Genomic DNA, 288,358 nt, shown 5'->3' with positions numbered 1-288,358 from the left:
GATGGGCTCCGCCAGGGCTGCCCTTTGTCTCCGGTTCTGTTCATAATTTTTATGGACAGGATTTCTAGGCGCAGCCAAGTGGCGGAGGGCTTTCGCTTTGGTGGCCTCAGAATCTCATCTCTGATTTTTGCAGATGATGTGGTTCTGTTGGCTTCATCGGGTGAGGGCCTCCAGCTCGCACTGGAACGGTTCGCAGCCGAGTGCGAAGCAGCGGGAATGAGGATCAGCACCTCCAAATCTGAGGCCATGGTTCTCAGCCGGAAAAGGGTGGAGTGCCCACTCCGGGTCGGGGATGAGTTCCTGCCCCAAGTGGAGGAGTTCAAGTATCTCGGGGTCTTGTTCGTGAGTGATGGGAGAAGGGAGCCGGAGATCGACAGACGGATTGGGGCTGCAGCTGCAGTAATGCGGACGCTGCACCGGTCCGTCGTGGTGAAGAGGGAGCTGAGTGTAAAAGCGAAGCTCTCAATTTACCGGTCGATCTACGTCCCTACCCTCACCTATGGCCACGAGCTGTGGGTAGTGACCGAAAGAACGAGATCGCGGATACAAGCGGCAGAAATTAGCTTCCTCCGAAGGGTGGCTGGCCTCTCCCTTAGAGATAGGGTGAGAAGTTCGGCCATCCGGGAGGGGCTCAGAGTAGAGCAGCTGCTGCTCCACATCGAAAGGAGCCAGCTGAGGTGGTTCGGGCATCTGACAAGGATGCCCCCTGGGCGCCTCCTGGGTGAGGTGTTCCAGGCATGTCCCACCGGGAGGAGGCCCCGGGGCAGACCCAGGACACGCTGGAGAGATTATATCTCTCGGCTGGCCTGGGAACGCCTTGGTATTCCCCCGGATAAGCTGGAGGAGGTGGCTGGGGAGAGGGAGGTCTGGGCCTCTTTGCTTAGGCTGCTGCCCCCGCGACCCGGCCCCGGACAAAGCGGATGAAGATGGATGGATGGACTTTTGCAATAGTAAATGTTTATAAACAGAATATATAAACAAGTCAATTGTGAGGCTTTCCTCAATGTCCAGTTTCAGACACCTTTTTCTACATCTAGATCTGTGCAGTGTCACTAAGATATCCATGGCATGGTCATAATGGATTGCATTTATATAGCGCTTTTCTAGACACTCAAAGCACTTTACAATTCCACTATTCATTCACTCTCACATTCACAAACCACTGTTGTAGGGTTTCCCAAGGTCACAACGACCAGGACAGACAGGGGATCAAATCGGCAACCTTCCGGTTACAAGATGAACTTCCCAACCCCCTGAACCACGGTCGCCCCACGGTCATGTCAAGCCCACAGCCCTGGCTGTGAGCACAGATGCTCCACTTACTTACTTTTCAAAGCTTCTGTTTGCTAGCAGCAACCAGGCTCTCTGCACTGAATTATTTTTATTTACTTACAATTCAGTTTTATTTATATAGCACCAAATCACAACAACAGTCGCCTCAAGGTGCTTTGAGAACAAACCAACAATCAAATGACCCCCTATGAGCAAGCACTTTGGCCACAGTGGGAAGGAAAAACTCCCTTTTAACAGGAAGAAACCTCCAGCAGAACCAGGCTCAGGGAGAGGCGGGGCCATCTGCTGCAACCCGTTGGGGTGAGAGAAGGAAGACAGGATAGAAGACATGCTGTGGAAGAGAGACAGGGATTAAAAACAAGTATGATTCAATGCAGAGAGGTCTATTAACACATAGTGAGTGAAAAAGGTGACTGAAAAGGACAAACCCAATGCATTATGGTACTCCACCAGCAGCCTATGTCTATTGCAGCATAACTAAGGGAGGATTCAGGGTCACCTGGTCCAGCCCTAACTATATGCTTTAGCAAAAAGGAAAGTTTTAAGCCTAATCTTAAAACTAGAGATAGTGTCTGTCTCCCGAATCCAAACTGGAAGCTGGTTCCACAGAAGAGGGGCCTGAAAACTGAAGGCTCTCCCTCCCATTCTACTTTCAAATACTCTAGGAACAACAAGTAAGCCTGCAGTGTGAGAGCGAAGTGCTCTAATAGGGTGATATGGTACTACAAGGTCATTAAGATAAGATGGGGCCTGATTATTTAAGACCTTGAATGTGAGGAGCAGGATTTTGAATTCAATTCTGGATTTAACAGGAAGCCAATGAAGGGAAGCCAAAACAGGAGAAATATGCTCTCTCTTTCTAGTCCCTGCCAGTACTCGTGCTGCAGCATTTTGGATTAACTGAAGGCTTTTCATGGAGTTTTAGGACTTCCTGATAATAATAAATTAAAGTAGTCCAGCATAGAAGTAATAAATGCATGAACTAGTTTTTCAGCGTCACTCTGAGACAGGATATTTCTAATTTTAGAGATGTTGCGCAAATGGAAGAACGCAGTCTTACATATTTGTTTAATATGTGCACTGAAGGACATGTCCTGGTCAAAAATGACTCCAAGGTTCCTCACAGTGTTACTGGAGGCCAAGGTGATGTCATCCAGAGTCAGAATCTGCTTAGATACCATATTTCTAAGATTTTCAGGGCCGAATACAATAACCTCAGTTTTATCTGAATTAAGAAGCAGAAAGTTAGCGGCCATCCAGGTCTTTATGTCTTTAAGACATTCCTGCAGTTTAACTCATTGGTGTGTGTTATCTGGCTTCATAGATAGATAGAGCTGGGTGTCATCAGCATAGCAGTGAAAATGTACACTATGTCTTCTGATGATACTGCCTAAGGGAAGCATGTATAATGTAAACAGAATTGGTTTATTAATTATTAATTATTATTATTAATCGCTGGAACTCTTCCACAGCATGTCTTTTGTTCTGTCTTCCTCTCCTCACCCCGACCGGTCGCGGTAGACGACTGCCCCTCCCTGAAGGTGGTTCTGCTGGAGTCCTCCTGTTAAAAGGGAGTTTTTCCTTGTCACCAAAGTGCTTGCTCATAGGGGGGTCGTCTGATTGTTGCCATTTTCTCCTGTTGTATTGTTATAGGGTCTACCTTACAATATAAAGGGCCTTGAGTTGTTGTCATTTGGCACTGTATAAATTGAATTGAATTGAATTGAATTGAATTGAATTGAATTGAATTGAATTGAATTGAATTGAATTGAATTGAATTGAATTGAATTGAACTGAATCATGCAAAGCTTTTATAGTGGAGTCCACAGGTCTGAATCCCATTACTAATAAAACAAAGGTAGCTGATGTCCATGCGTAAGATCTATGTTTTTAGCAGCCATCAGAGTTTTATATTAACTGGGACATCATAGACAACTGTACTCTTAATGCTCAAAAAGATACAAATGAACTGGAGAAGCATAAAGAAGTAAAATACAATATCTTTAACTGATCTGCACATTTTGTTTATTTAATTTTAAATGCATTTAAAGTAGAACAACAAACATTTCACCACATAAAAATTTGTTTGTCATTCTTTTCTTTTTTTCTTTGTTGTACTCACCTAAAAGCCATAGTCTGTCTTAAGTTTCAATAGTACAGTATGCGTTTCCCTGAATGTACAGAGTCCACAGATCATGCCCAGTGGCATGCATAGCTGGGCTCTTCCTGTGGAGGACTGGCATTAAAATGCAGACTGCTCCTCATGCTCGTGCCCCCAAGATATCACGCCAATTATTTGTCTCAGCAGGGGCAACCTATTTGCGGAAGATTGTCTTAAAATAAAAGTGGGAAGTCACAGCTGTTCTACATCCTTTCTGTTTCCTGACTGGACAGTTTACATGGTCACATGTCACCTCTTGCTGTGACCCTGCAGGGCCATCTAACTTTGGCTGTGGAAAGGTAGTGACGTTGCAGTCACCATACAAGCTCAGGCTTTTGGATCCGTTCACACCCCTGCAGAGAGAATTCAGCCCCACTGTGCAACCCCGCATCTCCAGTTTAGTGAGTTAACAGATCTGTACAACGCGCCTACGGCTCTGTCAAAAAATGAATGCCTTGATCACACAGTCACACCGTGTGCGTCAGATGTCACAAATCAAAAATGGAAAGACAGGTGTCCTCGCTTTATCAGTTAAATCATGGTATCATATTCAAAAGACGCCAGGTTTGTCTCCGCTGTTTTTGTTTTCCTTCTCTTTTCAAGACCTTTAATTTTTATAACAACAACATTCACTTGCTAATTAGGTGACTAATTGGATACTCGCCTCTCTGGCTTCGAGTGTGTCATCAGGTTTCACACTGTAATCCAGATAATTTGCTTTAATATGTGCAGACAATTTACAGCTGAAGAGAATAAATTGGATTTAGTCTCCCTTTTTATCGCTGTAAACGATCACTTTCCACCGTAAAAGATTGCACTGGCATTCCATATTTGCAGTTGCTAAAAGTCGAAGGCGTACTACTGACATATGCCACACCACTAAAACACACGCCATTTTAAAAAAGATTAATCCAGGTATGAATATCAGAGAAAGGTAATCTAACATTCAGATCATTAAACACAAAGGCAAAGATAGTCTGGATCGCTCGCAGGCAGTGGGATGTCAGGGGCCACTGACGAGAGGATGCCGGGTGGGCGAGTGGCATTTCATCATACAATTCATGTACAATAATCAATGAACACTCACCAGTGGAGGGAAGAGGGACAAGAGAGTGAGAGTGCCAGTGGGCATGTCAGATAAAAGCACTGAAGGAGACACACTGTGTACAATGGGAGGATGCACTGAATTTGATGGGGGTACCACAGAGAAAAGTGAGAGAAGTATAAAAGAGCACAAACTGTGGGAAAGATGCAGAGATTAAAGTAAGCAGATGATTATGTAAGCAATTGTTCGACGGGGGAGACACACATGAAAGGCCAGGGAGACCATGTGCTGATTGGAAAGGCTGAAGAGCTCGCACCTCCTCTCCTCTGTATAATCCGGCTCTCAGTGATTGTGCTTCAGATCAAAGAGACAGGCATTTTTACACTAATTAAACACATTTTTGTCCTCACACAAAAACAGTTGTTTTATGTCTTTCACTTAATGGGTTTTTAAGTTACCCTTTACCTTCCCTTTAGGAAAAGCCAAACAGTGTTAATGTGTTCTGCAGGGGTTATTGCCTACATCAGATGTTTAACTCGCAGCCAGCGTGTCGTAATCTCTGGATAGGAGTAAATCTGGTCAGCCATGGTTCTAATTTAAAAACACCACCAGCCTTGTAAGCCTGCCACCATTCAGACAGCACTACAGATGGCTTCTTAAAGCGAGAGCAAACATCTACTGCCTGGATTCATTTTTGAAATTAAAAAAAAACAGGAAACGTTGAGACAAACTGTTTTTTAGAGTAGCAGAGCTCCACTGCATCGAGCGTGGGGGCAATCTATCGACAGCAGAGCGATTTTGAACCTAATAAACTGAGCCAGACATGATTCATGACTCATGCACGTAAACACAAAGGTGTAAGCCACACTGTGTGGGACATCAGAGAATTGGATTTATTAAAGATTTACAAATGAGGAGAATAGAAAGTTGGTTACAGACAATAGCGAGCTATTCTGTCCATTGACTAATTGTATTGTGGGTGCTCTGATGTGCACCAGATTAATGAACATGTGGTGAGTGAGTTCAGGCAGAATACTCTGTCAACCAGACCATGAACACATGGTTATAGGGTTATACTGTTCTCTTTTGCTTTCCGGCCATATATAGCACTCTTCTTTAATAAGAATCACAACTGCGAGGATTTAACTGTACAGCAGTGCCTTTGATTGTATTCTTTTTAATTCAAAACAAACACTAGCAGACAATTAAGATGCTTCTTTATCCCATCAATCATCTCAACCAAATAACAGACTTGCAGAAAACAAGGCAATCCATCGTGAAGCAGAAAGTCATCAATCATATTCTGCGTATAGAAAAAAATATATATGAATGACTGGGGTTCATTATTTTCAGGTCAAGAGGTCAGGCTTTCAAGTCTTCACATTTCATGACGTTTTGGTTTTTATTTGTTCTGCTTATGTATGCATGACAACAGAAAAAGAAAATATGCGGTGTAGCAGCCAAATCCACTGTGACAGGTTTTCAAACATCATCAGAGGTAAAAGGATAGATATGTATAAACACCAGACTGATACGCCGAAGAATACATATATATTCCCAGATTGTTAAAGACACTTAATGATCTGTCACAGCAAATACAAATCACACTATTTATTAGCAGTCTTCTCTTCATAATAAGAAATTTATAGAAATACTGCAGCTGGAGTCAAGTAGTGAGACATTCACTGCAGTAATATAAATTATTAGTTGATATGTTTATAATTCAGCAACTAAAACATGCAGTTTCTAGCTCCTCTTTTAAATTTAGAGCGCTGACTCATTTCGCAAAGGAATTTTGCTCATTTTATATCTCTAACTGGGCAAAATGCCTTTTTCACATGGCTAATTTTAGTGCTTCTCGTTTTTAGGTGGTACAGTCACGACACCTCGGTCAACTCATCGAGCTATGAATGAGTATTTTTTGAGCAATGGCAGAATGGATGCAGGACTTTGAAGAGAACGGCCACCAGCTACGTTCACAGTGTTATTGTGCCATCTGTTGGATTTACAGACAACTGCGAAGAGTCTTTCAAAACCTCCCGTGGGTCTGTCTCCATAAGTCACTATTTAGAATACACACATTACAGTTAGTTTGCACTGGCCAGGTGTTGACAACATCTGCCTCAACTGAGCCAATAAAGACAAATGAAGGCCAGCAGACACAATACAGAAAATATTTATGTGAATGAGAGGGAGACAGGTGCAGGTTAGATAGTAGGTCGATGAGTTTAAATATCTGGGGTCTTCTGTCCAAAACAATGCACAGTGCACAAGAGAGGTGCAGAAGAGAGCGGGTGGAGCCGGTGAAGACAAGATTCAGGGATGATAGCAGCAAGAGTTTACAGGATGGTACTGTATCGCTGGAAATGGTGGTGCTGACAAAAAGACATTTAAATCAGCTGTGTTGGTTCAAGGACACATCTAAAACCTGCAGGGACACCGGCCCTCGAGGCCTGGAGTTGCCCACCCCTGGGTTAGACATCACCTTTTCCTCTGGTTTGGTTTTTTTTTTTTTTCATCAGATTTGATGAAAATGAGCTGCGATGTAAACATGCCACAGTAACCTCTTCTGTAAAGGAAATATTTGCCATTTATATCACTGCGCAGATCAATAAAGATAAAAAACCATGTAATTATGTGATGTGGCCTTCAAACTCACAATTTCTCAGTCCAGCTGAATCCCTGCTGGAGATTTTGGATCTCCCATAGCTCTCTGCCTTGATCATCAAAATCCCAAACACTAAAATGTTTTGTGGAAGAATGTTGTTCACACCTTCAGAAGAGAGACTTTGAGAACCAGTCCTACAGCATTCTGACGAAGTTTCAACAAGTACAGTAGTGGTCAAATTCCTTACTAAGAATGACAACCAGGGATTGCAAATAAGTATGTGGTTAAATTACCTGGTTAATTTGGTTTCATTTGACAGTTGGTGTGACAGAGGAGGATGTTAGGGATAGGGATAAGGTTGCAGGAGATGATCCACTGTGGCGATCTCACTAAAGGGAGAGACGAAGCAAAGAGGAAGGAGAAAATGAATCCTATATTGTTGTCATTATTACATTTAGTAGGATTAGTAGTATTTCAACCTCTGTGACAAGGGAAATTACCAAATATGGGATAAATAAATTACCAGTAATTACCATATTAGCAAAGATATTACCAGTATATTCTACTACTACAGTTTTTAGTTTTTATTTATGTTTTTTTTTCAGTATTATTTTTGCTTTTGGTTATTAATTTATAGATATTTTGGCAGAAACAATATGAACTTATTTGTGAATGAGAAATGTACACATTGTGAATGTATACAAATAAATAAATAAATGGTATTTGTTGCGTTTGGGAAAATATGTAGTATAAAAGAATTTTTTGCTTTTTTCGTTTTATTTAGTTATATTTTTGTTTTGTACTGTACGGAGTGAATATCACGTCAATGGGCGGGGCTGACCTAGTTGAGGGGGCGGGGCATTAAAGGGGTCAGAGTTGAACGCGTTTTGTCTTTTGTGCGAAGCAGAGGAGGAGAGTGGAGTCCGATCGAAAAGCGGCGTCGCTTCCCTCTTCCCCAGATCCTTTTAAAACTCCCTCCCGAACCTCTCCCCTTCTACCCTTGCCACCCTACCCACCCCCTGAACACACTTCCAGGGACGGTTCCGGTAAGTCTTCCAGCTTTGTGTATATGTGTGTTTTTCCCCTAGGAGTGAAGGACAGGGATAACTCGGTGCGGTTCGTAGGCCGCGGGATCCGACTAGTTGCTGAATGCTAACGCTAGCGTGCTGGATGGAAAATCACTGATTTGTATTTTTAGCTTGATGGTGGAGCAGGAGTTAGCTTCGAAATGCTATATATTTTTTAAGATAGAATGGTTAAATCTGTTAGCACTCAATCTGTACATGTAGCTAAAAGCGAGTGTTTTGAGTGGAAAAATGTTTTGGTGCAGCTAACTTCCTCTTACCCTCGTTTGCGTGACTAGCTGGGATGCTCATTTCAAACAGGATTTGATGCCATAACGTCACGCTGTTAGCTTTCTCTTGCTAGCTTGGTTGTGAAGTTTATTTAAAGCTACGGTGATTTTTTTAAATGATTGTTTTGAGCAGCTTGTGTTGACTACAAGAGTTAAAGAGATGTCGCCACCGCTGTAGAATGCCAGAAAATAGACACGACCGCCGAGAGACAGTGGGTCATTGTGCACAGTGAATGAGTGGACTCGGGCCAGTCTAATGTCAATTACCGAACTGAAACGTCTTTCTTTCGACGTGGCTGGAAAACGGCGTTAAAGTCTACAAGATGTGCACTGCCCGCATCACTTCACTGATTTGCATTGACAGCAGATGGCCTCACACTTTCCACCAACTACGCTTGTCTCTGACTGTTAATTTTTCCACTCTGTTGCAGACGTTCAGCCAGTGACCAAAGACTCACTTTGTTGGCCAGTGTTGAGAGCGCGTGCGAGTGTGTGTTGGATTCAGCTGCAGCAATGGACTCCAGTTTGGTTGAAGGAGGACTTAATGTCACCTTAACCATCAGGCTTCTCATGCATGGGAAGGTGAGTGTGACTGCATGCAACTATGGATAGACTGAAAAGATATCAAAAGCTGTTATCAAACCCCTTATTGATTGCAGATCAGTTTTTGGTGTGTTGGGTGAAAAAGTAGGTCAGCACAGGTTTTTGGGATTATTGTAACTATTTATATGGCTGTAAAGGCTTGCATGTGATTCAGGTGTGCAAAAACCCCAACATTCCAGCACTGATATAAGGTTTAGACTCTATAAGGATCTTAAAGTCTGCATTTATTCCTTAAAATTAATCTAGCTGTAGTAAAAAAAAGAAAACCGCAAAGTATTGTTTTAACACAAACTTTTGTTGTCATCTTCTGTAGGAGGTTGGAAGCATTATTGGCAAGGTAAGCTGGTTTTACTGCCAGAACGATGCTAACTGTGGCATGTCCCTTGGTGTGTTTTGTAAATATTGTTTTGTATTCTTTATCTACAGAAAGGAGAGTCTGTTAAAAAGATGAGAGAGGAGGTAAGTCTGTCTTTTTCCAACAATCAGGAAAGAACATGTCAACATTTACTGTGACTCATGCATCATATGACAACAAAGCAACTGATTCAATTTTTTTTTTTTTTTTCCCTGTCTCTTTGCAGAGTGGTGCACGTATCAACATCTCAGAGGGGAACTGCCCAGAGAGGATCATAACTCTCGCGGGACCTACCACCTCTATCTTTAAAGCCTTTTCCATGATCATAGAGAAACTGGAGGAGGTTAGAATTGTTTGTTGTATCTTACGTTAAAGACGTAGCGGCTATACAAGTGCCACTTTCTAAAGCCTCCTGTTGTATCCGCTTCCCCTACAGGACATCAGCACTTCGATGACTAACAGTACAGCCACCAGCAAACCACCAGTCACCATGCGCCTCGTTGTACCCGCCAGCCAGTGCGGCTCACTCATTGGTAAAGGTGGCTGCAAGATCAAAGAAATCAGAGAGGTTTGTCTGCTGTATTTTAGTCTTGTATGAATTTCAGATCCTGTTGTGGGTGGGGTTTGTTGTTGTTGTTTTCCCCTGATCGGTGTTGTAATTCTTGCTGTGACTTTGTAGTCTGCAGGAGCTCAGGTACAAGTAGCAGGGGACATGTTACCCAACTCAACAGAACGTGCCATCACCGTTGCAGGGACTCCACAGTCCATTATTGAGTGTGTCAAGCAGATCTGCATTGTCATGCTTGAGGTACAAACATTGTTTAATGTAATCCTGATTTTTATGATTTTGTAAATGGGCTCTGGACACTGATACTTTACGTAGTTATTGATAGTTAAAGGTGAATATTTCTGTTTTTCTAGTCTCCACCAAAAGGAGTGACCATCCCATACAGACCCAAACCCTCAGGGTCTCCTGTCATCTTTGCAGGTGGTCAGGTAAAGTAATAAAAGTACTTTTTTTTCTTTTCTTCTTTTTTTAAACACTTTTATTTTAACAGAGTTTAGTTATGGAAATGCTATTCTAGTAGCATGCCTGGCATTGCTCCTTGTAGCAAGAACAGAGGACTGATGGATATTGGAGTGCACCATGTCACACTGCCACACCCTCCTAAGTGCTATTCTCTCCTTGCAGGCTTACGCTGTCCAAGGGCAGCACGCCATTCCACAGCCTGATGTAAGTGAGGGGCCCTCTGTAAGTGATCCAATATATTTGCAACTTCGGTCCGGGGAAGCCATACCACCTTTTTATTTCATCCCTCTTGACTTTTTTTTTTTTTTTTTTTCCCTGCTGCCCTTCCCACAGCCACCACTGCTTGAGATGCACATCCATTTAACAGTTCCAAAGATTATAGATTCAAATCCTAACATAAATATCTTAAAGCAAAATCATTGATCCCATTTTTCATTTCACAATTTCATGATTTCCACTCATTATCACAACCACCACTTACACAAGGGAAAGAACATTTCAGTCTTAAAGTTTATTTTCAGTGTTTCTTAACACATCCTTGTCTGTCTGTGCTCTACGTATCTTTCTTTTTTTGTTTCAACAGCTCACCAAACTTCACCAGCTGGCCATGCAGCAGAGCCCCTTCCCCATTGCACACAGCAACCAGGGCTTCCAGGGTAGGTGTACTTCCTGTGAGGAGGAATTTGATTGCTGTCTGTTTCTGTTAATCCATGCAATCAACTCACTCTTGTGTTCTTTCAGCTGGGATGGATGCCTCTGCACAAACTGGCTCTCATGAGCTGACCATTCCAAACGATGTAAGTCAAAATTAATGTGACTTTAATTTTTTTTTTCTTAACAGAGAAACTTGCTGATTTTCTGAGTAGCTCATTTTGTTTGAATTGGCAACCTTTTATTTTTATTTATTTTATTGCAGTGAAAGTATTGACATAGTGTCACGTAATTCTTCTTCCCCAGCTCATTGGCTGTATCATCGGCCGTCAGGGCGCAAAGATCAATGAGATCCGTCAGATGTCAGGGGCTCAGATCAAGATTGCCAACCCTGTGGAGGGCTCAACTGACAGACAGGTCACCATTACTGGCTCCCACGCCAGTATCAGCCTGGCTGAGTACCTGATCAATGCCCGGTAAGAAAATAGCCACAGGCTAGAGCAAAATGGAAAGAAGATGGCGCTCTCTCGCTGTCTGTTTTTAAATTCTGACATTGTGCAGCTGGTCAGTTTTGAAACACATTAATGGAGATTGAGTTTTCCTACCATTTGTCCACTTGACCAACTAGTATCAATCAGAAGCAATGGATTCCTCACATAAGAGGAAAGACGAGGAGTGCTTCTCGTTTAATTAGGTTACCGAAGATTTATTAGAATTGGACTACTGGCAGTTTTAACAGTCACTTCATTACTACAGCTCTCGTAATAATTTCATTACCCCCTCTTCCAGCTGTGACACTGTCCCACTAGAATCTAGGGCTGACAGAACGGGCCAAAAACACAGGATTTTACCATTCGAACAGCTGTTTGTCCATTATGTGCACAAACCCATGAGATATAAGTGTATGTAGTCTAAAATGTACAAACAAACAAAATCTGTAGCAGAGTTGGGTTGATCACTGCCATCACTACCACACAATTATTGATGGATTCGCTTTTGCCTGACCAACATTTTATTTGCAGCCAGTGTGGCTCCTGTTTATTATGTTTTCAAAGAACATAGTAAGAAGTGGGGTCACACAGTTCATTATCAGGACATATAGCACATCAGTTTGCTGGAAGCAGGTGTTGATTTCCTGATAGATGGGCAGTTTGATAATCAAGTGTATTCTGTGGAAAAATCTCATCCTGCTTAACTCAAACTGCCAGTCAAAAGACCTTCTGTAAAACGATAGCAGAAATCATCCATCTTCACTCACTCAGATTGTCCACAAGTCTGAGACTTTTTTTTAAATTAGTTTTCAGATACAGCAACATGTGTTACTGATAATCTAACTTGTTTGTTTTAAACAGTGTTGGATTTTTCTGTTTTCTGCTCAGGCTGTCATCTGAAGCTACTGGACTCGCAGCCAACTGACATGGAGATCTTCATCAGCACCTAACGTAACCCCTCCCCCTACTTTTTACCAAGAGGTCCCTTATTGAACTTAATGCAAAAACCAAGTACTATAAACTCACTGTTTTCTCCTCTGCTTTGGTTAGACACCTACTCAGTTGTAATTACACCATTATCATGATATTGGTATTTTATTTATTTATTATGTTTTTAAATTCCCTTTGCATATAGTTTTTAAGGACTCCTTCTGTTGTATTTTTCCCTCTTATTTTGCTGTATATCTGTATGATCTTCTTGATATACTGTAGGTAAAATTTTAGAAAAATCTGAAAAGGCATAAATAATGTTTTTCTTATGTCAGATTTTTCTTAGAAAATGTAAAAATGAAGAAAAAAAACACACAATAACATTATAGATGGACTGTTCTTTCCCTTCCTTTTAAATATCTATTTATTTTTATTTAATACACAGCTCCTCGAATGAGTAGAATTTGTTGGTATTTGCCATCTTCTGTTTGAGGCTGTACTTCCTGAATGAGGCATTGTGGGTTTAACGGGTCTCACTGGGTCTAAGTGATCTTCAGCTGAAGGTGTATGCAGGGAAAACCTTTTAGTCCGAAGGTAATTTACCCCTTGTCTAGTGCGGGTTCAGATGAGAATTTTTTTAAGCTACATCATGTCTCACCTCTAATTTGCTGAGTAATTATTTTGTGTCATTCCTGTATTTCCATCCGTTTTATTTCTTGAACCAGAGGCCTGCACTACGAAGCGGGATTTGTGGTTAGCGTCATAACGCCAGGTAATCTTGGGATCTGAAGGTTACACAGTAGTTCAGTTCCTTAATGGGACACATTGCAGTGATAACTTGGACCACACACATGCATGAGGTAACAGATCAGCATATATAAAAGCATCAACTGGTCAATCGGTTTTGAGTAATTAACTGGTTTTAGAAGATACCTTTGGGTAGACTGGATCTTATGAGGTAAGGGGTGTTCTGAGACGGTCTAACCTCAGTAGCGTTTTCTGACGAGTACAGCGCACATACAGGTTTGAATTATTTTTTCTGTTTGTGCTTTACATGCTTCCAAGGCTTGTTGATGCCACCAGGTTTGCAGCTTGAAACAAAAATGCTAAAATGTCTCATTTGCCATAAGATGACGTCTGAGGAACACATCAGTTTATTGGAATAAACATTTGTAATGATAGATCTACTCGTGCCTTAATGATAGGGCAGTGATATTAATGAGCCTATCTTACTCATTTACACAAAGCTTTTACCGGCTTTGGCTGCAGAAACTCACATATTTGTTTGGGGATTATAGTTAAGAATTTTGTGGCTCATTGCTATATTCAGAAAAAGCTTTGACTTACCACATTGATATCGTGGCATGATGTCTGTTATAGTCGGACAGTAAGAAGGCATCGTAGGTATGCTGAACCTGCTTCGTAGTGCAGACCCTGGGATTTTGAGCATTGTTGTGTATTGGATTCTGATAAGGGTGGGTGGGCTTTGGTTATGAGGAGTGGGCTTAAATAAGAGGAAAATATATTCTTTTCTCTTAAATTACTAAGACCATGGTGGTGATGATAATAACATTGAAATGTTTGTTTTAAATAGAGAAATATTTTTTTTAACTGCAGGGAGGGGGAATGCTGCAAGGGGCAAAACTACAAGACATATTGGTCTTTAAGTATATTATGCTGAGGTATTAAATTATGATTAATTAGAAGGAGAATTATAGAATTAACACTAGTTTCCTGCTATCTTTTTTGCCTGGGTCAGATTTTATTTTTTATTATTCTTTGCAGGATGAAGAAACTCACGTTTTTGTGCACGTTTTCGAAATATTGTAGATCTGGGTGCAATTAAATTGTTGAAGAAATGAAATGCAGAAATAAAAGATGTGAAATGCTTAAACAGTCCTTTTGTTCTTCTTTTTCCTTTTTGGTACCATCTCATGGGGATTGAGACTTTTTTTAAAATACAAGGCAATCAAAGGGAAAAGGGGTGGATCGGGGGGGGGGACTTCTGCCTGAAGTCTAGAACCCATGGGCATTACCAAATAATGTGTCATGCCTTGAGAGGCCTTTATTACAGCCACCTTCAGTTGACCCATGTTTGTGGGTGTTTTTACTTTTGAGTCATTGCACAAAGTATACCGTGCTGTGTTCTGAGCAAAGAGTGGAGCCCTGTATGCTACAGAATTCATCCTGCTACTTCTGTCAGCAGTCACATTATTAATAACCGCTGGTGACCCGGTTCCACTGGGAGCCATTCATGTCATTGCCATAACACTGTCTCCACCTGTTTCTCTTCCCATCATTCTGGTGCAAGTTGGTTTCATTTCAGACTTTTTTGTTTTGGGTTTTTTGTTTTTTCCCATCCAAAAGTGTTTGCTTTTTTAGAAGTTTTCTGGCTAAATCTAATCTGGCCTTGCTGTTTTTGAGTATAACAAATGCTTTGCACCTTAATGCGATCTCTTGATTTTAGGCCTTAATAAATGCCCAATTTTCTTTCTTTCAAGACAATTTTTTTTTTTTTTTTTTTTTTTTTTTTTTTCTTGACCAAATATTTGATTTGATTTGACGACTGCTAAAGTTTGTGCCCATTCTTCTTTTTTTAGTTTTGTTTTCTTTCAGCCCGTTGATGGTCTTCTTCCCATGCACTGAAATAAAAGACTGCATGAAAATACTGGTCAGTGCTTCCCCTCAGCCTCCCAAGTAGAAGCACCTATGGTATCTGTTTCAAAATGCTAGGTGACATCCTTCTTGAGTTATCACATTTGCAAAATTTCTTCACCTTGATGTTGAGGTCAATACTTTTGTTAAACCCCTCGAGTCTATACTACATTATGATATAAAATGCACTGTGGTGTACAGAGGCGAGCAAGCGAATTTGTCATAAATTAACACGGGCACACTTTGGACATGCTCAAAGAGATTGAAAAGTCATTTATTTCTTGTTGAGCAGTCTTTGATGCAACGACAGCACAAACTGTAGCTATAGCATGACCTGTCTTTTAAAACAAACATCACACCCAGCTTTGTTTTTTGTAACCAATACATTATTTATTGTTGCTCATAATATTTTGCTTTTGATATAATTCCTATGTTACAAGTACAATGTGCAATGCTGTATAAAAACAAAACATTTCTATTCAAACTCCAAAGGATACTTACTGTTCTACTAGTAACCATCACAGAGAAGTGCTCTATTCTTTATCTGGGTACTTCTGCAGTAATCTTAAAGGGTAAAAGGAACAGATGAGGTTTTTATGAAGCCTGCCAACATCCTGAACAACCGGAGGCCTTTTGGTTCATTACTGCATGGTACTCCACCGATTTCACAAATCAGTCTATTTAGGTTTCGTGGATGAGAGCTGCTGCTTTTCGGTTTTCTGCTGCATTTACACATCAAGCAACAAATCAAATTGCTTTCTCTTACAAGTCAAAGATTCACTGGAACCAAATGTCCTGGGTTCGAGTTAGGTGGGGGCTCTCTTTAAAGAGGCAAAAAAAAAGTCACATCTGTAAGGGTCAAAAATATATTTACCAGTATTTGAAACAATAATATTAAATTTTTGATGTGATAAGTCCTATTTATTTTCCTTTATATCTATGCATAATATAATCTCTTGTGCACTTTGCCACCAAACCTCCATGGGGTATAGTACAGTATTGTGCAAACTATGCCTGATGAAAGAACGCTAAACAAAGATGAACTAGTTTGAAAGAAGCTACCGTGTGTAATGGATGATTTATTTATTTTTAAGTGCGCTGCTTTGTGAGCCAGCATGTTGGACCGCCTAATGAATAGTGAGATCTGTCACACAGAACGTGCACACATCGGGCTACTATTTGTAGTTTATTTAGTGATCCAACATTAGCTACTTTAGAAGCACTACAAAGCTGAGATTTTTGCCCGTTTTGAACGCCACAAATATCAGAATTTTTTTTTTAATTACATATGCAGGCGCTGTAACTGGATTTTGCTCAGTCGTTTGACACACTGGAGTCCTTCGTGACTCTTCATGATGCCGCTTATCGAATGAAAAGAAACTTAGGAGAAATAACAGAAGAGGAAAGCAAATCATATAGCTACTCAAATAAACGGACACTTTATTAAAGTAATAAAGCTAATTATTAGAAACTAAAAACAAGTGAATGATTGATATTTTTTAGGGGGTATTTTTTTTCTTTAGTTCTTTCTGATTTACACAGATATGATCCTGTATCATAGATGATTGTCTTGCAACATATTAAGTATTGCAGAATGTTTCACGATACAACTGGTATCATGATTGTATCTTACGGTAATATACTGTGCGATCCCCACCTCTGGTGCTAAACCATGCAGTCACACCAACAGGCTTAAATCAAACTCTTTATGACTCCACATTAGGTCAACCGTCAGGAGTTTTCCATGCATGTCTGCACATATAAGATTTATTCAGTATGACCTGAATGCAGAATCCTATACTTAAACAAGACACTACCTCAAGGGCGCGCTTTTAGTTAGCATCAAAGAAAACTATCACACGTAGTCATTCTAATTCTGGTTCAGCAAGTCATGTGAACACAGAAGAAGAAATACCTGCAGAAGGCCAGAAAACTCATTTCAAAGGTATCAGCTGCTAACAAGAACACCTAGCTCTCTGGCCAACTGTTATGTTGCCAAAGGTGGAATATAAGCCTTTAACAACTGAGAAGTAGAAATAGAAAATGATTCGTCTGAACTAATTACATTTTAAAACTAGTCCGACTCCATTCATTGCGCTACAGTTTGGTGTTAAAACAGTGGATTTCTTCTGCACTTAACTGCTGAAATGGTTAAAAGCAGACATTGCTAGCACCAGTAATGTCATAAAATGGTATAGCAGTAATATGTTGCCAGTTTATTAAGAACAAATAGCTAAAACAAATGCAGTCTTATGCAACAGTCCTGCAATAAATGCTACCTTACTGGAGGTTAGAATGTTGAGTTTATATTAAAACTGTTTTAGGGAGGGTCTGATTCAACTGGTTGTGTCAGTTTGTGGCGACGGTACCTCCAAAACGCTTCTACATAATTTTATACACCCCGGCTAAATGACAAGCACAACTTTAGTGAAATATAGTTTACCCACACCACAAACAAATTACATTCTCCACAATGATATTCCACTTGAATCCACAGCCTTTGAAAACAGTTTCAACAAAAACCCCATAAAGTGCTGCAAGGAAGTCTTTGCAAGAATTTTAGCTCGATGTACTAAATAAGCTGGTTAACTGAGTATATACAATAGCAGAGGTGCATTTCGAGTGAACCAAAAGACCTCCCACCCCATCAAAAATTTTTAGAAACTCTATAAAAACCTCGAGTGTGTCATATGTGTATTTGAAACTCAGTAGTAGGAGGGTTTAAAAAATAAATAAAATTTTAGCTACTGAGAACCCAAATTATGCATCATGATCGATCAATATGAGTATTTTCATTCCATTTTTGACTCTTTTTTTTTTTTTTTTTTTTTTAGTGATAACATTTATTAACAAAAGAGAAAAAAACTCAATTAATACTTTCAGGATTAAAAAAGTGTAAACTTTCACAAAATATAAAACGGACACATTCGAACCATAAATTATAAACATGTAGTCATGCATTTTGTTCACAGGGCTGCATACTGTTAAGTCTTACATTTTTATCTTACAAATAAAATAAAGTTAGATATTTCTCATGTGGTATGTCATGGATATTTACATTTATTATTCATTAGTATTTAATGCATTAGTGTGTGGAGTACCATGGAGGATGCTCCCAGAGTGAAGGTTAGAGTGTTTAAAGGACTAAGAGTGTGGTATCTTCTTGTGCGTGCGTGTGCATCTGTGGAAGGGTTTTTGCAAACTGGAACTATCCTGCCTGAAAGAAAAAAAATATCAAACCCTACTGAACCTAAATGATATTTATCTGATGTCACAAGCTGCCAAAATATCTGAAGTCAGGATATGACAAATGTCCTATGTCATCTGGTGCAGGTTTGCCAGCCAACAAACTTATGAGACACCATAAGTCAACTTGTCATAGTCTGAGTGGTGTAGTAGGTGTGATCCCTCATGACAACAGTAATGTACTGCACTGACAGACCGGTGTACGCCTGTGATGGTTGCTCACTGTAGAGTAGCTGGATCTTTCCTAGTGTCCAGTGATCTATGGAGGTCCTGTATGGGGAGCCTGTGGAGACCCCTGATAAGGTTGAGAAGGCGGCGCCCACGCTCCGGCACTGGGAGGACGGCTGAGCTCACCACTACCTGACTGATCCAGCTCAGCACTGTCGCAGTCAGAATCATCGCACAAGGCTCGACTCTAAAAAAAGAGCAGGAAGAGGAAAAAAGTGTGCGATACATGACCAGCAGCAGACATGAGCATAAACCTAATTTCAGTGTCAACGATCCAAAAATGGAAGCGTGAAATAAAAGATGGGAACCCGGAATTTGGAGTGTAATTTTAGCAGTGGTGGGAGACCCTGTATTTAGACAGTTTCATTTTGTGTGTTTGTTTTATTTAACTAGATCATTATGATGAAAAAGTTGATCGCACATTTAGTGCTAAGTGATGAGACTGGTTGCCTTGCTTTCACTGCCACTGGGTGTGACATTTTCCTGCAAAATCAAAGCTTGATTGAAGAACTAAAGGAGAAAGAGGATGGCACTTTGTTTGTATGTGAAATGGTTGACACTTAAATAACCTGAACAGGCATAAAATATCAACCACACAATTGAAAAGAGGCAAACAAGGCCAAGAAGAATGAAGTGAAAGTAAAACAATTAGAGCCTTCCAGGGATGAGATTTAGTTGTTGCCACTAACACAAGCAGGTGTTTTAAAATGCATCCATTCATCCATCAAGGTATTCAACTGCAACTTTAAATAAAATGATCAATGGTGAAAAGTAAAAATAACTGTATTACATGGTAAGATATCATTGGTGTAGTTGGGTAAAGTGAGAGAGTTTCTCTTCGTCTGATACAATCTGACAGTTGTGTTCATTGTGTTCAACAGGTCTATCCTCAGGGTCACCACATTAAACTGAAGGTTCATAACATAATTAAAGGGAATCTATAATGCTCATTTCTGGCTCTTGTCTCTATTAGAGTGGCTTTGAATTAACTCCAGTTCCCCTCACCTTCTAACTTTTTTTTTGGCAGTCTGTATTGCGCAAAAAGTAAAATATAACCCTGAACTGTATCAGGGTAGTCTAACATGAAATAAAATAAAATGCATATAGTCAAGTACAGGTTTTGAGTCGTACTTTTCACCAGTGGCTACACTCGTCTAAGGAGAAGACCAAAGCTGACACATGCGGTCCTCTGTGCAGCTTCTGTACCTCATTAGGATTCTGCCCGGCATCCAGCTGAGCCTTGGACTGGCCCAGAGCTCCGTCTCTCTCTGACAGGCCATCAGAAGCCTGGGCAGGGTCGGTGTTGTCCACAGGGATTTCCGACCCCTGAGAGAGGAGGTCGTCGCTGCGGTCATCCAACCTGTCGTCGGTGTTAGTGCTGACAACATCGGGAGTACCGCTGTGAGAGTGGTCAGTTGTGTGGCCCTCTTCACCGTCCGATACAGACAGATTTTCTGAACTGAATGTAGACACCGACTGGCACTTGGTAATGCTGGTCGGGCGTCTGGAGCGATTAAGAAGGAACAAAACAAACAAACAAAAAAAGAATCTCTGATTCTGGTAAAGATTGACATAAATTTGCTCTCTGAATAAAACAGCAACTTGTTAAAGAGGGAAGATGGCTGGAGGGAATTTTCAAGTAATGAAGGACAGTTACTCACCGTCTCCGTGGTAACTCAACCTCACTGTCAACTTCACCCTCCTCCTCTTCTGATGACACTCCACGCCTCTGTAGTCAGAAACATGAAAAATGCACAAGTGAAAACGATCACCAAGGGGACAGTGAGGAGTAAGGAGCGGTATCCTGCACCGTACCTGTTTGCGTGTGATAGCTGCCCTGTACAGAATGGCTGAAGGTGTGAGGTGCTGACTCCCGATTCCACCTGATGCTCCCCGGGGCAGCCTCACAACACCTGCTCCCTCCTCTTTATCTTCCCCATCGTGAGGAAGGCGTGGAGATCCCAGAGAGCCCCGTCCTGCTGCCGCCCCCCTCCCACACGGTGAGTCCGGGCTGCTGGAGAACGGGAATGATGCGGCATCCTCGCTGGGGGTGTCACTGCGTGGGGGGGTTTCTGTGAGATCATCCAGACCGGCCGCCCCTCCCTCTGACCCCCCTAAACCTGCAGAGGCACTAAGGCTCCCTCCTCTCTCCAGCCCACCCACAGAGGGCTCCCCTTTTCCTTGGCTGTCTGCCTCTAGCGTGGTGCAGATGAGGTCAGGGCTGGAGGAGGATAGCTGCCTCTGTTGCTGCTCGTGACTGAGGCCCCGCAGGGCTGCGGAAGGCTCCAGGAGCTGCTTCGAGGTGTTAGTGGTAGAACTGTTAACTTGGGCAGTTGTGTCCCGGTTAGGGGAGGATTGATTGGCTTTAAGTCCAGCCAGGTCCCCACTGCTGCCCTTACCGGGCTTACGATGGCGGGTCTTTACCCTCCGAGACCGGCTGGGAGAAGTGGAGCTCCTGTTAGGGCAGGCTGGAATAGTGACTTGCATTACGGAGGAGTCCATTTTGGGAATGATTACCTCAGACTTAAGAATGTCTGGCCTGAAAGAGTGGGAAGGATTAGTCAAAAACTACAATCCACAAGGCTGATGAATATTCACTGATTTATTCCAGTTTCACCCAATAAAATGAAATCTCACACCTCTTTCCCGAGGGAAGTTTTTGTGGGACGTTTCTCTTCTTGATGAGTTTGTCCATGGAATTTGACGAGCTGCTCTGTCTGGAACTATGGTGCTTGAACAATCCCGGATACTTCTTATCCAAAGACTGTTCTCTCCTAGAAAGAAAATGCCACCAAAGTGTAAATGCACTAAGGCTTATTTGCAAATGGTGCTCGCATTTCAAAAACATATACTGTGGTTTCATGAATTTATTTGCACCTCTGCAACTCTTTCTCTTTCAGCTCCAGCTGCAGCATGACAGCACTGAGCTCCATGTAAAGGTTGTTAGCCCTCTCCAGTTTTCTCTCATAATGCTCACGAATATCCAGAGCATGCCTGAGAAGAAAAGAAGCTGCTGATGTCACTGTGCATCCGCATGAGAGAATCTAAAAGCTCTACAATAGATGTGAACGCAAGACACTTATTTCATTCACAGGGGCAGACTAAGGACTGACAGCGAGAAATAGGACAGAGGGGAAGCGGCCTCTTGCATGTCAGCTAACATAGTAAAATATCAGTATCTTTAGCCTGCTAATTGTAAAGCCTTGATTTTGCATGAAACTATTTTAACAGTAAAAAGCAAACCTGAGCTCCTCTCGGCGTCGGTTGATCAGCTCCTCATCGAGTCGGTGGAGACAAGTGCCATCAGATTTAATCTTCTCAAAGTGCTGCTTCACCTCTTCCCTCCATTCAGCCTGATGAGAGTACATTTCTGTTAACCAGCTCTGTCTCCTCAGAGGTGACTTCAAAAATCAGGTCTCTTTTGTACATTTAATGTCTGATTGCTTTGCAAGCACATGTAGTTGTGTCCCTTTGTCTACGTCTATGCAGATGGGCTACAAATTAAAAGAAAAATCCAAACCCTTGATGCCTACAGCAGGGATTTGATGGTTCTGCTATGCTATGCATGGGCATTTTGGTGGCATGGTGAAACATTTATATCGTGACAGACGTGGTCTCTTACAGCATCACAATGAGGGGCTACCAGTGTGGTAGACAAGCCTCTCCAACCACCATCATCAAAACACCGAATGAGAGAATATCTTTGGCAGAATAGTGCTCTATCAGTCTAAAACAGTTCAAGAGACTTGGAGACAGACACTCAGCTTTTAAAGGGATTAAAACTTTCTTTTTTGAAAAAGCTTATAGTTAAGACTTGATTATGTGACCCTGAACAGTTTCTTAGTTAACACCTCTATAGGCTTAAGCTGCTGGGGAACGTCCCATGATCCATTTCTTTTCATTTCACTCTCCTCTTTGCACTCATGATGTGTTTATAATCTGCTACTGCATCTCACCAACCTCAATTATTTCTCCCACAGTTTGTGTTTAATCTTTGGTCTCTTTCTACCCTCTCCTTTTTTTTCCCTATTCTCTTTACCTTCACCCAACAAACTGGCCAAGGTAGATGATTGCCCCTCACTGTGCCTGGTTCTGTCTAAGGTCTCTTCCTGTCAAAAGGGAGTTCTTCCCTCCCACCGTCACAAGTGCTTGGTCATAGGGTTGTTGAGATTTTCTCTCTAATATTGCAGCATCTTTAACTTACAACATCAAGCACTTTGATGAGACTGCTTTTGTACAGTGGCACTATATAAATACAACTGAATTTTATTTAACTGAGAATCAATGTTAAGATGCATTAAAGCAGTTCTGGTGGATTATAATGGCTCACCACCTTACTAAGGCACTTTATATTGGTTTTTCATTTAACTGCTCACACCTCTGTATATATATGTGTATCTTAAAATGTAATTAATTTTTTAAAGTCCTTCCATTCAGCTGAAAATTACCTGAGACTTGAAGTATGTTTCTTGAGGAGTCGACAGTACATCGGCTGACGCTATATCCAGATGAAGAAGGATCTGGCGGAAAGAAGGTCTATTTCTGGGCTTACAGTTCCTGCAAATCCAAGATGGGAAAACACAGCTGTGCACATTTACAATGCACTGTAAAATCAATAAAATCCTTAAACCACAGACTTACAGCTCCCTGTACAACTACTTTCAACCCTCGCCTCTACTATTCTCATCTGTCCTCTCCTCCCTGCTGTGCTCATTTTTTTTTTTTCATTCCAACTGCCCATTTCCAGACGCTGCTCACCAGCACTGTCTGAGGAGGATCTTGAAGCCATCTGGACAGCTCTCCGGTATGGGGAGCTGAAGGCTGTTGTTTCCCACACCCCAGATGATTGCAGATGAGTCGACGTCTTTATAAGGAATCTCTCCTGTAAGCATTTCCCAGAGCACCACTCCAAAGGACCTTTAAGAGGAGTTAAGCTTTATTTATTCAAGAAATCTCACTGAAGTCAAAATATCTTAACGAAAAGATAAAATGCATGCATACGAATCACAACAAGGCATTTTAAACAAGCTTCAAACATATCTCAACTATTAATTCACAATACCAACAAGCTATCTGCATATTTTCTTTAGTGTAGTATTTTAAAGATAATTGTTAAATCGATGTAATCGATGAAGAAGCACAACTTTTTCTAGCCTATAGGAAAAAAAGTGTGAATGTTAACCAGACTTACCAGATGTCCACCTTTTCTGAAACCGGCTCATTCCGAATAACTTCAGGAGCCATCCAGGCTACAGTGCCGGCAAACGACATCTTGGTGCTCTTGTCACTGAGCTCCTTTGAAGTCCCGAAGTCAGAGATCTTCACCAGGTCATCATGTGTGATCAGCATGCTGGAAAGGTGAGATTACATAATAAACTATTTAAGCTCTAGTATCAAAGAAACTGTCAGTACACCAGCTGTGCTTCTGAGTCTTACTTGGGGGACTTGAGGTCTCTGTGGATGATTTTGTGGAGGTGTAGGTAGTTCATGCCACCTGCAATGCCCATGGACCAGTCAACCAGGAGGGAAGGTGTGATTTTACGGCCTGCCCTCAGCACCTCATACAGCTGCCCTTGAGCACAATATTCCATCAAGATACAGTAACAGGGAGCCTGGGTGCATACACCCCTGAAAGGGAAGTGCAATCAGAGTTAAATAACTGGGAGATATATATAATAAAAAAAAGGATGTAGCTTCCTCACTTGAAAGTAATAATGTTGGGATGCTTGAGTTTGCGGAGATGTTTGATCTCAGTCTCTTTGATGTCCCGCACTTTCTTCACAGCCACCTCTTCTCCGTGGAACTTGCCAAGGAAGACGGCCCCCTGTGCACCGCTGCCCACCCACTGCAGGTCAGAGATTTCCTCAAATGGAACCTCCCAGGACTCTAAACTCAGACCAACAAGTAAACAATGTGAACCTCATCAAGTATGCAACTGCAGAAAAGTTATTCACAATACCAAAGACACTGCAGCAGATGATTTCCACCCATCATAATGGCAAAGCAACCTACTCTCAGCTTGGACAGAGAGATTGTTTTGTTTTGTTTTGTTTTGTTTTGTTTTGTTTTGTTTTGTTTTGTTTTGGGGGGGGGGGGGGTGCATCCATGCTACACATTAGAATAAACTGGCAGGACACAGTTACATCATACAAAGTGCCTGCTATGGTCAAATAAGTGGGATATTGACAACATATCCACTAGGCCATTGCATTTGTATCCAGAGATAAGGAGAAAAATAGGGGGAAAGCACTTGTAGTCTAATCTGCCTGTCCTCCGTCACGCTGACTTTACTTAAACGACTGTGAAAGCACGGTCACTAAAGATGGACGAGCTTGACAGAATAAAAGAGACAGCTGGATCAATTCTTCATGAGGTCCACTGAAGTGTTTAGATCTCTTGAGAGCTGCAGCAGCAGCAGTGGAGCCAGATGCACATGATGCTCCCACCTGACCAGCTGTGAGATCTCAGTTTAGCTGATGACTGTGGGTGAGCCTGGCTGACAGACTCGAGCACAGTCGTGCTGCCAGCAGGACAAAGTGGCAGTCAGGGAGCGCAGGAAATAATGGAGTTCTGGGTTTGCAAAATACAAAAGTACATTTATAAGTGCTGTTCTTAAGTACAGTTTGAGGTACTCATGCTTGAGTATTTCTATTTTCTGCCACTTTACCCTTTCGCTCCACTAGATTTCCCGGGCTAAAATATCTTTTTTTTTTTTCCTGCACCACATTTAACTAACAACAGCCATAGTTACTGTTAAGGACCTGACACAGAAACTTATGAAAAGGCTATGTAATCCACTGTTTAAGGGTAACACGGCAACTACCAACCTGTTTGTCTCATCATGTTTTATTAAAGCAGATGAGGCCCAGGACAAATTATCCAATGTTTTACAAGAAAACAAAAAGTAAGAAGCAAAATTAATACTAATAACAGCTCTGCTTCTGGTGGTTCATTCCTCCACCACTGTCAAGTTGAGGCTTAAACTATTCATTTTCTGTGGTGAATCGCCATGTTTAACATGCATAGTGGAAGAACAGAGAGCATAGACACAGTGGCGCCTTATCTGCACATACCTTCATGATTATGTTTGTGTTCAGTGGAGTAGGCCTTTCCAATCATGGTCCAGACTGGTTTCAGGCAGCCAAACAGTCCCTCCAAAAAACCTCCACTTCCTGATTGTAGGCGAATGTTCTCCGACTGGCTCCGAACAGCACCAGCCTCCGGACTGTGGCCCGCCTCGGCCCCGCCGCCACACTGGCAGGCCTCATGTTCATTTAGTTTTAGCACGCTGTTGTCAAAGTGGGCTGAGGGTCCATCACTGGGAGTGGGGCTGCTTCCACCGGGCACTCCCTGTCCACCGGTGTCAATGGACAATACGTTACGAAGGACACACTGTGTGGGGGTCAGGTCAGTTTCAGGGGTGCAGGCAGGGGTGTCTCCATCGAGTCTTCGATAGGGAGGTTCTGAGATGGGGGTACTGAAGCCTGACAGGGAGGGGGAAGGGGCACGGGGCTCATGGATACAGGTCCCACTCATCAGGGGTTTCCCCAACACAGCAGGTCAGGGTGGATGGAGGATGGACAGATGAGAAGAAAGCCTGGAGGAGAAGATTTGTGATAAGAAGTGAATTAGAACAAATGTTGATGTATAGGTTCGTTTCAGCACTGGACAGCTCCAGACTTAAACCATACACTGGCATTATGAAGCTGTTCAGCGCTGAATTAAAGGCTAACTTGGCACCCGGCTTCCATTACAAGCGATACAAAACACCAAAACAGAGGGAGTCGTGTTGTGAGTTGGGCAGCGAGCCAGTCTCCCAGTCTATCCACAGCCACTCCAGTCCCACAACTAAATTCTGTCTGAATCATGTAGTAGAGCCTCATCTCTGTGTCTGTGAATGGGAAAACCAGCCGGCCCAGTGGAGCCATCACCCAGAGTGGAAACTGGCTTTATGAATGAATCGACCACAGGCTGTTGTACAGTCCACAGCCATGACTGTCCCCTGTGCTTTAATTGTTCCTCTGAGCAGCACCAGGGTCTGACAGGATGCAAGCGAAGCAGCTGGTATATGCTGCCCATCATTTGCTGAGTGAAGAAGAGCATTGTGTGTGATGAAGAATATGACGAATTGCATAACCACCTCCGCGTGTGCATGTGTACGTACGTACGTGCGTGGATGTATGTGTATGTTAGAGAGGGAGAGAGGGGGAAAGAGTGGGAGCCAGAGAGAGAAACCACATGTACCCAATTCATGTATCCTACACCAGCTCCGTGTCTTGTACTGCACCACTGCACAAGAAGAGCCACAACGGCTGGGCGAAATGAGAGCGTAAAAGACGGGCAATAAACAACCACCAGGCCTGTGCGAAGGAGTAGTGCACACACACACACACGCACGCACGCACACACACACACACACGCAGGAAGATCAATCTTTAAATAACCAAGGATGTGATGATGACACTCAGCAGCATCATAGCCGACGTGCATGAATAGCAAGCCCGATGCCTACTATGCTCCATGCCAAGTCAAACTGCCGCAGTACATGTACATTTACTCAGCGCTGGTACCAACGCGAGTATTTCGTAATGTGAGCTTTCTCTTTGCACAAATATGATTTTGTAGCATTCATCGACGATGATTCGCTTCTTGGCAGCATCACTTCAGTGGTGCAGTGTGAGCGGCATGAACGCTACCCCACCAAGCAACGGATTCCTGCCTAAACGTACCTGATATCACATTTATTAAGCATTTAACCGGGTAGTATGACATTCCCATACCTTTCTGCCTGGTTGATGTCGCGTTGTCAAGTGAAGGGGTGGGCTCGGCTTTCTATTTGCCGGCGATAATGAGCAGATCGTTATTTTTTATTCGGTCCGGGATGTCTCTAGTATTTCCAGCGCCGATATCCACGAGTTTCACGTTACTGGGATAGATCCCAGCGGGTAAATTGTGTTATCAATAACCGGGGACCCATGCAACGTGAGGCGCGCTGGGTTTTTTGGGGGGGAGGGAGCTGTCTCCTTCCCAGTGCTGAATTGACGTCACGGAAATGCGTGTTACGCCGCAAGGGGGCGCTGCCACCTCCTCCCTCTGCAAACACATAGACACCAACGGAACTAAGCGCAGTTTTTATCTATCATTCCCAAAATATATAATTATGCACGCACGCCATTCACTGATTTCTGTGCTTGAGTTTGAACCGGAAGAAGGTCCTGTATGAGCAGCATCGAGCCAGGCTGCTGCTGCTGATGTGTCTTTGAGCAAGACCAGTCCAGGAACTCTGGATTGCCCCAGACCGTACGCCCTGATTCATTTATTGTTTTGTTTTTGTTCATAAACTGTGCTCTGTTTGGTGAAAACCTCTCCTGACAAACTATATGAGTCCTGTATTGTAGCTATCCCCAGAGCTGTCAAACTCGCGGCCCGAGGGCCACATCTGGCCCACCAAACGGCGTAATTCGGCCCACTGGATGGCGCAAAGTGTTAACATTAATTAATTACTCCAGTGTTTTTAATTAAATGCGCTATTATTATTATTATTATTATTATTATTATTATTATTATTATTATTATTATTATTATCATTATTATTATTATTACAGGAGTGAAAATGTCTGGAAAAAACTGTGTGTGAATGCTTTGTGCCTTTTCCTTGTGATCAGTACACTGCAATGCACATGTAGTTACAGTAGATTAAATAAATGTGGAAAAAAGAACAGAGATACTGTTGAATTTTACTTTGCCTAAAGAACTTTGGGCATTTTATATATTTTGTAAGTGAATTATTGAATAAATTAGAAAAGTACCTTACCAAGAAGTACTACCTTCTGTTCTCTGGCATTTTTTATGATGACTGGATTGAGGAGTGTCTTTCACTTGAGTTTATGCTTGTTTATTTTGATGTTTGTTTTTGTTTTGTAATCTCTATATAGGCTCCATGGCTCAGGTAAACGCCTTGAAATGATACTTCTTTAAATACGCCATTTTTGTTAAGATCAAGTAGTGAATTTGACACTCCCGACCTAAATAAATTGTACTTGTTTGCCTGTGTATGGTTCCAGTGTCGCTTTCTGTCCTGAAGAGGGCAGTGCGACATTTTTTCCCAGTTTGTGCACTGCAGGAAAAATTGTACTGTTTGTCCCTCCGTGTTGCCGTAGCTTACGCGGCGGGATTGACTTGAAGGAGCGTCACAACAAACTAGCATGTACTTTGACTTTGTTTTTGAAACAACGAATGAGAATTGACAGCACTATACAAAACACACTACGAGGTAAGGACCACTAAATACAAACGAGGCTCTTGCCAAAGCATTATAAGATTACAAACTAGTTAACTTTCTTCAGCTGGTGATGTTAGCTAGCTTCCCACGCTCTAAAAGCTACAGCGTCCACTACTTCTGTGTCTGCCTTTACCTGACGAATCCACTGTGTTTTTGCAGGGTCCGGTGGAATAATTTCTCCGTGTAGAAGATGTGCTCTCTGGCTCTTTTCCCCCCTCCGTTGCCCTACGGACAGACCACTGTGTGCGAGTCCAACAACGAGTTGCTGTCGGGGAGCAGCACTGAAGACCAGCTGAAGCAGGTCCGACTCAAACCTACAGACTTATCAGTCTCAGCTAAGACAGACAGTCATGTTTCCAGTGGGGTAACTTATTAAGCGTCATTTTGTAGTCTTAATTATTATTTGTTTTTTGTAATTGCTTTTTCAATTCAGTTTAGTTTGTTAGTTTTACGGCAGGATTTGCCCCTTTCAATTAATGGTAAACATTTAAGAGTTAGGGTTTGTTTGTTTTTTTTGTTTTTTTTGGTTCAGCATTACCATATAATTTTACCATATAACTTATGACATTCAAGATTTAAGACGTTCAAGACAGACTGATTCCTTGTAAGTCTTGTAAGTTAATATCAGTCTTAAATAGTTTGCTTTTTCCCAAGTAGATTTTACTCTAATTTTCATTATAATAAACCTTAGTATTGGTGCTCCCTGAAGTTGCAAGTAAGTAGAGGTAGTGAAAGTTTAAATACCTGGTAAAGCAATAGGAAGTGCACAAATGAGGTGACGTGCAGGCTCCTTCAACTCCTTCAAAATCAGTAGTTAAATCAGCCCCAACTACTGATTTTGAAGGATAGCAGCAAGAGTGAAAGGGAAGAAATACCAGATCTGAGAGCTGTTGTGATGTATAGTTTGGAGATGGAAAAGAATAAAGAAAAATTCCTTTCCCATAAAATAAAGTGTTTAACAGCATTTTAGCTCAGGCTTGTAGGTATTTGTGTGGGTTAATTGCGTTTTTGTTGTTATTCATCCTCATTTTGAACCACAGGAGTGTACTGTGTACAGATTTTCTTTGTGTTATTAAGCAGTGTAAAATCAATGGTTATCAGCTTACTCTTAATTCCGACTTTCTGTTTCTGTTCTGTGTGTACTCACAAAAAAGGAGTGGTTGCTTCAGTCTTCATCAAAATATACAATTTAAGTGCCCCATACTTCAGAGGCACCAGATGTAAAGAGAAATAGAAATCTATAAAAACAATATAACAACAAAGCAAACACAGGTGGTGCAAATAAGGCAAAAGAGCAACTCTGGCTCTAATCATTAATCTTATGAATTCATAAGTTAATATATAAATTTAGCTTCTTTGTGTTCACACAAAAGAGCTTCATTGTATTTTAATTAAATTATAATCCCTTCAGTGTGCTCAGCTCTGACACAGTCCCATAGTCTATTAAAGGAGATGTATCAATCACTTACGCTTTTAGGCAGATCAAAATGAAATTAATTTTCCTGATTTAGGTTTCTTAGTGATAACTAACCTGCAAATACATTTATTAATTTATTAATTTATTTTTTCATCTTCAACTCAATGCGTGCAGTACAATGGACTGCCTTACTGACAGACTTTATCTAGTAGTATAACCAAAGTAAGCTACACTGATTGATTGATTGGTAATTTATTTCAAGCATGTAAACAATAGACAGGTACATTTAGAAAAGAAAATAAGAGAGAGAGAAAAAAAAACTAACACTCAACAAGTTACATGTATGTGCAGAAGTGATGTGAATTAACCGATACACAAAGGCTACTGCCATCAGGATATCTCATTCACATTAAAGGTTTTTAAATGTGATTTAAAAACCTCACTTGTTGGGGTCAGGCTGATGTAGAGAGGCAGCTCATTCCTAAATGTCCATTATGTTGTTGTATTTTCTGCAGGACTTTAGTCCTCCTAGTCTGTCTTTCCCTCGAGAGTCTCTGAAACTTCACAGCCGCACAGAAAACAGCAGCAAGGCAGCTTTCCTGGACCACTCGGAAACCCTGTGGATGAGGAGTGCAGCAGCATGGTACGTAGCCAACATATAGACCACCTGATAACAAAGCCGTGCAATCATTTACCAGCTGTTTAAGTACACCTGTGTTAAATGTAAACTTATATATAAACTTAAAGCCTAACAATCCTGCAATAAATTGCACCTTCATGAAGGTTGTACTTTTCAAGTTCTGTTGAAAGTGTGTTGCCTTTGTAGCCCTGCTAAACTGCTGCCAATACTGTTTCTTTTTTTTAGTGTACGCTCATTGATATCAATGGATTGGGCAAAATAAAATAAAAAATCACCAATCAGTGTATTGCTGTACAGCTCATTTAAAATGAAAACATTAGCGTGCAAATATATCGTGTAGTTCAGCGTTCCCCAACCCCTGGGTCACGGACCGGTACCTGTCCATGAGTTGTTTGGTTCCGGGCCGCGAGAGTTGAGGCTTGGGTGTGAAATTTATGGTTTTGGGGATTTTTATCGTTAACTCAGTTTCCCTGGGTCTTTTGTTGTAGTTTTGTGTCTTATTTTGAAAGAAATATTTACACGTTACCATAGCGACCAGAGAGCATTAAAGGGCAGAGAGGAGGATGTTACTCTCAATGTTGTCGGCGCATTTCAGGAGGACGCTGCTAATAAAGTTACACAATTACACAGTGAGTTCGTGTTTATTATTATATTTACAAAATATCACAGTTTTTGTCTTGGTTGTATCATTTTATTTTGTTGTTTTTATCCGCGACACCAAAGGCCGGTCCGTGAAAATACTGTCTGACATTAAACCGGTCTGTGGTGTAAAAAGGTTGGGGACCACTGTTGTAGTTGAATCGCCACAGCAGCTAAATTTCAGGTCTAAGTTGATCTTTGTGGCACAACTTTAAACCAAAGGGTTTGTGGTGTGCTCGCTCTTCTCCTCTGGTTACATGCAGTTGTTTTGATAGCAATAAGTAAAATCCCAAATAACTCTGAAACAGTCAGTGCAGCAGCAAGAAATCAGAGCAACTAAACAAATAGTCTAACCTGATGTCTTCTCCAAGCTTTAGAAACAAAAGGGGGCTTCCTTAAAAACAACACATGTACTACACAATATACAGGATGTATCAAAAATCATCTGATTTCAGCGTGCTTTAAATGCACAGCCATTCACCAGTAATGATCAAAATATGTATTCTTAGAAAGAGAGGATTTCACGTGGTTGCCCATAGGTAACGTAACAGCAGTGGTGGCTGCAGTGACTCCAGACATGCAGAAGTATGGGAAGAGTTTGATTATCATATGGATATGTGCCGTGTGTCTTTCGTATGCAAAACTTTATAATCACCCATGTTTTTTTTTTTTTCTTTTAAATTTACCACAAACTTCTTAAAAAATGTATAGCCTTTTAAATTAGATTGTTTAATTCTTTCTTTATTGACACCGTAAAATATTTCTTGATATTTATTTATTTAACAGACATCCCATTAAATAAAGATACATTTATTGGGCAATAATAAAGACTGTAATTCATTCTTCACCTCTCCTTATCAACGCAGCCTCTCATCCTCAGGATGTTTTTAAAACCTTCCTGCTTCAAGGGCACAGGAAGGATTTCTGTTCGCAGCTGTTCAATTAAATTGCTCTGGACAAAATTCTCAACCAAATTAATTCAGTAGCTTTTAATCACTGTGTTTTTCAGAGTAATCAGTTATGTTTAACCTTTAGCAAACAGCAATCTGCGAACGTGCTGTCAGTCAGTTATAAAACAGCCACGAATTAGTAAACAGGACATCTCTACAGCTTAAACAGAAGGCAGCAGCTGCACCTCATAGTCATGCAAAGCATCTCAATCTGCCTGAAAAGTCGCACCTTATTTCTTACTTGATACAGAGCAGCTGATAAAAGTGTTTCAGGAACGATTTTATCACGTTGTACTGAGTGTATGACAGACAAAGAAAATGTGTTGATCTTGTCCGTGTGTTCCAGGAGGGATGGCGGTTTGACAGGGTTACTGAATGAAATTACCAACTCCCACCCACACGGTACGTGATGCCCCAAAATCTCGTGTTTTGCTTTAGCACATACATCCCTAAACCTGCACACACAGTAATGCGCAAACACGGTGACTCTCCTGTTATCTGCGATTTTGCAGTGCCCAAATGGTTGTCGATGAGTTCTGGTTGTATCCTGGCATTGCTCCGATGGGTCTCTTCTTTTCACGGCTCCCTGTTTCCTCATCTCACAGTAAGTTCTCTCTGCTCGTTAATTATCTTCCACTTGATTATCAGTCGCTTTTGGGTTCAGATTTAAGTGTTTTTATTTAATTATATTTTAATAGTTGAGCAGTGAAGACATGATTGCTGAATTTTCACAAGTGCTGAACTGGTAAGCACCAACTTGGTGAACTGTTCATTTTTCTCATAGTTAAAGCATTCAGTTATGTTTTTTTTATTGTTTATTAATAATTTTTTGTTTTAATAAACAAATGTAAAGCTACAAGACCTGGCTGACTTATTCACTTTTTATGGTAAATGTGTCATTCTGAAAAAAAAAACGATGTCATCTTAATAAATATTTAGAATTTTTTTTTTCTCTCTAAAAATGTTAATTCAAATCCTGATATTCAACCTTCTTTACCAGGTCGGACTGTGTGGTGCGAGCCTTTGCCTGGCATCCACATACAGATAAATTTGCTGTGGCCCTGTTAGATGACTCTATCAAGATCTACAACCCCAAAAGGTACCGAAACTAGATCTGAGGAAAGCACGCTGGTACCAAAATGTTCCTGCTTTCTTTGCAACTTGCTTTCATTATTTTGTTCGAGATCAAAGAGTAACACAATCTTCAAATGCGTCGTGTCAGGTTTATCAGCTTTAAAACCTTTTTACAGCATTAGATCATACTTGTCTTCTGCCAGCTCATAGATAAGGTCTCAGGTGGTAAACGAAAGTCTAAATGCTTTTAGTTGTTTCTTGGATTTTAATATTCTCTATACACACACACAAAGATGAAAATATTTGTCAATCAAAGCTCTACAGGGAAAAATGAAATCTTAAACTGTGTCAACCTCATCGAGCCATGTTCGGTTTGTTCTCTGAGTCATTCTGTGAGATTATTCTCATTGCTTTGTCTCCTTTTGTTCTCCCTCAGTGCCACAACTCCCACACTGAAGCACCGACTACAGAGGAACGTTGCAGTAGTGCAGTGGAAGCTGCTGTGTGCGTCTGCCCTCGCAGTCGGGTGTCAGAACTGTTTACTGGTTTGGCATGTGGACCCTTGCTCACTGTCAACCAGGTATGTAAATTCAGGTCATGTACGAAACATTGAATTCAGGTCTCTTAAAAAATGCCAGAAAAGCAAGTTTTACATTTAATGCGGTGCTGAATTTTTTGGTAGTTAGCTAGCAAAACATTTGTTTTGTTTTTTTCCCTACAGCCGTTGGAAGGCACTTATAAAATTAAAAGTGGCATTGTTGTGATATGTTGTGACATAGCAATACTGCTACCTGTAATAGGAGGCTGGCTCATTAAGTGTTAAAAGAGTTTTAGTAAAAACTTAAATCACAGATTACTCAGGTGCTTTGTTCTGGCAAAAAAAAAAAAAGGATTTCAGTAAGAATGAAATGGTGGTTTTGGAGCCGTACATTATAATCTATATTAGTACATTAAATTAAATCTCTTAAATTACATTTTTGACTATTAGAGTTTCAGTGTTGCGGTTTTGGACTTAAGACCGTCCATTGTACATTTGCCTTCCTGTGTAATATTAAAGTCGCCCTTTTTTTAATAGTGTTCATTTTTACCTTGAATTAAGCACCTTCACTGTTTCCTTATCGGAGCTGTATTTGCTCTCTAATATACCCCATTACTCTTCCTGTCATCTCGTTTCAGGCCTTCAGCTGGGTGTGCTCATGTTTTGTCTCATCCCGGTCACGCTCCTGTCACTTCCATCGCTTGGTCTCCCAGCGGATCTCTCCTTCTCTCTGCCTCGCCCATGGACACGGCAATGATGGTAACGAGGCTGCAACTTCATCTCTGAACTGCAGACGGTGATTCGCAAAATGACTAAAATTCACCTCAAATGCATCTTTCAGGTGTGGGACGTGGCTGCAGAAAGCTGCGTACCACTTCAGCGTGTTGGCGGCGGTGGGGTTACTTTCCTGTCCTGGTCTCCTGACGGTAGCCATGTCCTAGCTTCTACACCTTCAGCCCTGTTCAGGTGCGAAACAAAACTTAAGAGCTCAGAAGTTTTACACATCTCTCATTCGCTGATTCGGAGCTGCTGTAGTACATCTGCTGTGTTATAATAGAGGCCTGTTCATCCTAATGAATATTTATGAGCATGTGGGGGATTAGCAACATATGTTGGAGTTTAGCGTGTGTTAATACAAGATTATAAAAGGACAAAAGCTTTAAAATAAAAAATCTCTTCCCAGGGTTTGGGAGACCAGAATGTGGACCTGTGAGCGCTGGCCGTGTATAAAAGGGCGCTGCCAGGTGAAACATTGTCATCATGTTTGATGTTTAAATAGGTGACGCATTTCTTTAATACAACATGTTTTATAGGCATTATTGTCTGTTTTGGTTAGTCTGGTTGTTGGAGTCCAGATGGGAGTCGACTTCTCTTCACTGTGCAGGGCGAGACGGTCATCTATGCTCTGACCTTCACTAACACACCAGGTTACCTTAACTGTTGGCATTAATGAGATACTTCTTACAACTTTTGAAACTTGACAGCTTACTTTATGGAGTTTTTAAAATATCTGTTCTTATTATTCAGCAGCCGTGCCTTCAGGCACATCAAAAGGGCCGCATGCAGCAGTTGTGGTGGCTGACCTGTCAGAGACGACTTTTAACACACCAGATGGAGACATCGTGTAAGAACTCTGAAAAAAAGTGGCTAATTGGCTATCTGTCAGTCTAACTACATGAAAACGAGTACATTGATCTTCCTGAAAGACCCAAAAAGAACAGTGAAAATTAGCACGCAGGAAGAATCCAGCAGGAAAATGACTGAGCTCAAAACCTTAGTGTAGCTTTATACTTTATTGGTATTTTAAATGTAAAAAATAATGCTCATTTACTGCCTTTTTACTTAAGTTCTCACCATAAATGTAGCTCTGTGGTCAGGTACAATCTTTGGTACTTCTTCTGCTACCATAGTTCAATTCTGCAGTATATTAAATTCATAGTTTTAGTTTAGGTATTAATTACCTTTTGCATGCAAAACAAGTGATCAGCTTATAAAACATGATCCATTTTTTACAGATTACATTCCTCAGCAGTATTCCAAGGAGTAAAAATCCACTACGTACTTTGTTATATGCATCCATAGAAATGATTTGGTGCAGCAATGACAAACGGCACTCTCCATAATATATATATTTTTTAATAGTTCAAGTACACTGTGTTCCCTCTGTAATTCCCTTTTTACTTAAATACAGCCTCTACATATTTCTACTGGGAAGTGACCCAAGCAGTTTAATGTTGGTCACCTCATGTCTAATTTGTTTGCCAGTGTTGGTGGAGAGATCCAGTCCTTAGCCTGGGATCCGAGGGGAGAGAGGCTTGCAGTGCTTCTTAAAGGTATCACCTCATTTCTCTTCACCCTCATGGACTTTGTTAGCGTTTAAGTAACTCATCTCAGCCTTATTTTTTCCTCTCAGGTGATCCACGGGCAGCCGACCGGTCTCCAATCATTGCTGTGTTCAAGACAAGAGTCAGCCCCATCTTTGAGCTTTTGCCGTGGTTTGTATATTTATTCATGTCGTACTTGCATAGCTTTATTACAGCTCACACTAATGTGTTTCTCTGTGAAACTGCTGTACTTCCTGTCTGCATGTGTTTGATTTGCTTTTCTTGTTCAGCGGTTTTGTTCAAGGGGAGCCAGGAGCCGAACCGAGACTGATGCAGTTCCACCCAAATTTCCGACACGGAGCTCTGCTCACTGTGGTCAGTCTTAAAATATTAAATTCCTGTTTTAGTTCCTTTATGCTGTTTTCATCCTTTATTTTTTAAACTCCACCTTGATCATGTCAGCCTTAGGGAATCCTACGGTCCCTGAAAGTCAAAGCATCAAAATCCATTTCCTCAAAAAAAAATCAATCAAGTTCATTAAAATATAATTTATTGATGCTGGTTATCTGAGTCCAGGTATCTGATGTTACTGTTGATGTTTTCTCTCTTTGTTCTCAGTGCTGGTCCAGTGGAAGAATTACCCATGTGCCTTTCTATTTCCTGAGTGCCAGCATCCCGCGTTTGGGCCCCAGCGGCAGTCCGACACTGCCTCATGTCCAGGAAAGGCCCGCCGACTTTGCCAATCAGTCTCTCTTTACAGAGCTCATTTCCTGACTGCCCTCCACCCACCATCACACGGTCACTCATCATGTTTTGTTGTGGATTGTTAATAAATATGTTGAAAGTGCTAAATAAACACACGCTTGCTGCATTATTTCTCAAATATTTGTTAAAAGCTGAGGTTAAAGGTGATCTATGATGTGATCTATGACTTTGTGAAGACAATACTTCAAACTAAGATCTTCAAATTGATGCTATAGAGGTGTGTATTACAGATCTCAGACAAGTATAAATCATATGGTCAAGGTTAGATCTTGTCAACATGATAACTCGAGAAAAATGTCACTCAGGATTTTGAATTGACACCATAGATGAATCTCTCCTCAAAATTTTGTGCCCTTAATTTCAAGGTCCGAGTTCAGGTTTTCTAAACATCCTGTGAATGCGATGTTCAAGAAAGATGTCACCTCAGATTTTCTAATTGATTCCACAGTCTCATTTGCTAGGAGGCCGATGGGCAGGACTGGTAGCTGCCAGCCAGTTTAATGATGTCACTGAGAGAAGATCTCTTCTGTGGTCATCTCAGGCTTCAGTCACACAGGCTTGAATAGCAGTCACTATTAAATGTATGGTGGTAGCTGGCTGACACTGGGTGAAATCAGTTGCAAAGAGGTTTCTGTAATGGGCAGCAGAAAATTGAAACACTTTTTCAAGTCCAGTGTAAAATAAGAAAATTAGAGTTGTGAAATATTATAATTGACATTCAGTTGTGCAAATTTCTTGTAAATAAACAGGTCCGACCACACTCATGCTTATAAAGTCTAAGATGTGTCTTAAAACAGAAGATATGATCTGAAATCCACTTTAGATGTTTGTTGTTTTTGTTTTTTTATTCTCAGCTGCTTTTTCCTCACCCTCCTACACAATTAGCTCTTACACTGAGACCATGCTATTTGTGGAACAGGCCAGACTGACTTGATTTACGGACAAATTTCTTGAGAAAGCCAGTTACTCTTGGTGGTTAAATCCTAGCACCTGAATATGCTAATTTAGCAAGCTGTGCTGTGCAAATTCAGGACAAATCACAATATTATTAAGCTTGTCCTTACACTCAGCCGCATACTTACTGTGATGTGTATTCCCATCTCATTTTTGGTCTTAAATTGTATTTAAAGCAGCAAAAAAAATTACTTTCAACTCACAGTTTTGGATTTTTAATGACAAATGAAATCCTAACAACTCTAAATGGTAAATGAATGGTTTTATTGTGTAAAATCAGGTCTCGTCTGCTCTTTTAGGAACTCTAAACTATATTTTTTCTGAGGCAGTGATGCAGCTCGCAATGTGCCACTACCTCACAATATATCACCACCCCGAAACAAATACATTACTTTTGTTCCTTCGTGTTATGAGATTTGCTCATGCGAAAACGCGCACACACACGCACACAGACGAAAAGTTTAAAAAGGAAAAATAACATTTGAGCACACGTGACTGGCTCTGCTAAAAGAAGAAATCCATCCCCTGCGCCATTTGCGTTTTTATTCGAAACTCAACTGAATAAAATAAACGCCATCATCAGTTCGGTTTTCCTTTTATTATTCAATTTACATCAATTTGAGGTGTAGCAAAATAAAAACAAAAATGATCATGGTCATTATAAAAAAATTTTTTTTAATGTACACACCCTTTACACACACAGAGACAACCCACCCTGGCTGCTTCTGAGGGGCTGCTGTTGGAGGTCCACATTCAGCTGTGGAGGTGTGGACACCACAGGAGGCCTCCGAGCTCGCCTGTCTCTCCTGTCTTTACCTGACTGCACCCCTCCCTCAGGGTGGAGTGTGAGTGTGTGGTGTGAAGCTAGTGGGAGGGTCAGAGATGCGACTGGTGATTTCAAGCTCTAGATCTAAGTCATTAGTGTCGGGGGGGTGAATGAAGGTAGAAGAAAGCCACAAATTGAGCTCTTTCTCTCATACTGATAACAAAACAGACAGAATGTGTGTTTAAGTATAGAGACACTGACCCAAATGCAACGCTGCGATCTAGGAATACAAGGACTGAAATTACTTTACACAAACAACATAACACCTGTCCAGTCCAGGTTTTCACTTAAAGGCCACCTATTATGCTTTTCCTTATTTTCTGTTATATCTGTCACTGTTACAGTGATGGATCTTAGTTTTTGTTTTTTTGTTATCGTCTCAGGCGCAGGAGTCGTCATAGCACCTTCCGAATACAGAGCAACCCAAAACAAAGATGGCGGTTCAAGCTCTAGATCCATCTGAAAGCTAAAGGTTTGGTCAGCTCAGATTTGAATTCAACATTTTCACTTTGTTTGTCAGTGTGAGGTAGCTTTGAACAATCTGGATGACTACAATAAGAAAAAAAAAAAGCAAAGCAAATTCTTCTTCAAAATAAATTTCTTTTTTTTTCTTGGGTCGTGGTGGTCGGGATGGGGGGGGTACAAACTGGGCCTTCTTGTGATGGCCAGTCAAGGGGTACAGGACACTGGAAACATACATCCCAAATGTAACCTCACTTTCCCAAAAGTGTTGGTGCGCATCTAGACACATGTACACACATAATGTGGAAATATATATAAAACCATCTGGTTGTTTATAAACACAGACTTTTACAACAATGGAACCAAGGATTTATAATACACAGTAAAAGCTTCTGCTCCCGCTCACGATGGACGGGCCTGGAGCTCACACTTTCACCTACTGAGATTTTTATTTTTTTATTGGTCTACACGGATTCAAAATGCAATATTTGTGTGTCAGGAGAGAAACAGGGAGGGAGGTGGAGTAGGACTGCGACAGAGGTTGTAGTGGAAAAGGGGGCTTGGCTTACTTACAGAGAAAACCCGTCCAGTCCTACCTCAGCTCTTCCTATTCAGGTTAAACAATAAATAAGTGACATCAAGCCATGTTTCTGTTCATAACTTGTTCGCTCTGTGCCTCTTCCTCTTGGCTCTGACTCATTCCTGTCAACAGCGGGCCATGGGAAACATGACTGGATCTCAGGAAGCGGGTTGACAGAGAGTGCTGGTGTGGTGTACAGATATTGCCGGTGCCCTTCAGTGCTAACATCCAAGGAGTACACCTTGGAGAGCACTTTGTAGTGAGAGAAAAAAACGATCAATTTTCTTTTATAATTTCCAGTCTTCTTTATTGTGGGCATGTGTGTAATGTTTCATGGTTTAGTTTATTTATTTCCTGTTTTATGGGGGGCCATCGTGAAACTCCGCTTTAGATAAAGCAGACAGGGCCTACATCCACTCCGAACTCCTGATCTGCTCCTCCGATGTCCAAAGGAGCAATGTCCGTGATTGGCAGACGGGAGGTTTTCTGTGTTTTATACTCAAAGACAGTCTTGCCCCACTGGCCTGTATGTGTCTGTTGAGTGAGACCAAAGGAATGTGTTACAGTTCAGCCTTACTGCATAGTAAAATTTCTAACATGATTTGAATTAACAGTTATTTTCTCAGTCCTTTTCCCACACTCACCTTGCAGCCATCCTCCAACACATTGTAAGTGAACCGACTGTTGCCCTCTGCACGGATCTCCACCTCATTGTAACCCTGTAGCAGCAGAGCCTTCTTCAGGTTGCCGGTGGCCTGGTCCAGGTAGGCAATGCTGTTCTTGCAGTGGTAAGTGACGTTCTGGGATGCTTCATTGGACAGAAGCCTCAAGAAGGTCAGCTGGACGCTGGCAGCGACGCCAGCAATGCCATCCTGAGCGTAGTTGAACTGTGGAATCAGACAACAGGTGGGAGAGTTAGCAGCTTGTACATTAGACTCTTTAAGAGGAGTTTGATGTTCACTAATGATGTATGTGTGCACTCACATGGAATCCTCCATTCATTGTCTCTCCGAACCAGACGTGTTTGCGTTCCTTGCGCTTGCTCGTCCACCAGTTCTTCTTTGGTACCTTGGCGATGCTTGGATAGACACAGGTCTCTCCGGTCTCCATGTTACAGAAGACCTTGATGGCATCAGCCGTGCTGCCAATGTTAGGATCAACCCAGTACTCACCTGAGAAAATGAGACAGTTGAGTTAATGAGGAGAATCCTAATCACTAAATGTAAGATTTAGCCTGTTCAACTGCTCATATCTGAAGAAGAAAAGTTAATTATCATAAAGAAGAGTGATGCAGCAGGATTTTAAAGCCAGGCTTATGACATTTTCAGGAGCAATGCTGTAATATGAATGGTCCATCAAAGAGTATACATAAAAAGTATGAAAAGCAGATTTGCTCCCGTCTTGGTGTGAAGGATTTATCAAGGTCTGCTGCTTCTTGTCCCTATTCAGGCAGAACAAGTTGTCCTGACACACTAAGCCATTAGTGTCACTAATGATTTGGGCGGGTGCAGTGGGGGGTGAACTGAAGGTAAAAGAAAGCCACAAATTGAGCTCTTTCTCTCATACTGATAACAAAACAGACAGAATGTGTGTTTGAGTATAGAGACACTGACCCAAATGCAGCGCTACGATCTAGGAATACAAGGACTGAAAGGATTTTACACGAACAGCATAACACCTGTTCATGCAGTCTGGGTTTTCACTTAAAGGCCACCCTATTATGCTTTTCCTTATTTTCTGTTATATCTGTCATTGTTACAGTTGTGGATCATTTCCCGTGGTTTTTTGTTATCATCTCAGGCACACAGCTCTAGCTGAAGGCCCAGAAGCCCTACTTACCTGTTTGCCAGGGGCAGCCAATGACAAGAACAGTGGTTTAAAGGAAGAGGAAGGAAAGGAAAACAGCTTGTTTCAGATATGGATGGACTGAGAGGCTCAGTATAAAATAAAAAACAATGATTTTAAATTGAGAATCGTGCAAAGTTACTCTACTTTAGCCAAATAATAAAAATATGGAGTCGCAATCAGGGATCCTATACCGTATGATACATGATATATGGTCAGACCTTAGTGTCTGGTTTTCTTACCGCTCTTCCACTCAGGATGGCACAGTTTGAGGTCTCTGCAGGTGCGAGCGGGATTCTTCTGTGAGCCGTCAGGGCTTCGCAGGTTATCAATCTGGTTGATGATGGACTTTAGTGTTGAATCGACCTCAATGTCATGCTGCCTCACAGAGCTGGATGCCTCATCGGCCCTCATGTACCTGAGAGGATCGGGGCCCTTCTCCACCTGACCCAGGCCAGCAAAAGCAGACATGTCGATGCCAGGGCCAGGTGGCCCGGGAGGACCAGGTGGTCCGGGATTACCAGGAGGACCCTGGAAGAAGGCAAAAGCAAGAAATGAGACCTGACTGAAATAGAATAGCATACAGACTCATTTGGTTGTAGATTATTATTCTCGTGACATGTTACATACAGCAGGACCAGATTCTCCAGAGCGTCCACGTGGTCCAGGAGGTCCAATGGGGCCGGGCTGTCCATTAGTTCCATCTTTGCCAGCAGGTCCGGCTGGTCCAGGGGGTCCCTACAGAACGAGAGGATGAAAAGCAGTTTCATTAAGTGAGCTTGGGCTTTTTTTTTCAAAGTGTAAAACTTTGTTATTTCTTCAGATCCACAGTGAAGTCTGGATAAGAGAATCTGATAAAGGAAATCAAATGCACCAGCAGTTTCTCTCTATTACCCTCAGACCCTTTGCCTTATTATGCATGAAGAATATTTGTATGGTGACATTTCCCTTCATTTTTCTTATCATGCTCAGTGCTTAGCTTATCAAGAACAGAGATTGAAGCCCATTTCAGATCTCAGTGGGAGTGGGTTTCACAAATCACAGTCCCCCCTGTCTGTCTGCCACTTTTCCTCACAGAGAGTAATTACAAAATGCCTCAGCTGCCCATCTTATCACAGCGATGGGTAATTGGTGATTGGAGATTTACAAAAATGCTAACCTGTGCCCTTCATTACCATCATATAGTTTCTGTGTTAAAGGTGCAGGATGGAAATATAGTTTTTCATCTCTTCTGCTTCGTTTGCTCACCTTAGCGCCGCTTGGTCCTGCAGGTCCGGCAGGTCCAGAATCTCCAGAGGGGCCCTATTGGGACAAAGATGATAACAGATCAGGAGAAAGACGGAAAGCGGCACCGAATGGATGAACTATTAGATGTATATTAAAGTGCTTACAGGGGGTCCGGAAAGACCCTGCAGACCAGTGAAGCCACGGTGTCCCTTCTGCCCCCTCTCTCCTGCCTCTCCAGCTTCTCCTTTGTCTCCACGTGGTCCTTGAGGTCCCTGAAGTAAAGATTCACCTTTTAACATTCATGGATTTGTACATGTGGCAGTTTTAATCAAATAAAATCAGAAACTAAAAAAAAACAACAACTTAATGATAAAATACATTTTGATTTAATGATACTTACAGCCGTTCCTCTAGCTCCAGCTGGTCCTGGGGGTCCTGCAGGTCCTTGAGTACCCTAAAAAGGAAATAATAGGTGTGGGTGCCATTTAAAATTACATTGTGCTTGGGGTTCTTACGTTGTTTTGTGATACTTACAGCATCTCCTCTGTCTCCCTGCTTGCCCAGGGGTCCTACAGGGCCAGGGGGACCAGGGCGGCCAGGAGCTCCGGGAGCGCCAGCAGGACCGGTGTTACCTCGCTCTCCCTGCAAATGAACGGAAGGTGTTGATGCAGGTTAAAAACAATTTATGTTAACGAGCATTGAAAAGTCTTTTAAACAATGAGTTGCTAAATTGATTTAGTGTATTTCAGTGAGGATGACGTCCATTACCTTGAGTCCAGGAGAACCATCCCTACCAGGGGGTCCATCTGATCCAGGGGTACCCTGAGAAATAAAAGCATGTTTTTTGTTATTTAACGTGCATTGATTTGATAGATGAAGATGACTGTATTATTTCCTGCATTGTAAATATTGCTATTTTGTTGTTATTGAAGTTCAGTTCCTGACCTCTCTACCAAGCTCCCCAGAAGGTCCACTAAGTCCAGGAGGCCCAACTGGTCCAGGAGGTCCGCGGTCACCAGCAGAACCAGTAGCACCCTGTTTACCAGGCTCTCCCTACACACACAGGATATATTTTTATCTTTCAATCTAGCATTTGACATTGAAGGCCCAAAATAATCCTCTGACTTTGAAAATCAACTATGTTATCAGAAAGCTCACACTTTATTTGAATGTACTGCAAATAACAAGGTTTTATCTTTGACAAGTTTAAGACAAGTCTTAAATAAAACCAACCATAGCTGTAATTCTGGAAAAATGTACATCCAGATTTACAAAATTAGACCAGCGTCAGTTTTTCACACAGTTTACGTGAAGGATAAACATAGCTAAACGTTTTGTGTGCAAGCCAAAGCACTCACAGAAGGTCCAGGAAGACCAGCGAAGCCTCTCTCTCCACGCTGCCCAGGCAAACCAACAATACCACGGGAGCCAGCCAAACCCTGGGGACCCGAGGGCCCTTCAGTACCCTATAGAGTCAAGACAGAGATGACTGAGTCATGAAATACAGTCAATATCTGGCAAATATTGCAGGTGATTCAGACTGGATGTTGGCTTCAGTGTCGGGTACTTATGGTTTCCTGTGAAGTGCAAAAATAAACTCACAGGCTTCCCTTCCTCTCCAGGCTCTCCTTTCTCTCCCTGTAGGCCTGGTGGTCCGCGAAGCCCAGCATCTCCTGGTCTTCCTGAAGGGCCGGCATCACCACGAACACCCTTTGGTCCATCTTTACCAGCGGGGCCAGGAGGACCAACAGGGCCAGGGTTACCCTTTGAAAAGACAGAATTTCACTGAGTAAGAGCAAAAATACACATAATCTACAAACAAAAAGAGACTAATTTCTTTGTGCAGCTTATTATTGACAAAATACCTACATTAGGACCAGGAAGTCCAACTCTGCCAGCAGCACCAGGGAAACCTGTGGTACCCTGTCAAGGAGAAAGAGATCAATAAACATGAATTTGTCCTGGCCCACTGACCTGTTCTAATATGGTAATCCTAAATTTGAATTTTTCTAAAATGTTAAGATTTATTGGTTGAGAACATTCTCCTAATTCTTATGATGTATTAAGTATTTGATAGTAAACATTTAACAGGAGCTTCCATTTCATTTCCATTGCCAAAGTTTTATAAAATCAACCACCAAACCACCCAGTTTGCCTTCGGTCGTTATAATGAGCAAACTGAATTTGGGTGTGGTTCTGAAATGGGATGCCACGGCTGCAACAAACCAGTCTGTGAAATTTCTTCTGTTCTAGATATTCCACAATTAACTGTGGTTAAGTGGTATTATTGTAAAAATAGAAAGATTTAGGAACAGCAACTAAGCCATCAAACTGCAGACCATGAAAAGTTGCAGGCACATGGTGTGTACAAGTCACCATTACTCTGTTGATTGAATAATTTGTTCTAAACTTCATCTTGCATTAAAATCAGCACGAAAACTGTCTCCTGGGAGCTTCATGGCATTTATTTCCATGGCAGTATATATATGTAATGTATTGGCGGCAGACAGATGAAAAGTTAACGTAAAAAATAGATATTAGATGTAGGCATCGTATCTGAGTAGAATTCAGTTCATCACAGACCAACAAAACAGCTCAAGTGGACTCTGGGATTGGTTCTTTGGGATGCTGCTGAAAGGGCATAACAATATCCATTTGAGTGACTTCCCTTCATTTCATGTTTTGATGGCATGGTTGGTGATCAGGCAAGTTCAATTTAAAGGAACCCAAAGACCAAAAACCATGCCACCATCATCAACCATAACAGGGAGTCACAAACTTCTTTTTGTTTAGTTTTTTGTAGGTTTTTTTTTTATTTGTGTTTTGATTGATTGATTGATTGATTGATTGATTGATTGATTGATTGATTGATTGATTGATTGATTGATTGATTGATTGGTTGATTGATTGATTGATTGATTGATTGAGGGTCTAAATGTAATAGTAAACAGAGAAATGGCTGAGCCATATTTCCCTTCAGAGGAAATGTCATGCTTCATTTTCAGAGGCAGGCAGCAGTGGTGCAGTGGTATAGGTGGTACAAGTATACGCAGAACAAGCCTTGCATGGTCTATCTGTACCTGTGTTGGTTTTCTCTGGGCACTCAAACTGCCCACCTCCCACAGTCCAAAAATGTGCCTTTTAGGTTAACTGGTGATTCTACATTGGCTGTAGGTCACTGTGAGTATAATTGAAGGTCTGTCTTGCTGTTTTTGCCCAGTGACAGCTGGGATAGACCCCATAGGTTCAGAAGATGGATGGATGGATGGATGGATGGATGGATGGATAGATGGGTGGATGGATGGATGGATGGATGGATGGGTGGCTTTTCAGAGTCCTCTGTAAAGTCCAGTGTGTTTTGCAAATACTCTTCATTTAACTTGATTTAGTTCTTATACAAACTGGATATTTACTTGATGGAGTCTATACGCTCATCTCAACACTGAATAGGAATTATGTTTATGGCCTGGATATCAAAGACATTTGCACATCTCTGTTGGTAGTTAGAAAGTTTTTCACGTAAAACCGATTGATTTCTTAAACTTTATCATTAGGCCAAAAAATAGTTTTTTTTTTTATCACTTTTAAATTTAAGGCTGCAGTTTTTGTTTTATAATCTTCTATTGATCTGATGTTTATTCACAGCAGGCAGCAGCTGCAGCAGCCCCCAAAATTGTCTCACCAGAGAGAAGATTATAGGAAACAAACAAAGAAGCCTATTTGATCTGTTTGACAGAAATGTTTAAAATCAAACTGTGCTCTCACACAGCAATCTGGCCCTCAGGCTCACGCTTTAGACTGCACAAAGATAAAGAGTAACTGCTATAAATATTCATATGTTCCCAGCAAACTCTGATTGTTAATAAAAACTTCTTAAGAATATTTTAGAGTTCAAAATTTTCCATCTTAGGAAGTTTCAATCACAACTTACTAGACTTTTTTTTCAATTTGCTTTGTTTTGTGTTTGTCTTATTATTATATGTGTATCTGTTGCTACGGGATGTTACTAAAGATCTAACTGAACTTATCTAAAATGTGTCTTTTTTGTGTCCAAGATGGCATGTAGAGAAAACTAATTTTGTCAGGTTGATTTTTTTTTTCAATATTGATAGCATTGAAAACCTTTGAATGATTGATTTATGATTGAAAAGCCAAGTTAAAACCTTGGGAGCTTTAATGATTTCATATTTTTTTAAGTTTTACTTCTTGTTTATGACCCCAAAAAACCCAAATGTGCCACACACACACACACACACACACATATAAATATATATGCACTGTATGACATGTAGGAGTTACTTACAGGAGGTCCCTGAGCGCCACGTGCTCCTTTAGCTCCAGATACACCGGTAGGTCCCTGAAAAAGGGGAATGATCATGTTTATGTCACAGTAGAATAACTTTTAAAAAAGTGACAAAAGTGACAAATGGAAACTACCATACAAGCATACAAGTATTTCACATGCAATGTTTTTCTGTTTGGCCCAGTCACATATATAGGCTTCATAAATTGCTACTCCGTCATGAAAACTTACCCTGCTCTAAAATAGTGTAAAAGTGTTTGTGCAACACTGTGCAATGTATTTCTTTCACTATGTAATTCGATTCGACAGATAGTAGATACATAGTAACAAGTTCCATGACTTAATTTTTGGTTTAAATACCTACCACAGGTCCAGGAGCACCAGATGGTCCCTGAGGTCCATGAGAACCAGACTCTCCTTTCTGTCCATGCTCACCAAGCTCTCCCTTAGCACCAGGCTGACCATCAGCACCCTAAATATATTCATCAGAAAAAGATAGAAGCTGAACATCAATAAATGTTTTTTTTAAATTCCATATGTAAAGAATGAATTATGGGGACTCTACTTACAGGAGGTCCAGCAAAACCAGCAGGCCCAGGAGGACCAACCTCACCACGGTCACCCTGTGAGCACAAGAAGGATGATGCTTAGTTATTCTGATGTGCAATCCTGCATCCTGATCCACCCATTATCTTATTATAATGATGGTAATTATTATAATAATAGGGCGACCGTGGCTCAGGGGGTTGGTAATCGCATCTGTAACCGGAAGGTCGCCGGTTCGATCCCTGGGCTCTCTGTCCTGGTCGTTGTGTCCCTGGGCAAGACACTTTACCCTACTTGCCTACTGGTGTTGGCCAGAGGGGCCGATGGCGCGATATGGCAGCCTCGCTTCTGTCAGTCTGCCCCAGGGCAGCTGTGGCTACAACTGTAGCTTGCCTCCACCAGTGTGTAAATGTGAGAGTGAATGAATAGTGGTATTGTAAAGTGCTTTGGGTGCCTTGAAAAGCGCTATATAAATCCAATCCATCATTATTATTATTGGTGCTCTTCTCTAGAAGAGTAGAATTTTTATTGAGAAAGAGCTCTAATATTATAAACCCAGGCCTCTGTATCAGACCTGATCAGTCTGATGTATACTTGTTCTGTGCTACTGATACTGATACTTAAACTCAAGAAAAAGTACTTACAGGAGCACCACGAGCACCACTAACACCAAGAGGCCCAGTAGGTCCAGTCTCACCCTGGATAAAAGAGAAACTATCATTCAAACAACTAAAATGGTTAATAATACAATATAAATTCTAATTTAAACCACTGTTTATTCACATAACAAAGCAAAGGATTATTCTTACCTTGGCACCATTGGGTCCAGCTGGGCCAGGAGGACCAATAGGACCAGTCAAACCCTAAGAAAGAGGAGAGAGGAGGAAACACATTAGAACATAGTGTAGGTGTCACTGAATGTTACACTTGTTTGATGAATGATTTACAGGGTTTAAACTGTAAAGATGTATCAAACATAAGAAGAGATCAAAGATATTTTTGAACTCACTCTAGCACCATCCTTTCCAGGAGCACCCTCAGTTCCTTTTCCACCATTGTCACCCTGTGGGCAAAAAGATAAGCTTTGTTTTAATCATACAGAACAGAATGCAATATTTACAGTGCAGTATTTTTTTTACACTACTTTATGCACTACTACTGTAAGCTACATTTTAACTTAGAGAGCAATTCACAAAGTGAAAATAAAGAATCTATCACTCACTCTGTCTCCCTTGGGTCCTGTGATACCAGCAGCTCCTCTCTCTCCTGGCATACCTTGCAGGCCTGGGGGTCCCTGGGTTCCAGGAGAGCCAGCTGGTCCAATAGCTCCCTGATAAAAGCAAGATGGACCACAATTAGGAGAGCACTTGTCAATCCAAATCTTTCATCTTTCCTCTCTATTTGATGATGTTATGAAAAAAAAATTAAATAAAACTTTCCAAGCTCCTTAGATTAAAAAACATCTGGAAAAGTCTCAGTCGTTCAAATTATATTGTGCTGCAGAAAACAAGTTGACCAAGGCTGCAGATGTTAAACATTTCCACCTGAAATTCAACAGACTTGATTTTTAATATTTTTTTTTATTTAATTCTTCTTATTTCATGTAGAGAAAAGTTGATGTTTTGAGAAAAGTGCTTACTGTGTTACTTGCTGAGAGTTAGATAAGAAAACGTATAATGTGATACCATCACACCAAGACTGGAAAATATGGAGGAACAGACGGTGTTAGTACGTTCAAAGGTAAGAAAATCTGCACGTCAGCACATTCAAATTTGACTAATCAGGAGATCATATCTCTTTTGTTTAGCTGAGTAGAAACTGTGACGTAAAAGTGACACATCCTGGTTTGATGTGGGTTGTGACAAAGCTTTTGTCAGTCTAGTTGGTGCTATGAGGCTGTCAGGCAAATAGTAGAGACTAGACAGGTGACAGCAATGACATCATGTTGTTCTGGAGTCACAACCTTAAATGTAGTCAGCACAGATTTGTGTGGGTTTTTTTTTTAACCTGAACATTGACTATGGGCATGAATAATAAAAATATCAGCAGATGATGTTATTGTGGGTATTCATCTGCATCTGAGAAGAGCAGTTAAGAATCTTGAACCTGCAACCAGAAATTAGTCTGAGTCATCCACTGACCTTGGGTCCATCGCTGCCTGGTGTTCCAGGAAGTCCACGAGGTCCCTGAAGACCCTGGGTTCCTGCACCACCTCTCTCACCAGGGAAACCACGTTCGCCCTGTAATAAGACAGAGCGATATTGGATAAGAAGAGAAGCAAAGCATATAAGGAATAGCTCAGCAAAGACAAAACAAAAAGATTACATGTATGAAACCAACAGCAAACTTTAGTTCTATGTACACATATGATACACATAATTAGTGGAAACTCACTCTGGGTCCAACAGCACCAGGAGCTCCACCCTCTCCAGGAAGACCCTGCAGAAAGGACAAACTATATCATTTTTTGTTTGTTTGTTTTTTTGTTTTAACACTTAAAACCTGACAACAGAACGAGTTTTACGTGTTCACGTTAAAATTTAAAAATGCTACGTAATTAAAGATGATGCTGCCAGGATGCCAGGTCTTTCTTGGAAATGACATTTTAATCTCAATTAGATTTTTACCTCGATAAATAAAGGACCAATGATCACATAGACCACTCTGGTTTTTAAATAAAGAGAATATTTATCCATGAAAAAGTTGTTACAGCAGCCACTTAACTGTAAAAACTGAATTATACACTATAAAAACAGCCTAAATAAAACATTACAATACTTAATAAAACAAATTAACAACATCTGTTTTTCGAGTGTTTTGGCATTTAATAAGCCATTTTGTGTTATTTTAGCAGAAAGTTTCCCACTGAATGTATTTTGCATGTAGGCAGCGTCACATGTACTGTAGAATACACTGTTGTTGACATGTTTGTCAGAAAACAGAGAAGTGCAGGTGCAACAAATTATTTGGATAGAGTAAAACCTCACCGGCTCTCCAGATTTTCCAGCTTCTCCCGGGGCACCAGATGGTCCAGGTAGACCCTGCCCATAATAGCAAAATAGTTATTGAAATGCCATCAGTAAGCATGGACTAGAATATTATCTGTAAGTTTTTTATAATACATGATTCTGAGGTGTCTTTGAAAGATGTGATGTCGAAATCCATAAAAGGTGATCCTTCTTTAGCTTAAATACTTGCTGAAACTCATAATTACTAAAGCTTCTAATGTTTAAGGCACGGACATTGTGCACATGTTTAGGTTTTACCAAAAGTCATATGATGGGATGGGTCAGAAAATTATCTCACCTGGAAGCCAGGAGGTCCAGGAGATCCTTGTTCTCCTCTCTCTCCAGCAGGTCCCTAAGATGATAAACGCAAACACATTTGATCAATCAAACATAAAAGTCTGTTTGCTGGCTATAAAAGTGTCTCAAAACATGTTATTATACAGAATACTTACAGCAGGCCCATTAGGGCCAGCAGGACCAGTCTCTCCATCTTTTCCGGGCAGACCCTAATTAAGAGCACTTTAGTTAGGAAAAAGGACCTAGAGAGAGAAATTAATGATGGTTAAGCACTTATGGAGAGCTATACTTACTCTCAGACCTGGGCGACCCACCAGTCCCTTCTCTCCAGGCTTTCCAGGCTCACCCTGTCAAAGAGAAATCATACACTATAAACTGTAGGAAGTTTCTTTAGCACTGGGGATCAAAGGGATAAGAACAGCATCATAAGATGTGGAAGTGCCGCTTGTCTGTTGTTATAGAAACCTTCAGACTCTTACATTGGCTCCCTTTGGTCCAGGGAATCCCATCACTCCTGGCTGACCACGGGCTCCCTGAGGACCAGGTGGGCCAGGGCGGCCATCATCACCAGAGGTACCCTGTCAAAATTACGGATAAACACTGTAAATCAGAAGGTATTAGCCTGGAAGCTAAAACCTGGATGTTATTATGATTTTACTCTGAGGATTATTGCACCAGCCATGAAAAATTCTTCTTAAGTCTAAACAGGCAGCAGAAGGTTGTAAGCATTTTGCTCTGTTTAATCTTTATGATTTCCATAAAGCAACAATGAAACTGTAGATCATGGTGTTAGTAACCCTACTGAAGGCAAAGCTTGTATTTTTTAGAACAGGATCAGCTGCTCTATTATTTTAATTTCAAATTTCATGGAAGTAAATCTATAAATCACATTCAATGTAATTGTAATTAATATTGTACTTACAGCAGGTCCAACTTTGCCTTGAGGACCAGCATCTCCAGGACGACCAGTAAGACCCTGCGTGAAAGGCACAAGCAACAGAGACTGTCAGCTCCATTCAAATCAAAATCAAATCAGTCATAAAAAACCTGCCACAGTAAACATCCTACAAAAACCATAAAAATGTGCAACACTGCATAAAGTTGCAAGACTCACTCTGGCTCCAGGGAGACCAGACTCTCCTGTGCGTCCAGGTTCTCCAGTAGCGCCTTTAGCCCCAGAAGCACCAGGAACACCACGGTCTCCAGGGACACCCTGAAGAAGAAAAGACCAAAGGTGTAAACTTTAAATATGTTATAGAAAAATCACTTGTTGTAGTATCTTTCTCATGCAGCACTGTCATGCTGTGGTATCACTGAGATAAAATGATTATAACTTTTCAAAAGATCTCATTTTGCAGGCACCAACCTTTGCACCAGCAAGACCATCCTGTCCAGGGAAACCGCGGTTTCCAGGGGCTCCCTGGGAGGAATCACAGAAATCAAGATATATTTGATTAGACTGTGAATACAGTAACCATGTTTACCCTTGTTTTTAGTCAGATGTGACCAGTAACATGTAATGCATGTCCTGATCACTTACTCTCTCTCCGGGAGGTCCAATTGGTCCAGCGCCCCCAGGCTCTCCCCTGGCACCTCTCTTTCCTTCTTCCCCTGGAGGGCCAGGGGGACCTAGAGGACCAATAGGGCCCTGGAAAAGATAAAGATATTTCAGTGAATCTACTCTAGGGAGTAATTCCACATAAAATTTTTATGTGGTCATGTATATTTATGATCACAAAAAACTGAAACTCACAAGCTCTCCCTTCGGTCCAGCTTCACCTTTGAATCCAGGAAGACCTGGGTCTCCCTGAACAACACAAGAAAAGAAGGCAGCCACAATAATAAATAATCACAACATTACAAAATATTTAAATTTAGCATAACTTCAGACTATCTCAGCTGACTTACAGCCTGTCCTTTGGGCCCTAGAGGTCCTGTTGCTCCCTGAGGTCCAGGTGGGCCACGGGGGCCGGGGAATCCAGGAGCACCAGCAATACCAGGAGCACCCTTCATTGAAAGGAATAATCAAATATCAGAATGAAGAGAAATATTTATTGAATAAAATTTAACCTAAAGAAAGGCATCAAAACCACTAACAAAAGTGTAAACCTACAGCAGATCCTTTAGCTCCGGGAATACCATCAGTACCAGGGTTACCCTGCATAGAACAAGAAGCATTATATTAACAACAACCTGATCAACCAATGAAAATGAATCAAAATCAAAGTCTGAATGTTTATGAACAGTGAAGGCAAACAAACCGATGCTCCAGCAGGTCCGGGCGATCCTGGGGTACCAGCCTCTCCACGTGGCCCCTGGGATCCTTCAGGGCCACGGCCGCCAGTAGGACCAGCTTCTCCCTAAAAAAGGCACAACAAATTTATCATTAACATAGTAAAACTGTATTGGTTGTAGATTTCTTTGAGCTGTGTATTGGTGCCTCCCTGCCATAGAGCTGAATATAATACTGTTGTTTCATTGTCTATGAGAGTTATTCAAAATAAGTCAACTAAATTTAAAAAGAATTTGAAGGCCAGTTTATCTTCTTTAGCAAAAAGAGAAGTTTGACATAGTTGTATATTTGTCTATGAAAAAATAACAATAACTAAACATACAGTGTTGTGGAAAACTGGAATTTAGTGTCCTACAACCAGAGTGAACAAAGACTGATGTAGTGGCTCTTGTAAGTCTTTTTTTCTGTTTTATTTTAATACACAAGCTCTTCAACAGCAAATGTTTCCTGGATGATATGTTCTGTAAAAACCTTTGCTCCTGGGGATCCTGGAAAACCAGGAGCTCCAGCAGGACCCACTGGTCCCTGTAGAGAAATAAAAAAAGAATCATCAGATCAAAGGCAACAGATTAAAGAAAAATCAACAGCATGAAATGGCCACATAGCGGTGACTATGATACATACAGGTGGACCGGCAGGGCCAGGCAAGCCATCATTTCCTCGGGCACCCTAAGGATAGCAAAGACAGGTCAATTTAGTTTGGTTCATCACAGTGTTATGATCTAATAAAAGATTCAAAACCATAATAAATAGCAAATGAGAAATAAATTCCTGTTGAATAGCCTTAAGCAGCTGCGGAAATGTTACTTACTGCGGCTCCAGCAGCTCCAGGACGTCCTCTCTCACCAGGCAGACCACGTGGACCCTATAAAAGAATGATTTATATATAAATATCTTCATTATTTATTTTATTGCTGGAGCCTAATATGCTATGCAAATTTACTGATGTTGTCAGAAAGTTCAGAGCATCGCAGACTAGAAAAAGCGATGGTGGCAACTCACCATGGGTCCAGGGGCACCGTTCTCTCCAGGAGCACCAGCCTCACCCTGAAAGGAACAAAATTACCATGAGTAAGCACAAAATAGCAGAAGTAAGCTGAAAAAGTGTTATTTCTGGAAAACCCACACTGTCACAAAAGATGACCTTACCTTAGCTCCTGCTGCACCAGTCTCTCCTTTAGCTCCATCTAAACCAGGGTGACCCTACAAAGAAAGCTCATAATCAGGACTCAGACATCAGTCAGTCACCACATGCAATCAATGAGCAGCCAGAGTTTTGCGAAACATGTGACTGAACTGAAACACTCACTCTGTGTCCTTTGATGCCAGGAAGTCCAGGAGTTCCAGGGAATCCACGAGCTCCCTGAAATAAAAACAATCATGCAGCAATAGATTAAAGGTTTTTTTTTTATTTAAGTATGAAGTAAAAAATATTTGAATAATTATTATTTGCTCACCTGAGGCCCTGCCGGTCCACGCTCACCAGGTTTGCCAGGTTTGCCAGATTCACCCTAAAAACCAGCAGCAAAATTCAGGATTACATGCTGAAGCGTTGTAGCTGCAAGATAAGATGTAGCTGCAATGGCCCTTCACTGTTCTGTGTTTGAAGGCTGTGTATTGTGAAGTCACCATGTTCGTTGGTAATTTTTGGAGATACACAGTGCCCCCTGGTGGCACATGGAGTGTATAACTGAAGTACATTATGGAGGTGTGTACTTTATTGAAGAAGAAAGTGTGTACTTTATTGTACTTTATTGAGCCCCGTGGGGAAATTGCTCTCTGCATTTAACCCATTCACTCAGTGAAGCAGTGGGCAGCCATTGGGCGCCCAGGGAGCAGTGTGTAGGGACGGTACCTTGCTCAGGGGTACCCCAGGGTAGCTGTTAAGGGGAATCGAACCCCCGACCTTCCGATCATGGGGCAACCACTCTACCTACTGAGCTATCCCTGTTTTTTTCCAAATAAAAATGTGGTCTGACCGTCTAAGAAGGTCATATATGTATATGTCTATATCTATATATATATATATATATATATATATATATATATATATATATATATATATATATATATATATATATATATATATATAATCTGCATGTATTTTAAGAGTTTTGAATTTTGCTATGAATATGACTTACATCACTTCCTGGTTTTCCAGAAGGTCCAGGTGGTCCACGAGGTCCCATAGGTCCCTGTATCAACGCAAAGCAAGAGCATTAATACTGACAATCAACATATAAAGACAAAAATTCATATGTTATGTAAAATATATCTCTGCCTTAAAGTGCCATTAAGGCCATCAATTTGGTATTAAATTTTGAGCAAATAATAGAGATCTTTTTTTTTTTTTTTTTACAATGAACAATCATGACATTTATAATCAGTATTGTTTTTGACAGTGTATGTGTTGTTGGCAAACCCCAAGATTTACACCTCATATGCAGCTCAGCTCGTTTGTAAGGCATACAGATCCATTCTGGGATTGATACTGATACTTACAGCGGGACCGGGCTCTCCAGCCTCTCCGGGGGACCCTTGGAAACCTTGTGGCCCCTATTGTAACAGATGATAATGCAAAGCATTAGAAATGTGTTCAAATAAGCTATTTGATTATAAAACCCAATCATATAATGATTTGGGCTGTGATCAGAGTACTTACAGGAGCTCCGCTAGGCCCAGGAGGACCCCGTGGACCCATAGGACCCTACAAAAGAAACACAACAAATACAGAGAACATCAGTCTGGCATCATTTATTTTAACAAGTAGTGGAACAAATTTACCAAATGAATACAGGTGTCCTGAGTAAATAAAGGTTTCACCAGTTACACATTAACCATTCAGAACTAGTAAGAGTAAAGTCAAATTTAAACCTTGTCCCAGCTAAGAAAAATATTTGAGGTTAAAGACTGGTATCCAGTTCAAAACCTTTCATAGAAAGATTTCATTATTTTATGTGATGTGTCCACTGAGGCAAATTCATTCCCACATGCTATTTTTATAATCTATTTCTATTTGTGTGCAGATTCAGCATTCAGTTCAGAAAGCAGGATTTTAAAAGGTTATAGTAAGGCTCTCTGTTGGGATGAAATTATTGAGGCACAAGGTGGCAGCACTGCAGCAATCTGAGTGAGGTATTGGTTATTTTTCAGTAATTATTTTCAGCAGTGATTTGCAGACCAGATGAATATTTGCAACAAAAAATTTTCACGTTTTTTCTCACGATGAAACTGTAAACATACAGTACAGTCACCCTGTTAGATGCACCCAGCGATACATACCATTGGTCCCTGCATCACACCCATTTGAGCTCCTCCAGCCTTCTCATCAAAACCCTGAGCCATCTGAGCAGCAAAGTTCTGTAAACACACAAAATAGACCAAGAGTCAGTTTATCTGCCTAAGCAAAGTGAGCCACAAATAGTAATGTGAATGGTACATCTGTGCCATGAATGGGGGTTTACACCTGTTACCGTCACTCTATTTTTCACTCATCTTGCTTCAAAAACAGGTGTCAGTGTGCCCACCTGTTTGTTTGTCTGTTCACCTCTTTGTGACTTTTACCTCTTTTTTCCTCTTTCTACTTTCATGCATTATAAATTGTGTGGCCTGTTTTGCGCTCTTGTAACAAGTTAAGTGCAGCCAAATAGAAGCTTCATAAAAGATTTACACATTAACAATAAAGTGTTGCAAAAAAGCAGCTATTGCTCAAATTTTGCATATGCCATATTTTACAGTCCTTATTCTCACCCCTCCAAGTCCTGGAGGTCCAGGTGGGCCAGGTGGGCCGGGGTTTCCGGGGGTTCCAGGCTCACCATCTCTTCCTCGAGGTCCAGGATTTCCCTACACAAATGAGAGTAGGGAAGGAAAAGGAGTTACCAAAATAAGCAATAAAGCAGATTTTACAAAAACTGTCATCTGTGTGACTTCATCCACCTGCTGCATCCAAATAAATAAAGATTTTACATGAGTAGTAATAAGATAAGTGCAAACTCTACAGGCCATTCTCCTAGTTCTGATAATGCTGCTTCACCCAGTATCTAAGGACCCAGTGCTGAAAGATTGGTAAAAGGGATTTTTTTTGCACACATTTTGTTGTTTCTTACCTTATCACCTTTAGCGCCAGCTTCCCCTCGTAGTCCCTGCTCACCTGGGGGGCCCTACAGAAACAAACATAAAAGCCTCAGTAGCATTCACAAAACTGCTGAACGTCCTATTCAGAAGAAAGGTCACGTTGTTGTGAAGCATATAAATATGGAGAACATAGCCAAATCTTTGATATTTACCATAGGGCCTGGTGGTCCTCTTGGTCCTACAACCTACAGAGAGACAAAAATGTTTTTGAGGCTGTTTTCATAACTGACTCTACATTGGTGTCGTAACCGATGATTTTGTACTAGTTTGAACTTCCTAAAATTAGAAAACATTCCAGCTTCGTAGGAGGTGAACATTAAAAGGATTTGATTTGACAGGACAAGTTTTTGTATGACCACCACCTCCTTTAACCTCTAATTTGGCTGGCTTTTTTCTTCTGACATGTGCACTTGGAGGAAAGTTGCTGAGAAGATCTAAGAGGATTTGATTGGGTTCATTATGTCCCAGGAATGCAGGATTTTTCCTCATTTAATAGAAAGTCAGAAACATTCACAGTTTCTCAGAGTTTCTCACTCATGAGAAACATTAGAAACTTTGCCACATTTTTTAAGGGAAAACACATTGAAAGTACAAGCAAAAGTGGGTTATAAAAGATAGAACCAGTGATAAAAACGTGATTTTCTTTTAGGCTGAACATAATGAACATAGATGGACAGTTGATCAGATATTTAAATCCTGTAATTCCATTCAAATAAAAGTGAACAAAAGATGCCCAAAATGTTTGTTTGGTCAGGTAGAATTATCTAAGAGGAACTGTTAGAACAATTATTTAAAGCTTTATTTAGCAGTTTTATATCCGTGAGCGTCCATACTTACATCTGCAATGTCTCCTGGTTCTCCTTTCTGGCCCTGAATGATAAAAGAATCAAACTGTATGAGTCGTCTGACAGTTCACTGCACCACAACTACAAAGGAAATATAATTTCTGTGCATAAGTTGCTGGAGATCACTGACTCACCTTAGCACCAATTGTTTCTGATGATGCAGAAGGAGGAACAAGAGGAAAGAAAGAGCATTATTAAAAGTTATACCTTGAAGTGAGATTTCAAACATATGATTGATTTAAAAGCTACTCTGTGATTCTTAGAAAGGAGACCTGTAAGGAAATCCAAAGATGCTGAAGTGATCAAATAACATTTACCAAACCCAAATGCATAAAACCCATCCAGATTATATTACTGATGCAAGAGATGAAGCAGAAACAAGCTCAGACTAAGAAATGAAGGTTTAGACTCAATCATGCAAAATGTAAATAATAGAAAAAAAAAGTGAGCTTATTTAATAAAGAAGGGCAACTGCTGTTAGTGTGTTTGTTTTAAGATGTATATCTTACATTGTATTGTCAAATTTTGTATTTTTTTTTATAGCAAATTTGTAACCAATCTGGAAAGGACCTTAAACATTAGAGCCCAAGAGGCCCATTACATTCCCAAACTTTTTAGCAAAAGAAGAAGCAATTCTACAAAATCATAAATATTCTGTCTTTCAACATCTTGATCACAATATGAATTTAACAGCAGATTTTTGAAGACAGTGCTGGAGTACAGCAGCTGCTCACAAAAACTTGAAACTTTGAGGAAACACATATTTACAGTCATTTTGACATGAAAGGTTGGAAAGACCTTCAAGAGACTATTGAAATTTGTAGAAAGCCTCAAAATGGGTCAAATGAATCATTGAGTTCTTGCACAATATGAGGACTTCATCTCAGCTTTGTGTTAAATTGAGCAGAAGTGTCTCTGCTGGTTTAAGTGTGGATCAGAAAGCACATGACAGGATTCAAATCCCACATGAAAAGACTTTCACTGGGACTGCAAAAAATCCTGATCATGTTGCTTATCTAGTTTCTATAAAACCATCTAAAAAAAAAAAGTCACTCTGGAACAGGGAACATTGGCTGGCAACTGATTTCTTTTTCTTTTTAGAAATGTCAAAATTTATAAAAAATAGAAATTATAAAACTAGAAATTGTAGCTGCTCTTGGCCACAAATCAGTAACCACTCTAGTCCTGATCAGGCAGACTATTTGGATCCAGTGGCAGTTCCCCATTCAAAAGTGTTAGCCAGGAAAGAGATGAGTGCAAGCTAAAAGAGTAATTTATTTATGGGTATGTGAATAAATAAATTACAACCAAAGGGGGCACTGGTATCAGCAGGGCAGATGGGACAGCACTCTCCAGATGGGATGATAGGGTTGGCACACTCTTTGATCTCCTCGCAGATTATCTCATCACACAGAACTGCTCCGCTGTCACACACACAGATACGACACGGCTCTGGCTTCCACACATCCTTATCATTATACAGCTGGCCATCCTGGATGCAACCCCCTGACTCCTCTGTGGTGGCCAGCAGGGGTCAGGTGGCAAAGCAGAAATAGGAGCAATAAGAGGGTTCAAGAGAGAATTAGACAGGGGGAGGTAACAGCATTTGAACAATGTTGTGAGTTGGCATAATAGATGTTTAAAAAAAATAATTGGTTTAAGACAAGGATAAGAGGATGTTAGGGATCGAGGGGCAAGGCAAGGAAGTGGGAGGAGTAACAGCAGAAGAGGAGGGATTATTGAGTATAGGCGTAGATGGAAGAAGCAAAAAAAAAAGTTATTTGGTTGCAAACAAAAACTCTGAACACTGTAACACTGGGTGGTTGACCATTAAAAAAATGTCAAAACTGGATTAAAAAAATATGTGCTTTAGTGATTTAAAAAAAAGTGGAGTGAGAAGACTTGCTCCTTTGTTACAGATGAACAAGTGCTGATTTGACCCCAAAACACACTGTTGTAAATCAGTAGCTGTGGAGCACAACAGTAATTCACGAGTTTTCAATTTAACACACAATGTATGTAAAGAAATGCCTCTAAGTTATCGTAATAGCAGCGTAAAGTGCAATGTAAACACAAGCCACAGTTAGCCGTTATGTTTGAAGCCCTGATTGAGGCATTTCACATCACTGGCTGAGCATATTTAACCTGCAGGCCTGCTCTGCTGCTCGAATGAATGACCCTCTCTTATAGGGACAGCATGCCCAATTGACACGCTGCTGCTTTAAGTAAACAGAGGGTCCTTCTACATTTCTCCATCTGGATCCCATAGTTATGTTAAGCGCCAGGGCAAACACGCTGGGGAATTAAGAATGGGTGATTTGTTTCGATCATGCAGCTTATACAGCTTAGAACTGGGCCTACTAACTCCTGCTATCTGTGTTTTAGGTCTATTTGTCAAAGTGATACTTATATATATGTATATATATAGCATATATATGTAACATGAATGTTTAAGTCAGGATTGATTAGTCTGGCTACTTGCTAATGAAACCTCCTGAACTAAATTGTAAAAAATGAAACTTTGGAATTAAAGCAAAAGCTATTAAAACAAGAAGATGTCGAAATAAAAACAGTTACAGTGAAATTTGTCTTGCTATAAATACACCTATATGTCCATCATCTGTTGACTCCTTGCTGTGCACACTGTCCTGCTACCCTTTGAGCCTGCTAGTCTGGGGTCAGGCACTGTCTGGCACTGTCACTTAACATAGTGGAAAAAAATCTTAGACTGCTCCGGCCAAAATCTGTGGGGAAGGTTTATTTCTACAAGTCCTTAAGAAAAAGTAAACTTAGTTTTTTATTTGCTAAGTGTTGTTACCAAAGTGTTTCTGCTCAATACTAGAAAAAAAAACAGCTGCTAGATGCTATATTATTAGCTTTTCTTTTTCTTAATTTTTTTGCTAAAAACTTTCACTACAAAGTAATCAAACAGAGCATGAAAGGCTGAGTTGTAGGACCCAGGTGAGGACAAACAGGCACTTGTTCACCTGGTCCTCCATCCCACACAGATGCACCTTGTCAACCTTACCTATCTACTGAAAAAAAATCTATTAACTTCGTTGGGGAGATATTTTACAAGCAGACAGCATCAATAACATTTAATTACTGCTTTGAAAAAATTGTCTAAAAAGTGTACATAGAAACAGAAACATGTATCCACAGTTCTTTTTGTGAAAACAGACAACTTTCATTGGATTTTCTGGATCTACAAAGATAGAAACAGAAAAGACTGGTGATGGAATCAGAATTACAATTCAATTATAAATAAGGAAGTGCAAAAGAAAAATACTGCAACTTACGGTCATCCTCTTCCTGACATCTGACCACGGATAGTAAAACAACTTGGGATGCTACAAGTAGCAGAACAGTCCTTGAGTCCACAAAGCTGAACATGTCTAAAAATTAGACATGCAAGAGCTTGGGTGAGAAATAAAGGGATGGAGGAGACCAGGCTTTCAGTCAGTGGTATGTTAAGTGTGTTCCCGGAGACTTATGGCACCATGCAGTCAAACCCTCCAAAATCTAAGTGGAATCCACCACGGGGCCCCAGCTGGCACTCTGCACCCACTGTGTCAGTGCAGGCACCGCGGTTTTATGTCACTGTGCCTTGTATGGATCTTCGTATATTCCAAAATACCAGTCCTTCCCCCAGACCCCCTGTCAGGCTGTAACCTGAACCTCATCTCCCTCCCCACAATCCAGCACCGACGACTCTCCCTGGGACTTTTTTTTTTTAACTCAAGCCCTCCTTCTTCCCTTGCCCTGCTTGGCCTGGCCTGGCCTGGCTAGGAGACGCACCTACACTTTCACATTACAAAGGAGGCTGCATGAAGCAGAGCACAGGTCAGTCACATGCCACTGTGTCAGGGCATTATGAAATGCCTGTTTTAGAGTGACTCATATTTCTGTCTTGTGAACAAACTTAAAGAAAGTATCAATTAATATCAGGATATACACCAAAAATGTTTTAATAGGAACATATATGATGATGTTGGTCACATGGGAAATGACTACACACAAACTATAGCATTTTCTTCAGATGATTCTTCAACTGAATTAAACAGATCCAAAGGGGGGAGGGGGGTCTCATTTTGATGGTTAAGGGGGTTGCAAACATCCTGGTACATATCAACAATACAGCAATCCCTTCTTCAAAAAATTTATTTTTATTCACACAAAAAAACATATTTTTTAATGCACAGGCTCTGCATGTGCATTGGTGACTGATTGATGCCCTGCGGTTGTTTTTATTTGGATCATAAGATTTTTGGAGAGGAGGTAAATAGAGAGTTGATTCATTCAGCACGTAAGGTGCAATCAAAAAGTTCTGGGAATAATCCCATAAAGTCATGAAGCGTTCCACATTGAATTTTCTCTGGTCATATTGTTGTGATTTAGTGAGCACTTTGACAGTAACGTTTCACCAGACTGCTGTATTTATTTGAAAAATATATACAATACAACATATACAATATTAGAAATGCATCTAACCTTTGCAAAAGAGAACAGAATACATGTTTTTGTTTTCTGAGTAATGAACCGCTACTTGCAGTTAAACTCTCAGTTTATGGCAACTCAATAGTGGGTCAGCAGGGTTGTTTGGGTCAGTTTAGCCTTTTGGATTATGGATTAAACTGCAGACTTTAGACAACCTTTAAGTGTTGAGCTGACCAATCAGCAGCTATGTCACGCTCTCATTACAGTCAGACATTCTGAGAGGCTTCTCTCTTCGGACAAAGACAAGTAACAAGTGGCTATCCAGTTAAATGGATAATTCTTCTGGCCTTTGAGTTAAGGCAAAAGGTTCTGCAATCAAGAGTTAGCTGATCTTGAGGCAACAGTTCATGCAAAAATCCAATATATACCAGATTTACAGCATCTCCTGTGAAGCTGAAATAAAATAGAGATGAAAGATCTGCATGATCTTTACTATATCTCTCTGGTGGATAGACCCAGATTAGTGAGCTTGAAAAGGAGTCTGTCATGAGCAAAGGACCAGTAATTCCAGGGTCATGACCTTCTAGAGAGCCCCACTTCATTCCACACAGAGAAAAGAAAGATCTGAAACTGACTTCTTACCTGGACCTGTGTGAGCAGTGAGCAATTTTGTATATTGGAATTGCACTCGAGGAAGAAAATTGATGCAGCAGAAGTATTCACAGAAGCATTCATTGTACTATAAAGTTTGATTTTCATAGTACAGCTGATACCTAGGAAAACAGATGCTTGTTTAAAATGATTTTTAAAATGTAGTCATCAAGTTTAACAGGACAGGACAAACCAGCAATAAAGCTAATGAGTCCAACAACAAAAACATTTCAGGAATTTAACGGTCCAGCTGAACCAATAATCACCAGTCTTTAACACAAGAAGGAGTACACAGTGCCACTCTGCACTAACTCTATCCACTGTGGTGTCAAGTCAATGTTGCTGTGTCACACAGAGAAAGATGTGGTGAAGCTTCATTGGTTACTTGGAAAATAACTCTGAGTCTTTTATATTACATCTTCTAAATAACCCTCAAATCATAATCATAGACAACAAACTCCAGTGATAAAACTATAAATATCAAGTGTTTATGCAATGCCAGGAGAAGCAACACTGGTGGTTTAGAGAAATTACTGCCACCATTTACAGCATCCAACAAGTGCTGAGTATGTATAACCTCCAAACACGAACGCAGAAGAGAGCTGTGTAGCAATCATTTGACATTCATCAGTGTTGCATTGATATAGCTCTCTTTAAACTCATGTTACAGGAATAGCGCTGATTTCCAGCACAATTTCAGTTACAGATCTGTTTCAAAGTACAGCAGGAATACTGAGCCCAGTTCAGCCCTACACATGCCTTTTCTCTGGTGCTCTGACTGTATATAGCCTCCTGCCGTCTCCCAGCCCACACAATAGGCCTCTGTGTGCACGGCCCGCGGAATGCTGCGAGATGGCAGGGCAGTGGGATAGCTACATGGTGAGGATGGGGGTTGGAGGGTGAGGAAGGGTGTGGGTGCTCGGAGGATGAAAACTGGGAGGGGTTGGTTTTGGGGTAGGGGAAAGGGAAGGGGAAGAGATGGTAAGGAAGGCGGAAGGTGGTGGTGATGGGGGGCTGATCTTTCAGTACTGTACGGGTGCACTGAGGCTCCTGGGGTCTAGAGGGTGTCTAGGTTTCGGCACAGTGACCGTAAGAGAGGGGGTGGATGTAGCCCTGTGTACAGGCAAAGTGGTGATAATTAGCACCCACCTAGGGCAGAAGAGAGTATGAACAGGCCCTATTCACAACATATCTTGTCCCTCATTTGGTTGTGAAGAACACATAAGATAGTAGTGGCTGCAAGAAACTCCGCTTTAATGTTTCTGCCATTGTTGAGACTAAAGGATGCCAAATTTCAATGAGGAGGAAAAACATATGCAGCAAAAATTCAGTTGTCCTACAGGGCTATAACGCTCATTACATACCTGATTTTGTCTCGTTGGGGTGGAATGTGTAGCTTTACTGGTGCCACAGAAAGGGTCATGTTTCTACTAACAAAGATTTGCTGTGCACTGGCCACTTTGGGTCAATTAAGATCCAACCTGTCAGCCTCAGACTTGACTCAGTTTTTAATAGTTCAAGTTCTTCTTTGTAGCTGACCAGTTGTGTGCTTATGCACCAACTCTTGAATACTGAGATGTTCACATCCCCAGTGTGCATTATAATTTACCAGTGCACTTCATAAAGACCTTAATGTATAGCATTTAAGCTTACATGTGAGTTAAAGTTACCACATTAATCTTTATCTTGTTTTTACTTCATCTGAGACTTACAGACAGGGTTTTAGTCTGTGCACACTGAACCAGCGTTTCAACCTTTGTCATGAGTTAGTAGAGAGAATAAGAAATTCAATCAGAAATTTTAGAGAGGAATGAGGAATTTCTGCGATTCATGAAATCTGTAAAAATGTCTATAGAAACTGCAATACGTCCCCACAAATCACTGGAGTCTAACATCTAGGCCAGTGGTATCAAACCTGCAACTTTTTTACCCGTCGTTAATGGTTCCCTTTGATATTGACAAAAAACTAGATGACTGAAAATTGCGGTCTTATTTTTGTTGAACCTCATTAGTGGTGGTTAGCATAGAAGGACAGACCTACATGGCTCATATCAAGCCCCTCCAGCTGTGTACTATTAATCTAAATAAATGAATAAAGTCATTAAGAATTGAACATGAACAAACTTGGCCTTGTTTTACCGCTGGCTTACTGATATGCCAGATTGGCTGCTGGACTTTGGTTGAAGTCAAACGTTCCTATCTCTTGTTTACTTTTTGCTATATTCAAAGCTAGTAAGCTACTAATAATTTTATTTCATATCAGTATAGACATCCATTAAAGTGATTCATTTGTACATTGAACTAGTGACAAATGAACATATGGACATATGAACTTCTGTATGTTGCTATAGTAATTCAATTTAATTTAATTTATATAGGGCCACTTCACAACAACAGTCACCTCAAAGCACTTTGTATTTAAAGGTAAAGGCCCTATGATAATACAGGGAAACCCCAACAAACAGACGATCCCTGTGAGCAAGCACTTTGTGACTGTAGGAAGGAAAACTCCCTTTCTCCAGGAAGAAAGCTCCAGCAGAACGAGGCTTTGGTAGAGGCAGCCATCAGCCACAACCTGAGGGTGAGGAGAGGAAGACAGGACAAAGGTAGACTGTGGAAAAGAGCCAGAGTTTAATAATAACAGTGAGTGAAAATATGTAAGTGAAGAAGAAACGGTCAATGCATCAGGGAGGGTACAGTGTCATAATAAGCTTTGTCAAAAAGTATGCTTATTATTAAAGGTTAGAGCTCAAGGTGAACAGTTATAGTTACAGATTTAAAAGACAGGCTCTGATTTGTTCAAGTCTGATTGAATAATGCTGTAATCAAACATCATACCCATACTGGACTTTTAGTAATCTCTTCTTAATGTGATGCGGCCAATAAGCTAACAGGAGGCTGAATTAAATAAAATCCTCACTTTGCATTACTATTCCAACAGCGTAGCTTGATAAGGACACAAACCCCAGAGAAACACAAAAAAGGAATTTCAAATTAAAAGGATAGTCAGTTTTAATTATAGCCACCAGATACATCTGATCAAGCCTCAGTTAAACATAAGCTGGTAGTTTTTGTACAGACCAAAGACTGCGATTGATTTTGGTCACCACAGAGAGAAAGAATATTACAATGAAAGAAAAAAAAAAAACAGTTTCAACTTAGATATCTTTTTAATGAGTATTATGCTCACTACAACATCCCGGTGTTACTGCTGCCACTTTGGGGGCAATATTATGACAGACAGACGAGCAACAGATATGACAAGACATCCTATGATACTGGATTGGATGGTTAGGATAAGTCTCCAGGAAATGAATGTATTATAATTCAGTTTTATGCCCTCTATGTGTGTGTGTGTGTGTGTGTGTGTGTGTGTGTGTGTGTGTGTGTGTGTGTCGCTATGTGGGTAAGACTCAATTTAGAGAAGAGATGGAATTCCTTACACCCTGAGTGGCACAGGGATAATGGCCCTTATCCTTTCATTTGAGAGATGCATTAAACGATGCATTAAATCTCTACAAGGTTTCAATAGTTTCTAATGAGGAGCTTTATTTCACAATGTGCTATACCTATTTAATACCTCTTCCTAATATCATATTATTGCCATGCAGGCGGTGTAGGAGGCTTTGAGTTTAACAGGAACTGGAAATGGATTAAATTAAGGCGTTTTACATCCTTTGTTTCTGGGGTAATATCCGAACAAGAGTGGTGTGTGGTAGCATGAGTAAAATGTGTTTCAGGGCTTGGACGGTTTTGAGTGATTCAGGAAAATAAGCATGCCCCAATCCAGTGAAAATGGCAGTGTAATTGGTAATGTGGTGAGGACAGGCTGATAATGAGGATTTCCCAGGGCCTTGAACTAATAGATATCTCCTACCCTGTTAATTACCACACTTTTTTGTATGAACTACCTCTACACAATTCACTTTGACGAAACAGCTATAACCAACATCTTTCTCTAGCTCTTTCTATGTTCTTATATAGCAGCCTTTATTCTATATTTGTTGTTTTGATCCAGAGTATCCTAACAATTGTTCCAATCACATTTCACCTTTTTTCCTCCCTAAGGTACTTAAAAACGTCTGTCCAAAGTGGCCTCTATTGCAAGGCTTTAGCCAGACCTCCAGATTACTAAGATGGAATCAAAGCTCCAGAGCCGGTAAGTTTCTTTTCCTGTGTGAGGTGGAGGGGGAAAGAGGTTAAGTTTGTGCAGGCTTGGTGAGTGCAGTGAGGGGGGTTTTCTCACACAACACGGAGGATGAAGGGACAAAGGTGGCATTCATTGGCCCAGGAATGGAAAACATTTTCTGCTGAAAACAGAGAAGCTACAACCGGCAGAGGTAGCACAGAGGGACCATGGGTTAGCATATACTTCTTTAGAGAACTGATATGGCTGGAAATGCGAAGGAGAAGGCCATTCCTAGCAAGGCCTTGTTTATTTGGTAATAAAGATAATATCTTGTCCCTTTAGTCTACAATTAAAGTGTTACTGCACAGTTTGAAAGCGTGAGAAAGACTGTATTTCAATGATTTGATTGCCTTAATAATAAATAGATAAATATGAATAGATAAAAATAGAAAATATACATATTTTCATGTGATGTCTGCAATTCGGAAGAATCCTCCACTACGATGAGAAATAGTTTTACTAAGGAGTAAAAGTTTTGGTGATACTCTTCAGTGAACATCTCACATAGCAGCTGAGATCAAAGACAGGAAGCCAAGTCCAAAACTCAAAAAAATAAGAAGGGATCTTTTTAAAGTGTCTTTGAAGCACCAGGAAACATGCTGAGAAACCCTCTGGAGAGGAAAGATCTCACTGTGATGTGTACTCAGTAAAACTACAGAGTTAGAGAGGGGAAACTGACCTGAGTTGAAGGTCCTGGAGTGAGTACGCCACCTAGCGGACAGGACCGTAAGATTTCAGTCCATGAGCGTGGGAAACTCACCAGGTGGTGTCACTATGTCACAACACTAGAAAATACCGTAGCGACAACCTGACTGCAACCTTACAGGAAGTATGTAGGAGACAAACACAACACAGTTGGTCATTTACATCAGTCCATATTTACATATCATGACTAATAGAAGAGCCAGTTGTCCTACTGACGCATTTATAATGAAACACTGCCTATATTCTTCATATAAAATGTGGAAAACACTGTTATTGTTGTTGTTGTTGTTGTTAAACACTATCATCACCAACATTATTATTAGTAATAATAAAAACAAAAATAACAGTTTAATAGGAGAAATATATGTAAGATTTTGCATAAACAATCAAATATGAATTCAATATTAGGCAATATTGGATGTGTTATTCATGCAGTAAGAAACAAACCATTTTAGATTGTCTTCTGTAAGTTATATATATATATATATATATATATATATATATATATATATATATATGCCTAAAAACGAAAGCAAAGCTTGTTTATGAGCTCATTTCAGGTTTTAACTCCATTTAAGATCAATTTATAAATATTTTTGGATGGTCAATGGAGGGGGAAAATATAAATCCCTGAAAAGTATAGAGAATATATCTTTTTCTCTTTTTTTCTTTTGTTTAAATGGAAGTGATTTAACTTTGGCCGAAATTACATCAGTTTCATGTCGATAGGTACTGGTTGTTGACCCCACCATGCTGCCGGTGTCACAGCCCCGCCCCGGAGCAACAGCCTCTACTTGATCCCGTCTGTAAGACAGCTGCTGCTATTAAAGCTCCGAGGACCAAGGAGCGCAGGTCACAGATATCTCTCAAGATCATCTACTGGAGGAAAGAAAAAAAAAACTACTTTGAATTATTAAACGCTGAGCCCTACTTATCACAATGCATTGCCTGAAAAGTCTGAGGACAGCTAACCCGGGAATCCTGCAGCTATTTAAAAATGCAGGGATCTTTGCTAGAGTTGGAGCTGACAGCATGGTTTTGTCCAGGACTCAGCAACCTGTTCTTCTCCCCTGCTGGGCAGCAGCATCACCCCACACCCACAGAGCCTATCATCACCAGCAGGGCCCTGATGTGGACCAAGGACACACCAAGTAGGTCACAGAAGACTGTCATCATTAATTAGTCAAAAAATCATTCAGTACTTTTATTTTTACTACAGTACTCTCACAATAAGAGTAATAATTCTACTAGCATTAGCTTCTTAAGTCCCCCTCATTATTCAAGCTTGTAGTAACAGGTGGCCACACTAACTAAAGTAAAATTTGTCAGAAAAGTTTCTTATTTTGTGGTAAATAGTCTTACCTTTTATGTAAAGCTGGGAAGATTCACCAATGAAGTCTGTAAGATGTAAAACTGCAGCTTGCAGGCAGCTAATGTTTGCTAATAGCTGGAAAAAAATGTTGGTTTGCTTTTGTCCAGAGGTTAATAAAAGCAATTAAACACATGCATGGAAAGCAAACTTTGACAAAACAGTTGTAATACTAACAATACGGCAGTGTGCCAGGTCAAGAAACAATATAACATCTGCTTCCCACAAAACTACACTGAAGGCTATTTTGAAACTTTTGTCGGTGTGGTTACTACATCAGGAGGCTTTAATGCAGGCTAACTGAGACTGGGGTTCCTATTTGACATGACCCGTATCCTAAACTAAAATTATACATTTTTAAACAATAAAAGCTAAACTGAAATGAGCAAACCCAATACATTAAAAAAAAAAAAAAAAAAAACAAATGTAAAAAAATACATATAAAGCTAGGCTACCATAACACATATTGTGTTTAATTAGCAGGCCATCACTCTGCCTGGTCCCCTTTTTCCTCTTTATGCTGTTCACATTTTCACTGTTTCAAATTTTTAAATATGTTGATTTGATGCTTTTCACTTACCTTCAGTGATTTAAGTAAGGAATGTATAGCGAGTAACTAAATATCTCTAATTTGGGCTCCTGGTCAAACAAAACAAGAATCTCTGTGTATACAAAAAAGTAATTTGTAGATTAAATAATAAGTATTTGCTAGTGATAAAAGTTACTCAATTGAGAAATATGGCATAATTGAGGCACTGAATTCATATTATTTGATATAACAGTATTTTTTATTTAATTGGCACCAAATTACTTGCCAGACTTAAAGCAGTTAATTTCCTTCTTTATTCTGCTAATTGCCTAAACACAGACACATTAAAAGTGCAGTGATTAACACTATATTAAAGTGCATATTCTGTAAATCTCAAGTGATCACTATTATGTATATAATTACAGCAGGAAAGATGCAAAAATTGCTGTAAAAAGGAGTGACACCATTATCAATCTTAAAATGACTATGGTGCTGTTACTTTGGGTTCTTTGGAAACTGATTCAGTCACCCTTGCTAACTCTATAACACTTCATGACAAGCAGGTTAATTGTTTTGCCCTTCTTATAGATGAAAATTGATAAGTTCAATTATATTTTAAAATATCTGTCTGCATATTAATTGTATGCAACACTCCAAAAACTACACTGTATATTTTATGTAGATTTTTTTAAAAATATACATGTAGTTAAGCCTTCTCTAAAACAAAGTTTATGTTAGGATCAAAGTAGATCACTGGAAAAATGCCAGTATTTACACTAGCTTTATGTTGACATAAACTTTGACTCATTGCTCAAGTTCTGACATTGAAGCTTGTCCACATTTAAACATCAAAACCTATTGCGTGTGTGTTTTTTGTTTTTATAGAAGCAGGTTGATGTCCAGCATGGAGGACCTGCTTTTCTACACCATCACTGATGGCAAAGAGATGATCCCTCTCTCCCAGTTCATCTCTGTACGTCAGCAGCACATTTACACTTCCTCTGTCACACTGAGCACTGTTTTGGCTTTTCATGGCCCATGTGAACATACACAAACACACTCGACTACACCGTTGACTTTAACCAAATCACCCTTGGCAGTGCCATGTTATCCCACAACAGGAATCCAGAGTATCTCCACCTGACTGAGGAGTCCAGTTTAAAAAGTGTCTAGGGACTTTCTTATGCAATAGGACTATATATAGTAGCTGTGGCACTAAGGACCAAAGTAATTAGAATCAGAGAGCAATATTAATTGTTCACATTAATTTTTAATTATTATTTTGCCTTTAATTACAACAGGACTTTACAGTTGAGATGTTGTACTGGTCGATTTAATAATATTAGTAGATTAAAGGAATTTAATTTAGGAACCAGCACCTACTATTTCCTTACTTAATCTTAGGAGCATTATGAGGTTCCTGTCAGATACATGAGGTCCCACTAAGCTCACACATTCAAAAAAGTCATGCTTCTATGAACAGATATGAACCTTTTCATATCTTAAAAGTCTCACAAGAGCTCAGGTTACTGAGAAGTAGAACATAGACTTAGAGCATAGAACATAAACTCGGAGTCTTTTTCCCTTTTCTCCTGTGATGGGACATGTTATACAGACAGCTGGTGACTGCGGTGTCTATGACGACTCAGTCTTTTTAAAACAGAACGTACATTAAGAAGGAGAGACGTGTGTCAACACAGGTGACAGCACAAATGACTTGGTGTGTTTGTAGAGGTTACTGGAGCGGAGATGGAACGGGAAAGTGGTACTCGGTGTCCCTGCAATGGAAATAACAACTGCAAAACACATTGACCCTCAGGGTGTCATAAAACACTGGAAACCTAAGGCAGGTGATCTAAAAAAGGCAGAGTCAGGACTTTAAGTGCAGTCAAATAGTTACATTTGCTTAGAAAGGTTTCTAAGTGAGTAAAGTGACCCAGAAGTATATGCATGGCAGCCATAATTAGAGATGTTTGAAATTTCTAAATACTAAAAAAAGCTACTTTGGTTCTTCCTTTACTTCCTTCTTTAGCAAAGGATACACTGGGCCATCATTTGTGAATGAAAAGGAGATAATTGTGTGTGATGATGAACAGCTTGTAAAAATTAATTATAAGTGTGTTTTCCACTGACCCAATTTTTTCTTCTTTTTTATTTTTTATTTTCAACAAGCTGTTAAATGCACAACTGAACGTCATGTTGCTGTTAAAAAAACAATCTGCTTCATTTAAAAGCTGTTGCCTTTCGCTAACATATATTTATAAAAAGTTCTGTCTGTTGTGCTCACAAACCCAACCCTCAAACAGTCAACTGAAGGGCTCGACTCTAAAATAGACTCAGGAACACTACAACAGTCTAATTTCAGCACTTCCTGCAAGAGCATGTTTGGAGCCGCGTGCTTGCTTACAGAATTACTTACCAGTCAAAAGGTGTCTCACTGGTCAGGAGGGTTGTACACATGGTGTCCCCAAAATAGACCCACATACAGCGGCTGTCACTGTGACTTGCGAGAGGGATTCCAGTGATCTGGTCTATGCCTGTATTTCCGCCTCTCTCCCTTGTGGCAACACCTGAAGCTTTGCAGCTCTTTCACTGTACATGTCCTTGACACATGTTTAATATTCTTACATAAAAAGCTTTTTCAGTGTGTGAAAGAATATGTCAGTAGGTCACTCCCTTCTTTTCTCCCTTGTGCTTCTTATTTCCCTTCTCTGCAGGCTTTAAGAAAAACAGGCTTGTTAACATCTGACCCTCGGCTACGCGATTGTGTCCATCAGATGCGACAATCCACCCGTGACTCCATTGGGATAGTCATGATGGATAAGAAACTTTTCAGAAGGTGAAAAACATTGTGTATAGTGATGTAATAATAATAGATTGCATTTATATAGTGCTTTTCGAGACCCTCGAAGCACTTTACAATTCCACTATTCATTCACTCACTGGTGGCAAGCTACAGTTGTAGCCACAGCTGCCCTGGGGCAGACTGACAGAAGCGAGGCTGCCATCGGCCCCTCTGGCCGTCACCAGTAGGCGACGACCGAGACTGTCCAAGCTGGGGCTCGAACTGGCAACCTTCTGATTACAAGACAAACTGCCAACTCTTGAGCAACGATCACCCAAACTGATTTTGTTTGGGGACACAGTTGCTGAATACTTGAAAACTAGTCAGAAGACCTTGAGTGAAATATATTTAATTATAATCTTTCAAATAAAGATTGAGTAAATGGGAGGAAAATGATGAAGTTTGGTTGAGTTTTCACATGAGTGTTTGTTAGTGATCTGTGATCAGTGCTATTTGAGTCCAAGGGCCTGACAGAGACGGGCGTTTTATGGCCAACAGCTGCAGCTAACAAAATTCACGTGCATGCATGCCAGCCAAAGCAGTGGAGTGTGCTGGAAGACAGGGGGTCTCTGGGGCTGTTAATGAAAGGGCATCATTCTGGTTTGGCTCCAGACTGTGGCAATTACATTAGCAGGCCCAACAGATCCGTAAGTGCTATGCAGGCTGCTGACCAGACATATCATTTCATAGCAGACTTGTGTAATTCACTCGCTCTCTTCCTTTGGCCTGGAACAGCACAGGGTTAAATAGTCTGACTATCTCTGTTAAAATTAATTGGTCATTTCTGATTTTCTGTGCTTGTTTTCTAAAATTTGTGAGGTCATCTGTTCCTGAAGAACACTCAAGAGCATACTATAAATATGCTACTAGAAACGGAGAGAGCTAGCTTTTATTTTTTTTAAAGATATGACCCGTATGAATAATGGAAGCTCTCTCCACTCTCTTTTCCTGGTGTCCCAAACCTCACGTTAGCATCGTCTTGGATTAGTGAGGCCTCTGGGCCCAGATATTTTAGTTCAGAGCTGTGACAGAATGTGCATACCTTTCCTTGAGAGCATACTGCATTGCTGAGCAGTTAACACACACAGCAATGGAAATCTATAATAACTACTGGATGAGTTGGTATGGGCAGGTTTGTTTACCCTTTTAGCTAAATGTCAGTTGGCCTGAAACAGGTTACTTTGAAGCCTGCGTGTTGAAGATTTCAATTATTGATTGATGTTTTAGTTATATAAACAATTTTTCAGGCACTACCTTTCTCAATAACTTCAGGATTTTCCGCTTGGATCAAAGAAGCTAAAGAAAATGTCTGGACTCCTTTTCTTTGAAAAAAGCCAAAGGTTTATCTTGTAAAGCCAAGTGTATCATTTTTTTGAGACTTTTACATCATCAATGAGTTTTTCTTTTCTGCAATAAAACAAAATTGCAAAAAAAGCCAAACGTAACAAATATTATACTCATTTGATGAACTAAAATATATGCAAATTAATGTTATTTAAGTTTCAATAAATGCTTTATTTCATGGTTCAGGTTTTTAAGGGTTTAAGGTTGGACGCTCATATTACAGAGGAGTGTTTTGACTAATTCTCAAAAACGGTTATGTAGTAATACAACTACATATAACTCAGAGTAAACTACTTAATATAACTTTTAGCTTAAAGGTGCAATCAGCCATTCTGATGTATAAGCCATTCAGTTTATACAGTACTGTGCAAAAAGTCTTGAGTCAGTCCAATCGTTAACCTTTTTCAGAGGAATTGTTTCTTTGCCATTTGACTTATAAATCATGCAAGGCTCAAGTAATGAACTAGTGTTGAGTGTACACATAACAACCCATAATAAATAAAGATTTTACTGTTACTAGCAGCAAAAGCTAATCGTTTCTTCATATTTCTTTAGATTAATCCTTGAAAAATGCTAATGATAACAGTTTGATTGGCCTAAGATAGTGTTTTTGCACCAACTAGGTGATTCCCAAAGACTTTTTGTAGAAAATATAAGCATGTACAGTGCATAGTGTGCTCTTAAAAAATTTTTTTAAGGGAACTGGAAATATGGAGTACAAAAGAAGAAGTAGGAGGCATGAAAAACTATCTGCAAAAGATGAACCGTATCTGAAATTCATGTCCTTAAGAAATGGGACAGAAATCCAACAAAGACCTGATACGAGACATGATGGATGGATCTGGACCTTCAGTTGATCCATCTGCTGTTCACTGAAGCTGCCGTGAAGAAACATTCTTAAGAAAGGTGCATTTGTAGTTCAAATCACTGTCATGGGAAGGTCATTAGAAAACTACAAAAGTGAATGATGTGTTTCAAAACACAGCAGAGTCTCTGTCATGGCTGAAAACACCACTGGCTGAAATGAGATTGCATTTCAGCCAGTGGTGTTGAGGATCTTGAAAACTGATTTAATTATGAACTCAGAAAAGTCACATTGTGATGCAATACTATCTACAAAGTGTCTCACGGGCAACAGCTTCATAACAACATTCCCCAAAACACCGTCAGTGCAGTAAAAGCATACCTGAATATGAAACACAATAAAACGCTATTAGTCACAGGTTGGCCAAGAAGACTGGATAACTATTTCTGAAGACTACTTAAAGAAGTTAAAGCAAAAGCTTGCCTCAGAGAGTTCAGGCTATGTGAAAGAATAGACCGATAGCTACTTTATTGATCCTTACAAGGGAAGTTGTTGTCTTACAGTAACAGGTTAAGAATGAAAAATAGTGCAGTCTACAATTTGCCTTGCTGACATTGAAAAGGAGGTGATTTCTTCCAGACCTCTCCACAAAGTTCCTCACCAGCTTCCTGCACTCAAGCTACTGCTTAATACACGCAAGGTGCTGATCTCAAATATTGGCTTTCAAGCTTATTTAGAATTGCAGAAACTCTGTTTTTTGCCTTACGTGCTGTACCTTGATTTGTTTGCAAGTTTCAGTAAAATCCTGCACATATTTTTCCCTTTTTTTTTTCTTTTTTTTTTTTCTTTTTTAAGCAAAATGCCAAGACATGAGTGAAAGCTCAATACCTTTGCACAGTATTATATGGCTCCATTTGAGGACCTGCTAGCTGTACAGCTCTTTGTTTGATTAATCGTCCTGAGAGTCACTCTGAAACAATATCCTAGACCAAGACCGCAGTCATCAAAAACCTCACAAAGCTCCACCTCTCCACCAAATTTCATTAAATTTAACTTAGTACTTTAATCACGTAGCTCGTCTCGACTTGGCTTAGCGAAGTACCCAAGAGGCCCTGTAATTGTTAATTGTTTATGATTGGTGTTTGCTGTTCAGCGTTTTCTGTTGTCTTACGTGTGAAGCTGAGGTGTAGTTGCTTGCCTGTCTCACATCACAAAGAATACGTCTGATATTAATAATCCAAGTAAGCCAATATTTCCCACAATTTCTGCTGTAACTTAACACAGCAGAGGCAAAGGGATTTTATTTGTTTATGAAAACATCTCAGTCTCCATTACACTTTATTACATGGGATAAAAGTCCTGTTTTATCACACTGGTGTGAATAATAAAATTTATTAAATCCATTAGTCTGGTTCAGTTGTGGGAATTGTACATGCTGCATTTCTGTCACATTGACACGGCTCCCTGGCACAGAACCATCTTTGCATTAATATATATAATGTCTTTTAACTGTAAAGGGTCATAATGTCTGCCATGAAAACACTGATCGGTACCTGGATTTACTCACTGAAAGGCTTTTATTTGGCTCCTCCTATTGAAGGGTGGTTTTATGGGCAGTGTTTTTGCTACAAAGTAGCTTCAGTGACAGTTAGGAATATCAAAATTTACTAATTAAAGCGCGCCTTTTAAGGGTTTCTTGACCTCATTGTAATTGTGTCCTTTCGTAGGTGTGTGGGCAACAACATCATGCTGCTGACTAAGGCTTTCAGAAAAAAATTTATCATCCCAGACTTTGAAAAGTTTGTCCACCAAATTGATACAATGTACGACAGTGCGCATCAGCAGGAGGGGGGACAGGTAAGTGCCAGACCAACACGCGTATTGATTTTAGCGTGTGCGTCATCATTTTTTAGCTCACTCACATGTTTCTTGTCTTTATGCAGGTGGCTGACTACATTCCACAGTTGGCTAAGTTCAGCCCTGACCTGTGGGGTGTATCTCTGTGCACAATCGACGGACAGAGGTGCAGTATCAGTTCCACTTGTTCTACGTCTTTCCATTCTCTAAACCTCCACCGTGTGTACTGCCTCACTAACACGCCTCCATTTTTATTTTATTTTATTTTTTATTTTATTTTATTTTTTTTCTCCATTACATCCTCATGTCATGCAGACACTCTGTGGGTGACACCAAGGTTCCCTTCTGTCTGCAGTCATGTGTGAAGCCTCTGGAGTACGCCATCGCTGTGCACGAGTTTGGCAGTGAGCACGTTCACCAGTTTGTGGGCAAAGAGCCAAGTGGTCTCAAGTTCAACAAACTGTCCCTAAATGAGGAAGGCAAGTGATTTGCGTAAAGAACCCCATTTATGCTCCCTGCGATAATAACATGAGTCAGAGTTTACAAGAACATCTGTCCCTCCATTTTTTCAAATGTCCAGACACTGCTGCACATATTATTCTGCCCGACCCAGCGATCAGCACGTGCGTGGTCTCTGTGAGGACATTATGTGGATGGGAACAACATTACTACGCAATTTCAGAATTGAAAACAAACAGTTATCTGTGTATTTAGCTGCAGTTAGAGGGTTTGATGGTTATTCCCACCTATTTCCAGTTAAGAACCACAGTTAACCTAATGTCCCAACAGAGTACCCAGAGTCAACCCACACAGGCTGTGTATTTTTTTTGTTTGTTTTTATTTTGCTTATTATCTTTTTTCCATCACATTAAAGGAATGCCAAAAACATCCTGGAAATATTCTCTGAATGCAGAGAATATTTGCATTTTTAATGTTTCCATGTAATATTATGAATGAACATTTTCAAAGCATTATATTTATTATGTATATTGCAGTCAGAAATGCATTAAACTTCTAACCTAGAAATATTCCTTGAACATTCAATCGGAAACATCATTAGAGCTTGTAGGTATAACATTTACAAATGTTGTATGAAATTTTCCTGCCAGCTGGGTTACAATTAAAGTACCTGCTCATCTCTAAAGCCAATTGGATTTTACTGCATGTCTTCAGTTCATTAGCCGTCGCTGCATCCTAAGCCCCCAAGATGAAATTTATTCTCCAGTCTCAGCAGTCTCAGTTTATTATTCTTGTGGTTAGGGGCAAATCAGTGATAACTTGCTCTCATTTCTTGTGCAGATAAACCACACAACCCCATGGTGAATGCTGGAGCTATTGTCATCAGTTCTTTAATTAAGGTAAAATCTAAGCCCTGAATACATTGATGTGATAATAGATGCTTACTGAATGCACATGTCTGTGTTTAAGAATATGCACATAAAATAACTACGTAGTTGTCGGTCATTATATGAGGTTGTTGGGGCAAAACAGAGGAGTCTCTTAGGAGGCAGCTGGACATGACCAAAAATAGGCTTTCCATTTTTAAACCCAGTCCTTATTAAATGTTTTCCCTTGAATTAGTACAGTGCAGCATAGTGTTCTGTAGCCTCTCCAGAGATTCACAGTTCAAAGGGGTAATCACCTGTTTAAAAGTCTGTACAAAGCAGGAGTGAAATAGGTTTTGCAAAAGATTTTTTCATAATGTATGGTTTCACTTGGGTTTTAGCTGCCGGCTCAACACGAGCTTGAAGTTGCCAAAAAAATAACTCTTTCAAAAAAATAGACAAACTCTTTTTTTAGTCCTCTAGCCAGTGCATGATTAGGGACGAGCCCTGTATGGTTTGCAATCTTATAAAATTTGCAGTCATTATGAAACCTGATTGTGCCACAGTTTGCAATCTGTGTGTGACCTAAGCAAGCAAATCCCTTTAGTGGTACTTTGGACGGTAGAATATTCAATATAAAGACAATTGTGAGCTAAATGTTGTGAACTAGTTTAGAAAATTGCTTTTTTCATGGGTATGAAGCGCTAAAGAAATACACAGCTGAAAGCCACAGATTGCTGGTTTCTTAAAGGTCAAACTATTGGTTATGTAATGTTATTTACAATGCAAAGTTCTAGAAAGCAACACTTTTATACCAAATAGGTTGAAGTTTACTGAACAAACTCCCTCCTGATGGATAACGTCAGCAACAGCCATGACATCCTTATCTATTGGCTGAGATTATATGCCCCCCATAGTGACTTATCTGTGATCTTTGCCTTTACTCCAAAACATACAGTCATATATGGTCGTAGAGGCTTTGCTTGTGTTGGTTTTTGAAGTCTGACAGCTGACTCTTATCATATGTGGGCCAAGTGCAGCTGCAAGGGAGGGGAATCGGTCTGGGGCGGACAACATGGCGTGTGCATGCTTGTGGCCAATTGTGGCCCCCAGAACTGAAGGTGTGTTAGCCAGCCTCACAGCTCAGTGTGTTTAGAGGGGGCAATACTTGTGTCAACATAGTTTATTCAGTGTATCTGCATATAGTTTATATTTACACTGAGGAGATTATATACTTAAAAAGCATTTATTTTAGACACAGAAAAGGAAATTAAAGGCTAAAACTACAAAGTATATAGAAGATGCAACATTTGTGCACATTCGGGAGTGCATAAATATTGCTAAGGTTTACATATCAAAGTTTAACATCAAACATCTGTATGTTTTGGTCAAAAATAATTTTTCATATTAGGTAGCACACCAGAGATAAATTCCCTTGAAAGACATAAAGCCTACTCTTTTAGTGGTCATGAGATTTAGTCCTCAGGTCTTTCCTTGAACTCAGTGATGTCTGCTATCATCCTTAACCTTTCGAGATAAGGCCATTAAATATGAATGTAGCGCCATCCCCTTTTGGTACCTCTACAACACGGTAATGATCATCTGCTGGTCCATGAAATTCAAGCACAACCATAAGCAGCCCTCACGTCACAGCGAGCACATTGCCACGAGGGCTGACACGCTCAAACACACCATGTGCACATCAGATATTGACACACACCCAAGATCAAAAGTATGCTTCAGTGTCAAAGCACTCAAACACTGCCATCTGTAGGGACTTACTGACTCTATTGAGCTGGCAACAGAAAGTTATTTTTCCTCTTCTCTTCTTACAGCCTCATTCAAATAAGGCTGAGAGGTTTGACTATGTAAGTAAATGTTTTATTTTTAGAAATTTTTATATCTAGTCCCTTTTTGGTATTTGTTCTTCCTGCTCAATGGTCTCTAAAAGTGATGTTACTGCAGGTGATGGAGTTCTTGAAAAGCATGGCTGGTACAGAGTATGTGGGCTTCAGCAATGCAACGTGAGTGGCCTGCTGCAAGAAATGTAAAAACTATTGTCATTTTGTGCCCTGAATGATGGTTTTCATATCGCTGTGTGCCGGCAGTTTCCAGTCAGAGAGGGAGACTGGTGACAGGAATTTTGCCATTGGGTATTACCTCAAAGAGAAAAAGGTGCGTTTATTATTTTTGGTGTTTTGCATACAATATTAATTACTTCAGGGGTTATTGAATTGAGGTTTTAAATTTAATTGAATAGTATATGCTGACTCTAATCTTATTCCTTGCAGTGCTTTCCTGAAAATGCAGATATGATTGCAGCTCTTGACTTTTACTTTCAGGTGAGATTGTCCTTTAAAGTTGTTGGAAACAATATTTTAGCATGTGTATGCTAGCAGAGCAGCTCCCTGTCAGTTGGTCCAACAATTTGATCCAGATTAAACACAGCTGGATGGCGGCACCAGTCATGAATCTTTTTACCCCTTGTTCAAGTTTCCAATTGTCCAATAATCTATGACACTTTGCAAGTATTTAAATAAGTATCACTCCCACTAACCTCAGCTTTAATATTAATGTTTAGCTAAGTAAGCAGTGTAATTAGAAACCTCATGATTATTATAGGTCGATAATTTGCTGGACAGTGAAACTTCTTTTTCTAGGGCAAATCTACACTCTGCTACAGTTCACTGCCTCTGTTCATCACATCACAGTGAATTTTAAATCAAACTATCAATATGTGATTGAAGTACATACTTCCAGCTTTACTTCAAGGGGTTTTACAACAATTTTCCGTTAACTGTTAAGGTACTACAGACATTTTTATCAAAGCATGCTCTGTAGCGTTGAGATGATTGACTTGGCTACTGAAGATTATCCCATTTCTTTACGTTAAGAAACGTTTTGTTTGATTATGTAGCATTTTTGGGGGTCATTATCGATTTGCTCTATGTAGTGCTGTCATGCTGTTTTGCAGCATTTGGCTGAATCAGAACATAGCCCTCTACGCTTTTGCAGAATTTTGCAGGCTTGAGTGTTAGTTTTTTTTTTTGTTTTTTTTGGCAAAGTTTAGCCTTCCTGTTCTTGAGTGTCTCTTGGTTATAGACTTTGATTATGATATTCCTACCTCCTGCAAAATGTTTTTCTCCTGGTTAGATATTGTTAGTTGTCAATGTCATACTTTGCCTCTCCGAAACATGAAATGGGCATGCATGCAGAAGTTGCATTACCAGCAGGGGCAGATAATATATTTAAAGCCAAGAAGTCTGTAGTGAACCAAAAAAACCTATAAAGTACATTTCAGGGTCCTTAATGGTCAGAAACGATTAAGCTAGTTTCTTCTTTCGTCCTTCCTTCTGTCAGATTTTTTTATTTGGCCACTTCTAAAGTTTTGCCATCTCTGTGATAGGTTAATTTTGCTTTTTCAGCCAAATGATGGCCTCCCTCACTTGACAAGTCTGCAGCTCTCATATTTAAAATATCAGTAAAAAGCCATGAAATACCCATTCAACACTCACCCGACCCTGAAACTTGTCAGTGAATTGTTCAGTTGCTTTTAAGCTATTGAAAATCAGAGCCTATATATAAAAAAATTGTATTTACTAAAGAGTTATTGCAAGATTCTTGTAAAAAACCTTGAATTAAAGCTGAAGTTTGGTTTAAAATCCACTGTGGTGGTACACAGAGGCAAAACTACAGAAATTGTGTTTTTGACCAACAAATGACGGATCTAACTGTACCTGCTAAGCATCAGCGAAACATTAGCATTTAGCTAAAAAATAAAATAAAACACCCTCATCTCTTACTGTCGATAGATTCGTCATAATAAGATCAAATTTTAATGTGCACCATGAAAAGTCAATCATGGCGACCAGAATTAACACCTGAAATTTACATGATTTAGCTAATTGATCTTTTTCTGTTATAGTTTACGGACTCATCTCTTAGCAGTCTTTACACACAATCTTTTCTGCATCAAGAAACTGACATAGTTGGCGACCAGCTGATCAAGAAAGTGAAGGGTTAAACACTAAAACTACTATAGAGCAAAATATTTCCCTCACAAGTTTCCACGTTGCAAAAGAAATCTGTAATGTAAGAATAATACAGTAAGAACAATATAGTCCAATTCTGTGAGTATTTAATCTTTTTTTTTTTTCTCTTAAACTCCAGCTGTGCTCCATAGAGGTAACCTGCGAGTCAGGAAGCGTCATGGCTGCCACGCTGGCAAATGGGGGTATTTGTCCAATCACAGGCGACCGCGTGCTGAGTGCCGAGGCAGTGCGCAACACCCTAAGTCTCATGCATTCGTGCGGCATGTATGACTTTTCTGGACAGTTTGCCTTCCAAGTGAGTCCCTGTACTGGAGGAAGAAAATTGATTTTTTTTTTTTTTATCATAGAGTACTAATCATGAGATGTTTGCATCGAGATTTCAGATGTTTTGTTGGTTGTCCTTGTCTAGGTGGGCTTGCCGGCTAAATCTGGCGTTTCAGGTGCTGTACTGCTGGTGGTCCCCAATGTCATGGGTATGATGTGTTGGTCCCCACCATTAGATCGTCTTGGAAACAGTGTTCGTGGCATTCACTTCTGTCAGGTATGCTTCTTAAACATAATGACAGTTTTTTTTTTTTTAAGTCTTAAATATTTACATTTTGTAACAGAAGCTAAATGTTCATGTCTTCTTTGTGTTTTTATGATAAAAAGTTAAAGATCAAATTCACCACATGTTATGTATGTCATATTAATTATTGTCTTTTATTTGTTGATTCATCAGGATCTCGTGTCTTGCTTTAACTTCCACAATTACGACAACCTGAGGCATTTCACTAAGAAACACGACCCGAGGAGACGATTAGATGACGATGATGATCCAGTGAGTTTAGTGCAACAAGTGTAGCCAGTGCTTTCTTTTCAGGTGACTGACTAACTAAGGGTGTTTTCACACCGATAGTTTGCTTCCTCTGGTCTGGGGTCAGAGGATGAGTTTGTAAACTTTCCCATTTGGTTACTTCACAAAACTCACAGCGAACAAGCCAAATATGGACTTTCAGTCCTCTTATATTAGCCTAATGTATCTGTGGAAGGCGCAACAAAAGTAAATGCAGGAAAGAGCTGACAAAAGTGGTTATCTGACCAAATATAAATAAAGCATCACACATCATCACATATTTGGAAGCAGTCAGTTGCCAACTTCTTAGTTTTGGTCTGCACCATGTTCACATCTGCACAAACAAACTGCACCGAAGAGAGAGGGAGAGAGAGAGAGAACCAGAGTTCAATGTAAGCAGTCTAAACAGCAGAGGGCAAGCCAAGTTTATTTATATAGCACAATTCAACAACAAGGTAATTCAAAGTGCTTTACAGAGACATTAAAAAACAAACAATAAAAAGCATGATTTAAAATTGATTTAAAAAAACAGTAGATAAAATCAGTAGTTAAAATATAAGTTTTGAAATTTAAGCTTAAAAGTGTGGATTTGGTGCTTTATTCAAATGCAGCTGAGAACAGGTGAGTCTTCAACCTGGATTTAAATAAACTGAGTGTTTCAGCTGATCTGAGGCTTTCTGGGAGTTTGTTCCAGATATAAGGAGCATAAAAGCTGAATGCAGCTTCTCCGTGTCTGGTTCTGACTCTGGGAACTGATAAAAGACCGGATCCAGATGACCTGAGGGATCTGGAAGGTTCATACTGGGTCAGGAGGTCACTGATGTATTTTGGTCCTAAACCATTTAGAGCTTTATAGACCAGCATCAGAACTTTAAAGTCTATCCTCTGACGGACAGGCAGCCAGTGTAAAGACCTCAGAGCTGGACTGATGTGGTCCACTTTTTTGGTCTTAGTGAGGACTCGAGCAGCAGAGTTCTGAATGAGCTGTAGTTGTCTGACTGATTTTTTTCAGGTAGACCTGTAAAGATGCTGTTACAGTAATCAAGCCTGCTAAAGATGAATGCATGGACTAGTTTTTCCAGGTCCTGTTGAGACATCAGATCTTTTATCCTTGATATATTCTTGAGGTGATAGTAAGCTGATTTTGTTATTGTCTTAATGGGTTTTTCTAAGTTTAGGTCTGCATCCATCACTACACCCAAATTTCTCACCTGGTTTGTGGTTTTTAGATGTATAGATTGAAGTTCGCTGGTGACCTGTAATCGTTTTTCTTTGGCACCAAAGACTATTACCTCAGTTTTGTTTTTGTTTAGCTGGAGAAAATTGTGACATAACCAGTCATTAATTTCCTCAATGCATTTACCAAGAGCCTGTACAGGGCCCCGGTCTCCTGGTGACATTGTGATATATATTTGTGTGTCATCTGCATAGCTATGATAGTTTATTTTGTTGTTCTTTATAATCTGTGCCAGTGGGAGCATGTAAATGTTAAACAGAAGGGGTCCCAAGATGGAACCTTGGGGAACTCCACATGTGATACTTGTCTGCACAGATGTGAAGTTACCTATTGATGCAAAGTATTTCCTGTTTTTTAAGTATGTTTTGAACCAGTTTAGTACAGTTCCTGAAAGACCTGCCCAGTTCTCCAGTCGTTTGAGTAATATGTTGTGGTCAACTGTATCAAATGCTGCACTGAGATCCAGCAAAACTAAGACTGACATTTTTCCACTGTCTGTATTCAGACATATTTGGTCAGAGCGGTTTCAGTGCTGTGGTTCTGTCTAAAACCTGACTGGAAGGCATCATAGCAGTTATTCAGGTCTGACTCCAAAGTCTTTGAGACCTTTTTGAAAAAACTTGTTGGCAGGACATCTAAACGGCAAGAGGAGGTGTTCAGTTGACCTAAGATGTCCTCCAGGTCTTTGCTGTTAATAGGGTGAAACTGTTTGATGGTGTTTAAACAGTTTTTCAGTGGACACAGTACATATCCTGAATCTGCTGTTGATGTACCAATTGCTTGTCTAATCTTTTGGATTTTGTCTGTGAAGAATTTGGCGAAGTCATTGCAGGCCATAGTCGAATGAAGTTTAGCTGCCACTGACACAGGAGGGTTTGTTAGCCTGTCAACTGTAGAAAATAAGACCCGAGCATTATGACTGGTTTTGGTGATGATGTCAGAGAAGTAGGAACATGAATTACTAACAATATACTGGAGCCCTGTTATGCTCATTATCAAGGTTCATATTTGTAACCTTGGTCTCAAATAGAGTCCAAGGTTACAAGGATAAGGATAAATAGTCCTTATTTATCCACTCCATTAAACAAACAGATTTATCTCCCTTACCCGTCTCTTTAAACAAGCTTTCTTCTGATTGGCTGCTCTCAAAAACAGAAGGTTTGGACAGCAAGATCTGTGATTGTTTAAAGGTTTGATTGTTTAGCCTCCTAGGACCTGGCATCCACATATGTGGACATCACATTTTGGGTTATTTAGACCAAAATACTCAATTTTGCTCTACAAGGGCCTGATATCCACTTACGAGGACATTATACTGCTACTGTTCTATCGAAATTTTATATGAATATCCTCATATGTGGATCTCATTTTTCTTAGAAACAAAGATTAGGTAAAGAAAAATCTGGCAATTCTTTGGGGCCTGATGAACGTAAAAGCAATCAGCCCCGTGGAAGAGTTCGGGTCTTAGGAGGTTAAAGGTGTTTAGAATGTACTCGTTTAACACTGTTAAAGCTGTGAGGTTTCTAACTACAACTCACTGCATGAAATACTAATTTGTGTAAACACTTTATACCACACATAGGATGTGGTATTTGCATAATCACACTCTTTCTGTATCGCTTCACATCACCTACAATGGACCAGTTTAAGTATTTAGCTGCCCGAGTTTTTCTCCTGTCTCCATTATTGTTGCGACCTTGTACACTTTTGATGAGTTGCATGATCTTGACTGTGACTGACTGTAACTGTTCTCAACCATCTGTGTTTGAGATGACATAATTAAGGACTCCCTTTCTTTGAGCCTAAAGGAGACAAAATGCATCTGAAACTAAGATTCTAGAGCAATCTGAAGGCTGAGCTTTAACATTATACAGATTGCCTTAATATGCAATACTTTGGCCATGTTTAGTATGAGCATCCAAAACAAAGCAGATACAACCACTCTCACAGTGTTTGTTGTTTGATCCATTAGAACAAGTCAGTGGTAAACCTGATGTTCGCAGCATACAATGGTGACGTCTCTGCTCTAAGAAGGTAAGTAAAACCTGGATATAATCGTTTTTTAGTTTTTACCAGAAACACATACACAACACAAACTGTTGTATGATGCATTCTTACATAAGCAGATTTTTGGGCATCAATGCAAATGCATTTTCCTTATAATGTGGCACCATTTAAAAGGAAACAACAGTGTCACATTGTTACAACAAAGAAATAATCACTTTTTGTGCTAAGTTTTCTTGTTGTCATACTAAATAAATACATTTTAACATACTGTATGTTAGAGGTGGGACTCACCATACATCCCACGATACGATATTATCACAATACTTAACGCACTATACGATATTATTGCGATTTTTTTTTTTTTTTTTTTTTTTTTTTAAATATCTGCGATATTCAGATTCTGTACATAAAGGTAAACTTTATCAATGTTCATTTTATCTTATATCAAAGTCTCGCACTCAGTCTTTCTCTCATTTCAGTCAGTTTTATTGTTGACAAACTGAACGGTTTGTATTACAGTCTAGTCCAACTTAACTGAATGCAACCATCTGGTATAATTATAGCTATTCTGAACTATGCAATTTATGAAAACTATGCAGCCCCTTCAGCAACTGAAGAATTTGAAAGTAAATTAAAACAAAATATAATTTAACATTAAATAAAAAAGTTTTAAACTTAATTAAAATAAAACATGTCTTAAATTAAAATAAGTAAACTGTCATGTTTATTGCTGCCAAAAAAAAGTTAAATACATTTGGACAGTGAAGGAATGTCAGGATTCTTGCTCAGAAAAAGGATCAACATGCTCTGAAGTCAGAGCACAAAAACTTTTTTTGTAACAAAATAGCGATTTCTGCTGTCCCTGTATCGATACATTATTAGCAAACAAAATATCACGATACTACACAGTATCGATTTTTCCCCCCACCCCTACTGTATGTTAACAGTCTTTATGTCTAGCTAGCTTGTCTGCTGGCTGTAACAGACCTTTATGAGGCGGTATCAGTCTTCTTACCTAATTCTCCATAAAGAAAGGGAAAAAACATTAAAGAGCATGTTAGCTGCCATATAAATGTGATTTCATCATGTAACTGTTTCTCACATACCATGGTTTCTGACAGTTGTCCTTCACTGGAGTTACAATAACCTTTTCGTGTGCGTCTTATCTCGCCTTCCCGTGTCCTTGTTATCCCCCCAGGTTTGCCCTTTCGGCTGTGAACATGGAGCAGAGGGACTACGACTCTCGCACAGTGCTCCACATCGCTGCTGCAGAAGGTGACACTTTTCATTATTATTTCTTTCATTGTTGGAAAATCCTGGCTTCAATATTCAAAGAAGTCTAAATTGACTACAGCATGTTTAGTCTTCTGTTCTTTGGGCTCTGACGTTGGGCTTGCTGCATTTTTTTTTCCTCTCTTTTCAGGTCAAGTGGAAGCTATAATCTTTCTAACCGAGATATGTAAAGTGAATCCTCACATGAAGGACAGGTAGGAATTTAAATTGTCCTCTCCTTCATTTGAAAGCGATAACACTAACTTTAAAAAAACATTTATGTCCATTTTGTGCCCTGTTACCTGTTAGATGGGGGAATACACCTCTAGATGACGCCATGCAGTTTGGCCATGGAGTTGTTGTTTCGCTTCTGCAAGAGTACCAGCGTGTGTACGATGACATCGACTCACTGAGCAACACAGATGAGCAGAAAGCCGCATTTGATACGCTGAAGAGCATTGTTTAAATCTACTAGGGATCATGAGAGCTTGCAATGAAAATTAGTCTTTTTTTATTATGTAGCTGAGAGGAATGAAAGAGAAGTGAGACTGAGAGCAGTGATGAATGAATTAGTTCAACTTAAATGTGGTAGAAATGTTACGTGAGCATCGTCTCATAGACTGTGAAAAGCTGTATCTCTTTGCAGACAGAAGGTTTGTATCAGAAAAGCGCTATACAAACAAGCAATGTCAGGCTTGTGTGGAGAAAAATTACATTGATTTATATTGTGATTTGGACTGCGTTGAAACTGTAATGCTTTTTTTATGCTCAGCTTCCGATAGATAAATGAGATGTAAATATCTAAAGTGCTTATTTATTTTTAACACGGTGAGATGTTGTATCATCTGCCTTATTAGTGAGTAATTTAATCATAATAATAGGTTTATGCTTCTACTGAAATGACTGTAAATATGCCTAAAGCTGCTTTAATAATTATTCTACCTTGACAGGATATGATTCATAGTCATGGCAAAAAGAAGGGACATCCTCTTTAAATTATAAGGTTTTAATATCTTGTAGATAATTTCTGGAGTAGGACCACACCTCTATACACACCCCTTCTAGTTCTGTCTTTATATGACCCCTACCCCTACACTACAAGCTGTTTGTTCTTGATTTTGTCTCCCAGCCTTCCTCTCTTTTTCAGTTCATGCCCTCCTCATTTTTACCTTGGCATCTGCCCTGCTGCCAGTCCCATCTGAGGCCTTCCCCAAACCACAGTCTCAATTCATATTCACACCATCTGCCATTATCAACTTGAAATGCTGTAAAACCTAAATGTGATGTGGTTCCAGCTAGTGAAAGGACATTATTAAAAAAAACTAAACAAAAAATCCAAAAGCTGTGTGTGGAAAAACTAAGTAGAGCCTCTCTGCAGCCATAGGAATTAAGGGGGTAAATGGCAGCCAAGCGCTGCTAAGTGCACTTAATTAACTGATGATCAGCAAGTTTGACCACCTTTTGTAAAAGCAGATGTTTAGATAGTTTGCAGGTGTGAAGCATTCAGGTGTGTTAACACAGTGCCAAGACTCTACAGGCCTCAGTTAGACAGTACAATTAGAAAATGACAGAAAATGTCTTGGAAAGGTTTCTAGGAGAAAGCTTCTTCTCCCTAAAAAGACCTTGTCAGCACAACTTCAGTTTGCAAAATTTAATCTGAACAACCCACAAATGTCCTTTGAGCACAACAGCAAAATGGAGATATTCGGTCCAAAAGCAAAGAGCTGTGTTTGGCAAAAAACCAAACACAGCATACCAGCACAAACCTCATACTAGCTTTTAAGCTGGATAATGTAGGGGTGATGATTTGTTAGTTTAGTAGTCAGAGGATCTGGGCATCCTGCAGTCATTGAGTCGACCATAAACTCCTCTGTATACCAAAGTGTTCCGATTCAAGTGTAAGGCCGTCAGTCTGACGGCTAAATGTCAGGTCACAAAACTGAAAAAAACAGAAAAGAATGAAGATGTTGCAATGATCCAAAGTCCAGAATTTAACACTGGTGTTCCAGCAGTTTCCAGTTCATGGCAGACTTGGTGGTTCCTGCATTCTTCCTGATCATCCTAACTAATTTCCCTTTATTTAAATGTGAGAGTTTGGATCTTCTTCCTACCATTTGCAAAGTGGTGACACATCCAAATAACCTGTACTTGTGTACAGTTTGAACTTATGATCTTAGAAACTGCAGTTCTTTAGAAATGGCTCCAGATACCTTCCCAGTTTCTGTAAATTTGTATTTCTCCTTCTTACATCTTCACTGGGCTCTTTGGACTTTACCATTGTTCTGAGTATTGGTCAGTTCAATGAGTGCTGTCAAATAGACTGTATATCAATGACCAATCATGATCACTAAGGAGAAGTTAATAGGCCTTATGAAGTCAAGACACTGTAGTACATTAAGCAGTATATTTGACCCTGTGTGGATTAGAAATAATCCAAAATAACTTCAACTCGTGAATCCAGTTTTTGGATTTTAAAGTCATTAAAGATTTGTGCTGTATAGTTATTCCACCCTGAAAAAGAACAGTTGGAAGAAATCATTCATGCTCACAATGAGTGTTATGTAAACATCTGACCATAACTGTTCAAAAAAACCATACAACTGACGGGGGCTGTAATTTCTTTTTACCATGACTGTAGTTAATGTCTGAAACACTAAAAGTACCGTTTCAGTCGGTTTCATATCAGACTCCTGTATGTCCAAATTAGTCTTTATAGGAAACATGAGTAACCTATTTTTTTTTCCCTATTTTCCTGTGTACATGACCATGCAGTAATTTCTGATCATCTTTGTGCAGTTGTTTTGATTTCTTTCTCAGCCACAAGATGTTCAGAAAAGGTTTTGACATGCCACACTGTTCAAGTTTCTGCTGAAGTACGTCAGGCGGATTGTCCATGTTTCTCAAAACCAGGATGTTGATTATATGTGAAACATATAAAACGGGTATTAATGCCCATGAGAAACACTCTTCTTTGTCAAGGCTTCAGTTTACTCTGCTGATGGACTGTGATGTGATTTTGTTTTTCTTTTTTGCAGTTTGAAAAACACTTCTCATTGGATATTCTTCTCAAACAAATATCTGAATGTGTCAGGTGCTGGGAACAGTGTACATTTGGGCTGACACAATATGTGAATGTGAATATAAGCTGTGCACATATATGAACGCAAACTTGTGTTTTATCAGTATGCAGACCTGTGATGATTTCACTGCGCTTCATTTGCAACGTGAACTGTTTTCACACACATGAAGTCTGGAAAATGTTGGGATGATGTCCAGTTTCCTTTCTCAAATGCCGCATTCAACAGGAGAAAGTTCATGTCCTGACAGTTCTCACTTCTGAAAATATTCTGGTTTAAGTGAGGGTGCTTCCTGCACAGTCTCCTCATTCTAAAGAGGGATTGAATGACGAGCGTGACTGTGTTGTTGCTGAAAAGTTCATGTGTGAAAACTGCTTTACCTGCAATGAAAAAGCAGTTTCCTGATTTGTATTAAAGCCTTAAGGTCACTGTAAATGACAAACTGTTGTAAATAAAAGAATGTAGAGGCAGCATCAGTGAAGTTATTTTATTAAATTTGAGTGTGAACATGAGCTTGAAAAATGCTTTGTGTTGACTTAAGTTTGCAAAGGTGGGTAATGCCAGCACATTCAATGTAAAAAACAAAACAAAAACTTGGCAGCTGATGTTCCTCTCAGAGGTAGCACATGAGGTACACTTATAATTGCCTGAGGCTTGATGACATACAGAGTACTGGATGGTTAGAAAACATCTGGACCACACACACACACGCACAAATTAAGGTAGACATGATGCATAAAGATATTGCTTTCTTTTCTCCACTTATTAAAGATACTGTTCTCATAAGTACTGCCATGGTAACAAGCCTAGCCTGCTACTTTTCCCCGACCTTTACAACGATCACGCCATCCAGCTTCACATTAGGCCTTCGGGCTCCTCCAGACCCGAGTGTGTGAGCAGCTCCCCATCCCAAAGTCCAAACGCCGGACACAGGGGGGCCTTGAACTGACCCCTAACAGTGTGAATGATCCTGGGCTGCTCCACGTCAACCAGCCCCAGGAAACCCCCTTCATAGTCAAGAAGGATCCCAACACGGTCTGGCTTGCCCACCAGTGTCACGGGAACTATCTTATTGCTGGTCATGGCAAACCACTTCCGCTGAGCATAACCAAACACCCAGGAGGAGCTGTTGGTGCCCACGCAGTCGTCTCTGGACATCGCCGCCTCGGCCACGCCCAGACGAAATTCTTGAGACTTTTTCACCGTCACCTCCCAGTAGTGTCGTCCGCTGCTGATCTTCTTGTCGCCGAACACGACAGCCCAGTCCCGGAAACGCTCGGGGTCATCTTGGACCTGGCTGGGGTCAAGGCCCATCATGCGATAGATGACGCCTGTGTCTTTCTTGAAGAGGTCCAGACTGCTGTGGGCTGTTCGCTCGTCGAGCCTGAACTGCAGACCTAGAGATAAAGACAACAGGAATGTATCTTTACATGACTCAAGTTTGATATCAGTTTAGTGGAAGGAAAAAAAAAAAGTCTCTTCCATCTGTGATTTGCCTGCCTGTGAAAAAAGAAAGCAAAAGAGCATGGGCTACAAGAAAAGTTCTAAGTAAGAGAGACGTGAATCCTTTAAAAAAAGTTTACCTTCTTCTCCTTTCTTTCATATCAATAAAGAAACCTGGACGCTTTGCATACCAGCTTTTCTAATACTGTTGAATTCGATTCTCAGAAGATGCTGTGATCCGGACTATTAATTATCACTTTATTGTGGTTACACTGAGATTTGAGGGGGGGGCAGATGTGCAAGCAGACCTTTATCCTGAATTTGTGATGGCACAGTGAACTGTGTTCACAGTGATTTCCATGCCTGTTTTGTTTTTTTTTTGCTGCCTTAGGGCCTGAAGATCACAGGCACCCAATACAGAATTTGAGCTTTGTCCCTTGCACACAAAGATTTCACCAGTTTCTTTAAATCTTTTGATATTATACACTGTAGATGATGAGATATTCAAAGTCTTTGCAATTTTATGTCGAATAACATTATCCTGAATTGTTCCACAACGTGTAGATTGATTTGTTTTGCAGACTGGTGAACCTCTACACATTTTTACTCCTGAGAAACTGCCCTCTCCAAGATGCCCTTAATGAACACTTACTTTCTTAGTCTTTTCTTATGTGTTCACCTACTCACCCACTGAGCCAAAGTGGCACCCCTTGTGCCAACTTTTTTGAGATACGTTGCTCGCATCAACTTCAAAGTGAGCTAATATTTATTCATTAAAAAACCCCAAACACATTTGATATGTTTTCTCTTTTCTATTAGGAATAAAATACAGGTTTATGAGATTTGAAAATCATTCATTCTGCATTTAGACATCTTCTAAACTTGCCAACAATTATCAGTGCATTACTTGGCAACTCGAAATGTTAAAAACCCTGATTTTTCTCCCAGGTTTAAGCCCATCGGTCTGTTGTACATTATCGTACAATTACTAACCTGACTACAGTAGATCTTAGTATGCACAGGTGCTCAAGTGTTTTCTGAATGCAATGGACATTAGAAAAGTAATAAAACTGCTCATTTAAAGGTACATTTACTCAGAAAAACATTTGAAGGCAGGAGTTTAATGCACCTATTTTCGGACAGTACTTGTTTCGCTGCTTTTTATTTCAGTTTAAACTTCTATTACTTCAACACTGTGCACACATACTATGGTCTATGTTTATTAAAATTTTAGTCCCAATGGGCGTGCATTTCAAGGTACAAAGACAGCTACGGCTCCGTGTGAAAACATCAGTCAGGCGTATCCGCACAGCTTTCTTTGTTTTTTTGTTTTTGCTTTAAATATAAATTTATTCGGATTTTATGACCACTTACAGCCCTTACTACTACAGAAAAGGTAGGCCATAACGGAGAATCCACACTAACAAACATAACCCGTTAGCTGTCAGGTTACGCCTGTTGAGACACTGACCTCTGAGGGGGCGGGCTCAAAAGCTAACCTTTACTTAACCACTACATTAACTCACTGCTGGCCGTGGATGTGGAGATGAAGCAGGTCCTCGCTGGCAGGTTGACAGCCCGTCTGTGTCCGGCTGACAGGGAGGAAACAGTGCGTCCTGCCAGGCGACAGACACGAGCCGCACTCACGGGCATCGCCATGTTTTCGCTGCGGCTGCTGCTGTTCACGTTTTAGCTCCTTTTGCTCATCAAATGTAGCAGCTGCGCGCTCTGCCGCCCCCTGCAGGCCTGGAGAGTAGCACCGACACCCGCGTGGCCAAAACATTGATCAGTACCACGGACAGCAGCCTGCCTATTATCAATTATCCTTACATAATTGATGCATTATATATTATTTATTCTATCCATAATAAATAATACATACAGTAATATAAACATCATGCAATAAAGCATTTAACAGAAGGGAGCAACACTTTTGGAATATTTTAGTAATATTAAATTCACAACAATACATTTTCAATATTAATTATTAGTTTAACCTTTAAACAGCCTAGTAGGTGATTTATGGCCCTAGCTGTATTTTTTCTATGAGCAGTTGTGATGTATATAAGAGCAAACATGTTTTCTTCCATGCATTTTTCAATCTACTTTTACAGGATTTAGCCCACTGCGTGGCATGGATAATACATGTATGTATTTCAGTATTACTGAATTATTATTAGTATTATTGAATGTGTGCATGAATGGTTGTTGGTCACTCTGGGAGTGGCTCAGCAACAGCCTAGCTGGGACAGGATACAGCCTTTGCAACGACATGGATGGATGGACGGGTGTTTCTATATACAGTACCGACCACAAGGTCTATTAAACCTGACACGACTTCAGTGAAGAGCTAGTACAAAATACATTTTATGCAAACATTATTACAATACAGCACACAAATTGACACATAGGGACAGTGTGCATCTGATTGTTGGGGTTTCTCTGTATTGTTGTAGGGTCTTTACCTTACAATATTCAGTGCCTTCAGGCAACTTTGGTTGTGATTTGGTGCTATATAAATGCAACTGAATTTAATTGAATTGCACAAAAAGAGAGGTGAAGCCAGGGTGGAGGAGGTAGAGATGTGTGTCGGGGGTGATTTGTGACAGAAGGATAGCAACAAGAGGAAAAGGGAAGGTTTACAAGATGGTAGTGAGAGCTGCTAGGAATTGTGTTTTGGAGACAGTGTCACTAATAAAAAGACAGGAGGTGGATACTCCGATCATATATCAGTAATTATTATTATTATTTATTTGATGTGACCAAGATGGACCGGACTAGAATCAGAGGGAGTATCACAGGGACACCTCAGGTTGAGCAGTTTGGAGACAAAGTTAAAGAGACTAGGGTGAGATGGTTTGGACAACTGCAGAGGAGGGACGGTGTTCATGGATGTAGTGAAGGAGGATATGCAGATGGTACTGCCAGGAGCTCCATGTTGGTAAATAGTGAATTCTTTATTCACTCCCATTTTCCACTTCCACAGCTTAAAAGTAATCATACCAGTTACCATATTGGAATCACCCTGTAATATAAATATGTAATAATGAGCTCTTAATATACAGCATAAATAATATGAGATTGTATTGTGAAATATAACGTCTCTCAAATGCCAACTTCAGTTTCTGGTGGCAGCTGAATTTGTTTAAAGAATAGTAAATGGAGGAAAAATATCCTCTGTACAACATCGGCTTCAAACCAGGCAGTGAATCAGTACATGAAATATTCAGATCCTTTATGTAAGTAAAAAGACCACTACAAGAGTGTAAACTATGCTACTCAAAAAAATAAAAAATAAAAATAAGGGAACACTTGACCATCACAGTGTAACACAAGGCCAGATAAACTTCAGGGAAGTATAAAGCACTGTGCATCAATTTCAGCTACATTGCTGCAAATGGAAGTGACAACAGGTGCACTGCAGAGGCAACAAAAGGCAATCCCCCCAAAAGGGAATGCTTTTGAACAGAACATTGGTCTCTTCTTATCCCTCCTGACTGATTTTTCTTTAGCCTTGCCTTTTGCTAGTTCCCTTGTCACTTCAGGTTGCATTAGACCTGCAGCTTAGTCAGGTTTCACAGCTCCTCCAGAGTGGCACAATCCATATGTGTTGTTGCAATAAGGTTTGCTGTGTCTCTCAGCACAGTCTCAAGAGTGTGGAGGAGATGCCAGAAGACAGACTGCTACATGAGTGAGTGGAAGAGAGCCATAGAAGGGCTTCAGCCCAGGAGCGGGACCTGTATCTGCTCCACTGCACGAGGAGGAAGAGGAAGATCACTGCCAGAGCAGTAGAATCAGACTCAGTGAGCATGACATGAGAGTCCAATGTCCTTTGATGGGACCTGTGCTCATAAACCAGTGGCATGCAGCTCAGTCAGCAGGTCTGCCACTGGCACTGCACTGTTCTCTTCAGAAATGACAGCAGGTTCACACTGAGCACGTGTGACAGACATGAGAGAGTCTGGAGATGCTGTGGTGAACAATATGCTGCCAACAGCATCATCTTTGTGATATACTGTGACGAGTTCCTTTCATGTTTTTGAGCATTGAGCTTGTTTAGAAGTGAAGGTCCTTCATGACTTTTACTAATGATTTTTTTTAATCATAATTACCTGGCAGCCCATTCAGTTTTTAATTACTGTGAAGAAAATCTGAAATTTTCTGTTAGTTCAGAGAAAATATCCCTCTTTTAATATTTTACAATGGAACCACTGTAAAAACAAACAAACCCAAAAACAAACAAAAAACAACAACAACAACAACAACTGAAATTTCTAAAGTAAGCATTAACAAACAGGGTCCTTTCTGTTTTTTAATGGTTTATAATGGTTTATCTTTTACTTACTTACTCTGGTGTAGCTTGCCAGGCTATGAGAATACTGTAAAACTAACCAAAATATAGCTACGAGTGGAAAATGTATTCCTTTCTCTTATTTAAATTCTTTTCTAAAGCCATCCAGTGGGCCAAATTGAAGCCTTTAGTGGGCCTTTCCTAGCCCCTGGGCCACATGTTTGACACTCCCTGTAGTAGGAAGCTAAGCTAGTTCATATATAGTTTTATGAGGCACCAGATGAGAGTTTGATTTACAAAGGAGGAGACAAAATTCAAAAGTAACAATCACTAAAGCAAATAAACCTTATAATTAAATATATTTGATTAGAAAAAAATATGGATATAAAGCAGAAAATTGGAAATACTCAAGTACCCATTTAAAGTAAAATACTTACAGTTCTTATTCTTGAGTAGTACAGTACAGTCCATGAATAAAACATTCAGTTTCTTTCCACCATATGACTGTACGTAAGAGAGACATCATGCAGTCATGACTGTAAACATGTGGAAAAGGCTTTGCTTGAATCACATAAAAATGTCTATATATATATATTTAATTCAATACACATTCTGCAACACATATAGCTGTTTATGTAGCATTTGAGATAAGAACTGCTCCAAGGCACAGTGCCGAATGTTACAGGACATTTAATGTCAGAGATGAGGACTTTTTTTTCTCATGCTGAGGTATTTAGGGAGCTCAATGCATCTTTCATGACATGTGATAAATATTTTGTGATATTAACAAAGCTTGATTCAGCCATGTTGCACAGCCGGATCTATTTTTCACGCCAACATCCAGCTGAGGATAAAATGTCATTGTTTATTCATGGGTCCAATCTAAACGTGGCACATATCATTATTTTTCCTTCCTGTGTAGCTCATAATGATCCTGTTTTGGGGAGAGTCTCCTTCCACATCTTTAGACTGTCTAATAAAAGATGCTTTTGAGTTTCATCTTAATTTCACCTCTGTTTTGTTTTTATTTTTTAATGTTGCATCTTTGGAGATCACCAGTATTATTAAATTGCTGGAGTATTTATTTAACGTATTGCACTTTATTGTATTGTTTTGTATGGTCTGTTTAGTTCCAAATACCACTGAAATTGACTTTCTTTATTGCGTTTTTGGCCTCAAAACTCAGCAATCTTTCTAAATCTTTAAGTCTGTATTTCAGTCCTTGTAATGTACCCCACTATATCCTTATCCCCTACAGGGATAACAGGCTCTTTTCTCTCTGAGGCTGCAGTCAAACAAAAGAACTGCTCATGTCTTTTTTAATTCATATGAGGAGTAATATGACTTTAATCCTGGCGTTGGGATTGTCTGTGTAAGGAATGAACCTGTGGAAAATTCAGTTTTCTCCTTTGTGTGCTGAAATTATTTTCTTTGAATTTGACTTTAAATTACAGAGGGTGAGTGAAGTCATCTGCTATGTGAGAGTCTGTCCTCTTTAAAAATGCAATAACGTACATGGCGTTAACTATCACCTTCTAGGTTGATATTATAAAGGTGGAAATCATGAATATCTTTGCAGATTCAAATCACTTTGTTCCTTTAACTTCAAAGATTCACTGATTATGCAGTTCCCTCCCCTTTTTTCTCCCAAACTTTTTCTTCTTTTAGAGTTCAAAGGAACTTCAGTACACATAAGGAATCACTTCCCTTAAGCTGGAAGATGTAGCTCTTACTCCTATAACAAAAAACAGTCAAAGCACCCAAATAGTTTCTGTTTAACAGGAAATAATGTTCTCTGAAAACCTTCTGCCAAATTGGCTGTTCACTATTCTCTCATTCATTTGGATTTTGCCTGACAAATATAGGTCCGGTATTTACTTTCTTTCAGCTCAGCTTGAATACGTAAATGTCTTGCTCTTTTGATCTGACATTTGATTCTAAACAATTACAGTGGGAAGTTTACAACTTTTTCTTTTAACTCCCATTCTGTGGGAAAAGTTAGGTTGTACTGTATTGTGTAGACTCACAGCTTAGAGCATCCATTTTAGCTAGCAGCTGATCAGTTCTTAATACAACGCAAGTGTGCTAGAAACAAAGCTAGAAGAAAACAAAAAACACAGACAGACAGATGGATGCTGCCATAATATCGCAATAGAATTTTTTTCATCCAAATGACTCATTTTGTCAGTTTTACTATTATACACCTTTCAGGTTTTCCAAATGGGCTTATTGTGTAAGAAGCTAATTAGTCCAAATTGTCTTCACCAATCAGGCAAAATGTTACAATCCCTGACAGGTGCTAATAATAACTCTGATTATCTCTCTGCAATGGCACCTGCCATGGAGAGGCATGTATTGAGTAGCAGGTGAACACTCAGTTCTTGAAGTTAATGCTCTGCAAAAAGGTAAAATGAGCAAATGTAAGAATCTGTGAAGTGCTGACAAACAAGGGACAAACTGTGACTGCTGGATGACTCGGCCAGAGAGTTTCCAAAAAAGCATGTTTTGCGTGAATGGGTGGATGACTGGATATGTAAAGCGCTTTGGGGTCCTTAGGGACTAGTAAAGCGCTATATAAATACAGGCCATTTACCATGTTTTGGGGATTTTGAGTGTTCTCGCATGTATGCACCAGTTCGAACCAAAGTCCTTCAAAAAGGACTTTTAACAATGTGTCTGGTGGGAGGCATGCAAGTGGTCCAAGATGAGACAGTGATTGAACCAGTGGCATGGGAGTTTTAATCAGGAGTCATGTCACTCCTGAGTTAGCTTGTTCTAGAAAAAGTGAGAAAATAAGGATTTGTTTTGGTTCTTAGCAAAATAGTCATTCGGGTAATACTAGCAGTACAACATAATACTTTTGTGTTTCAAACACATTCATGGATGGAGCCTGATCAGCGCTCGGTGTATGGCTTATTTAGTGAGTCAAAAATATACAGTTGCAGTACACATTTAAAAGTTTACAGTTTTACAACTGTTTATTTCGGTCCTGCTATCTTGGATTGCTAACTTGGGGTACTTTGGTCTGCTGCAACTTTCTGATTTGCAAGTCCAAGTTGAGGGGGCGTTCTTCTTCTTCTTCTTATTCCCTCATTTAAACAGGTAATCTTATGTGAACAAAAAAACATACAAAAATTGAGTCAACCACATAAACCAACACATATTACAACGCACTTACTGCATCTCCCTTAGATAAAACAAAGGGCGTTGAAAAAAGTTGCTTTTTTCGGTTGCTCTAGCTGGTTAAGTATTTAGAAACGTGTTAGTTTAACTCAGCAACGGAAAGTAAAATAAAATAAAATTCCTAGACACAAAAACAAGTTTTGTCCGTTACTTTGTCTAAGAGCCAGGACAAAATAAAAATGAAAACGCACAGTTAAGTCAGTCACTGACTTAAATATATGCCAAGTAGCTGTTCTTATATGCCCAGTGAATCACCAAAGCCTCATTTAAGCCCCGAGGCAAGTTTGTATATTTTAAGGATGGTGATATGCTTTGATCATTTTAGACCAAAGTTAACAATCTGTATAAATGACTTGCTCAATATTCTATTGAATCCCTGAAATATCGATAGGGTGTAAATCACTGATTCAATTATATTTTTAAATAAATATATCCCAAGATAACAAATCCACTTTAATCTGCACAGTCTCTGAAATCCCACCTCTCGCTCTCTCTCTTTTTTTTTTTCTTCCTCCCGGCTGCCAGCTTGTGTAGTGCTGACATATAAAAAACAACTGGAGTAACTAACTCGCAGGTGAACAGCAGAGCTTCAGTCCACTGCTGCTTGCAGACAGACATAAATGAGCGCGCGGGGGGAGGAAACCTCACGACTCACCACAACAACCAACCGTCTGACTCCTAAACAGGTTTTCAGATTCCTGAGTAGGGTATAAAAAAAAAAATCTCCGGGTCTGACCTGAAAATCTGCGGACTGACTGTAAGGGGCATGCGTGCAGCGCAGCTACAGAGGAACTCTTTATGAACGGGCTGAAGTGCCAAGAAGGATTTCCATTTCTCCCACAGCTCCGGCTTTCTTCTCGCTGTCGCGCAGGAACGACGCGTGCTTCACTGGACTTATAATCGACCAGCGAATTTCCAGGCTGATGAAGCACTTTGTCAGCCCTTATATTGTTCTTTGCTTTTCTGCAGCCCAGCGAGAAACCTGCAAAACATCATTGTAGCGCAGCGGTGATGGACATTCGCTTTGGCGTCTCGGTTATGCACGCATTGGAGTCATTGTGCTTTTTTTCAAAGGCGCTACTTCTGCACACATCTCTCGCTCGCCTGACTTTCTTTAAAGCTTAAAATGTTTTGTCGGTGTGTATGAGCGATGGCGTCCGAACCGCACCAGGTGACGGAGAGGTTATCTGCACGTTTGGACCTGTTCGCGTGGATAATGAGAATTTATGCCACAGGTGAATGAATATTTTCTGTTTTGAAGCCGCTTTCTGACTCTGGCATACAACTCGAGAGGGCTGCACGGTGAACAATGGATCTCAAAGTGGAAACCGAAGAAATGGAGTCAAATCAACCTCCACCCATAGAAGTTTTTGCGCACAGCTCGACCCTGCACGGAATCTCTCACATCTTCACGTACGAGCGGTTCTGCGTCAAACGCTGCCTGTGGCTCGTGTTTTTCTTGGGCTCTCTGACCTTCTTGCTGTACGTGTGCGTGGACCGGATCCACTTCTACCTCGAGTACCCTCACGTCACCAAACTGGATGAGGTCACGACCCCGATCATGACGTTCCCCGCCGTCACTTTCTGCAACCTGAACGCTTTCCGCTTCAGCCGCGTGACGCGCAACGACCTGTACCACGCAGGGGAGCTGCTGGCCCTTCTCAACCAAAGGTAGCTGTTAAAGAAAAGTTAATAGAGAGCGCTCCGAATTTAATTTCCAACTCTGCCTCCGCTACAGGAGAATTACTGCATTTAATATTGCCCTTTTAGCTGGGCATTTAAAACGCCCCATATTTTACACCCCACTGCACCAGTGGTTAGCACCGATGCCTCATAAAAAGAAATTCCTGGGTTCGAACTCCGGAAGGGTGGAGTTTGGGTACTTTGACTTCCTCCCACACAAACGAGTACAAATGTGCAAAAACATGCACGCTAGGTTAATTGTGTGAATATGAGCTGTGCTGCCTAGTGGCCTGTCCAGGGTGTAGCTCACTATGACACTATGTCCTATGACAGCTGGGATAGGCACCAACCACCCAACAGGCGTACCTGCTTTTCACCCTATGATAGTTAGTAAAGTAATTCACACTTTCAAAGTTTAGATAAAACATTTAATGTTTTTATCAAACGTTGTTCCAGATTAATTAGCAAATTGTCTTTTAATATTCTGTTTTTTGTCCATTTAGACATATTTTTAGAATAAATCATACATACTTCTAGGTGATATTTTCAATACAGGAATGTAACAGAGTGGTTGTATTTTGCAGCATTGTTACTGAAAACTGGCAGAAGTCTAAGAAAGACGAAAAATAAATTCCCTCCCACCTGATGAGCATGGCATATGCACTAAAATAAGTTTACACTGACTTTTGGCTTCACTTGGGATTCCAAACCTGCTTTCCTGTGGAAAGAACTCTACTTAACCCACTATGCCACTATGTCTTACCACTTTCTACTACTCTATGACCTCTGTGGTCAAATTCTTGCATTACAGGCTAGAGAAGGTGCAGTAGTCTAGTTACTTCTTAGATCACTTAAACTACAATGTGCTGAAAGGTTAATCTGGATTTTCTTTTAAAGTCCAGTGGCCCCACCTTCAAAGCATACCCCAGTTTTAAGCATAGGATTGAGTTCTTCATCCCCCACTGGCAGTTTGCACTCCTTTATCCAGCAAGCCCTAATAGTTCATACCTTGTTGAGTGATTCAGGGCTTGGAGAGAGCATGCTTGGCAGGCTTGAATTAACTAAGGCGTACTAATCAGAAAACTCCAGCCGCCTTGTTGGTGCAGCTGAAGGCTCTGGGTAATGGAGCTGGAAGCAGCGTCGTACTGTACAGCATGCACAGGAGGAAAAGATGTGGAAAGTCTGCTTCCTTTGATTGCAAGTGAAATGGCAGACGCTGTGGGTATTTTTTTTTTTATTTTTTTTTTATTTTTTTTGTCGTTCACATACTTACATCCTTCATGTCAGTGAAACCTCACCAAAAATTCTCCTCCTGCACATTAAATCTACTCAGTAGATTTTAAATGTTATATTACGTGGAGGTGTTCAGAATGAATGCTGATTATGATCACGCACAGGGCTGTTGAAGAGGCAGGCAAAAACAAGAGGCTGCGTTAATCCTTGCTTAAGACGCTGTTTGATTGCTTTCCCTGTGGTGTTGTAATATTTTTTTTTTCTTCCAAATGTCAACAGAGGTAGCAATAATGCAACAATTAGCAAGATTTTGACATTCACTACAATCAGGGCTTGAGAGCATTTCAGGAGAGTTTGGACCGTTGTTTCACCCGAGTCATCAAAAACACGAAAGTGTCCTCAGATTATGCCAGGCTTGAACATGTTGTCTGTTAAAGAGATCAAGGAGAAGACTCAGCATCTGGTGGGTTTACTTTAACATGGAGATGGAGACAATTTCTATTCTAAATCTTTAACAGAAATTGAAGTTGAAGAGTAAAATTAGCTTTGTTTTCCTGTGAGGCTGGTGTGGCTGATGATCAACACTTGCCATTTGGATTTTTCTACATCAATTCATCTCTTAATCCCTTTGAATTTTTTGTCAAAGTTGGCCACCAAATCAGAAAGGGGTTGAATTTCCTTCTAAGTTTCTTTCCTTGTGTACTTATCTCAACTCTTACACTCTGAAGTAGGTTTAGTGCTCATTATCCTGCCTCCCTTGGCAAGGTAGAGAGGCGATGCAACAACACACTTAGCTGTTATACCCCAGCCAGAAATGAAAGTGCTCGTGGCATTTAAGATCATTCTCCACCTACTTCCCATGTTTGGAGTCACTGGTCTGGGAAATGTCTTGTGGCATGATATTTAAGCTGTGCACATACTGAAGTGTCACTCTCTGCTGATCCTGTCAGCTTGTACTTCTGGGATTTTATCTCATAAGTGCCTTCTTGGCAGGTTTGTCCACAGTACAAACAGCAGGGAGTCAATGCCTCTCCTCAATTAAGTTCACTTTCAATCAAACAAAAGCGCTCCCTGCCCCATCCTAATAAGGTTAGGCTCTTCTTAATGTCTAAAATCTATGAACTTATTTTTAAACCAGAATGAAGCTAGTTGTTATTGATCTGTTGTTTTGATGATTTCACTTAGTTGGATGCCCTTTTGCCTTCCGCAAAATGAAAAGAAAAGCATTTACTGCACCCTGTTTTTATAAGAAATTTTAATAGCTTGGCATAATTGCACATTACCGACTCCATTCTTAAAGTAAGCAGCCACTGGATCTCATTCTTATTCATGTTGCACATAAAACACATGGTGTGTATTAATTGTATTTGCCACAATAAAAGACCATATTCACAGTACATTCATATGAGAAATTTCTAAAAAATCCTTTCATTTGAAGCAGCGTTTGAGGTGGGGTGAGAAGGGGGGCTGGAGTAGTCTGCTCTTTGGTGAGTCCATTAAAATGGTGACATTTTTAATAATAGCTCAGTGGGAGATCACAGCAAGGCTGGAGAGCGGCTGCATTTACAGCTATTCTGCTCACTTTTAATACAAGGCAGCGTGGTCAGATTTTTGTGAGCTCCATTAAATGAAAGTAAATTTCCCAGTGCTACCGATAATGCTGCGTATGATGTGGGTTGTCTGGCTCCCCACTACGTTACACATAGGCCTTTATAGTTAAGAGTCTGTCAGGAGAAACAGACGAAACCAACAGAAATGTAACTGAATGCCAAGCTATCAGTGAGGCAGAGCTATGTTAAACATCATACATGATATTACAGATGAGAAACTCATTAATATGGGTATTAAATGCTAAAACACAGACCTAATTAGGCTTTTTGATTTTTTTTTCTGTTTAATATACTATCTTCTGCTTTTAATGTTCCCAGTGTCTCCTGTTTCCCTGTCTTTGCCTCTCTCTTTCTTGTTTCTATGCTCGTACCTTAGTTTAACATTTATCATTTATTTATTTATCACTTCCTTGCCTGCATCTTCGCTTTCTGCCTGATTGTTTCAGCCTGTGTCTTGCCTTCTGCTGTCTGATTTCCTTCCCCTGTGACTGTCTGTCCTGGTTTGATTGTTTCCTCATGTGCGTACTTGGTTAAGCAGCTTTTTGTGCATATGTAGTCTTATTTTTACCTTTGTTCATTGTCAGATTGTTTGCTACCTGAACCTGTTTTTATGGGGAAAGAGTTAGCTTTTTATTATTTACTGTACTTTTCCTTGGCATCCTGTGAAGGTCCCCACCATTAGCAACTATACAGATATCAATTGTGGCCACTCTAGGGTTGGTTAGTGGATGCTACTTTATTAATATTCCAAGATGGCTACAATAACTATGCAAACTTTTTGATGTTAAGCTTGTTAGCTAGCTGACATTTGCTAACTTAACTAAAATGTGTATTTGATATAATTGAACGAAGTGCACAGACAAAGATTCAGAAGGTAAACAGACAATCTGATAAAAGGACAAAACTATGCACTCACTGGCCACTTCATTAGATACACCCGTTCAATGTTAATCAGCAGATTACATGGCGTCAACTCGTTGCATTTAGGCATGTAGACATAGTCAAAATGACTTGCTAAAGCGGGCAAGAAACGTGAGTTAAAAGTTCAAAAGTGGCGTTGTTGGTGGTGCCACACAAGCTAGCCTGGGTTTTTGAGAAGCTGTGGGGGGGGGGGGGGGGGTTCCAACAGAAGCATCTTCAGGTTTTACAGAGAATGGTCCCCTCCCAAAAAAGTATAAAATATCCATTGAATGGGAATGCTTTGGGAGAAAATGAATTCCTAATGCCAGAGATTGGTGGAGACTAGTCAAAATGTTTCCAGCTGTTAGGAAGGCAACAGTAACTCAAATAACCACTATTCAGAAGAGTATCTGTGCGAGTACATTAAGTCAAACCTTGAAAGATATGGGCTACAGTAGCAGCAGATTACACTGGGTGTTACTAATGTCAGACAGAAACGGGAAATGGAGGCGACAGTTCACCTGTGCTCTGTTGTGGTCTGATGAGTCTCGAGTTCTGCTGGAACATTCAGATGGTAGAGTCAGCATGAAAGCATGGCTCCATCCTGCCTTGTACCAGTGGTTCTTGGTGGTGTGCCCCTTAGTGGCAGTTGATCATTGTTCAAATGCTTCAGCCTACAGTGACTGTGTGATTCCATCTTGTCAACATGGATCAAAATCTCAGAATTTTTCCTGCACCTTGCTGAATCTGTGCCATAATAATTTAAGGCACTTTTTAAGACAAAAAAAGAGTGCACCCTGGTACCAGCAAGGTGTAGCTAATGAATTGGCTGGTGTGTATGTGTGTATGCACACTTAGAGGGCTGATTTCAGAAAGAGACACAATTAAGGTGAGCCAGAGGGCTCAGGAGCAAAAGCATGGAGATACACAGAACGAGACTTCAAAGTAAAACCGGAAATAACAAATAGCTTACACTGATGGGGAAGCACAGAAGGAAGGAGAAAATTCAGCAAAAGGACAGCAAACCAGCACATATAACAGGGACCATGACTGTATTTGAGTATGTTCATGAACTGCTAGCTGGAGAATGCTCTCTGGGATGTGGGTGCACATGTTTCTTTGCTAATGTCCATAATCTAAGTAACAAAACTAAGTTTTGTTGATTGATGAAACAAAAATGAGCTTCTGTCAAAATGATAGAAAGAGCACCATGTGAAGCAAAAAGCCATCACGTTTCCCACCATAATGTCTCATCTTTCAAACATGGTGGTAATTCTGTTATGGCTTCCTCTACCAGCTGAACTGTGACCCAGAAATATATTAATGATTCCATTGTTCTGAAAAATTCCCTTTTTTTTTTTTCACCATACCTCTGCCATGGATTTAAAAGATTTAGTTACTTTTACTTCTGAAGGAGACAGTCAGCTTAAAAATTCACATGAAAGTTTAACCAAATGTTCTGACAGGCAACATAATCCAGTCAACATAAGGTTGGTTCAAATTGAAATACCATGCAGCCTGGAACTGTTGCAGTGAAGGGACTACTGGGTTAATGGCCTTGTACAGCTCCTGTCTCAACTTTATAATGCACTGTAATATAAAATAAAGCTTTACACTTTGGTAGTCCTTGTCATCTGAGAGGTGGAAAATGCCACAGAAAAACCATCTTGTACATTTTTATCGTCTGGTTTCTGCACCTTATGATTCATTGTGCAGTATTATTTTTAGGTTGAGGAGAGTAAAGGTTCACTGGTGTAGACGCTCATAAATTTTCTTGGAAGTGTACAAAAGCACCTTTACAAAGTCTATGATAAGGGAGTGATTGTTAACTGCTGGGATGTGCTGCTCAAGCAAGCGGCTGAGTCCATACCAAACTACGAGACATGAAATTTGCAATTGCTGAAACATTTCTATGAACTCTCCTTCTCTATCTGATTTCAAAGGTATGAGATCAGAGACATGCACCTGGTGGAGGAGAGCGTTCTGGAGAGTCTCAAGGTCAAAGCCGACTTCCACAACTTTAAACCGCGACCCTTCAACATGCGGGAATTCTACGACCGTACCGGCCACGATATCAGTGACATGCTGCTCTCCTGCCACTTCCACGGCACCGAGTGCAGAGCAGAGGACTTCAAAGTGGTAAGTCATTGCTCCAGAAGATTTGATCAGAAGATTATTAAAGGATTACGCTCTAGTCACATTGTTTCTATAATTGCTAGTTTGCAACAACCGAGCTGTAATTATAGCTGGGAATTTTTCTGAAACCTCTCATATATCTGACAGAATAACTGTCTGCAGAGCCGTGAACAAACATTGATGTTTTATGTCAGTCCAGGCTTTTTTGAAGCTGAAATTTAATTGATAGAGTGCTTTATTAAACAGGCTGTGACAAAACAGAGATAAAAATTACTGTGTTAAACTTTAAAAAAAACAATTTCCTCAGTGCATTTTGATGGGCATGCCTGCTGACCCAAGTTCCCATACTGAGTCATCAGCAGTTCTGCACACTCATCCATACATGCATATTACAGTATGCAGTGCACTACACTCAGTGTCAACAAATTTCACAACTTTTAATGGTAACTGTGCATGGGATGATCACTCACTTTTGCACTTCTTTATATTTTGTCAGGAAAATGTGAAATGAAACATGTGCAAGCAATTCTAACAAGCTTAGAAGGCTTTCGTTGGTATGAACACCTTTACTTTTCAACACAGCCTGAAGTCTCTTAGGCAAGCTTTCATGTAATTTCTTTAAGTAGTCTTCAGGAATATTCTCTAGGCTTCTTGAAGGACATTTAAAGCCTTTCTTTGGATGTTGGCTGCCTTTTGTTTTGTTTTCTGTCAAGATGATAATGCTGAGGTCTGAGCTCTGAAGAGGCCAGTCCATCACTGATGGTGTGTGTGTTTGTGCTTTATTTCTATCCAGGTATGCCTTTACTGCATTGGTAGTGTGTTTGGTATTAAAGCTGTAAGTGTTACCTGAAGTGCTAGTATAGCTCAGCAGGGGTCCAGATGTGATTTCAACCTGGGCTGTTTCCTCTCTGTTGTTTCCCACACTCTCTTCCTCCTTTCCTGTCTACTCTACTCTGCTACTGAAAAATAATAAAGGGGGGGAAAAAAACACTTAAAATTGGTCGATACATTAAAAAAGAAGAAGAAGGAGAAGCTGTTGCCAATCAGATGTTTTCCAGATTGTATTGCATGGTGGATCAAAATTGGCTGGTACTTTCTTCTGTTCCCAATTCCATCAATTTTGAAAAAAATCCCCAACACTCCTTGCTGAAATGCAACGGCAAACCATAACAGAGCCTCCACCGTGTTTTACAGATAGCTGAAGACACCCACTGTTGTACCTCCCTCCTGAACAACTCCTCCTCCTCTTTGCTATCTTTGGCTTTTTTTTCTTTTTTTTTTTTCTTTTTGGACAGTCAACTAAACAAATGGGAACAAATTGTTTTCTGCAACAGGCTGCAACACTGGCTCATCCCTTGAGTTATGTGCTTTTTTGGGATTTAATGTTTTATACTGTTTTGACAGAGCCCCTATTTTGTTTCTCCTATATTAAAGTACAGAGGATGCGGTGTCAAGCATTAGCTGTCTTTCTTTTATGGCTCCAGTTGTTATGTTGGCAAATGACCAGACTGATAAAAGTTGCCAACCAGGGACTGAGATCATGACGCGGAGTTGTGTTGGCTGCGCTCGAATCCCAGATGGGAATGAGCAACAGCTGAAGTCAGCACCTCGGATAGTTAATTGCTATGTAGCCAATGAAACTAAATTGAAATTGCAAACCATTAATCATATCTGCACACACAGATACTGAACCAATCAAATGCAACATTGACAGTCAGAACAAACACCTTGTGGTAAATCCAGTGTAAAGCCATCGTTACAGAGATCAACATGAAAATAAAGCTTTTGATAAAATAACCAGCTTTATACTGTAAGATTTAGATCAATTCTAAAATATATATATTTTAAAGCATATATGTGGCAAAATTTGCCACAGTACGTGTTGTTGTATGGGCATGTACGCCATTTCTTTTAATCCCAAGTGCACGCAGATGTTTAAAACCCCCATTTTCACTTCTGTGAGTCTTCCGTGTCTTCTAACAAGTTCTTGTTAAAGTAAATGATCAAGCATTGTTTTGAGCTTTTTAGTTATTTCGCTTGAATCCCTTCAGCTTTTAAAAAAAAAAAAAAAATGTTCGCGTCTACCTTTTTAAAATAAAAATGGTTTTTAGTGTTTTTAATTTTATCCTTTAAACAATGAAAGGGAGGCATTGTTTGAAAATGTGTTGTATATTTTTACCCCAGGAAGACTAGATGTGCTTTGTGTTTATAGCTAAAGGGGATCCTAATAAATAAAACAAACCAGTAAACAATGTGCACAGATGTCCTTGTGGAGAATGGATGTGAAATAATGCACTGGAGCTGGCAAAATTTGTTTAAGCAGTCCACTGACATTATATATGTCTGCCTGACTGACTGGAAAAGTACGTTTCCCCTGCAGCACAGGAGCAGAGCTGCCCGACTGTAATGTCTCAGCTATAAAACCTTCTGCTGACGCCGGCCCACCCAAACGCTGTAGCCAGAAGTCACTGGCAGCAGACATGGTTTTTAATTTGGAGCTGAACATTGATCATTCGAAACGGCGAGCTCGCTGAGTAGATTGGATTAAGTTCAGTTGTAGTTGTTTTCCTAACAAGATTTCCGTTTACTTTCTGTGAGCATCTCTGTTACTATCTGGCAGATATTATTCACGGGAGCACGAGTCATCAAAGAGTTTTTACCTCGATCTAACCAGCAGATTTGAGGAAGAACAAGCGTGCATGTGCAGTCCGAAGAGATTAAATGACATACATTCATCCACAATGACACCAGAGAGGAGCTCTTAAAGCTGCCGCTTAGTGTAGCAGCTGCACTGGAGTAGCTTTGAAGTGATATTTCTGCTTATGGGCAATTTTGCCATTTTTCCTGCTAAACCAATAAAAGCAAAGCAACTGGGTGCCTTTTTTTGAGTCTCCACATGTAGTTGGAAGCAGCACTACTAGAGTGTCTTTTTTTAAAAAACAGACATGCCTGGTAGCAAGTCGCAGCAGCTCTGATCTATTTTCATCTCCCCGCTTTTCTTTCAACCATCTTCAAATTTAAAAAAACAAAACCTCTTAGATCTCTGCATGGTCAGAGCAGTCACAGCTCTCCTTGCTTGCATTAGAGTAGTTAGTAGATCTTCTAAAGCAAGCTTCTGGGTTGTTTCTCACTCCAGACTTAAAACAAAAAGAGCCTGTACCTTTAAGATTGTGGCTGCTAAACCTCTGATTTCATATTTCATTTTCCACACCCACACTATTTGTATTGTGCATCAAGTCTAGTTTATTGATATAGCCCAAATGACAAATTGCCTTAATTAAAGGACTTTACATGCAGCATATGACAACCGATATTTTAGCTCCTCACTTTGGTGTCTGTTTCTTTTTTTTATTGAGACACTTTGAGTAGTGTCCTTCCTATTTCAATAAATTTTATTGCTTTGAGGTTTTTTTTTGGTTGTTGTTGTTTTTTTGTTTTTTTTTTACCTTTTTATAGTGGTGAGATTTAAAGGGACAGGTGTGTTAAGGAAATAAGAAGTCTCTTTGTCATGCTGTGCAATCAAGCTTGGAATTAAATGTGGCTTAATTATATTGGTATTATAAATAGTTGTTCAAAGAGGTCACACTTAAAGGCACACTCACAATAGTCCTTTCACACTTTTCTACAGTAGGGGTCAAATAAATGATTTTATGAATATGTATTGGTTTGTGGTGCAGTGGTGAGTGCTCCCCACTCATAGGTGAGAGGTTCTGGATTTAGATCTGAGGTGTGTGTAGTGTGTGTTATTCTCCCTACACATGTGTGGGTTTGCTCCAGTTTACAGTCCAAAGACCTGTCTGTTAGGTCAACTAGTGACTGTCAATGGGCCGTGGGCGTGCATGATTGTCTCTCTGCGTTAGCTTGCTGATGGTCTGGTGACCTGACCAGTGTGTAGACCAACTCTTGCTCAAAACAGCCTTTTGCAGCCCTTTGCAAGCCTAGCTTGATAAGCAACAAATGGAAAATGGATGTTTAATACTGTCAAAGGAGCTTGCAAAGAAAAGCGTCTGGACTTCTTTAAGTTGCTTGATGACGTTTCACCTCTCATCCGAGAAGCTTCTTCAGTTCTAGGGTCAAATGGTGGGGAGTCCCAGATTTAAACCTAGTGGGAGTATCCCCCCCAAAGAGGGACAAAGGGACCCCCTGATGATCCTCTAATCGCCTGAGCCAAGGTGTGAAAATGGGTGTGGGTCCCAATCAGCCAGAGTTTCGGGTGAGCTCATTGTGAAACCTGGCCCCACCAGGTGGGGACTCCCCACCACTTGACCTTAGAACTGAAGACGCTTCTCGGATGAGAGGTGAAACGTCTTCAAGCAACTTAAAGAAGTCCAGACGCTTTTCTTTGCAAGCTCCTTTGACTACGATGACCTGGATGACTGAGAACCTTCACAGACGATGTTTAATACTCTTGTAATGAGGAGTCGCATATTTGTAGCTTAATCGCTGCTACTTATGCTAAGACACACAGTTGTATGCTAGATGACGAAAATGTGATTAATGAGGAACTTCAGTGAACATCATTCAATTCATTAAATTGTAGGGCTGAGTTGTTAGTGGGAAACGTTTCTCCTCATTCCAACACAGTAAATTGTGTGAAGAGAGAGAAATTCTCTTTGAATACCTAAAGAGATGAGCTATTTGAGCTTACAGGTGCAGCCTTAAGTTAACTTGCATGAAAAAATCTAAACTATAATATATATATGTGTTCCTAGGGCATTCAAATCAGGACTATGAAATAACAGCTGAGGGGCAGCGCACTAATGCAGACAGAGTTTAAAAAAAAAACATTAAGAGGGTGAAATTACTTAGTTTATTATTTTATTATAATGCCCATTTCCTCTGTATTAGGTCCATCAGTTCAACAACAGTTACATTCTCCACACTGCTGCTGTTCTCCATTTAACATAAATTATATTTTCATATTCTTAGTCCCCTGATTTAAAGCTTCTATTGTTTTTTCACATTAAAAGGAAGCCTGCAAGACTGTTAATATGAAACTTTCCTTGATGGAAACTGGCATTATACCGAATTTAATGAGACAACAATGACTTTATATTAACTGGAGAACTGGAAAAAAATGAAGACTTAAGGTCTTTTTCTCTTTCAAATGAAAACCTGACTTCTACCTTATTATTACTGCAGAGCGCTAATTATTTCTGCACATATACAGAATATTTAAATAGCAATTTACATGCTACACAAATTGTATTAGTATTTTGATGTGCTATATCCTTTCTAAAGCCAGTGCTTCATTTCCTTAATCTTTTATCTCTGTTGTATTCTGTTGTTTTAATTAATTCTTTATCTGTTTCCTGGACTCTTTAGACTGTTTCTTTTGCTCTGCATGACAGTAATTTCCTCTCTAAACAGTGATTTCTCCCTCCTTTAAAAATGCTTTGAGGGGGATGTCATTTTGGGCTCTGTATTTTTATTCTTAAGCCCTGACAGAGAAGCTTTGCATGGTTCTCAGTTCAAAATGATCTTTAATGTCAGATCTTGTTCATGGGCATAAGTTTGTGCTGAACATTGGTGTTGTCAAGATCTCTGTCTAAATAAATAAATGAATAAATCTGGGTAAATTCCCAGATGATTAAACATGCAACTATTTTGCTGGTGATGAGTAAAGAAAATCAACAGCCTGTTTATGCAAGATAATTCATAATTTTATTGGCGGGTTATATTGGCTAGGTCTGATTATCGGGGGGGGGGGGGGCATAACCTCCCTAACCCCCCTGTAAATTACGCCCCTGATCTTTCTACATACCCTCAGTTTATACTCTTTTCTGGCTCCTTTTCCCCTTTTTAAGCAGATGACTGTAACTTTCGTCGTACAGCAAGATTCAGAGATGATTTTATTAGCTATATTCCCTCCATATGACATTATACAGAGTGACCAGAAAGGGGGGGGGGGACATTTCATACAGTTGTCTGTAACCTGACGTCATTGATGATAAGGTTTATTTGCTTGCATTATTATGTCAGACTTTGGCAGTATTTAATCTGAACATCTACTGTTGTAATATTGTGTGCAAAGTGCTTATATTAACGATCTAAAATATTTGCTGTCTTGTTTTTATGGCATCTGTCAAAAACTTGTTTCTGTATGCACATTTTTATACTTCTACTATATTTTTATAATTTGAGCCGGCACACAGGACTTCACTGAGAAATCAAAAGTTAATCAAGCACAACATTCAACCACTAAAACATTTTTTATTTTTTATTTTTTTTTGCTTTTAATGATGCAAGTAAATAACTAATTTGGCATTTTAATTAAAAATACTAATGTTACTAATGTGCTGAATTATGAATGATTTTGGTAATTACCAGTACTGTTAGGGCATCTATGGCATAAACATTACATTGGGTGCTGGTCTAATAATGTATGAATGGCAAAAAAAACAAGACAAGAATAAGAAGTTCCCTTTGGCATTAATGTACGTATGCGTGTGAAACCTGTTGACTTTTTATAGGTTTAGGTTGAGGCCACCTGGAAACAAATCTTCATATATAGTTATATATAGTCAATATAAATTATTGAAAAAATAAACTTATTTGAATTCTGAGGGTTTTTTTTTATTTTATTTATTTTATTATTATCAGGTCATTATTAAAAAGTCATTTGATCCTTGCCATGTCTTTAACTTAGGTAAATACAATCTTAAATGTCATATGTCATATCATTAATTGTTTAAGAAAAACATAATGCAAAATCCTGTGAAAAACTTAAGAATAACCTCACTGCTTCCATAGGAATTAAGGGGATAAGTAACGCCTAAGTGCTGCTAATCAAATGCATTGGATTAATCGATCACCTCTATAAAAGAAGACGTTTTGATGGTCTGGTTCATTCAGCTGTATGTTAACATGATGCCAAGGTGGAAGGACATCAGCAGCGCAATTCTGGCTGCCCACTGATCTGGGAGGTCATTTCCAAACAATTTGAAGTCCATCACTCTTGGGTGATTTTTTTTTTTTTTTTTTTTTTTTTTTTTTTTTCCCCAACAAATGGAAAACATCCAGTCTTCCTGGGAGTGGCTGTCCCAGCAAATTCAACTCAAGGTCAGATCAGGTAATGCTTAGGAAAACTGCAAAACAAAACAAAAATAAACAGCTACTTCTCAGACATTACAGGGCTCAGTTAGCATTTAAAATTTTAAAGTTCATGTCATTATAATTAGAACAATTTTGGTTTGTTTGGAGGGTTTGCCAAGTAAAAGCTTTTTCTTGGATGGCCACAAAGGACATTCTTTACAAAAAAATCAGTAATTAACTTCAGAACAAGGGTTAAACCTCCTAAAGAGAAAAATGAGCAGATTTCTTTTTTAATTTAAATATTCTGCTGTAAGACAAGTTTCCCCACTTTTTCCCCCATTTGGTCAAAAAGCAAACAAAGCATATCAGCACATAACATCTGTTCATATAACTGCTGAGCACGATGAGCACGAGGGGTGATGATTTACCTGAACACACTGCAGTCACTGCGTCAATCCAGAGTTAAAAGTGGGGCCATCTGACCAACAAGTAAAGTTTGGTTAAAATTAGGTCATGCGGCAGGATAACGATCCAAAGCACAGCAGCAAATCTACAAAAGAATGGCTGAAAAAGAAAAGAATCAAGGTGCTACAATGACCCAGTCAAAGTCCAGACTTCAACCTGACTGAGCTGCTGTGGCGGGACATTAACAGAGCTGTGTATAGATGAAAGCTTGCAAACTTCAATGAACTAAAGCAACATTGTAAAGAGTGGGCCAAACCTCCACAACAGTGATGTGCAAGAGTGATAACGTCATACAAAAAACAATTATTGCAAGTTATTGCTGCTAAAGGTCCTGAATCATGACATTTACTTCTGTATTTTGGCACCATTTATCTACAGTAGTCTTCAAAAGTCTTGAACTTCCCCTCATTTCTTTATCTTTTGCAAGAAAAATGGCAAATGGTTTGAACACTCTTAAATTATGTAACCATACCAGGAAATGCTGCATAAAAGGCCACAACATAAACACAGCACAGTATATGTCATGTGTTGTTGTTGTTCTTAGGTCGAATTTAAATAATTTTAGACTCTGCTAACGACCAGATGGGTTTTTTTTGTTTTGTTTTTTTATATGATGTCCTGTTAAGTAATAATCTTTACCCCTTGAAAGCCTGCTAGGAGTAACCCTAGAAGCTCTTTTCTGAACTGAGTGATTTCTGTCATATTTCAGACCTGCTTATAGAGCAAAATGACTGGGTGTGCATCAGGAGTTTGTGAGGGTGGTCTCTTGGAAAAACTCTGAAACTATTCTGATGGTCATCAAACTACATCTTCGTTGATATTTACCGAGGTGTCAAAACTCGCCGTTAAAGATACACGGGAGGTTGTCAAACATTGACTTTATGGGGGAAAGAGTGTGTGCTTCCTGAACTTTTTCTACCTAGCCACTATATAATCTATATATGGTGGCTAAAGAAGTTTCTTCACACTGTAATTTCAAAGTGTATTCTGGCTGTTTCAAGGTAGTAATTGTCACACATTACAGGAGGAAAGAAAGAGCTGTAAATAATCATTTTTATGGCTCAGTTCTATCTAGGTGTGTCATTTTCAGGGTCTAGCTGATTTACTAGACGCTTGAAAAGAAACGAGTCACACTTCTTGTTAGTAGAACCTACGCTTGATTTTTTTTTTTTCGCAAGTAGAAATACTCATTAAAGATGACATTCTGTTAAGATTACATGGTCTGAGATCACCTTTCAACCTACCTTCAAGTTGCACACAGAAACATAACAAGGTTGGTAATGAGTTTTTTCTCTCCACAATAGGACATATTTATTCCACCCAACCAAACAGCCCCTTGAACTGAAAGGTGAAGATTGCAGTTGTGTTGTGGTGCTTTAATGACACAGCCGATGTTGGCCGAGCTGCTTGCCCTTCTCTTTAACCCAAACATTGAATTGAATCATGATTTTCTTTTTCTTTTTTTTTCCTTCGTAGAATTCAAAACTGCTTTCTGGTTGCGAGCACATGCTCCCAAACATTTGATTAGTTCTGCCTCAACAATTCATTTCAGCACTGGAATATGAAATGTGCGCACATGAATCATGTAAATAGTTGTTTCGTGTCACCCCGTTCCTGGCTCTGTAGTTCTGAGTCTAATACACGTTCAGACATCTTATTGACCTTTATGTGTTTTTCTTCTAATTTGTGGGGGATGGATAATTTATGTAGTAGTTAATATCTGCTGCACATGTGCCTAAGACTGTTACTCAGACAGCCCCCACATCCTCTCTACTGTGTCTACTGTGATAGGGCAATTTCTCCACTCTTTGAAGAGCAGAACGCTGCTCAGGAAATTACATCTGGCCAGAACATAGTGGCAGCAGAGAGGTGTTTCCCCTGGAGAGGTTTAAGGCCTTTATTTCTCTCCTCTCCACTTCCTTTTGTTATCTACATCACCGCGTAGCTCCAGAAAACTGGAAAATACACTTCCTTTGAAGACTGTCTTTGATGCATTGCGTTGTTAATCTTTTCATTGTTTCATTGCAACATACTTGATGAATAAGGAAAGAGATATATCCCAACAGACTGTTCTTTGTAAAAAGATCAAACACAGAAAAGAGGCTGATAAACTATTCCAAGCTGTTTGTGACACGAATACAGACTGAAAACTCGACTGAACTGACAGGATCACTTCTCTCTCTTTTTTTCTTTTTTTTTTTTAAAGAAATATTTTTATTCCATATAATGTGGAAAACGAAAGAACTATTCTGCACTTGTAAGATACCTCAAGGGTAGATTTTTCCAAATGATGGTGCATGCGGAGAGCTGACAATACTTTATCGTTTTCTGTTGAGTCGTGCCAGCTTATTTCTCCATATTTTTGCAGAAGATATTTCCTCTGCTGTTGAGTTTCAGTGTATTAAGGAGAAGCTCCCAAAAGAGAATTATATGTTTGAAATGTTCTCATAAAAAATCTTAAACATGTTTGTATTGGCTTGAAAATAAGACTCAGTTTGACAGAAGACTTTTGAGTTTAATTAAAAGTTGATGTCCGAGTCTTTATTCTACCTATCGAAGTGTCAAAGAAAAAGCAAATGCACTTATTTGTTGTTTTGTAAACATTTGCATGAGAAGCTGATGTGCCTTAGCACTACTGCTTACTGTCCTTAGATGGTTCAGGTCTTAGCACATTTTAAATTTGTAATTACATGGAATCTGTTGGTGATGATACATCGATTAAATGTGATAAGCTGTAGAAAATTGTAAATCTGTTGCCATCTACATACAAAATTCGCATTAAACAGAAATTTAGTAACTTCTTACTTTCAGAATCCAGACAGAACCTCAAAGATTTGGTACAGAAATTAAGAAATTTTACCACAAATAGTAACATAGTTGCTGCAGGATGGTGACTGACCTGCAAAATGGCATATGCACTCAGCAACCTTTCATTTATATAGGAATATAACCAGAATACAACCGGTTGAGGTGATTCCATGATTGCACCACTGGAGTAATTCGGTAAATACGAAAAAATAAAATTATTATTTTATTTTATTTTATTTATTTTACTCTGGTGTGAATGTGGGCCATTCACCGTCTCACCAAATGACTTCAGTTCTATTGATTTACTGTATTATGTTTGTGTGTTGAAAAATTGGACAGCTGGAGCAACACAATTTCTCTTAATTAAATGGAAACAAGGCTGTGAGACTCTCCTGTCTGCAAACAAAAATGCACCGATGCAAATTAGTTCCTACCTAGAATCGAGGGCACTAAAAATTTCAACCAATGTGATAAATCCTGGTGTAAGATGAGGGCCTGGTTTTACCCAACATATTAAGGCTGTAACTAAATCAGCCGTTTGGTATTTTAGAAATTTAGAGTGAGTGAGAGTGTCAGAGCAAACCGCAGAGAAACGTATTCATCCTTTCATCTCCTGTAGAGTTGACTAACTACAGCCGCTCTTCTACAGTGTAGACGCTACATTTCATTCCGAATGGTGCAGCTGGGATTTTAAGAAAAACTGGCTAAAGGGAAAACATCGTTCCAATTCTCTGCTCCCTGCACTGGTTTCCTGTAAGATATAGAATTTACTTCAAATTAATACTTATTGTCTATAAGTTACAAAATGGTTTGGCAGTAAATATTTCTCTGACATGTTTAATGAACATAAACATGACAGGTCTTTGTGATCTGCAGGAAGTGGTTAGCTGGTGGTATTCTGAAGCTGAACAGGGTGAAATGGCATTTAGCTGCTATGCTGCACACTGTTTAAAGCAATGATCTGTGACGGTGCTGTTTGAAAAAGAGAGATTGTGTTGGTTAGTGAGCTTTGGAGGTGCTTGATGGCAGATTTTATTTTATTTTTTTTTATTATTTTTGTGCTAAGCTAACAGCCCACTGGCTGTAGCTGTATAAGACAAGTAGGGTTGCCAACTCCCTGAAAAATAAATAAGGGACACCTTGTGGCCAGGGCCGGGCAACCCAGTTGTCTTCACCCTTCCCAGTGTGGTAGCTCTTTTTTTTGTGTGTGTGAAATTATTTTTTAACCATTTGACTTGAATTTGATTTAAGCAGATGCATATTCTTTGTGATATGACCATATGGGAAACAAATGATCATTTAGCCATTTATTTTTAGCTCAAAATGACAACATTAACACAGTAAAACAGGTCTCTTTCTTAAACAGAAGCCTGTCATGCTTAACTTTTGAGAATATAAGTAAATCTTTCTTTAAAAGAACTCTGTCCTGCTTAACTTAAAATTATATAAATTAATAGAAAGCAATAGAACGAAAAATATTCTTGTAACAGTGCACATATAGTGCATTTAGTACAATTGGCTTCAGTTGAGGTATTATTTCAGCTTTTCTAATGCTAATCAGCTGCTCCTGTTTGTAAACCCGCTTGTTCCCATGATTACGCACCTTAACTCATCATCATTATTCATCTATGTATTACTTTTATGTATTATTCATCTATTTGTTGTAATCATCCATCCTTGCAGTTGTTTATTACACAAAATAAGTTATATTATCACACTTCTGGCCACATAGCGCTGATATTCACTGCACATGCCCATATTAACCTTAACCAGAGGGTTTAAAAAAACAAACCAGTGTTTACATACCATATCTGCTTCTGCCGTGGCCTGGTGGACAAAAAATTGGTTAAGGGTTCCCCGAGCTTTCACGCCCCTCATGTTCTTCTTGTGCCCACCACTAGAAGCATGCCTATGGAAAAAGTGCGCCGGCACACAGTGCAGTGCGCTTTATAGGTGTTATCGTGCACTTTCCCAGCCAGGTGTTTTTCTTTTCCCATTCCTCCCTGTACTTTTGCAGCCTTTTTTCTTTTCTTTCTCTGAGCGAACAAACATTGCTGCTCTAATGCTGGGCTTACACTGTGCGATTTTTGGCCCATTTTGAGCCGATTTTTGAGTCGTGCGACCGATTTGGTGATCAGCCCGATTTTGGCCTTCATCGTGCATCGTGTAGTATACGTGGGGTAACGAGAAGCGATTAACACCTCACGACCAGCTCCCGATCATCAATCGCTCGTGAGGGTGTCACCGCAGCCGCTCACACTGCTCACGCGCAAACACGTAAACATCGGTGAAAAAGACGGCGCAGCACGGCTGTGCAGCATGTGATCTGGACACAAGTGATGGAGGCACTTGTAGAACTTTGGAAAGCTCATCCGAGCCTTTTCGATGTGGCATCACAAAATTATCACGACCACAACAACCGTGAAAATAGTTGGATTTACATCGCTGCTCAATCACAGCTGCCTGATCATGTTTTTCATTAGCAATTTAGCAAAGTTGATGGTGGTGTGTCTGTGTGAGTGAAAGACAGAGAGAGAGAGAGCGAGCGACAGATTTTCTGTTATAACCTTCATGTTATGTTGGCACAGTGTGAGCACTCAGGTCGCATCAGAGCATCGGGCGGTATAGTGTGAGACCTGCATCGTGACCTACCAACTTCTAACCCCTGCGAGTCAATCGTGCAGTTTGAGCAGGAGCTGAATAACGTGACTGAAAAAAATCGCAGTGTCTGCCCAGCTTTAGGTGTACTGTCGTCCGAGACTTGCACCGCAGAGTCGGCGTTTGTTTCCCTGTTGGCCATGTCTTCCGGTATTTTCTCCGCAAGCGACCTTTCCTCGACCAATGAGATAATCTGAATTGTCATACTCGAATTGTCATAAGTGTGCTGTCAGCTCATTGGTCACAAAGCAGGAGAGGGGCTGGGAATTATGTTTTCCAACAAAGCGTTAATTCCATTAACATTTATAGACTACTTTTGATTCTCACTGTATTACGGGACAAAGTGCGTCCCTTATTAGCTCAATACGGGACGTGTACTTTTGTTTCTAAATACGGGACGATTCCGTTTTTTAAGGGACGGTTGGCAACCCTAAAGACAAGTGTCCTTTCAAATGTTCAAAATCCCCAAAATGTCAGACATTTGCCTAAAGACATTTAACTGATTGCAGCTTTAAAGCAAGAAAAGCATAATGGATGACATTTTTCCTGTAATGTCGTGCCAGTATTTATTGCAGCATTATCGAAAGCACCCAGCGCTCCCCCTCTGCTCCTTAACAGTTGAAGAGAATGATCACTGCTAATTGGACTCTGAGGTATTTCTATAGTAGAGAGCAAACTGGGCTTATTTAAGAACCCACTCAGCAGTGAACTCCAGTAAAGGAGAACAGAGTGAGTCTCACTCTGATGAGCGTTTCCCTTGGCCTGATGCTTGGCCCTTTTTTGTTTGTCAAAGTCAGGCTTTGACAGCTTTACCCGGGGAATAGATGTGTGTTTGCAAGCTCCCAGCACACTGCTATCGTGACAGTTGTGTTATAATTTCAGTACTCTGATCGCTGCTGTCATGTCTCAAGAAGGCAACATGCATTTGTAGATTTCGCTGACAAAATGTAAGACAAGCTGTGCCGAGGAGAAGAGAAGCGAGAGCCTGGTGGTATGAGAATAACAGTGTTTTATATATTTCATTATTTGCAAGCTGTGCAGCTGTAGATGTCATGAGAAAGCCTGTTTAAGAAGAAGTCATATACAAGTCTAAGGTCTGTGCATGCTTTAGTATACTTGCTATAAATTCTGCATATCCTAATTAAATATCCCAAAGCATTGTGGTTTTAGAGCTGTCACTTCACACATCTGCAGAATATGTAAAATAACTTTGGTCAAAATAAATACCTAGAGAACGTAAACCAGTAACTGTTTGGAAGGGCGATGTAAAATAACTGGAATACTTTAGGGGGGAAAAGCTGTTAAATAAAGCCTCTGCGGAGTTTTCAGTTCTGCACTGTTTTCCTCTCTGTATTCATTGGTCTGCAGGGTTGCAGTTGAACACATTTGTTGTGTTTTCACATCTTATTTCTCTTTTGACTGCTGTAAAACCTGTGGTGATGGTCTTAAGCCCCAGGATGAACTCTCCAAAAGCAACCCTCAGGGTGACAATGAGCTCAGATTTCTCTGACAACTGCAGCCGTGCTGGGAGCTGGAAAAGAACCAGACTCTGGAATGGAGGCAGCCAATCTTTCCCTTGGCAGGAATATACTTAGGCTTGCATTTCCTCAGGGTTTGTGGCCCGAAGCGACAGATGTGGAGCACAGCCACCACCCACACCGCCCAGCGGCTTGTGGGTCAGCACAGCTGCTCTCCGCAGCCTGACTCGTGAACCTGCCACATGCTCTGGTGCTGAGTTTGCAAAGTTATGTCATATCTCAGTCACAGTGTTTACCCCCCCCCCCCCCCCCCTTCACTTCTTAGAGAGTTTCTGCATTCCTCCTTCATCTCAACCCTTCACATTACACTCCATGAGGTTTGATGTGCATTCCTCACATCAAACCTCATGGGCATGACGGTGTTCATTATGTTTTCATGACATGTTCTCGCCTCTTCTTACTATCTCCCTTTGCCTGCCTCACTCTTGTGCCCCTATCCTTTGTTCTCTTTGCTCCCATGACATTCCCCTTTGACTCCTCAATCTCTCTAGTGGTGAATTGGATTAAAAAACAACAACAAAAAAAAATCATCTGAACACACTTACTGAGGATTAAATTAATATTTGCAGCACATTGCTGAACGAGGGCTATTTAGTGCTGACCATGTCCAAAGAGTGATTGAGGCCCAGCGTAACCACATTATCCAGATCGGCAGGTAAATGCTCAGGGCTCATAATGGGGAGTAATCCTGTACACAAAAGCCATCTGTCAGCAGTGAAAGTGCCCAACACAGCAGGAGAGCTCAAGTGCAGCTTTATTACACACTTTAAAATGCAAATTTAATAAACATTCATCTTCCATGCATCCCTGCAGATTACCTTCATATATGACAAGGCATACAACTTAAAGCCGAGTGTCATCCTGCTTGCACCACTTAAATTATAAGGTTGGATCTCAAATATGGTGAAAAACTCATTAGTCTTTCCCCCCCAAAAGAATACTTTTGTGTGAATATTAGGACCTAACACATGGATAACAGCTGGTGGTACTAATTCACCAGTTGGCTGCACCACTGCTGTAAAATATTGGCAACATGAGATATAATTATGAGCTCCAGTCAGACCTCAAACAGGGGAAAAACTAATGGAAATCTTGCATTTACGTTTTAATTTTGTTCCACTTTTGAGATTTTGTTCCATCCAGTGCTGCAATCTGATGTTTTAGTATCCCACAGTTGTCTCTCTAAGGCAGGTGACATTTAAGCCATTTCCACTGTACTCTCTATTTTGTTTTTGTTTCCTGCAGTAGTCTTTTTTTTCTGCCCATTTCTATCTAATAATTCATTTCTTTTTTTTTTTTTTTTTTTTTTTCCTGCAGAAAAATCTTTTTTTGTTTCATGCCATCTGAGAATCAATCCTCCCAAAACAAGTTGAGGCTGGTGCTTTTGTAGGACAAGTAAGGAGGGAGTGTGAAGGAAGTACAGGTAAAATGAGATGTAAGAATAGAAGGAGGCGTGCAGTTTGGTGACAAGGGAATGAGCATAACAAATGAGTTTTTGCTGCACAGAAAAATGTATAATCGGGGATCACGAGCTTTAGATATCCCAGTCATTCTTTACGATGTCTTGCTTTAACTGTAACAGTGCAATTAAGGATCAGTAATCTTACATTTTTATTTTAAAACCATATCTTTTTCCTGTGTTGTTATAGTGAAAGGTTGACACGTCTCAACGACTCCGGCTTGTTTCGAGATGGATCAGTAATGCTGCCTAAGCACGCTCTATTTATCTGAGACTGAGAGGGGGAAATGTTTTTTAAGAAGACATTTTGGACTGAGGAAGAAGGCGGTAAAGAAAAGAAGAAGGGGGAAAAAAGAGCACAGTGGGGCTGAAAATAGCCCAGGTTGGCGGCTACCCTGCTCTGCACATGGTTTATTTATCCTGTGGGTTAGTGCAGGTGACTTAAGGGCCAAGCTGTGTGTGGGCAGGAGGCAAGCTGGCAAAGGGCTAGCAGTGACTCAAGCTGCTGGATGGAGTTTAGGAGGAGGAGACTGAGAAGGAACGGCAGAGTTCGGGTTGCTCTCTCGACTGACCCCATATTACGCTAATTGTCTCTCCAGTGGCTTCTTTTAGATGTGACAGACCGGCTTGATAGCCAAGCTTAAAAAGTATCCAAGTACATGTATTTAGTTACTTAAGTATCACTCTTCTTTTTCAGTCATAGTTCTTCCCAGAAATGAATATTTCTGACAGTTACTTTCAGTTAAGGAGAAACTTGAAATTGAAAGCAAAGTTGTTGCATGTCAAACCAGTTGTTCTAAAAAGGGGGTTTTGGGTTGTGACACCTACAAAAATGTAGCGTCTAGTTGGGGATGCTTGTCACATTTCATATGTTCCCGAGTAGTTCCACCAAAGAGACATCTTCCCTCTAAACATCTCACCTCAAATTCTGTTATTTAGAAGAGAGGGAGGTTTTGTTTCACTAAAAGCTTTAACAAAATCTCAAAAATAAATGTGCTTTTGCATTCTAAGATATGGCTTTTACTTTTGTTCTCTCTGATTAGTCATATAACAAATTAAATCTACAGTAATGCTCGAAAAATGTTTGGACGGTGACACACTCTTTTGGCTTTGTTCTTAGCCACAATAGATATGAAATAAAAGAATCAAGATTCAATTGAAAGTGTATGCTTTTAGCTTAAATTCAAAAGGTTGAAGAAAAATACATGAACCTTTAAAGAATTAGAGCCATTTATATGCACATACCTCTTTCTTTGCTTTTGTTTTTAAAGAAGTTTGAGAGTAATTCAGTAATTGGACAGTTCACTCAGAAAGCTGCTGTGATGGCAGGTGTGTGTGGCCACAGATAGGTCTTACATTTAGTTTACTTCCTTTGCCTGAGTAGTCCCTACACCGGTGTGAATAGTACACATAGACTGTAAATAGACAATGGGCATCATGACATCACCTATTCGTTTTTGAACTTATAATTTTGAGGCCTCAACATTTTTGTTTTTGTCAATCACCAAAAAGAAAACACAAACTTCTTAGACACTCTGTACCACACAGTGAGACATATTAATGATGAGGTAATTCTATTAAAAATGCCCAGAAAGGCACCAACACTGCAAACATCAAGTGCTGGAGTTCAATAACCTGCATTAAATGTGGTGAAGCTTTGCTAACTGTTAGGACGCCGTCCTGTCTTTCAAAACAAGGGAAGAAAATTCAATTCATTTTTTTTAATATAGCACCAAATCACAAAAACAGTTGCCTCAAGGCACTTTATATTGTAAGGTAAAGACCTGACAATAATACAAAGAAGAAATTTGTAGCTGAGAAAAAAACCCCAACAATCATATCATCCCTTATGAGCAACCGTTTTGGTGATAGTGAAGGGAAAACCTCCCTTCTAACAGAACCAGGTTCAGGAAGAGGTGGCTATCTGCCGTGACCAGTTAGGGGTGAGGGGAGGAAGACACGACAAAGAAAGATAATGGCAATAAAGACCAAATATTAAATTTCCTTACAGAAGATGGGCATTTTTAGTGGGCAAATTTAGAGATTGACCTGCTGTTGAGACAAGGCTGCAATAGCAATTGGTGGAACTGTAGTTTTGGTACTTCTTTGTTAGCTCAATTTTAGACCTTGGTAGTAGGTTGGTAGGGGGTTGAAATTGTCTAAAATCAGTAATAGGACCATTATGATGTGCAGGCAGTTAATTTTATCCCACTGAAGTTTTGGTAAAATTAAGAGAAAGTTGCAAAGCCAGACTGAATCACAATCAAGAGATGTTTTCATTTGATCTAACGATGTAGCCATGAAAACATGACATATTGTTTTCTAATATTTCACTCTGTTTGAATGTCATATTGCTTCAATGAAGCGCAGTAACAAGCAGTATATTTGACACATTGCTCAGCGGAGTGGATAAAATGAAGCCACGTAACAGGAGCATGGGGGGGAAAACTGAACATTTTTGTAGTTAAAGTAGGTTATCCAGTCAGATGCACAAGCACACACACAAACAGCAATTCCCAATAATCCTTTATTGTCAGACAACATGCACCGTAAACACAGCAGATTGATTGCAGACAAGCTCTAAACCTGTAAACAATCAAATAATCCTTCCATCGTACAAACAGACCTGACAGAGACACAAACACAGAGTTTGGAGAAGAGAGGCGTGAGCTGTGTTTTCAACTCGCCTCAAATTGTCTTTTAGAAGAGCCTCCTTTTAAGTTGTGTGTCTGTGTGAACTTAAATATTGCCCGTTTCTGAGTTCACGTGCAAAATTTGTGTGCAAACAGACTGCGTCACTGTGTGTAACGAGGTCAGAGAAATGGATGCAGGGCAGGACAAAGTGAGAAAAGACAGATGGGAGCAGTTGTAGTGACAGGTGAGGATGTAGACTGTAGTCACTGTAGGTGTGATCCATGGCGCACAAACAAACTCTCTCTGAACGAGGCAAGGACAAATGGATGAAAGAAAGGGGAGTGAAGGGAAAAAAAGCCCGAGGCATGTTACGCAGAACAAAAATGAGGTTTATAATGAGGAGATTTTGAACAAGGAAGGCTCTCTTTGCATGTCTTACACTGACGCCGCTGTAATGAGTCATTTATTCTGACATGCAGAAAGATCCTGCCCAGATTTACAGCGCCCATATTAAAGGTTTTTTATTCCTGCAAGTAAAGAAGGAGATATTAATTACTAGCCAGTAAGCTCAAGGTGCAAATATGTAGCACAAACATACACAAATACAAAAACCTACACTTAGATAACATGCTGTTGCTGGAGGCAGTGGCATTACCAACAGCAGCAAGGACTAGAAGAGCAGCCTCCTGGGAGAACAGCCGAGAGACTGATTAGTATTTCCTGGATGTGCCTTTGCACTTTTATATCAGTCTTAGAATGGCATTTCCACTGCAATTACTGAGCTAATCAGTTAACCAGCGATGGCTCTGTCTTGGCCTGCAGCCTGAGTTTAGGCAACATTTCTTTCTGTTTTTTTTTTTCTTTTTTATTGTGTCCGTGGAAAAGGGGGGCATGTATGTGGAAATAAGTTCATTAGCTGGCATGATGTGTGCGTTTGTGTGCTGCCAGTGAAGCTGGTGTGTTTGTGGTGTGGATTGTTGATTTGTTGAGACCTTGGCACCTCTTTCTTGAAATATTATCATTATGACATTTTGTTTCTGCCGCACAGAATACAATGCAGACTGACAGCAGAGTGGGGAGATGGATAGAATAGCATTTACAGGGTGATGGGGAGGAGGAAAAGAGAAAAGAGAGAGGACAGAATGGCTGGGCAGAGTGCCCAATAAAGATAAATAACTTCTGAAATTCGTTTATTAGCTCATTCTTTTAATTTTTATTAAAGGTGAATTTATTCTCTTTTTCTGTAAGTGCAGCAAGATCCAAAGTGTAAATGGTAAAAATGTAGGGAAAAATCTTACTAACTTTTACTAACTGTTCATTTGTTTCAGTTAAAATAATTCCTTTCCTCCATGAATTACTACCTTATTGTGGTGGAGGGGTTTGTGTGTCCCAGGGATCCCTAGGGCTAAGTTGTCAAGCCCCCTGGTAGGGTCTCCCATGGCAAACTGGTCCCGGGTGAGGGACCAGACAAAAAGCAACGAATGTGAAATTTAGAGAACAGTTCAACCCCACAGGGATAGTGTTTCTGTGGCACTGCCCTGGAGTTAGTCCTGGGGAGGGTGCCCAAGGGCAAGTGTTTGGTGGCCGGGCCTTATTCCACGGGGCCTGCCCGGGCACAGCCCAAAGAGCGAACATGGGCCCACCATCCTGTAAGCCCACCACCTGCAGGAGGTGTCGTAGGGGTCGGCGAATGAGATGAAAAAGGAGTGGTGCTGCAGCTGCAGTGATGCAGACGCTGTACCAGTCCATCATAGTAAAGAGAGGTGATCCTAAAAGTGAAGCTCTCAATTTGCCGGTCAATCTACGTCCCTACCTTCACCTATGGTCACGGGCTTTGGGTAGTGACCAAAAGAAGATTTTGGATAAAAGTGGCAGAAATTATATAGAGATTATATCTCTAGGCTGGCCTGGGAACACCTTGGTCTTACTGGGACAAGCTGGAGGAAGTGGCCAGGGAGAGAAAAGTGTGGGCTTCTCTTTTCTAGCCCTCAATAAGTAGAAGAAAATGGATGGATAGCAAACATAAAATGTAGAACTAGGATGAGTAATGGCAACATTTACTAATAAGTCATGCATTATTCGAATTAAATACATTTCTCAGTAATGTGCACTTATGTTTTTATAATGTTACAGAGACCACAGTATGACCAAAATTATCGCGACCGTGTGCAGAGAACTTGTAATCTCGATACCTTCACATTGTTGCCTCGAAGATGGGAAACAAGTTTGCAACTGCTCGCTCTGGGTTGCTGTTTTCAAACCTGTTTGCGTTGTGGAGATCACAGGGGGACAGATAATGATTTATTTATTTAATGCCTTATTCAGACATAAAAAGGAGACTAATCAGATTGCCTGAGTCGTTAAGATGAGTAACCGGGGATGGCAGTGTTGTTCACTAGATTTCAAACATATCTGGACATTTTTCACCTGCCTCCCACACACAGTCAGCAAATATGATCCTGAATTGTTCGCTTTATATAATGAAATGAAATTAAACCTATCAGTCATGCTGCTATGCACTGACGTTGGGTAAACCCGGCATTACCGCTTAGTGAGTGATGTTCTGACAATGAGCCTGGATTGGGTATATCAGTCACTGCAGTGTGTGGCAACATTCAGGAGTGAAAGGTATATCTGAAAAAGTAAATAGACTCATTTGTTGTTTACTCTCCGCTGGTCATTGTTTGCCTGTGCTCTGATAAGTGGAGCTGAGCTGAAGTGGAAGCTGTGGCTGAGTTGTCAGGCGCGCTGTCTCCCGCTTTCCCCGTGTCCTCCAATTGACAGGGACACACCTGGTAAAGTAGGAGCAGCAACTTAATATGCTCCTCCAGTCGTCTGTGTCCGCTGCCTGCAGATGCTGCTGTCTGTGCCTGAGCCCCCCGCTGGTCCAGCTTCTCTCCCAACTCTCCACCTCAATTATACTTCTGGGCTCAATTAAAGCAATAAAGTGTGTGTACAGTCGGGACAGCAGAAAACAAGGTTGATGGAACAGCCTGTCTCACTGCTTCACAACCTCAGGTCATAATTCTTGATCTGACGTCTCACATGACTCAGTTTCTGCCCTTAAATCTTGAGATTTTTTTTTTTTTTTAACTTCGCAGCCCAGTGATGAAGAGTTTGTCTTCAGAAGCATGCAGCTGATGAGTTTACTCTTTCCAAAGTTACCTAAAATTAGTCTGTAGAGAGATGACATCATGTCTGTGCCATTGCATAAGATTCAGCGCCGTGCAGAAATGTTCCTGGACTCTTATCCTAAGACCTGTCATCATCCTGTACAGCAGTTATTATCAGATGCTGAAACTGTTTGTTGTTTCAATTTGGTGCGTTCATATGTTTAGATTTATTTTCAGTAATATATGCAAAAATAACAGATGCTGGCCTGACCCTCTGCAGCAAATCAGGGTTAAGTGTCTCACCCGAGGGCAAGCAAGTGCTTTCAAGTAATTGAGCTAGGGATTGAGTGAAAAAAGTAGCACACTTATAGGTATTAATCTCTTCCTTTTGCGATTTAAAAGTTTCTTTTTCATAGCTGTAAACTCTGGGGTCGAATGCTGTTAAACCCTTTTATTTGCAAAGGGGATGATTGGTAACAATAAGGAAGAAAAAGCTGAACTGTTGAACTACTGAAGGCCCAGTATATAATAAAAAAAATTAATGTGAATCTTGCGAATTATGCAAAGCTGAATTGGTCAAAGTGTAAAAATGTGGAAATTAGCATAATTTGAATGAGGTTTGGAATGGGGAACAGAAACGGTAAAATCTGATTTGAGTCCTCTACAGGTGCAGCCGAATTAAATGAGCTACTGGCTATTTTTTTTTTCCCCTTTGGCAGCAGAAACAAACACTACAAACTGACACACTGTTGAACTTGTTAGCAGACGCATTCCAGCAGATAAAGAGCAACATCATCATTCATTTGGACTTGTTGTGTTGTGCTTCTGGCCACTTGATAGATGTGCTTAATGCAATGTCTGACTTGTTAGCTGCTGAATGCTTCACTTTTGCTTTGTTATTGAGTGCTGGGCTTGGATTTTTACAGTTTTTCAAAGTTTTGTTTTGTTTTGTTTTTTTTTTGGGGGGGGGGGGGGGGGGGTTTAAGCGGCCATAACTCTGTGAAAGATTGAGAGTAAACCGAAGCAGTAAAGTTGGGAGGTGAAAGCGGTCAAGGGAAACTGCAAAAGTTCAAGTGAGAACTTAAAGTACTGTAATTGTTAATTCAAAATTATTTAAAAAATTAGCTTATAAAGCAAAGCATTTCTTAGAGAAATGATGTGTTGAGTTTGTAAAAAAGGTTAATTAAAACAGTAAATAACTAAAGGCAATAACCTACTTATGGAACGCCACTGAGCAATCAGAGCTTTTGTCTTTATACTTGGAAATTAGTTTTGGCCTGATGGTCCTACTCATTATAAGTCTATTGTTGCTTGGCACCGCGGGAGTGATTGGGTGCATGCATGTGTATGTGTGTGTCTTTAAAGAGTTATCAGCGCCCTGCGTTATCACCTCTGACACCTTATTAAGGACAGTGTTGTTTTAATTATACGCTGATATAGGCGAGGGGAGATAATTTTGAGTGGCACTCATTATGTGTTCTATTAGCATTTGAAGACAGACAAATGAGTTCCACTTTGTGGAAGTGGGCTGCGCAGGTTCAGATACGGAAAAGGGAGGAAGAATGCATAATGAATAGCTGAGGGTGACTGAGAATCACATAGACCAAGAGAAGAAAGACGAAGAGAGAGGAAGCCGGTGTAAAATCCCACCTTGAGATTATGTTTGTATAATTAAGACGCCAATTTGTCACTTGCAACCTTAGCACAGCGATGCACTTGGAGGTCAGCAGGCTTTTTCTTGACGGTTCCAGCTTACTGTCACACTCACATACCTTACTAGGAGCCTTTGTTAATGTGATTAACACCTACAGTATGCTTTTGTTCAATCCAGAGTATTTCCTGTGGCACAAAAAACATGTTCTATTAGTTTTCTTCATAAAAAGTCTCCGGCAGGAGCTGCCTCAGTATATCATGTCTTCCCATACTTAAAACCACTGTTCCGATTCAGGTCTCAAGGCTGTCTTACTCTTATACTCCTTGGGTAAATACTGAACTTGGGAAGCCTTCCTTTAAAACTTTGTTAATGAAATCAAATGCAGGCAGTTTTTAAAACCTTATTATCTCAGCCCACTGGCTCATCTTCTAGCTTGAGAGATTTGTTTTGTAGATGTATGCTTATTTTGGTTTGATTACACGCGTGGGCACACGAGGCAAAGCTCTGAATTTCTTCAAATGAGGTTTATGTGATGTTAGGAGCCTGCTTTGGCTAACATCTTACCCTCAATGTCTGCAACCTGAGCCCATGTTTTAAACTTTTAAGCCTGACCTGTTTCAAGTAAAAGAGAGGGGGTCAGTTTGCACAAACGAATCAATCACGTCTTAATATTCCACGTGGAAAGGGAGAAAAATTCAGTCTGGTTGTACCTTCATGTTTGTGAGTCTAACAGCTAGATCAAAGTTAAGAGGCTGCTGAGTGAAATGTCAGCCGAAAGGTCTCTGCACTTTCACACAGTCCTGAAAGGATGCAAAATTGCATGTTTAGCTTTCTCATAGATGTGTTCACCAATGCCTGCAAATCCATGTAAGCCCATGCAAGAGAATGGAATTATTTTGGATAATCAGGCTTCTTAAGATTGCTGTGTAGGTGTATGCAGAATCTGTTTGACATTTCTTTCACTTCACTGTTAGCATTGTTATGCCTTTTGGGGTGGAACAAATCACAGCTTTGAGCCCATAAGGTCTGAAATTTTACGTGCAAATGTGCAGGCACACTGGATCTTGCTCTTATTTTACATTTCTAAGGTGAGAAATGTGGTCTCTGTTACTAGCTGAACCAGTTGAATTTAACTGAACTTGATATTCAGCCGGTTTGAATGAAGGGCGGGGGGGTCTGACATCTTATTCAGGAATTATTGATTGTTTAGCCTGTTTTATAGAGCTTTTTAATGGCAATCAAATGGCTCATTTACATCTTTGGTTAGCTATGACACAGAGTTTATGTCTACAGTCCTGCCCATGCTATTTCTGTCACCTTTGCTTATTGCCATATCATGTAAATCAGTTGTGCCCTGACTGCACCTTTTGAATGCTGTGATCTGTCTTGTGTTTGCATAATTGGCTGACTTTCTTGTTAGCTGCTTTGCACCTTTGTGTTTGGGTGGCACAAATTACATCGTTATCCACTGTCTGAGCTCCGTTTTGCCACACCAGAGTGCCGTTACGCAGTAGCAAGGACGGTAGATGAAAGAAGTAGATGTGATGAAAAACCTCTGACAGTTAGACAGCAGCAGGTGGTGGAGAGTCAGGATAAACTTAACTGGCAGTGAAAGCTATGTATAAATATGTTTTCCTTCATGCAGTGGGTGGTGCTTGAGTGCAATTGCCATGTGAACAAGTGAACACCTGTGTGGGAGACTGGGATCTGTGACTGAGAAAAACACAAAAGATTTAAATTAAGGTCCAGCAGTCCACTTTCTATATCAGCTTATTCTTATTCAGGGTCGCAGAAGGGACAGGACCTATATCCCAGCATGCACTTGGACCTGCTGTGGAGAAACACTGAGCCACCAGAACATTAATGTATTACTGAGGGCATATACCGTCAAAGAAACATTCAGCAGTAGTTGAAAAATTGAACAAGATATGCACTTCTTTTTTTTACTGATGTCCTCCTTGTCCTGAAAACCACCAGACGGACCTGCTCAGAGTTCAACTGTACCCACACACCAAAGATGCAGTGCACTGCTGCTCTCAGACACTCAGAGAATGTCAATGTGTTAAAAGTGAAAAGCAGTTTAGGAAATGCAGTATGTATGACTCAGAAAACCAGCCGTGGCTATGCTGAGGGGAATAGTTTATAGGCAGCCAGGGCTATAAAACTACTGATGGACATCAAGTTATACGTTTCTGAAATTTCCTCCTCCTTTAGCCTCAAGTGCACTCATCCCGTTCTCAGCAGGCTGAGTTAGTGCCACACCGGCTGGGTGAAAGTAATCAGAGTGAATCAGGGTGTGTGTGTGGTACAACAAAACTCTGGGTTTTCTGTTCCAGAGAAAGAGATGAATTTAACTATGAGTCAGTTACCGAGGTAACAGGCTTTATGAATGTAACCAGCTAGCTGGCAGGTTTTGTTGCACAAATTCAAAGTTACACTCGGACTCATCTCCTCGAATGCTTTTATAATTAATCAGTCATTAATGTAAGGACGGAGACAGCAATCACGGATTTATTATCTGCTTAGAAGAAAATATATAGGCCACATCTTTCTAATGCTGTGGCTCTGGATAGTAATGCAGCTGTCAGGATGTCAGCCAGTTCCCTGCACTGAAACATTTACCATATGTTACTGTGGTAATCGCTCTTTAAATAAAATGAATCACCGTGACGCTTTAGAGACATAGAACACTGATCAGTAATCAGTCATTTGTCATACTGTAATCTGTTGCATTAATGGAAAATATTTGTCAGGCACAATAATAACTTCCACACTACTGTCAAGGTGAGTGAAAAAGGTTCAGGGAGAAGAATATTTTATTTTAGTTTCTATATTTTCTTTATGGGAGTGAATAGCAATAAGGTAATTTGAAATACCAGAATGTCTTTATGCATACATGCAGATCTACCTATGCCTGTCAATACACAACCAAATAAATATACAGATGATTGCATATTTCATACATGTGCTCAAAACAAAAGAATGACAACTTTGAACTGAGCCACTGAACTGGCCATTTTTTGTGAATCACAAAAGATACAGCTCATCGTGTTCATGGTGCAATGTAAAGATGTCTTAATGGTTCCATAGTTTCACTGCATAATTAGAAACTTTTTTTTTTAGTAGTCAGCTAATGTTACCTGTAGTAACTTAAGTGTGAAGTTTTCTCCTGTGCTCAGCAGAATTGTTACTAATAGCACACGACTTCAGTACATCAGCAGGTAATGTTCCATGTACTGCATTAAACATCATTAATAAAAATTTCAAGTCATCTAGATTGTGAAGTCTCACTGAGAATTTAGAAACAATTTGTTGGTGTTTTCTCTTCAAACCATCTTGTGAATTATCCTAAACACCAAGCAGTTTACTTTCAAGCATTTCAATCTGTATATCTTTACTCCTCTTTCCAAAAATAATACATTTTGTTTCATCTGCATTTTTTTTTATTTCACAATTTAATTCGTAAAAGAGCCCAACAATGTATCATTAGAAGTGGTATTATCAGCAAAAAGTAATACCACTTTTTGTCAGGTAAAACTACCTGACAAAAAGTTGGGGTCTAGTATTGATCCCTGTGGAACCCCAAATTATACGCTATACCTTGGAAAAAAAAAATGTTGTGGTTCACAGAATTTTAACAAAACTTCTTAACATCAATAAATAGCCCAGTTGTGTAACGTCTTTTTTTATGCTGCAGATTTACCGTAGATTTTCTATAAAATCTATAATGACCATTTTCATAGATCTGTTCTTTCCACAGCTGTGTTAATAAAATAGCTCTATTCTGTTCAAAAATGCTTTCCAGTACTTTTAAAAATTGAGAAAGCAGTAATATAGGTCTGCGGGTAGTACAATTATAAACATTAAACACCTTTTTAATCACTTTTGAAAGCCGGTGTGAAGAGTTTCATTAACATTTTGTTTGAGATGAAGTGAATATTTGAGGGAAAATAAAGTGAGTTTACGAGGCTACAGTCTGAATGTGTTCTGACAGCTTTTGTTCAGATCAGTTCAAATATGTTCAACAGCTGAAATTCAGTCCAATTAAATTGATTTAAATGTACACTGGATGTCTAAAAATCTAAATTTTTCATTTAAATTAAAAAAATTTCAACAGCAAATCCCCAAAAATCAGCATTACTGGATTTGCTGAATGTCACTGTTTTGTTTTGACTTGTTACCACCTACATCATTTTATCCATCCATCCATTCATTTCCCCCTGCTTACCAACGGATTCTTTCACATTTCTCAGAGTACTGTATTAAAAGAGACATTCAGCTCTATGTACTCCTTGGCATAGTGAATACTGGTCTTGACACTGACAATGCTCTACACTTCAAACATGCCTGTCTGTAACTGGAGCCTCATAGGCAGTTGGAAAATATTAATATGTACTGTAGTTGCTGCAGCAGAAATAGTGCTGCGTGATTCTGTGTTTGGTTTGCTCTGTGATTTGTGCAACAGTGAGGCGCTCATCAAGTCATCATTTGATTACATCGTGTACTTTGATAAAAAAAAGACGCCATCGCCTTGAGCGATGCCTTTCATTAGCTGTGGCTGAGACCTACGCTCTTACTCTAGACAGCAAAGATGACTGCAGTATTTGTTTTTATGTGTTTGTTTGTTTAGTTTGTTTTTTTTTGTCCTTGAACTTGAAAACATCTTCACTCACAGAAAATGAACACGTAAAGACACACAGGCACTCCCACAGGTCTGTGGAAGCAGGAGGCACCTGTGTTTAAGACTACAGTGAGTCTCTGTCTAAATGAGCTGTTAGCCTCCTGCTAGCCCCTTTTTAGGTCACCATGGAAACCCCAGGCTGTTAAGAGCCTGACCCTCAACTTTCACTGACACTATTCACTTGATGTAAGCTCACTGGGATTTCTAAAATAAACCAGCTTGTAGAGGGGGAAAAAAGAAAAAGGAGAAGCAGTGCAGCTTCTAACTGATAAGAAGAGACTAAAATCCATAAGGGAAAAAATGTGGGGAAATAATTTATAAGAGCCAGTCATTTACAGATGGAAATCATTTTAACACCCATTTGTCACAGATTGGTGTGACTTTTTGTAATTGCTCTCATCTATCATTTTCTGATAGTGTTAAATATTATTTAAAATACTTTTCCTCATTATTAACAGCTTCTAATTAGTTCTAAATGTTTTCCAAATGGATTCTGATAACTACTAATTCATTTCCACGTGTGACATTGCCATTGGGGTGTTTTCCAGCTTCTTGTCAGCCGTCGTCACAGCTTTTAGACTTATGATTGATTTAACAGTGCAGAAGGGATTGTTGGCTCCAAAGCATGGCCTTCTGTACATGCATATGAAACTGGTTGCATATATTTGTTGGTGGTGTTTTTTGTTTTTTTGTCAATGCCACATGTAGTGCTCCTTTTGATGACAAAAAAAATCCTAAACTGAAAAATAGAAATTCATATTTTACATATTTTAAGCAATAACATTTGTAGGTCTATCTTCTTTAGAGCAAAATAAAATCTTTACATAAAGCAAGGTGCCAGCGCTAAACCACATGCTACCCATGCTTTCACCTTGAACCGGAGCACCCGAGCCACTGACTCTTAACAACAGTCGACATTTGTTTTTCTGCTGAAGTCTGCTTGGTTTCTAACTTGCAAACAGAGACACATCTTTCCCCGCACCGTTTGTGCAACAAGCAGTCAACCAAGCGAACGATCAGCCGGAAAAAAATACACGGCTAATGTCGAGTTGCAAGCTTGATAGTTAATTAGCTGCTCAGCTGCAGCACAATTAAACAGCATATTTGCTTTAAGCAGCCCTCCTATTTCTTCACGCAGTTTATTGCTGGGTTTGTCTCCTCTCCTGCTGGCTGCTGTAAGTCAACATGGAGCAAGTCCACATTTTTAAGTAGGTCATGGAAAAGAAACAGAAAAAGACTGCCCCATTGCCTCAAATAGTAAATGTTTATGTTTTATTTATAAGTCTTATGAGAGTCATATGTCTCGTACTATGATTTACTCCTGGAAGTGGGCACTTTCTCAACACGATGTCTACTTAATTTAAACCCAATTCTTATTGTTCTTATTATTGTTGTAGCATGACAGAAATGTAAAAGCAGCCCCCTTTATGCGTAAATCATAGTCTTGAGACAAACTAGTTGGAACAGGCCTAAATATCACTGAGAGATTTTTCAGGTTTTCTATTCCTTTGTCATATGTGATAATGACTGGCATACTCATCCTCACAGATTCAGAAGATAAGACATGGTACAAAGCTACCACAATATCTATCTCAGAGCTAGCTCAGGTACACAGCAAGCTACACACCAGCCCATACACATAGCAGGCTCTGCTACACACCAACATACACGCACTCATATCTATCCAGCCAACCAAAGAAACACACACAGCGTGAGGCAAATAAAACAGCATTGATTCTTTGAAACACTGTGCACAAAACGCACACACACTCACACACACAAAACTGGCTGAACAGTGGCTCATTCCCTTTGAAAGTCATACAGCGCAACATTATTTTCTGTCTGGGTCTTCAGTGTAGAAACAGAAATGGTTGTTTATCAGAGGGTATGGATGCCTAGATGCATCTTTACCAACCTTTTAATATAAATTGACTGCCGCCTGCTTTGCGTGTGAAAAACACGATGATGTCTTTAATAAAACCTCCCATGGCTCTGCTATTCAGTTGATGAAGGACTAATAGGATACAGGGCATACAGTTTTATGCTGTTTAATGATTGCTGCAACTGGAGTAATACAGTTGATTCATTTTTCATTCATTTAATTATATCCCAAGGGTGTTAAATCAAGTAGAATAGAGTAGAACTTGTATGTCCCTGTGGGGCAATTTGCTTTACAGATGGTAGTCCAACATAATCAGCAAACACGGTACAAGATCCAAATCTCTTACACTGACACAATGAATCATGGGAAAAGAGAAAGAAAAGGTCGACATGATGACACTGACATAATTTCTGACTAGTTGTGCTTCCTACTGAGAGACTAATGCTCCTATACAAAAGACTAGAAAAATACACGTGCATCCACACCAAAACAGGGACGGGTGCTGGGCCAAAAATAAGCACACGACAAAATGTAAAAACCACAATCAGCAACTAGCACACTGCGGGACTCACCTACACCTGCTTCTGCTCAGGCCTGACGAGGAGCAGGTGTAGAGCTGCTCAAAATGAGACTGCACCTCCTACCTGATGGACACATCTTAAATTAAACATGTAAGGGACGCTGAGTATCCAAAACTGTGGCAATAACGTCAATTCATCCTGAAGGTGTTGAAAACCACTAAGCCTCTTAAGTCTTAAGGTATAGTTTGACATGCCTACATTTTTTTTTTTTTTTTAATGCCAAAGATGCCAAAATATAAAATAAATAAATAAAAGTTTGGGTTGCTGAAAAGGAAATTAACACTAGAACTGCCAGTTCTGTGTTATTCACACACTTCCACACATTCTTACTCTAAATGCATTGCAGGCAATTTAGGGTTTAGGTTAGCTTAAGGCAGTGCTTCCCAAACTTCTTTTGCTAGGCCCCCCTTTGTTTTACAAGAAAATCTTTGCGCTGTTCGCCACGCTATTGTTTACATGAGATGAATTTCTACAATGGTGGATAGAGACAAAATACTGTTACTGTTAACCTTACTATCTGCAGTTTTTACACGCTTACATATACACATGCAGTTACTGTCCCTCCGTTTAGAAAGGCAGAGGCGTCATGGTGTGATTATTTTACGTGTAGTTGGGTTTTTTTGTCAGGAGTAGTTAGTCGTTATAAGAAGTGTTTGTGAACTAAAAATAAAAAATGTGGGATACTGTTTGTCTGTGGTTTGGACAGCCCAGCGCGTGCTCCCGACGCAGGGGAAACAAATTCTGTCAGGGAGACCTACCTTTGCACTTGTGCAGAAGCCAAAGGGAAGATATGCTTTATCATATTTTCTAGTATTTGGCTTGGAAGGAAGTTGGTTTGGAAACATATTTGGCGATGCTTCATTTTCTGCTTTGCGTTTGTGTGGGAGCCCATTATATCCAGTGTCCAAGCGTTGTGTTTTTTTGTTTGTTTTTATTCATACCCTCACCATCTGCAGTGGCTCTGCGCCCCCCACTTTGGGAACCTCTGGCTTAAGGTCAGTTTCTTGCACACTAGAGTAGATGGCTGAAGCACCGACCTTCTGATTAGTAAAAACTAATACAACAAAAACTAGCGAATGATTATCAATATAAGAAGATTAAAGCATTTTTGTAAGTCACATCTACATTTGACCTTCCCGACTTACTTAAAAAAAACAGACAGTTTTTACAGTAGGTTCTTTATTTGCACTGAAAATCAGCTTCCAGTCCAAAAAGCTTTTACTGCTGCCTCAGGCTCTCCTTAATCAGACTTGGTGCAGGGACAGGGAGAGGGGGTAAAATTAGTTTGGAATTGTGTTATTCTTGTTTCAGTCTACAAACAGGATCTTTTGTTTGATGTGTTGACCTTTGTGTGCTGTCTGTTATCTCGCCTCCCAGCCTGAATCTTCCCTTGTTGTCGCTGAGAGATTGGGCAGGTAGTGTCGGTCTGAATCCTGCATATTTGGGAGTTGGAGTCACTTACACGCATTATCTGCGAAATGAATTAATCTCTTGGTATTCAGCAACAGCATGAGACAAGCTGAAAGCCTCAGCGGATTTTTCCCAGCAGACTGTGAAATTTGTCAAATGGAGGAGGTTCACTCCAGGAGTAGAGCTGCAGGGCCTTTTCTCCCTCCTCACTGTTTTCCCGCCCTCTAAAGCCATTTTTTCCATTAGCACCAACTCAGATTGGCTCGGTGTGACTCGCCTCGGCTCGTTTTCCATTACAATCAAGTACCACCTAATGTGCGTGGGGTCATTATAGCAACGCGTCCCAGCATCCCGTGATGTAATAGGTGTATGATATGAACGCCACAACAGTCGTGGACGTCAAGGCAATGATCTGCTCGGTCTGTGACTTTTTGTCAGCCGTTGTTTTTTGCAGCCATTTCCCTCGTTGCTGCCCTTCAAAAATGGCGGTTTTGATTTTCGTGAAGGAGACGCACTCACTGACCAGCCAGTCGGTGGCATGCAATCTGTTGATGTCACATTTTCCAACTGTACTAAAAAAGTACCTGGTAACAGATACCATGACCTGATGGAAAGCCCCGAAAACTGTGGCGGGCCGACCCAAGTAGGTACTAGTGAAAAAGCAGCAGACTGAATGAGCAGCAGGCATATCATCGCCTGCTGCTCATTCAGTCTCTGGCTTTTCGCCAGACTCTGGAATCGCACCGTTGTTTCTAATAGAGATGGACCGATCCGATATTACGTATCGGTATCGGTCCGATACTGACCTAAATTACTGGATCGGATATCGGAGAGAAATAAAAAATGTAATCCGATCCGAAGTCACAAAATTACCTCACAAAACGCGCTACTTGGAGTAACCCAGCTCGGCGCATCGGAGCAGTATGTGTCACGTGATAGAGCGGCTGTTGTCTGCGAGACCTGGCGGCGGTCTGTTGGAGCATTTGGAGCCTCGCTACATGCTTCCTAACCGCGGCTTTTCATCTCGGCAAAAACTATCCCAGAGAAGTAAAGCAAGTATGGAAGTTCATCCCTGAATGTTTGCATAGTATTTCCACGTTAAGCTTTACAACTGATATATTGAGCCACTGCTGGACTGGCCATCGGAGTTCCATACTGAGGTGAAAAGGCAGCGATTTGTCACGTACTTCAGCTAGAATTAAAAAATAGACACAAAGCTGGAGTTATTCTGTCTTTGCTGTGCAGTTGCATCTTCTTCTCTCATTCACTCCCCCTTCCTCTCCTGTTATTACTTCAAACATGAAACTGATCAATGATCAGCTGATCAGCTTTCTTGTTTGTTTATCGCCCACTTTGCGTTAGAAAGAGGAGACCAGCGGATAAACAACAGTAGCACATTTAAGCGTGATAAGCTGTTGTTAGAATGTATTTAATATTACTTTCTAGTATCAGCTGAGGTTTGCTGGAGCCACGGCTGTAAAAGCTGCTGGTCACGATATCCGTTTGGACATGTGGTGAGAGGGAAACATGAAGATGAAACCAGGAGATGTCCTTACTAAAACATCAGAGCTGAGCAGGTGATGGAGAAACAGGTTTACCTTTTAGGTGACATGAATGAGTTGAAGGGAAGTGAACTGTTTTTGAGAGACAAATAACACCAGGATCCTTTTCTACGTAGCTGAAGGCTGGTAACTGTGCAGGGGCGGGTCTAGCAAAGTTTTGTCAGGGGGGCCGATAGGGCATTAACTGGGAAAGGGGGACACAAAGAAATATTTTTCTTTGTCATTTAAAAACTTATCTGAATCTTACAACAAAAGTGGTCTTCTGATTAAATGTATAGAAATCCATTATTGTATATAGTAACTAATAAGTCTAATATACACCCTACTAAGCTATAGTACTTTTTCCTTTGGGAAGGTACCATCTGTGCAGTCTGCAATTCTGTTGAAGAAATATGTTGAATCTATTTAAATATTGTAGAAAAATAAATAATTTCTGTGCATTTGTTTTACACTTGCATTAAATTAAAGTTGATTACATCGATTATGGGTGGGCTGTGGTTCCCTATTATTTTTGCTGGGAGTTGGTAACCCTATTAGTTAGGTAGGTAAGTACTCTTTAGAATACCAGAATAGGGAGGATGGTGTAGGTTTAAATTTATTAGATTGATCAGTGTTGCTGAACTATAAAATGTTTTGGGTGCAGTGTATTTTTTGCATACAGGTACAACAGAATAGCTTCAGTCTCTTGTTTTTTAAAACTTGAGTATGAACTTATACAAAATGCAGCAAGATATTTAGAAAAAAACAGTTTTGATTACAAAATACGCTATATCGGATTCATATCAGTATTGGTAGATATCCAAATTTATGATATCGGAATCGGTATCGGACATTAAAAAGTGGTATCGTGCCATCTCTAGTTTTTAGTAGCCCTTTCCCTCGTTGCCGGGTTTCAAAAGTGGCGTGGGGACATACTCATGAATTGCCAAGCGACGCCGCTGACCAGCCAATCAGTGGCATGCAGTCTGTTGACGTCACATTTTCGGATCGACCTGGATTGTTTGGAACCCTGGCAGAGTAAATGTTAGGAAAGAAACCCCCGGAAACGGTGCCGAGCCATGGCGAGCCGACCGAGTAGGTACTAGTGAAAAAGGAACATAAAGCCTCAGCGGATTTCTCTCAACAGACTGTGAAATTTGTCACATGGAGGAGGTTCACTCCAGGGGTACAGCTGCAGGGCCTTTTCTCCCTCCTGACTTTTTTTCCCGCCCTCTAAACTGCACCATAAAGTGACAGAAGTAATAAACGCATTCATTAATCGTTGTTCGTCCCACCTTCGCTGGGTGGTATTTTGGGAATTGCAAAATCAAAGACGTTTGATAAAAGAGGGGCTTGTTAGCAGCACAGCTGCAGAGAGGTGCTCTTCTCCAGGAGTGCTTCTATCTGTCTTTTGATGTTTTCTTATTAATGAGGGTGATGGTTTCCTCCTTCTCAGCAGATGCGATGCCGTCCCGGTGAACAAATTGGCCTATGAGCAAAAGATCGAGACTGACTGCAATGACTGCTGTCCACCTTCCTTCATAGAGAATATCTCCTGTACAAGCTGGTCCCAATTCACCCCCTCGAGGAGCTCAACGTTTTCATTACAGCCACTCAGATGTTGAATCACGGCTCAATTCCTAAAATAAACCGATGAGTACTCTATTGTGCAACTCAACTATGTTTTACGAGAGGCATCCAGCAGGAATATATATGTCACGTATCACCCATCTGTATATCTCCATTACGTGTCTATGCATGGATATGCACTGTTGCCCTCTGATATACTGTTACCATATGTCTATACCATCCTCATCCCACCCAGGAACAAACTGTGTGACTTATTTATATGCTGGGTTTTTTCCTGGGAAGCTGTCTGACTGCATGTTGCACACACAGCATTTCTTAATGTGAAATTTAGTTAAGTTTTCACATCACACGACAGGATCACAAAGGCATCACTGTGCCCCAGCATTGCAGTGGAGTAAGTGATCGTGCTCGTGGAAACCGTGTTAGATTTTGATTAAAAAAAAAAAAAAAAAAAAACTACTGAGACTAGCTTAAGCACGGCACGAAATTTCATTAAACAGGCAAAGACAGTATCGATTTAAGTCGGTGTAAATTATGTGAGGAGCTGGGATGTATGTGCGAAGTGAAACATGCAATCTCAACAGCTTTCTGAGGCCATTACTAAGTTCAAGTCAGGTGTCAGGTTAAATGCGCTGTGACAGCCTTTTGGCTTTGTGAAATGAACCCCCCCCCCCCCCCCCCCCCTCCATCCCACCCCATTCCTGTTGGAAGGTGATTACAGCTCACTATTAGACACGCATGAAAAGAGGCTTGCATGCAAATTTAAACATTCAAAAGAAACAGGCAGTCTGACATATAGCCACACACACTGTACCTATCGATAAATGTCCACCCAATATTGGTAGTGGTATATGACCTATTATAGCTAATCATTCCTAATTTACAGGTAACCTTTTGTCTCGGGCTTAGCAGGCAGACAGACACGCTGTCATTTGACTCTGGAGACTAATTTAAACTCTACAGAAATGACCCGTCATTATTAGGCTCCACTCCAGCTCAATTCACAGAGACCCATGTGGGCTGTGGCACTGTACAGAACATTTAGACTGCTTCAATGTAAGACAAAACACGGGAGATAAAGGCATAGAAATAATATGTGAGCCCGTAACTAATCTTGTGCCACCAAAGCTAGTAAATAAAAATAGATATAGGGAATTTGCCATGGTAGGGTCTCCCATGGCAAATTGGTCCTGGGTGAGGGACCAGACAAAGAGCGATTCAGAAGACCCTTATGAAAAGAATATCGAGGGAACAGTTTACCCTGCCCGGGATAGGGTTACCGGGGCCCCGCCCTGGAGCCAGGCCTGGGGGGGTGCCCGAGGGCGAGCATCTGGTGGCCGGGCCTTAGTCCATGGGGCCCGGCCGGGCACAGCCCGAAGAGGAGTCATGGGCCCATCCTCCCGCAGGCCCACCACCCGCAGGAGGCGCCATAGGGGTCGGGTGCATTGTGTGCCGGGTGGCGGCCAGGAGCGGAGGCCCTGGCGGACTGACCCCCGGCTGCCAAGACTGGCAATAGGGACATGGAATGTCACCTCTCTGGTGGGGAAGGAGCCTGAGTTAGTGCGTGAGGTTGAGAGGTACCGGCTAGATATAGTCGGGCTCACCTCTACGCATGGCTTGGGCTCTGGAACCAGTCTCCTGGAGTGGGGCTGGACTCTGTCTCAGTCTGGAGTTGCCCCTGGTGAGAGGCGGCGGGCTGGGGTGGGTATTCTAATATCCCCTCGGCTTGCTGCCGGTACGTTGGGGTTTTTCCCGGTGGACGAGAGGGTTTGTTCCCTGCGCCTTAGGGTCGGGGAACGGGTCCTGACTGTCATCTGCGCTTATGCGCCGAGTGGCAGTTCGGAGTACCCAGCCTTCTTAGAGTCCCTGGGGGGGGTGCTGGAAGGTGCTCCACCTGGAGACTCTGTTGTCCTGCTGGGAAACTTCAATGCTCACGTGGGTAACGACAGCGAGACCTGGAGGGACGTGATTGAGAGGAACGGCCTCCCTGATCTGAACCCGAGCGGTGCTTTGTTATTGGACTTCTGTGCTAATCACAGTTTGGCCATAACGAACACCCTGTTCGAACATAAGAGTGTCCATAAGTGCACGTGGCACCAGGACGCTCTAGGCCGTAGGTCGATGATTGATTTTGTAATCGTATCACCAGACCTGCGACCATATGTTCTGGACACTCGGGTAAAAAGAGGGGCTGAGCTGTCAACTGATCACCACCTGGTGGTGAGTTGGATCAGGTGGCGGGGGAGGACGCTGGACAGACCTGGTGCACCTAAACACGTAGTGAGGGTGTGCTGGGAACGTCTAGCAGAGGCCCCAGTCCGCGAGATCTTCAACGCACACCTCCGGCAGAGCTTCAACAGCATTCCGAGGGAGACTGGGGACATTGAGTCCGAATGGACCATGTTCAGCCGCAAGGTGGTTGGTGCCTGCCGTGGTGGTAATCCCCAAACCAAATGGTGGACACCAGAGGTGAAGGGAGCCACCAGGCTGAAGAAGGAGTCCTATCAGGCTTGGTTAGCCTGTGGGACTCCGGAGGCAGCCGACAGGTATCGACAGGCCAAGCGGAATGCGGCTCGGGCAGTGGCTGAAGCAAAAACTCGGGTGTGGGAGGAGTTCGGAGAGGCCATCGAAAAAGACTTTCGGACTGCCTCGAAGAGATTCTGGCAAACCGTCAGGCGTCTCAGGAGGGGAAAGCGGTGCTCTACCTGCACTGTGTATAGTGCTGGCGGAGCGCTGCTGACGTCGACTGAGAAAATTGTCGGGCGGTGGAAGGAATACTTCGAGGACCTCCTTAATCCCACTGACACGTCTTCCGAGGAGGAAGCAGAGTCTGGGGATGAGGGGAATGACCCGCCAATTTCCGGGGGCGAGGTCACTGAGGCAGTTAAACAACTCCTTGGTGGCAGAGCCCCTGGTGTTGATGAGGTCCGCCCCAAGTTCCTGAAGGCTCTGGACGTTGTAGGGCTGTCCTGGTTGACACGCCTCTGCAGGGGCAGTACCTGTGGACTGGCAGACCGCGGTGGTGGTCCCCATCTTTAAGAAGGGGGACCGGAGGGTGTGTTCCAACTACAGGGGGATCACACTCCTCAGCCTCCCTGGGAAAGTCGATGCCAGGGTGCTGGAAAGGAGAGTTCGTCCGCTAGTCGAACCTCGGATACAGGAGGAACAATGCGGTTTTCATCCTGGTCACGGAACACTGGACCAGCTCTTTATCCTCTCGAGGATACTTGAGGGTGCATGGGAGTTTGCCCAACCAGTCTACATGTGTTTTGTGGACTTGGAGAAGGCATTCGACCGTGTCCCTCGGGGTGTCCTGTGGGAGGTGTTGCGGGAGTATGGGGTGTCTGGCCCATTGCTACGGGCCATTCGATCCCTATACAACCGTTGCAAGAGCTTGGTTTGCATTGCCGGCAATAAGTCGGACTCGTTCCCGGTGGGTGATGGGCTCCGCCAGGGCTGTTCTTTGTCTCCGGTTCTGTTCATAATTTTTATGGACAGGATTTCTAGGCGCAGCCAAGTGGCGGAGGGCTTTCGCTTTGGTGGCCTCAGAATCTCATCTCTGATTTTTGCGGATGATGTGGTTCTGTTGGCTTCATCGGGTGAAGGCCTCCAGCTCGCACTGGAACGGTTCACAGCCAAGTGTGAAGCAGCGGGAATGAGGATCAGCACCTCCAAATCTGAGGCCATGGTTCTCAGCCGGAAAAGGGTGGAGTGCCCACTCCGGGTCGGGGATGAGTTCCTGCCCCAAGTGGAGGAGTTCAAGTATCTCAGGGTCTTGTTCGCGAGTGATGGGAGAAGGGAGCCGGAGATCGACAGACGGATTGGGGCTGCAGCTGCAGTAATGCAGACGCTGCACCAGTCCGTCATGGTGAAGAGGGAGCTGAGTGTAAAAGCGAAGCTCTCAATTTACCGGTCGATCTACGTCCCTACCCTCACCTATGGCCACGAGCTGTGGGTAGTGACCGAAAGAACGAGATCGCGAATACAAGCGGCAGAAATGAGCTTCCTCCGAAGGGTGGCTGGCCTCTCCCTTAGAGATGGGGTGAGAAGTTCGGCCATCCGGGAAGGGCTCAGAGTAGAGCAGCTGCTGCTCCACATCGAAAGGAGCCAGCTGAGGTGGTTCGGGCATCTGACAAGGATGCCCCCTGGGCGCCTCCTGGGTGAGGTGTTCCAGGCATGTCCCACCGGGAGGAGGCCCCGGGGCAGACCCAGGACACGCTGGAGAGATTATATCTCTCGGCTGGCCTGGGAACGCCTTGGTATTCCCCCGGATAAGCTGGAGGAGGTGGCTGGGGAGAGGGAGGTCTGGGCCTCTTTGCTTAGGCTGCTGTCCCCGCGACCCGGCCTCGGATAAAGCGGATGAAGATGGATGGATGGATGGATGGAATAAAAAATAAATAAATAATGATTACATAAATTGTAAGCAATCCACAGGCCGAGTTACGTAGATGATGTGCTAAAAAGTCCTAAAAGACTTTGTTTCTCTGACTCTCCTGAGATAATCTTCTGAGACAAGGACAACAACGACAAGTAACAAGTGAGTCATTTCTCATAGACTACCATGTTTTTTCATCATTACAGATGAAATACACATGTTTAAAGCCTGGTACAGAAAATCATTTTGTTTTTTTATAGCTAATTTCAGCCTTTGTGACAATAATTAAAAGTTTTTAATGTGGACGGCACGTTTGCTTTGACTGGCAGGCACTCTGCTAAGGTTCGCCTGAGCTAATTCAAGTCACTGAGCATGGACCTGTTGACTGTTTGTGCCTTTTAAATTTAATTATCTGAAAAGCAATACAGCTTGCTATGTATCTAATTGTATTGACAAATCGACAAAGGAGTCTGTGCTCTAGTTTTAGTGAGTGGCTTTGCACTAATTAGCAAATATCTACGTCTGTTGACGCAGCCTGCTAACCCAGTTTGCTAACCAAGCAAGTTTCCAAATACGATCACGGGTCAAAGCTTGAAAAGCTGACTTCGACAAACCAGTGGGCAATGTCTCTGTGCCTGTGTCCATATTCTGTAATCCAATTTGGACTCTTAAAAGATTCATTGGCATATCTTATCAATTACAAATTCTCAGGTGGACAAATGTGTTACTGATTGTGCATTTAAGAGTTACCAGTATCCACAGAGTCACAGTGACCAGTTATGGGAAATATAGTGGGTTGGAATATGCATCAGAAATCCATCAGTGTAAAAGCCTTCAGGTGATGCTTTGGTTAAGAGTTAAAGTGCACCATGAAGCCTGCATCACCCAAACCTGATGTCATTTAGGACCAAATCAAGGAAAACGGTTCCCAACAATGACCCCTCTCTGTGTCGCTGTAAGGGAGGCTTTACTGTAATCTGAGGAGAAGCTCAAAGAAGCTGATGGTAGGTGTCTGTGAAGGTTCTCAGTCATCCAGGTCATCGTAGTCAAAGGAGCTTGCAAAGAAAAGCGTCTGGACTTCTTTAAGTTGCTTGAAGACGTTTCACCTCTCATCCGAGAAGCTTCTTCAGTTCTAAGGTCAAATGGTGGAGAGCCCAGATATAAACCTAGTGGGAGTATCCCCCCACAGAGGGACAAAAGGACCCCCTGATGATCCTCTAATCGCCTGAGCCAAGGTGTGAAACTGGGTGTGGGTCCCAATCAGCCAGGGTTTCGGGTGTGTTCATTGTGAAACCTGGCCCCACCTTATCATGCGAATTCCTGAGGTCAGATGGCCCAGGATGTGAGTGGGCGTTAAGGCGTCTGGGAAGGGATCTCAAGGGATCTGATGGTAGGTTTCTTTCATCAGGCTATCACAATCCTTTGCACAGACCTTCATTAGAGCCACAAAAATTGGTTCATTAAAAAAAATATATATATTTTTGGTCCCCCAGTGTGCTGTCACTCTTTATATTCTAATTACTACACTATAAATCCTGCACATCCACCACGTCACGTTCAAATGTCTCATCCGTTATCACCTTGCTTGTTCTCATGTAAGTCGACACTATCGCTTCTTTTTTGTCACTCCATGAGTCTTTTATTCACAGTTTCTCTCACATTGTGCTGATATATTAAAGTACATGACGAATGAAGACACATAGTCACACTTGACACATGATGATTTAATCCTAGTTAACCCCACTGTGCTGTGTGCAAACTAAACTGCCCTCAGCTGTAGTAAGGCCTCTGCCCCTCTGGCTGTTTATCCCCCCGATGTTTACTCAGCTGTAGCGGATGAGAGGGCAGCGCACGCTGGAGTTACAGCGAAGCTTGCTGCTACAGTGATGGCCTCTCCGGCTGCCTGGCAGTTTTTCCCCTCAGCAGAGAGCGAGCGTGGGCTCTGCACATGGCTGACACAGGATTTGTAGGCAGGAGATTTGTAGGCGACAGTGATGATTGAGGGAAAAGGCAGGCAGAGGAGGTTTTAACATCCCATATGGATCTGCAGCATCGAGGGAGGGAGAGAAGGGGCACAACAAAGCAGAGATTAATGCTGCATGTCACAGTTTGCGAGCAGTGCAAGTACTTTTAAGCTGCCATATAGCTATTTAATCTAATATAAGTGCATTATAAAAATGAACTATATAAGTACATCCTGTAACTGGCTCATATCGAATGTATCAGCCCTTTTGTACAGCTATTTACGGTCTCACTTTGCTCTCCTTTGCTCACTTGGGGGGAGAATGAGAGGGTTTCTGCTAACTGTGAGAGCTTCAACTGAAAATTTAACAGCTCTGAATGAATGTGAACCGGCAACTCTAAGACATTTATGTCTCCCATCCAAATTCACAAGATCATTTCCATTATTCACCGAGAAGCCGGCACTCTGGAGGAATGTGGAAGCGTCATTTTTCATTAGTCATTTAAAGAAGCCTTTCAACAGAAATCTCCCTCTGTCTTCATTTGAGTGAAAAGCAGGCATAGGAGGGAGGAATTGTATGCAGTCTTCCCCGGGGCGTTATTTCCTCTCAGTGTGTCATGCATCTCCAAGTCCATCCACCATAGAGACCAGCGATCGCATTAAAACAACAATTAGTTTTCCTCAGAGGAAAGACTGCAGCCTGTAGGCTCTTCTGTCGCCTCTTGATCAGCTATTATGTTGTTTTGTTGTGATTCTCCTTTGTTTTTTCACAAGAAGGGTCTCTCTTTAATTCTCCACTGATTTGGATCCCACTGTGCCACATCTATCTAAATGATAATGACAGACTGGTGCCACCCTCTGATATTATTTCATTGTTTTCCGCCTGTCTGTTATTTTCTTTTGTTTCTTCATTTTTGATTAATAATTTCATTAATAAAATGACGAAAAATAAGCAATGTGAGCCTGAGAAATACAAAATTTTTGTTTAGGCCTGAATCTTTTGATATTGTGTCTCCTGGTCAGTTGGGGACCTTTCAACGTCATATCTAACCTGGAAAAAAACTGCCTGAAAAATGTAGTTTATTGACTAGTCTACATAAACTGCAAATAAAACTGCTCTATTTTGCCCCAAAATCCTTTTAAATAAACTTTTTGGGTTTTCTGTCTTTAGCCTGTGACGATAATGGTGTGTACTCTAGACTGTCATCAATGATTTCATGCAAACCTGGTGGAATTTTCATTAGTTTTATTAGTTACAAATCAGCTACAAGTATTGTTTTACATTGTTGCCAAACAATACTTCAAAGAACAGATGCAGTTTGACATCTTCAAGTTAGAAATTGATAGAAAATACACTAAGATGGATAAATAAACTCTGGTTTATCATTTTAGTCTAGAAGATTTTTGTCCAGTGTTCTTGCATATAAACAAATGTATACATGCGTGTTGGTTATATTAAAAACAGAAAATGATTGAGTCATTTTTTTTAATAACTTTTCTGCACCATATTGCAAAAACTAGGTTGCAGCTTACCACGAAGTCGTCACTTGACTCTGCACCTTTACCTGCTGAGCTCTGAACTTTACTCTATTGCCAATGCTGCAGACAGTGGTGAGAGTATTGTAAACAACGGAGTCATTCTGCTGGGCAAACTATGTGAAGACACCCATTTCAGTTACCCCTAGTTGCATCTGCAAATATGCATATTGAATACAACGCATCTGTTAATCTTTGAGGTGTTTTAGTCTGTTTGCCACAGGTGTATAAAATCTACCATCGAGCCACGCAGTCTGCCTTTACAAGCCCTTTACGAGTTGTTCTAAAGAGGAGACCTACAGTCTAAAACCTACATATTAACTTTTGGTTCTATATTATAGGTTAAACCTTTGGAAGGTTAAACCTATACTGTATTTATTGATTTATTTATTGGCCAGACAACTTAGTCATTTTAAGTACTGACACTGTATTGATTTTTAACTACTTTATTAGGTTTTTACATTCACCTTACCCTACTAAAAAACTCGAGCGTATTCGAATCTCAATCACCTGGTAGTCAAAGTCAAATTTTTCTGAAAATCTTGTGAACTTGAGAAAGGTGACGCTGGAATTTGAAATTGTGACCATTGGTGTGTCTCTCTAGGTTCAGAATCCTTGTTCTGAAACATGTAAAGGAGTTAAAACTTAATGATCAGAAAGAACTGCAAAAATTCTGTTCATCACTTATCATTTTTAATTTATTGTTTTTTATATTGACATTTGTCAAAAGGGATCCAAGGGATTAATCAAACAAGGGATTAATCAAACAAGGGATTAAGTAAATAAGCAACAAAAAGAGAATCCTTTCTCAAATCCTTATAAATTGGACCCTGTGAGCGTGCAGCTTAGTTTTTTTTTTTAGTGATTATAAAAAATGATTAATTGCCTAATGAATCATTTGCATCACTGGTATTGATCTATCTATATAAGTACACTTGGCTGCTTTCACTACTGTAGTACTGGAGTATTTTAGGTGTTGTTGTGCTCTGGTAAAAGCTTAAAATAATTCTTCCACCACTGGACAGTATCATGGTGCGCCCATGCGGGTCCTTTTCCTCTTCGCACCTGATGGGTGTTGCCGTTTTGTTTTGTAATATCTGCCAGCTTTAGCCTAAATCTCATATGGTGCTAAGGTCAGGTTTTAGATGGTTTTAGATAGACGTATAGAGCTTAAGTTAATACACAATTCCATTTTTCTTCATATGGCATGCTCCCAGAGACCCAGCTGACTCCTGAGGTGCCACTTACCCAGCGCTAGGATGTTATCATCTCTGAAGGTGATAGGTACTGAGAGCTGAGTAGTGTCTGGGAATAGGATGAGAGAGGAGGACGACTGTCTCTACTGGCCTGTGAAATATTCATCAAATGAAGCAATGGTGGGTGGGGAAGTGCGGCAGGAGATGGAGTGAAGTCCACAGGGGAAAGAACATCATAGTTCAAGAGCCACAAGGGAACCATGGAAGAGCTCTGCAGTCCAGGGAGGAATGAAATAAAGGAGGGAAAGAAATATTTTTATCGTGTGGGAGCTAGTGGATAAATTTCCAAATATGATAGATAAAAACTCCCCTCACAGGAGTGGGGGAGGTTTAATAGTATTTCATGTAGCTGGTGAGGAAGGCGAGAGACAGATGATGGTTTCCTACATGCATTAAATTCTGACATTTAAACTGGTAAACACTCATTTTTTACAAGCACTGAAAAACTTTTGCAAACAGCTGTCAGGAGGACTTTTGTCTAAAACAACAAAGTGTTCATCATACGCAGCTTTTCTCTTAGCCGGTACCATCTCAAGGTGTCTGCCAATCGATGCACTGGATATGACATTTTTATTCTTTGTTTTTTCTTTTTTTTTGTCAATAATGCAACGTTGATAGAGTGTTAGTCTCCTGATAGTTCAGCCATGTAGTGAGTTTTATTGTTATTGTCACCAAATGCCTTGAAAAGACCAAAATTAAACCTTTTAGGAACAGCCAGTTTAGCTAATTCTTGAAAAGAATCCCCAACAAACTTTTTTTCTGAATTTTCTGGACACATGCTAAAATGAATGATGAATTCTAATTGATTTTTTTTTCAATTGGATACTTTTTTAATTATTTCCTAGCATTACCCAAACATTACTAATCTAAATTAATTAATTTACTTTATAAAGCTATGTTATTTCGCTACATATTTTAAATTGTATTAGGTTTTGTTCTAATTCTAATCTAATCTAATTCTTAACTTTCAGAATAAATAACATATATGTTATTATTTCTTATCTTAAACGTTGGATATAAACATCAGCTGCAAATATTTTTATTACACTACCATGCTGACATTAGCACGGTTCAACCCACAGATTGACTACCTAACCTTGGGTGAAAGAGGTCCACTATTCAGAATAAATGCTAATATTAATGTGAGGGGGAAAAATCTAGGAGACAGTGTAGCTTCTCTTGTTTAATGGTTTACTATCACATTTCACTCAGTAGCTAACAAAACTAAAATCGTGTATGCTTGGCAAGCATCAAATCACGTCTGTGTAATCCCAATTTTGTAACACTCAATATACCACGTTCACAGCAAGTAAACGGCTCTGTATTCATTTCCAGATGTCCTATAAAAATAACCTTAATATTTCAATGTTAACTAAAACTAATAAAAATTAAAGTTGGAAAAAAAAAATAGTTAATACTACTAACACTAATGTTCGCTGACGACAGCACCATTTTTGCTGAAGACGACACCGAGGCGACTCACATCCTCTATGACATCGCCCGGCACTCCAAACCATACGGCCTCAAGATTAACGCAGAGAAGACCAAAGTCCTGACCACAGACGGTTCACCAGCGATCGCCCACCTCGACAGTGTGCAGATCACACAAGTCCAACAATTTAAATATCTGGGGTCCCTCGTCGAGGAGAAGAAAGTGGCATCATCAGTGGAGATACGCTCATTGGAAGAAGAACAGGTGCATTTGGAAGAAGAACAACATCTCATTGGCGACAAAGATCCGCCTTTACCGAACCCTGATCCTGCCCATTCTACTTTACGGCGCGGAGACGTGGACAATGCCCAAACACGACCTGAGCAAGCTCGAAGTTTTCCAAATGCGTTGCCTTAGATGCATTCTCGGCGTTTCCCTTCGCGACCGTCATTCGAATGACACCATCCTCACCAGCTGCGGAAGCCAACCAACGATCGGCGACCTAATCCAGCGCTGCCGACTCCATTGGTTTGGCCACATTGGCCGAATGGACCAGAGCCGCTACCCCCATGGCCTACTCTGGTTGACCCGCCCCACCGATTGGAGGGTGCATCGAAATGCACCAAAAAAGACATGGATGAAACAAATCCAGGATGATTTGAAGGCCCTTCGACTTGACCTCGAGCAGGCAAGAACCATCACCTTAGATCGAAAAGCGTGGAAGATAATCGTTGGTCAAGCAAGAGAACCTGCGGCACCTACAGCAGCGTACTGGTTGCACGGCCAACCACCGCCGCTGGTCGCCCGCGCAAAGGACAAGAAGAAGAGGACTACTAACTTAGTTAACTGAGTTTTGAAACCTGCTGATGATGAATAGTGATAATAAAAATCCAGAGAGGCCGTCAGTGATCACCAACTATTTTTAGGAGCTTCTTCAGGTTAAATAGAACAAGACACCAAACATTAAAACACGTTATAAAGACAACAGCCTTAATGAACGCAGTGTAGTTTGGACCCGGAAGCACGGTTCATACGTCATCACAACCGGATAGAAGCTATCGGCCTGTCAGGGAATAGACTTTTTCCCCAAGGACGCTGTGTTTTGTCTCTAGGTCTGAGGCTTATTATCAAGCTATGTGCTGGTATTTAAGTAATTGTTTAGCCTTTTTTTACTTGGAGCGTATTTTGTATTGTTGTAAAATTAGGTTGTTAAGGTAAATTTGGAGTGGTGGTATTTAATAACTGGTTAAAGCATACCACATTGGTGAAAAATGTGGCGATTAACCATCCTTCTGATAAAGAGTGTGCTGGAAATCCATTTGAATATTTTTTTTTTTCCTGTGCCGGAAGGATCAGATGGTCATGATTGGATCATGAACAGAATGGGATGATTCACCCTATTCACCCACCTCATAAAAAATAAAAGATATGAACCAAATGGTGGATTATGAGAATCTTTGTACACCTAATTGTGACCTATTTTTAAAGAATAAATGGAAACAAAAGGGACTTGAATCAGAAAGTATGAGAACAGATTGATCCTCAGACAAGCCAGCTCTCATATGAGGATTTATTGAACTGCTTGATGTTTCAATCTCAGGATTTTTCTTTAAACTACTGAAAAACACAGATTTGCCATCTTAAATAACCACAGCGGTGACAGACGTCTGGTGTGGATCTTGATTTGTAGACTGTGAATAAATCGTAGAGTCATGTTGGCCTTGTCAGCAGCTCCGTGACTCACACCTGTATTTTGCTCACAATGACAATACTCATGCTGATACTTGATGTTTGAGGTGACTGTTTTCCATTTAAATATTAGCACTGTACTAATTCTTTTTATATATATACTATTTCTGATGCAGAGGCTGATATAATCTACTAGTTGTTTAGAGTTTTCGGTCTCCGCCAAAGAGATGGAGAAACTGTCGTACAGCCTTCACATTACTGCTGCTGAAAGTACAAATCAAAATGTGGTGAGGATAAGTGTGTTTCTTGTAGTGTTTTTTTTTTTTTTTTTTTCTGACCACGCTGAAACTACAGGTACAAAGATGGAAGATCCACAAAGTGGGTATCTCAGTAGCGCAGGATAGTCTTTGGTCTTTTCTCCCTAATTAAGAAAAAAGCTTTTCTCTATGAACCCTTTAGTTATCTGTACTCCCCCGAGGAGCCCTGTGGTTCTTCTCTACCTTTTCTTGTTTGCCTCTCATCTTTACTTCTTTATTTTGACAACCAGTGACTCAGGGTCTGATTCTATATTCTGGGCATCATTATTACACACACAAACACCCAAGCTCCACCGTGCCTCTGGCTTTCAATCCCCTGCCTATACTTTATTTTGTCTTTGGAGTAGCTTTCTTTTCCACCCAAGACTGGTTATTAGTGTGGTGAGTCAGCTATTCATTCAAAACAGAGCGGGGGAGTGTTTGGTTTGGCTCTGATGCTTTTATTCTCGAATTAATTTAACCTGTGTGCAGCTAGCAGGCGCGCTCAGACTTTAAGATCACGCACATCTTTGAGAGTGTAAAGCGTAATAAATCACCTGTGCAGGACACAAAAGCCAGCACTCTTTATTGGTACATAATATCACTATTTTCCTTTGATTTTTAACACACGCTGTATTCTCATTGAATAATCACGCTCCTGGGCTTTTGGGTTTTGTTTAAAGATCAAAGAAAAACTCAAATAATAGTGGATGGATCGCTATTAAATGTAAAAGTAATAAATGTGGTGCAATGTCAGAGTTTTACCAGTTTAAACCTCCCTCAAAGAACCAAAGGAAGAACACGTGCATTGTAGCAAAAACAATATAAAAATTTTTAATCAATTTTGTTGATTGAATTTGTAGTTGCTCAAACACAGAAGCTGTACGTGTTCTTCCAAATGGTCATAAAACAGAAAAATGCCAAGATTTTTGCCAGATAACACAGAGTCGATGCTTCAAGATCTTCACAGATGGTGCGTGCTTTACATGTAGTCACCTATCCAAAGGTTGATTTTGATTCCAAACTTCACCTCATTCATCCAAAATATAAATTAGGAGAAAAAGTTTTTAAAAAAATTTACACCCAGTTCAGTGTCATGAAGGATAAAATTTTAATAGGAACCAACACCAAAGAATTCCTTAACACATGTAGTTTGAGGTGCACAAACTGACCAGCCAGAGACCAGAATCAGCTGTTTTGCAGCGTTCTCAGCCCTCACCCATAACCTGTCGGTTAGCTGTATGCCTGATTATGAGCCACTCTATTTCATGCATGCACAATATGCGCACAGCAGTGCAGGCAAATACTTTCACACAGACTTATAGCCCACATGCTCATTAGTGTGAAAGGGCCTCACAATGAGGAAAGATACATGATAACATGTATCTTTTAGATACCATGAAAATGTTTGTAATGACAAACCTAATCAGGCTCTTAAATCACCTTCATCTAACTGAACATGGACATTTAAAAGAAACTAACAAAGTGTCTAAAGATATAAACCTGAGCCAACTGCACGCCAGCAGCCTCAGTATGAGCAATAGATAAAAGCAGTTCAAAGGAAAAGAAACTTAGATTCTATATATTTTAACTTTTTTGCAATGAACAACAAAACGCAGAGGAACATGTTACATTTGTATTGGCAATTGACATTTCAAGCAAAAATACAGTTTCATATTCACTGGGCACTTTTTGACTGTGCTTTGAATATTGCACCACACCTCTGCAGAGAGGTGGTAGATGTTTTCATAGCCATAGAAAGGAAGTAAGTAATGTTTATTTATAGAGTACCTTTCACAGACAAGTGGTCACAAAGTGCTTTACGTAAATGATAGTAAAATATATAAAAACACGGTAAGAAACAGAATAAATTAAAATAATTAAAAGTATCACAATAAAAGGAAATTGAAATAAACATAATTGTAATGGGAGACTGTTCCAAAGCTTTGGCACCACCGACTGAAAAGCTCCGTCTCCCCTAGTCTTCAATCGTATACGCCAGGAGTGGGCAATTCCAGGCCCCGAGGGCCGGTGTCCTACAGGTTTTAGATCTCACCTTGGGTCAACACACCTGAATCACATGATTAGTTCGTTACCAGGCCTCTGGAGAACTTCAGGACATGTTGAGGAGCTAATTTAGCCATTTAAATCAGCTGTGTTGGTTCAAGGACACATCTAAAACCTGCAGGGACACCGGCCTTCGGGGCCTGGAATTGCCCACCCCTGGTATACGCGGAACAACCAGCAAATTCTGAGCCTGTGATCGAAGACTACGAGCAGCAGTGTGCTTTATACAGTACCAATGACACTGAACCAGTCCAGCAACCATGGCAGGTAATAAGTGCCGGTATTCAGAGAGTTCGTGGGGGTTAGGGACCACAACTGCCCATGAATAGCTGAAATCTGCAAATACTTTAGACCCTCACGAAAATAAAATGAAAATAATTAGCGAATATTTTAGAAATGCTCTACCCCCGCCCCCCAAAAAAGCGAATAGGAGTATTTTCCGCGAATAATTTGGAGTTACGGGGGGTTGACTGTAGTTCTCCCATTTTCTAGTTGTTTAGATGCATTCATAGCACCAGTCATTGTAGTGGCAGAGTACTGCATTACATTCCCAGGTATCAGTAAAAAAAAAAAATATATTTAATTTAAAAAAAAACCTGCATAAACTGTAAATAATTTGATTTCATGGTCATCCCTGACATGCATGTACAAGCTTTATGGGTGTAAACCAGATAATTGTAATATTAACCTAAGATGCACTTTATGTAAATATTATGCTAACATCAACGTTTTAGCATTGTAAATATGAGTATGTTAGCATTTAGCTTAAAGCAGAACTCTGACTACAGTAGGCTGCCAGAGGCTGTATGACTGCAGACTCTTGTTTTCTTATTAATAAGTTCATCCATGTGTGAAGGAAAGCAGCATGGTGTGAAACTTCCCACTTTTTCCAGGTCACCTGAAGTCCTCATCAGATTACAATCCTGAGTTATGTTGTAAATGCACAATAGGCAGCAATAACCGTGAATGATTTCCGTTTTTTAATTTTTATTTTTTTCAGCCCTGGTCACTGTGGACTACTGTCTGCTCACCATTCCATTTAAATAGCTTTTTTTCCCCAGTGGTGGCTATAACAGCATAATAACAGTGAAAGTGTTTGCACTTTACAGAGATGGCTTTAAAGTCTTTGAAAACATCCCCATAAAACAACAGAGCACTAATGGATTGAACTTAGCCTGTCGAGACGTCTTTTAGCTGCTTGCAGACTGCAAGACTGTATTAAGACCTCCCTAAATGGATGGCAAAGAGCAGGGATTTGCGATTTAGAGATTCCTTCAACTTTTGATGGCTATAGAAACAGATATTCATGATTATGTGCATAATGATTAATTACTGCAGAGCTCTGTTGAGTGCTTTTCAATACATGGGAAATTGTGTGTGAGTGACAGTTTTATTGATCAGAGCTGTGAAGATAGTGTGTGTGTAAACTGCAGTTGGTAAGTAATGCATTCAATTCTGTGGAAAAAAGGGCATTGATTTGTTGTTTGAAGTACCTCTAAGTAGTGACAAAAGGGTGTGACAGTCATGCATCTGTCATAATTAAAGTCCTTCTCTGTTGTAACACTCATTATTCCTCATGCAGCGTATAATTTCTGCTGCAGAAAACCTTTTACACATGTGCACGATCATTTATTTATTCATCATAACAGTGTGCCGTGCAGACTTTGTGCATTATACATGGTTCATGTTTTTATTCCTACCACCTCTGTCACAACTATTCAACCAGAGGAAAAGAACACCGGTTACCTGACATCAACTCAGATCTGCGTATTGATCGAGCCGCCTATGAACAATCGTGCACCTGTCATACACACGGGTTTAACATTTTTGTCATGATTGATTTTATTTATGAAATTCAGTCACCTTATGATCTGAAAGAGCCTTTCCACTCTTACACATGTTTGACAATCTGTCAGGGTCCACAGTGTGTACCTGTGATCAATAGTGTGCAGCAAAGAGCAATTACAGAAGGCTGGGAGTAAATGGGGAAAAGAGAGGCTGGGTAGTGCTATGTTTACTGGATGATTTCTACCTGCGGTGACACCAGGGCTCAAGGGATGGTGTTGGTCTGTCAGTTGGTTCACTTTAATCCTAACTGAAATACTTCAACATTTATCAGAAATATTGCCATGAAACTTTTAAAATCCCCACAGGATTCCTGCTGATTTTGATGTTCTCTCGGTTTTTCATGCAGCATTATTAAATTAACTTTTGAGACTGTGGGTCAAATATCCCAACAAATGTTGGATGGATTCCCTTTAAAAACACACACACACACACACACACACACACATACCCGTTTCTTGGGTTAGAGGGACAATTTCTGAAATTTTTGGCAAATCAGACTGGACATAGGGCTATGGGGACACCGGGTTCCAGAGGTGCTAGAGCTACAATATGCATATCAAAAATCATGAAAAAAATCAGCAAACCTATACACAACTTAAAATTTAAACATTTTCTTTGCTCGACTGAGATATAAAAAAGGCTATTTTTTCAGACATTCTGGTGGTTTGTAGAGACTTTTCTGTAGCTCGGTCTATAAGGACAGTCTGGTGTACAAGGTCAGTGATGTCATCATACATATACACAAAGTATAGTCTGTTCTGAAGGGACACATGGTGTGTAAAGCCAGTCTACTGTACACACACACAGTGAGTAAATCTGGTTTAAAAGGACACATGGTGTGTAAAGCCAGTTCACTGTACACACACACACTGAGTTAATCTGGTTTAAAAGGACACATGGTGTGTAAAGCCAGTTCACTGTACATATACTCACACATGCACTAAGTATAACCTTCTTAGAAAAGAACGTGTATTATAAGACTGTGACTGATACATCATTATAGTAAAATTGAATAAATTTGCTTAGGCTGCTGCCCCTGCGACCTGGCCTCGGATAAGCGGTTGAAGATGGATGGATGGATGAATAAATTAAAAAATAATAAAAAGACTATATTTTGGTTTTCTCTGATGAGCATTACAATCTGACATACAAGCTTACATAAAACACCACAGATCATATCTGTTGTGATCTACTAACAGGTGGTCAAAGTGTCATTAAAACAACTAGAAGCATAATAATAATAATAATAATAATAATAATAATAATGGATTGGATTTATATAGCGCTTTTCTAGGCACCCAAAGCGCTTTACAATTCCACTATTCATTCACTCTCACATTCATACACTGGTGGAGGCAGCTACGGTTGTAGCCACAGCTGCCCTGGGACAGACTGACAGAAGCGAGGCTGCCATATCGCGCCATCGGCCCCTCTGGCCAACACCAGTAGGCAAGTAGGGTAAAGTGTCTTGCCCAAGGACACAACGACCAGGACAGAGAGCCCAGGGATCGAACCGGTGACCATAACACAACAGTGCTTGCATCAACTAGAACAAACTATGTATTATAGAGTTTTTCATTGTCCTGAAGAAACTGGCACTGAGTGGCTGACCAATAAAACAGCACCTTTGCACACCAGGGGTGAGTCGGGCTGACACCATGACTTATACATAAGACTTATATCAACACACAACACATTTGTTGAATTACTGAATTATATTTAATATAACCAACTCAATAATCAATTCCTTAAAAGGACAGCATTGTAACAATTATTGAAGGAAAATAAAAGTGAATCCTGGCATTAAAAGACTCAGGCTAACCACACATCAAAACAAAACACTGCCTGTGAGCACAGTGAAGTCAACTACATACTTTTTGAACGGAGAACACTAACCTTGAAATCAGGCCCAGAAAGGTAAAGGCTCAGACTGTCAAAAAGTGCATTTAGTGTTTAACATTTATTTTTTTTTTTTAAAGGCCAGTCCTCTGTTGCGCACAAAATCTCGAATGTTTTGAATAGATCTCGTCTCCAAGATAGGTTGTTCCTTTTCTTTGCACTTCAGACACTGCTGGTTGGTGACAGTGATACCGTTTTCAATAAAAGGCTTCATATGTTTCATCACCGCTCCTATCTCCTCCTCAGACCATGGTCTCTTCACACACCGCCTTGATGAAACACATAAACCTGTTCAATAAAACAAAACAAATTTGAAGTTTAAAAAGATCATGTGAGATGCACTTGTAGGTAGAGATGGTGTTCAAAACTGTGAAAACAAGCTGGTACTTGTCTAAACAAATTGTGTGTGATAATAAATAGACTGTAGACCTGATAAAATTTAAAGTTTGATTGTTTTCATTAACATGATAGTTCATCACACTGCTTGGTAAGCACAAAATACATTCAGCTTCTTTATATGTTATATAATGTCTAACCACATGATGTTGGTGTTGACTGCACATAGTGCCTAGTGATGGACATGGCATCTGATTTATATCATACCTTTAGTAACTGAGTCAGGGACAGGAGGTGAACCAGAAGTCACACAGGCATCATTCCCCTGGTCATCTAAAAAATATTGCACAGTATAAATGTATGGGCTTAAAGAGGCTTTCTGCCTACCAATCAAACACCATGAGCACAGAGGGGACAATGACAGCCAGTTCTATTATACTAACTATACACATGGCAATGCTGCTGAACTGGATGAAGTCAACAATACCTTGGGTAATAAGTTTACTGGGAAATGATGTAGATTTTGCACAGGCCAAATTTTGCTTGGCCAAAACTGATGAAGCATCAAAATACTAGTCATAAAGCATTAGTGTCACAATTAGGAATGGAACAACTAACAATCGACCATGTAAAAATGTACTGATGGTTAGTAATATTGTTCTATACACAATCCCAGGTTATCGTAATCAGCATAGTAGTGTTAATAGTAAAGTCTGATTTCATTTTTAATGCAATGAAAAACAGAGATGCAAGTGGCATTAATGAAACAAGAGAGCATCGTTATCATACGTGATGTGCGCTGTTAAAATACGTTACTGCACATTTCACTGGATTTGTCTCTGAACAGGACTAACTCACAGATCCCAGCTCATTACCTAAGATATGTTGGGCAAACTTTGAGTACAGCATTGAAAATGTACCTTGAGCTGCAGTCTCGGAGAAGTGAGGCAAATCAGAAGTCACAGAAGTTAATATTTCTTCATTGTCATTGATAGATTTTTCTAGCAAAAAAATAAAAAAATTTTTTATTTTATTTACACACATATAATATATATATATACATATATACATATATATACATATATATATACACATATATATATATATATATATATATATATATATATATATATATATATATACACATATATATATATACACATATATATATATATACATATATATATATATATACATATATATATATATATATATATATATATATATATATATATATATATATACACATATATATATATATATATATATATATATATATATATATATATATATATACACATATATATATATATATATATATATACACATATATATATATATATATATATACATATATATATATACACATATATATACACATATATATACATACATATATATACATACATATATATACACATATATATATATACATATATATACATATATATATATATGTATATATATATATATATATATATATATATATATATATATATATATATATATATATATATATATATATGAATGAATGAGGAAAGTGAGTATTTGAACACCCTGCTATTTTGCGAGTTCTCCCACTTAGAAATCATGGAAGGGTCTGAACTTTTCATCATAGCTACATGTCCACTGTGAGAGACATAATCTAAAATAAAATTCCGGAAATCACATTGTATGATTTTATAACAAGTTTTTTGTATATTTCTTTGTAAAATAAGTATTTGAACACTTGAGTCAAACTATATTAATATTGCCTTTGTTAACAATTACAGCAGCCAAACAGTTCCTGTAGTTCTTCACCAGGTTTGCACACATTGCAGAAGGTCTTTTGACCCACTCCTCCACACAGATCTTCTGTAGATCTGTCATGTTTTGGGCCAACACAGACTTTTAACTCCATCCACAGATTTTCTATTGGCCTGAGGTCTGGAGACTAGTGAGGCCACTCCAGAACCTTGAAATGCCTCTTACGGAGCCACTCCTTGGTTTTCCTGGCTGAGTGCTTCAGGTCTTTGTCTTGTTGAAAGACCCAGCCAGAACCCATCTTCAATGCTCTGACTGAGGGAAGGACGTTTTGGCCCAAAATCTCACAATCCATGTCCCTGTTTATCTTCTCCTTAATACAGTGCAGTGGTCCTGTCCCCCGTGCAGAAAAACAGCCCAGAGCATGATGTTTCCACCCTCATGCTTCACTGTAGGATGGTATTATTGGGATGAGACTCATCCTTCTTCTTCCTCCAAACCCCAACAATGGAGTTTAGACCAAAAAGTTTTATTTTGGTCTCATCGGACCACAGGACTTTCTCCCATGACTCTGGATCATCCAGATGGTCCCTGGCAAACTTCAGACGGGCCTGGACATGGGTTGGCTTAAGAAGGGGAACCTTCAGTGTGATGAATGATTTTAAACCATGACGTCTCAGTGTATTACTGATAGTAGCCTTGCCAACGGTGGTCCCAGCTCTCTTCAGGTCATTGACCAGCTCGTCCCGTGTAGTTCTGGGCTGATTCTTCACCTTTCTTAGGATCACTGACACCCCACGAGCTGAGATCTTACGTGGGGCTCCAGTCCGAGGAAGACATTAGCCTCTTCCATTCAGGGGCGCCTGCAGGAGTCTTGCAGAGGGTACACACAGTCACCTGCACGCGCTCCATCGCGCACACGCACATGCGTGCACGCGCACTGTCGCGCACCGAGCTGCTTGGCAGTGTCTCTGGAGCCCTTTCCAGCTTTGTGAAGGTCTAAAGTTTTGTCTCTTGTGTCGTTGGACAGCTCTTTGGTTTTACTCATGTTGCTGCAACACTTTTGACAGATTGTGGGGTGCACATGTGTCTTTATGAAAGCTAACGGCATCAAACAGGTGCTGCTAAATTAGAATCATGAGCAGAGTGTAGTTGGACTGTTTAAAAGCAGAATAACAGGTCTTTGAGGGTCAGAAATCTGCATGATAAGCAAGTGTTCAAATACTTATTTTAAGCAGTAATATACAAAAATATTTTAATAAAATCATACATTGTGATTTCCGGAATTTTCTTTTAGATTCTGTCTCTCACAGTGGACATGTACCAACGCTGAAAATTTCAGATCCCTCCATGATTTCTAAGTAAATGGCCTGCATTTGTATAAATGGCCTGCATTTGTATAGCGCTTTTTCTAGTCCATAGGACCCCAAAGCGCTTTACACTACATTCAGTCATTCACCCATTCACACACACATTCACACACTGGCGATAGCAAGCTACAGTGGGAGAACATGCAAAATAGCAAATACTTACTTTCCTCACTGTAAATGGTATTAACTACACAGCAAAGTACAAACAGAACTGCAATAACATTATCTAAATATATAAAAATGTAAATTTTAAATATTTTATCAATACAACTACAAAGTCTATAACACAGAATACAATAATTTCAGTACCTCGCAATGTGGAAGCATCAGGGAGTTGCTGTGATCCAGTAGCCATCCCATCTATGTCATCTATAAAATTGAAAAAATGTTATTAGACCAACCATATTCACAAACACCAAGCCGATTTAACAACATATAAACCATGCATACCACCAATTTCATCCAGAGTTTTTCCTTGAATATCCTTCACAGTTCCCTTCTCCATGGCCATGAGCAACTTGGAGATCTTAGCCAGCTGAATTGTTGATTGGGGCAGTCGATAGTATTCTCTATGGACCCTAATGTCATGGCCGAGGAAATCGGCCAGCTGGTCTAGTTCATTATCTTTCAAGTTCATGACTTGGCTTATCGTGGCAATCTGTTTGCGAAGGTTAGTTGATCTGAGGTTCTGAGGATGTTCAGCTCCGCAAGCATCTGCAAACTGACCAAACTGCCCTCTGTAGTGACCATCACTACAAGGAATGGCGAAAAGGTACATATTGTTTTCAGATACCCCGCACTCTTTCCTCTTACTAACGAGGAGTGACAGGTTATCGGTCATATCAGAAGTCAGGATCACAGCCACCTTTCGTCCTTTTTTCCCCTTCAGTTCCACTCTGGCAAACTGTTGGCAAAGCCTTTTCTCAACTTCTGTAAGCCCAGAGCTGATGTCATCGTTTAGTTTGGACATGTCACGATCTTCAAAATTTTTGACAGTCATACGTGCTACTTCACCTTCCCTCCTCCTATTGAACAAAATCACTTGACAAAGGATCACCTTTGCTAGTGCTGCATAAGTTCCTGCTGTTGGGTTATCACCTAGTTTCTCCCTAGCTGATTCCACTTGCTGACCAAGATATAACTGCAGCTTCTGAACATCTCTGGTCAGTGGAAGGCTGTCGACCTTGTTGTATTTTGCCTCACTCAGGTTTGATAAGGCTGAATGGGAAACTAATTCAGACCACTTTGTTTCATGAAGTGTGTGAAACCTCCTGATTGAATCGATCGCCTCTTGATCCTCTTCCATGAGAGCACGACACATGATAATATCACTTATTTTTCTGAGAGAATGTCCAAGCTTCAGGGCCAAACTTGGGGCTTTGAATGTGCTGGTTTCAGTATCAAAACCTGAAACTCTCTTGACAGCATTAGTAAGAATAAAGAAGTTGGCTGGTTTTATTGCCTCTTCCATATTATGGATTCTTGTTGTGTGACGCAAAGTCACAAGTAATCTCCCAAGTTCCCTTACTTTCTGTCTTATATACTCATGCTTTGATCTGTCACTTCCATGCTTATTAAAAAGAGACTGAGCCAACTGCATAATATAATGATCATTCCTTATTGCACTAGACACATCATCCTTGTGCATCTTGCCCAGTACTGAGTAGAGTTCACTTGAAATTGGCTGAGACATTGTGGATTGAGTAGATGCTATACCAAAGACTCTATCTTTCAGCTTCTCTTCAGCATTATTCTCTGGTCTTAAAGCACATCTTTTCATATGCCGAGAAACTTCTTTTCTGGATATCATACCCTTACAGTATAAGCAGTACTCGTATGTCTCAGCGCTGCTGCTGCTCTTTTTTGAGATCCTTTTCACTTTAAGACAACCTGATCCTGTGGTTTTAACAGCAGAGTTGTGCTTGAAGTTACCAAGGTTTCGTAACCTTTCAAGATGAACTTTTCTGTCCTTTGATGATTTGGGTAACTGAAGCACCTGGGCGACTTCAGCATTTTCATTTACATGCGTCTCCAGATGACGTGCAAATTTTGTTTGAGGTTTTCCACACACAAAACAAAAATTGACTGTGCTTTTGATTAATTTTGTTGACTTGGTTGGGGATTCATTTTGGCTAATATCCACAGTACTCTTTTCGCTACATGCATCTTTTGTTTTCTGCTGGCATGACTCTGAGCTGTCTGGTTCTTGGTCGGGATGAAGATCATCAGTAGTTTCAAGATCATTCAAAATGTGCTCAAAGTTGTTCTTAACATCCATGGTCTGTTCTTTTTCAGCAAAAGTAACGCATAAATCAGGCATGCTAGCAGCATGGGAGTTTTTTGATGGTCCAGGTAACTCAATAGACAACTCTGTTCCTGAGCTTTCTGAATCTGATGCAGAATTTGGGATGTATTCTTCATCAGATGAGACATCACCCTGTTCGTAGATACAGCATAGATTAAATAACAGAAATAAACATGGGAAGGATAAATGCTAAATTGTTCACGTCACAGAGCTCGGGACGTAAACCAAAGTCTCTAGATGTCTTAAAAGTACTAAGAAATACCTCCTGATTTAAAGAAGAAAATGTGCAGCAGATATGTATTTTGTGCAAGTATTTTGATTCTGCTTGATCAATTTGCAATCTGTGATCGATTCAGTACTTTTTTGATATTTGTCCCATTTCTAATATCCAATTTATATTTTTTGAACAATGACATTAACAAAAAAAACAAACACAAAACAAAAAAAACTAAGACACCAGCCCTAACCTGGTCCCGGAGCCCCTCCCACAATGACCCCCACAGATCAAAATTTGTAAAACCTTTGAGACTAGATTGTATGAAACTGTTTTTTTTTTTGTTTGTTTTTTTTACAAAGGATTATAATAAAATCTAAGTAATATTTTTACAATGTGTTTATTTCTGGCCTCTCTCACATAACTTCTACACTCTATCCAGTCCAAAATCTCTCTGCTTTCAATTCTCTATCTGAGACAACACTTACAAAACTGATTATCCTTATAATTTTGTGATGAAAGAAAAAGGAAGAGCAAGCAACATGTGGCAATCTTCACGAACTGCATCTACGTCAATATTAACTATATTATAATGAAGCCTGCGTAAATTCAACCTGGGAGAAACACCTGCACATCATCTCCATCATCATCATCATCATCTCAACTCCCTTCAGCTGCTCACTCTGGCGCAGCCAATCCGGAGCTCCCTCGCACCTATGCCTCCATTCAGCATCCGGGCATTTAAGCTCTTTCACCCATAGCTCGGCCTCTCAGCGTTTTCGCATCCCTCCACCACCCCTGCACCCCCATGCTTGCCCCCTGCCTCCATACCACCACCAGTGTCCAGACCCCAGGGGAAGACCTCCTACTTCAATCAGCAATGCTTTTATCAACAGTTTTCCCGCCGGGGTCTGACCGCCAAATATTTAATGTTCAATAAAGCATGTCTAATTCTTTCTCCGTATCTGAGTCTTTCCAGGTTGAATTTCACTGTACACTTACGTCGGACATATCCCAGTCTTCTGAAGATGTCTGGAGGCAGATCTTATGCCACACACAACGGCATTCTACAAATACAAAGAAACCACAGCATTAGACAACAACCGATGATTCATTAAGTTATAATTTAAAAAGTAGCGATCCCACACGTCACAAATTATATTCACTAAGACCACTAAATATAAACAAGCATAAAGTGAATTTAAAACCAACGCATAATTCAGAATAAAAAGCAGATTTTTTTTTTAAGTTTAAGACACATTTTAAACTTATGAATATGATATACTGAATCATCCTAATAATAAATTTTTTCATCAGATTTGAGATATAAAACATTGTTATTTTAAAAACAGACTAATTGACAGACAGACAGACAGACAGACATACATACATACATACGATCTAATGAGAAACAGAAAAGCTAAAATGTTTATCCTACATTAATTAATAAGGATTGAGATGAAAAGGACTTCTACTAAAAAGTCATTGAAAATGTGTAGAGACACCATCAAGCATTTGTATTGCAAATTGCCTGATTGATCTATTGGAATAGGTCTGGATTAATCAGACCCAGTACCTTATTGGGCTTCCTATATTGACATTGTAAGAAGTTTGCAAGTTTGATGCAATGTTTACTCAAAGGGTTTATTATCATCAAACATCATCTTCCAAGTTTGTGTGTATATGTGTAATTACAGAATGACAAACAGACTTGAGGGCAGTTTACTTCATACATGTTGATACTCTCTTAAATATAATTAAACATTTGTGCATTTTGCTTTATCTTTATATAACAGATCAAATCAGGAACTGTGGTTTTTGCATTGTAACATCACAAATAAGCTAAATCAGCATTGTCAGTACGCATGCACGACGCGGCCGGGTCAGAGTACACCACTACCCACGATGTAAAGGCTGAATTATACTTCTCCGTCAGATATAGGCTTGGTTCTTTTAATACATCCATGGATATAGGCCTACGGGGAAGTGCTGTGCCAGGGTTGCCAGACGTCAGTGGCCAAACCCCGCACGAGCGTCTCCGGGCACCACAGAGGCTGATGGCTCCGAATATGAGGCTTTGAAAGTGAAAGTTTATTTGCAGCTGTTGATTCATTGTACCAACCTTCCCTCAGCTCTAAGGGATCTGGAATTGTCATCTGACAACTGTCAGTCTCGATCTCGAGCAGAGACTTATATCCAAGGTAGCATAGCCTCCCACTCCTGCTGTTTTGTTAAAACTATAGGGGCTTTTTGTAGTGAAAACGCCCAAGCGAGGGCCACGAATTCTTTCTTTCTCTTCCCAGCAGCACTGTATCCCCGTTTCGTACCAAATTCTTTTAAAACATTGACTTTAGGACGCTCAAAATATTCAATATCGCTATCACACGCGGCAGTGTTTACTGTTTACGATGCACGCTGGGTAGTCGTGACCCTTGACCCGGACCGGCATGCCTTGCGCGCGGTGAGATGCTTATTTAGCTTATATGAGCTTGATGTTGAAAGAGTGAAACAAAGATTTAAAGTTGTAAAGTTCAACAGTCTAATCAACAAAGAGTAAGAGGGCAATATACATTATTACAGTATGTTCTCTGTTCTCTGCCACACTAAGCAGACAAACTCAAATGCATGATATGTGATAGTATCTGCCATTACACTGTGTATCATTGCAATGGTTTGAATTGATAAAACTTTGAAGTGATTTTTTTTATTCTTTACATATGAAAATGTAGACCTGACTCATGGTAACTTATGGTATAGTGAAAAAATGCATTAATTAACACAAGATAAATAATACACTTACGCTTGCATCTTAGACCGTGCCATCTGATAGCTGTCAAAGGTGAATGGCATATCCCGCATTTGTCAAGTTTCACCGATTCAAATACCAGCCTATGAATTGTACACTGGAAAAAATTAAAAACATGAAATGAAACATAAAACATTGTTACCCAAATATTTTATGACGAATTAAAAATAATGTTTGACCATTTTACATATTTTCTACCAATCCTTCAGGAGAGATTGAAAGGGAGATAGGAGTTACTTTTTAGATAAAATAGTGAAGCATATCTATTCAATTCCTGAGATTTGTGAGTTAGAGAGAGGGGAATCTATTTAGATGAAGCAAAAGTAAAATACTAAGAAGCTAAAGTGACTGTGAGTAAAAGGTGCATGTATATGTCTGACACAGAAAAACCCAAGGTTTACAAGGACACTGGCCATCAGCCTCATAATGACATCCGAGCTCAAACTGATGCTTTCACTGTTTCACCTCCAGTGTGTGGCCACTCAGTAAAACACACTTGTTAAGGGGACACTGTGGTTAGAAAAGACCTCCTGTTCTAAATAGAGGACATTTCCACCACCGCTGCCAGATGTTTGCTAAAATACTCAAAATGGAGTTTCATGTAAACACCATAACACTTCTAACCATTGGTCAATTTTAAAACAAAGGTCAATTTCAACTCACCTCACAAGCAGAGTCGTTAGGCACAGCTCTGGATGATTGTGGCACCTCTTTCGATTTGCTCTCTGTACAAGGGAACACAAGGAGATTCAGTGCTTGACTTTCGTTAAGTCAAAAAAAACACATCTACGCATAACGCAATCAATTCACATCCTTGACTGTTACAATTCTACTCAAAATATCCATCAAGACACTATAGAATCATCAGAAATGTCCCAATACTGGCACATTTTTCATGCAGCAAACCTTCAGGCATGTCATGCATTGCCAGAAGTTAACAACATTTACTCAAAACTGACCACTGGTAAGTTCTTCTGAGAACGCTTGGGGTGACAACTCCTGATACTGGACACCAACTTCACCAATTAACTCTTTCAGAGAAGAAGTGCCACGCTGACCTCCAACAGAATGCACCTAAAAAGATGCAAAGATGAACAAGCATCAATGGTACAGTGTCCATCTGATCAAGAGGGACACTCTCAGTCAAACCTTAAAACACCCAAATGATGTTGAGAGGGAAATGCAATGTTAAATGATGACTACCTGTACTTACAATGATTTAAAGACTGCACATGCAGTATAATTGTAATCAATTGATAAACATGATCTTTACAAACCACACTATTTACCAAACTACACATTGATACAATCTTTAGTAAACAGATGAATCCATGCTAACCTCATGCTCAGAGTTGTCTGCTGTAGGTCTAGATGACTGACACTCTGCTCTTAATTCTCTGTCTGTAGAAGAGAACACAAGACATGGAGGCATAGTGCTTTGCAAGACCCCAGGGTTTAACAGGTAGTGCTTACTCAAGCAGGGACTCACCTGTGAATGAGTCTGTAGAGATCACATGGTGCTCCACGTCATGGGCAATAGGCTCTGCAACACACTGTTGACCAGAAGGGATGCTTGCGATCTTTAGCTGGGTATGAAAAGTAGAACAAATATTGTAAACATCTGGCAGCTACAGTGGAAATGTATTTAATCCACTACAAGTGGTCTTTTCTAACCAGTGTCCCCTCAACCCGTGTGTTTTTCTGAGTATGCCAAACACTGGAGATGAAACAATGAAAGACTCAGTTTGAGCTCAGATGTCAGGACAGTGTTCTCACATACCTTGAGTTTGTCTGTGTCAGACACACACACATAGTTAAGCATTTTCTGTTTCACCTTCAGTTAAATACAGTTCTAACTCTCACCCTAACTGCAAGGAAACAGAGTGATTAACCCTTACCTAGTTAAGTGAAGCCAAAGTAAGACAATACTAAGAAGCTAAAGTGACTGTGAGTAAAAGGTGCATGTATATGTCTGACACAGAAAAACCCAAGGTTTACAAGGACACTGGCCATCAGCCTCATAATGACATCCGAGCTCAAACTGATGCTTTCACTGTTTCACCTCCAGTGTGTGGCCACTCAGTAAAACACACTTGTTAAGGGGACACTGTGGTTAGAAAAGACCTCCTGTTCTAAATAGAGGACATTTCCACCACCGCTGCCAGATGTTTGCTAAAATACTCAAAATGGAGTTTCATGTAAACACCATAACACTTCTAACCATTGGTCAATTTTAAAACAAAGGTCAATTTCAACTCACCTCACAAGCAGAGTCGTTAGGCACAGCTCTGGATGATTGTGGCACCTCTTTCGATTTGCTCTCTGTACAAGGGAACACAAGGAGATTCAGTGCTTGACTTTCGTTAAGTCAAAAAAAACACATCTACGCATAACGCAATCAATTCACATCCTTGACTGTTACAATTCTACTCAAAATATCCATCAAGACACTATAGAATCATCAGAAATGTCCCAATACTGGCACATTTTTCATGCAGCAAACCTTCAGGCATGTCATGCATTGCCAGAAGTTAACAACATTTACTCAAAACTGACCACTGGTAAGTTCTTCTGAGAACGCTTGGGGTGACAACTCCTGATACTGGACACCAACTTCACCAATTAACTCTTTCAGAGAAGAAGTGCCACGCTGACCTCCAACAGAATGCACCTAAAAAGATGCAAAGATGAACAAGCATCAATGGTACAGTGTCCATCTGATCAAGAGGGACACTCTCAGTCAAACCTTAAAACACCCAAATGATGTTGAGAGGGAAATGCAATGTTAAATGATGACTACCTGTACTTACAATGATTTAAAGACTGCACATGCAGTATAATTGTAATCAATTGATAAACATGATCTTTACAAACCACACTATTTACCAAACTACACATTGATACAATCTTTAGTAAACAGATGAATCCATGCTAACCTCATGCTCAGAGTTGTCTGCTGTAGGTCTAGATGACTGACACTCTGCTCTTAATTCTCTGTCTGTAGAAGAGAACACAAGACATGGAGGCATAGTGCTTTGCAAGACCCCAGGGTTTAACAGGTAGTGCTTACTCAAGCAGGGACTCACCTGTGAATGAGTCTGTAGAGATCACATGGTGCTCCACGTCATGGGCAATAGGCTCTGCAACACACTGTTGACCAGAAGGGATGCTTGCGATCTTTAGCTGGGTATGAAAAGTAGAACAAATATTGTAAACATCTGGCAGCTACAGTGGAAATGTATTTAATCCACTACAAGTGGTCTTTTCTAACCAGTGTCCCCTCAACCCGTGTGTTTTTCTGAGTATGCCAAACACTGGAGATGAAACAATGAAAGACTCAGTTTGAGCTCAGATGTCAGGACAGTGTTCTCACATACCTTGAGTTTGTCTGTGTCAGACACACACACATAGTTAAGCATTTTCTGTTTCACCTTCAGTTAAATACAGTTCTAACTCTCACCCTAACTGCAAGGAAACAGAGTGATTAACCCTTACCTAGTTAAGTGAAGCCAAAGTAAGACAATACTAAGAAGCTAAAGTGACTGTGAGTAAAAGGTGCATGTATATGTCTGACACAGAAAAACCCAAGGTTTACAAGGACACTGGCCATCAGCCTCATAATGACATCTGAGCTCAAACTGATGCTTTCACTGTTTCACCTCCAGTGTGTGGCCACTCAGTAAAACACACTTGTGGAGGGGACACAAAACAGATAAGCTTGCAATCATCACTTGGGAAAGTCATACAAATTCAAGATTTAGTTAAACCAGATTGAATACCACCAAGAGGACATTTAAATATTGTGACTAGGGCTGAAACAACTAATCGATTAATCGACAACTAATCGATTATTGAAATAATCGTTAGTTGCAGCCCTAATTGTGACATCTAGATATGTAGGTTTTAAACAACAATTCATAGGGGGAAATTTTTTTTTAAATGACCCACCTTTTTCCGCCAGGGCCATTCTTTCCCACCATAGTCATAAGTAATTTCACTTCCTGCCGCAATTTCCTTCAGTGCAAAAAGGCAGAGATGTGGCTTCCCTTCTGCTTCAATCAACTTCATTCTGCAATTTGGTGTCCTGTGTTCATCGTTTACTAGTCGCCCAAATGACCCATCTTCAAGTGCTCCATCAATACTGCAAATTTGGAAACATACATTAAACAAACATTTATAGTGACACGCCTATGAACTATACTATAATTTTTAAGCACCAACACAAACACAACATCCAATACAAGTTTAGTTGTTAAATGCATAGTTGATAAGTTAAAGAGGGTCCATCAGTCAAGGACGCGTTGCTTTCTGACTGAGATAAGTGTTTGCGCTTCTACTTGTGCTTAGAGCTTAAACGTGGTTTTGTTGTACTGTCGCGCTGACCTTGTAGGTGTAGGTGTGGCTGTGGCTGTTACTCTTCTCTTCCTCCTCTTGCCCACTACCTGCTCTGTGCTGCTGCTTGCGCGTGGCCGCTGATTAGACCTTGTGCAATCTACAGCTAAGCGCAGCCTGGTGCGCACTGCTCCGCCAGGTGAGTTGAATTAGAGCAATCAAGGGCGGGCGTGCCTAGTAGACTTAAAATGCATGCAGCAGTCATTTGACCCGAGCGTGACATGCTGAGAGGACAGCAAACCAAGCACAATCCACTTTGAGGAAGACTTTGAGTTAGACGGGCTATCGGTAAGCTTGGACTCATATTTGCTGCTTATGTTTGGGAACTATGGAAGCTCAATTGTGGAAATGTATTTATGCTTTGGGAAATAGTTACTGCATTTAAGTTTAAAAAATTATATTGATATTAAAATAAATGTTTAAGTTTGAATAAACTGTTTATGTAGATAGTGTTTCCCACACTTATGTTAATTAATACTAAAAGCAATTACCCCAAATCCTTGGTTAAATCTTAAAACTAGTGTAAATATGTTTGGTTTAATTTAAGGAAAATAATTCTTTGTAAAAGAAAATCCTTGGTTAAAGTCTTTATTAAAATATTTGTAAACTCTAAAATGTATACTTTAAAAATGTAATTGTTACAGAAAGTGTAAAAAATGCAAGGTAGACCACAGTTTAGTTCATCTTCGTTGTTTGAAATTACTCACCTCTGATTCAAAAACTAATGAATGTAAAACTAAAACTAGGATAAATGATAGTTTAGACAAAAGTGGCTTTACTGAAGTGTATATTTTTGTTATTTCATTTGTCTTCTGTATAATGCATTTAATTTATCTGAATGATTAATGAAATGTTCTTTATTTTTTGTGTTGAAAGGTTTTTCACCTATCCATCAAGCCATCCATCTACCTACCTCACAGACAGAACACTTGACATGTACTATTTTGGCATTGTACATATTATACAGTAATTTTGGACACAGTATAACAGTGCACGAGTCTCCGTGTCCACATGTGCCAAATGCGCACAGACACAGGGCCGCTCATTCAGCCCTGGCCATTTGAATTTTCTCTTATTATTTTCTCTTATTATTTTCTCTATCTCTATATTATATTTTAAATCTTCACAGCAGCGTGAGCACACTGTCTTAGCTGTAAAATGTAGGCTTATATTATTACCCCTCTAACCCCGTACATTACGCCCGTGAGTGTGTATTAGAGAAGGCACACACAGGCTGAATACGGGGACTAACGGGCCCTCAGCATATGTGGGAGTCCCGTCAGTCCCCAGTACTGCGAGTTCCCGGGGACCACAGGGTCACCGGGAAATGACGGAGCCTCAGTAAGAATGAGATCCTGCTATTCCACGGGTCCGTCACTCCCCCTTCTATAGATTCTGGGGACTGACGGGGCCGGGTACTAGAGGTAAGGACTCGTTAAAGAGCAATATGAGATGTTTGCTTCAGAAATCCTGACCTTGCAATAGAAATGTAAACATTCAGTCATTTTGAATTTACCACAAAGTCTTCTGCTTCCATATGAATTCAAACATGAAGACTGAACATGCGCTGGGGTACAGGTTACGTCTGTGTTCAGCTTCAGTTGCATCAATAAGCTCCCCTCTATACTCGACCACGAAGTCTCCTTGTTTGAAATTGGCTAAAGTGAAGATGCCACGACCTGAAGACACAACCATATTAGAGACACAGGTGTGGCAGCACTGCAAATAATCAATTCATTAAATATGTATATCTGTAAATTGCAAGTATGCAATGTTGTGCTTTTTTTCAATTCTACATATATAATAAAGAAAACATGTCCAAGTGCAGAAAACATAAATAGCCAGGCTCGCTAATAACTAAATTATTATTAAAATACCTTTAATTTTAATTTATATTGATGTTTGTACAGGTCACCACTGGTGATGCGTAACCCCTCAGTCTAGCCTGCAGTGTGTCAAAGTCACTCACCTTTAACTGAATTAATAAATTTGATTTCTAACATTGAATTCTTGTCTCTTCTTGCAAGGATGTGATTAATGGCATCCTGAAGGGGAGTGGTTCTCCGTGACATGATTTGCTAAGGAAATCAAGATAAAAATGTAAACAACATCAAAACTTCAAGCCTTTATGCTTACAAGGGCATTAGTAAAGCTGAATGAGAAGCACCCCCCCCCCCCCCCCCCCCCCCCCATGTTAGCGTATTATTAGTTTAAGATTATTTTAGTTTGGTGATGAGTGCTGGAGGGATTCTGATTAACAGATAAATGGATGGGGGCGAGGCTGTATTTGTGCAGATTAACTTGACTGTGTTCCACCTGTGTTGATTAAGTCAAGTTTCTGACATGCTCCACCCAATTTTTCTTATTTCACTAATAGCATGGATACTGAAACTGTTTCAATTGAGTTCTATGCTTTCATTACATTCACATAACAGACACAGACAAGGCTGATGTCTGAGTTGTTTTAACAGAAAGCATGCACTTGCAGATATTAAAGATACTTAAATGTCCTAATTTAACTAAAGCCTAACTCTGACTTAGCCTAAACCTGTCTGTCAAACTAAGCTTTAGATCTCTCAGGAATCATGTGCTTCATCAACACAACTATAAGAGCAAAACAAATGTTGTTGTTTTTTTTACAATATTTTATAAACAAATGTGTGCAGAGTGACACCAATACTGTCTCAATTTAATTTCATAAATCTACAAGAGTTTATTTGTATTTGCCTTCCAATGTTTCCTTGGTATTTGGGCAAAGATCATCTAATAGCAGTAGCAGCCATTTTACATTAAACAAGTGATCTTGTCGTGAAAAAGGCCTTCTTTCAAACTCGGTGAAACATCACACACTTGTGTAATTTCTTACCTTGAAACAAGTGATGAGATTAGGCCAGGGTAAAAATAACCCTGGGACAGTCCGGGAATCCCCGCCCCGCGTGTTGCTGTGACCTCCGTGAACCGTTCCGCGTGCTCCGGCCCGCTCCGCCGTCCTCACCTCGTTGTGGTCCGGTCCCCGCGGTGCGCTCTCCGCCGTATGCTTTCCACCGTACCTCGTCGTTCCCTCACCTGCCGCCTCACCACGGCTGTGCCTACTCTGAAGCACTGTGTCTGTCAGAACGCCCGTCTTTTAAAAGTTTTATAATTACCTTCTTACCTTTTCTCCAAAGCGTGTCAAAACTCTGCCAAAATTGATGGATGAATAAGAAGCGCCCAATCAGTCAGTCTAAATCATTGATGTAAATATCAATGGTCTAAATGGGTAATGTTAAAATGCGCATGCGCAGCTTCCAATTTCGCGCCATGTGTATAATGTCCCGCGCTCGTGTATAATTTCCCGCGCTTGTGTGTGCGGCATGCAGGGACAACTCCAACCGACAGGGGGCAGTGGCGGACACACAAATATACAACATATGTCAAGTTTTTGGTTTACAAAGACTTTTGAGAAAAACACTTTTTGGGTATTAAAACATGCCCAGAAACCATTTTAAAAGGTCAATTTTATGAGGACAGCAAAATGTCCTCCTGTAACAGAGGGTCCTCATAGCTCTTTGATTTGTCTTGAAAATTGTCCTCCTAAAACGAAAAACAAACACACACACACACACACACACACACACACACATTCAAGATGAAAGGTTTGAGATTGCCAGCTTGTTCTAAAAGTTACTTTTGTAGTTACCCTGTGAAGATTTTAACAAAAACCACTAGGAGGCAGCATTTTACCAGTTCATGTGTGTAATAGTTTTCAGATGTGTGCTGCTGTTCTTTCTGAAACTTTGACTTAAGGATGGCAAAAGAAAAAATAATATTTTTAGTGGCATAAACAAACTTCCATAATGTGGCCTATTTTAAATAAGAACGTGTTATTAATTTCTTACCTGGTTAACGTTCTGCATCATCTTGTGGTTAAAAAAGATTGGTATTACACAAAAGTACAGCTCATCTCTAATTTACCTTCACTTGTTATCTTGTCAACACAATACATAAATGTTCAGGACATGAAGTCATAGGTGTTGTTTCTTTAAATGTTATCGATATGTTTAGTTAGTTTAGAGGGATTTAAACTATTTTTAAACACAGGGGTCTACAACAAGGACCTTTAGGCAAACTCTCTAATCATTGGCTGCGCCGCAGAAAGGGAAGAATTGAACAGCAGGTGCTGTGCTTACAGTCAGAGCTGTTTGCTTGAGATTTCGCCTTTCCTTTGGCATCATACAAAGCAGCGACTTGAACAATCTGACTGAATTTGAGTGTTTAGAGCATTATGAAGCCCAAACTTTAGGTTGACAAGGATTATATGCCCTTAAAGATGAGCATTGTAACTGTTAATATGTGGCATAAAAGTAGACCCAACACCTCGGTAAATCTACACTAAGAGACAACTTCCACAATTAAGACTGACATATTTATAAGTAACTTCAAAGACTTTGAAATATACACCAGAATTTAAAACTTTTGTTTTTCTTTAAACAACCAACCCACTGGCCAGCTGTTGCTTGTTTTGAAGGTAAATATGGAAATTTAGGTGCCCATTTTTAGACAGCCTCATGTGGAAGCCGTTCATACTGTGGCACTTGGGTGTTCACAACTCACCTCCGCACATCTGGCCCGTCGTGGTGTGAGGTGGGCGTCGATGTTGGAGTGTCAGTCTCTAAAAGTAACAAGTGCGTCTTTACCCTCATCAGTTTTTATTTAAGCCTGCAGCATATGACAGAAAAATTCTAAAGGTGTGGACACACATTATTTTGTTGCTTTTATTTGCTTTTTTTGTGCAGAATCTTTTTGTGTTTTGTTTTGTTTTTTTCTCCCACTCAGATTGATATCTGCTTCTGCAACCAGCAGCAGTCTCTCGCTGACTTGACGTGATAGATGGCCTAAATGTTTAAACTGCCCTCGGCAAGATCCCAACTCTTTCTCTACAATTACTTGCTTGGTTTGTTCTTTCTAATCATAGATATGTCATTCTGTGCTATAATGCTGAACAATAGCCAGCTTCAAGCGTTAGCAGCTAAATCCCCCCCCCCTCCTCTCTGTCTCTTTCACTTTGCATCCCTGCCCTCCTTCGCTCCTCCATTGCTCCTTGCTCTCCTGCTCTCTCCCTGCATGGGTTATGTGACTCACACAACACTAAAAACTAATACAACATTAACTCCGCGCCGAAGAAAGCTCAATATTGTTACGCTTCTGTCTGTTCACCGTCGAGGCTGTTTGTCAAATGGCCTTTTGCTGATGTCTCACAGAGGTTCAGTCTAACGTCTGTGTCTCGGCTTTCCTTTAAAATTAAGGCGGTATTCTTCCTTGTCGGGATGCTTGGTCTCCATGGTAACATCAGGTCCATTATAAGTGCCATAAAGAGCATGTGAGGGAATGTTAAATCGCCAGTCTGCCAGTCTCCATCACCTCACTGGGTTGATTGTGTAACTCACACTCCCACGGGAAAACCTCCTTTCTCCCTCACACATTTGCCTCTCTCCTTTCCTCTCATACTATTTCAGTTATACAGTCAGCGCGCGCGCACACACACACACACACACACACACACACACACACACACACACACACACACACACACACACACACACACACACACACACACACACACACACACACACACACACCCTTTATCGAGTCAAACACTGACCCCCAGTGGAAAAACACTCTCAAATCCTCTGACACAAGTTTTACTGTCCAAGGCACACCAGCAAGAAAGACGAGGCTGTACATCTCAATTCATATCTGCATAAAATAGCCTTTACATCATAAGGTTTTCTTTGGATTGCATTGTCAAATAAAGGCAATGGATCAGGCACAACACCAGCAATTTTATTTCCAAGAATGTCGACACTTCAATAGCATTTACCTTGCCTCCATCACCTTATCAGACACTTTTCACACAGTCCCACAGTCTCTTCCCAAGCACCAAATGTCTGCAAAACACTGTTTGCAGACTGACTGCTGGTTTTCTGCTGTTGATTAGAGGTCTAGATGGTAGAGTTTAATAGATCACATAAACATTTCTAATTCACACCAAGCTGTATATTAAGCCATTTATGGCACACTGTCCACTTTATTGGGCACACCTATTCATCTCCTCCTTAGACTGCTCCTTCTCAATCAGCCAATCCTTTGGCAGCATATCTACGTAAACATGGTTAAGGTGCCCAAAGTAAATGGGGAAGAAAAGTGATTTAAGTGACTTTGAGTGTGGCCCGGTGGTCAGTGCCAGATGGAGTCATCTGAGAATTTCAGAAACTGCTGATCTACTGGGATTTTCCAGCGTAGCCATCCCTAGAGTTTACAGAAGCTAATCCAAAACAGAAAATATACAGTGAGCAGCAGGCATAAATGCCTTCCTGATGTCAGAGGTCAGAGTAGAATGGCCTGACTGCTTGCGCTCGTCACAAACAAAGTATGCACATCTTTGAATGTGTGACATGTTAAACCTTGAAGCAGATGGGCTGCAGCAGCAGGAGACCACACTGGGTGCCAAAGTGAACCTATTTGTGCAAATCTCTAGACAGTCAAAGCTTTTCATCCGATATTTAAGTGTAGAATGTTCACTGAGGGCCTTCTTGCTGTGACACGAGAAGTTTTGGGATTCAAATCTGCTAGCCTACACTGCCTGCACTGTTTAGACTGCTGAGTAGGTTGTAGTCTCTGGTTCAGAGCCAGGACTGTTTTTGAAGTTTCTCCTCTAAAGAGAGTCTTGGTTGCCAGGTGCCTGTTCAGTTTGCTCTGCAGCATCTTAGAACTGGCCAACATTTCCCTAGAGATATCACACATGACCTGACGACGAGGTAGCTTTTTTGATGCTGTGTATAGATTCTTGTCTTTTCTTTTGTTGGTGAGCCATCTGCGCTGGTGGTTTACACCACGCAAGAAGGTGATCCGCTTTTAACCCTTGTTATCCTCTGAGCGCTCAGTGGAAGTCTTATATGTTCCAGGCTCTCATTTTTTCCAGCATCCCACAACTGTGCAGACAGATCGGGTTTCCATTTAATACCCTTTTTTTGTTTTGTTTTGTTGTTGTTGTTTTTTAAGGAAAATGAGTGCAGTGGAGTAGCCCATAATTTTCCATTCAGTTGTATATTCCAGTAATATTGTGTGGTTGTGACAAAATTGACCTGAATCCTTCTCTCAGAAACATTTCTCTAACTGCTTAAAAAATTATATATCTTTCCTGTGTCACTCAGGTCTTCACTCGCTATGGGAAGTGTTACACCTTTAACGCTGGCGGTGATGGGCGCACTCCCCTCATCACCACCAAGGGAGGTATGGGTAACGGTCTCGAGCTCATGCTGGACATTCAGCAGGATGAATACCTGCCAGTCTGGGGAGAAACAGGTGAGAAGAAGCCCACTCACGTGGCAGGTTATAGCTGTCTGTCACACTGGTGTGATTGATGTGTTGGTGTTTGTGGGCGTCGATACCTCAGAGCCTGAAACTCTTCTGCGTGTTTGGATCCTTAGTGAAACTCATTTTTACAGTGATCCCAAACGTTTTGCTTTCCTGCAGATGAGACTTCGTTTGAAGCGGGGGTCAAAGTTCAGATCCACAGTCAGGACGAGCCGTCCTTCATTGACCAGCTCGGATTCGGAGTGGCACCCGGGTTCCAGACATTTGTTTCCTGTCAGGAACAGAGGGTACAAACTGTTGCTTATTAATTTTTACAATTATTACGTTATCATACTCGGCAAAGGAAGAGTTCAGAGATCTGAACAATTAATAATTCACTATAACAAAGCAAAGCAAGGTTCCATATGAGGAACAGACATGAAATAATCTGGTTTCAAATGATTGAAACAGTTTGGTTACCAACTGATTTCTTGCCATTTGATTGATTCATTGATTCACTAATCAGCTTTCAATCAGACACATTTTGTCCTATAATTAAAAATAAAAGTACACACAAACCAAGAATGCGTCTTTGGATCCTTTTCAGTGTTTTGTTTGGATAAAATCACTTTTACACAATGTCAGTCATACTTTTAGTGGTTTTAACTAACTTTATTTTGACCTTTCTGTTTTGTTTTGTTTCTGTTGCACTATCTCACAGTATAAGGCACTTACTGGGCTTCTGTGGCACTTTTTATTTGACTGCGTTGTTTATTGTAGGCTGTGCTATTTTTACTCTTTATCATGTTGCTGTAGGACAAAGATTTCCCTTGTGAGACCTATTTATAAATCTAAAATCAAACATTTGAAGAACCAGAAATACTTTAGTTTCAACACTGATATGAATATGAAATTGAAAATAATAGCCACAGCTGGTAAAAAAAACATTTCTGTGAATTATGGCAGATGTTTATAGTTTTCACTTTCCCTTTTCTTCGACTGAACAAAGTTAAACTGGAGCCTCTTTAAAATCTCTTTTTTTTAAACTAAATGAGTGTTTTACTTTATTATTCCTAATAAAAAAAATCACATCCATAGCTCTGAAGCGCCTTGAGGCGACTTTTGTTGTGATTTGGCGCTATATAAATAAAATTGAATTGAATTGAATTGAATTGAATAATAGATTAAAATTATCCGCAGGTCACATCAGACATTTTAAATCTCTTTCCCATTTGTGCAGTTGTAGAATTTAAAAAAAAAAAAAAAATGGATTCAGTTGTTTAGTTCTTGCTTTTCCCTGCAAGGAGAAGCCTGCTTTTTATTTCATGCGGTATTTATTTCTTATTTAAAACACTATTAAGTCGTTATGTGGTCATTGCAGCTGATATATCTCCCCCCACCCTGGGGAGACTGCAAGGTGACGCCAATGGAGTCGGACTTCTTTGACACTTACAGCATCACAGCCTGTCGCATTGACTGCGAAACGCGCTACCTGGTGGACAACTGCAACTGTCGCATGGTGCACATGCCTGGTAGGCGTCCGGTCTTTCTCTGTGTTGTATCAGACTTACGCCGATCTGAGAAATTACTGAAGGCACTTCAAAGAAGGAAATCAAAGAAAAAATTCATTAACGTGAGTGTGTGTTGCTGCTGCTGCTACAGGCGATGCCCCCTACTGCACCCCCGAGCTGTACAAAGAATGTGCTGACCCAGCTCTGGGTAAGAAAGAGGCTTCATACTCCTCTAAATCTTTAAAGAACAGCAACACATGCACAAACAGAGCCATGTTTGCATCGCTTCACAGGACATCACATTTATTTCCTGCACATTTAACCAAAACCTGATATTACCTTAATATGTCTTTATGATATTAGTTTCCCCCAAAAAAGGAGAATGCACAGATTTATACCCCAAAAACATCAGAAAGACACACACGCGCACACAGATGCAGGCACATCAGCTCGTGACATCTTGAAGTCGCAGTCGCACTGATTCAAAGGTCAAGCTGAGCTCTGGTTTTCCTCTCTCCAGATTTCCTGGTGGAAAGAGACAATGATTTCTGTGTGTGTGAGACGCCGTGCAACATGACCAGATACAGCAAAGAGCTGTCTTTTGTCAAGATCCCCAGCAAGGCCTCTGCTAAATATCTTGCAAAAAAATACAACAAATCTGAGCAGTACATTAAGTAAGTATGTTTGGGTTTTCTCATTATTGTGTGCGCAAAGCAAAGCCTGCGATGAATAATTCTTTTATTACAGGATTATTGTATTTCATTGACTTTCACTAACAAAATATAAAAAAGGGGCATTTTCAAAGGCCCAATATGTTCTTTCAAGATATTCATTTAGTTTAATTGTGTCCAGAAGCTAAACATTTTTAGTTTCCCTCTCAAATAAAAGAAAAAGGAAGAAAAACCCAACCTGAGAGGCCATCATCAATAGAAACGTGTGCTGACTGATGACTTTCTAAATGGTTTTAAGGGGTGAAATAAAATCTAATACCAAACTGCTTTGATTCAGTTTTCATCAACTTATACCATCTTTTGTGCATTTTGATATTTTCTGATCATATTTCTGTACAGACAGACAGTAAGTAGGTGGGGCTTCTGCCTTCACAGCAAGAGCTATGTGCCCAAGATTACCCCATTATCACACTGAAATCTAGGAGTAGATTAAAACCGTATTAAACCCAGTGTTGAGACAACAGGAGCGACCAGGATGGAGAGGATCGGGAATCAGTTTGGAGACAAAGTTACCCTGGAGTAACTTTGGAGGTGGCTGAGTTGAAGATGCCAAGATTTTCAGAATGAGGGACCGGGAGAAGATTAGAAATGAATGTATCAGGCTGAACAGTTTGGAGATAAATTTAGAGAGACAAAGTTGAGATGCTTCAGACATGTGCAGAGGAGGGATAGTGGACATACTGGACAGAGGAAGTTAAAGATAGAGCTGTCAGACAGGAGGAAAACAGAAAGAGCGCAGATGAGATATAGCGAAGGAGGACATTCAGAGGGTTGATGTGTTGGAGGATGTTGGGATAGAGTGAGATGTGGCCTCCAAAGGCAGAAGCTGAAGGAAGAAGAAAAAGGTTGTCTCAAAAGCTGTGTTGTGATAACTTAGATGGCATTGTCAGGGTCATATTTCAAACGTCGAACCAGTCCTTTCAGAGCCACTGACAAAGAAAACATTCAAATCTCATCTCTCAAGTGCTCTTAATTATTATTGAGCAGCTTCAAAATGAGGGATTTGTGTCTTCATTTGTTTATGTTGTCTCCACAGGGAAAATATCCTGGTTTTAGATATCTTCTTTGAAGCTCTCAATTATGAAACTATTGAACAGAAGAAAGCATATGAAGTGGCTGGACTTTTAGGTATAGCTTCATTTCTATTATATAACATAGACTGCTTGCGTTTTTTTGTCTTCATGCATTTGTTATGAATATGCTTTCATTTCAGGTGATATTGGTGGTCAGATGGGACTTTTTATTGGTGCAAGTATACTGACTATTCTGGAGATATTTGACTACCTTTATGAGGTAAGACATAGGCATTTAAGAGGCCATATAGTCTGTCATTTTTAATATGCAAAGCTTTGGACTTGATGTATTTAAACCTGACCATAATTAGATCAGTAGGAGTGATCAGAGGAGACCGTATTTCACAACACAGTTTTGTTTTATTTCTGGCTTTGAAGCAGTGTTTACACCTCATATTTAGAAAATTGAAATAATTAAAAGCATTTCTTGTTGCGTTATGCGACTTATTTCTTTTCCTGCACCGACCTTGCTGCGACTGTGCTTTTCATCCCCTCAGGTAATGAAGTACAAACTGTGCCGCTGCTCCGATAAGAAGCACAAGCATAACAACAACAATGACCAGGGAACGGTCCTGAGCTTAGACGATGTCAAGTGTCACGTCAGTAACTTTCACTAAGCTTCTGCAGCCGGGGGCAGAGAGCCGCCGCACTCTCTCGCTTGTGAGCAGCTTCGTGGACTTTGTTCTTTGCAGGTTTTCTTTCTTTTCCCACTGCTGGAACAACAGAGGAAGTGCGTGAACTGTGCCTGATTAAGGTGTGTAAGCGACATGATGAAATAGGGACGTGTGGCTGAGGTAGGCGGACGGCCACAGAGACGCGAGGGCAGGAGAACCAAGAGAAATAAAACTTAAAAAATGTTAGAATAACTGCATGGTCTTCTGTAAACACCTTTTCAAGACGTAGTAACAGATACAGTTAAAGGTTACACAGGTTCATTATATGTTCAGTAAATCAGTGTTAGAAATCCCAGCAATGTGGTGTCAGTTTGACTGTTTTTGTGTGAAATAGTTGTTAATTTACAGGAATTTTTGTTTGGACTAAACCAGCTTTCTCTTTTACTTACAGCTGTCTTCCCCTGTTAAACTACGCATTTTGCCATCATACTGTACTACCTCGTCTCGCAGGATGACAGTGCTAAAAATAATTTAAGTAAAACTGACTGATTAAAAGGTAACTGCCATGTAGAGTAGGCGGACATTAAAGAAAGCCCAACATTTTCTTGAAAAGTAGTTGCAGGCGGTTTGCACAGAAAGCATTTTGATGTGTCACAATAGGTAAAAGCACAAATGTAAGGATAGCTGAGATCCATTTACTTTAATTATGGGTTCCTGCAGCTGGATGAATAAAACGTAATAAAATCTCGCTTCCCACCGTCACCACGTGCTTGCTCAGAGGGCATCATCTGTTTACTGCGGTTCTGTCTTTCTTATTGTAGGGTCTTTACCTTAGCACAGTCACACATCTTTAGTTGTGATTGGCACTATGTGAATGAAACCTAATTGAACTTTTTAAGCCCAATAAAAATTAGTACACCCCGAATTTGTATTTAATGTTATAGATGTTAAATTGCTCATATTAGTGTAGCTAGGTCTGTTTGTAAATAGAAAAAGATTAAATAATAAGAGTAAGTGTAAGCTCTGTGAAAGTAACTGTTTTGTTTTATGGTAGTTATTTTCTGTCACATAAATCCTGAGGTAATGGTGGATGGTCATAATAAACATGGCCAGAGTTTCAGATATGTGTAAATAATCCCTGCTAGCAAAAAGGCAGCTTTAAGCTAGTTCAGACCCCACTGTCATAATAACCTGAGATATCAGGACAAACCTTCTATTTGCAAAAGGCAGCCAATCAGACGAAAGTTGGCTGAATTGGAGAAGCGCTAAGAGTTTTTCTTCCCTTGAAGACAGGGAATATACAATTGGTTACATTTGCTTGTCTGTCTGTTAACAGTTTAGCCTCTGCAGTTTTCAAGATATTATTTTCAATTTTGTGTGATGGTAGATACCAATAACAGCTCAAGCTGATTTCATTTAGGTGGAAATCAGGTCAAGGTGACATGTGAAAATCAGTAAAAACGTTATATTACCCAATGTTTTTAATGGCTCGTCTTCAAACTTCACAACAATATACAAGGCCTTTGGGGATACAAGTACCTGGGTAAGCATTTGACCTATACTGTTAGCACGAAGATCAAAATTTCAAGAATCTATAACAAGTAATATCTCATATGAAAGGGCATGGAGGACACTTTTTTTTGCAATACAGTGCCCTATGGTGTTGCAGTAACACCATGACAGGCTAACGTTATGTATTGTAATAAAAACACCATAAAACATCAAAGTTTTAGTCTAGTCGGTTGCTCTCTGAGTGCTCTTGTTTTTGCTTTTTTCAGACAGCGAATGAACCGATAAACTACCCAAAGGCCCAGCATAAGACACACAAAGAATAATTTGAACTGTAACTCATGTAGACCTATTGTAATGTAGTCCACAATAAAAATACAGAATTGGAAATGAGCACTATAAGCTCTTTCTCACTTTCTCTCAGAAAACGTTTGTTTGCACATTTTCACCGCACATTCTTTGTTATAACCAGTTTATGTATGAGAGTAAAAAAGGCCTACGTATGATTTTTATGCACACGCATAGTTTATACATCCAGCCTCTGATGTTGCACACGGTTTCGCACTTTGGCCCATCATATGACGCTTGTGAATGTTATCAGTAACCTGTGTTTTTCCTGCTGTAACAAGTTCAAATGCCCGCTGTGAAAAAGATCTGCCAAGGGAACTACTTGGGTTAAACACGAGCAGGAAGTTAAAAACCAGTTGCTAGATTCCCCACAAAAAAGATGTAATCGAACAATATGACAAAGAGACTTAATCATCGTGTACTGTATAGCTTTGCTGTAGAAATGAGAAATTTATTAACACGTGATGCCATAACATTCGTTTAAGAGAATGTCATTCATGTTTACATGCTTTTTGTCACATTTTAAGGAATTTTGCTTCTGTTGTGTCAACAAGGCTGGATCACATCAACTAGAATCAATATTTTGAATGTTTTTTTACTTTCGAACGCTTACTTGCATGTAGCACTGTACAGCAAGCATCCTATATGTACAGTTCATCCACACCTGCAGTTTAAGCCTTCTTCTGTCCTCGTGTCTGGGTGCGTTTTGTGAGCATGTATTCATTTGCGGTTTTACGGCGATGAAAGAAAAGTGGAAAGAAACTGCCCTAAAATGCTCAACAGTGAGTGTGGTGTCAGGTAGATGGAGAAAATCTGAGCTCTGCGGAGCATGTTTGAGAGTTTCCCTCATGATTGTGTATATACCAAAATTAGGGATGCACCGATATATCGGCCAAACCTCGGCACAGCCTGATCTCCGCCTTGTTGACCATTCACTTCTCTGCAAACAAGAATGTATTTATTGACGTGAGTGTTTTCTGATCTTTTTTTCACAATGCCTAATGTTTAAGATGGTGTGTCAGTTCTGTTATTGAAAATTTACTTGTCTTCCTGGCACACGAAGGAAAAGCAAACAAGAACAAAGCGTGGCGTGCCCAGAAGTTCACAGTCGGTGCATCCCTACCAAAAATCTAACCATGTTCATTATTCTGCTCCTAGTTGTTCTCAACAGGAAGTGGGATCTGATTAGCGTGTAGCTGTGTGGTGTTACTATCAAGCACAATTATTCCATCAGTTGTAATTTAGTGTAAATATTACTGTTGACTGTGGATAATAATCCTCGTGTATTAGCATAGTCTGGTTTGTCTAACGGTGTACTTAATGGATTTATTTCAAAGAAACTTGCTGTGTGTCTCAATTCATTTTTTTCTTCTGTAAATGACTGTAAATTTGTTTATTTGTCAAAGACAAAGTAGGGGGGGCTGTTTGTTTGTTTTTATTAATATTGCTAGAGTTGAGTCACAGCAGCCGTTCTCATCAGTACATGAGAATTAAATAGCCAGACTGTTGCTGCATGAGGTCGCCCAGCTTACTGCTTTTGATTTTGCCTCCTTCTTTACTTTTGCCTTTTCATTTGTGATATGAAAGGACAGCTGTTTTAGTCTGGTGATGTAAAGATGAATAATGGACTTGAATGGGTTGTTACATTAAAGATCAAATGCTAACTGTATGTATCTCTTATTCATTTCGAGGAGTTATGTGTCATCATTTACACTTTCGTCATGAAAAATCAGTAAAAGGTTCGAAAAATGGACTTCTGGCTTTGAAGAAATTTCTTTGGAGGCAGGAGCGTGGCTGAATGTGGATCTGGGATGGATCCAGATCCCGTTTTTCTAGAAAAAGCACAGTGGTCCTCCTCAGTGGAACATTGTAACTATAAATATATAATGTTAAATAATACACTGAAGGTTCCTGTGCTCATTTTAGCTGCAAAACAACACTTTCTTTTTTTTAAATGGACTCCCCCCTCATATATCTCGAAGTGGTTTGGTCCACTCCCCCAATTCCTTTTATACTCGTGCTTTTGTTAGCACCATGACCTCACTGTTGAATCCTGTGTTTCGGTGCAGCTTCTGTTGTTTTTACAGCAGTCTCTCGGTGCATGCTACAAGGGCAGGATGACATCTTCAGTATCGTCAATGTGATCCTGATAATGATGATGATTTGTTCTTGTTGGCTTCAACTGACTCCCAGCTTGCACTGGGGCAGTTTGCAGGTGGGTGTGGAGTGGGCTGGGATGACATGTATAACAGCTGTAAAATATAGTGCACACACTCTGGGTTGGGGAGGGCTTGCTGACTTATGTGGAGGAATTCCAAGTATCTTGGGGTCTTGCCTGTAAGTGAGGGAAGAATGTGAATGTCTGACTGGGAGAGATTATGTCTTTGGACTAGTTTGGGGACTCTTCTTTGTGAGTTGGAGGTGGCTATGAAGCAGGAGGTCTGGGCATCTGTGCTTTCAGTGCTGCCCCTGGGAGTTGAGCTGAATAAGTGTGGAAAAGGGATTGATGGATGGACCACTGCCCCCCTTTGAAAGATCCTGGAAAAAAACCACTGGCTTAAGAACAAGCATATTGGCTTAAATTCATTATAACGTTTACATTTTCACTTATAAATGAACTACAGTAAATATCTCCTAGACTCTAATAACCCCGCAGCAACACAGCTTCACATATCAGACCAGTCAACTCTTTCTTTTTGAACTATTTTCTGCAGAATAAGCTGGATTTTGTCAGTTTGTTTTAAATTTGCTAAACCAGACTGCTGAGAGCACTTCCTTCCCGTGTTGCCTCTTCACCCACTGATCAACACTTGCGTAACAAGGCGGTCCTTTGTTTGAGCCCTTTGGACCAAATAATTTTTGCCACAGTGAGCTTTTTGTGGTTTGCTCCAGTGACTTTTAATGTCCTGCTTATATTTTAAAGAGAAGTTCAGAAAGAGCAGTAAAGTGGTAAAGAAAAAAAATACACCATTACAAATTCACTTAGAAGTTCCTACCTGTCTAATGTTTATCAAACATTGTGCTATTGGTGCTGATGCATTAAACTGTTAAAATTGGCCTGCTTTTAATGTTCTGACAGTTTTTTCAGCCATTGAAGTGGACAGTAAACTCAAAAACACTGCTAATAAAAAAGTTTTGTTTTATTTTAACTGGTGAAAAAAAAATGGTTTAACCACAAGCTAGCGCTACAACCAGAGACTAATATTAGACACGACTGCCATAATGGATTCCATGGAAAAGTTTTAAATATTTCACGGACTACTACTTCTTTTTTATCTTCAACAAAAATTATACTGGATGATCTTCAGATTATTTGCTGCTGCATTAACAATACAATGTGGTTACACTGTACATAAGAGATACTAGTCTCATTGTTAAATGGTAAATGGACTGGTTCTTGTATAGCGCTTTTCTACTCTTCTGAGCACTCAAAGCGCTTTACACAACTTGTGCATTCACCCATTCACACCCATTCGCACAAGCACATTTTTCTAGGTGCTTTCTATGTAGCATTCACACACATCGGATGCATCAGAGAGCAATTTGGGGTTAGTATCTTGCCCAAGGATATTTGGCATGCAGACTAGGGGAAGCCAGGAATCGAACCACCAACCATCTTTTGAGACTTTTAAATCATTAAATAAGCCTACCCAAAAACTTAGGCTGCCTTTACTGTTGAACCTATTTACTTTTCTAATCACTGGGATCCAACTTACACCATCATGCTGTCCTCAATGAGATTTTGCAAAATAGACCGACACCATAAAGTCATCAGGAAAATGTTTACTGAGGTTATACATCAAGGGAGCCAAATGATCGCTATCCCTCTAAATTCTATACAATCTGACTTTTTTTTTCCTCCAGAGGAGTCGCCCCCTGCTGATCATTAAAAAAGAATGCACGTTTAAAGTGTTTACATATTACCCTAAATTAAAAGACTGGAAAAAGACCTATAATGCCATTTGTATTATATTTGATACACAAGTTTCTGAGACCTCTATCTCATCAACATGATCAATACTTGCCGTAATTTCAAAATGTTATGGACGAAACTCTTTTTTTGTGTAAAATTAACATTATTGTTGTTAACAAAAAGTTGCCAAAAACGCCCAATGTATGAAATATGATACAAAAAATATGTAATAAATATATAATAAAAATGTATCATACACAATATCATATAGCAAAAAATATGGATTTTGTTCTAAGGGTTAATAAACATCTCAGTTCCAAAAAAATCAGAATTTTCTGGCTATCTTTTGATGGGCTGGGTCTCACAGGATTAAGTACTTCTTTTGTTTTTGCCTTTGTTTTTACTTAGAGTGTGTTTCAATCAAATACAATTAACATTCCTAAATTCAAGCATTTAATGAAGTAGTAATACAGGTAAGTAAAAATACTTTAAAGCACCAGAATGGAGAATAAAGGACTCATTTTTGAAGTAGTGATGTATGAGTATGCAGTCACTAGCACCCATGAGAAAATATAAATATAGGTAATATTTCGATGTAATATTGTTTCTGCCACTGAAAAATAAATAAATAAAAGTTGAAATCTCAACTTATCACAAAATTTGGAGTTACGTATCTGAAATTTTCAAGCACTTTTCTAAGTATAACTTAAAATTTTTAGTTTGTAAGAACATTTTCAGTTAAAGTTTGAAGATACTAACCTGAACATTAATCCTGTTTCATATTTTTTGTTTTGTTTTTCCCCTCAGTTAAAATTTCAGGTATCTTAGTATCAGGTTAGATTATCAAGATAATCCACTGATTGCCTTGCTTTGATTGTTAATAACAAGGAGCTCAAGGAATGAAAACTTTAATATTTACTTCAATGTTTTTAAGCAACTGTTTTATGTAGTCAAAATAAAAAATGTTTTATCTGTGTGAATATAACTGTTAAATAATCACCTTGACATTACAATTTTATGTCCTGTTTAAACAAATGTTTTGTATCATTAATCCAGTAATTTATTTAAACTACAACTCCCAACACTTTTGTTTGTTTGTTTTACAGGAATTGGCAAAGCCCCCATATGTTATCATATGGCATTACAAGATTTGATTAAGTTGTAATCATTTAGTAATTGTTGCTAAGTTGGTAATTATTCGATATTTAACCATCTCGTTTTGTCAATTACAATTGTAAGATATGTCATTAATCTAAATCTACGTCTGGTGAGTATATATTACACATATACAGACAAGATAATGGTTTAGATTGCGTGTTAGTATGTCAGCATTGATCATCTATATAATTCAAACAACCATAGTTCAGGTTTTAAATTAAATAAAATCCGACAGCTTGGCCGCCTCTGGGTGAAAAGTCACTTGCACATGCAGATGATGTGAAACCATAAAGGCTGACATGGAGACTTTGGCCCCAGTCTAGCATGCTAGCCTCTGCTCTGATGGCCTTGGCCTTGCTTTAATGGGCGGGCCGGTGTCTCCCCTCGGGCAGACCAATAAAACCAGGGAGGCACTGTGTGTGTGTGTGTTGCATAACTGGACTGCAGTCAGTACAGGTTCACTCCACACACTCAGCGGTTTACCTCTTCACAATGGCAGCTCCGAAGAAAGTCTGCATCGTGGGCTCTGGAAACTGGCAAGTCGAAGTGTTGATGTTTTGAACCGTCTCCGGTTGTCTCATATGTGCGGTTATCCGCTGGACACGGTGCACAGTAACGTGCGGGAAGTTTGACCTGCTGTACCTGTAACTACCAGATAGGCTTCGTTAGCGGAGGCGACAGTTGGGTTTATCTCCGCGTGGAGTCACATGCTGACAAGCCGGTTTATAATCGCAGAAAACTGGCCACAAGTCTGGCAACATTACTGGGATTTTTGTCGTTAGCTTTAAGGTGTCTGCCTCCTGTTAGCTCGCTCTTATTAGCGGTAGCAGAGACATCAGTAGCTGATGTCTCTGCTCCGTTTACCGGTCTAATAAATTAACGTTACCTCCCCAAAGAGATAAAAGATGATTTGACACGAAAAATAGATTTTTAAATCATCCTGTAAATTCGGTGTGTGGGTTCAGTTTATGAGCCGAATAAAAAATATTAAATTTTTACATTCTTTTCATACACACACTGTGGTTTTTGTAGTTGTAGCTCTTATTTTGGAACGAAATTAAATGTATGTCTATTTCTTTTTATTTCCGAATTCATGATTACCCCCCAAATAATTAAAATCATTCCATAAACTGGTTATAAAGCCATTGTAATTTTGCTGCTGCTTATGCTAAAATAAAATTGCAAGAATTCTCAATGGAGTTCGGTGTACACCCGTGGAAACCGTATGGAGGATTGGTGATTGCAGCATACCGCTATCAGCTTATCTCTGCGTGCAGCTTTGCCGTCTTGCCCTGAAATATTAGTTAATGATCAAATAGGAATCATTACCTTTAATGATCACCCCATTAGATCACAGTGTGACTGAGTGAGAATATGGATTTTTCCCGTAAAATGAACACTGACTTGTAACTGTTAACCACGCAGGGGCTCAGCCATTGCCAAGATCGTGGGTGCCAATGCTGGTAAAAATGCAAAGTTCGACAATACTGTAAAAATGTGGGTGTTTGAGGAGACTGTGAATGGGCGCAAACTCACTGAAATAATCAACTCCGAGCACGAAAACGTCAAGTACCTTCCTGGACACAAGCTGCCAGCAAATGTGGTAAGAAAAATGTATTTTTAAACAAACATTTTAGTGCCTGTTGTCTCATATATGTAAATAAGGTCCTTGAATAGATGCTTTGCAGCTGTTAGTTTTATAATAAGTTTAACAGCTGTAAGAGTGAGTGAGTTTTTTGAATGCAGCAGGTTCCTACTCTACAGTAAGTTGCCTCGGGCTTTAAAGACATGTCATCATCCCTTCTCAGCTGGCAGTGCCGGACTTGGTGGAGGCGTCCAGCGATGCAGACATTTTGGTGTTTGTGATCCCGCACCAGTTTGTGGGGAAAGTATGTGACACCATAAAAGGGAAGATAAAGAACGATGCACTGGGAATATCACTCATCAAGGTTGTTTTTTTTATTACTAGACATGGATTTTACACCTTTTATCTCCAAAATATTGCCAAGTTTATTCAGTGGTGTTTGATCCAGACACCAGCATGTTGTGCTTTTGTTCCCTCAGGGCGTAGACGAGGGTCCAGATGGACTCAAACTCATCTCTGACGTGATCCAGGAGAAGCTCGATATCACCATGAGCGTGCTGATGGGTGCAAACATCGCCAATGAAGTTGCTGATGAGAAGTTTTGTGAGACAACCATTGGTTAGTTTTGTCCCTTTGTTGCGCTCAAATGGGCCCATTGTTGTTGAATTATTTTTGCACTTTAATTAAGAATTAAAGATCCAGATAAGCAGCTTTTAGCCTAAAAACGGGAAGCACATTTGTTTCGGTTAAAGCTTTGTGCGACCTCAGCGTTAGTTCTTTGGTTCAACGCGTGCTTCCATCATGTTTTTTTTTTACAGGGTTTACAGTCAGCATATTTCTTCTGGTTTACAGGCTGTAAGAATAAAAATCACGGTGCTCTCCTGAAGGAGCTCATGCAGACCAGCAACTTCCGAGTTACTGTAGTGGAGGAATACGATGTGGTGGAAATCTGCGGAGCCCTGAAGGTGAGCTCTCAGTGCAGAATATGTCTGCTTGCAACACGATTACAAAACATGGACAGTCATCTTGATTTCAACACAGGTTTATTTATGGTATCAAGGACCAATGACTATTTTTGCGCACTCAGCAAAAGTCACACGAAACAGAGTAGAGGCATTTTATCCCTTGTCCCAGTTTTTTTTTTTCCCCCACAGAGTTCCTGTTTCACATGCGTGAGATTATAAAGTGAAGTGACACAGTACTTGTGAGTCACATAAGAAGCACGTGCCTCATAAAGACATGCTGATCTATGGGCACGTCAGTACTGAAACTGAAAGCTGATGATCCCACAGAACAGATAACAACAGATTCAAAAGATTTAGGTTAAAAATTAAACATCAACATTTATTTTTGTTGAAACCAAAGAATGTGTTCTCTTCCTGCAGAGTTTGTGTGTTTGGATGTGTCACCATTGCAGACTCTCTCTCTCAGCATTATTAACATTTACCACACTGCCACACACAAACATGCTGTTTGCCCCACATTTAGTGTGCTGGGATCTAGTCACTCTGTTAATTAGGCAGTGAGGATCAGAGATCTCTGTAGACGTACGCAGTGAGGCTTTAAACACTTCAAGTAAAGCTGCCCAAACAAAATGTCTAAGGACCCATTGTGAGCATTGTGAAAGGGTTGGCTCTAACGAGACATTAATCTAAATAGTTGTTGAAAAGTCTGGAAGGATTTTTTTCTTAATGTGAACTCAAATATTTTGTTTTCGAAGAAATTTTACACACGTTATTGTAGGATGTGGATTCCCATGTTTTTAGAGAATTAGTTTGTTGGTGGTTGTGTTCTTTTTCTCTGCTTAATTTTCCTTTAATTAAAGAATAAATAAGAATATCATAGGAGAGGATAATGCCCAAACATTCTCTCATTGCAACTTCTCAGATATGAGGCTTTGGAGCCTTTTTCTAGTCTGTTTTGTATAGAGTCAAATAAAAAAAAAGTCATTATAATACATCCGATTATTTTTGTGTGTGTCCTACAGAACATTGTTGCAGTCGGAGCTGGTTTCTGTGACGGTCTGGGCTTCGGGGACAACACGAAGGCGGCAGTGATCAGGCTGGGCCTGATGGAGATGATTGCCTTCGCCCGTATTTTCTGCAAAGAAGGGCCCGTGTCCTCAGCAACCTTCCTTGAAAGCTGCGGCGTGGCCGACCTCATCACAACCTGCTACGGTGGACGTAACCGCAAAGTTGCTGAAGCTTTTGTGAGAACGGGGAAGGTACAAATTTTAAAGATATTTTATATATATATATGTTCAATTACTGTATATATGTCATAGGCTCAGGCAGAAGCAATGCTTATATATTCCTGGCATATATTCTTCTCATTAAAGGCAGGAATACAAGAGGCAGTGAGGGGAGAGAGGAAAGTGTAGGGATCTGAGGTAGTTTGTGCCAAACTGTGACAGTTTTGGCAGCTGATTCTGGATTGAGTTGAGTTGTGGTGACGTGGTCCAAGGATTGGTCTAATAACAAAAATATCTCAAGTATCAAATTTGACTCAGAATTAAAATGTTAAATAATAAATTAAATCATTTAATATAATGTGAAGTTTTCCTGAAGGTTTATTGGTGATTATTATTATGGTAGTTACTGGAAATGTCAAAACTTGGGCACACTGATGAGTTCATGCCTTTTAATGTTTTTACTTGACATAGTGAAGTTATTAATACAAGAGAACTTGTATGTATAGTATATTAAAACGTAATTATGTTGCACCTAATGCTGACTACACTAAAGATGGATCTCACCTCTTGGTCTGATGCTCCTGTGCAAGGAGTATAAAACTGCATTATTTCTAATGACCAGCAGAGGGCAACAGCTGTGGTTACAAAGACTGTAGAGGTTGACACATACATAGTTTTCTTTTTTAGAACTGTGAGCGAGTTCGTCAGCAAAATTAAAAAAAAAAAAAAAAAACAACATTCTGGTCATTTTCTCTCCAATATTAATTACATCAACACCATGACACAATTAGAATGAGCACATTTTCTCAAATAAATTCAAATGTGATTTTGTGTTAGTGCTGTTGTGATGTTCTGACTCTTTCTTCCCACAAATCTGGTCTCTGATGCAGTGTAGTGACCATCAGCTGTACTTCTCATAATGTATTGAGAGATACTTTGTGTGCACTATATATTGTCTACTAATACTCACTAAAGATTCAGAAACTGGTTTTAAAAAACCCCAGCAAACTCTGACTGAATTCTACAGTCACGCCAAAGACGACAGAGTCAGAAAGTGGTCAGAGGATTATTGTAAATGGGTGCAATAAACTTGCAATGTCATTGCCTTTGAAATGGCTTCTTTGAAGATGGGGACCAGGTCAGCGACGTCATCTACAAAGTGGCACTGGTGTATTGAACCATTAATAAAATGACATTAACACAGAGCCACTGACGTAGCTGCTGCACAACAACAAGTTAGCTGAAAAATGACAAAGGTGCTTTGAAACCAGAGAACAACCAGTTGAGTCAAATCCCTTATTTTAAAGAGACGCATCGCAGACAAGTTCTGCTCTTCATTAATGGCAACAGACTCCATTGATTGCATCATGTTGGAAGTGTCCCTGCGTTTATAATTAAACTGTAATTATTTCCGAGCTTTCGCCAATCTGAGCATCAGACGTGTACACCTTCTCTCATTTTAAACTCAAGAATCTTCAGCATGTCTTGGTTCTTATCTCATTCAGTCCATCGAGGAACTGGAGAAAGAGATGCTGAATGGCCAGAAGCTGCAGGGACCAGCAACAGCAGCTGAGGTCTATCTCATCCTCAAGCACAAAAACATGGTCGACAAGTAAGACAGACTCACAGGTTCCATTTGCTTTGAAATGAAATCAGTTTGTTTCACTCCAGCACTCAACTATGCCTCCTCCTTCCTTTAGGTTTCCTCTGTTCAACGCAGTCTATCAGATCTGCTTCGAGGGCCACCCAGTCACAGAGTTCATAAGCTGTCTGCAGAACCACCCAGAACACATGTAAAGAGAACGAAAAAACCCCAAAACAAACAAAACTAAAGGTGCCTTCTTAACGGAGAACACGACCCCTTTCGCAGCCGTTCAGAAATCGATGGAGTAGGCTGCACCGGACACACCACAGCTGTCGTGCAAGGAAATGGTGCCAGCAAAGTGTGGCTCTTCAACTCCAATTCAGCAAATTCTGAAACCAGAACACTGAATTTCCAACATGTTAAAAGTACTTTTATTTCCTGACGTGTACTGAAACTTGAAGGATAACCAATTCATGTAATTGTCCACTACTTTTTGCTTAAGATGCATGCTTTTTATGTTTTAAAACTAATTAAATCTGTCAGTTTTTAAATCACAACACTAATACAGAAATTAACATTCACGACTTCAGAAAATGCAGGGCCATTGCCTGCCTTCTGGAGTGGGATTAATCTTTAATGTTTCCGTCCAGTAAACACCTTTCCATCGCCACAAGTTATTTAATAATAGATGTATTACCTCATCTCGTCACGTCTCTGTATGCTTTAAGTGTCTTACATCATTCACTGACATCTGCTGCCTTGTACTGTAAGTGAAAAATACTGTCAATCGCACAAAAACTGTTTTTAAATGGAAAAAGCTAATGTGCCTTAAAATGCATGGTTCAAGTCTTTAGCTTTTGTTTGTGGTCTGACCAAAAAAAGTCAAAGGATAATTACGGTTTATTTCCGCTTGGCTTAAATTTCATTATGTCTGTATGGGTCGTGCTAACAAGATGGCTCCTTGAAGATGTATTATTGCATGAAGCTGCAGATCTCTACTGCAGTTAGTAAGCAGGTGTTTGACATAACTAGGCTGTCTTTGCCTTAGCTGTCTCAACAAATCCTAAAATCCTCCATCAAAGATAATGGGCCTCACATCAGGCATAATCTGCTTTTATAATCAGACGTTTTTCATCAGGCGCTGCGTGTATGCCCCCATAAAAATTGGGAATTTAACATGTCAGCTCACTCTTCTCCACATAAAAATGGAGCAACAGAGTACTGCCTACTTAAGCCAAGAAGAACAGATCATTGAGATCATTGTTTAAAAATTAAAACAAAATAATAATAATAATAATACACGCTGCAAAAAGGTGTGAAAGAAGTGCTGGCAGAAAGCACTTAAAGAGTGCTTAATTGTGAACTTCATGCATTTAAATGTGTTTCCTCTGCACTATGGAAGCTGGGATGGGCTCCAGCCCCACTCCAATGAGGAGAAGGGGTTAAGAAAAATGCCATTTAGTGAAGCGCGTCAAGGTTTAACACCATCCTATAAATCATCAGACGTGGAATTAACGTGTGATAATTGCAAACTATGATCAATTTTTTTGTATTTGGATAGTATTTAGATATATAGCTGGACTTCCAACAATGTCAATAAGGACCAAGTATAAATTAATTTATATTATTAGCTGAATACATATAAAATCCAGTGCTGTAGCTATATGAGGTTATTCATTGGTATAATATACCACAATGGCCACATCAATGAGGAAACATGCCAGGCTGAAATGAATCTGAATTAGTCTTTAAACATCCGTCCACTACGTCATTTGTAGCTGTGATCCTGCCGTGATCCTGCCTGACCCAGTTTTCACTCAGTTACTAATACATTTGAAATCATCAACATTTGTCTGTGAATAAATTCATTCTAGTATCAAATCATGGCTGGACTAATTTTTTTCCTTTTTCATTGCATACATGCATACATACATACATACAGTTTAGTATTAAATTTCACTTGTTCCATATTCAGTTTTTCAGCAAAACTTGTTTGAGTCCATAAGAAAAGATTCTTATATCTAGAGGAAGATTTTTTTTTTTTTTTTTTTTTTTTTCCTCAATAAATATTAACGTTAGCCACGACTTTGTTCCAGTTTTGATTTTTGGCCCACTGTGTATTTGAGTTTGACACCCCTGGTTTAAAGCAATGTCAGTATATGTTATAGCGCTTCCAGCAAGCCTCCTCTCCCCTCTCCACATGCATTTTAGAATTTCTGATTTCTGTGTCAAAGGCAGGATGGCCGGTTAGACGAGAAGGCAAAACAACACGATAACAAGCAAAACTAGTTTATTACAACTTGTGGAAATGTAGCTAGCTTTACATGAGTGTGCGGTATACAATGCATCAAAACAGACATTCACTGCTGACCTGTGGTACACACCACTGTCGTCTGGATTTTGAAATATGGAATCAATGTCAGCAACTTAAATAAATCTGGAAAATGTAAACAAAAAGGGAATGAAGCTCAAAGTGCAGAAACTAAAAAGGAGCCTGCTTTGCTCGTCCGTGAAGACAGTTAAGACTCGCAGTATAAACGCTTTGAAGAAAATCGCCTCGTGGAAACTAATCTGTTTATTTTTAAAACCACCATGATGTCCTTGGTCCCACACAGAGGAGGCGAAAAACAGCAGCAAAAGTAGAAATGCAAACAATGCAATCAAAAGCAGAATGGCATTAAAATTGTGGTGATTTAAGAGCGACAGCTAGCGGACATTTGTTTCTATTTTTCATTTTCTGTGTACGTTGGTTGACACTATGTGGACAACACTTAGCTTGCAGCGTTTTGTTCTTGTGGTTTGGATATCTGATCTAATCACTGAAGACAGGAATAAGGAGTTCCACTTAGCAGAATAATTTGTTCCCAAAAATCCTTGATCGTTCTGTTTTTTCACAGACTTGATCCCATCTCTAATTAAAGCTGAAAACTGCTGTGAATGTATGAAAAACTACCACCGTAACTGTGGTACAAGCCCATGAAAACACAATCAACTCACAAATGTCTAGTGAAAGTTTGACCAGGCCTTATGGAATAACTGCAATACCTGAGATTTTCTGTCTTTGCGGCATGATAGATCCACATCGTGGAAAAGCCTTGTTTCTCAAAGATGATCCTGTACTGGAAAATATCTAACCACTCGCCCTACTGCACCCCTCCTACCATCCTACCTCCACTCATCCCTCATATCATCGCAATTCAAAGTCTGTGAGGGTTCACCCATTTGTAAGTGCCTTCGTAACGAAATCCAACTTTCTGCACGAGGTCATCTGCTTCTTGAGGGCCACGGCTAAAAAGAAGGAAGGGGGGAAAAAATTATTATTATTTTTTTTTAAAGTAATTACATTAAAAACAAATTTTTTTAAAAACCTGCTGACATGTAAACTTTCTGTGTAATTTCATTAAGCAAGTACAATGTAAAAGCTTACACTTAACGGAATATCTTCATATTAAATACCAAACATGGTTTCCTTAATGATTTACTATTTTAATACTTTGATTTCATATATTTCAGCTGCATTTTACACACAATTATTTCTTCATGTTTGCTGAGGCTAAAGAATCTTTTTTTGAATGTGGTATGATTTTCCTCTTCCAAGTGAGAGCTGAGTAAAACCTTTCCTACCTTCCATAATTGTAAGGAATTGGCTTCGGCTTCTCTTTCTCTATTTGATGAAGGAGAGGAGTGAAGATCCTCCATGCTTCCCTCAGTTCATCACTGCAGACAACAATTCAACATGCAGAAGTAGGTCAAACAGAGGTGCAAGGTTTTCACTACTCAGCACCTGATAGCAAAAAGAGGTCCCTCTGGCTCCATCTAGTGATGGAGATTTTAGATTACAAGCAGTGACTTAAGAGTGGACAAGGAAAAGTACAGACCTGCGTACAAAGTGCATTTGGCTCCCGCAGAAGACATCCAGGATGAGACGCTCATAAGCATCGGGAAGCTTCACGTCCTAAAAGAAAAATACCATATTACAGCTTTGTTAGAGACCTGTTTTGGGGGGTTTTTTGTACTACTACCTCTGAAGCTCTAAAACAGGGTGAAACTCTTAATCAGTCTTTGAAGTCAGTGTTAAATATGTGCTAGATTCTTCTTTATATTACCTTGTAACACCCCAAAATACTCAAAGTTAGAGCAGGGCGATACGACCAAAAATATTTATCACGATATACATTTGAAAATTTGCGATAACTGACCATATAGTTGACACTAGACAAAATACTTTATAACTCCACAACTTTATTGGTGCGCAAAGAAAACAACAAAACAATCGTTGTATTTTCACTTAAACAAGCAGCTGTTTTTTTATGTGCATTAAAGTTATATAAAAAATTAACAGTGCAAATGCAAATTCCTTGCTGACAATTTAACCAAAAGGCATTGCCAGTGGAAATTGGCCGACATGTCCTCAGCATGACCATGTATAATATCCACAAAACTTAAAAAGAGATTACACACACACACACACACAAAATACGGTAATACTATGTTGAAGCACAGTGCGTATCACTCCGCGAGGCTCCTGCCTACGACATTTGACAGATTTCCGAGCGCCGTGTTCCACATAAAATTGTTTCGAGGTCAGTAAACACAACCAGAATTCATACATAAGGCATACGGGATTATAAGGGGCACTGTCGATTTTCAGAAAAATCAAAGGGTTGATTTTAAGTGTGCCGTATTTTCCAAAAAAAAAAAAAAAAAAAAAAAAAACTGTAATAACGACGGCCCACTAGCATGCTCTACCAAAAATAGTGTTTTGTATCTGACGGACAAAAGCTAAACCAGTTCCACACCACTGAAGTTGCAGCATTTTTACAATTCTGGTTCATCTGTTTCATTCAACGATCCGCTTTCGCTCTTCTCATTCACCGTCACCGCCATGCTTTTTCCGCCATGTGCGTATGAAAACAAAGGCACTGCGCATGCGCGTTTTACCCATATTCTATCGCAATATTTCATTTTCTTATCGTTGCCCAACATTATACCGGTATTACCGCGAACGGTATGATATGGCCCAGCCCTACTCAAAGTTGATCTCAGAGTGTGTGTGGCAATTAAATAAATAAAACTTGAGCCTGCCTTGTATCTGCTCTTGTAGGTGAGATCCAGCTCCGTTTCTTCCGGGCTGAAGTACACGCCAGGTTTCTTGCTCATCATCTTGGCATACACAGCCTCGTTGGGCTGGACGCGTACCACAAGCTCATTCCTGCGACACTGAGTTCCAAAAATGTCTCCGGGGACGTCGGTGAACTGCAGCCGCACCTCGGCCTTTCTCTCATTCAGTGCTTTGCCACAGCGAAGGATGAAAGGAACGCCTGAGGAGAAACATTTTCATGAGCACAGGAGAATGTTTAAAACACCTTATTTTATTTTTTCTTAACAAATAAGCGCCTTTACCATCCCAGCGTTCATTGTGTACGTAGAGCACAGTGGTGGCAAATGTGGCTTGAGTTGATCCTTTAGGTACTGTGGGATCATCCAGATAACCCAGTTTGGCATCTCCTTCACCCTCTGGATCCCCCACGTACTGACCCAGCACAACATCCGACATGGTTGGTGGAGCAATACACTTCAGCACCTTCACCTAACAAAGGTATAAGACCAGACACACCTCATTTAATACACAGAACACAAGTATTTGGTTTCTGCCAGGCGACTTTGTACCTTTTCATCCCTGACATCGTCAGAGCTGGTGGAAGCTGGTTTCTCCATGGCAACTAGGGAGAGCATCTGGAGCAAATGGTTCTGCATGACATCTCTGATTATGAATGAAAGAACAGGTGGTCACATTAAAGATGCAGAAAACTGTTACAAAATGAATTCAAATTATAACTGATCATGTGTTGGTTTTAATGTGCTCGTAAAACCGGTTAAATCTATTAACATTCTCCCTGCAGTGAGCTCTTAATGTACAAATGAAAAAAAACAAAACTGCACTTTAACTCACTAGTGTGGTAACATTAGCAAAACTTGAATAGCTAATAAATATAAATGGTATATAGCTTGCCAATGAATTATATTTTCTTTGGCGATGATAGCTCATAGCCAAAGACATGTTTGTCTTGTCCCAATATAAATATTAGGAAGTATTCTTACACATATTTACTCTCTGGTACTCCGCTTGTTTTTATATTCATCATTAGAGATAAGCGCATTGAATCTTTGTTTTAGATTTAGTTCAACGTATTTATTTCTTTTGGGTGCCCCCCACAACTGAATTATTGTTAACATTCAAGGTAATCTGCGTGGAATTAAAAAAAAAAAAAAAAATAAAAAATCAGCTAAATAAATCCAAAGTCTGTGGGTAACCTTGTTAAATAATTGTGATCACTTATTTTCTAAAATAAGTGTAACATTTGCCTTAAAGCAGCCCTCATATAATTCTACTTATTCACAGTACTTTAAAAAGCATTAAACTTGATTGAAGTATTTTTCTCCTCACCGGATGATGCCAAAATCATCAAAGTAGCCTCCTCGACCTTGGGTGCCAAAGGGTTCCTTAAAGGTGAGGACGACACAGGCCACGCTGTCCCTGTTCCAGATCGGCCCAAAGATTCGGTTTCCAAACCTGCAGCGAACACAGTGCATTCGTCCTCAGCTCAGCAGCACACACAGAGCAACAGCACAGCTGTTCATGACAACATGCATAAACATTTATCTTTGGTTTTGTTCTTGATTAGCCCCCACTTTCTATTCATGGTGCAAGATTTTCATAGTGGCTCTTTTAAACCACAGGCCAGCTGAAAATGAAGTGTTGCATAATTAACTTACAATCAAGAGCACATTATTTTTACGATGAAAATTTAAATATTTAAAAAAAAAAAAAAAGTCTTCTTCATACTTGAATAACGATGCTAAAAAGAAATGTTTTTTGATGAAGCCCCAGACATTTGATTTCTCCATGAGGCTCTGTTCTGCTACACTTGCTGTAAACTGTAATAAAGCCACTTGCTTTCACATTTACAACAATCAAGTGTCACATATTTAAAAAAAAAAAAAAAAAAAAAAAAAAAAAGCGCTACTATATTTCAGGTTTCCTACCTTAGCACCATGAGGTTCTGCACCATTTCTTTGCCCAGATAGTGATCTATACGATAGATCTGGTCTTCAGTGAAGAGGGACGAGAGGTGAGTGGACAGCTCCTCAGAGCTCTGAAGGTCATGACCAAATGGCTTCTCCACAATCACCCTGTTCCAGCCCCTAAATAACAGAGAAGGGGGGGGCACGAACAAATAGTTTAAACCTTTAACAATATATTAAATGATCAGATTTACACAGTGTGTTTGAGAGTTAAGGGGGGATAAAATGCATCTGATAGTCCCACCTATCCAACACAATTTTAAATGAATAGTTGCCAAAATAGACAAATATGAACTACAGCTGCAACTAATCATTTCATTCATGACTGATATGCAGACAATGAAAGAAAATAATCAAGTGACCATATTATGACAGAACAAGTAAATCCCAACTGCAAGTGGTACATTTTCACCAGTATTTCTTTACAAATGTACATACAGTGGGGCAAAAAAGTATTTAGTCAGCCACCGATTGTGCAAGTTCCCCCACTTAAAATGATGACAGAGGTCAGTAATTTGCACCAGAGGTACACTTCAACTGTGAGAGACAGAATGTGGGAAAAAAAAAAAAAAAAAAAAAAAAAAAAAACTCAACTGTGGGAGCAATCATCAGAAAATGGAAGACATACAAGACCACTGATAATCTCCCTCGATCTGGGGCTCCACGCAAGATCTCATCCTGTGGGGTCAAAATGATCATGAGAACGGTGAGCAAAGATCCCAGAACCACACGGGGGGACCTGGTGAATGACCTGCAGAGAGCTGGGACCAAAGTAACAAAGGTCACCATCAGTAACACACTACAACGGCAGGGAATCAAATCCCGCAGTGCCAGACGTGTTCCGCTGCTGAAGCCAGTGCATGTCCAGGCCCGTCTGAAGTTTGCCAGAGAGCACATGGATGATACAGCAGAGGATTGGGAGAATGTCATGTGGTCAGATGAAGCCAAAGTAGAACTTTTTGGTATAAACTCAACTCGTCGTGTTTGGAGGGTTGCATCCCAAGAACACCATACCTACTGTGAAGCATGGGGGTGGAAACATCATGCTATGGGGCTGTTTTTCTGCCAAGGGGACAGGACGACTGATCCGTGTTAAGGACAGAATGAATGGGGCCATGTATCGTGAGATTTTGAGCCAAAACCTCCTTCCATCAGTGAGAACTTTGAAGATGAAACGAGGCTGGGTCTTCCAACATGACAATGATCCAAAACACACCGCCCGGGCAACAAAGGAGTGGCTCCGTAAGAAGCATTTGAAAGTCCTGGAGTGGCCTAGCCAGTCTCCAGACCTCAACCCCATAGAAAATCTGTGGCGGGAGTTGAAAGTCCGTGTTGCTCGGCGACAGCCCCAAAACATCACTGCTCTCGAGAAGATCTGCATGGAGGAATGGGCCAAAATACCAGCTACTGTGTGTGCAAACCTGGTAAAGACCTATAGTAAACGTTTGACCTCTGTTATTGCCAACAAAGGTTATGTTACAAAGTATTGAGTTGTATTTTTGTTATTGACCAAATACTTATTTTCCACCCTGATTTACGAATAAATTCTTTACAAATCCTACCATGTGGATTCATGGATTTTTTTTTTTCACATTCTGTCTCTCACAGTTGAAGTGTACCTCTGGTGCAAATTACTGACCTCTGTCATCATTTTAGGTGGGGGAACTTGCACAATCGGTGGCTGACTAAATACTTTTTTGCCCCACTGTACTAGTTACAGATAATTCAAAGTCTAAATGTTTTGAGTTTACTGAACCACAAAACTGTTGCTAGCAGAACAGGTAATGGAAATTTTATTACAGTATTATTGAAGCTACTACTACTCCAAAATTGCAATGGAGGTTTGCCATGATGTCTCGCACTTCATTTCTCAGTGTGAGATTCTGGAGTTAATTTACAAATTCCTACACCACAGATAAACACCTCAGACTTTTAGGTGACATTCCACTCATATCAGATGAATGCAAAGAATCCACTGCATCAAACTCTCCACTTACATGAAATGGATTTACAGTCAGATACAGCAGGTAGCACAAGAAAAAAAAATTAAACAAGCTGTGTGGCACATCGACGTCAGAGACAGGAATGTGTACTGACTTTGTGCTCATGCAGTGGTGCTTAATGTTCTTGGTAACATCGTGGTAGACGGTGGGTGGCAGGGCCAAGTAGAAGAGCCTGTTAGCCCCAGGGCCTCCTGGAAGAGACTCGATGTGTGTGTTGAGTTTGGAGAAAGAATCCCCATCTACGTATTTCCCACTGACGTACGTGTTCCTGCCGAAGAAGGCCGACAACCGGTCTACTTCTGTGTCTGCCACCTGTGCCAGAGAGGAAAAACCTTTAATGATGTATGGACAACACATTGTTGATAATATCTTTCACAAAAAAAATGCACCGTGTTCTGAGATCTAGCAAAGTTAAATGAGATTTAACTCAAGACCCTCCTACACACTTTGAATCACTATTATTTTGTGTGATGCTGCTATAACTCACATCGCTATCAAATAGTTTTAATTTAGAACAGAAAAAAGCCAACAAACTAAGATGGCGTTTTCAATTTATTTGCATTTTTCTAATACTCATCTTCGTTTTGTGGATATGATTTCATTATAACAATCTGATCTGACCTTCTTTCTTCCATTAAATAAATGAATAATCTGTTGAGCACTATATCTCAAGTGTCCATGTTTACCTTCAGGTATGGCATGCAAGCAGTCCGGATGGCATCAACTGTCAGGGCAGAGCGAGCAAAGCCCACGAAGTACGTCTGCTCAGGTAGTAGGCCATCTCTGAACAACCACCTGGGAGAGAACAGAGGAACACATGGTTCACTATAACCCACCACTGAGGCTACAATCCAGATTAAAGTAGTATCTTTAATGAGCCTGTACTCACCATAAGGTTGGGTAGATTTTTTTCTTAGCCAGATCCCCCTATTGGAGCAAACACACACAAAAATGATCCACTCTAAAGTTTACGGCGTTGTATTTTGTTGTGTTTAGTGTCCCAATTGCGTTGTACTATTGTACTAAGTATGACTTTGCAATGGCAATAAACAGTTATCTTATATCATCTCACCTTCAAAATACAGGCTACAAGCACAGTCACATGCAAGTCAGTGTACTATTTATTTAGGCTAGTAATCTCAGCGAGCATTAGTCATTTTCCAAGCACACAAAGGTCTAAAGATGCTGCAGTGCAAACCGGTTACACTGTGCTGCTACAGGTAAGTAGGCGGCTTTGGCTTATTTAAGAATTGCACAACCTCAGTAATCCCAGTGGAAACAAATGCCAACCACCAGGAGACAACACTGCCCTGCTGCTTATGGAAATCTTACTGAATAACCTGCTGCTTTAGTGGCTTAAACATAGTGGTCCAACCTGTCTGCTATATAAAGGCTAATGCCTTGTAATCACTATAAAACGCAATAGAGGCTCTGAAATCAGTTATAACCCAAATAAAAGTACAACTTTTATTGCCTTTTAACCTCAGCGTAACCAAACGGTCATAGCAGAACATTAGAAGCCAACTTAATTAGAAATGTAATTGCCAATGCTGGTGTCAAACTCATTTTAGTTTAGGGGGACATAAATTGATCTCAAATGGGTTGGACCAGTAAAAGCGCCACAGAAAAGTGTAAAGTGTAGATTTCTTAAAAACTGAAACTTTGCTTCTTAAAAGTGTGCCAGATATTAAAACAGTACTTCTTGTTAAATTATTATTCTTATTTTGTGAGCAGTCGGTATAAAAACACATTTCAACAATGTCTGCTTTCCTGCCCATTACGTGTAGTTTACAAAGTACAGCAGAAAGGCATAAAACTGTGACAAAAGAAGTACTTTTCTATCTTTAACTGAGATTTTGGTTCCTGTGTAGTAAAGCTGGCATCACCGAGAGTGGAAAAACTCCAGAATTTATTGATTTCACTGAAACTCTCAGGGGGCTGGATGGGACTCTTCACTGGAACAATTGTGGACACTGGGCCACCTATTTCACCTAGTGTCCTCAGGTCAATCAGGTCCCACACCTCCAGTCTCACAAACAGCTTCTTTCCCTGGGCCATTCAGTTACTGTTAACAAACACCATCCCTCTACACCCCAACTCTGCCCACCCACCTTCACCAATCTGAGGCACCTGATGACCTGAGTAACCCTCATCACTCAGGCCACTCACACATGGACTCGATACTTAAACCAAGTCCTTTGCACTACTTCCAAGAACTTGGTTCTCAAATGTGTGCATGTCTCTTGTTTTGTATACATTCTCCTTGATTATACATTTCTTCTGTATGCCATTTATTCCTGCCATCTTACCATTTATATTTTATTCCTGCACAGTTGGCATGGAGCACCCATAATTTCGTTGTACATGTACAACGGCATTAAAGTACTATTCTATTCTATGTTTGACACACCTCATTTAAAACACTCGCATGGGAGTTCCTTGACTTGTAATCCTGCCACTTTGTACAAAGTTGAATCCATAATATTTATTTAAAATGACAGCAACCCTCTTTACATTTATTAATCAGAGTTTAACCTGATAAAGATATTATCTACTTAAACCACAAAAGCTAGGCAATTGTTTTTGGTAAATAAATGTTTGAATATGTGGCATGATCCTTGTTTGAAGGGAAAAAGCAGTTACACCTCTTAAAGCGGTAGTGAAACACAAACATAAAACGAGCACAACCAGAGGGAGGCTAATCACAGCCTAGCCCTGGGGCCCGTTCTTCGTACGTCGCTTACTACATCCAAGATCAAATGACACATCCAAGATCAAATCATCGCGCTAACCGTGAGCTCGCTAATCCGGTTCCCCGAACACACCTGCTGTTGACGATTACTACAGCTGGACGCAGGAATGTGACATCACTGGGTGTCGTAAAAGGGGCTACGCATCGATAGTAGAAACATTGATCGGCAACCCGCTGATTGGTCGGCGAAAATGTCGAAGGGGCGTGCTCGGTATTTTCCGGCAGCAGAGCAAGAACTCATGAGTGAGGGATTTCAGGAGTTTCAGAGTTTAATTAAAACGCAAGAGAACACTGCAAAGGCTGCAAAAGCAAGGAGAGAGGGCTGGCAGAAAGTTGCTGACAAATCAAACTCGTAGGTAATTTAATAATAATAATAATGGATTGGATTTATATAGCGCTTTCCAAGGCACCCAAAGCGCTTTACGATACCACTATTCATTCACTCCCACATTCACACACTGGTGGAGGCAGCTACGGTTGTAGCCAGGCTGCCATATCGCGCCATCGGCCCCTCTGGCCAACACCAGTAGGCGGTAGGGTAGATCTATCATATGACACTATATTGTCCAATATCATATGGCATTATATTATATTATAATATGTTATATTATATCCCCTTTCACATTAGAGCCACAACAGGACCCACAAGAACATGGGAACAAGTAAAAGTGGAATACAGGAGTATTCTACAGAATGGTAATATTTATCTCTTAGATTGCTTTGCGTCTCTTGGCAAGGTAATACTGGCCTGTAATACTCTGTTAGTTTGTTCATAACAGCAACCAAGAAAAGGGCAGAGGAAAAAAAGACAGGTGGTGGTCCTGCACCCCCTCGTCAACAAGTTGGTTAAGTAAATAATACCCTCACGGGAATATCGATATCTCTCTATGAGCACACTGTCGCGCTGAGCTAAAGGATCCTGTCTATCCCGCAATATACGCTGAATTCTGAGGACTCTCCTTATCAATCTTGCACCTTCCGCAATGGGTTGGTCGCGTATACGGACAGGACATGGCTGCGACAGGCTTCCCAAATCCACCTTCGCTTTTATAGCCGTGGTCTCTCATCTTGATTACACGAAGTAATTTACAATTACTACTCTGAAATATGAATTACATCTGTAATAATCACATACATGTAATAGAATGTTAATAGTTCATTTCCCTTTTTTAGGAAATGACCTGTATGTATCTGTGTGACATCAATAAAAGGATCAAGTGCTGCATTATCTTTAGTTACATTGATAATATTTATTTATGGTGAAACAGTGGAAAAATATCGCTGTTGCTTTCGTATAAATGAAGCGGACATACCTGCGTGGCCGCGATCTAATCCTGTTTACATAAAGTAAACCTGCTCCCGAGCAGGTTTACGCTTACGGCTCTGTTGCTATGACAGCAAGTCCCGGATGAGCTTCGGGGAACCGACTGATCCAGGATCACGCGAAATCGTCAACAATCTAATCCGGCTAACCTACTTAGCGAGGTACGAAGAACGGGCCCCTGGCCTGCTCTTGATCCTACATAGCACAGTGAAAGGAAAACGCTGACTGTCTGTGACTCTGCAAAAAACAGCCACAGCGCCGCTCTCTCCTACAAAGAGCCACAGTGCAGCAGACAGATGCCACAGCCAGTTAGATGTTCATATATAAAGCAAATGCAGCTATTTTTGTTTTACATTTCATAACAGTGACATCATAACTGAAACAGTGTCTTTGAAGATGACAATAAAAAGAGATTTATTCTTTAAAAAGCATGACTTTGCAATTTTAAGGATAAGTGTTTTTTTGTTTTTAAATGATAAGTTAAGACTGAAGGACCAGTAGGTAAAAGCACAGAATGATGATAAATCAGAATATTGTGCAACAAGGAAAGAAGGGGAATAAAATGTTTTTCAATGCTGGAAATGGTTTCATTTCCTGAACACAGCACCTGAGAAGTATAAGGAAACGTTATACTATAAATAGAGTCATATTTCATTCACTTGTCTGGATGGATTTCATTTCACCTTTTAACCTCAGAGTAACCGAGAGTAACAAAACATAAATAAAAATCTTCATTTAGATTTTGCAGATATTGAAAAATATAGGCAATGCTCATTTTACCAATTAGTTCAATGCAAGTGAACTGTTCACAGATCTTTGAGTAAAATAAAAACAACACTGGTGCAATTATTACTTTATATAGACAGAAAATTACTGCCAATCAATTAAAATGTTCCATTTATAACCTCTCCTCAAATGACAACAAAGAGGAACCTTGCCTGATTCACTGTCTCAGTTTTGAACACTGTCCCAGTTGTGCTTGTTTGCAGAAGCTTTTTGAAATCAGTTTCAACATTTACCTAATCACAGTGGGTGCAATTATTGCAAGTTTTTTTTAGGATTTCAACACACTTTCTTTGAAAATATTGCCAAACACTCTTGGCTAAGTGCCCTACAGTCTAAATGTGGCAAAATAAAAAGGGACAAAGAGATTAGTTATATACTCCTGATAATAGAAGGCTCATTGTTTTTAATTTTGAGTGCGATTCCTCTAGACAATTCACCTCTTTATTTGATTTCACAAATCTGCTTATTAGTACCCTTTTTAGGTTTTATTCTGGGAGTGATTGAACTCTTACCGATGCGCCCATGACGATGAAGACATGAACATCGGACTGATGAAACTCTTCATCATCATAGAGCTCCTTCCTCAGCTCCCCAAACACCTCAGAGCGAGAGAGAGGGATGCTCATTTTCTCTAAAAAGCAGACATACAAAAGGTTAAAAAGTCATTTTACCTGTTAAAGAAAAAGAGCAAATTTCAATTCTATTTCATTTCTATAGCACCAATCACAGCCAAAGTTGCCTCAAGCTGACAGGAGAAAGTGTCAGGAATTTTTCCGCACCCTCCAAAGCTACATAACAAGTATCTAAGACACTCAAAATCATCACTCTCCTTCAAAGAAATAATGTAAAGAAAAACAATGCAATGAACAGTTTCTTAAAGATCACACGTGTGCAAAACTTTCAGCCTTTACAAATAAATACCACAAATAATGTTAATTTGTTTATTTGGTTTTCTTTAACTTCACGCAAACTGCACAAGTCGTTAAAAGAGCAAACTTTTCTAAGATAATTTGTTCCCAATATCTTTACGAACATCTTCTACTTCTTTCTCATATTGCAATCTCAGACCAATTTGGTGATCTTGAGGTTTGGGCTCTTTACCATCTGTTGCAGTGTTCCTTGTTCTTGTGGCTGAGGACATCTCTCTTTCACTCCTGGTCAGTTGCAGTCGCTCTGCAAAATGAATTTAGGTCTGGTCAGATGGCTCACTTAATGCGTGATGCTTAAGATTTTAAACCTCAAGTTTACACTGGCGCAGAAATGTAAAACTTAACATTTTCATTAATGCTTACATGCTGTACTGTTTTAGCATCATTCTCCTACAGCCACCAGTTCATTTCTGTATAATACGAATTACTTACTAGACCACAGCAGCTATCCATCTATACATCAACGCTACCTCAGCGAGTATCCAATTTGATGGTCGGCAAGACCATTTAATAAATGTCATTCGCCTACCCTTCGCCCCTTGTGTTCGTCCTTCTCTTCAAAACGCTCAAAAGAGCAAATATTATATTTAATGATTATTTTACTAACAATAAAACCTTTGATTTTGATGGCACCTTTAGTACTGGTGTTTTTCACTCCTTCAGGCATTTTTAAATATAATAAATGCCAGAAGAGTCAGTTCACACAGCTAATATGCGCATTTTTTTAAAATTTGTAACAAAAAACAAACAACAACAAAAAAAAAAAAGCAATTAAAGGAAATGTTTAGGAAAAAACCCACATAAATATCTGATTCTAGTTTCTGAATAAACTGTAATGACTGAAAAGTGAATCCTATTGGGATTGTGACAAAGCAAGACATTTTGGACTCTATAAAAAGGGAATCCAAATGAATAGATTTCGCCCTATAGTTGTTACCAGTCATGAGAGGGCATCTGACTTGTAAAACGAGCTAAATGAGGCAAAACCCCTGGCACTAGGCGTTTACTTCCTCGAATATTACTTAACGTTGAAAAACAACGGAAAAGGTATAGGCTTAGCCAATCAGGAAGTACAAGTTGGTCCAGTAATTTTATCACAGACTTCTTCACTTTCTGCAAGCTGCATTACCACTGACGTACTGACAAACACAAAAACAACAGTGCACGTGTGTGCCTGTCAGATGGAAGCTACTACTCCCAGAAATAGTCTCACACACAGCAACATACTCTAATGACATTAGTCAAATCCTCCACCAAATCCCGTGTTTAGACTGCTGAACCTTAATGCACAACACCATGATAAAGCTGGATGGCGAACATCTCAGGATGACACCCCAGCAGACAATTTGTTGCTCAACCAGCGTTTTATTTAATGTGCGGTTAGCAGCACTGGTAGGCAATATGGAAGAGCTCTGATGACACTTTTATTAAACGGAGATACAAAGCGTTTTCCTCGCCTGAGACAAAAGCTTCAACATTATCATCCTCTTATAACAACATGAATTGACAGAACCAACCCCAGCTAGCGAAAAAAAGAGCACCTAGCTTTCGCTTAGCTAACACAATGTGCGTTTAAAAAGCGGCAAAGCTACTACAAGCTAAGCTAATACGACTGTAATGCTACTTACAAACAGGTCCGTTAAGGAGACGATAACCTGGCAGTTAAAACCTGTGAACCCAAGACAAGACGCCACAGCCTTTATGCAACCTCACAGCGACGGCAGCCCTGCTCGGTGGTGCTTATTTCTCTGTCCTGCCTACTTCCCGGTTGAGGTGACAAAGCAGAATTGAGAGATTTTATTGGGTTGGAAGAAACTCACCAGCGCTCGCTCGAGATCCCATCATTGTCGACTCTGGTGACGCCACGCCCATAAGTGGGCGTGTTTAATCGCCCCTCCCCTGCACCCCCATTCCAATCTGAATGAAACCTTTATATAAATATTAATGACTGCGCATCGGGACAATAATTGTATTTATAAATACTGGAATTATATGGTTATATAAATAAATTTTTTTCTCAAACAAAGTTCATGAAAGAAGATGAGAGTGAGAAGAGGACAAATGGAGGAAAGCTAGTGAATCAGGAAATGCAAAAAGGGAGAGTGGAAAGGCGGTCTGTACCAGAAGACATTCTAGAGACTGTGTAGACACTGGAGGTAGAGAGCAATGGACTTCTTAAGCAGAGTATTTAACCTGGAGAATGAGATGATGATGTACCGGTTTTGATTTTCAAGAACAAAGGTGATGTGTGAAGCTATAGTAACTATGAAGGATAAAGTTGATGAGTCATACCATGAACAGATAGGAAAGAGCTGTTGAAGCTATAAGGACAGAGGTGATGGTCAGTGAGCAGCAATATGGCTTCATGCCAAGAAACAGCACCAACAATGCAATGTTTTCTTTGAGAGTGTTGATGAAGAAGTATAAAAAAAAGCTGTTGATATAGAAAAAGCATATGGTAGGGTGCCAAGAGGGGAACTGTGATAGTGCATGAGGAAGTCAAGAGTGGAAGAGAAGTATTTAAAGGTGGTGCAAGACATGTATGGGGAAAGCAAAACAGTTGCGAGGTGTGTGGTAGGACTGACAGATGAGTTTAAGGTGGGGTGGGAATATATCAGGAATCTGCTTTGAGTCCCTTCTTTTTTGCAGTGGTGATCGACATTATGATTTTTAATGAGAGTAGGGGGCTGGTGCAAGAGAGCCAACTGTTAAGTCTTTGGTTGGAGGGGACTTACATTATAATCAAAATACAGAATATTCACAGACCTTTATTTCAGCAGTCACATGCGCATACATAACTAGTGAAAGAAAGAGCAACTATAATGATTCCCCTTTTTCATTCCGGCCTTATAGACTTGTGTAACATTGTGTAACTGTTTTGAAGAAGTGCACAACACTTGCATTATACTAAAAGTCTTTTCAAAGTTTAGGTGGAACTAACATGAGGCTCAGCAGTACAAATAATTAAGCCAAGAGGGCATTTACCAAACAGTGACAAAAATCCTTCTTTGTGATAAGAAAAAAAATTTGAGTTACTGTAGTAGGAGACCAACACTTAAACACGGATCACACCACAGCTGATACACATCCTCAAAGAAGAGTCCACACACATAAATCCATGACAAGTCCCTGATGAAGATCCAGCTTTGACTGGCTTGGGCTGATTTGCACAAAGTTAATATCAGAGTTCCTGCAGATACTGTCAAACACTTGCCTGATGAGGGGTTCTTCAAATTCTGGAAATAAGAACAATGCAGTATTTAGATACAAAGTGATAAGAATGAGGAAACATAAACTTGCTACTTCCTGTTCCAACTACGGGCTCAGTTTGAGAAAACATGGAAATGTAAAGAGTTACTGTGTGGCAGAATAAGCCCAAAGTGCAGGACTCAGAAGATGAGGTAACTCAAAAATAGCTGTATTGCATGCTCTTACAAAAACACAACAAAAAGCAGGGCAGGTGGACAGGTCTGTAGTCTGTCTCTTACCTTTAAGGATATTTCCAAATTCTCACCTCCTCAGAACTCCATCTGCTCATCATTAGTCCCAATATTTTATATGTGTGTGTGTGTGTGTGTGTGTGTGTGTGTGTGTGTGTGTGTGTGTGTGTGTGTGTGTGTGTACAGGCAGGTATAAATCTAGACTGTGGCAAAATAGTTACTTTAGTGTGTCAGTAGATAGCAGTATTACATTTTCGGAGCAGAGATTTGTGGTGCAGAGAGTGGTACGGTGGTTGGTATTTGCAGCAAACGGGTGTGGGTTCAACTGGCTGCGGCCTCTCTGTTTATGGGTTGAATAATGTCTGTAAAGGTTCTCAGTCATCCAGGTCAAGTCATCGTAGTCTAAGGAGCTTGGAAAGAAAAGTGTCTGTGCTTGAAGACAAGGAGTTTTGTCTTTGGGATGAACTAGTTTTTTGTGGCTGGGTCTGACACAAACTGTCTGCCATCTATAATCCAGTTTTGAGATCCCTTCAAAGACGCCTTAACCCCCACTAACATCCTGGGCCTTTTAACCTCAGGAAATCACCTAATAGGGTGGGGCAAGGTCTCACAATGAGTTCACCTGAAACCTTATTGTGATTGCTGATTGTGACCTACACCTGTTTTCACACCTTCGCTCATGTGATTAGGTATTGTAAAGGTAAATGATTAGGATCATTTGTCCTTCTTGGGTCGACACTCCCATGGGGCTTAAATCTGGGACTCTTCACCATTTGACCTCAGAAGTGAAGAAGCTTCTTGGATGAGAGGTGAAACGTCTTCAAGCAACTTAAAGAAGCCCAAACGCTTTTCTTTCCAAGGGTTGACTCTATCTTTACTTCCACCAAAGAGATGCATCTTAGTTTAACTTGTTATTCTAAATTGGCCGGAGATCTGAATTATTGCTTGTTTCTCTGTGATGACCTGGTAACCCAGCCCAAGTGTAGCATCTCTCTTTCTGAATAATGGATCTGATGGCACCTGGGAATTGGATATGTGCTTTAGAAAATGGTTGCATATGGAAAAGATCAATTAATGTCACAGTCTTTTTGTCCTCTCAGAAGCAATATACCTGCCAATATACATGTCCAGCAAACACACTTTACTGCTAATATTCCTAATAATCTTCTAAGTACTTTCTTCATAGGTAAAGTGTGTGTTTTAAATGCAAGCAATGACAGTAAAATAAGGTTTGAAGAACCACTGATGTGCAGTGTGAATAGAATTACAACAGCTTCATCATGCAGTACTGTGAATGCACTCACCATCTGTGCTGGCATCATCCTCCAGTAAGATCTCTGTGAGCAGGGCAGCAGGAGCTGTGTGTAAGACACTGTGGACCATCCTGAGGAGAGCGGACCAGGCCTCATTATGAAACACTATGATCACACTGGTGGTCGGGAGGCCAGGACAACGCCAAAACATCCGTTTCAAACAGCTGTCAGAGCCAAACTGAAAGTTAACCCGTACTAGATTTTTAACAAGGGGTACAGTACTGTGCAAAATCTCGAGTCACACACATAGAAATACAGTATGTAAGGGAAAAAGAGAGTTTGTATAATTCTAACTTGAAAGCCAATATTTGGTATGACCACCTTTATTCTTCAACACAGCCTGAACTCACTTAGGCAAGCTTTCTTGTCATTTCTTTAAGTAGTCTTTAGAAATAGTTCTCTGGGCTTCTTAAAGGACGTTCAAAGCTCTTCTTTAAATGTTGGTTGCCTTTTGTTCCATTTTCTGTCAAGATAACAGATGACTGCTTCACTAATATTGAATAATATTGAAGCAGTCATGACCCAGAGACCACTGATAGGATTCCACTCTGTTTTTCTATCCAGGTATACCTCTACTGTACTGATAATGTGTATGGGATTGTTGTCATGCTGAAAAATTAAGCAATTTCCAATCAGATGCTTTAATGTGGTATTACATGGTGGATCAAAATCTGACGGCGCATTTCTGCGTTCATAATTCCATCAATTTTGACAAGATCCCCAACACCACTAGCGTGAGTGGACCCCAAACTATTACAGAGACTAAACCATGTTTTGTAATGTTCATGACTGCAGACACTCACTGTTGTGTGAGTGTGTGTCTGCAGTCATGAAAAAAGCAACCAGTGTGGTTGTTCACTTTAGAGCTCGTGTGTCTTTGCCCAGATCACAGTGGAGGGAGATACAATCACCGGCAAACTGGTTAAACTGGTTTTTCTTAGTCCATTTTACTTTCCCTTTATGGTCTTTATCATTTGCGCCCGGTGCCCTGGAATCTTGGAGAGGCCTCTGAAGTTGAGGCTTGAGCTCCTCTTTAAGGTAAAGTCTAGGAGAACAGCTGAGACCTGAAGAATCTGGGAACACGCTATTATGCTCAAGGATGAGTCCCCTGAGTCTCCCCACACTGCCAAAGGGAGGTATGGTGGTTGGGGCGATCGTGGCTCAAGAGTTGGGAGTTCGCCTTGTAATCGGAAGGTTGCCGGTTCGAGCCCCAGCTTGGACAGTCTCGGTCGTTGTGTCCTTGGGCAAGACACTTCACCCGTTGCCTACTGGTGGTAGTCAGAGGGCCCGGTGGTGCCAGTGTCCGGCAGCCTCGCCTCTGTCAGTGCGCCCCAGGGTGGCTGTGGCTACAATGTAGCTTGCCATCACCAGTGTGTGAATGGGTGGATGACAGGTTGTGTAAAGCGCTTTGGGGTCCTTAGGGACTAGAAAAGCGCTATACAAATACAGGCCATTTGTGGAGGGGCTTTGTAAATGATGTAGTATGAAATGAACAGCAAACTCAAAAAGCAGGTTATCGCTAACTTTACTGATTGGGTGAATTGATGGCTGAAGAAGCACATGATTAGCACAAGGTAGTGCTGACATAAAACAGAGCAGAAAAAAATGAGAGAAAACAGTAAAAATCTTTAAGAAAGCAATTATATAAAGTTTTACTTACTTACTAAGTCATAAAGAAAATCATTTATTGCTGGCAAATGTGCTGAATGGTCTTTAAATAAAACCCACCAGCATGCTTTTTTTTTGTTATAGTAAGTATATTATTAAACTCAATTTCCATGTACCAGATTTCATGTGATATTTATTTTCATCTATGATGGAGTAAGAAGTGTTTACAAATAATATAAAATAAATATATGTGAAAATAATGATCTACAGAACAATTACTGCAGTTAACACAATGTTTATATTGTAAATTCTAATCAGCACTTACACATTACCCATATCCCTATATGGGTCTAAGTGTTGAACCCATCCATTATTGTTTTTTGAACGTGTAATTTGGCTGGTAGTAGGAAACAATTTAATCAATCAAAAAGAACAACAACTGCTCAAACCGGTTTATCGTTTGGAAGAGATGTTTTATTTATTCCACAGCTTTTACATGTTTTCTTCGATGTCTCTTGTCTTAGCTTGTTAATTGTCTTTAATTTTCTATTCTTTTAACTTGGATTTTTACTGCTTTCACACTTTACTTGTATCCTTTTTATCTTTTACTGCAAGAGTTATTTTTAATATTGTATATAAAATTAGATCACAAACACAGTTTAAATAACATTATACAGCAAATATTCTATTTTTGTATAACATGTATGCAGTGTATATCAATGCATTATTAGAAATAAGCATTTCTTTTTTTTTCTTTTTTTTTTTTTTTTTCCTCCCTCCCTCCCCACGTTCCTCTTTTTCTCTCTAACTCTGTCAACTTGGTGTCCACGGCAAAACTCTGTCGGAATACCCAATGAGGATTACAAGAGTGGGAGCAATGGCTTTCTAGAGTTGTGTGTGCGTGTGTGTCTGTGTGTGTTTATGCATGTATGTGTGGCTATGTGTGTGTGTGTGTGTCTCACTTGTTTGTGGAACAAAAATGTCCTAGTGTGTCCCAAGACAGACATTTGGCTGTGTCCCATTGGCTATAGAGGATTACAAACCCTCTCTTTGCCTCTTCACACTGGTCCACAGTGCTTCACTCCCCCTGGCTAATGACCCAGTGAGACACATTCATTCCTTCAAATAGACCCCAGATCTGGGCTCATCTCTGAAATTTCCTCTACATTAGGCATTTAAACTCCAGGGAGTGATCACCAAGAAACTGGGAAAGACATCCTTGGATTCTTGTAGCCCCCCCCCCCCCCCCCTTATTGCTTATTGGGTTCACAAAAGACAACAGGTAGCAGCGAGCAATTGATTTTACTTTTTTTTTTTTTTTTTTTTTTTTTTTAAATGACATCAGAAACAGCAGTATGCGACATTACGTGATGGCAGAGCTTCAGTTCATCCTCTGTCATTTTTTTTTTTTTTTTTTTTTTTAATAAATAGGACAGGGGGAATGAATGAGAGAAAGAGGGGGAGAGAAAGAAAGAAAACCAAAGGGGAGAAGAGACGGTGAGAAGGGGGGGGAAGAGAGAGAGAGAAAAAAAAAAAAAGAACTCCTGGGTCACCTGTATGGAGAAAAAAAAACAAACAAACAAAAAAAACAAACAGAGGAGACAGCAAACAACAAAGAGCAACATAATAATAGAGAAAACAAAGCACCATCACAATAAACTAGCTAGCCATAGATATCAATATTTACTAAATAATAAACGATATTGTGCAGCACGCAAGATAGACAGCGCACAGTGTGCTTTGAGGTAGCAGCCAAGAAAGCTTTAGTCCGCGTCTGTGAATACCCATGTGTGCATACCTGTGTGGATCAGCATGCTTGCATTCCAAAGGTTTCTCCATGTAATGATCTGCTAGGGGTAACCTTTAAGATATCATAGGTGAAGTTGTTAGTCTAAAAGTGAGTTATAAAGACATTGAGTTATAAATTGTTACTTTTTCTACATAGGGTTTTACCCATTAATCAACGGCTTTTAAAATTTTGTTGATATATACAGCAAAACACCTCGTATTTTTAGTTTTATTTCATCTGGGAACTGGCTGTGTTTAAATGCCTTCAGGTGATCTGGACCAAATATTTACAGATCACTAACTACTTCTGACTTCCTGACATTGTTTTGCATGCCAGGCAGTTTAAATTATTTGTGTGAAATGTTAAATGTGTGACAGTCCACACAGATTTTAGTTATAGAGTTATTTGAAAATTGTAGAACAGTGAATTTTGAACCCTTAGAAACCCTTAGAAATTAAATTTACTGCTTTTGAGATATAGCAGTATCAGTAGTAAAAAGAAATTCTTCATAACGTTAGCGAAACACAATTTTATAATCACTATCTGTTTTGTCTTTTCTAACTGAACCTTTTTTATGCCAATATGATTACAGATTTTTTCTTTGTAATGATGTGAATCCAACAGATATACGACAGCCCTAACTCGCACCAGACATCTTTGAAATCTAGCAAGTTATTTATCATTAAGTTGGTTCCGGGTAGGCGGGGCTTGTTGCCATGGTTATGTGTAAACGGAAAGTTCTGGTTTATTTACAGGGGGTTTTGTCTCTGGTGTGTCTCTACGGCAGGTTCGGGCAGACAAACTGCAACGTTATGACCTTTTTTGGTTTGACATACCTGGGTTATCAGAACCCGATAGGCGATAGAATGATACTGAATCCCCGGGGACCGTCTAATCCTAACGGTAAGGAGAGCTTTGCTTTCGCTTATGTGAACAATAGGTCTGAAAGCGGGGCTTGGTTGTCTTTTGGCCTAGAGTTACCTAAAGGTTTAGCTACGTGGAAAATTGGCTCATAATTTCAAAACTCTTCAAAAAGAATAAAAGATAGCAGTCTGTATTTGGAGTTCATGGTGTAGACATTTGATTTATGTCTACACCATGAACTTTGATTTTAATTTATTAATACCTAATTTATTTTCACAATCTTTTGACTTTTTATTTGGTCAGTAAAATAGAATTAAATTACACTCAGTAATTGCTTCTCCCCTTTGCCTTCAGAACTGCCTTTATTCTTTGTGGCATCGATCCAACAAGGCGCTGGAAATATTCCTCAGAGATTTTGGTCCATATTGACATGATGCCATCACACAGTTGCTGCACATCCCTGATGTATATCCGTCAAATCCCCAAATTTGCTCTATTAGATTGATTGTAGCAGCAGGCAACTTAATATTGTCCTTTAGGGCCATTGACAAGCTTTATTAGACCATATTTAGTTGTAACAGCAGTGGTAACATATCTCATTACAGATGGCAACAGCAACATCAAAGCCGGGATGCCACCTTCTCTTCAAGAACAACCGAGACACCTCAGATGTGTAGAGGACTGCCAACTTTCTGACCAGCCTCTTCCCCACAGCACTGACATACACAATGGGAGCCATGAGAGATGCGAAGCGATGATTAAGCGGCTTCAAACACCTAGATGTTAGTAAATATAACAGATGTGAATGTTGATGAGTAAACAGCTGCATCAAACAATGAGAGCCTTGGTTTCCTCTGTTCTCCAGCTCCAAACCAGCTCTACATGGTGCCTCTGACAGAGAGCCAGAGGTATGGCTGGATGGTGTCCAAGAACCCTGAGCCATGGATGCTAGTCAGACGGTTTCCTCGAAAGAACAGCGAAATGACCAAGTATGTAACATTTTCAAATCAAATAATTTTTTTGTTTTATTTTTTATAACATGTGAGTGAACTTGTTTTTATTACTTTCATAGGTTTGTTAAAGAAATGTTAAAGACGGACCCGAACTTCAGCCTGTTATGAAAACTTTTGGAGTAACACAAATTACCTCACACATAAAAACAGCAACAAACATGATGTGAAAACGTGAAATTAAACTGACAACATGCACACTTTTAGAGGTTTTTTTTTTTTTTGCCTCATGCAATAGTGTTAAGCCTATTTTTGTAATGAGTGTGCTCTCTTTTTTTACATTTAAGTAATTCTTTGAATGACATGTACAGTATTAAGCCTTTGTAGAAAGTTACTGCTCAGCCAGTTTTTGGAGGTGTAAAAATGTTGGAGGGTTGCTCATTGGAGAAAAACAAAAGGGTATTCAGTCTTAAAGTTATTAAAGCAAGGAAAAACAGGATTTGCTTTACTCCATAGTAAGGTACAGGGCCATTGATGCATCACTAACAATAAGGGTCCTTACATCTCAGATCATTGAATTTTTAGAACATTTTCTGGGCAACTATCTCTGATTTCTGTCATAATTTTGTGTTTAAATCATCTGGACACAGCAACCTTTCCTTGAAGACTAGTCATTTCAGATGAGTTACTAGTTTTTTTCAATACATTTAATATTTTTTTCTGTGTTTATTTTTACTTGTTGAATTTTAATGCCTCTTATTATTTTTTAAACTCAGTATGACTTATCTGACCCTTCCAGGCCAATGTGCATGCATATAAAGTGGGTGTGAAAAATGAAAAAAGTACACATATATTTTAAGTTATTGTCTCAGTTTTAATTTGATTACAGTTTGGAAACTATTTGAATATTTTTTCTGTTCAGATCTGCTGATATTGTTGTTTCTGTGGTATAACTTGTATCATATTTGCTAAATCCAGCACGAAAGTTGAATGAAAAGAGCATTTCCATAATTTTTATCACCAAAAAAAATCATTTTTAGAAAATGTTTTGCATGTTTTAGTTACAATTTACAGATTGCCACTAGTCATTTTTTGCATTGTTAATTTCTTTTTTGTGTGCTCAAATATGGAACTTTACAAGACTACTTGCATATTTGTTCCACATTGCATGGCAAATGCATTTTCTGATATTTTTTTTTTATGTGTCCGTCCCAAATTATAGGTCATGATTTATTTTTATGGTAAGAAAGACCAGCGAAAATTTCAGGCTTTTGGTTTTTGAGGTAATCATGTTCAAACATTGCCTCAGATTTCAAAGTGTGGGAAAAACATGGTGGAAGTGGGCTGACGGACCATCTAAAAATATATATTTATCTTGAAAAGTATTTGATATATAAATGGGCATTGCAATTAAAAATTCCTCTCGGGAACTCAGAAATTCCAGCTTCAAATGGAACTCACCATTATAGTCACCATTAGAGTCGCTTTGGCGATTCTTGTATTACCTCCTTACACAGAGGATACACTGGAGCATCCTTTTTGAAAGGAAAAGAGATAATGCCAGCTAACAGTTCATTTTTCATTCCATGCCATGACGTGCTGATATGTTTTAAGACTTCCAAAACAACTTACATTAAACTCACGCCTGATATTCTTGTGATGTCATTGCCTAGTATGAAAAAAGTTGCATAATTAAAGATAATGAGCTCTTTTAAAATGATTAACGTGAATTGAAGTTTTACCATAATTCATGTGTTAGTTGTGTTCATTGCTGTATTGCATTATTTAATATTTCCATTTATTAAGTCATACAAAGCCTTTAAAAAAGGCATCTAATTTCACCTTTTTAGCCAGTTTTTTTTTCTTTAAAGTACCAACCTTGGCAACAAATTAAGATTTTTTTTCACCAGTGGTTCTCATTTACATGGCATTAAAACAGCCCCATAAGAAGACAAAGAGAAAAGATTTAAGATGTGGATTTTGGGTTTCACCACAGCAAAACCATGTCAGCAACATCCCCTTTGTTAAGGAGCCATGTGTAAGTGCAGTGATTCCTAAAATAATCAAATAATAACTCTTACAATTACTTTCAGAGTTGAGATGCTCATGGTAATTAAGGTTGGTTACTTACAGTTAAAAAAAATATAATTAAGTTTGAAAGTACATATTTCAATTTAAGTCATAAAAAAAGCAGTGTGTAAGCAGTGTTTGTAGACTCAGAAAGTAAGTCTACAAAGGTTTCAGCTCTGTTACACCAGGTGAGGGATTCTGTCACTTCTGTGCTGGAATCTGGGAATATAAACACATGTTTGAGCGAATTTAATCTCTTATATATTCATCTCATAAAGTATGCATGACCGCAAGTTCACAAGTTGCAGTAACTGATCCTGAAACCCAGTCCTTGAAGACTTCCTGTTTGGCACTGGAAATCAAAACTGCCAACTAGTATGTGATGACTGAGGCTTCCTATTTCTTATGTGTCTGAAATATATTTACCTCCTCCAGTGCTGAAGCAGTGAAATCAGTACAGTATGGGCTGACACTGGGATCCTTCAGCAGAATGATAACGGTTTGTTCCCTGAAATCTAATCGTGTCACAATTTATGTCTTTGAGAAACACAAAACATAAAAAGATTTCCCTTTCCGTTTATACTCAGGTCAGCTAGTTTCTGTGTTTGTGCTGTGAATGGTTTCTCCTGTCTCTTCATGCTCATTTGTTGGCTGTTATATACATGCTGGTGCTATTATGACTGCCTCAAAGGCCACAACAAAGAATGGAGTCACACCACCCACTGAATAGGGATTACCAAAGGTTTATTAAACTTAGTAATAATCATGGTTCATGTAAGGCTGTATCAGTGGTGCAAAGCCATGAATGGATGGCAGTTGTATGTTTAGAAACTGAATTAAGATAATAGGTCAAATAAAACAAAACAAAACAAAACAAACAGGGTTGCCATTGCATGGAGGCGGTGCAAACACTGTCAGCAAAGGAGTAGTCGGAGTGAAGACAGGGCGAGGTCTCAAAAGGCAGGGTTCAAATGTCCCTGGCCGGGTGTGGAGGGCCAGGTTTTCCAGGAAACTCCTGCAACACACACACACACACACACACACACACACACACATGGCAAACCTTGCACAAAAGCCTGTGGCCATAACAGATACCAACAGTTAGAAATCGGTAATATCCACCCAGTTATTTCCCCTTATCCAATTTGAGGTCAATGAATCTGACCCTCAAAGGTCAGAGGGGCTGGAGCTTATGGGTAAGTGGCAGGGTACACCTTGGCCAGTCTCTCAAAGGGCTAACACAGTGAGACAGACAACCATTCACATTCATACCTATGGTCAATCTACGTGAACCAATTAACCCCACTAACTGCATGTCTTCAGACTGTAGGAGGAAGCTGAAATACATGTAAACACCACACAGTAAGGCCCTGAACAGATGGTGGATTTAAACACAGGAAATACTTGCTGGGAGGTAAAAGCACTAACCGTTACGCCACTGTGCTGCCCTCAGCAGCTTATATATGCCGATAATGTTGGTGCACTGATCATCAGGAGTCTTTTCTCATGTTTCCTGCTGCTGTTGCCCTTTACCTTTGAGAATACCTTGGTTTGAAGGCTTGTTTCCTACACATAAAAATGATGGATTTAAGGTCCCCCTACATAAAAAATGTGATCTAAAACCCTTTTTTCTTACAAAAAAGGAACTCAGGTCAATTTAGTTTTAATTATATATCACAACAGTCACCTTAAGGTGCTTTATATTGTAAAGACCCTACAATAATAGAGGGAAAAAAACCCCCAATAATTAGACAGCACCCTATGAGCAAGCACTTGGTGACAGTGGGAAGGAATAACTCCTTTTTAACAGGAAAAAACCTCTGGCAGAATAAGGTTTAGGGAAGCTAAGACTACTGGAGGTTTCTATAAAGCAAAGATAATGACTGAGTCACATTCAGCATCAGGAGCAAAAATACAGTCACACAAAACAGCCATTGATTTTTTTTTATTTTTTTCTTCAAGGGGAAATGTTATTTTTCTCTTTGTCATAGTCCTCAACTCTTCTCGTCCTTCAAAACTTTGCAAAAAACAAAACAACAAAAAAAAATCCCCTTTTCAACTCTTCCAACTCAGGGAAAAATACAAATAAAACAAAAACAAATACGGAAGGATTCATCAGGCCTGAGCAAAAACACTGTTTCAGTAGTATGGGGACAAACCTTCCTTCCCTCTCCTCTTCCCTTCCCCTCCCAAAAGCATCCCAAGAGTTAACAATCAACACAAGTCTATGGACAGCCAATAGAAATAGAATACATACAATGAACATCTTTATAATAAACTCAAGTGCATTTTATAAACTCTTTGCTTTATACGAATCACTCTTCATTGGTCACAGTTCATGTGATAGTTGGTGATCTCCGTTGCATTACTGTCCTCTAGACGCAAGCCCGAGTATCATTGCACAGGAGGGACCAAAAGCACAGGGCTGCGTGAGCTGGCTTTGGTACAAACGTGATCAACTGTTGGTTGCCACTGCTAAGTGTGAGGGAAGAGCTGAGTCAGGGCTGATCCTACAAATTAACAGAAAGCTGCGCCCGGGGGAACCAAGACCTTTACAACGATGAGAAAGTTAACGTAAAAAATAATAATAATAATGTCGACGAGCCCTTGTCCCTCTTTCTCTCTCTCTGCCCAAACATTAGCGGTCCAGGCAGGGAAAGCAAGCACACTTCCCATTTAGTGTTAATCTGTGATTTGTTTTATGTCAACTTAAGGCAATCAGACTCAGCAATCAGTGCTTTCATTTTCCACTGAGGCGGGTGTAATAGGAGAGAAAATATGTGAAGGCCTACCAACTCGACCTTGTCCTCTTTAAACAGCGTAACACGAGGGATGCTGTTTGTTACCACTGAGAACTTTAACGTGTGTGGAGGTCACCGAAAAGCCTGGCTGAGATTTACAATACTGCAGTAGTGGCATGAATTAAAAAAAAAAAAAAAAAAAAAAAAAAAGAGCAAAAAACAAAAAAAGCACAGTGATTCATTTGTAAATGTGTGTGTGTTTACTGCTATGCTTATGTGAGCATACACCACTTGGGCTCTGCTGCAAAGGCAGCTAATGGTTATTACTTACTATACATGATCACACCTATCGTCAGCTTAAAAATACTGTACTGTACATCAGGACTGAACAGCAGAACTCATTGGCTGCAGTTGATCAGTTGGTACCAGTGAGCTGGAGCTTTACGACTGGCATTTTACAAGAAAGCGTGCTGGTCTTTGATCCTCTTCATCGGAATGGAGTCATCATATTAAGCATAATAATTAATCAGAATCATCATAATAATAACAACATTAAGAATATACAAATGATGGATACAGAAGTGATACAAAATACCCTACGCTGAAAACGAACAAAAATGAAAACCAGATACCACAATCAGACATGCTTCAAAGCAGTTATGTTTGGCAAGAAAGCAGTTTCATTGTATCATAAAAACCTCACAGTGAAAATAGTTATGCCCCTTCAGGATTACAAAGCACAGTATTCAGTTAAAATCAATATATATTAATTTCCTTCATCTATTTCTTCTTCATAGAAGAATCAGGCTGTGCGATACCGATGCATTGAAATCCAAAGTTTCTCCCCCTCCCCCCCCGAAGGCTCTGGAACGGGTCTCGGATCTAAGTTCCTTCATTTCCATCTGTACCAAAACAATACCTCTCTGAAAGGGAAGGAGCAGTCGATGTCGGTGTACTGTCACGGCCGAAAAAACGGCTCAAGCTCTAAGGAACCAATCGGATGTGAAGTGAGGATGAAGAGGGGCCAAATCCTGGCTGGCTCTACTTTTACTGCTCAGGTATAACCTTCTGATAACATCCTTAGTCGTCTTTAGTCAGTTTTAAGTTAACCTAATTTAACAATCGAGGTCAGCGTTTGAATTTAGGGTTCGTGATATGCTCTTTGCTGCCTGAATGACAGACGAAATAAATGTTTTGTACATAGTCTAAAAAAGGGAGGGAGCAGACTTTGTGGCCAGCATTTGGGCAGAAAGACGGAGGGTTCAGGCCCTCTGCTTAAATAACAGAGGCGGAGATCATTGCTAACTCTAGCAAGAACATATCCACACGTCTTGCCTTGCTTTTAGTAAATACTTTAGTCTTTGGTCAATATATTCCTCCTCAGTTTATACATATATTCATACACACACAAATATGCATGTACATACACACTTAAAAAACGTGTAATAGACTGGATATTTGTGCCCGTATGTTTCCACACTTTTTCATAAAGGACCCTTTTTGCACAAAACATCGAGATCGAAATAAATAATTAATGCAGAAATAAAACATGAGTACCTGTTTGTAATTCATGTGAAATTAAAAAAAAAAAATACAGAATAAGAAAACAAACGAACAAAAAGACCCAAAGTAAAATAAAAAAGTAGCCGTATGTACAGCGTTAATCTTCTTTTGACACAGGCTAAAAGGCGTTTTAAATAAACAGACTTTGCATCTTTCAAGAAGCCTGAGAGAGAGGCTAGACATGAGAAAAACACGTGTCCTTCGACATGTACGGGATCCAAAACGGCCGTCAAACGAGAACATTTTCCTCTCATCTAGAACACTTTCCGTTTGAAGTCTTCAAAGTTTCTCTTTTTCCCCCTCTTTGCTCGGGATTCAAGTGGTGGCGTCTCTAGTTCTTAGCCGCTCGCTCACACCGCGAGTCCTCGCTCAGTGGTGCCGTGTCCTTGCAGTGGGGGGGTCATCCCAGCATCTGCTGCTGCTGCCGCTGTCTTGGCTGCTAACTGTTGGGCGGTCCATCATTCAGGAAGTAGGTTGTCATTTCGCCTTTACCTTTTACCTTTACGACCCCACGACACTCAAGCACGTAGCCTTTGCTTACAAGCACCTGGTAGAGGTCTGTGGTCACCTGTGAAAAGATGTACACAACGATTTACAAAAGAGCGCAATATTTTAAAAGCAGTCACTTCAAACTCTTCGTCTGTTTTTGCACTGATAAACTTTTATTATGAAGCTGACAAAATGAAGTCAAGAAATCTTTACATTTAAAACTGAATTAAGCAACTTTTAATTTAAATCGTATTGATGCTGGTTAAAATGTAAATAATAACACTCATACCACTAAATCTTACCAAAAATATTTTTAAAAAAAATCATATGTGAAATGTTGAAACTGAGATATTTGAGGCCTGCTTTGTTGGTTTTTTTGGGTTTTTAAAAAAAAAATTATATTCTGGTTTTGTTTTGTTTTTCACATTTAAGACAGTGTCTCAGCTTCCGCTAATAGATAAAAGTTTTAAAACAAATTTTATCTCACCGTTTACAACTTTACAATGCTAGCAGTAGCTTTTGCCAGTTTTTAGGGGGGGGAAATCCACTGTCCACAAACACTTCAGCACTAAACTGAAGAGAGACACAGTAAGCAAAAGGCTGCTGAGTTTAGAGAAGCACTCAGCAACTAAAAAGCTCAATATCTGCTCAATAAATTTCTCTCAGAAAAAAATGCAAATAGTAAGCTGCTTTGAGTTCCAATTTTTATTTGACTAATGTTAGTTTTGTGAGTTTTTACTTCTTTATTGTTCTAGTATACTGCGATCTTTAATATCATGATATCGAGTCTCTTGCTGTTACTTTACTCTTTCAGTTCTGTGATGTCTCTTGTGTTCTTGTTTGAGCCTCGTCTATTGTCTGCATAGTAGTCTTGTTCCCTGCGTTGTGCCTCCCTCAGTCTCATTTCTGCGTTTACGCTTTGTTCCCTTTGTGTTCATGTAGGTCTCTTACATTCTGCTAAGTGCTTGTATTCATATCTCTATTGGTCTTCTTTGGTTATTTCTTATTTTACTTTGAAGTTTTGGTTTCTTTTACTTCCTGTTTGTCCTCTGTGTATAAATAGTCCTGCATGTGTCCTGTATTTGTTACTTATGTGCAGTCCTGCGTTTTTTATTGCTTTAAATTTTGTTTTTGTTCTGTTTTCATCGTTGTTTCTATATTATTTCATTTCAGTATTAAAGCACACCTGGACATCTTATCTCTAAAGTGTTTTTATTTCACATTTCTACAGCAATCTATAAATGTGCAGATATAAAATATTACCATCAAATCCACCCAGTGATATTTGATTGCTCCCTAATAACCTATCCGGGCTGATTTTATTAGTTACAAGAAACCTACCTGTATGCAGTCAGGTACACCTGTGCTATCCATACGACTGGCCACATTGACTGTGTTTCCCCAGATATCATATTGAGGTTTCCGTGCTCCAATAACCCCCGCAACCACCGGCCCAATGTTCAGACCTGTCAATTCAAGACAAAAAACAAAAAAAAGTTAAACTGCACCAACAAAACCAGCAATGTATAACCACCGTGTTTCCTCCTCTAACTTCCTCTTACCTATCTTCATCTGGAAGTTGTTGAAGGAATGCTCGTTGATATATTTCATCTGCTCTCTCAGTCTCATGGCATAGTCAGCTAGTGCAGTAATATGGGAACGGCCTTCTTTGTCATAGGTGGAGTCGTTCAGACCTGACGCTGCCATGTAGGTGGAACCGATGGTCTTGATCTTCTCTAGCTGCCTGTACTTCTCCTCACTGATGATCTGAGAAGTAAGGAGATCACAGATGGTGACTGCACCTGAGAAACAAATGACGATCACACGCGGCCTTCCGAGACAGGCTGAGTTTACCTCGTCAAAGTCTGCGATGATCTCGTTAAGCAGCCGGAGGCATTCTACTCCCTCATTATTGGCCTCCAGCTCCACGTAGAACTCGGAGAAGTTGCTGATGGAGGCGAACATGACGGCTACACACTCACAGGACTGGTAATACAGCTCGTCGTTACGCCGCTCACGTGCCAGGAAGTGAGCGGCTACGTCCTTCGGTAGGATATTATGGAGGAGGCGACGATTGTAGGCTTGCAGCTCCTCCATCTCCTCCTTCTCCTCTGTGGCCTGGAAATAGAGGTTATTTATTAACTAAATCAGCTCTTATAGACACAGTGATATAATAATATAATAATTAATTTCAATTAACCATACAACAGCTCTATCAACTTTTTACTCATGGACATGTTTGAGGTATTAATGGAAGATCTTTTAGGTTAACATTGTCAGGTGGCGCCCTCTAGCGGACCCTGATGTCCATACCTGTAATTTCCACAGGAAGTCGAGGCGTGCAGTAGATTCAACCTGTTGGGCGTGCAGGTACAGTGCCAGGACAAAAACTGTGAGGATCACTGGAGTCATGACCCTCAGGGACACTTTGGTCACAACAAACGAGCTGCGGAGAGAATGACAAGCAGTGAGATTAAAGAAAGACTACAAAAAAACATTAAACAGAGAAAGAAACAAGCAAAAGATCAACAAGAAAATAACATTTAAAGAAAGGTGATGTTTAAAATTGGGCAAAATACATTATAGTAACTGAACAAGATGCAAAAATTAAAAGTAACATTGAATGTAGGCTTACCACTGGTTTGTAGTTTCATTGAAACTGGGCCTTAAATTAAAAAAAAAAAACAACAACTTTTAGTCAGTAGTAATAAATCATTTAAAATGATGATGCAAGAGATATTTACATCAGCAGTCTAAGGATTTGATTTTGATATCAATTTATTTCATGCTACATATTTGCAGCTAAGGTATAAATGAAAGTAGATTTTTAGAAAGAGACAATGAAACATGTTTTAAACTGTGGATTTCAATCTAATGGAATATGTATGTATAGAAGTGAAGTGAAGGAATTAAAAGCTAAATCCACAAACCGTACTTTTTTGTTTGTGTTCTGACCAAAAAATTCAATGGCAAAGGTTTAAATGCAAAAACATCAATAATAATTAAAAAAAAAACAACTTACCACTGAGTTTCATTTAAATCACTAAAAACAGACAGAAAGATTCAAATATATTAATAAAATGCACAAACTTGATTTCACTGTTGTACATGCTCGAATTCATGAGTAAACAGAAGCAAAATCAATGAAAGAGCAAATAAGGGTATTTTAAGTATTTTGATTTATCCTTAAATTACTGAAAATAAAAATCTTCCATTCCCTTTCATCCCTTAAATTATCAGTACAAATGAAGTAAACCCTCTCGGTGACTTGTAATTTCACACTTGTTTCACTTACATGGCATTGGAGGTGACAAAGAGGTCTGCATTGTCAAACAGTGCTACTTGTGGCCACTCCACCAGCAGCAGGAAGGTGAGCTGGATGAGCAGCATGAGGGCCAGCTTCCCTATGCTGCTGATCTGCAGGAACACGGAGCAGGCCAGCAGCGTCAGCAGCACGCTGTAGCTGAAATACTGACACAAACAGGAGGCAGCGGCGTCACAAGCACGCATCATCGACGATAGGTGTCAGGAAAACACAAATGCAAATCTGAGACTCTTCTTTTAAAGCGTGTGGACCGTTTGCTCACCTCAGGAAAGGGGCAGGAGGGGCCTCGGCTGGGGCAGATCTCTAGACCCCCCTCGACGGACACATTCAAGCTGCGGATCAGACAGGGAGTCACCGCAGAGGTGTTCAGCTTCTCAGCGACGCATTCAGCCAAACCCGTGGTGTCGCAGGCAAACTGCATGAAAGTGAAGCAGCACGACTTCAAACAATGTCGCACAAAGTTAGCAGATGCGCTTAATTTGTTTAGCGATAACTTTGATCTCACCATATTAACGAAGGCAGAGATAAAGACGAGGATAATGGAGAATACTCCAACCAGCGTGCTGTTGGTGCGAGACTGGACAATCTTCTTCGAGACAGTCTGCATCGCAGCTGGAAAAATCTACGAGCGGAAATGATGAACATGTTAAATACACGGTGAAGGCAAGAAAAAGAAAATGAGCGCAACATTTGGTATGGAGTCCAGGTGACCTGCTCTACCTTGATGCAAGAGTATATGGCACAGATGAAGAGGATGTTGGCGAGTATGATGAAGATACTGATGTAGATTCCCAGCATGACCGGGGTGCTGCAGGAAAGAATAGAGAACACAGATTATAAAAGGACATTTAGGGTTTTGTTTTACAATCATCATTATTATTATCTAAATCAGTTAAATTTCAGAAAAATACCCAGTTTATTTTTGGCATTTCATTTTCAAGGAAGAACCTTGAAAGACCCTTAAGGTTTTTCACAATATCAACATTTTTTAAAACAGTTTTTTAAAAAAAAACAATCAATCTAAATATATTTATACCAAAAAATCATGGTCTAAAACAGCGGTCCCTAACCACTGGGCCACAGACCAGTCCGTGAGTCGCTTGGTACAGGGCCGCAAGAGTTGAGGCTTGGGTGTGAAATTTATGGTTTTCGGGGTTTTTATTGGTTTTTAGTGTTATTTTTTTAATGTTTTTTATCGTTAACTCGGTTTCCCCAGGAGTTTTCCTGTGTGTTATGAATAAATCTTCTTTTTTGGGGGTATCGGCACTGGTTTTATTTTGTTGTATTTATGCGCGGCACCTTAAAGGCCGGTCCGTGAAAATATTGTCGGACATAAATCGGTCCATGGCGCAAAAAAGGTTGGGGAACGCTGGTCTAAAATGAGTGTGGGGGCTTTAATCCATATTTGTGAACATCTGGAAAAGCCCAGCAGCATGACAGCCTGTAACTCTAAGGAGGTAGGATAACTAAAAGTGTACAACCAGTGAGTTCCTCATCAGTTCTTATTAGTCACTAAAGTGGGCGGAGCAACCCTCGGGCAGGTTCAGTTCACCAACATGTGCAACATGTCGTTCAATCACGTTTTACTGGAACGGTGTGCATCAGTGGGGAAAGGTCAGACCAGCAGTCAGTTACACATCAGGAGTGATGTGTATAATAAACTGCACTCAATCAGCTGACAACAGGGGGCTCAAAGGTGACACAACTTGGACATAAAAGTGGATTTCAGGAGGAAACGTTGTTGCACTGTGAAAGTTTATATTGTCAAAACACATTGGGAGCTTAATAGGGGTGCAACGATACTCATATCGATATTGAACCGTTAGATAAAGTGCTTTCGGTTCGGTACGCATATGTATGAACAATACAAAATTTGTAATTTATTTTATCAACTTTCCTTCTGACGATGCTGTCTGTGTTGAGCGCTCAGTGAATCTGCGTTCGACTACTCCGCCTAGGCTGCACTGTCGAGCGCAGATCCACTGAGCGTTCAACACAGACAGCATCGTCAGAAGGAAGAGCGCAGGGCAAGCTAGCGAGACAGAAGTTAAGCTCTCCTTGCAACATGGCAAATTGAACCTCCCCCACCCTCATTCAGATCTGGCGTTTGGAATTATTTTGGGTTTCATGTGACATATGACCCTGAAGGTAAGCGCGTCATGGACTAAAGTAAAACAGTATGTTGGATGTGCCACGCAATGCTCAATTACATGGGTGGGAACTAGTGTGTTAGCGCAGTTAGCTCGTTAACGTGTTGGCCGTCTAGCCCCACGCACGGGGCGATCAGGGGTAGCTCGTTAACGGAGATTTGCCGTGTTGTGGCGTTAACGTCATTTCAACGAGATTAACGCTGACAGCACTAGTGGGAACACAATGAATATGACTGCACATTTATGCCGACATCATCCTAGTGCAAAGACAAGTGGAAGCAGACAAAAACAACAAACATGCATGCTACAAACTTTACCCGAGTCATTTAGACAGCCGTTAGCACATGATTCTCCTTATGGGGACCTGATATGTTTAATATTGTGGCGAGCTCAGACAAGGAGGAGACGGAGGTATCGTTTGGTCTTGCTTCCCGTGAGCTAGCCAGGGAGCACAGCCGTTTATTGACATCTGCAGAAGAACACTGCCGCTAGCTAACTGCTCAGCGCGGCAACCGCACAGCAACAACAACACACAGAGCGCCCTCTGACCCCGGAAAGACACACCGTCGCAGCGAGAAGGCGTCACCCGTCACTATGGCAACATAAACAAAACATAACTGTACAAACAGAACCCCGAACAGCCCTGACCCGCTACATAGCCCCCACCTAAGGGGTCAGTCGTCCCCGACGACCCCATTACCCCACACAAAGTCCTGCAAATGTCCAGGTGCCTTCTTTTGGCGCACCGGCCGGTCACGACCGGCGGGGGAAAAGTCACTCGGGTCAGAACATGGGGTGCCACCATCATCCCATTTCTGACACCAATGTGGCGAGCTCAGACAAGGAGGAGACGGAGGTGTCGTTTGGTCTTGCTTCCCGTGAGCTAGCCAGGGAGCACAGCCGTTTATTGACATCTGCAGAAGAACACTGCCGCTAGCTAACTACTCAGCGCGGCAACCGCACAGCAACAACAACAACACACAGGGCGCCCTCTGACCCCGGAAAGACACATCGTTGCAGCGAGAGGGCGTCATCCGTCACTATGGCAACATAAACAAAACATAACTGTACAAACAGAACCCCGAACAGCCCTGACCCGCTACAATATGCTGCTGAGAATATAGCCCAGAAGAAGGGTATAGTATAGCTTTTATTTTGGAAAGAGCCATTTCTCTGTAATAAACTCTCTTTTTCAAAGATGAGTGATTCCTCAATCAGATACAGGGCTTGCAAAATCGCTAGCCCGACGTCCCGGGGCTAGCTTTCACTTTGCAATCGCGCGAACTGTGTATAGAGAGCGACAGTACTGATTGGTGAGTGATGATAATTTGCGCACCAATTCCTCTGACATCGTCTTATCAATCGTTAGCTTACTATGCAAACATGACAAGTGAAATCTCCCGCAGCAAGCTTAAACATATGAGAGGTTGATCGCGCAGAGAATCACTGACCGTTATGTGTGTGTGTGTGTGTGTAAAAGCAGCAGGATATATATTTTAGTTCTGCTGAGCCAAATAAGACAGGTCAGGGTGAAGAAGTGACAGCCAAAGAAAAGCTTACCACAAAACGGAAAAGTTATGACAAATCAGACTATAAGGCAAAAAGAAAGTGCAGCTTTATGGTTTCATGGACAAAAGAATTTCTGTGGCTGCAATATAACGAGCTATATAACCGGGGCTGCACATAAGTGGTCCGCAGGTGCACATTCGCTGTCAAAAAAACAAAAAAAAAAAAACGCGCACAAGATATGAAGTTGCAACGCGTGTTTGCATACATAAGATTTTCTGGAGGAGGACAGACATTTGTTTAAAACTCTTAAAGATGTCGAAGAAGCTCCTTTAAGCAATTACTTTGGTGTTCCTCCACCTCCAAAGAAATGTCAGAAGGAGTCCGAACCACAAAAGAAGCTCTTGGAAAAGTGGTTGCAGGAGGTGAGCTGGCTTCAAACAAATGATGAACGCACAGAGAGGTGGTGCGGAATGTGCCGTGAAAATCCCACTCTAGTGGACAAAAACAGTGCTTTTTATATGGACGCAAACGCGCGTTGCAACTTCTTATCTGGTGCGCGTCTTTTATTTTGACAGCGAATGCGCACATGCGGACCACTTATGTGCACCCGTGTAAATAACATAATGTTCTGCCGGGTGTGTTGTTGGTTTTCTCTCGATTTCTGAGTCGACAAGCGCCTTTGTTACTGGGACCAGTCATTTTAAGAAAGGCCCCCAAATGCAAGAAATGCATTATTGCGCAGTCTGCAATATCTTTCCCAGAACAAACACCAATTGCAAATAACATACTAAAAATAAACCTGAAAAATCTGTTTAGAACAGCGTACTATGTTGCAAAGAGTGAACTACCACTGGCAAAATTTAGTAGTCTTTGCAAACTTCAAAAAGCAAATGGCCTAGATCTTGGTCCCACTTGCCTCTTACCTGTGACTTCAGCGGAAATTTCAAATTCAGGATCTGACACAGACTGATTCATGTCCTACACAGTTCTTACAAGTTCATAGAAATTTCTGTTCAATTAGAACCAAGTATTTGAGTTGATGATTGTAATTTTTATACAATGTTGTAATTTGTTTTTCAACAATTTTTTGTTGAATGTTTTGTTTCCTTTACAATATTATACTTTAATGTATAATATTGTAAAGGAAACAAAACAGGAAACAAAATATCAATCAAAAAATTGCTCTCTTTTTTTATTCGGGCTACTTACATTTATTTTGGGCTACCAAAAACTGAAGAGTCCCTGCCCGAAGGGCTACCAGGGATTTTGAAATTTTGAGAGCCCTGAGATATATTTATTTTTTTCATTACTTTTGTTTCAGCAACATTAAATTTAAAAACTGTACTTTTGAGTTAAAATATATATTTATAATTTTAATAAATGACAAATTAAAAAGGCATGAACATTTTTTTTGTATCGAAAAAATATCGAACCGTGACACCAAAGTATCGAACCGAACCGTGAATTTTGTGTATCGTTGCACCCCTAGAGCTTAAACACTTTGGCGTGAGAAAAAGCTAGATATTTCAGAAATAAAGATGAAATTATGAAAACTTTTTCATAATGAAGCCTTAGAATTTCTACATTAGCTGCAACAGTTTGGTCTTTATGCTGAAACCGACAACATTTCGCCATCTTTAACCATGGCATTTAATTTCTCTTTGATATTTGGGCTGATTGGGACCTCATGAATGTAAAAACAAATAGTTTTTTTACAAGATTTTTGTTTCTGAGAAAAATGAGATCCATAAATGAGGACATTCGTTTTAATTTTTGATCGAGCAGTGGCAATATCATGTGCTTGTACATGAATATCAGGCCCTTGTAGAGCAAAATTTTGTATTTTGGTCTAGGCAACCCAAAATGTGACGTCCACATATGTGGACGCCAGGTCCTAGGAGGTTAAAGTCAAAATACGAACGAGATCAGATCTCATAAATAACATCAGCATGTTTGTTTTTGTTTTTTGTTAATAACTTAAAATGTTTTACATCATTGGGGTTGTGAGATTTTTTTCTTTTAATCAATCTTATCTGTAAAAGGACAGATAAATCATTTCAGCTGTGACTCATGCAAAGGTACTCTCACAGAAACCAAGAATAGCTACAAATGAGCCTAACGGGTCCCCTTGATGGGGTTATACACAGAAGCATTCGCAGTAGAGCATTATGGGAATGGGTGAAATACTCACTGTGGAAAAATAACAATCTGTATGAAGGATATGAAGCAGAATACCAGCAGAGTACAGGCAACATAGCCTCCAAAACGATCGTCCACCTTCTTGGAATACTGCACAAAAAAAAGAAGAAATCAGAAATAATAGGAGTAGACTTTTCCACACATGGCTGATATTTAAGATAAAAAGCTTTAGCAATAATGAGGCATCACAGTTTTAACCTTTTTCTCCAGACTGGAAGTCTGGAAGGTGAGTAGAAACTTCTTAACGTGGTCTTTTCTTAGCTGGTCGATGCTGCGAGCGTCAATGGCCCGTCCCAGAAACTCATCCACCTCATCCTCTGGGTTCATGGCTTCCTGAACGCCACGGCTGCAAAAAGAAGAGGCACAGACTGAGCAGGCGATAACAGGGGTAACCCAATCAGGCAAAGTGGTGTGTCAGAGTCCGTGCTTACTTGTCTTTACTGGAGGTTTCATCAATCCCCTGGAGAAGAAAGAGAGCAGACAAAATTATGGTTCTGGCAGAAAAGCTGCAGCGCCGCTCTGTCGCTGTGAAGCAGCGCGTCGATGTCGAGTCTCACCATTTGTCTGAAGACTTTGGAGTCTTTGGTCCTGGTGAAGGTTCTGTCGGGAACCCAGCGTGGCATCAGCCCCTCGTTAGAGTTGGCTCTTGTCCGCTGCATCTTCGCCATCATCGCCTTCTCCTCCTTCTGCTCGGAGAGAACAACACGAAGGCTTGACCAACTGTTCTCGTGCAACACAACATGGAGAACGACAAAATGTGTGACTGAGGGTTTGTTTAAATTCTGGCTTTCAATTTTCCCACGAGGCAGCTCGGGATCTTCAAGAGGACTTCATTCACAAATTATGCTTTTTCAGCTCTGTTTCCTTCAATAACTATTACATCTTCACTATCTGTTATATCGCCAATGTGCTTCAAAACCTTTGTACTTTAAAGTAGTTCAGAAATATAAAATGATTTGAAATGAATCATTTTATTAAGCACTTCATTTTTTATTTTGCCAGCACAACTGGGAAAAAATAATTAACACCCTACTGTTAAGATAAGTGTAACCTGCTCTTACACAAAACTCTTATCTGATGATTTATGTTGTAATAATAAATGCTTTATAACAGGTATGATGACTCGGTGATTAGCCGTGTCGCCTCACAGTGAGAAGGTTCTGGGTTTCAAACCATCGTTTGCATGTTCTCTCCCCTGGTACTCTGTCTTCCTCTCACGGTCTGAAGACACCATAGGAGCCTAAATGCATTTTTATAATTAATGGAATTGTGTTTATTTCATATTCAGTGTTTCCAATGTAATATGTTAATACTTTTTAAATTGGCAAGACTTCATTGTTTTAAGCAAAAGTGAATATTCATGTTCAAAATAGGATTTACAGAGATGCAGGTTAGCTTCACTGGCAAATCTAAATTGATTGTAGGTGTGAATGCAAGCGTAACTGGTAGACTGTCTCTGTTTTCGCCCTGCAACAGACTGGTGGGTGTATCCTGCCTCTTGCCATAAGACCGCTGGCACAGCCTCCAGTCCACCATGATCTTAGGTTGGATAAATGGAAGAAAGTGGAGGGATGTGTTCCTGTGCTCATGAATACAATGTGGAAAGAGGAGAAGCTGAAAGTAGGCGTTTGGTGAAGGGACGTGTTTGTTTGCGCCTTTTGATTTTGAGACTATAGATATCAGGGGAAATCCAAACTGTGGCCATATTTAATTGTGTTCTTTTTTTGTATAATGTTTCATCTTATCAAGCTATTTTGTCCTTTCTTATTGTATTTTACTCAATTTGAGCTGTTTTACAGGTTATGTAATGTTTTAGCCAGAATTCCCCACTATATTTTATCCTATGTCATCTTACATGTTCCTCTTGGATTAGCGGGAGGTTGCTGTTTTTCCAGCTGCTGTATTTCCTGGATTATATTTCATATTTCAGCAACACCTGAAGCAACACACTCCCACCAACTCTTCTTTTGGCTTTAGAAGACAGGCCTGTTTTCTTTGGACTGATCGCCTGCTAAAGCAACAAAACTCCCAGTTTGTCAGTGGAATGGTATTCACACTGTATCTATTAAATCTATCTGGTCAAATTATGCCCTTAACATTCATAACTTTCATCAGACTTTCTGAAAACCTTGCCATTTAGACAAGCAGATGATTTTTTTACTCTTGAAGTTTAATTTCATGGAATTAGTCAACAAACTCAGAGCCAATATTGAACGTTGTAGAGTGCTGCCTTTAACTATGACTGTCAGGGTGAACCCTATTAAAATGGTGAGTTTACTGACTTTACTACTTTACCTACTTGTGGCTACAAGTCACACTGAAAGTCTAAGGCCCATCTACACAAGTCCAGTAGGGTGGGAGGCCTTGGGCTTCTTCTTCCTGAGACTCTACTACTGGGCAGCCAATTCAAGAGCCTTTGTTTATTGGAAGTGGATAGACCAATCCAGTGATGCAAGCAATGAAGATATCCCCCTGTGGGTACACCTTGAGACCTCAGTTGTTAAAAATGCATCCTCTTACTCTGTTATTCTCCAGCGCTGCAATCACAGACAGGCTCCTAGTGTCTCCTTACATGTCCCACTATGGCATAACCATTCTTTTATGCCTGCTCAGCTGGATGAGGTGTTAGATGCAGGTAGATGCAAACTGTGACTCTGGCAGATGTGTTACGGACGAGCATCATTTCCTTTATACCAAATACGGTCTTCCAAATGAGCATGTATTACACATTACACATTACTCATTACTTATATTTCTCATTTTCTTACTCGTTACTTTACTTTCTTGTTACTCTGTGAAATCCCTGTCATGTTGACACATATACAGTACGACTCTTCTTTTAGTATTTATTTTTTGGCCCTACGCGACTGGCATGTTCTCCAGATGGACTGGACCATAGCTTGGTGATTTTTTGATGCTCCATAGAAACCTTTAAGTCTAAATCTCCATATACCTTTGCATATTAAATTAAGGTGGTGTTATTTGTTATACAGATGGAAGAAATGCATAAGTATAAAACAGATATTCAGGGTAGATCTAACAAGAGATGGGGGCCTTGTCTTCAGCGATACCAAATGAACTGTCACAAGCAGTGACCTCTACTTTTTCCTCAAACCAATAGGATGTTGAATTTTGTTTATTTATTTTATTTATGTTCTTGATTCAGTTTTCTTAATGGCAATACTGTCATGGCAGTCATCTGATCTCTATGTATATTTTTAGTGTGTGACGACCTTTTTGTTGGTCCCTTTCTGGTGGGGTTTTTTCAGGTTCGACTAGAAAACTCTGACCAATGTCTCAATTTGGTGAAGATTTCCCCGCCTACACCTCTTATATTTGTGTGTATGTTTGTGTACTGACCCGTTTTTGGCTGCAGCCAAGGACCAGGAATGTCTCAATGCTGTTCTCCTTCAGATACGCATTCCTCTCACCTCCAAAACCTGGCTCCACCTCATAGTCCCCATTCAGATACTGCAACGTGGCCTTTGTGATGTGGATCCGCCTGGCAGGGACGAAAAGACCAGGAAGTGGCTTTATGTGGGGTGTTTATTTTTTTTTGTTTTTCACATTAAAGGCATACACAGGGGGACAGCAGGCATATATTAATAGCTCCAGAACTGCTGCTGAACATAAGTCAGGAACATGTTAGAAATGAATGAAACAATTTCTTTTAATTTGTTGTAAAACAACGTTCAAGAGCGCAGAAAGCTTTTCAAGTCAAGTCTCAAAATGGCCTTATCACTTGTACTTCTTGAAGTTCAAATATGATATTTTCATAACAGGAGAGCTTTTAACAACCTCCGACATCAGTACGAACTGTACCACCACGGAAAAATATGAATTCCAGACAGCAACAAATTATTTTTGAAGCAGTAGCAATTTAAAAACATCAAAACAAAACAAAGGGTAAAAAAATGATCGCAGTAAGTGGCCGTGCATTTGGAGTTCTTAAAACACTGTGATAGTTTTTACAAACTGTAAACGCTTCTCTCGCTCTCACCCTGCTTTGCCTCCCGCCTCCATGTGATTGGCCAGCGTGACATCATTGGACCACACATCAAACTGCCACTTCCTGAGTCCCAGCACGCCGCAGTGCACACGGCCACTGTGAATGCCGACGCGCATGTTAACGTTGACCCCTGTCACCTCACGCACCAGCCTGGAAAACAGAAACACACACACACAGACACACACGAGTGTCTCATCAGCAGTGGGAGGAATATGCAAAACACTGTAAACAACGCAGAAACAAACACCACATACAGGTGCATGTATACACTGTTTTTACTCACGAGATGGCCTCTATCATGTCAACACCCATCTCCACGCAGCAGTGGGCGTGGTCAGCCCGGGGTTCAGGCAGCCCGGACACGCAGTAGTAACAATCACCCAGAATTTTAATACGGAGACAATGATTCTCCTGAGGAAGAAAAGACAACAGGACAAGATAAAAATATAAATAAAAACACATATCCATACAGGAAGCACTTCATACTTCTCACCTGCTTTTAAACTTAAAACAAAGAAACACAAGAAACAGCAAAGGATAAAAAAAAATCCACTATCAACACTCTAAAACAACCCCTTAAACTGCCAAACTATCCCTTTTAGAAACAGACACAAGTAACGGAAGACTGCTTACCGACGCCAGTTTGTCAAAACGGGCAAAGAGCTCGTTTAGTGTCATGACCAGCTCCTGAGCCGTGCACTGAGACGCCAGGCTGGTGAAACCCTCGATGTCTGCAAACAGAATACTGAGGACGAGATGAAGAGGAGCAAAAACAAAACACAGTTAATCCTCGATCATGAGAGATAAAAACCTACGAAGCTGATTCAGTTTGATTTAGCTACACCTCAGCGATATACTATTGCATTATGTTACTATCAGGGCAGATGACCTTGAGAGAGGAAGGGTGTTTGACCTTAAAGCATCTGTGTGTGTGTGCGTGCGCGCGCGTGTGTGTGAGGGACCGAGTGCACCGTGTTTGCTCAGTGCTGTAATTGAATGTGTGCTGAAGCTTTCCATCTTTGGGGATTATCTTATCTTGGCTGCTGGTGATTAAGTATTCCCTCACTAGTGTTAATTAGCCTCCACTCTGCCAAACCACTCTACCGTCTTCTGACTCTGTGAGCGCGCTCAAACATGTGTGTTTTTGTGTTTATGTGTGCACCAACGTGAGTTAGCCATTCTTAGGATGAATTTATGGTATGATTTTGTTTATTTTCTCTTCATTTTATGGGATTAACAAAATCCTAACAGGCTTTTTAATGCTTTACAATGTCACATGTTTTTCAGTGTATCATGATATGACCTCTCTTACAACAATTATAGAAAAGAAAGACAATTTAGTAGCTAAAATCTGAATTCATGGGTTAAATGTTACGTTAGGTGTTGAGGCCACACGCCCGGCTGACCTGACATTGTCGTGTTTCTGGATATAGATCTTATGAAACATCATGTCTTCCTTCTTGGCATTGATGTCAGCCTTCATCTCCATGGCAACATGCCTCGGCAACACTGAAAGCAACAGACGTTCCTGGAAATCACAAAAAATAAACAAGGAAATGCAGATCTTGTCAGTCACAATTTTGTGGTTACATTTCTATATATGTGTTTGTGCCTGTGTTCTTATTATCCCATTATTTACAGAGACATTTAGAACTCATATCTTAGAGTGAGTAGCTCTGTGTGTTTGTGCTGTGGTAGAAGTCCAGATTTAGGCAGACAGGACGTGTTTTTTCTGATTTGTCTAACAAGTGTTGTCAGTGCATCCAGAGCCTGATATGCTGCACTTTTCTGCGCCCCAGATGTTATCCTTAAACTATCAAAAATAAAAGGGTGCCCTTTCCTTTCATTATCATGAACATGTCGGCATTTTTCTTTCCATCGTTCACAGAGGAACATCCTGTCAGCAGCTGAAAATACTTATCCTATCCATTTGAGAGACAAAAATATGCTTTTTAGTCCTCTGGATTCAGTAGCATGAGCTAAAAACTACATTTGTTTGAGGAAGTTACTTATTTCATTAATTCAGTTTGTCTGTTGGCAGGAGAACACAAAGATTAATGGACAGATTTGCATTGAGTTTGCAAGTGAAATTTTTCCCAAGTTAGAAGCCTTAGACAGATATACATATATTTCTTTATATAGTTTTATATAAAGATGTCTTTTGTAGGACCCAGGATTCTGTCGGAGCACCACACAGGAAATGGATGTCGGCACTGAGCGTGTATTTATTGATACCCTGTTTTCTGGGTTGGTCTATTGATGCTGATCTCATATGCTTGTTGCTTCATTTTATGGACACTGTGCTGTGAGATGGTGCTAATTCTTGGGTTTAGAATAAAACAGCCACTAGAATGTACCGCTGTCATGCCTTTATAGTCTATTGCTTGTTATGCCTCTCTTCAGCCCTCCTCCATTGTTGATAAAGCCTTGGCTGGCTTAAGAGGGCCTCAACTTCCTGCTACATCTCATCATACTCTTCGCTCAAATGTTATTCATGCTATGAGCGAATTTAAAGCCATTTATTAATTTAAACATAACAACTGTTTCAAACAACTTTTGTGTCAATCTCTAGTTTTTGTTGCTGCTTCATACTGAACCACATATAGTTCACTTTAACTGACATACATCTTTACAAAAAGAAGAAATAAATGGACTGTGCAGGCCGTACGCTTTCAGAAAGAGTCAAAACATCACTGCTTTCAATAATGAAACTGTTTGAGTATGGTGGTGTTGGTGACGAGCCCTCCTCCACACCAAAAGAGCTCATCAACAGCCAAACCAGGAATCAGCAAAGGTTCACATGCAGGTATATGTACTCATAAATGTACTCGTGTACATCTGATGTTCTTTTTCCTGGAGGACGTGCTTGTGTAAGTGATATTGTTCCAAGTAAAATGAGGGTGTTATATAGAATGTAGATAAACTCCTGACAATAAAAACGAGTCAAAGGTGTTTCCAGCGTCTTGGAGAAAGCAACCACCATGAATTAGGAGTGTCGCTAAATGTTGCAACATCAAGATCAAAAAGTTATGTTCATTTCTAGTCATTAAACACTGACACTGCAGAGAGACTCTTTGTGTTCTGTTGCAAATAAGTGCTGGGAGATAGAATTGTGTGTGCAGGTTTACCTGTTGTTGATTCTCCCTCTGCAGATGAAGCCGGGCCTGAATGTATCCTCTGGTCTCCTGGAAGGCTTGTCTCTGGGAAACCTCGGCAGGGTAGTGGGTACAGATGCCAATGATGTTGGTGCACAGGAAGATCAGGACATTAGCACTCACCTGGAGAGAGTGAATGGGGGGGGGGGGGGGGGAAGAGATTATAAAGCATTAGAAAAGAAGAAGGAAGAGGAATAATCAAACATGCACTAGCAACGCAGCTTTTACTGCTAGAAAACGGTCTGTATTAGGTACTTTAATCTTTGTAACAGTAGCGGCAGTGATGCAAACAGACTCAGAGATACAGGTGTTCAACTTCACTTCCTTCCATAAAAGGACACAAAACGATAACTGACGGCAGGGTTTGTGTTACACTCATTGTAAGGGTGAAACTACGACACAAGCGGTGTGAGTTTCATTCTGCTGTTTACCTTTTTTGTCATTCTGACATTTCAGTTCTCTGTTTGTCTCAAGAGACTCAAGACTGTTTGTGCATTAAGGCGCCTTTACACTGTGGGCCGTGTGTGAGAGGAACTTGGTAAAATATTCCATCGTCAGTCCAAAAATAAAAGTCCTAAATCACAGATGGCCGGTTTGAAGCTTTGCCGACCAAAATCGAGTCAAGACAGATGGTTTCCAGCAGGCTTCAGGAAGTAACAGAAACACTCACATCCTGTTAGAGCCAATGCTGATTTAATAAAATGCTGGCTGTTTTCTGTCAGCTATGGAGTCTGAAATAAACAGTAAAACAACAAATTAAAGTACTATAGAGGCAAATAATTCAAACAAAAAAAGCATGTTGTGTACTTTTGTCATGTTTGCTGCAGGACAGATAAAAACAGCAGGCCAAGTGCAACCACTTGTTGCACTTGGCAAAAACATTAACACATAGTTAAAAATCAAACGAAGCCAGAACATCATGTTTCATTCTGGCTTCGCTTCACTAGCTACTTGTGCTTTTTAGAGTCATCTCTGACTTTACTTTACTTCACCCCTACACTCCTGTCTGAACTCTCAGGTCATGTGACCTAAGCAGAAGCTCAGGGGGGACAGAGCAGTCAATTGCTGCCCCGAGGTTATGGAATAAATTGCCTTTTTGCAGTTAGACGGTGACCAACCATGACCTAAAACTTGTCTTAAAACACAATTATACTTCCTTAGTATTGAGCTACTGCAATATAGAGATCTTACTTCTTTTTAGTGGATGGTGGTTGTTTTTAATCTGCTGCGGTGTGGCATGTGATCTGCATGTGACTGATTGTCAGGGCTACACGTCCATACAGCTATTACTCTAAGATTCTTAGAAGTTCTTGTGCCCCTAAAGCCTCAGTAAAAACACCAACCTTCTTGTGATGGATGGTAAAACCCTCAATGTGTTTTGCAAGTAACAATAAACCGGTTGCCTCTGGGCGACCACTTTTTAGCTCAAATCAATTACACAGGTTTCCTGGTGGGACACAACCTGTCCCCTTGGTTGACCCCTTGGTTTGCCTGCACTAATTTTAGACAGACTGGTTGACTTTTTTTATTCCCAACATATGAATATAACAAAAATAACAAGATTGGCTAAGGGTTGAAATAATCAGTGTTTAGTTGATGACAATAGATTGCTTACACGATCACACAAAAACAATCTGAGTCCGTCTCTGTGCCTCATAGCTGGTGTATTCTGGTCCTATGTGAGAGCGAGATTTCAGAGAGCGTCATTTTGCAGTTGAATCGTCAGTCTGCAGCAACTACATCACTGTTTGTGGAGGAAGTTCAGAACTTCTGTTTCAGATGTTTAAGGTTCTGATTCGACTCTGAATGTAAGTACTTAAATCGAATTTCTGTGTATGTAGACGTTAACCGATTTGCTATTTTCACCAATCTGTCAGTTATTTGCAATATTATCACAAACAGATTGCATGTAACTACCAACTGAACCTCGTTCAATCACAAAATAATAGCAGATTGACTCCATCGTATCTTAGTCTTGACACATCAAAGTCCCTCTGAAGACAGCAGCTGACTGCAAGTTGCTGTAGACGTGCTCTTTAAAGACTCTTTAAAGGTGACAAGGTCACATATTAATGGTTGAAATAATTTTGGTTGTGTTGTGGTCTCCAAGCACCGTTTTCATTATTGCGACTGTAGCATAAATAGATCACAAATGCTCATAGCGCAGATCACAGATGGAATATAGTCCATAAAATCTGTAATCTGTAACATAAATGCTCTGAGCAAATGCCTGCTGATTAGAGGTCTAAATGAAATCTAAGTGGTACTCTTCAACCTGCCCAATGGAAGCACACGTCTGTTTTTTTAACATAACGTTTGATCGACAGTTTATTTGGTTGCGAAATGATTGTGATCAAACTGCTACACAGCAACCACTCTGCAGGTAAACAGACTAGTATTACTGGAATAAAGGCATCATTATGCTGTTCCTGTATGTCCACATTTAAATGATGTTTCTCATAATCGTGAACAGACTATTTGTATAAGCCTTTGGATAGTCAAAATCCAATCTCTGTACAGATGCCTGGAAAAGTCATCGTCTGCCACCATGTAACATTTATTAATAAACAGAATAAACGTTACATGGTGCAAATTCAGACCGAATATGAACTAGGACTTAAACAGATTAGAAGACTGCTTCTTCTGAATATTTATATTCATTTCATATATATTTATTTTTAAATAATTTCTCCAAAACTAGTAACACACACACACACAACCCCGTTCAGCTATCTTAGTGAGGACCTTCATTGACATAATGGTTTCCCTAGCCCCTTACCCTAACCATTAAAAATGAATGCCTAACCCTAACCCTTACCCTATACCTAACCATAACCTAGATGTAACCCTGACACTAAAACCACATTTTGAGCCTCTAAAAGGCCTTCAAACTTGTGAGGACCGGTGAGTGCGTCCTCACAAGACAGCTAGACATGATTACACACACACACACACACTTCCTGACAGGAAATGGTCCTGATTGTGGAATTTGTTGTCCCCTCTACCCCTCACAGCCCACTGACCACTTATTAATATTTGCAGCTTGGCTGTGTGCTGCTATCTTATTTTGAAGTGTTTGTGGTTTAAAGCGCTGCTGCCATGGGATAACCCCCAGTATCCAAAAATAATAATACAAATGTGCCCAAACGCATCATGGGGATTGCTGCTGACCCCACATAAGGCCACTTCCTTCAGAGATGTGCTCTTGTTTACAACTTAAACGTGACGCCTCTCACGGTAGAGGATACACTTAGACAGTAACAAAGGTTGTCTGTGCACCAGAAGGAAACCCAGAGATGATACATCCTGCATCAAATATCAACAGGAGCAAAGAAACAGATTTCAGGCCTGTAAAGTGGAAACTTCAATCCAAAATATTTTGTCTGTGTTACGGAGCGGTTTTTAACACGGAAATCTGCTTTCCAGTCCTTCTGCTTAGTGTCTTTCTGTCACCAAGTGTATCACACACTGACATCTTCTGGGTGGAAATGGAAATACACAGAGATACTTTGTGCTTCAGGTAATGCTTTAAACATACCTTAGAAACAAAAAAACAGACAAAACAAGACCATGAAAGAGCAAAGACAGCACTTTTCTTCAACTATGTAATAGTTATTTTACACTTACTTTGACCCTGTTCTTTATTTTATCTATGCAAACACATAAAAGATTCCTTATTAAAAGCTTGTTTAAAAACAAAACATAATAGAAGTCAGCAAACCTTTGTGCACTGTTAGGTATTTTTGGAAAACAGTTCAAGAATTTAGGCGCTCCTGAGTCCCGTGTTGTCATGGTCTCTGTTTTAATTGTTGGTTTAGTTGTTTCTTTGTGTTTTTATTTACTCCTGCCTTTTGTGTTGCTACCCCTCTGTCATTGACTTGAGTGTTTCAAGTCTCGGTGTTAGTCATTTTCCCTGCGAGAGGCTCGCGACCTGTTCGGGATTCACCCTGAACAGAGCCCTGAATTTGATAAGCAGAAGATGGATGGATGGATGGATGGATGGATGGATGGATGGATGGATGGATGGATGGATGGATGGATGGATGGATGGATGGATGGATATTTTTGTAAATGATGGAAACTGTAAAACCACAACAAGACATTTAGTGTTATAAAGTTAAGATAAGGGTTATAAGCCAGAAGCAGCCATTACTGAGGTTTGGAATGCTGACTTGGGGATCCAGAGACCTACCACCATGCTCTCTTAGACTAAAATTCATAAATACTATTGTGCTCAGTATAGTTGTTGATACTGACATCAGTACAGTCAGCTAAAATATTTTATATGCTGCAAGACCATCAGGAAATGATTTTCTGTTAGTGACATACAGAAAACAGGTTTCTGGACAGTGGTCAAGCTGTCACTAATAGATTGTTACAGCCTCCACGTCTCTAAAAACAAGACAGGCCCTGCAAAAACTGGAAAAAACATAACAAGATTTGGTTTAAAACCTATTTTTTCCAAACCCTGTGATGGACTAAACCAATTAATTATATTATGGTGAGAAAAATAAGAGCCAGAATTTGGATTTTATGTGATTTTATGTTCATATTATTGAAAGTAAATAGAGAGATTTTACATTACCTGACTTACAACAAGGCTAAGACTAGGTTAATGCTGTACAACGAGCACCTTAGGCCTGTCATAACACGTGGCTCGGTTTTGGAAATGCTGCTTCACAGCACGACGTGATTTAGAATTTGTTTGGTTACCGGACTCGGTAACCCAAAAAAGATTCTTAATCTCAAGACTTTCACTTGCTGGTTAAGTAAAGGTTAAAAGAGTCTGAAAACACATTTCTGCAAGAACTTGTTATCCTTTAATGTTAAGTAGTGCCTTTAGGGTGTCCGTTTAGCTCACTGAGTTGAGCAGGTGACCCATATGACGTAAGGCTTGGGTTTGAATCTGCCCCGAGGCCGTTTACTCTGTGCCTTCCCAGTTCTGCCTCCTCTCCACTGTCCTAACACAATAACGTCTAAAAGCCCCCCCAAAAAAAGAACCTTTAAAGGTACAGCCAGATAGCTCAACCTTTGCAGCTTAATAGACTAGGGTCGTTCACATGTGGAAACGGTACTTTAAAGTTAATGCTGGGAATCTTCAATCTCGTTTTCCAAAATTATAACACATTTTTTAATCCCATTCTCAGACAGGATCGACTATTCCTCCTCATAAGTGGTTTTAATTTCTATCCTAATTTCTGAAGCGTCACTGACTTCTTTAAACATTCTGCACGTTATGTGTTTGTGCATTTCTTTTATTGCGGCTTTATGATTTGTTTACAATTTGATTTCTTTCTTCTTCTTTTTTTTTTATTTAATTTTTATTTAAGTGTACAAATTGAGAGTACTTGCTAAAAAACAGAACAGCCTGTCCCAACACTGATCAAAAGAATCATGCTTAAGTAGAGAGTTTGCATGATTAAATATATATATATAAATATATATATTGCAGCTGGAAAGTAATTCTAAGAATAGCAGCAGAGGATTAAGGTAAGCCAAGGTGACATAGTTTACAGAGCATCACAGACATGAGAATAGAAGCAGATGGGTAATGGGGACAGGAGTTTAAAAAGAAAGTAAACACGGGGCAGGGCAAAACAAAACAAAACAAACAAAAAAAGAGAAAGAAAGAAAGCACATAATGGATAACGCAGATAAAACTGAAGAATGACAGATGTTGAGGGGAGGAAGGAAATTAGTGGTTAAAACAGAAGCGGCATGAGGAAGGAAAAAGACAATGTGTGGATGACAGGAATAAGAAGCGTCCCAGTAAGAGAGGGAGGGAGGGAGAGGACAGATATGGGCCACAGTGACATTAGGCAGATGGCTCAGAGCGCTCAGCTCTGTTTACATTACTCTCACTGTTCAAGCAAAAACAGGCATGAGACAAAAGTGAAACCTGCAGCACGATGCATGTCTGCAGGTGAGAGCGGCCCGTCGGTCTGAACGTGGGTGCAGCTGAGACTACATGCGAGTGGGTCTTCTTTCCAATATTTAATGAGCTGCAGTATTTATCTGTTGAGATCCATTTAACGTCCGCATCGCACTCCAAGCGTCTGAGCGTGCAGCCTTCAAACTAATTGCTTGCTTTTCTCAAGAGGGCACAGGCTAGTGCGTTTACAGAGTACACAGTAAAGACCTGTGTTTACGCAACAGCACTCCACCTCTTTAGCAGCTCTGCTTGGCAGCGTTTACCTGCTACCTGTAAAAGGCCACCACACCTGCTCGTGTCCTCTAAGTTCAACAACACCCTCATTTATCTAAGGGTGTCACTTTTCCCAGTTTAATCCGGCGCCATTATAATCTCGCCACTACGCATCAGCAGGTGAGATTCACGACTGGACTGAATTACCAGCTCGGCTTACAGCCCACTATAAACGTTATATTCGGTTTGCGAAGACCGAAATGTATCACGTCACTGGAATGTCATATAGTTTTGTTTTTGCCATAAAAGCAGTTGTCATTTTCCCGTGGGTGACATGATGGAAGCAGCCGGCCAGTCTGTGGAGAGGACCTCAGCCTAATCCCTGGATATCAAAATGGCATTATGTAAGAGCTGCTCAGATCTACACAGGAAAGCCAAAACAGCAGTAACACTGGCTATTCTACAGCATAGATTAAAATGCACTTAGTCACAGAAAGCCCCCATCAGCTTACAAAGAACACGAGGGTATAATCAATAAATGATTAGCATGACTGTATGGATGCATTGCTGAATCAATAACAACCTTAGTACAAAACAAGTAGGGTGTTGCTCTCATATTAACCTCCAGAGTTAATATGTAAATAAAAAAAAGACTGCGTAATTATTTATCAGTAATAATCTAAATCTATTTTTAAAAAAAATTTAATTATTATTATTATTAATAATTATTATTATTATTATATATTAAGTTTATATTTATTGATTATAAAAGTACATTTTTTGCTATGATAGAGGAGTGCTTAATTAAATAAATATCAAATATGGCTATGAAATTTTGGAAAAATGCAGAAAACAGTGCAATATTAAAGAACAACAATATTAAAGATCTACTGATGTCAGAACATCTGTAAAAACTAATGCTCTTAAGTTTGAAAAATTCTCTCATGTAAACATCAAATGGCTTCAGCTAAGAGTTGGACCTATAGCTGATAAAGAAAGACTTTCATCTTTTAAAAAATAAGCTTAAATTCACTTATATTGAAAAAAGAAAGACAAAATGTAAAAGTGAATATGGTTACAAACCTCATTAATTACTAAAGAAAAGTAAGAATTGCTGTCTCTGCTAAGATGATGGCTCATAATTATGATTAAAATTAGCTGCACTAAGCATTTCAACTGCAGCCTCTCAGCAAGGGATTAAAGTCCGTAGGAGTCGTCCTCTGGGGATCACGAATGTTTGTACAAAATGTCATGGAAATCCATTGAAAAGCTGCTCGCATTTCCGTCCCCAGAGCCACGCAGCCAGCAAGGCTAAAATTAAACACACACACACTAAACAAAGTGCTACATTTGTGTCTTCACTTGTTCTGTATGTGTAAGCATTTGTCACAACAGCAACGCTACACCTTTTCTTCTCCTCCAATCAAAGCGAAGCTCCAAAGCTGCCAGACGAGCAAGCGAGAATAAGAGGAGGGGGGGGGGGGGGGGGGGGTTAATGGAATATCCAGAAAATGTATTTATAATTTCTCTCATCCTTTTATGATGGGTTCAGCACGGCGGCCATTTACTTTAACAGGAAGTCTGCGGTCCTGGCAGCGAGCCTATAAACATTGACTTTTAAGGCCATCGGGCCCCTTTTCAGACTGACAAAGAGTGTTCTTTAAAGAGGAGAGAGAAATGCGTGACAATACGGACAAATGACATGTTTGAAAGTGTCCAATGAGACTAAAACAAATTTAGTGCAACAGAACGGCATTATTTAAAACAGAAATATTTTTACACTAGCAATTGATCACACGGTTTCAAATCCAGGGAAAGGGATCTCTTGTAGCTGCTCAGCTGCACACACATCTCTACGAGGGATTTAAATGTTTTTTTTAGCTTCAACTTTGGTTTACTTCACTGTAGCAGGAAGCTGTTATTAATGAAAAATACTTTAAATCCACAAATTAGAAAGTTAAAGAATAGCTCATGAGTATGGGGGAGTATTTACCCTTTAAAAGCCTGATAAAATTCCTCAAGAGGCGGCGAAGAACAGAAAAAGAAAACAGAGCAAGGGTCCTTGAACTTTCGATGCCAAATAAAAAGGAACCACACAGGAAAGACGCACAAGTCAAACACATTTAGTGAGTGTTTGTTATGTGTCGGTTAAACGATGGTGGTTTGTGTCATTTTTATGCTGGTTTATAGTATTTTAACCTTTGCCGAGGCGACTGTAACAATTCAACAATTCATTCGTCTGTGTTAAGAAGTTTTAGTCTGATTAAAAAATATTTAGAAAAGTGAAATGAACTGTGGATGAATGAAATGTGCAGCAGAGCCTTCCCTCCTTGTCATTCAAGGGCCCCTTAAAATGTTACCAGGAGATTCCAGGATTTTTTTAATTTTTTTTATGGGGTGACACAGGGGACACCCAGAACAAGGCGAGGGGGGAGGGATACTCCACTGGGACATATTATCCCTACAGAGCACTTCACTCTCAGTCACTCTCAGAGATTGCGGGGTCACTTCTGGTTCCTAGCTTACAAAAGCAGAACGGGAGGCAAAGCCTTCAGCTATCAGGCTCCTCTCCAGTGGAACCAGTTCCCAGTTTGGATTCAGAGGACAGACACCCTGCCTAGTTTTAAAACAGACCTCAAATCTTTCCTTTTTGATAAAGCTTATAGTCAGAGCTGGATCAGGGGAACATGAATTATTCCTTACTTATGCTGCTTTTGGCTCGGACACTTAAAATTTATTTTCCACTTCCATCTTTTATGCATTTCCGTGCATGAAGTTTTGTATTCCCTCTCCCATAGTTTGTTTTTTGTCCTTGTCTATCTATACTCCCCTCCCCCTTCCTGTAATAAGGGTGTTCTTCCTTCCCACTGTTACCAAGTGCTACCATAGGGGTTCATTTATTCTCGAGAACAAGAAAGCGCTCTGAGGTAACTTCTGTTATAAATCAGCACTATATTGATAAAACTGAATGGAAATTAACTGAATTACAAAGCTAGGGAGCTTTATCCATAATAATAAAGCATTTATTAGTAGAATTTGTTTTTTAAAACTGACAAAAAAGAACCCCAAAAAGTTGATTCTGTTCATCAGCTTTTTGGGTTTTATTTTACCTGGATGATTGAGCGTGCATCAAGACAAGATATAAATCCCATGGAGGTTCAGACTTAGTGGAGTAGAAGCAGAAAGTCAGATAACATAGAAATACTAGTAAGCAGTATTTCTACAAGTACAAATATTTCCGTAAGGTACTAAGTTACTACTAGCTGAACGACACTAGAGGGCTATGAGATTTTGAGGGGGGAGAGAGCAGTTCCACGCCATTCCCACCGTCTTAACATGCACCTGCCTTCAAACAGGGTGGACTTTGATTTTTTTTTTTTAAATGGAAATATAAGACGTATAAGAAAAGATGAGGGTGATAACAGGTTTGGCAGAAACTGTTTTTACTGTTGACTCAGAAAAATCCAGTATTTGTAGTGCAAATTTAAAGGCCAAGAACAAAGAAAAAGTGCTGCGCAGATAAAGGAATTAAATTACTTAACACTTCACTCCTGCACAGACAGTTCAGTGAGGCTGATATCTGGCACTCACAAGCCAGTTTCATTACAAACCACACCCCCGCCTCAAAGCAACTAAGGTTACAGTGCAAAGTCCAAGCGTCTCTTTCTTTTCTTCTCGGTATGCTCACATGGCGCAGCAGTAGGTGACCTGCCACCCCCTCCTTTAATCCCCCATCCTGCTCCCCATCCTTCTTAACAATACTCAGCCCACACCCAACCCGGTGCACAACAAGGCGTTTGTGTGCATGAGTGTACAAAACTATCAGATCACGGATGACCTTAACTAAATTTCCCACTGACACACGATATTACTACTACACCACTTTATTTATCCAGACCTCTTTAAGTGACAAGTCAGTTGACAAAAGGCAGTGAAATGAAACAGAGCACCAAAGGCTCTCTCGCTCTCTCTCTCAGGATGTGAAAATTACACCTTAAATCCATTTAGACTGGCTGTAAGCAAGAAAATATGACGTGTTTCATCTTTTTAACCGAGATGGTCAGATTGGAAACAAGCTTTGCTGTGACGTCCATACAGGTATTATGTTCGGTCTCGTGACTTAACGTTCAGGTAAAAAGAGCTCATTGTTGGCCTTGTTCTACGTGGAAGACAGAGACCTGATGATTTTCAAATCAAATTCAAATTCAAATTTTATTTGTCACGTACACAGTCATACACAGTACGATATGTAGTGAAATGCTTGGACAACTGCTCGTGACCTAAAGAAAACAAAAAAGGAAAAGGCTATGAATAAGATAGGAAATAAATATGAAAAATTAAAAAGGGTAAATTTAACTAGGAAGGAATAGAATATAAATTAAGGTTAAAAATGAAATAACTGTACAAGACAAATTAGAATGAAGGGTAAATTTAACTGGGACGAATAAGATAAAGATAAATATATAAATTAAAGTTGAAAATAAAATAACTGTACAACAAAATACACAATACACAATATAGAACTATATAAGAATGTATGAAGAAAGATTTTTGCATATATCTCGATGTTGTTCAGGCATCCTCTCCTTCCCCCTCTCGCTCTTCCTCAGCGTGAGCTTCTCTCTCAGTCTTGTGAAAGGTTCTGTTTAGTGCTGGCCCGAAACTTACACCCACGGAGGCTGTGAATTATCAGAGATGGCAACGGAGCCTTCACTTAGCAACTATCACCCACATTCCTCAGCCTCACTCCAATGACCTGCAGTCCCGTCCCCCCCCAGATTCAGGGAGGGTGCAGAGTGGGGGACCAGCCGAGGAGGGGGAGGTAATGTGTGCGAGGCTTGGCTAGTGTCTTTGTCAACATACCAAAGTCAGAGGAACATATTGCATTTTCAGGATGCCCTGGCCCTGATTTCCCTCCTATGAGCAACTCTTCATCAATATATATATATATTTATATATTTTTTAACTCACCAAGTCATTGAGAAGCTGCTAAAAGTTCACTTAGAGATTAAAAATGTTCAAGATGAATACATTCGATCGACGCACCTTTCAGATTTTTTGTTTCTTAGGTTATGCATTAACAAGCTTGTATTAAAGTAAGATTCTTAATGCAAAATGAAATAAATGGGACACCGTTCCTCTCTATCGGAATCATCTTTTGCATTTGGTTTATAAACCGTCATAATTTTTTATTTTAGCACTTCATTGCTATTCATTTCATCTCCGTTGTGTTATGTGCTCAGCAGTCACTTAGTTGTGCCAAGAAAATTTTCCCCACAGCATTACATCATCACCTCCAATAGCATTAACCGTTGATACCCTGCATTTTCTAATTGAGAGTGGAACATATACATACATAGTGTTAACTGTTTATTTAGTCTAAGCCAAAAGTTTGAAACTCTGAGAGCATTTTAACCTTCTTACTGACAGACATCACCCACGGCCTGCCACACTACACCAAAGTAACAGATGAAGCATTAACTGACACCATTACATTAAAAAAGTTCCTGTTTTTTCACAGTAGATTATCATTATTGACTAAATCAATAAACTAAAACGAAATAATAAGCAATTCATTTAAGTATCTAATGGTCTGCTAACTCTTAATTGTGTCTAGCTTGTAATCAGACATTCGAGTGAACAAACACACAGCTTAAACTTTTCCAACATGTACAGAAAAATTAAGCCCAAGCATCTGTCCGTGAGAGTGGCTTCGCAAAATGTCAATTAATCGACGAACTCTCTCGACGTCGCTTCACCTCAAAGAGCTTGGTGTTGTCCCGAAATACACTGAGAGCATTTCAAGGAGACAAGGAAAAAAAATTATTTACCCAGAGCGAAAACTGCGCGACAAACAAGATTCTGAATTTATTTATTAAGACTTTCTCCCAGAGGGAGTGGTGAACGATGGGATATTATTGTGGAAACGATCCCAGCAAGAGTGCAAGTCATAGGCTATCAGCCTTTGAGAAGCATCTGGAAGTCCTTAGAACATCTGTGTTAGATCAGGCTCTGCAAACCACACTCTCGCACCTCAAACACAATGACAGCGTTTCAGTCCCCACAAAACCTAAGAGTCTCTCCCGTAGGTTGACTCTTATCTTTCCTCGAGTGGGCAGATTATTTATTTCCATATTCTTTCATTTCATTTATTTATTTATTTTCCCGCCTGCTCTGACTCGCGTTCGCTGTCACTTTCAGCCTTTGTGAAAGAGTCTGTGTGTGTTTGGTGCCAGGCAGCTGCTGGGTTTGTGTACTCAGCCTGAGCCTCATGTCTACACGCAGCTCACACTGCCCTTATCTGAAATGACCAGAAACACATCAACAGATAAATATTCAAGCCCCGCCTGCTCATTCTGCTCCCTGGCTCGGCCGGGTGGTCTACGAGCGGAGCGTCAGCCGCTGAGACACATTTAACATCTTTTTAAACAGTTTGGAGAGTGGTCACCCGTGCAGTCCCGTCGTGCCTGTAACTTGTCAGAAGCAGTAAAGTTGTGATGAACAGCAGAGCAGAGTTTCCCAGGAAATCCTTTTTTCCACGACACCTTTAATCAAACTGTTTAAAACACAGTTTCCAAATTCTGTCATCCTGTCTGTCTAAAACTGACAAGAATCAGCGTCATTTAAACAGAAATAGCACTTTCTCGTGCAAATACGGTTCTGTTTGCTGATAATAAAAGTACAATGTGAGCACTTTGCATACTCGTCAACAAAACATTTACCAGCTACAAAAGATTTTCAAAAAGTCATCCACTCTCTTCTGTTTGTCCGTTTCTATCCAAGAAACAAAAACAGATCTGATTAATTTTTTTAATATAGTAATTCGCTTTGTGGGATTGCATAAAACAATGTCCTTCCATGAGTGGAAATTTAAGTATGACTCAAAGAAACAGTGCTTCAGACCAAACACAGTCTAGGATCATAGCGCCACGTTTACTCAGAAGTCATTTATGCAGATACCTTTCCACCAGGCAAGAATAAACCATTTATTCAGTATTTATTACTTGCAGCTTGCATTAGTTACTGGATGAAGTGGGTTTTTAGTATATTTACAGTCAAAGGAAGGACTTGCTGCAGTCCTATGAAAAACGACACCACATCTCACGACTTCATAGCTTGTAGAACCACCTTTAGCACCAGTAACTTCATATAATTGCCGTCTATATGGCTTCATCAGTCTCTCTTGTTGTGGAGGAATTTTGTTTTCCTGCATTTTACACTATACTACTTTACAATACAGCTTCAGTTCACTGAGGTTTGCGGGCATTCATTCATGCATAACTTTGGCACACAGAGGATTTCATGGTTGACTCAACGACTGCAAGGTGCCCAGGTCCTGTGGCCTGAAAAACAAGTCCACATCATCACCTCTTCCCCTCTGACTGACAGCTAGCTGTGTGAGGTGTTTGTGCTGACACGCTGTATTTTGTATTTTTGCCTTGCATTATTATTTACGGTGTTATTATTCTGGTCAAAGATCTCCACCTTGGGCTTGTCTGTCCAAAGGACAATTCTATAGAAATCTAGTGGGTTCAAAGCTGGGCAACATTGTGATAACACACACCTGAATGCTCCAGACCAATAAGACAGCTTTTATATAGGTGCTCACACTTGCTGATGATTAATTAATAAAGTGCAACAGATTAGCAGCACCTGGTTGCTATTTACCCACTTAATTCCCATGGAAGCAAAAAGGAAGTACTAAGTTTTCTTAGTTTTAGAGTTATAAATGGGGGGAAAAAAGGAAAACCGATGGCTCATGTTATATCTGAATACTTTTACGCAACTGTTCCTGCTCTCAAAAGTAACTTATTTGCAAAGCCAGCAACAATATGTTTGCTTGTAACAAATATTGTTTTGAAGCTTGACTGCACTACCAGACCAACTCTTTCACTCACTCAGATGTCTATTAATAAATCTGCCTGCTGGTTTTAATGCATTAATGCCAAATCACAACAACAGTCGCCTCAAGGTGCTTAATATTGTAAGTTAGACCCTACAATAATACATACAGAGAAAAACCCAACAATCATATGACCCCATATGTGCAAGCACTTTGGCGACAGTGGGAAGGAAAAGCTCCCTTTTGACAGGAAGAAACCTCCGGCAGAACCAGGCTCAGGGAGGGGCGGGGCCATCTGCCGCGACTGGTTGGGGTGAGAGAAGGAAGACAAGACAAAAGGCATACTGTGGGAGAGCCAGGGATTAATAACAGGTATGATTCAATTCAGAGAGGTCTATTAACACATAGTGAGTGAGAAAGATGACTGAAGAAGGAACACTCAACGCAAATACTCACGTGAATTTAATATGAAGCAACTTATTCTTACTGAGCATTTTAAAACTCCTTACCCATCAGTTTTTGTAAGCAGGGACAGAGACAAGCTGGGGGTCCTAACACTGAAAAACTATGCAACACACACATTTCCTTTGGCAACCAGGCGGGTGTGACTTCTGTGGAGAGAGTGCGACTTTTAAAAAAAAAAGAAAGAAAAAAACAAAAAAAGAAGAGGGTTCTGGCACTAGTGCTGCAAAAACCTTTTTAATTTACTGTATTTTGAGTGAACCCTCATCTGGGACTCTCCTCAGCTCTTACTGGAACAGTGGCGCGGCTGCCCCTCTGTTGGTCTTCCATGGTCTCTTGTGTCTGGGGGCCTCTGGATGTCTGGAGTTTTGATCTCCTCCATACCTGCTTCACACCCCGGAGGACGGGGCTGTGGCCCCCCCACACTCCCTAGCAGATCGTTACATGGAGAAACCTTTGGAATACAAGCGCGCTGATCCACACAGGTATGCACACGGGTGTTCACTGCTCGTAGACCCAAATTACACCTTTCTTGGCTGCTACTTCGAAGCACATCTGTCCTGCGTGCTGCACAACAACATTGAATATTTAGTATTTACTGCTGTTTACACTTAGCTAGATTAATGCGATGGTGTTGTGTTGCTTTGTTTTGTTTTTTTTGTCTTTTTTTGCTTGTTTTCTATTCTTCTCTCAACAGGTGATCCAGGAGATTTTTATTTTTTTTCTCCCCCCCTTTCTCACTGTCCCTCTCCCCTTCTGTTTTTCCTTTCCTTCCTCTTTCTTTCTCCCTTTCCTATCTCTCACTCATGTCTGTCCCGTCTGTAACATCTGAAAATAAAATATAATAAATAATAAAAACAAAGATCGACCAAATGGACCAATACGGCAATGCCACGATGATCCATTTGGCAAAGTAAATCCATTGGGTATCCTTGTTGGTCTTCAGACAACAATTCTGATGGCTAAAGAACCAAATGGGACAGGCGGGGGAAAAAAAAAAAATTTACTGTATTTTAATGGCAACAAAATCTGCATAAGAAGAAAATCACACGATCATCAAGTTGTCTGGAATACGTGGGACACCCCGCAACGACGCAGGGCCCGGCAGACTGAGGAATAACTGCTGTGATAAAACAAAAAGCCTCATAGAGGAGTTACATCAGTATTAGAGGAACGTAAAGGAGATGCAATTAGCAATAAAGCCAATTATCGGCACCCAGAAAAGAAATCTGTATAAATAGCAGAACCGTACAAGGCCGACGTTTCAAGCAAGTGAACTTTCTTTAAAAGCTGTTTGTCTATAAGGCCTAAAACACGCTCGCTGTTTCCACAGCAGTTGGGGTTACAAAGATGCACAGTCATAGCTGACCAGAGATAAGCTTCTCTGAACCAGACAACTGGCAAACAACATCCTGTGTATCCCTCCTCTCGACTCCCCACCACCTCCACTCATATGACCTCTTCCCTGTCATCGCCATGTTTAATTACGGACTGTCTCAATTCGACAGCAGGGGGGAGGAAAACAAAGCACAAATCTATCCGAGCAGCCGAACAGCATCGTGTCTAGAAAGCACAGACCCCCCTCCAATGGCTGCCCCCCCCCCCACCCGAGCTTTGTGGTTCTCAGAAGGAGAGGTAAAAGGCAGAAATCAATTTTGACCTGATTTCTGAAATGGGTTTTTTTCTCCCATCTTCACTTGAGGCAACGGTTACCAAACTGGGTCTTGGCTGCTTGAGTCGTAGTTGTTTCCATGGCAACACTGGACCAACTCAACACGAGCACTGAGGGAGACACTTAGCGATGCTGTTTATTCCCCATCAGTCTCAGAAGTGATGCTAACTCCTTCCCCTGCACTCTTACTGGTCCACAGATTGGCATACTGGGAGGTGTTGGTGGTGTTACATGTGTGAGCATGTATGTGCATGTGTGTATGTGCGTAGTTAAGTTAATGCAGGCAGCTATGAAAAGTGCTAACATCTTTTGAGCTTTGACTACAGTGGCTTTATCTTAAAAATGCAATCATTTTTACTGGATTAGTAGCGTGGAGTACTAGTAAATAATTCTTAAATTATTGTTTAAATGTTACCCCCACAGACATACCAAAGAAAAAAAACAACAACTAGAATTTTATAATGACGTGCCGAAACAAAATTTACTACTAGGTACAGTTAGGTCTGAACACACAATCTTTGTGTCTGTCCAGCACAAGAGAGCATTTTTAAATGATTTAACGGCAGACTTTTAGCTTTAATTCCAACATTTTTGCATTTTTATACACAGGCAATCATTTTCAGAGCGTCAGAATTAACTGGGCAGTCTAGCATAATTTCAAATATAAGGATTGTTTTTAATTACTGGATGAAAATCCTCTGTAGTCAATGACTGCCTGAAGCCTAGAATCCAAGGATACTATCAAATGACGTATCCATTGAGTGTTCTGCTATACCTTTTTTGCAGCTGTCTTCAGTTTCTGCATGTTTGCAGGTTTCGCTGCATTCAGTTTTGTATTCGATAACTGAAAAGCGTGTTCTATTGGGTTGAGCTCAGGTGCTGACTTGGTCGTTGAAGAATATCCCATTTCTTTGCCTTGAGAAACTCTTCGATTGCTCTTGCAGTATATTTTGAATCATTATCTATTTCCATTGTGAGGAGAAGCTCACTTGTCTCAATCGGAGCGGAAAGAATAGCCCTGGACACTTCACAATTTATCCTGCTACTTCTATCAGTGGTCCATGCTATATAACTGCTTCTACCATGTTTGATGGGTAATGAGGTATGTTTTGGGTTATGACCTGTTTCTCTTCTAAGGTAACAAGTTAACCTTACTTTCACCTGTCCAAAACTGTGCACGCTCTTTTGTTTTCTGGTAAAGCCTACTCTGGCCTTCATATTCTTGGGTGTATCCAGTGGTTTGCACCTTCTTGTAAGCCCTTCTTGTCTCTTGAGTGTAGACCTTGACAATGACAAGCTTACCTCTCTGAGTGTTTTTGACTTGGTTAGATGTTGTGAAGCTACTTTTCTTAACCAAGGAAAGAATTCTGTCATCTTGTTAGGTCTTTTGGAACTTTTTTTGGGGGGGGGGGCTCAAGCTTTTATTATAGGAACAGGATGGTGAAACGAGTGATGGTGAAGCAGGGTGAAAGTGTGGGGAATGATGTGCAGGAAATGGTGAAAGGAACACTCAAACCCAGGCCCTGCAATTGCCTTCAGTACCAACATAACAAGACGAGCTACTATATGGCTCTACCAGTGTTTCCTCTTTTTAGGAATGATTGTTGATTTGGCCACTCCTGAAATTCCTATCTCCCTTATCAGTTTGTTTTGCTATATAAGCCTAATAATAGCTATCCTGACTTGCACTGGCAATCTCTTTAGGCATCATATTTAAAATGACAGTGAAAAGCTATAAAATGCAAATTCAACACTCCAAATCAACCAAATATCCAACTACTTTTGAGCCACTGAAAACTGGTGACTGTGTATAAAACATGGTTGTAATTCCTAAACAATTCATGTAAAATGTTCACAAAACCCCTGAAATTAAAGGTGAACGTCTGCATTTCTGTCACATATCGATTATTTGATTTGGTCTACAGTAGCAAAACTACAAAAACTCTTTGTCCAACAAAAAATGGAACTGTGCCATACTAAGCACTAAATAACTGTATTTGATCATTTTCCAAAGTCAAAAATAAATTTCCCTCCAAATTCTCTTCACTGTGTGTTTTCTGTGCGTGTCCCATCCTGGTTGTGAGTAGGGCTGCCACAAACGATTATTTTGATAGTCGACTAGTCACCGATTATTTATGCGATTAGTCGACTAATCAGATCATCATCCACTGGACGTAAAACTACAGCTTATTGCACCAGCAGCATCTGCTCTTATATAACTATCATTAGCTTACAGCTTTAAGCTTTTAAGGTGCTAACTAAAAATAAAGACAAGATGATAGTTTATTCAATTTTAATGAAATTTGCAGATTGTTTCGGTAAAGTTTAATAAACTCCTTGCTATCTAAAATATAACAGGACACCGGAGTATATTCTCCAGCATCTCACACTTCTGATAATCAGCTGTCTGCTTGACGTTTATTCAGCTGTGTAAAAACTATAACTTTAATCTCAGCCAAACCGATTTACTCAGGAACAAATAAAATACTAAAAAAAAAAGCCAAACAATAACATTTTTAATTTATCTAAGTGACTCATATATATTTAACCTGAGTAGCGAAAGACGGCGGTGGGTTTGAAAACAATTTGCCGGGAGTCCGGTGTTCTCACGGCGCTAGTGACCTAGCCCCCGGCTAGCTATCGAGCTAGTGGGTAACAGATGTCTCCGAAAACGTCGGAGCGCTTTTGAAAATATGTGGTGTCCTGATAAACTGAGCAGATATTTGAGGTTTACACAGCTACATTCTCGCCTGAAAATATGTTAAACGTTTATTTTGTGACCCAGAAAGAATAATAAGAGTAATATTAAAACTAACTAGCTGCCGCCATTGTTGGAAACTAAGCTGGGCCGCGCTATGAATTCTGGGACACAGCTGCTTCTTCTTCTTCGGGGTTTAACGGCAGCTGGCATCCTTGTACATGCTGTGCTGCCATCTTCTGTTTCAGTCCGTTATTACACTCTTAAATCCCGCTATTATTCCTGCGTCTTTTGCGATCTTACAAAGCTTCAAACGACACGTCGACTATTAAATCAGTCGTCGACGATTTTGATAGTCGACGTAATCGTGACTAGTCGACAAATCGTGGCAGCCCTAGTTGTGAGCCTAGCGTACATGTGACAGGTAGCCTCGTTAAAATGCTGCTGCCGAGTTAAACACACAAATTATTTATCAAGGAGGCTGTGGAAGGATTACGTGCAGAGAATATCAGATTCTGCTCCGTTCCTCTTTCCCTTATTCTATAGCTGCGGCTTTGCACAGGTGGCCATCGCAGGCTGACGCTTCTCCCACTGAGATCCAAGCGCCCCCCGCCCCTCATCCTGATGCATGATGCGCACACAGGGTTACTCCAGCACCGGGAGATGCTGAAACTGTAAACAGCTGATATGGTCTGTGTGAGGTTTCCTCTGATGGAAATGCATCTATTCTCTGTGAAACCTCATGGAAATTTGAAAATTGAGTAAACAGCCTTTCGGAAAGTTTGACGTGAAACCCCAGGGGGTTTGCATACTCTAATCTTATCTAACAAATACAAAATACTTATTAAATAAGAGCTAGACAAGGAAGCCAGTGTAACAAATTGACTCAGGGTCCTCGTAGTCTACAAGGAGGCCTGATTTGCCCTCTGTGCTCTTTCTTAACCCGCCATCTCGTCTGTGGCCAAAACTCAAATACCCATTCATCTACACACAACTTTAAAAGATAAAGGAATGGTTGGGCTATCTGTGATTATACAGCGTTAGAAGCCTCTACCCTAGTGAGGCTAGTGTGTTTCAGGGCATGTGAAAGAGCAGGCCAATGTGTATCCACAGAAAAGGGGGATAGAGTGACCTGCCCGTTGCTCTGACGCAGGCTCTGATAAGACTGTTCCATGTGACGCAACAGTTAGCAGAAACGCCAAAGGCCAGGTATTTTTAGGAACCAGTCTTTGACCTCTCACGGCACTTGTGTCAACAACATCTCCACGACAATGTTGGCCATTGTTAGTGGCCGTAAAGCAAACAACTCTGCTGTGCGAAAGGTGCGAGCGTGAGAAGATTGTGCGACAAAAAGAAGATCGAGGGTGCAAAAACAAAGTGTGCAGATTCAAGCGTGCATGCTGCATGTTTCTAATTTAATGCCGAGCACGGAGGTAGACAAGCACATGTCAGTATGGACGCAGAAACGGACACCCACACACAGGCGAGCAGGACCATTGTTTTGTGATGTTATTTCCCAAAGAAAAACAAAGAGCAGCAATTCTGACAACATTCAATAGAGGGGAGAAGGGAAGGCGTAAACCATAACAAAGCGTGTGTGTGCGGGTGTGTGTGTATGAGTTGACAGGGGACATGTGTACGTACTGTACAGTTACAGCTAATTGATTTCAGCTGAGGAAGTTTGAGGAGCACAGACATCGTGACACAAAAACAGCAGAGTGAAGCTCACGCAACTCACGTAACAGGGCGAACACGAACCATGTTTAAACTGTTAGTGTTTGTTTCGTAAGCCTTATACAACAAGGTCGATCAAACCGCCACATTTTGTGGTTTACAGTGCGAGGCTGTGCGGAAAGAGATGATCCTCGATTCTACAGCTGTAAAAACACACCTACCAAACCAAATCCAAGAGCAATAGGGAACAACCACAAGGTCTTCCTGTGTTTTGAAAGGTTTGAGGACCAGAAATGTCATGGGTTGAACAAAAAGTACCCCCCATACAGCGATTACACACTTATGAGATGTCTCCAAGAGTCTTAGCTGGTCTGAACACGTCTGAGAAATGTTACAAAAAAAGCAACCCTGAGCAGAACACACATCCTAACACTCACATTCATGCAGAAATTTGCTGTAACTTCATTAAAGGTTCTTTTATTTTGACGATGGCATATTAAAGTTGCTCCATAGTGCAGTGATATACAGTTTGCTTCGGAGAGGAGACACAGATCAAGGGCGTCCAGGGTGGAGCTACCCGCTATGGCGACCCCTTATGAGCCAAAAGCAGCTTCTTCTTCTTCTTCTGGTGGTGATATATCCTACTTAACAAGTCACAGTAATACAATGTTTAAAGCAGTAAAGGTCTGTCTTTTTTAATCATCATCCACTGAGTTATAAATGCATATATGCTATAGAGACAGACAAGCTAATTTAGCTTTTCACCTTAAACTGTTCAGTTTGCCAGTCAAAATGTCAGTTTATAAAAATAACCACAGCAAAACCATGAATCTTTTTGTGCCTTTGTTTTTCATGCAATAGAACTCAGTCTTTGAGTAGAGTGTTGCAGAAATTTGTCTTCAAACCCACAAATTATTTTATATTTTTGCACTTCCTGTTGAATCCTCATGAAGGTTTTTTTCAGTGGCTTGTCCATAATTTTGGACAATCGTGGTTCAAGTGAACAACGCCCCCAGGCCAGGAGACTGGTCCATGATCATCTGACAACCACCAGTCATGAGGGAAAAGTAAAAGGTGACCTTCTCCATGTCCAATCCTTAGCAACCCTTGAAAAACTACAGGCAATCTGTTGTTAACCACACCAATCATTAGGTTTCATGTGCAGCACTTTCTTTGCATCTGATTTCATGCAGCAAAATCCAGCAACCTCCAGGAAACAACCAGCTGGGAAGTACACATTTTTCCTGAGCGTCCGGTGGTTATATCACATCCAATATGGACAATAAGACTTCACAAAAGCTTGAAACGCTTTCATTTTGTTTTACAGCACAGAATCTGTACTAAATATGCCACTTGTGAATTTCAAAGCCAACGAGCAGCTAAAAGAGTTTGAAGATGACGTTGGAGACGTTCATCACATCCCACACGGGATTTGGTGACTATGAGACTCGTAGTGACACTAAAGTCCATTTATTGCATTTATACTTCAAAGGTATTGTTAATTTTTAAAGATTATCCTGCTGAACAAAAGGTGTCATAAACTCTTATTTCCCACAGAACAAATCTTCCAAGATGAGTAGACTGTGGAAAAAGCCCATTTACTTCCGTGGTTAACACACTGACCATTCATGACACAAACCCAGCCTCAGTGGATCACAAGCTAGTGTACTCTCAGTGTTGGTTCCAACCAATGTTCCCTCTAATTTTTCATGTGTCTGAGCGAACACACAAACTCCCTGAGCGACCACTGTGAGCAACAGCAGACGTGTGCACTGTGGTCACGCCAGCATCGAATCCATCCAAGTCACATGGTTTATTAAAATAATCAAATTATAGCATTTACATTTATGTTAGACTACTTTTAATTAACTGCTTTAGCCCACATACAATGAAAATGTAAAAAATGTTGTTCATGACCTGTGTAGCATGTTAACACTATTGGAAGTAAAAATAACTTGAACTCCAATTTTGAAAACACAACTTTCTTTTTTTTAATAAAGCTCTGATTTGTATTATGAGTATGAGTCTGTGGTCTGGGAGCGAGTCCTGTAACTCTCGGTCTGCAAAATACTGTAAATAATGACCAATGTTGGGCAATTAATTATATAGTTACTTCTTCAAAAAAGTAACTGAGTTTTGCAAACATTAAAGTTTCTTGCAGCTGTTTACCTAAAAATGCAGCCAAGGCGTTTTTTTAAATAAACATTTCAAACTATTTACAGAACAATCAGGTGTTCTGCATCAAATCTGATGCCACACAAATTATTTGTGCCACTCCAAAAAATAATTTCTGTCCACTATGAGATAAAGGAGAACAACAGCCTGATACCTGCAGGCCTGACAACAGGAGATGTATCACTCCTGTATCACAAGTATAACACACAGTGAAATGGAGCGTGTCAGGCTACATTTCACTGTGTGTTATACTTGTATAACTATGCATGTGACAAATAAAGAACCTTGAACCTTGAACCTTGAACTCCTGTAACACCTGTAACATTCAGCAGTCGCCTCATTGTTCAAATCTCTCACATCTCAAACACCGCTGTCACTCCTAAAACTTCCTCCCTTCCTAAACAACTAAATGCCATGTTGCCATATAATTTTTTTGATTGGTCCACATGGTAAAATTTCCAACAATAGGAAAGGGTGGGGTTTTTTGGTTTTGTTTTTGCTCACAGGTGAAGAGTGCTTTCGAGCGTTTTCCTTATAAAATGCCGTTTTTACCATTTCTTCCCACAGTAATTAAAAACAACGTTAGTATCCAGGGAAAAAAAAAAGACAAACATTGTATATATTTTTATCATAACTCTGGTTTTACGTGGCCTATCGTCACAATTTAAAAACTGGTATAAAGTCCACACTTTTTCCGTCAATTGTTCCGTCTGTCCTGCTAACATCTCCAACGGTTGTACACGTTGTCATTAACGTGGCTTCACTCCACATCAGCCACGCTGCTTTGCTAGCTAAGGACGCTGTCATAGCCTGTCAACAACGTTGATTAGCTGCGTATATACGAATGTGAATCACATCATTAGCTGCACTATGGTATAAGGTGGCATCGTTCTAATCCCAAACTGGAGCAGTCAGTCACTTACTGACTAACACTGCAAAACAGAACTGTTAACGTATTTATTTTGCGCGTCCAATCTCATTGTTAAGTTTGCAGATGACACTACAGTGCTCGGACTTATATCCAACAATGATGAGACAAACTATAGGACAGAGGTGCAACAACTAGAGTCATGGTGCCACGACAATAACTTGGTCTTAAACACCAAAAAGACCAAGGAGATCATTGTAGATTTCCGGAAGAGGGGTCATAACAACCATCTGCCTCTCTTCATTGGCAGTGAGGCGGTGGAGAGGGTGAGCAGTTTTAAATTCTTGGGGGTAACTGTGACCGAGGACCTGTCCTGGGGCAACCATATCACCTCAGTTGTACGGAAGGCCCAACAGCGCCTCTACTACCTGAGGAGACTGCGGAGCGCACACATTCCCAGATCTCTGATGTTGAACTTCTACAACTGTGCCATCAGCAGAGTTCTGACGTATGGATTTCTAGTGTGGTTCCCCAGCTGCACCAAGGCCGATCAGCAAGCACTCCAGCGGGTGGTGAAGGAAGCTGGCAGAATTATTCGAACAAGTCTGCCAGAGATCAGTAATATCTTCCCCACTCGCTGTCTGAGGAGGGTGCACAGTATTCTGCGGGACCAACATCACCCTGCGCGCCACCTTTTCCATCTGCTGCCCTCAGGGAGAAGGTACAGGTCTATACAGGCCAGAACATCCAGACTGGCCAACAGCCTGTATCCACAGGCTGTGAGGCTCCTGAACTCTCTGCCCCCCTCTCACGGACAATAACCATATCCAACTTCTTAATAGCAATGAACTGGTCTGCATTGGTGCATCATATCTTTATTCTCTTCCCCCTCCTGCCCCCCCCCCCCCCTCTTTCTTAAATAGATAACTATCATATCTGATATCATATCTCACAGTACAATAATATTGAATGGGTGCATTGTTGTATTTTGTCATGTTTCTCAGGTCTTTGTCTGAATTTCTACGAACATTATTGCTAAGGATTGTCTTATTGCATTGGAGTCACACTGGGTTAAATATGTACACTTGGGTTTTAAGGGGTATTTATTATTTTCTTCTTTTTTTTGGGTTGTATGGAAGCCCCAAACGCAATTTCATTGTTCTTGACAATGACAATAAATAAATAAATACTAAATACTAAATACTAAATTTTAATTTCAATTCAGGTTAGATTTTTTTGTGCGCAACACAGATTTTCTGTGCGCAGAGACCGTGCCAGCAGTGCGCAATTGCGCTTGTGCGCAGCTTAGAGGGAACATTGGTTCCAACCCTGGGTAGGGTCAGAAAGGCCATCTGAGATGGATGTGCCATTGTGACCCCTTGCAAAATAAGCGAGCAGCCAATTTTACTTTCACTCAAGGAAAGCAGGGCAATAAAAATAAGCCATTCACTGCCGATTTGAAAATGTAAGACCTAACCAGGAACCAAACACCATCTTTTACTAAGAGTCTCAGTTTTAACCCGTCCAGACTAAAACACAGTTTTTCTGACTTATGCCTGATTTAGACTTCTGCGGGTAATCTAAGTCGTAAATTACAACGTAACCAGAAACCCTTTTTAACTCTTTGCTGTAACCTTCCGAGTTGCAGGTAGTCGCAGGAAGGTTACATTGCAGGTTTAAAAGAGGTTTCTGGTTATGTCGTAAGTTATGATGTAGATTTCTAAATCTAGTCTAAATCAGGCATACAACAGGGTCATCAGTGGTTCCAGCAGTCTCAACTTTCCAGGGTGTAGCCCATCTCTCCCCAAGATTTAATTCTACCTGAGTATGCAGTATAATATCTGCTTTCTATAAATACTAATCTATGCAGGAATAATAACAGCAACAATTTCCCCAAACTTTATTACTTTTTATTCATTAACAACGTTCTCTGTGGTTTCAGTTCATCGTTTCTCTTTGACTTGATTATGGCTTTAAATGATTTCTGCAAGAAGCAAATGAAACTAGGGTTTGATGCGGAGCTGCTCAATTTATCTAATTGTTTCAATTTCAATGATAATTTTGGCATCCATTGATATTTAAAGCATGGCAAGTGAGAAAGATTGAGTACTGCACTGCTTTAGTTGTTAATATTTCTTTAATTCTGCCTTTAATCAAACCATTTTCCTTTATTTTTGCCTCTTCATACATGTCCAAATTTAGCTATAAGACTGAGCTACGATAACCTCAGCCAGTGATTTATTTCTGTAGGTTTTCAGGTAAAGTTCAAAGAAATCCACTGAATTACAAACAGAATTTTCTTCATTTTTTAGCTTAGCATATCAACTATGCTAACCAACCCAATTTATGTGATGCAGATTAATCAGCTTCACTCTGACAGAAAATAAGGGAAGTGAAATAAGACATCTAGAGTCTAACAAACTCTCCACCCTAAAAAAAAACAAAAAACAAAAACACTATCTGCATTTACATCATTCGTCATGCCCAGTTTTCGAATCGCCTGCACCAATCACCTGTACTCATCCATCCAAAGAGAAAGCCGGTTAATGAGTTATGGGAGAAAGAGGAAATAGCTGCAGGCAAGCGTGAAGCAGTGATTGATGACACTGAATTAGCTGGTCACACAGTACACAAGCGACCTTAGGAATTAACAGCATAGCTGGGCTGCAGTGATCTCATGACTTTCATTCACGTAACGATGGCAAACAATGTAAGAACATGTGATGGATTACACTATGATATATCGTGCCTGATGTGACAGAGCACGCTGTAATTACTGAGTTCCCACGAATCCCTAATCTACTCCTGTGCTACAGTAATTAATTTATAATAAACAATCACAATATTATAACACAGGAGTCGATAAATGCATTACAGTGACAATTAGTTAAGATTAAGCCTAATATCCCCCTTATTGTTTCTTAGTAATGGCCTTCCTATTTTGTTTTGCATAACTTTTCCCAGAGGAGAAGACAGCTGTAAAACAGCTAAGGCACTACAGAGGCCAAACATCCACCATATTGCCCCCCCTCTCTTTCGGCCTCACCCCCGTCACCCCCGCCCTGAGAGAAAAGTACAAAGTGTCCCTTGTGTGAGAGCACAGAGACCTGAGTGATACTGCTTTATATCATGGTATTCTCCCACTGTCACACAACAGCACACATACGCGCACACACTTACAGCCGTCCAGCTGGGGCGGTTCATTCAGCCCACTGACCTTCAGTGAGCCCCTAGGTCCTTGGCATGACGCACAAACAACACACTGTACAGCGAGACCCATAAGCCCCAAAGTCCATGTAAATACGCACATACAACGTGGTGACAAAACCCAGCAGAGCCGTTTACAGTTCACATGCTAGCCGCCCCATCAACAGCATGATGTCAGTGTTTTAAATGCAGTCAGGGATATGACTGAGAGTCAAGTTCAGTCAATCTACAGAGAAGTTTATCACTATACATCCAACGTTTCGTTTTGCTTGCATATTCAAAACCTCATTGTTTCCCCTTTTTTAATTAACCCAAAACAGTTGGAACCTGAACGTAATTGCTGTTGTTGTGAATAAATATTTTATCTATAGAGTGTCGGGTAGGTACATAAAATTCCTATCACACTGTAGTAAGGCTCAGTTTTACTTTTGCCTAACAAAGCAACAAACTCATAACTAAACTGACCAGTTTCGGCAATGTGTTTTATTGAAATTAGCTGATTTTCAATAGAAGTTTTTGAAAATGACTAATTATTTCTGCTTTTTTAAAATCACACTGCAACAGAAATTCATTACAAATCTGCATTGTCACATCATAGCAAAAACGTCCTCGGTTTGAATCCAGTCTAGGGCCACTGGGGCCTCTCTGAGTATTCTGGCTTCTTCCCAGAGGCCAAAAACAACCTAACATGGGGTTGGGTTAATTGGATGTAGATGTGAACGTGTGCATTAGTGGTTGTCTGCCTCTATGTGTTAGCCTGAGAGAGACTGGAAACCTGTCCAGGGTGTACTTTGCCTCTCTCCCAACAACAGCTGGGAAAGGCTCCAGCCCCCCAGTGACCCTGAATTGAATAAGCGGAGGAAACTGGATGGATCATGTAGAATATTTACACCAAGGATGCCATTTGTGTTCATATTTTCTGTTAATTGATTTTCTCATTGGTTTGGTTTGGTTGTGCTTGTCAGAAATTTGAGTGTGTTTTATTTTACTGATTTTAATTAAGTCCAGAAAAGAAACCTTACTCATATCAGTGCACCATCACCTAACTTAACAACTTTCAGCTCCATATTTTGGTTTTGCAACAAGAAACTGTTTCTGTTCTGTTTCCTGGCTCTTATATACTCTGTTTTCAGCCCTTACAGCCAGCTTATTCCATAAAAAAAATGCTATGAGAAACCCAAAGTACACCGTAAACTCTAACACAGAACACAGAAATACAGATTACCATTCATACTCACGTTCACACCTATAGCCAGTTCAGTTTACCACCAATGAACCAAACATGCATGTCTTTGGAAATACCCAGCAGAAATACCCAGAGGCCCGGGGTGAACATGCAAACGCTACACAGAAAGGCACCAAGTATATTTGAACAAAAACTGGATCATCAAATCATCAGGAAGGCCACTCCCAATGAATCTAACTTAGCTTGTTGTCTCCTGGACGTGTAAATACAGATTGTTTTGCAAAGGTGACATTTGAGAGATCACTATTAGGATGTTACAGCCTTCAAAGCATTTACAGATGTTCTACCAGAATGCAGTTTTAATTTAGATACCTCCTAAATCAATCTGAGTGCTCTTATGCTTCTCTTGCATAACGCCCAAGAAGAATAAACATGGGGATAAAAGCTTGGCTTAAAACTGTGTTTCTCTGACTTGTCAAAAGAACAAAAGTAAGAAGGTACTATTCTGCTGTTATGCAGTTTTATTACAAAGTAAGGTACTAACCACCATTCCTGCTGTTATTGCTATGGTATCTTAAAACCTGAGGGTTTTTTTAGAGAGTAAAAAAATGATAATATATCAGTCAATATGGTTTGGCTACATAAAGCAGCAACTTTCAGGGTTGTAGAAATAAAGCCAACAATTAAGTCCCAAAAACTGCAGTTCCTCTTTGTGTCACTTGAGGCTCTGGCTCCAAAGCTGAGTAAACCCTCACACTCCCTTGTTAAATGCTCCGCTTAAAAGCATCAAAACTACAAGGCCCTTTAGCCTCTATAGTTTGTTTCCTCCTCATGGAGTTAGGGGTGTGGCCACTTTGACTGGCAGATGTGGTAAAATAGGCTGCTATTGCCAGCAAGTCACAGACTTCAGTTGGACCTCTCAACCATGGTTTTAGGAGCATTAAACGGAATTATTATGTTATTGTTAGCTACCTTAACAGCAGTATGTGTAAAACCTAAATGTGAAAAGGCCACCTGTTTTTGCACCACCGTCTGCTGAGCCGCAGCTGCTTCGTTATCATTACTAAATGAATCCAAGCGCCTTTTTTTCTGTAAAACAGCTTTAATCTCACGACTACCAATACATCTGTAAGAGGCCAATACTGGCCATTAACAGGGGGGAAACCATTTGGGTTCCTGTTTGTGGTGGCGCTCTGCTTCAAACGGATCTGGTCATTCGAATACTTTTTAAATGTGGGAAAATGGCATTCTTTTTTTATTATTCAGGTTGGGGGTTAAAAACTTTGCTGGAGACCTCAGCATATTGATTCAACCAATGCTTAGCTACACTCTAAGCCATTTATAATGAGTGACTCACCCAAGAGCCTGTGTGTTTTAAGAGGATATGAGAGTATGAACTTGATCATGAACTTCTAAAAAACAGCAGGACAACAAATCAATAACCACAGAATGGGAAGAGAAGAAGGAGCTGTTCCCTTGTCACAGGGGTCACCACAGCAGTTAGCTCTGCATGTTTCATTTGGCAGTTTTATACCGGATTCCCTTCCCGCCACAACCCCAAAGGAGATCTGTATCTGTGGGCTGGAAATGAACCAGCGATCTTTCACTTGCCAAGCAAATATGTATGGAGACAAAAAAGCAACTACTGTTGGCCATCTGTGTCGCTTCACATGAAAAGCAAAGACACCACAGAACATTCAGACATCAGGCTTTTTACCTGTTTCCAAAGGAACTTGTCTTCCTGGTTGACCTGCCAGGTGGTGACCACGTGTATGATGGACAGCACTGCTCCACTTAGTACCGCCGCCCTCATCCTCACAGGCAGCAGAGTGTAGATGATGTAGATGAAGAACACGGACCACCAAATGCCTTCCGAAGCACTCCTGGGTGCCACCATGAGCACCCCAAAAACCTGGACGGACACTAAGACCCCGATCACCAGGTAACTGACCATCCACATGTAGTCCTGGTGGAAGCCATTGCGGTTGCACACTACCATTAGAGCCATAAAGAGTGCCATCGCCACTGAAAGGGCTGACGAATAGGCCACGTGAGGGGCGGCGTGGACACAGTGGAAGGTCAGCATGATGCCGCACACGATCACAAGTACCCCCATGAGCATGGTCAAGGAGCTCTGGTTCAGCCTAAAGAAGTAACGCTGGTATAGACGCTCCAGTTTGCGGGACTGGAATTTTTTCGACTGGAATACTCGTACCACCCTGAGCCAGCAGTCCGCAGCCGTCACTACCCCCGCTGCGCCGTTGGGACCTTCGTCGCCCATGTCGCTGCTTCCTCCATTACATCCCCCTTTCCTCCCTTTTAACTCCCCGTCCTCAAAGCCCAGGTCAACTGATTTCAGCCCCACACCTTCGCTCGGAGCCCCTCCCCTTTTGCCATAGTGGTCCTCCTGCCATCCGCAACGGACGCCGAAGTTTCCCCCACCTCCCATGGCCCCTGCCCCCCCTCCGCGGTGGTGCTGATGGAGGGGGGCTCCGGAAGGGGGCTCCATAGCATCGGGGTCCCGCAGACAGCTCATGTAACGCGGGTTGCAGAGAGATGAGCCTCCCTTCCGTTTGGACTTCTTGCCATTGCGCTCCCCCCACGCAGTCTTGCGGTCGTCCACTCTGGCAACTAGGAAACCACTGAACCAGGACATTCTGTGTGAGCAGAGAGGAAAAACATTCAGTAAAAGAACAGTTCACATAACAGCCACAGCACTGATACCACAGTGGAGGACCAAAACACCGTTTTACTCCTCGCCTCGCCTGGAGTAGAGGAGTTGTTCGTTTACCTGTTGGGGTTCTGGTACATGTCCCAGCCCTTTCCCCTGCAGCCGGTTCACTCATTTATCCCCGTGGACAAAATTCTGAAGACGCAAGGAGGTGTTTTTAGGAGCCACGCTGCAGGGCCGCAGGGTGGGAGTGACTGGATGGGGGTTAAATGGCGCACAAAGCTCCAGATGTTTGTGCCAGAGCCAGTGATCAGAGACCAAGATTAATAAGATGACCAGTCTCTGCTGCCAGGCCTATCTCCACAGCTCCTGCTGGGTCTAAAGGGAAAAAAAAAAACACACACACACACAGAAGATTGTACAGTGACAAACAGAAAAAGGTGAAGCAAAAAAACATTTTTAAGTAATCAGGTGAAACACACAAGCAGCCTGTCACTGATGCTAGTAGTCATACTAATAAACTCTTCTGACACACGTTTAGCTCTTTTAATAGCTCGTTAGAGGGGGGGGAAAAAGCTTCTCCATGCGCAAATTGACAGGAAATAAAATGCATCATACTGAGAGCAAAATGCACATAAATCTAATTTCCTGGAAAACCAGACACACTTGATATAGTCTGAAAATGGATTCAGAGCTGGGGGAGGGGGCCCAAAATAGCATGTAGGTGTGGGTTTTTTAAGGTGAACCAGAACCTGCTCCGTTTGACACCCCCCCCCCCCCACACACACACACACAAAAAGACCAAAAAAAACAAAAAACAAAACACCCTCTGGTATAAACACAGAAATTTGAAGGCAGGTGGGCTTGAAGATGCAGAAAGGTTCCTTCAAGCTCTGCTGATAATCACAATCAACAATAAACAGACGAGTGAAAAATGGAGATAAATGCAGCCGGACAACAGGACACTGTCAAGACAGGAGCAGCATATACAACATGACAGGATCTGGGGCACGGCAGGATTAAATCACAAGTTGTTCACCTATATTTTCCCTTTAGTTGTACATAACACACACAGCATTTCATACATACATTTTCTTACATGTAATTTGTCGTCTGGTTGGATAAAATTTAAAAGTAGGGATTTTTTGTGAACTCCAGAATAAATGAAATTAAACTTTTGGAGTTGTGCTTTTCCTGAAAATTGCTTCTCTCCGTCTAACAGGACAACACTCAGAGCACACTCTGTTTTATTAACCTTTAAAGACTTCTATGTATGTTTACTTTATGTGGTTTATGATCTCGAATATTACATCTCTCTTAATGCCATGAAGTTTAGGAGAAACTTTTTTTTGTCTTCTAATTTAATTTGATAATCATAATCATATTTTTATTATCAGTTATATTTGGTAACCAAAAGAAAACATAGCATATGGCACTCTAATGCCTGCCTTTATGTTACCTTACAAGAGAATGACCCCTGTGAGCTCCACAGAAGAAAGAAAATCGTATCCATGCATCACACACAAAAAGAAAATTTGTGTGTTTTAAGTGTTTTGGAAAATTCTGAACAATTAAAAGTCATAACAAAACACGAGTGATGGTTGGAAGTGGAATCTTCAAATTGATGATTCTTTTGCTGTCTTTCACATTATCTGCGCCGGCGACTTACATCATGCGATGGTATTAAAAATCGAACTTTCTCCTGAGTCTTTGGTAAGTTCAAAACAATCCTCTGGCAGTAAAAGTGTTTAAGGTGTATTTGGGGTTTTGCTTTCCTCTCATTGGGCTGTTAATGATTTATCCAGAACAATAATTTGGCAGCAAAATAAGCTTGAACCAAGGTACACATATTTGGCTAAAGGCACAATTTCCTGGTTCAGTTCGGTGAAGAAAGCTCGAGTTGCTGTAGGTGACTGACAGCTGAAATGTTTTTTGTTTCCATCATAAAGAAATACTATGACTATGACCAAACTTTTGATTGGTACTATATATACGTATACTGTAATATAACATGATAACCTCTTAACATGTACCAGGTAATCTGCAACCTGTTAGGATTGGGTTTTGTTGTGACCACCTGCTAAATACTTACATTTTCACAAACTAGAAAATTTTACATTTTAAAGCTTTTTCTTTTGGGTGTTTCAAGTGATCAAATAATCCATAAAAAAAAGGCTGGTCGTTAACCAAAACTTAACCCTAACCTTAGCCCCAGATGGCCTAACAATGACCTGACAAAGCAAGTTTCAAATAATGAGGTCAGCAATTCTATAAACCAACCCCTGACAGGCAAAAGCTTGAACTTCAGAATAATGTTTCTTTTTTTTTTCTACTCTGGCTCTGTATGATGTCAACAAAAGCAGACATTTGTATTGTGGTCATGTCGGGCACACAGATGTTCCAACAGAAGAAATGAGCTATAACAACTTGTCTCAGACAGAGAATGAACTGAGGGACTGCACAAAGGCCAAGGAGATAGACAAGGATTATTTTCAAACTGCTTTGAATTATGCAAAGCTACTCTAGCAGAGTTCAAGTTTAATATTGTGAAGCTTGAAATGGGCCCAGCAACTTCCCTTTCAAATTACTGTTAATAAAAGTTCACTTTTGTCTGCTATTTTTGTTTTCTTGTTTCGATCGCAAATGCCTAAAGTAGCAAAATCATTAATTTCACTACTCACTACTGCATTTTGCTATACTGTGTATAAGATAATGTCTTGTTTAATAACTCATGCTGGCTTTAATTAATTATAGGATGGCTGGTTTAAACAGAGGGTGGCCAGTTTTTACAGACAGTGGTTGAACTTCAGCAATGATACATAAAGGATAACTTTGAATCCAGAGCCACTCTAGCTGAGTCCAAGAATAAGAATATGGATTAGGACGTGCAGTACTGTGTCTGTTAAAATGGGCATGTCTGTGGAATTAAATTGGGAATTTGTGCTGACCTGTTCAAATTTATTGTGTTTCTACCTGTTGTGATATCACTATTAGAGCTCTCATGTCATGGAAAATACACACAATAACAGTTTGGCGTTGTAATCATTCACTGTAAGCACTGTTACAGTCCCTTATTGAGTTATAAAACGTCTGTCTGCCAGATACCCTCAGCTCCGTAGTGCAGAGTCGAACGCATAACGCAGGAAACGCACAGCCGCTTCTGCTGCTGCTGCACCCGCCGCCGCCTCCTCCTCCTCCTCGGCCGGTATTTTCACCGGAGAGAGGCACGATGTGTTGTTGAAGCAAAAATAGATTTTCCTCGCTATATCCTGCTGCCTGCATGCGCCTTCGCTGGCACGTATCTGTCCGAGCTGTAGCCTATCCCTCCTCCCTGGCAGCGTATCGACAACATTCAAGGAGAACCACCAACACCACCTCACCACCCTTCTCTCTCTCTCTCTCTCTCACTCTCTCTCTCTCTCTCTCTCTCTCTCTATTTCTCACACACACACACACACACACACACACACACACACACACACACACACACTTCCCTACCCTCTCCTCCCACCTCCACGGCTGCGTCCCTCGCTCCCCTGCACAAGGTCGACCAGCTCATGCCCATTTGCAAACGTCGCGGAGCTGCCAGCCGCTTGTGTTTGCATGGTGCCTGGCTGCACTCTCCGCCCCCCAATCCCTCCCCACTGGCTCTAGGACAGGCAGGGAGGGGAGGGGGGTGAGAAGGGGGGTGACCGACCGATTCCTAAGGGGCATTTTAAACCGGACAACTGGCCACAAACAGCGAGCATTCAAGTCACTCATTACGGGGCAGTAGACATGTCCGAGGGCGCGTATGCATGCGTCTCTTTCTCCCTGTGGTGCACTTCTCATCCAGAGGATAAAATGCAGGAAATAAAATAGGATCAAGCAGTTGGTAGTGGGTGGGGGGGACCAAATGTACGCTGTGGATTTTGAAAGGGCAATTTACGCATATTCTGCGGCCCTGTTTAGCTCATGTGCGGATGATGTGCCTGCGATCCTGTGCCTAAATGCCATGCACAGACAGGCCGTGTGTGAGGGCCCGCATTCAAACAGCGTAGGCTTCTTGTTACATAACACCACGGCCTGTGTGACAACCATAGCGGGGACCATAAAACCATTCCGCCGCGTCCCGTATCTCAACTTAGGACACAACACGCCTCTGTCAGCGATTTATTCTCTTTTTGTCGTCCCCCCTCCTCCTTCTCCTCTTCTGTCCTTCAGTCTGCAGCAAAGCAATAGCTCACAGGATTAGTGCACTGACAAACACGAGTCTTGGGTAAATAAACAGATTAGCATTATATTTATATTATTACTGCTGCACATTCCTCAGCATCAGTCAGTGCAAGGAAAGCGAGCGATCGCCTACAAAAGAAAGAAAATAAAAGAAAGAAATCCACCGCATTCGAAAGGCAATTAGCGCATAAAGAGAGGTGTTTGAGTTTAAAGTTATGTCATTAAAAAGATCCGAATCATTATGAGCGCCTCGTGCGAGATGCAAGCCAGCCCGTCAGCGCTGTCAGCTGTGCTCGGAAACACAGGCGCACGGTGATGCGGCTCATCCTTTCCCCACTGCTACACAGATATGTTGTTTTTGGCCGCCAGTGGAAAACATGTACTGGCCGCGTATCCTCTGCCACCACCGCCGCCACACCGCCGCCGATGTGAAGCAGAGGCCTCGCAGCAACTGTCGCCAGCCATGTCATTCACTTCAGCACAAATGGAGTACTGACAGCGAGGTGGCACGGGCGTCTGCGGCGCAGCGCAACAGCGCCCGAGACGTTTGTGTGACAGGAGAACATATTTTATATATGTCGGCCTGCGGTGTGCAGCAGCAGCAGCAGCAGTTTTTAAAAAAAAAAAAAAAAGGACGGACTCACCGAGATCATCTTTTTCTATCCGCCGACAGGAGCGCAGCACACGATCCGATTCGGCGCGGTGGTTGTCGGTGGTGGCGCCCAGGGTGGAGGACCATTTGTAGCCTAGCGGTCCAAGGATGGTCCGGTTAAATTGGTCACCCTGTGGTGGATCTCCTCCTGTCGTCTTCTCGCTCCACTCCCTTGCCTCTCCTCCCCCTGACCCTCTCGGCTCCCAGCACCACTGTCAAGACAGGGGGAGTACAAACATCACACTTCCGTATACGGTTTTCAAACTCAAATGCTGCTGCCGCTGCAGAAGAATCCTAAACGTATTTGACAGAAGGAACATAAAAACTACACATCTTACAATTCAGAGATTTAGTTGATCTTAACACAGCACGGGTTATGTACGAAGCACAAAACGATCTGCTGGCAAACTGCGTTCCTAGGCTGATGTTTAAAGAGGCAGAGGTCAGTCAGGACCAATGTTTACGTCTGTCAAAAAGGGCGCAAACTTGTGGGGCTGCACGAGAAAGACTGTTTAGAACCTTTATTATTTTCTTTGCTCTTTTTTTTGCAAAATATAGTTATAAAATGTATGTAAATTATTGTTGTTTTATTTTCCCATGGATATTTTCTGTGATTATAATTGTTTTTAAACTCTTAATGACTGATTTATTTTGTATTTAGCATTAATATAAAAAACCGCTAGAATGTAAGTAAAAGTATGAAGTTGAAATCCCAGCAGAGGATTGGAAATCAGCCAGTGCTGTCACTCATACTCACACTGTGCATGCTTCTGATAAACAAACATTCAGTAGTTATCGAAGTGTTAGAGGCTCAGATGATCAGTGGAAAAGTACGAAGTGAAACCAAACTGATTGAAAATTATCTTTAAGGGTGAGAAACAAGCAGCATTTTGCTGATGCTTTATTTACCTGTAAATTCACTTGCACCCCTGAGGCCCTGAATGTTTTTGGTTTCTATAGGGTGACATCATAGAAAATGTTTTAGAACCACTGTTATATTTGGTGAACATAATGTATGTGACTCTTGCCAAGTTAAATCATTATAATTACAACTATTCCTTATACTTTGTAAACTTTGTAATATACAGCATTATTTCATTTTGTTCAGTCTGTTACTGTTACAGTCTTGGAGCAACTGTAACCACATAATTTCCTTAGGGATTATTAAAGCTTTCTGATTCTGATAGAAAACTTTTAACATTATTGGTGTGTCGTTTTTTTAAAATATAGTTAAACCATCCAAATATCTTAAATTTACAAAGTCTGATCACAGGATATAATAGGATTTCACCTGCATACTAGAAAAAAGCATTCATAATGAATTCTGTTTGAGTTATATTATCGCATTGATGCAAGCCAGCTGTTAAACAATTTGACCCCTAATTAAAATACAGGACTAATGTGATTCTTTGCAGGTTTTAGCCCAGTTTCAGAAGCAGAATCGGAATCCATTCTTTTAGTATTAAACTTCTTCTGTGCAGTAAAGTTCAAAGACCCATGATGGGTTTTTTAATCAAAACTATATTGCAAATAAAAACATAAGGGGCTCTAGACAAACATGAAGGTCTGTGTTTGTAAAAAAATAAGCAATAGCTTTGAAGCACAGTTTACCTCAGTGTTACATATAGTACGCATGTAAGGATTTCTGTGGATGAGAACAACAGGCCTTCTTTTACAAACTAAAACAAGTTTTAGCAGCAAGTTAAACAATATTTTTGCAACACCCAGTTTTCTAATGATTAAGTTGATGAATAACTAAAAGAACTACATTCATTTATATAAATATTTAATGCATAGCTTCTTATCTGGGTGTTCATTTAATCTAGTGATCCAGTAATAAAAAAAGAAAAGAAAAAAAAAAAGACCTTGACAGCAGCTAAAAGAAAATTGACTAAAATGAGTATGAAGGTTTGTTCTTCACGCCTATCTTGTTTTATTCCATTAAATCTCAACTATTGCATCAGCTTATTCACTTCTTGTGGTCCTCGCACGTTCCAATTGTGGCGTTTTCGGCTTTTATTTTGACATGAAAATCCTCTAATTTCCGGCGTAATGCTGTCTAACTTTGGCTGCTTGGCGCAGCTCCGCTCCGCCGAGGCGCGCCGCTGCTGCTCACACCACTCTCATTCCCGCTTTCAATCGGCACGCCCTCTAGAGGTGAAGTCTGCAGCAAGCCGGGCAGGTCAAACACCTGCTGTGATCTGTGAGAGAGTAAAGAATTAACCAGTGTAGTAATTGTATTTATTATCTTTTAATTTATGGAGACAGACATACAGCGAAAAGCAGTATTGTGTTAATTTGATCTCTGCAATCCCTTCTGTGTGCTCACATTGCAAGGATTTCGAAAGATCTCTTCAGGACTTAACTGTCTGAATTTTTATATAGAAAATGTGATTGTTCTTCTGTTTCAGAGCCATAAGCTATAAGACCTACACAACATGACAACCTTTAAAGTTTACCCAAAATGTATTTATTGAGGTATTTTTTTCAAGTGAAATATGAGAAAACAGATCAAACATCCTGGGTGCCAATGCTTGTTTCTTTTACTCTTTGTTAGACCAATGGCTTTACATTGAAAAGTCGGACTAGTTCCAGCTTTTAACAGAGCTTAAATGTATTTTTCAGCTGTAAAAATGTAACATACCTATCACCTGCGTTACAAAGTTATAAGAGCTCAAACATGCTGGAAAAATGTTAAAGTTAAAAAAAGAACAAAATGTAGACGCTCCATGTACCCCAGGGCCTGTTACTCTGAAAATATGTATAGCTAGTAAAAAAGACTCATTACAGATTTGCATAGCTTCATTAAATATGGCAAAGTTCTAAAAGTACCAAACAAATACAGCTAAATGTGAGAGGGTCAGGTCAGAGACATCCACAGATTTTTTTGTGTAATGACTCAAAACCAATGGTTTGGTTTCAGAATGGGGGACCCCCCCCCCCCAAAAAAAAAAAAAAAAAAAAAAAGACTCTTAGATGATTAAAAAAAACAAAAAACAAAAATCTTAACAGTATGTTATTTCATGATTTTACACATGGTAAATAGCATATTTCTTTATGTAATTAAGCTATAAGACCTGTAGCAGCTCTATTCACATTATAATCGTATGGCAAGCTCAATTTATTATTACTACACACAAGCCTCATTTATGCTTGATATGTAAAGATCTGAAAGATTGTGAGGAAGAGATATTTTCTTCTTCGTCTTTGTAATCCACAACAAAGACGAAGGAGTTAAACTTTTTTTGAATAACTTATTCTTATTTTAAAACTGAACATTTATTTCGCTAGTGTATTTTGATTAATACTGAATTATTTACTCTTGCTTACATTTGTTGTGCTAATTAATATTTATTATATTGATTTACCCTAATTGGGTATATATGATGCATGTATGTATGATGCATTGACCTTTTTTTCTTAGAAAAAAAAAAAAAAAAAAGATCACGCAAACATTTTTCTAATACTACAATTTTTTCTATATATATTTAAAACTCTCTTAGTTAAAATATTTTGTTCTTGTAACATATTTCTTCTTGTTTTTAGAAATTAAACAGAGTAGTAGTTCTTGATGTGGCGCAGTTATATTGATTATTTTCTCTTTTTTCCCCCCAATTGTACTTTAATGAATAATTTATACAAAATAAAAAAAAGTTATATAAAGAGTTATATATTTGGATTAGGTTTAGAGTTAAAGTTAAGGTTAGGATTGTCACCTATTCCGACTTACATGTGGACCTCAGAGGGTTGATGCCTTCTTTGGAAGAATACAACCTGCTAAACGCAGTACATAGATGCATTCAAAACAATATAATTAGTTCTCTCACAGCTTTCTCTGTAAAAATCAAATGGAATCAGCTTTTAAACAATGTTTGTTCTGTATATAGTTTCCACTTGCTTCTGATTTAATTAAAAACAACCAAAATAATATAAGTTTACAGTAAAATCCAACAGCTCCTGTAAACTCTGTAATCACAGTCATTTCTTGGAGATGAACAGGGTTTGGTTTCTAAGCAGTGCCTCCTGATTTATCGTCAGTGCCTAAACTAAATCAGACAGGACACTACAGTGGTGTTTACAAAGGCTGACAACTCATAAAACTGAGCCTTAAACAAACAGAAATTAGCAGGTTACAGTGGACAAGCTTAAATTAACACTGGTATTTAAGCTGTAAACTTGAACTTGAGTGCCCAGAACACAGATGTACTTCACGCCAAGTCCCACAACCATCTTTTAAAGTTATGCCAGTAACTGCGATATAATAGACGTTACGTTAATACGTTACTGTCCTAAAGAGACAACACATGAAACGAATGCTAGATAACAAAAATAAATGAACTCCAAATTTTTAAAAGATGTTAGTTAAGGGTTTTTTGTGGTAAAATCGATTAGTTATAAAATCATCAGAGACTTGGTGGTACAACTTGTGTCCATGTCAGAATTTATTATGTTTAATATTGCACTTAAAATTTTTATCGCATGGAACATATTCCTGTCATTTTAACCAAATTAGCATAAACATATTGACACACTGAATTGTTATGTCAGCATAAAGAAAGCCGTAATCCTGGCCTCTTATAGCTCAAACTGGTCAATAAAAGCCATTCAAAGTTCACCTGTAGTTTTTAAAGTGCTCAAATAATTCAAGTCAAAGCTTGGTGTTGTTAAAGCTATGTTATTGTTTAGATTTAGCTTTAGGATCTTTGGTTTTCTGAGTTTGAATAGCAAACTGCCAGCTGGTGTCACAGGATACACAGACAGCTGATTGTTGCTAAGTGTGGCTAACTAAACATCTTACCTTCTAAAGGTCTTGTTCATATTTAGGTCCACATTTAACAACAGGAAGAGAAACTGGATCTGCATGCATGCATGCATCTTAAAAAAGCCATCGGGCAGACAAAACAGCTACAGGATGGTAACTAATTTGAATAAAATTTGACTATATCACAAATGAAAACACCATGGATGTGTCACTTTTTGGGTATTTATGACTTTACTGAATTTACAAAAAGGTTAAAAATTGCCTGTAACTCAACTAGCTATAGAGCTGTAATGGGCTTTTTACAGCTTATAGTCCTTGTCTTTTAACATCCTCAATGTGAAATGATAACAGCAAAGCAGACCAACTCTTGACATACTGTGGTCTTAAAAGCAGGCAAACTATTGGAAGCATAACTTACAGTCAACACACATAATTCAGTTGCTGGCCATCTGATCACTTTATATTTGCACACTTTTAACTATTGAGAAATAAAAGATTTAACCCAGGGGTATCAAACATATGACCCACAGACCTGAAAACTGACTAAAAAAAAAAAAGCCCAATCCAGCCAAACAGGATGACTTTGTAATGCAGACAAGGTGGGTGTGCATGGTTTCTGTAGTTTTCACTGTATTTACTCTAGGGAGCGTGGTGGAGAATGGAAAGGAAGTCATGAAGAATTGTGTCGTGCTATGAAAGTGGTTGTTTATCCAAGCTGGAGATTTGAATCACGATCACTTACATCACTTTCTTACTGACAAATTCATTTCCCATTTTCTGCTATACCACACCAAAGTAAGGTGGTTAAAATAAGGAGTGACTTGTAGTTACTGTAGAAACGTTTGTTTTGTTTTTGTAATGACAGCTGACTGACCAAATGTGGAAAAACTGACACATTTTGTTAAAACTAAACTTTTTTTTTTTCTTAAGACAGGTCAGGCTATTCATCATCTACTGTGGTTCAGTTTTCAGAATATACATGTCCTTGTAAGGGTAAAATTTCAGTTTGTTTTCATTGGTTATGAAATTGTTGCTGCTGCAGTTTGCTGTTGAGAGGTCTCACTGCTGCAGTTTCTTTTTACACTTTATCTACGAATGCATTGGAAGTAATTTTACACTAAAGATTAAAAGGTGTAATGGCAAAAATCATACTTTGACACTCAGTCCAAGGGAAATCAATTTGTTATTTCAACTTTCAATTTTATGTTCCACCCTTTCCCATCTAAGATACCATAAAATATTGATTATCCTGGGATATCATAGCACTTAATTTCTCACTTATCCTTTCAATTTTATATTTTCACTTTTATTTCTTATTATGGTTGATAGGAAATGTGTAGTTTATGTGTAGTGTTAGCTTTAGGAAGAGTGTTTTCTCCCCAGAGGGAAAACTCTGGAGGTGTCTTGTTCATGGCCTGTACTGGGGGTAAAGGGCGAAAGAAAGAAGAATGTCAAAAATGGAAAACTGCAAATCACTACCAAGAAAAAAAAAAGTTGTGCAGATTTTTGTAGAATATGAAAGTGGTGGAAAGTGATTCTCAAATTACTAAATTCTCTTATATACATGTTTCTCAATTATTTGAGTTGAATGAGAAATGTGCAGCTCAAAAAGCACTTCTGCATGGAAACCCTAAAGACTGCTCGACAAAACAGCAACATTAATAACAAATAACAGTAAATAACATTTTTAATTATTTTGGGGACAAAAGGTAGTGATGAGAGTGCTTGTTTTAACAAACAACCCACAGTGCAACCAAACCCAGCGTCATCAGGTGTTTCAGGTCTTTCAACATCAGACACCAGTACCCAGGCAACCTAGCCACGGGTGATCAGTCTCCAGCTTGTGTCTAGGTGGCTTAAGTCATCTGCAGATCTCCCCTTTTGGTCCACAGCCATCTTGATGTCTTCTCGGGTGCATTAATGATGTTCAGTCCCTTGATCCTGAGCAATTTCATGGGCTAGTACAGTGAGGTACAATGGGTCTTCCATGCCTTGCTTCACCTGTAAGCTTCTTCTACTTGGCAAGAAGCCTCTTCCATCTGGTCTTCTCAGGGAATGGTCAATTCTAGCAGGACCACCAACTGCCTCAGTGAGTCTGATATTAGCACCATATCAGGTCTGAGGTTTGTCAAGGTTATGGTGTCTCCCCAGGTCAACTTTCTGCCAGTCCCAGGTTGCTGCAAGAAGACCCACTGCTGGGTCCATGTGCTGTCGTGACTTCTCTCTAGCATTGACAAAAGCAATAGAGCACTTTTGGTTTGCATTGTGTACACAGACCTTGCCGTTGCACACGAACCATACTGCTGGAGCAGGTTTCCACCACCCCTGCCC

At 40.2% G+C, this 288,358-nt stretch overlaps 12 protein-coding genes across 18 annotated transcripts; 6 read left to right on the top strand and 6 right to left on the bottom strand.

Moving 5' to 3' along the window:
- Positions 1-7,988: 7,988 nt before the first annotated feature.
- On the top strand, positions 7,989-14,415 carry LOC147306078 (poly(rC)-binding protein 2-like). 2 transcript variants are annotated; one of them, XM_086276294.1, is made up of 13 exons: positions 7,989-8,153; positions 8,893-9,043; positions 9,378-9,401; positions 9,491-9,523; positions 9,646-9,762; positions 9,856-9,987; positions 10,099-10,227; positions 10,341-10,415; positions 10,612-10,653; positions 11,033-11,105; positions 11,191-11,246; positions 11,407-11,576; positions 12,480-14,415. In XM_086276294.1, the coding sequence occupies exons 2-13, from the start codon at positions 8,975-8,977 to the stop codon at positions 12,514-12,516; spliced, it is 957 nt and encodes a 318-aa protein (XP_086132420.1). In that variant the 5' UTR covers positions 7,989-8,153; positions 8,893-8,974; the 3' UTR covers positions 12,517-14,415. The 2 variants fall into 2 exon arrangements, with proteins under 2 accessions (XP_086132420.1, XP_086132419.1); XM_086276293.1 differs by having other exon boundaries at positions 10,612-10,671.
- map3k12 (mitogen-activated protein kinase kinase kinase 12) lies at positions 12,161-27,648 on the bottom strand. The gene is made up of 14 exons (XM_086276273.1): positions 27,431-27,648; positions 25,724-26,247; positions 24,353-24,536; positions 24,087-24,278; positions 23,842-24,000; positions 23,409-23,567; positions 23,099-23,207; positions 21,894-22,003; positions 21,528-21,644; positions 21,290-21,424; positions 20,466-21,189; positions 20,312-20,379; positions 19,857-20,154; positions 12,161-18,837 (listed from the first exon to the last, which is right to left on the bottom strand). The coding sequence occupies exons 2-14, from the start codon at positions 26,184-26,186 to the stop codon at positions 18,682-18,684; spliced, it is 2,874 nt and encodes a 957-aa protein (XP_086132399.1). The 5' UTR covers positions 26,187-26,247; positions 27,431-27,648; the 3' UTR covers positions 12,161-18,681.
- A 1,135-nt stretch (positions 27,649-28,783) lies between these two features.
- aaas (achalasia, adrenocortical insufficiency, alacrimia) lies at positions 28,784-37,410 on the top strand. 2 transcript variants are annotated; one of them, XM_086276284.1, is made up of 17 exons: positions 28,784-28,923; positions 29,092-29,233; positions 30,865-30,992; positions 32,925-32,980; positions 33,091-33,182; positions 33,277-33,323; positions 33,579-33,677; positions 34,089-34,232; positions 34,829-34,949; positions 35,032-35,156; positions 35,374-35,434; positions 35,527-35,617; positions 35,721-35,814; positions 36,456-36,523; positions 36,604-36,685; positions 36,805-36,889; positions 37,133-37,410. In XM_086276284.1, the coding sequence occupies exons 2-17, from the start codon at positions 29,123-29,125 to the stop codon at positions 37,286-37,288; spliced, it is 1,560 nt and encodes a 519-aa protein (XP_086132410.1). In that variant the 5' UTR covers positions 28,784-28,923; positions 29,092-29,122; the 3' UTR covers positions 37,289-37,410. The 2 variants fall into 2 exon arrangements, with proteins under 2 accessions (XP_086132410.1, XP_086132409.1); XM_086276283.1 differs by having other exon boundaries at positions 35,718-35,814; positions 37,133-37,409.
- A 1,402-nt stretch (positions 37,411-38,812) lies between these two features.
- LOC147306075 (uncharacterized) lies at positions 38,813-62,177 on the bottom strand. Of its 2 annotated transcripts, XM_086276256.1 has the most exons (54): positions 61,899-62,177; positions 59,908-60,114; positions 58,734-58,750; positions 58,592-58,624; positions 57,907-57,939; positions 57,727-57,780; positions 57,371-57,463; positions 56,903-56,980; positions 56,283-56,327; positions 56,123-56,176; positions 55,762-55,815; positions 55,078-55,131; positions 54,930-54,983; positions 54,770-54,823; positions 54,623-54,667; positions 54,432-54,485; positions 54,245-54,289; positions 54,092-54,145; positions 53,589-53,687; positions 53,441-53,485; positions 53,236-53,334; positions 53,081-53,134; positions 52,868-52,975; positions 52,694-52,747; positions 52,442-52,540; positions 52,250-52,303; positions 51,807-51,905; positions 51,621-51,674; positions 51,483-51,536; positions 51,329-51,382; positions 51,010-51,063; positions 50,417-50,461; positions 50,164-50,262; positions 49,245-49,352; positions 49,032-49,085; positions 48,832-48,885; positions 48,667-48,720; positions 48,046-48,099; positions 47,841-47,948; positions 47,477-47,530; positions 45,043-45,096; positions 44,776-44,937; positions 44,532-44,639; positions 44,119-44,226; positions 43,942-43,995; positions 43,708-43,815; positions 43,574-43,627; positions 43,338-43,445; positions 43,195-43,248; positions 42,577-42,684; positions 42,189-42,477; positions 41,086-41,273; positions 40,746-40,988; positions 38,813-40,635 (listed from the first exon to the last, which is right to left on the bottom strand). In XM_086276256.1, exons 1-54 carry the CDS (start codon positions 61,990-61,992, stop codon positions 40,489-40,491), a joined length of 4,464 nt encoding a protein of 1,487 aa, XP_086132382.1. In that variant the 5' UTR covers positions 61,993-62,177; the 3' UTR covers positions 38,813-40,488. The 2 variants fall into 2 exon arrangements, with proteins under 2 accessions (XP_086132382.1, XP_086132383.1); XM_086276257.1 differs by lacking the exon at positions 59,908-60,114.
- Positions 62,178-69,376: 7,199 nt separating this feature from the next.
- Positions 69,377-91,634, top strand: gls2a (glutaminase 2a (liver, mitochondrial)). The gene is made up of 18 exons (XM_086276554.1): positions 69,377-69,732; positions 71,365-71,452; positions 73,197-73,318; positions 77,201-77,330; positions 77,417-77,496; positions 77,646-77,809; positions 78,630-78,688; positions 80,491-80,523; positions 80,621-80,679; positions 80,764-80,830; positions 80,947-80,997; positions 82,826-83,002; positions 83,117-83,248; positions 83,429-83,527; positions 86,752-86,813; positions 87,985-88,061; positions 88,210-88,273; positions 88,368-91,634. Exons 1-18 carry the CDS (start codon positions 69,521-69,523, stop codon positions 88,522-88,524), a joined length of 1,833 nt encoding a protein of 610 aa, XP_086132680.1. The 5' UTR covers positions 69,377-69,520; the 3' UTR covers positions 88,525-91,634.
- Positions 91,608-94,275, bottom strand: spryd4 (SPRY domain containing 4). Its single transcript, XM_086276556.1, has 2 exons — positions 94,105-94,275; positions 91,608-92,532 (listed from the first exon to the last, which is right to left on the bottom strand). The coding sequence occupies exons 1-2, from the start codon at positions 94,235-94,237 to the stop codon at positions 91,991-91,993; spliced, it is 675 nt and encodes a 224-aa protein (XP_086132682.1). The 5' UTR covers positions 94,238-94,275; the 3' UTR covers positions 91,608-91,990.
- Positions 94,276-100,615: 6,340 nt separating this feature from the next.
- On the top strand, positions 100,616-188,995 carry LOC147306071 (acid-sensing ion channel 1-like). Its single transcript, XM_086277469.1, has 10 exons — positions 100,616-101,723; positions 107,422-107,617; positions 181,384-181,534; positions 181,706-181,833; positions 182,907-183,057; positions 183,188-183,244; positions 183,557-183,710; positions 184,804-184,895; positions 184,981-185,060; positions 185,338-188,995. The coding sequence occupies exons 1-10, from the start codon at positions 101,362-101,364 to the stop codon at positions 185,455-185,457; spliced, it is 1,491 nt and encodes a 496-aa protein (XP_086133595.1). The 5' UTR covers positions 100,616-101,361; the 3' UTR covers positions 185,458-188,995.
- LOC147306072 (uncharacterized) lies at positions 160,822-177,588 on the bottom strand. Its single transcript, XM_086278128.1, has 19 exons — positions 177,057-177,588; positions 176,160-176,268; positions 175,707-175,869; positions 173,747-173,939; positions 172,885-172,981; positions 172,735-172,796; positions 172,355-172,469; positions 172,059-172,120; positions 171,288-171,384; positions 171,138-171,199; positions 170,758-170,872; positions 170,462-170,523; positions 169,793-169,895; positions 167,995-168,059; positions 164,924-166,910; positions 164,783-164,842; positions 162,281-162,361; positions 161,628-161,693; positions 160,822-161,312 (listed from the first exon to the last, which is right to left on the bottom strand). Exons 2-19 carry the CDS (start codon positions 176,260-176,262, stop codon positions 161,086-161,088), a joined length of 3,720 nt encoding a protein of 1,239 aa, XP_086134254.1. The 5' UTR covers positions 176,263-176,268; positions 177,057-177,588; the 3' UTR covers positions 160,822-161,085.
- Positions 188,996-189,375: 380 nt separating the features above from the next.
- LOC147306070 (glycerol-3-phosphate dehydrogenase [NAD(+)], cytoplasmic) lies at positions 189,376-199,624 on the top strand. Of its 2 annotated transcripts, none has more exons than XM_086278875.1 (8): positions 189,376-189,526; positions 193,808-193,985; positions 194,191-194,331; positions 194,447-194,585; positions 194,820-194,932; positions 195,955-196,191; positions 197,664-197,770; positions 197,859-199,624. In XM_086278875.1, the coding sequence occupies exons 2-8, from the start codon at positions 193,878-193,880 to the stop codon at positions 197,953-197,955; spliced, it is 942 nt and encodes a 313-aa protein (XP_086135001.1). In that variant the 5' UTR covers positions 189,376-189,526; positions 193,808-193,877; the 3' UTR covers positions 197,956-199,624. The 2 variants fall into 2 exon arrangements, with proteins under 2 accessions (XP_086135001.1, XP_086135000.1); XM_086278874.1 differs by lacking the exon at positions 189,376-189,526 and adding an exon at positions 192,760-192,918.
- Positions 199,304-214,525, bottom strand: g6pd (glucose-6-phosphate dehydrogenase). 2 transcript variants are annotated; one of them, XM_086278872.1, is made up of 14 exons: positions 214,444-214,525; positions 212,796-212,867; positions 212,207-212,325; positions 207,722-207,759; positions 207,519-207,627; positions 206,927-207,144; positions 204,791-204,949; positions 204,192-204,317; positions 203,414-203,507; positions 203,147-203,333; positions 202,829-203,064; positions 201,622-201,698; positions 201,368-201,460; positions 199,304-201,031 (listed from the first exon to the last, which is right to left on the bottom strand). In XM_086278872.1, the coding sequence occupies exons 1-14, from the start codon at positions 214,493-214,495 to the stop codon at positions 200,941-200,943; spliced, it is 1,671 nt and encodes a 556-aa protein (XP_086134998.1). In that variant the 5' UTR covers positions 214,496-214,525; the 3' UTR covers positions 199,304-200,940. The 2 variants fall into 2 exon arrangements, with proteins under 2 accessions (XP_086134998.1, XP_086134999.1); XM_086278873.1 differs by lacking the exon at positions 214,444-214,525 and adding an exon at positions 214,252-214,428.
- A 6,964-nt stretch (positions 214,526-221,489) lies between these two features.
- Positions 221,490-222,853, top strand: spmip11 (sperm microtubule inner protein 11). The gene is made up of 4 exons (XM_086277583.1): positions 221,490-221,676; positions 222,243-222,419; positions 222,503-222,626; positions 222,710-222,853. The coding sequence occupies exons 1-4, from the start codon at positions 221,490-221,492 to the stop codon at positions 222,756-222,758; spliced, it is 537 nt and encodes a 178-aa protein (XP_086133709.1). The 3' UTR covers positions 222,759-222,853.
- Positions 222,854-226,586: 3,733 nt separating this feature from the next.
- Positions 226,587-281,466, bottom strand: LOC147306067 (adenylate cyclase type 6-like). Of its 2 annotated transcripts, none has more exons than XM_086279009.1 (24): positions 281,258-281,466; positions 276,519-276,776; positions 275,445-276,384; positions 245,771-245,920; positions 244,049-244,170; positions 243,276-243,387; positions 242,926-243,053; positions 242,634-242,792; positions 241,994-242,135; positions 239,191-239,319; positions 239,065-239,093; positions 238,832-238,979; positions 238,626-238,723; positions 233,496-233,583; positions 233,281-233,397; positions 233,038-233,190; positions 232,746-232,921; positions 232,473-232,493; positions 232,086-232,115; positions 231,764-231,896; positions 231,305-231,568; positions 231,013-231,217; positions 230,792-230,916; positions 226,587-229,529 (listed from the first exon to the last, which is right to left on the bottom strand). In XM_086279009.1, the coding sequence occupies exons 2-24, from the start codon at positions 276,536-276,538 to the stop codon at positions 229,401-229,403; spliced, it is 3,618 nt and encodes a 1,205-aa protein (XP_086135135.1). In that variant the 5' UTR covers positions 276,539-276,776; positions 281,258-281,466; the 3' UTR covers positions 226,587-229,400. The 2 variants fall into 2 exon arrangements, with proteins under 2 accessions (XP_086135135.1, XP_086135136.1); XM_086279010.1 differs by lacking the exon at positions 281,258-281,466 and adding an exon at positions 279,504-279,739.
- Positions 281,467-288,358: the final 6,892 nt, after the last annotated feature.

This window comes from Aulonocara sp. 'chitande type north' Nkhata Bay, linkage group LG20, assembly GCF_057382095.1.
Source record: "Aulonocara sp. 'chitande type north' Nkhata Bay isolate Kocher_YH1m ecotype deep benthic linkage group LG20, A_spYH_male_GT1.1, whole genome shotgun sequence".
Classification (NCBI taxonomy): Eukaryota; Metazoa; Chordata; class Actinopteri; order Cichliformes; family Cichlidae; genus Aulonocara; species Aulonocara sp. 'chitande type north' Nkhata Bay.
This window is presented reverse-complemented; position numbering and strand designations above follow the sequence as displayed.

Coding starts and splice junctions, on each gene's coding strand:
- LOC147306067 (XM_086279009.1), bottom strand. CDS start 276,538: ATGTACCAGAACCCCAACAG. Junction 232,116..232,472: donor GATTTAAATGAAACTCAGTG/GTAAGTTGTTTT, acceptor TTTTAATTTAAG/GCCCAGTTTCAATGAAACTA. Junction 231,218..231,304: donor TCATCGCAGACTTTGACGAG/GTAAACTCAGCC, acceptor CTTACTTCTCAG/ATCATCAGTGAGGAGAAGTA.
- LOC147306078 (XM_086276293.1), top strand. CDS start 8,975: ATGGACTCCAGTTTGGTTGAAGGAGGACTTAATGTCACCTTAACCATC. Junction 11,247..11,406: donor AGCTGACCATTCCAAACGAT/GTAAGTCAAAAT, acceptor CTTCTTCCCCAG/CTCATTGGCTGTATCATCGG. Junction 11,577..12,479: donor GAGTACCTGATCAATGCCCG/GTAAGAAAATAG, acceptor TTTTCTGCTCAG/GCTGTCATCTGAAGCTACTG.
- gls2a (XM_086276554.1), top strand. CDS start 69,521: ATGCATTGCCTGAAAAGTCTGAGGACAGCTAACCCGGGAATCCTGCAG. Junction 80,524..80,620: donor AGGCTGAGAGGTTTGACTAT/GTAAGTAAATGT, acceptor ATGTTACTGCAG/GTGATGGAGTTCTTGAAAAG. Junction 80,831..80,946: donor ATTACCTCAAAGAGAAAAAG/GTGCGTTTATTA, acceptor TATTCCTTGCAG/TGCTTTCCTGAAAATGCAGA.
- g6pd (XM_086278872.1), bottom strand. CDS start 214,495: ATGGGCGTGGCGTCACCAGAGTCGACAATGATGGGATCTCGAGCGAGC. Junction 207,760..212,206: donor TCATCGTCATGGGCGCATCG/GTAAGAGTTCAA, acceptor TTGCTCCAATAG/GGGGATCTGGCTAAGAAAAA. Junction 207,145..207,518: donor CTTGCATGCCATACCTGAAG/GTAAACATGGAC, acceptor TCTCTGGCACAG/GTGGCAGACACAGAAGTAGA.
- LOC147306072 (XM_086278128.1), bottom strand. CDS start 176,262: ATGTCACGGAGAACCACTCCCCTTCAGGATGCCATTAATCACATCCTT. Junction 172,797..172,884: donor CTCTACAGACTCATTCACAG/GTGAGTCCCTGC, acceptor TCTCTTCTACAG/ACAGAGAATTAAGAGCAGAG. Junction 161,313..161,627: donor CCCTGACTCAGTTACTAAAG/GTATGATATAAA, acceptor TTTATTGAACAG/GTTTATGTGTTTCATCAAGG.
- aaas (XM_086276283.1), top strand. CDS start 29,123: ATGTGCTCTCTGGCTCTTTTCCCCCCTCCGTTGCCCTACGGACAGACC. Junction 34,950..35,031: donor CCATGGACACGGCAATGATG/GTAACGAGGCTG, acceptor TGCATCTTTCAG/GTGTGGGACGTGGCTGCAGA. Junction 35,157..35,373: donor ACACCTTCAGCCCTGTTCAG/GTGCGAAACAAA, acceptor ATCTCTTCCCAG/GGTTTGGGAGACCAGAATGT.
- LOC147306070 (XM_086278874.1), top strand. CDS start 192,875: ATGGCAGCTCCGAAGAAAGTCTGCATCGTGGGCTCTGGAAACTG. Junction 192,919..193,807: donor ATCGTGGGCTCTGGAAACTG/GCAAGTCGAAGT, acceptor TTAACCACGCAG/GGGCTCAGCCATTGCCAAGA. Junction 194,332..194,446: donor TGGGAATATCACTCATCAAG/GTTGTTTTTTTT, acceptor TTGTTCCCTCAG/GGCGTAGACGAGGGTCCAGA.
- map3k12 (XM_086276273.1), bottom strand. CDS start 26,186: ATGAGTGGGACCTGTATCCATGAGCCCCGTGCCCCTTCCCCCTCCCTG. Junction 22,004..23,098: donor AAACATACTTCAAGTCTCAG/GTAATTTTCAGC, acceptor TACTCTCATCAG/GCTGAATGGAGGGAAGAGGT. Junction 21,645..21,893: donor CGACGCCGAGAGGAGCTCAG/GTTTGCTTTTTA, acceptor TTTTCTTCTCAG/GCATGCTCTGGATATTCGTG.
- spryd4 (XM_086276556.1), bottom strand. CDS start 94,237: ATGGCGATGCCCGTGAGTGCGGCTCGTGTCTGTCGCCTGGCAGGACGC. Junction 92,533..94,104: donor CTCCACATCCACGGCCAGCA/GTGAGTTAATGT, acceptor CTTTATCTCTAG/GTCTGCAGTTCAGGCTCGAC.
- LOC147306071 (XM_086277469.1), top strand. CDS start 101,362: ATGGATCTCAAAGTGGAAACCGAAGAAATGGAGTCAAATCAACCTCCA. Junction 101,724..107,421: donor CTGGCCCTTCTCAACCAAAG/GTAGCTGTTAAA, acceptor CTGATTTCAAAG/GTATGAGATCAGAGACATGC. Junction 183,058..183,187: donor TCGCATGGTGCACATGCCTG/GTAGGCGTCCGG, acceptor CTGCTGCTACAG/GCGATGCCCCCTACTGCACC.
- LOC147306075 (XM_086276256.1), bottom strand. CDS start 61,992: ATGTTCAGCTTTGTGGACTCAAGGACTGTTCTGCTACTTGTAGCATCC. Junction 48,100..48,666: donor GTGGTGCTCGTGGTGCTCCT/GTAAGTACTTTT, acceptor TTGTGCTCACAG/GGTGACCGTGGTGAGGTTGG. Junction 45,097..47,476: donor GTGGCGCTCAGGGACCTCCT/GTAAGTAACTCC, acceptor TCTCCTTGACAG/GGTACCACAGGTTTCCCTGG.
- spmip11 (XM_086277583.1), top strand. CDS start 221,490: ATGGTTATGTGTAAACGGAAAGTTCTGGTTTATTTACAGGGGGTTTTG. Junction 221,677..222,242: donor GGGACCGTCTAATCCTAACG/GTAAGGAGAGCT, acceptor ATCTCATTACAG/ATGGCAACAGCAACATCAAA. Junction 222,420..222,502: donor GCGGCTTCAAACACCTAGAT/GTTAGTAAATAT, acceptor TCTGTTCTCCAG/CTCCAAACCAGCTCTACATG.